Raw genomic sequence first — 256,868 nt, forward strand, 5'->3', positions numbered from 1 at the left:
TCAGAACAAAAGGGCAGGTAACTTGTACCTTCATATATTTTCAGATGTATTCAAGGAACACCAGCAAAAAGACCAGGCTGTATTTTCCCTTCAGCAGGTGAGTTAATTTAGAAAGACAATTTTAGTTTTAAAAATATTTTATTCTTATAATATTAGGTCCATATAATATATTTTGTTTGTTTAGTCAGTTTAGTCATGATTTAAATATTTTTTGGAAAATTGAGCATTTAAAAGTAAATTAAATAAATAAGAAAGTAGTTTTCCAGTGGAGATAGTACACCTCTCAGTTGAGCTGTTAAAACACAGTCTGGATGGGAGCCAGTTTCAGGATGCGAAACCAGAACATACATTTCATTTAATTTCAACTTAGTTTCATCCTTATATCCAATTAAGGTTCAAGTACGCTGTCCTGGGCACACATCTCAGCTATCTGGGTTGTCTGTCCAGGACAGAGGGTTAGTGGTTAGTGAGAGAGAAGAGGGTGTAGTGGTCTTACACCTATCCACTGAGTCGTTAAAACTCTGGGTGGGAGCCGGTACTGGGCTGTGAACCCTGTACCTACCAGCCTTAAGTCTGATGGTTTAACCACGACACCACCAAGGCCAGTAGAACATACATGTATCAGTATTAGGTCTGATAACTTGACCACTACACCACTGAGGCTGAACAGGGACATTGGTTACACTTTCTTCAACATCAATAAATAAACTCTTAAAACAGTCACTCCATCAGGAAGGATTTAATTAGATCTGCTTTCCTTTATTTTCACATTTATTTACAAATTAGAGAGAATTATAACATTTTGTCCTTTTTCTTTTGTCTTGCAGTATTTGGAAACATCTCTTTATGTTGGTTAATAGACTGTCTTGGAATAAATTTACAAATTTGGTGTTGTAAAGACCGACTTGAAAAACTTAGAAGAATGGTTCCTGTAATATAATTTGTTTTTGCTTATTTAGTATAAACGAAACATTGATGAATTGGTAATGTGCTTAATTAGATACATATAGAATATTACACGTGTTTTCTCTACATATAATTTTTATAAAATGAGTGAACTTCCTATGATGGTATCTGATCGAATAAACACGAGGTCAGATGCCATGAGAAGTTAACGAGTTTCATAAAAATTATATCTAGCGAAAATGAGTGTGGTATTTTATTTATTACCCACCCACCTTCTAATAATGTAAAATTGGACAATCACTTGGTGGTGCATTTGAAGTGTGTACCATACACCAAGACATTCATCAGTTGGATAATAAAGAGTGATATTCTTAATTACTAGAAGAAAGGAAAGCAATTATAAGCACAGTGTTTATCAGTTGTTAAGTCTTATGTTTTGAACAGTAAAATCTACTCCTGTCTTGTGGTTTATTCCTTCTAATTGCAAGAATGAAATATCTGTGGATTTTTCCAGAATTCTGGATTTTAGTGCTCATGTCCAGTGTCATTTCATCCCTGTAAAAAGCAGCAAAGGAAATTTGATATGCACTTTGCCACAGCCAAGACATAATAACTAAATAAACTCTTACACAGCCACAAATGTGAGAGAACATTAGATTATAGACACATATTTTTCTAACCTTGTTGGTTGTCAATTTAAAATTTGAATAGTTGCACAGTTTTTAGGGTTTGTTTTGTATTGTTTTTACACTTACCTACAGCAATCTACTTACACAGACTGGATTGACAGTGCTATAAAAATATTTCCCCTTCAGATTTTAATTTGCTACTTTTTTCTATGCTGCTGTTTTTTTCAGAATAAGTATAAAGTTTGCAGTATGATTGTGTGTGTGTGTGTATATATATATATATATATATATATATATATATATATATATATAATATATATGTTTATAACATTTGTATTGACCAACAAATCAAATCAAATTTATCATTATAGAAGTCACATTTTGTTACTAATGCACACAATCATTTTTAATTTGTAGAAACACTAGTAATTAACTAGCAGAAAGTAGGTATGTATATGTGCACAATGATATAATGTTATGCCTGGCTGTCTGCCAGTGTATCTATTTATGTAGTTTACTTTAGACATGATTACACATGAATGACCACTGAATTAAATTTAATAAGATTCTATGAATTCTAGAAAATATTTGTAATTTAAGTCAATATTTTTTAGTGGTCCCTACAATATTGGTACAAGACTGTTTGACTATAATAGTTAGGATGTTTGATAATGAGGTGTATTAAGGGAGGGAATTGAAAATATGAATGTTCATGGAAATAAATTTTAAAATATCTTCAGAGTACAGTATAACTATTTTCCTTTTCTGAAATGTTTAACTGAAAGTTGATAGGTTTTTCTACTTGGTTCTGGTACACCTTTTACGTAACCATTTCCAATTAAGTTTTAGACACATCTGACAATGTTATCAGTTCTGATTTTATGCCAGAAATCCTGCCTTATAATTTTATTAAAAACATCCCTCAGTGTATTGTCAACAAAATACTTTACTTGGTTGAAGAAAACTTAAACTGAAATATACCAACACCCTTTAACAACTGAATGAGCTTGCTTGATATACTATATATGGAAGACCTTGACAAACATTCTTGGTGTGAATCTATGCAACATTGCTCAAAGTGTGTATTTACTGCAATTATTGAGGATTTTAACCAAGATGCATTTTTAAATAATACTATTGTAGCTTTGTTATTGCATGTATATATACAATTCATAATTTTATCACACTTTTTATTTGTTTTTGTATAAAGTATTTAATTATTTACATTCTTTTTCTACCACATTTTATTTCAATAGTCAAGATATTATGACAAAATATGCACTATTAATGCAAATGAAAACTGTCTCGAAACAAGGGAATAATTTATGTTTATTAATATAATTCATATTTTTATATACAATAATAGCATAAAAGATTGTGTTTTTTAATTCTGTAAGCAATAATTAAAAGGTTTAGTTTTGTGGTTCTAGTAGTCATATTTTATCTTATTTTAATATATTTTTTTTAAAAAATCAGTATATATGTATATACATGAGTATTTGTGTTGTGGGACGGTTTCAGGAGTTAAACCCCATTCTAACCAGAGCAAATGTTGGGGTTTTTTAATATGTATTGTATAAAGTCCCTAAAGGACAGATACTTTGTTAGATATCATTGATGCTTATCAGGTACCACTGTCTAGAACAGTCCTTGCAAAAACATTCTAGCACATGTGCCTGATAAAGTATTTTATGTCTGCTGGTTTTGATGAGGTTACTTATAACTTGTAAAATTGTTAAAAGCTACAGATCAAAATACCTGTATTACCGAGCAGAAATACACAAAAATTAAGAAGTGTTTAAATATTTATTAACAACTTGATTTTGTTGTTAAGATACATGTATTTGTATTTTTCATATTGTTATACTGTTGTGTTGACATTACATCACAAAACAAAGATTTAGTTTTTCATTGTTGGATTTTACTTGTAATATTTCAATTCTGTCTTTCAAAAACTGGAATGATATAAAATCTAATATTTTTGTTCTATTTGTTTTAGAAAAATAATAAATTTTATAAAACATTTTTCACACAATTGTTATTGTTGTTGATGATGATTAAGTAATATATTAGGCATATGTCCAACTAAGGTTCAAATATGGTATTCCTGATGCACAGTTCAACTGCAGGATAAAAATATAATGGCTTAATTTGACAAATGTAAGCCTAAGTATTGATTAAAGTATTTTTTTCAATTCTTGGTGTTATCTAACGCATACAAAGGGCAGGATTTAGCTCAGTCGGTTGAGTGCTCGCTTTAGGTGCTCGAGTCGCAGGATTGAACCACCTCGATGGATCCATTCAACTGATTGTTTTTTTTCTTGTTCCAACCAGTGCACCACAACTTGTCAATGGCTGTGGTATGTGCTTTCCTGTCTGTGGGAAACTGCATATAAAAGATCCCTTGGTGCATTAAGAAAAATGTAGCGGATTTCCTCTGATGACTACGAGTCAGAAATACCAAATGTTTGACATCCAATAGCTGATGATTAATTAATCAATGTGCTCTAGTGGTGTCATTGAACAAAATAAAATTTTAACTTTAACATATATAAATATTAGAGAAGGAGCTAGGGGTGATTTATTTATTGGAAGGGACTAGGTGTTTGATAGGCATTGCTCTGGACTATTCAGAAAGTCATGTTTTAAGATTGGCCAATGTAGGACAAGGTCAAATAAGCGCAAAAATTACTTTCAAAGAAATGCCTTTTTAGTAGGCATGCATGATGGATAAACCGAGGTATGTATTATAAGCAAATGAAGACTTTTTTTTAAATTTCTTACCAAAATAATAATAAATATTATACATAAATTTTTATGGTATCATTAAAAGATTTTAGTATCATTATTTATGAGATTGTATTATGAAAACATCTGAAGATATTTAATTTTGTGAACAGTAATGCATCTCTTATCAATGTTGGATGTCAAACAAATGGCTCAAATACTAGGACACAAATTGAAATTTCAGTTACTAAAGTCTTCTAAAATTTATGTTTGATATTGACTGAGGTGATCGAAAAACATTTACTTAAAGGAATATTTCTGAGTTCTGATTATTGTGAATTGTTTTTCAGATCACAGCTGGATTAACAATTAAAATAACATATTAATGACATTTTCTGTATATCAATGGCTGTATTAATTATCTAATTAATTATCCTAATGTTTTTAAGAGCATATACTGGATTTAGCATCCAAAGGAAACGAGAGAAACATATACCAACATTAGTCTTATTCAACTTATTGTGTATGAAAATAATGATTTTTTTTTTTTAATTCTAGTTATATATATATATATATTAAGTAATAAAATGTAATCTATATTATAATAGCTGCAAAATCAATTGTCCTTTTAAAAAGGATAGATGTCTTATATTAAAAGTTCAATTTAAAAACAAAATTGCAATTCCATTCTTATTTCATGTGTTTATTAAATTAAATTATTAAATTATATGATGAGGCAAATATGACTTTGGAATACAACCAATTTGATTTTTTATTGATTATTATATACAAATTTTAAATATTTTGCATTTTAAAGTATATTTATTTTAACCTACAACTTTACTGTATCACTGAATACTGCTCGCGTAATATGCAATTTCAGTAATAAGTTTATCAAAATTTCCTTTCTTTATCTCATGCAGGAATATTGCTAATTTGCCTTATAGAGTGTGCATGCAGTCATACGTTACTAAGATACTTTGTGGAAGAAAACAGTTGTCAACTTTGTGTCTCAAGTCTCAAATATCCACAGCATTACGCTGCCTCTTGTAGCAGAAAATGAAAAAAAACACCTTAATAATCCATTTAGCCATTTGTGGATTGACAAACATTCATATTAAAATTGACGAATTTGTTTTTAATCTACCGGTATGCAATATGTTATATGAGATGTGGGTGTGATTTTAACATAATGTCTCATACGACTAAGATATTACACCCCATTCCCTAAGATAGCATAAACTAATAAACATTTGTTAAACGTGGATCCAAGCTTATATATTAAGTATATCGGATGATTCATAAAAAAATGTCTCACTTTTTGGGAGTAAATAGAGGGAAAAAGTGCAAACATAGAATATTCAAGTTTTGCATAAAACCAGTTTGTTATGTATATGTAAAATGTTGACTTTGATATATAGGTTACGTTTAAAATAGTGCATTATACAAAACGTAATGCCTACTAAAACTCATGTTCGATTTGCCCATCATTTGTTTTATACCACGATCAATAACGGACTCGATAGCTCTGTCCATCGTAAAAGAATGTTTTCAAAAAACTAAATCTCAAACCTTATGATGCCAAAAAAATAATAATAACCCGAAGAAGTGAAAAAGTGTACTTTGATCAAAAATAAAAGACTACGGTTTGTTTTATAGTTATTTTCGTGTTTAAATCCAATTAAGCTTCAAGCACAATGTCCTGGGCACACATACCCAGCTATCTGGTTTGTCTGTACAGGACAGTTGGTTAATTGTTAATGGTTAGTAAGAGAGAGGTCAATGTCGTGGTCCTAAGATATATGAACTGACGCATTTGACTAAAATAGGCCTAATATAAATTTTACTTTTCATTCATTCATTCGGTTATATTTCAACTAACTTGTTTACACTCTAATTTTATATTCCAAGTTCGTATCAGATTTGAGTCTATTTATTTCAATAATTTAATTCAATATTATGAATCATGCATCTATATAGAGAGCAATTGGGGAGGGGGGAAGCTATATATTCATTTTCTTTTCAACGTGTGTGTGTGTGTGTGTGTGTGTGTGTGTGTGTGTGTGTGTGTGCACCACGCCCTCCCTACTTAAGACGTCTATGTCATGCGCACACAATATTTTTTATGAACGTCGATAAGTTTTTGTACTGAGCCAATAATCATAAACCCATAGCTCTCCTGTATGCATATAACGATATGCCTAGCAATAGGCAACAGCTTGCGAGTAATATTGACAGCCTAGAAAATTAGGAAACAGGTTGTAAGATGTAAACACAGAATTTCTGCGCCTCTGAAAGAATAATTGATTTATAGAATTACAGCGTTAAAATTTCACAAGTTGTCAGGAGTGTGTACGCGTGGCAAGACATTTTTAGCTTCAACTGAATATACAAATAACGGATATTGTTATTCTTTGTTTAAAAGGAGTGCTTTTTTAATTCTTCCGTTTTTCTGCTTCACACTGAGCAGTAATCTCATTGTTACAAAAACGTCTGCATTTGTACTTCAATCATTACATTTATTTGAGGTGTTCATGCCCAACATCATGGAATCTTTATGGAAGATTTTCACAATTTTCTGTCTATTCAAATTGTCTGACGCCTTTGGTGGACATCTTATTTTTGAACTTCCAGACAAAGAGAAGATGTGTTTTTCTGAACAATTCACCGATTCAGTGGCCATCATTTTCGAATATAAAGTCATCCGTGGAGGAAACAATGATGTGGATGTTAAAGTCACTTCGCCCAATGGGAAAGTTTTATACAAGCAACTTAAGAGGTCTTCGGACAAGATAACCATGGACGCTTCCAATGGAGAATTTAAATTCTGCTTCAGCAATGAATTCTCAACGTTCTCGCACAAAGTGATCTCCTTCAGTTTGCAACCATTCGACCCGAAGTCTCTTTCTGAGGAAGCTGGTGGGCCGCAGGTACCAACGGTTAAAGTTGCCGCTGAAATCTCCATGGATGTAATCCACGCCATGATGACGCACGTGGTCGACTTTCAGAGGAGGTATCGACTCAAAGAGGCGCTCGGCAGGCACTTAGCGGAGATGCTAAATAAACGAACCACTTATTATTCACTCGTCCAGGCCTTTATCATACTGGTAACGGGATTTGGACAAGTTTTCATCTTCAAGACATTTTTCACCGAAAAGAGAAAGTCGACGAAGCTAGAAAGTGGAGAACAGCTAAAGAAATAATTGATTTTAGAGACTTAATTTAAATAATTTGTTTAAATATTGAGAGTGAATGGTTGTATTTAAAATATGTATTATGACAGGTCTTTGAAATTTAACAATATGCAATTTGTATGAGCAAGACTATAAAATCATCGAGTCCAAACTAACGTTTTATAAGTAGGAGGACGTGTGAAAAGACAAGTTTTCATTCAGTATATGACTATTTGTGTGTGGGTGTTTGACAGATACCAACATTAAAATAAAATAAACCCAATTTTAATTCCGTAGACCCATTAGACAATTATGCCTCACCCTCTCCCCTCGACGTTTTCAATGTGCTCGTTGTTTAATCCAATGAAATGGACGTTTGGCCATCTACTGTTCTGTCCAGTCAGCAATTGTTTAAATCGAAACTGTTGCTTGTGTGTAATTATTTCAATATTTATTTTCATGTATATTATTCATGCACAACACATTATAATATATTATATTCATTTGTATTTTAAAAGCAAAAATCATTTTATTTATTAAATTTTATTTTGGATGTGAGACGAGTATCTGTGCTGTTTATAGTTTAGTCCAGTACTGACTGTAATAGACGAGGGATTTCGCAACCAGACTGTTACTATGTTGGAATTTTATATGTTATATTAAAGAGACCATTCTAGGTTAATACTTTTTCTTTTTTTAATCAATTTCTTTATGTAATAAATTTCTTGGCTGATATATAATTTTTGAATAAATAAATAACACTTCTGAGAATGCCGTTATGTTTACGTTACTGGGGCGTAGCGTGATCTGGACCTGGGGGGAGGGTTCGAATATGAACCAAGTAGACCCTTTTTCTAGTTTGTTTTTGAACCACCACAAACTCCATTTGTATAAACCTGTTTGTTTTAGCTCTGAAAGCGAACCATTTGCTTCAACGGGGTAGGGGGTTCGTCTGAACACCCACCCCCACCCACCACCCCACCCCCAGCCTACGTCCCTGCGTTACTAAACGTACCGGTCTGCTGAACTAGCTAACGATTAGTACTAAGTTCTGTTGTCGATATATCATCAGCTATCAGTATTCGTAACATTAACGATGTGGTTGCCAAACCTCTCTAGTTTCTTCTGAAATGTTATATGTATGAATATGGCAAAAAAATCATTTCATTAACTATTACGACCATTATTTGACTGTTTATATTTGACTATGGCATGCCGATGTGATTTAATATTTAATATTCTAGGAACTGATCCTAACTTCGTAGACAGCAGTAGTGAGGATGTCTGGCATTCAGGGTGAGGTGAGGGAGAGACAAAAAATTGGTTTGCCGCCCTGACAAAAACTTGACCAGTCCTTCACATTCATTTTAATTTCTAACCTTCCCGACTTCCACTACTAGACATAATATAAAGTCGAACCCCTCACTACACCACTAACAGGGCCGGATTTAGACTTTGGGGGGAGGGGGGTGCGGGGTACTTCAGGTTCGGGGTCCCCTCAACATAGAAATTAAATTACATGACATAAAAAATGAACTAATTTTATAATTATAAATTTTTTTATAACGGAAGTCCTTAGTCTGGGGGGCCCCTCTGGCGGGGGGGGGGGGGGGGCGGGTGTAATTACCCCCTTTGCCTCCTTATAAATCCGGCACTGACCCACTACAGTCAAAGCCTACTTAATCACTACCATTTTTCTTCTATTTTTAATTGGGGTTTTTTGGTTTATTTTTTTTAGTTTCAATTGCAACTATTGGTCTATAACTGTAAATATAGTAAAGCCAGCCTCGGTGTTGTAGTGGTTAAGCCATCGGCCTTAAAGCTGGTAGGTTCGAATCCCGGTACCTGCACCTTCAAAGAACGAGTTTAATGACTCAGTGGGTAAGGCCACTTCTCTCTCACTAACCACTATAACAATAAACCACTAACCCAAGTTGTCCTAGCCAAGACGGCCAAGGTAGATAAGGTCTGTGCACAGGACAGTGTGCTTGATCCTTAATTGGATAAAATTACGAAAATAAGTCGGCTATAAATGAAATATATAAGAAATAGCAGAACCGTGTTTTTAAAATGCTTATTAAAGACTCCTCGATGGTTATTTTTGGATGCATAGTGTTGAAATCAGATATTTTAGGATGAAGTGTTAATGCGAACCTTCATGGAGACTTTCTGGACTAAAATAGAATGAGAGTGGGAGTGGCATATTGCATGTGAGTTCGTATGTGTGGTGACTTTTTCAACAGTTTAATAATTTACTTATTTCATGAATAATAACCAACGCAAATATAGTAGTCATGTAAATATATTAATTATCATTTTATTATATTTTTAATTATTATTACTTTATTTTATTTTATTTTATTTTATTTTATTTTGAAAAACCGAGTATAGTCCAGCAAGTCTTCTTTTTTCCCCCGTCTTGTTTTCATTTTTTGTTTTAATTCCACGGCCCCATTTCTTTCTCGCCTATGATTTGTATTAATTGTTTCCCGATATGGCAGCTCTTCCTATCTCTTAACATCTTTTGCTGTCCACCTCCTCCACATTCTTAGTTTTGTTAAAATATCTGTTGGAATTTGTTTTCTACAAATATACGATTTCAAATACAATACGGTTTTGTTCTGCTTTTACAGACTAGGCCTTCTAGTATATATACTACATTAATATTATGTCAACATATAGTATTATATAATTTGTGAAGAAACATCAAAATGTCGTCTGTATATGGACAGAATGATGCTGGCGTGTTACCCAAAGCTCGTAACCACGTGGTACATCTGCCCCAAGTTAGCCAGCAAACGTTTCGCTAATGGTCGCGAACTATTTGATTGGTTCCCGACATGGCAATTTTGGTTCCCAACGTGGCAATTTTGCTTTACCGCGAAGCGCATAAACCAGTCTAGCGGATGTTTTTCTACTAAGGGCTACGTTCAGCCACCCCACCCTCACCCCCAATCAAACCGTTTTTTCTTTCTTTTTTACTGTATTAAATTTGATAAAATCATACATACACATGTACATACATACATACATACATATATAACATACATATATAACATACATACATACATACATACATAGTGTGGGTTCCCCTCATGGTGGGTTGGTCCCCCCCAATATAAAATTCTGGCTACGCCAGTGAATAATTATTAGTATTCCTAGCACTACTTCATCGTGATCATTTCTGGAACGGATCCCGGATTTTTACTGGGAGGTGAGCAACTATTAAAATATTTATTGGAAGGGGCAGTACATTTTCGATAAATTTTCATATATATTTGGTTTTTCACCAGGAGTGCAAAATGTTCGGATGTAATGAAGCTCGGTATATATTCACTTGTGACAGAAGTTGTGTGCGACCAGTTTGGGCAACTTTCAAACAAGCTGAATTGGTGAAAGATTTGAATAGCTAAACCTTTATTCAAATGAAGTTTTTTGTTAGGTTTGATAAGGAAAGTTTCCATATAAATATATTATATCCGCCAACTCCCTCCTGGATGCGGTTTGTACGTGAACATTGTCAAAAATGCACCCAAAATAATGCAGTTTGGGAAGACATTTTGGAATTTTAAGCATATTATGATGAAAGTAACATAAAATTTTAACCAAAAATATTTTAAATGAATCCTTTTTATTTATAATTATGACCCTATTTATAATTTCCTTGAGATTAAAAATATCTGTATCTTTCTTTATTTTTAAACCATAGGTGGGCATTTAGGATGCTAGGGTTTGGCATACATAAATCTCAGCTGAACGATTCACAAATAACTGCGGTCTTCTACCTAAAGGGACCGGCCTCGGTGGCGTCGTGGCAGGCCATCGGTCTACAGGCTGGTAGGTACTGGGTTCGGATCCCAGTCGAGGCATAGAATTTTTAATCCAGATACCGACTCCAAACCCTGAGTGAGTGCTCCGCAAGGCTCAATGGGTAGGTGTAAACCACTTGCACCGACCAGTGATCCATAACTGGTTCAACAAAGGTCATGGTTTGTGCTATCCTGCCTGTGGGAAGCGCAAATAAAAGATCCCTTGCTGCCTGTCGTAAAAGAGTAGCCTATGTGGCGACAGCGGGTTTCCTCTAAAAAAATATGTGTGGTCCTTAACCATATGTCTGACGCCATATAACCGTAAATAAAATGTGTTGAGTGCGTCGTTAAATAAAACACTTCTTTCTTTCTATCTAAGGGTTATCCTGAACACGTTCAATGTATTTGGAAGGAAAGTGTTAACCTGAATCTTCGTGGCGACTCCCAAGACTGCTATCACGGGAGTGGCCTACTCTGTTATGGGAGTTCATTGGCGTTGTGAATCCGACACGTTGACATATGTTGTATTTTGATGTTGTACAGTATACTAATATAATGAGCAAAAAGGATAATAATACTAGCCAAAACATCTCTGGGTTTGGACCCGTTATTGGGCAAGCAGTACGAACTGCATAGTAGAGGCCTACTACATCAGGTGACATAGCAATCGTTTTAGAATCAATAATCCGTGAATTAAATGAATTCTCAGCAGAAACTGTTTGATCTAGAAGCCAAAAACAGCTGGCGGTTACTACCGTCAGTCTGTTGGTAGGCTATATATAGTGCTAAACTCAGACTACCAACTGTCACAACGAAGTTGGCCAACTCGACGGTTGCGTTGTAATTTCCCCCCAACTGCCAACTTACGATAGGTGCGCAGGCGCGGATCCAAACTTTATTTTGAAGGGGGGAGGGTTTATATGCAATTAATTAAATGAAAAATATTTAAGGCTGCCTATTCATTCAATAAAATAAGTGGGCAAAAATGTTGTCCTGAGCAGGGACCACCCCTTGGATCCGCGCCTGGTGCGCTCAGATTAAGAACTAATCTGTCGTAGGAGTTGTATACGATAAGAATCGCGCTGTATTGATTTTGTTTTTCCAGTCGTAGAAGTCGTGACAGCAGAAGGTTAGCCAACTATGTCGTGGCAGTTGGTAGTTTGATCTAGCATATGTTTATTAAAGAAAGCTATGTCTTGTTTATTTCGGTTTGTTGCAACTGACCAAGATCCATTGAAGGCTTATATACATACATAAGCACCGTGGATGTCTACACCCAAACGGGATATTATATGTATTAGGCCTATAAGAATTAACAATCGCTTTCACGGGTGTACAACCCGTACACTGGAAGAGGAAGCGGTTACTGGCACACGCTTATAAAGTGAAAAAAAGTCGATACATTTTGTTTATCTATAGCCCATAGTCTTTGTCCCCCCCCCCCCCCCCCCCAATGATGAAATACACTTTTTTATTTCTTTGAGTTTGTTTGCTTTTGTTTTGTTTTCCCCCCCCCACTTTTTTTTGGGGGGGGGGGGGGGTGGGTGTTGCAGTTGCGAAGCATAAAAAGAAAATCTCATGGTATTGAGCGAAAAGTTAAAATAATAGTCAGGCTTTTGGACAGGTGTGCATATTAAGTGATATATACACATGCATATACATGTATATAATATATATAAGAAGGGTCCAAGGGAATATTTGATATTTGTTAAATTTTAATGTTTACAACTCTGCAATCGTAGAATATTTATACCTAAACAAGCAGAATGTACCAATAAACTTTTAATATATATATATTATAGCTATAAATAGTACTGTATAGTCGCATGCACGTGTATACACTAGTAACTATTTGCAGTGGTGCAATAAACAAGACACAAAACTCGACAAATGTGAAGACATTATAATATATTTCAAATGAATCCTCACAGCATTGGTTTATTATGTAGACCAACCTCTAAAACAAACATAATAACTTGAACTTGTATATTTCAAAAGCTTGTAAACACAAACAATATGTATAAATTTATTTGAAATAAAGTGCCCACAAATAATTAATTGATATTTGTGAACCAAATAAAACTACAAAAGACGACTATAAAATACGACAACAAAATAAAACTACAAAATAAGACTACAAAATAAAAGACTATAAAATAAAAGACTACAAAATAAGAAAATATAAAAGCATTCAATACTGTTGTAAACATTATATTAATACTGTTACGGTATGCAGTTTTTGGTTACTCTAGACATTTCTGGTGAGGGGTTATCTTAATATCCTTTACCTACATACTATATAGTGAATACTACATGAGTGGCCGTTAGATACCATTTAAGCCTATCTCACGAGTTGTTTTAAAGCACATCTAACGAATTGTAAGAACAATGGTATCTAACGGACACGAATGTGGTATTATATGTCTTACATAACCTTAAACACAAGGTTTAAAATAAATTTAAACGTATTTTCCAACTAAAACGTATTTACATCCTCGGCGTTTGCAGCTAACTTCCGTCACAGAGCAATCAGTTAACGTATTCGTCACAGTGTAATGAATTTCGATCGTGCTTTTTGTTTTTGTTTGATGGTATGACTGTTTCGATCTGGTCATCACCAAGTCATGTCTTTAAATTGATATCACACATCATACGTGTGTTATTGGTGTGTGTTATCATAAATAACGAATGATGTGGTCATAGTAAAAAATTAAAAAAAATAGAAGAAAAAGACAATTTTCCCCATAAGTTGAATTACGCTAACATGTATTATATCTGTGATAAGCTATCCTACAAACACCAACCGACCAAGATATTACACCAATCCTCTTTTTAAAAACATAAACTGATTGCATACATCTATCAAAGAAACACTGGGGGTCCGGGGCACTTCCGAGTTCGAAGGAATGGGTGCGCACCTCCAGCAGGCCCCTAGATCTGATAATTTCTCGAACAACCCATATATAAATCATGGTACGAATCTAAGCATTGATCATGCAGTTATACATTCTTTGTGAAGTATACATAACGAAGTACAACTTCTGATCACAAAGTTCTAGGACTAATTAAAGCATTTATTTCAAAGATTGATGTATGTATGTATGTATGTATGTATGTATGTATGTACACACATCAGTATTGTAAGCTGTGCCCTTCAAGTTGATCTCTCACAGATGATATGAATTTGTCCCAGCGCCCCTGCCACTTTCGGAAGAAATGTTGGACGTCTTCCATTGTTATCCAACTGAGTTCTGCCGTCACATTATTATGTATGGTTGGAATGTCATCAAATATCTTTCTTTTCAGTTACTATTTTATTGTTTCGGAACAGAAAACACTCATACGGGGCAAGATGTGTGGTATCAATGGAATGGTTTCTTATTCTTTCTTTCTTCTTCTTCTTCATCTTCCAAAAATTTAAATATTTAATGTAATCAGCAGCGGGTAAAGGAGAATTGTCGTGGTGCAGAAATCATTAACCATTTTTCCACAGCTGGCGGCTATTTCTTTATCCTTCAATCGAAATAAGACTTCTTTTTACAAAGGGCCTGGCTGGCATTTTGAGCATAATACTGATGTACACGATTCGATGAAATAAATGCTTAGTCTTAGAACTTTTCAATTTACCCATGCACAAATTACAGCGTTATATTTGTAATTCAGTGACTCTGCCGACATGAGCTGGCAAAACATAAAATAACGAAGAAAAATATTATCAATAGATAGTTGCGTCAGTGCACATTATACGAAAACATATTTCAGAAATCGTCTCATATTAGCAGCTGACATTATTCACTACATCTCCGTGGTTATTTGGTAGATCTACGTTGTGTTTTACCTCTCATATCGTTAAAAGTAATCCATATACTTCTATAGAAACCATACATCTGTACTTTATATTTACAATTTCATATTTCCATGTAATATGGATCTTCTTTATTATGTATAGATCTTGGTATTTTGTATTGTATTTTTTATAAATACATCTAATATTTTTAGATATATTTTTAAAATGTACAGTTCTTGTTCAATTAAGTTGACTCCTCTTTGGTTCTCAAGATAGGGTTTTGTTTAGTAGAGTCTAAACAACTTGTCTGCTATATGCATGTCATCCACGTACCTAAAAAAATAATTAAAAAAATAGAATACAGGTTTTTTAAAATACAGAGCTTTATGTGTATATATGTTACAGTCAATCTGTGAAACCAGTCATTACACGTAATGCCTAAACAAATCAATCATTTCACAAAGTGCCTGTGACCGCCAGGCAATACGCGAAATGACTGAAAATTCCAGGCATTTCACGAAATGACTGAAAATCATGACCAGCCATTACGCCAAATGACTAAAGTGCTATCTATAATACCACACCACTCAAGTCCTAATGTAACGCTTTATTTAAATTCAAATTAAATCATTTCAGAAGTTGTACATGAAGATGAAGTTGAATGTTACCAAGTAGTCCGTGTCAAATCATGAAAGTAACATATTGGTATAGAAAGGTCACTTGTTTTTGCACACAAGGCTACCATGACAACGGCTGGAACATTGAATTTTGGTTTTGAAACATTTTCAACGATTGGACTCGCATCTCTTAGGACCAGCACAGTTACACCTAACATATCCCTGTCCCTGTCTCCCACTTGCAGTGGTATGTTCTAGGACGGTTGGTAAATTGAATACGGCAGATATAAGACCATCCTCACTCTGCCATCATGTACTGGTTGCAACAGAAGAACTTATGGGAATGGGAACTGTTTTTACGTGCCCATATCCAATGAAGGTTCAGGCACGCCTACCCCGGACTTAGCCTCTGACTTCGCCAGTGACCAATTCCGGCATAGGATGTGTGTGTGTGTGTGTGTGTGTGTGTGTGTGTGTGTGTGTGTGTGTGTGTGTGTGTGTGTGTGTAAGTTTGAGGTGGACGAAATTTTGAAAATTTTAGTAAGTTGGGAATAACCATGTCTGGGATCAATTAGAGGCCAAACCAAAAATTAGACTGCTCATCCAAAGTTGAAGGTGATTGGAGCAATTTAGACGGACTGCCAAAAAATAAAAGGTGCCAGACTGTTTACAAAAAAATAAACAAACTTTTTGAAATGGCGGCCAAAAAAGTTAAAGTCTGACAAAGTCCATACTCGCGGAGGTGAAGGAGGTTGGTAGGTTGGCGCTGCCTAAGGTGTACCGATGAAGTCGGTGACGTCAAGCTGTGGGAGGTACTGCCGGTACGCGGAGGCCGCTAAAATTCTGGCGATGGGACGGTAGTCTTTCCCCGACGCGGTGATATAATCCGGTCCGGCGGATGGTGACGCACATTGCGTTTCGTCCCTCCTGCAGCTTGACGCGATGAAAGGCATGTATAATACATACGCATACGCATACGCATACACATGGATACGCATACACATACACACATACATACATACATACATACATACATACATGACTTGATAGCTCAGAACGTAGCAAGTCTACAAATTGCGAGCGATTCGGTGTCATAGGTTCGAGTCCAGGCAACGGCATGAGACAATTTGTGAGGCTAGAAAGGATTTAATTACCCTCTGCATCAGTGCGTTAATGTCTATGTATGTAATAGTCAAATCCGAGATACATACACTATATATATATATATATATTCATACATCAATACATGCATCAATACATACATACATAAAAAAACATACATGCATGCATGCGTATGCATGTATAAGCACTGTTTTATGCACGTAAGCGGGATTTACCGCGTAGCTTGTAGGCCCCATGCATATGGTTGAGTTAAAGAGCATCCTTTTTATGGATGTCTCGACAGTTCATATCATATCTATGTATGTAACAGTCAAACTCAACATACGCTGTGTTCCGCCTGAATAGATCACTATCACTAGTATCAGGCTTATAAGGCTTAAATTACATACGTATTTGATAGTGCAGATGTTTTGCTTATGTAATTAATGTATATTTATGTTATTGTTACTATAGATAAATGTATATTATGTTTGCTCTGCTCATATGCGGGTGTTATGCAAATGAATTATTCTTATTCTTATTCTTACAATATATAAATATTCATACATCAATACATAAATACATACATACATACATACATACAATGGATGCATCGATAGCTCATAGCGCATCTTGCTTAGTCTCGCAATTTGCGGGCGATTCGGTGCCACAGGTTCGAGTCCCAGCAACGGTATGGGACAATTTGTGAGGCCAGAAAGGACTTAATTATCCCCTGTGCCAGTGCGTTAATATCTATGTATGTAACAGTCAACCTCGACATACATACAATATATAGATATTCATACATCAATACATACATCAATACATACATCAATACATACATACATACATACATACATATGGTTGAGTTAAAGAAAATTCCTTTTTATGGAAGCTTCGATAGCTCAGAGCGTATCGTGGTTAGTCTTGCAATTTGCGGGCGAATCGGTGCCACAGGTTCGAGTCCCAGCAACGGCATGGGACAATTTTTGAGGCCAGAAAGGATTTAATTATCCCCTACGCCAGTGCGTTAATATCTATGTATGTAATAGTCAACCTCGACATACATACAATATATAGATATTCATACATCAATACATACATACATACATACATACATACATGCACGCACGCATGCATGCATGCATGCATGCATTGCATGCATACATGTATAAGCTTTTGATAGTGTAAATAGACCACGGCCGTAGCTAGCTAGAAAAAAATGTTTGTTATCATAAAATCAATATGCGTTACTACCCCGCCGACCCCCTTCGAGATGACTGGATTCGTCACTGATTGTACATAAACTATAGTCACACGGCTGTGCATGCTCGATACCCGGGACAATACCACGGACTGGGAACACGGCGTCCTACAAGGTCGAACGCCGATCGGGTACACCGAGTCAGTAACAGCCGATATATCATTCTATAAATACTGGTCGAAAAAAACACACAGACAAAACGGCTACAACCACTTCGATAAGGACAGCGAGTCTTTGTTGATACCGATTACAAGTGAAAGGAATGTGGAGAGTATAAATGCATTACTTGGATGTGTAACCGCCTGGGAAACGCATAATATAATTAATCATTATACTGAGCGTGCTGGGGTGTCGTTAAACATTCATTCATTCATTCATTATACTGAGTGGCGTATATTATATATTTCACGACTGGTATATCAAAGGCCGTGGTATGTGCTATCCTATCTGTGGGATGGTGTGTATAAAATATTCCTTGCTACTAATAGAAAAATGTAGCGGGTTTTCTCTATAAACTTATTTGTCAAAATTACCAAATATTTATTACTTGAATGTGTAACCGTCCGAGAAACGTATAATATATTGAGTGGCGTATATTATATATTTCACGATTTTTATATCAGAGGCCGTGGTAAGTGCTATCCTATTTGTGGGATGGTGTATATAAAAGATTCCTCGCTATTAATGGAAAACTGTAGCGGGTTTCCTCTCTAAGACTATATGTCACGGTTACCAAATGTGTCATATACAATAGCCGATAATTAATAAATCAATGTTCTCTAGTAGTGTCATTATACAGAACACACTAACTTTTAATATTATATATTTAAAAGTCGTTCTAAGATTTGAAGTCAGGTGCTTGAGCAAAAAATAATGAAGTAGGGGGTCTAGACTGAGGCGAGCGAAGTTTGTAGGGTGATTCGGGTCATGCTCCCCTTGCATATATATATTTTTATAAAAATTGCTTCGAGCAAAGTGGGTTTCGACCCACAACCTTTTCCCCTTGCATACACGCCTGGAAGTCCAATGATTCATAAAGTAAAAAAAATAAAAATAATAATAATAAAAAATATAAAAACCCAAACACCAACCAAACATGTAGCAAACAGAGACACACACACGCACGCGCAAATACAGACAAAGAGACAGATAGACAGGCATTTATACATTCACACACATGCATGCATAAATACATAAATTTAAGTGATCCTGCAACAAAAGATAGACCCTATAGAATGTGATAATATACCTAACAATATTTTTCTTTTTGATCGTTGTTGCGTGAATCGTATGTCAGTGATCTAATTATACTATCGACATATTACGATCAAGATACCAAGTTTGATAATTCTGCCTTGTAGAGAGAAAAAACACACAATAACGAACGGAAAAATACACAGCCTGCGCCATAATACATAAGCACAATTAATTTTATTATTATTATTATGAATAATTGTTTTAATTAATTAATTTTAAAAGATTAATGTAAAGATTATGTCTTGAACTACAAGCCCATAAAAATGACAGCCATATAATATCATTTACTAGCAAAAAAGACATAAATTATATTTTTAGTATGCACTGCTTAGCGCTTTGGGTGTTCTGTGATTCAGACTTCCATAAACATGAAAAAAATAATTAAGTTCATTTCTTAAATAGTTAAAATATTTCAAGATAATTCTTGAGCTGACTAAACTACCATTTCAAATGCCTTAAACTTAATTCCTTATTTTCAAGAAACATAAAAAGTCATCTTCTATTTTCCAAAAGTATTAATAAAAATGTTAACATCTGGATGTTTCATATTGGACACCTGTATTGGCCCTCGGGCGTGTTGAATCCAGGTATTGCCTCGGGTCAATGCAGCCATCCTTGGGTCAATACAACTGTCCTCGGACAAGGCCAATATGCATGGAAACACATACTTAATAAAATATAGTTATTTCCGTGCAATTGGCTTGTAGTTCTGCACTCACTTAAAGGCGCACTCCTTACATTTGAATATAAAAATCAATTAATACTTTTACAAGTAAAACAAAAATATACAATTCAGTTGCTCATGAAAAGGAAAATAGCCTATCAGGGCCGTACCCTGATCAAAATCATGAGGAGCACTACTTTTTATAAACAAATGAGAAACTATACAAATTAAACCCTGAGTTGTGGATGCTATTTTCTGGAGTAAAAAAAAAAAAAGTGAGATTCTCAGGGGTGCAACTGCACACCCACACCCCCGTGCCACCCCCGGAGGGTACGGCCTTGCCTATACAATTGCTTATGAAAAGATTTTACGGTTAAATCTACTGTCAAAAATGATTACCTCTCTTGTTTCATTAGTTTAAACATGTTTTGAAAACATACTTACTTTGTCATTGGGCTGTTAACTGTTGGGTTTCTGCGTTTGGGCCTTGCGGAGTAAAAGGGAGGGTAACCCAATCCTGTCCCCCATTTGGGGGGACCGACTTTGAAGTGTGGGCCTTTGGAGGGTAGAATCTGCCTAAGAGTTGACCACTCCTCTGAGCGAGTGCACGGACTAGACGCATATATGTAAATACCGTCCCGCTGAAGGTCCCTGTCGAAGTATCTGAGCGGCGGATCCAGTCCTACTGGCACAAATTGCTTCTGGACAGGGGGCAGGTCCCTGGGGACTACCAGCTTGTGTCGGGGTGTTGGAGCTGTGAAGCGGAGATCAGTTGGGTCGTACCTTTTCGTCACCCACACTACCTCCGGTTCGGGTGGATTCAATCGGTTTTCGCGTTCTTTCCTTTCTTTTAAATATTCACTGTACGAATGTTGGTATGCCCCGAAAGCTCCCATGCTCAGATGCGCCATATTGGTACTGTCTTGTCGCTATGGACAACTTGCGACTGGCACGTCCGCCGAATGACGTTACGATCTGCGTTCTGGAAAGTGGCGACAGGGGGTGTAGCTACCTTGAAAATACCTGCGCAGATCCGATTATGTTTGGAAATCAGGACTGTGTATGTACGGCGGTAGACAAATAACCTCGGTATTATCAGTGCTAAGCTTTCAGATTACCACTCGACAAAGCCAACAATGGAAAGAAATATATGTTAATATGCTACGTGATTCCATTATTTTACGATCCCCCGACAAGCGGGTTGTATATTATTAGGCCTGGATTATGTAACATAATATAATACAGGAATCTCACACTGAGAGTGGCGTAAGCAATTAGCATGAAAATAACTCAACAATACCAAGGGACGTACCCAGGGGGCACGATGGATACAAGTCATACACGTTCCCCAAAATAAAACATGTACAAAATATAAATAAATAAATAAATAAATAAATAAACACAATTAAAAGACAAACAAACATATATATATATATATATATATATATATATATATATATATATATATATATAAAATAAATAAATAAATAAATAAATAAATTACTAACTAACTAAGTAACTAACTAACTAAATGAATAAATGAAAGTCGTAATTTACATCTCGGGACGGGGCGTAGCCCAGTTGTAAATCGCTCGCCTGATGTGCGGTCGGTCTGGAATCGATCCCCGTCGGTGGACACATTGGGCTATTTTTCGTTAAAGCCAGTGCACCACGACTGGTATATCAAAGACCGGTGCTACCCTGTCTGTGGGATGGTGCATATAAAAGATCCCTTGCTACTAATGAAAAATGTAGCGCGTTTGCATTCTAAGACTATTTGTCAAAATTATCAAATGTTTGACATCCAATAGCCGGTGATTTTTAAGCAATGTGCTCTAGTGGTGTCGTTAAACAAAACAAAACTTTTATTATCATTATTTTTTAATCCACATCTCTTTCAGAGGAAGATACCTTATTTTTCTCGACAAGGATATTTCCACAATTGGATTTTCAGGACATTTTGACGTTCGGTGTGGAGAATGTACCACCCAGCACCTCCTGTAGGTCCGCACCTGCCTTTTGCTAACGATTAACATTGTGTGCCTACGGTCGTTACTAGCAACTTAAGTTTTATTTTCTGTTACCACAACCTCCTCCACCCCCACCAATGTTGATTTGTTGTGCGTGAACCTGTACTGTAAGTGCTATTGAAGTTTGTTATTGTACTGCATTTATATCAGCATATTATTAATAAAAATGGATTGTAGTGGTTTGAGGGTACACGCTGGCTACTGTTATTAAAAGTATTAGTGTGCTAGTTGCCTATTCATCACCCAGGAATGATCTGATTAGCAATTGTGTAAATATCAGTAACACAATAACCCAATCCAAAACATAACTCATGGGTGATAATGTCATTAATGTATGAGTGTGATATCTGTGTGGGTAAGCAAATAGGTTTCAGTCAGAATACACCATATAAAGTGATATGTTCCATAGTAAATGCTCGTATTCAAAATTCTTTATCATCAGATTTGAACACGTGTACACGTTGTTAAAGTACAATCTCGAGTATATTCGCTAATGTGGGTAACATAAAAATTTACTATTCCTCATTCAAACATTCTGTTTAAGGGAGCTGGTTAACTGTTGTATGTTTCAAAATGTTAAAACATGACCCGTAGATAGCAAAATCAGCTATGTATGGTGAAGCACGAATTTAGCTTTCATCTAATACTTAATGTTTTAATTTCACTAGATATCATTGTTTGAAATAGGTAATAAGTATACTATTAAAGTCTCAAATGTTTCATATTCCTAAAGTTCTTGACAAATGATTAGTAACATTCCCACGATGGAATTAAAAGAGAATACTACACGAGAGGCCGTTAGATACCACAGAGTTGTTTTAAAACGTATTCAACGAGCGAAGATAATATGTTTTCGTAAATTGTATGATATGATTGAAAAGTAAATTTCAACATTGAACCAGACACACTCATTAATATATAGTAACAAGCACTGATATTTCAAACAGGAAAATGTATTTAATATGTAATATTAGTGATTGTATTAGTCAGAAACGTGTTATAATGGCCGCCAACGTTTGGGCTCATGTGACTCTCGCTACTATGAGAACTCTCCTATATATAACCTACACAATAACAAAAAGAACATCAGATGTGAGGAATTAATATTCCGAACAAGAAAGGTCAATTTCAGCGAGTAATAGGTTCTACTGCACAATATTGAATATTAATCAACACTATATAGGCTTATTGGCTAATACATAATTTTAGGGATTCTAGCGATTACCGGTGTCACGTGGGCACACACTTTGTGATTTTGCTGTACGTCACTTCAAGAAAGTCCCATGCAGATTCGTTTCGCATGGAGGCGTCGGGGTTTTTTCGTGTAGCGTTGGTACTTGTTAACAACATGTAAGTTTAATGTCATGACTGTTCTCGAAAATAATCAAACTAAAGCTTTGTGGTATCAGATTTAGACATAGTAGCCCTACAACATATCAATAAGGGGATGGCTACAGGTTAGGTATTTCTGAAAGGATATTAAGGTGAAAGAATGAAGGAATGAATGAAGGAAGGAATGAAGAAAGGAAAGAAATGTTTTATTTAACGTGGCACTCAACACATTTTATTTACGGTTATATGCGTCGGTAATGAATGAATGAATGAATGAATGAATGAATGAATTAATGAATGAATGAATGAATGAATTAATTAATTTTAAAAATTAATTAATTAATTAATGTTTAACCACACAAAAATACATTGGTTATTGGGTGTCAAACAATAGTACAAATATGCATGAATTGATGATCAACATCAATATATAATTAAAAATACAGTGTAAAGAACTGTGCAAATTATAGATATCACAAGTACATGTATATTGAAGTTTCGAGTATATAAATATCATAGGTACGTATATTAAAATTTTGAATAAAAGTGAACATGTAAAAATTTCAAAATGTGTGGAGGTTGGAATCGAATGATTCCATTACATTATAAATAAAGTTCTGTTCTGTTCAAGTATGTGTGACTGATGCGAACTATTTCATTCGTCCTGCGCCGCCTGTATGAGGATTGCCACTCTTCCAAGACTGACTGACAGAACGAAGCTTGCCAAGTTGAGAAGATATATTGGTTAATATCATGTTTAATATCAGTGCAAGGCACACCAACCCTGACATGAGGCAAATCCAACTTGGCAGCTCTGTCTGGGCTCTTAGTAGAATACGATATATTTATTAGCAATAGATAAAACAAAAACACAAAAAAACTTTCGTATCAACATCCCAATTAAGGGATGTTCCAGCTTTATAGTTTCTGAGACACGAAAGTGAGCTCATAAAAATAATATACATTTATTTGGATTCTATAGAATCCTTAATTTGTTCAGGTGCTTTATGCCGAATAAGGCAGTCTCATAGAAATTATTGTATCTGATGGAAGAACTGAAGTACAAACCACAAAATTCCCATTCTGTGATCCATTAGCCTGAATAATAAAATACATATCTGCAGTTTGATTATGAAAATTAATGAAAGCTATATTTTAAAACAAGATAATGTACGTAGTATATCGATTAACCAACGGAATAAATCAGGAAGTGGTCAAACGCTTGTATTTTGGGCAACGTACATTTTTGTACTCATTCTTCCGTTAACGTTTAATGTACAGTGATTTCTCGTAGACAGCATAGCATTTTGTTATACGTTTGTTTGTTTTTGTTTAATAACACCATTAGAGCAGATTGGTTTATTAATCATCGGCTATTGGATGTCAAACATTTGGTAATTTTGACATTTGGAAGGAAATGTTTTATTTAACGACGCACTCAACACATTTTATGTACGGTTATATAGCGTCGGACATATGGTTAAAGACCACACTGATATTGAGAGAGGAAACCCGCTGTCGCCACTTCGTGGGCTACATTTTTCGATTAACAGCAAGGGATCTTTTATATGCACCATCCCACAGACAGGATAACACATACCACGGCCTTTGATATACCAGTCGTGGTGCACTGGCTGAAGCGAGAAATAGCCCACCGACGAGGATCGATCCCAGACCGACCGTGCCTCAAGTGAACGCTTTACCACTGGGCTACGTCCCTCCCCCTATTTTGACATTTAGTCTCAGAGAGGAAACCCGCTACATTTTTTCATTAATAGCAAGGGATCTTTTATATGCATCATCTCACAGACAGGATAGCACACAAAAATACCCAATGGGCTCACCAACAGGGCTCGATCCTGGACCGATTGCGCATCAGGCGAGCGCTTTAGCAATGGGCTACATCCCGCCCATATATCATTTGTTTTGCAGGAATCAACTGTAAAGTTTAATTTAGCACTAGACGAATGAATATTTACACAAAAAGTACTTTACCACCCACGAATATAACTATTTTTTAGCATTTATTTCATAATATAAATGAACTGTGCACTAGCTTCGCTTTTATTATTTGTTTTAGGGCTATTCTGTGGCCGATTACCATACAGAATGCAACAATGGTTTTACTGGAATAGCATAGATTAATACCGGTTGGCCTATTATTTCACTGGTGCTTTAAATGTTCCGTAACAGTTTAGTTACCTATAGAACCAAGTATTTATAAACTTATATTTTTGAATGTGTGTGTTTTTCCTGGACAGAGGAGCCGGTCAAGGCCAACACCTGTGCCCATGACAGGCCTGCACTGCAACAGCTTGCTCTAAATGTGCACGTAAAACCCTGTGACCTGACTTAATGTGTGCTCCACCGGCCTCGGTGGTGTAGTGGTTATGCCATCGGCCATAAGGTTGGTAGTCACTGGGTTCACAGCCCGGAACCGGCTCCTACCCACAGCGAGTATTAATGACTCAATGGGTAGACGTAAGACCAAAGAAAGAAAGAAAGAAGTGTTTTATTTAACGACGCACTCAACACATTTTATTTACGGTTATATGGCGTCAGACATATGGTTAAGGACCACACAGATTTTGAGAGGAAACCCGCTGTCGCCACTACATGGGCTACTCTTCCGTTTAGCAGCAAGGGATCTTTTATTTGCACTTCCCACAGGCAGGATAGCACAAACCATGGCCTTTGTTGAACCAGTTATGGATCACTGGTCGGTGCAAGTGGTTTACACCTACCCATTTAGCCTTGCGGAGCACTCACTCAGGGTTTGGAGTCGGTATCTGGATTAAAAATCCCATGCCTCGACTGGGATCCGAACCCAGTACCTACCAGTCTGTAGACCGATGGCCTGCCACGACGCCACCGAGGCCGGTAGACGTAAGACCACTACACCAATATATATATATATATATATATATATATCTATATATATCTATATATATCTCTCTATATATATATCTCTCTCTCTCTCTCTCTCTCTCTCTCTCTCTCTCTCTCTCTCTCTCTCTCTCTCTCTCTCTCTCTCTCTCTCTCTCTCTCTCTCTCTCTCTCTCTCTCTCTCTCACCACTAACAATTAACTAACCATTAAGTTTAACCGACTGACCTGAACAGACAACCCAGATAGCTTCTAAGGTGTGTTCCCAGGACAACGTGCTTGAACCTTAATTGGTTATAGCACAGAAATAAGACCGTAGGCTAGTTCAGTGAGAGTACGTTTTAGCTACCCCTGGTTACTGGTATCATTATATTTCACATCAACTAGCCATGGTACAGTAGTTATTTAATGTGCTGAGGTTCTTAAACATTCCTTTCTCCCTTCCCGACCCCCTTCCCATCCTCTTTTCTCACAGACGAGAGAGAGAGAGAGAGAGAGAGAGAGAGAGAGAGAGAGAGAGAGAGAGAGAGAGAGAGAGAGAGAGAGAGAGAGAGAGAGAGAGAGATGACCTTTTAACCATGTGACCTGTAACCCGGAAATAACAATGCAGCCTCGTTTTCGGACAAAACCTATCCAGCTGTGGAAGTGTCATTCCTGTGTAATTATCCCGTTGCTAAAATAGTTGGCTACCGTCCCTTTCATCGGCTAATGGAAGATTCGGGTAGTAGCCAACCCCAACGTTGTCCGTGCGGTTTTTGGGGGTAAGAATTATTGCATTTGTGATCAAATTTAGTCTTTAAAGATGGACAAATGTCGATCGACTGGACGTGCCCTTTTCCCAAGATGGAGACCAGCTTTGTGTTACAAGATCATAGAACAGGCTACGCGCATAATCATTTATGATGGGAGGCATTTCCCAACGTTTGCAGCACGTAGACTTCTACATTTGTTGTTCGTAATTGTATTTGAGACCAATTGTATGATTAATAGGCATTATTAATGAACATTTGTACCTTTTTTCGGAGATAAAAGGAATAATCGGTAGACTCGAAAACGTTACAAGTACCCTCATGTCCTGCCCCGCCCACTGCCAATCACAATGTATGTTGTCTGCTCACTGTTATAACTTGACTAAAAGAAAATGAACTTTAAAGCATCCATTTAAAATCAGCAAAGTCATTTTAAAATGTCATATAATATTAATAATGTTACTGCCATTCAGGGTATGATTGTTTTCCAAAGCATCCCAGATTATAAAAGTTAATTGTGTTATGTATTGTCTAACTCTAATAAGATATCAAACTGATCTTGTTGTAATTTTTTTTACTTATAGTCAGACTCTGATCATAATAACTTGTAAAAGCTGGCTTACCCATTGTTGAATCCCAACACAGAAATTATAAGATATTTGAAATGAAAGTCGATCCACTACAAACATGTATGATCATCAATACACATGTGTATGCATGTATGTATGTATGTATGTATGCATGTATGTATGCATGTATGTATGTATGTGTATGTATATATATATATATATATATATATATATATATATATATATATATATATATATATATAGGGAATAACAGGTTAGCGTCTTAACATAATGGCGAATGCAGCGAGGCTCTGCCATTTGACCTGAGCAGGATAAAGCCGATATCTTATGATAGTAACCAGTTATTTCTTTTATCCTGCAAACCTTCGGAATATTCGGAAAATCATTATTTACTCCAGTTTTGTGTTGCAAATCGAGTATCGTCAACCTAGCAAGGGTTTTGCCGTATGACATCATTATTTGTAAGATGCTAGCTACATTCTGTCACATTAAAAAAGTGTTTCTAAACTCTTAATTCATAAATAAATATACAAGTTTTGTATTGTTATCGCAAAACTAAAAGCTATTTGTATTTACTGCACTTCAACAAATGATTTAACGAGTATGTTTATTGAAAATCTACTCTGAAATACTCGAGTCGAGTTGGGCTTATGTCACGTGACCAATATTTTTGGTCAGTTACCAGAAATATAGAGATTTATCTAGTCATCATATCTTGCCAATGCATACAGTGATTGCTGGATAAATAAATATATATATATATATATACACACACACACACATATATTAATATTTCTACCAAGAAAATATACTTAATATGTAATTTTAGTCATTAAAAAAGGCTCTGTTAAGTACCTGAAAACGCTAACAATGGCAGCATACTTCGGGCAGTCTTTTAGTTTTAACAAATTGTATTACTACGTCTACACAGGCAGTGTTTTTACCTAAGTTATTTAAAATTGCTCATTGACATATTAGCAGTACTCTATTTGCGAAATAGAGGAAAACCTTTAAAAAACAACCCAAAAACCCCCCACTATTTACATTCAGGTGTGGAACCAGTACTGTTAGATTCACCTCCTTTATCATGTGCATTATTCCTAAACTTGGTTTTTCATTTAGATTTAGGTTTTTTTAATGTGTTATTAGAAGCAGAAGTAAATAAACAACCACCAAAATCTCTATAGCAATCAAGACACTACATTTTAAACATTTAACCAGGGTTGTGCATCTACATTAGAACGTAAAAGCAGAGTTAAATTTAACCCTGGTAGATGCTTAACCTGCCCAGGTTGAAAAAAACTCAGAGGGCCTTAGGCCAAAAAAAAGAAGAAGTTTGTTTTAGGTAACATGGCCAAAAAAAGTAGGGTAGGTAGGTAGGATTTTTTATTTTTTTATTTTTTTTTAGTTTAGTTCAAAGAAAGGTTACTCTACCTTAAATGTGTTTGCCAGAGAAAAACTCAGTCTCAAGATGAAAGACATGAAGGCAAGCTGTCTGAAAAATGTTAGTTTACTCTTTGCAGCCAGAGAGAAATAAAAACAATCTCACTGTCAATGTCAGTTTTAAGTTTCACATGCCATTTTCAAAAGATAGGAAAACAAAAAAAGTTCAAACTATTCCTTTCACCAATAAAAGTCAGTAGATGACTGCACAGAAACTTCACAGCTTTGTCCAGTTTTGTCAGAGGATGACTGCACAAATTTGTCCAAGTTGGTCAATAGATGTTTGCACAAAAAGTTCACAGATTTATCCAGTCAGTAGATGACTGCACAAAAACTTCACAGATTTGTCCAACTTGTATTGGAAATAACAAAACAATACTAATTTTGTGTGCAATTTACAAATCAATCGGCTTAGAAATGAATAACTTGTAGTAAATTTCATAGTAATAAAAAAGGCGTTCCTAGCCCGAGTACATAAATAATGAGAGCGTGTTTATGTTCAAATGTCCGTCTAGCTCTCTTACAATCAGAGTACTCAGGTTAAGGCGTTCCCTGTGGGACGGACTTATAGTTTTAATGTTTATTAGCCTATTAAATGGACCCATGCTAAAATCACTCAAATTAATTTATTCCCAATTAACTGAAACACTGAAATAAATGTGAACTGTTTAATGTTTGTGGTTATTCTTGAATATTCCTTTTATTTAATTATTACCCATGCTCAGCAGTTGATAGGCCTATCTACATCAATGGCATAGGGAGTGGGGGAGGGGGTACTTTGTAGCAGTATCGATGGTTTATATATTAATTTTATACCCCACTTTTTGGTATCTTCCTACAGGCTACACCCTTGTATATTAACAAATTCTGGGTACTAGGCCTAAGCAGTAGCCAACAACGAAAATTGTACCACGTCTTCTTCAAATGACCTTCACCTTTGCATGCGGAAAAAAACGTGATGACTTGTAGTCTGTGCATGTAGTATCAAGAAATCCTTGATTGTTTTGTTGAGATTGCACGTTGTTGTTTTTGGAAAATAAACCTACATTGTATGAGATGACTGGAGTTACGATAATACAATATATTTTCCTCTATAGGCCTACAGTATTTAGCAGTTTGTAATAAAAGCCGTTTAATCGCCACACACGTTACCGTACTGTCATGCGATCTCGTGTGTCACCAATTACCGTGGTACCTAATAAGAGCACGTGTTATTAACAGTGTTCTACACTCGGTTTTATAACTTACTCTTCTTTGGCTAGTGGACAAACAAAATTTACTAGCCAAGCTTAAAATGTTACTCGCCACAGTGCGACACTACTCATTTTGCATCATTTATGAATGTGTTGTAAGTATCTGGATTATTTTCGCCAAATTACTCAAATCAACGATGAGTTCCGAATTGTACCGACAATTAATACGGAATTCACAGTGATCAATTGGACAACTTCGTAAATAGTGAAATGTTCCGACTGCACAATGATGTCAACAAATTTCATTTGTTTTCGCTGCTAGGACTCTGAACGCACATGGCAAATAATTTAATACTTAGACGTTTTTGGAGTCAGTCGCCATCTGGCGACGATAATAAATTCAATCGGTCGCCACGCTAACATTTTGGTCGCATTGGCGACCACTTTGGTCGCAACGTGGAACACTGGTTAATGATTCCAATTTCAAACAAATTAGTTATGCTCATATCCATTCAACGTCCAGGCATGTCTAGTCTTGGTCTAGTCTCTAACAACGCCAGTGATTGGGTCCAGGGCACGGTGTAAGAAGGTGCCAAAAAGTGGGGTGGGGGTGTATAAAAACCATCGCTGCTGCTGCGCCCCCCCCCCCCCCCCCCCATGCACACACACCCCTCAACCTCCATTTAACACACACACTAACGTGTAAGAGTTATCCTACTTGAGTACTTCTGTCGTCTGCTTTGTCGATCCGCGACCACAACGTTTCTGTGTGCTTTTCCCCACCCCACCCCACCCCAGCAGAAAAAAAAAAGTTCAGGGTCGGTGGCAAAATTTAGGGTCGGTCGGGTGACCGGAAACAAAGGATTTTTTGGGGGGGCCTTATGTATTTTGTTTGGATAAGCCAAACTCAATTTTGCTAAATATATTTAAACAAAATGCACCGGAATTGTTAAGTATTTTTGTTTTATCTATCTGAACTGAGACTTTTTTTTCGCGGCATCTTGATTCAGTTTGCTTGTTTCAAAGATTGTTACACATGGGACAATATTCCAAAATCTTAGGTAACCAGAAGTCAGTTCACGTGAGTTTTATGTGAATAAAGTTCTTGTAACTGATGAGTTAGGCCTACCTTGAACTATGCATAAACTGATTTTCACTTTCCTTATTGATATATGGTACTTTTGATGTTAGAATGTAATTGTTCACCACATAACTGATTGGCGGTTAGGGTCATTCCGTGTCAAATCACCCAGGAAATTTAAACCCTACCCTCCCCAATTTCAATGACATTTGGTATATAGAGTTATTGTGGCAGAAAAACCTGAAATTCCAAGTTTCAGCTCAATCGGACCAACGGTTTCTGAGTTATGGCCTTTTCCTTTTTTTTAAATTTTGTCAAAAAAGGGTGTGGCTGCCCTTTTTTAAATTGCCTTAACTCAGCAACCAATTGTCCAATTTTGACAAATGAGGTATCATTGGAAAGGGGGAATTACAAGGAATCCAAATCTGGCATTATTCCTGATATTTGGGTTACTTTTGGGCTGATGACCGTTTGACCTATATTTTGACCTTGAAATTGAACCTTGTGGGACTCGTGACGTTGAGATCACCTTTGATTAAAATTATAGCCCAACATGTTATCTACAACATATAAAAAAATTGCAGGTGGAAAATGTTTCATTAGTCAGCAATTTCAAATTGAAATATGTTTATCTGCTGCTGTTCTATGCTCTGTGTATAGACTGCACATGTATTTAAGCACTATTAAATGTACATGCATCAACACTGTAAATGTCATGAATGTTCTAACAATATAGTCCAGCATCCAACAGATTTAAGATTAATTTTTTGAAATATTGCCTAATTATCAAAAATATCTTGTGCCAACAACTCATATTGTTTAGAACAGGCTAAACTATATTACCATGGGGACTACATTGAAAGTAAGTTATGGTCCCTTGAATGGACTTTGGACCCCATGTGGAGGAAACTGCAGCCCCCCAACCCCAATTCAGAGCATGCTGCATGAGTATCTAAAATCGAAGAAATTTATGTTTATCCATTAGATCTTGGATTTCCCTCCATTTCCAAGATCTATTAAGATGTAAGTATCAGAAAATCTCCAGTAGGTAACTGACAAACAAAAGAACTAATTGATCCTTATTACTTATATATGTAATTAGTATTGATAATTATTTTTAAGATTAATTACTATCTGTGGTCTGTAGGCCTACTGGCACACTTGTGTGTGTACATTTACATCCTTATTGATGAAGTGAAGAATGTTTATACTTTAAAATTTTGAGTCTACATCATGTCATTGAGCAAGTCATTATGGTAAGAATTGTCACAATTCAGCAATAAATGGCAGAAAATAGTCATATATATGGAACTTTTTTAAAATGCCAAACAAATGCTATTTCATTGTACATAGTTAAATAGATGGCAGGGGCGGTATGTAGCCCTGTGGTAAAGCACTCGCTTGGTGTGCTGACAGTCTGGGAATGATCCCTGTCAGTGGGCTATGTTTTGCTCCATCCAGTGCACTACAACTGGTATATCAAAGGCCATGGTATGTGCTGTCCTGTCTCTGGGATGGTGCATATAAAAGATCAATTGCTACTAATTGAAAAACGTAACGGGTTTCCTCTCTAAGACTATATGTCAAAATTACAAAATGTTTGACTTCCAATAGCCAATGATTAATAAATCAATGAGCACTAGTGGTGTCGTTAAACAAAACCCTGCAGTACCATCGTTTTGTCCCATTATCAGTCTACAATGCAGGTTTTCAAACTGAGTTTACAATCCAATCCACCCGAATTGGTACAAATTCAAGATACTAGCAATTTCGATGATAGTAATGACGATTCACAAATTCTACTAGAAATAAAGGCACAGAACTTTGTCTGCAGCCTCTATGATGGTCTTCCTTGGATTGGTTTGGTGGATGAGGTTTCAGAGGAATTTGGAGACTATAACGTCAAGTTCATGCACCCTCATGGACCTTCATGGACCTTCAAGGCAGTTCCACTGGCTGTCAAAAGCAGACAGGTGTTGGATTCCAGAAAGGGATATACTTTGTGTTATAAACACCCCATCCTTGACATCATCTTCATCCAGGAATTACAGTATGCCAAAATGATCTCGTCAGAATTTCTAAAGTCTGTTCAACATGGATAGTTAAAGACTAGAAAGCTTGTGACTTCAATCAAGTAGTCAGACTCCTCAAATAAACAGAAATACAATAATATATAAAATTAACAAAAGATGAAGGAAACTACCAGTAGTGATTTATAGATTCTATTTTCCTTAATCAATTGGTTGCCACACTATATTGTATCATTAACATTCATGACATTTAGTGTTGACGCATATACATTTAATAGTGAAATGCATGCAGTCTATACAGAGAGCATAGAACAACAGCAGGTAAACATATTTCAATTTGAAATTGCTGACTAATGAAACATTTTCCACCTCCAATTTTTTTATATGTTGTAGATAACATGTTGGGCTATAATTTTAATCAAAGGTGATCTCAAGGTCATGTGTCACAAGGTCAATTTCAAGGTCAAAATATAGGTCAAACGGTCATCAGCCCAAAAGTAACCCAAATATCAGGAATACTGCCAGATTTGGATTCCTTGTAATTCCCCCTTTCCAGTGATACCTCATTTGTCAAAATTGGACCATTGGTTGCTGAGTTATGGCAATTTAAAAAAGGGCAGCCACACCCTTTTTTGACAAAATTAAAGGCCATAACTCAGAAACCGTTGGTCCGATTGAGCTGAAACTTGGAATTTCAGGGTTTTTTGCCACAATAACTCTATATACCAAATTGGAGAGGGTAGGGTTTAACCCATTGGGTGATTTGACATGGAATGACCCGTTATTGTGATTTTAAAGTTGTATAACCAACACACGAACAGAACAACGGTTCTCGTGAAATATTGTGCCCTGGTTACACAATCATAAAACATTAATAGTACTTGCTAATCAATTGTTAATTGCTTAACAAATGCCACTAATCCAAATTTAAAAAACTGAATAATCCCTGGTTAATCACTGCCAAGATAAAAAAAAAATTGTTTCCATAAAAATCAGTTGTTAAAAATAGTGTGTGTTTGTGTGTGTTAATATAGAGCTCTGTATTTTAAAATTAATATCCTGATAATCCATGTAGCTGTTATAGTTATCTCTGATTATTTTTATATACGTTTTATCTATCTGAGCTGCAACTCCTAGAGCATATTTTATCAAATCTTTACAGATCAAAGAAGTATTATTTTCAGTTCATGTTGACAACTTTCTGAGTGATGGTAAATCCCTGTCTTTAGAAAACTATGTATCATAAGTAGTTTTTACTATCCCACCCACTTCAACATTAAAAAAAAGGGATTCAAAAAACTTTTAATGAAGAATTGAAATAACATTCTCAGTATTAAATATTCACTAAAAACCCATTAGATAATATCTATGTGTACTTCACTTAACATAGGGAATAGTCAATCACAACTGGCCTAAAACAACTCGCATAACAAGAGATTTTACATCTTGCCCTGAAGACATCGATGTATGCATTAATTCAATTGCTATAGCCATAATAGCTTTTCTTGGTTTGTGTATTGCATGTACCGGTCTCTCACTCTGTGGTGTGTATGTGTTTGTGCAAACCTCAGCATGAAAAAACTGAGGGGATAGATTAATTGCTCTCCTTACTTAGATTATGGGCAGCCATTTAAAATATTACTATATTGATACCATATAAATTCACATGCTAAGGGGAGCTAAAATGACTCCTTGAACTAATCTCGGGGGAGTGAGAGTGACACTGATAGCTCCCCTCAAACAGAGAGATCTTTTTGTGTGCACAAGTTGTATGGATCATTATGTGTGGTGGGTGCAGCATGTGATGCATGAGAGGTGATGTTTAATACAAAACCAAGTTGAAATTTTATTTATGAGTCTATCTCCAGTTTACAAAGTAAATTCTGTCCACTGATGTGCAACAATGTTACTGAAAAAGTTTAGTATTTTTCGCTGAAATTTAATTTCAGTTTGGTTTTTTTTTTTTAGGGTAAATAGACTTTAAGTTGAAAAAATAAAAAAAATTTGGGAGATTACTTAATGTTTTTCTTTTGATGTAATATTAGAGCAAATTCTAAACACTTGTCTCATTCAAGTTTTCATTTGCCTAGCTGAAAATTACAACCTCTAGCTGTCATGCAGTTTATCAAAAATAATTAAATGAAGTGTCATATAGCAGATATGAAATAATGTTGAAATTTTATTTATCAGCAGTTTTTCTTACCTCATTTTTTTTTATAGTAAAATTGTTTGTCTTATTTAGAACCTTGTTTTGTTTTTCAATGAAATTAATTCATTTAAGAATTGATTGCAATTATATTTTGGTTCATGCAAGTATGAACCGAAAAAACAATGTGCACACTGTATGACCCCACGTAGCGGGTCATACAAAAGTGTGCACATAGTTTTTTTGGTTCATACTTGCATGAACCAAAAAATAATTGCGGTCAAATCTTATAATTAAATTTATATGCATACTTTAACACTACATAACTGAATTTATTTTGTTTAGCTTTAAATACGCCTGTAGTATTGTTTGTGTAAACTTCATTGATACTTATGTCGCGTAAGAATGCAAACGTTCATTCACTATTAATTGAATCAGGTGATTTTTTTGTAAATGACGTAATTTTGATAAGCAATGCCATATCCTCTAGCTGGTGTGCATTTTTACAGATCATTTAGTTAAATTGGAAGAAATTGTCCTATTCGTGTTTACTTTATAGTTTATGAAAGTGAATGAAGGGAACGTGGAACCGTTTAATGTTCGCCAACAGCTGTAGAACATTGCTTACAAGTAAGTTACAGGCGTGAAGTTTCCTACATGATTTCTTTGGCCACTGATGGAGTCTCATTTCATGATTAGCAAAGTTTTTTTTTTTAGTTTTTTTTAAATCAATGCATATAGATCTACTTCTACTCTGCTATAGCATTTTCCATTAATTTATCATATATTTTTTTTTTTTTTTGCTTTTGTAGCTTTCACGTATGTTTTCTTCAAAATATCTAAATATGGTTGGCTGAATAATCCGGCGTGTTGCACAAAAGTAGTGCGAGTCAGTGGGTGTGTGAGTTGGGGGGGTGGGGTAGTAGGTGTGGCTTAAATTTTTTCAGTTCATCGAGATATGAATGAAAAAAAGTAAGCACCTCTGGACCAATCAGATTGCCGTAAAGTGTATAGACGCAAAGAAAATTTAATTATTTCAATTTATTTTTGTGTTTATATCCAATTAAGTAACAAGCACACTGTCCTTTACACACACTATCTGTCCAGGACAGTGGGTTAGTGGTTACTTAGTTGTTAGTGGTTAGTGCGAGAGAAGTGGGTGTGGTGGTCTTAAAACTCACCCTGGGTGTGAGCCAAGCTTTATGTCCAATGGCTTAACCACAGCACCACCAAGCCCAGTAAGAACACACCCCTTTGCAGTGGCTGTACTTAACACATTTCTGCACCATGGTACATGTTTGGGGTGTTTTTGTTATTGGCAGAACTAAAATTATATTTCAGCTGGCATTTAATATTGGTCTAAATACATATGGATATTAGTTTACTTCATATAAATTTACTTCCATGAATTGTTCCTTTTCTAATTTCAAACCTTGGAATATTAGATCTCTATTCCTTGAACCATACCCTTTGATTACAGATCTTCTGTCTTGGTCTAATCTTCATCTTATGTATTACTTAACAATACAGGTATTTCCCTAGAGGCTGAATATTTACTGCTTGCTTCATCAATACATATTCAGCCAATTAAAGACTTTGTTGTATCACAGCTTATACTTAAGCTTTTTGTTTTTCGGCCGTTAGCCTTGCGATCCAATAGACTTGTTACCAGGATAAAGATGCCTGAACCATTATCGGATATGGGCATGTAGAAATGGTTTGTCATTTGTCAGCCTCCAACTTGTCATGTAGATAAGTGGGCAAACCGGGGTTGAATTTTTATAGTGTAAAATCAGTTTGTATATATAGTAAATAAAATAACAGGGAAATTGAGCTGCTTAAATTTTGTATCCAGATTTAACCAGAGTGGGGTATAGCATAGTGGCTAGAGCACTTGCTGAAGACTTGAGGGTATAGAGGGCGAGTATGTGCTTGACATACGTACAACTGGTCACAAGATAATCATGAAACATAAATCCATTGGTCTTATACCAAGCAGTACTCCCAAGCTAGTGCATCAAAGGTGTTAATTAATATATATGGGTATGCTCAATGGGAAATTCCATCAATCATAATAATCGGAATCCGAAACAAACTCTGTAGAATTTAGTTCCAAATGGATTCCAATGATGTTCGACCTAGAGGTGATTTGAGCTAAATCAAAATTAGCGGTTGTTAAATTTCCTTAGTGTTGACTTGTGTACTGAATGCCATGTTTGTAGAGGTTTGTATTTCATAACTTTTAAAGTACAACAGCACTTAGTCAACATAATACAAGGTGCGATCAAAAAGTTCTGAAACTGTTCCTGTTGTGAACGAACAGCGCGACATGGCCATGCATGTGCAGCAGGAGCGAGCAGTGACTTTCGTTATTCAGTATGCCACGTGACATTGAGCGTTCATCATTGGGATCTGTGTTGCACACATTTTTGTGACCACGTGTACGTGCTTATTTGCGATTTCACTATGAACCTGAAACTTTAACAGAGAGCAAACATCAAATTCTGTGTCAAACTCGGGGAAATTAGCAACAGAGACCCATGAAATGCTTAAGCAAGCCTATGGCAATGAAGCAATGAGCTGGGAGAGGTGTTTTGAGGGGCATTCTCGCTTTAAGAGGGGCAGAACGTCACTGAAGAATGCCGTGAGGTCAGGGCAACCCTCCAAGATCACAACCCCTGAAAATGTCGAAGAAAGTAAACAAATTGTGCGTCAGGATCGTCGGATCACCATCAAGGAAGTTGCTGAGTCGTCTGAGGGAGGACATTCAGCGCAAATGACCTCAACTGTGGCGCGATGGCAATTGGGTGCTCCATCATGACAATGCACCCTCTCACAAAGCGCTGAAAACATGCAAGTTTTTTTCCTGGACCAACATAATCATCGCATCTCACACACACACACACCCTTACTTGCCAGATTTGGCTCCCTGCAACTTTTTTCTCTTTCCCAAGATGAAGTTCAATCTTAAGGGTTGCCGTTTTGACACTGTGGAGGCGATCCAGCGCAAATCGTAGATGGTTCTTGACTCACTTAAACAACATGATTTCCAGGGGGCATTCCAAGCATGGTAGACGTGCAGAGAGCGGTGTATCGCTGCACAAGGTGGCTACTTCGAAGGAGACCGCGCCAAAATTAGATAGGTTTTTGCTGTTTTAGAGGCTTAGTATCGGAACTTTTAGATCGCACCTCGTAGTTATTAATTATCCATTGTCAGTGTTATAAAATACACTCATGCTCATTATGGTGTATTAATTTTAACCAACCAATCTTAAGACTTTATTTCCAATTTTGTTTTAATGGTGGAATTTTAAGTGAATTCTGATGGTCCATTTGAGCACATACTATATGTAGTTAATAAGTATCCTGTACAGTTTGTGGGAAAATCCATGTAAAAATATTTTAATCAGTAAGCAGTCTTCATCAGGAAAGGCGAGTGACCGGTCACATTTCCATCCACGTACACTTGGGTAGCTTTAGGAGAGCAGCAAATTGATCAAATTGCAATAAGAATGTGTTTTTTTATAAATTTTATTTGAAGCTGTAGCTTTCCATGATTTTGCTCATGGTGAAGATAGGTAAATGTACATAAAGCTTAAAGATGTGGTAGTAGTTGCTTTTTATTTTTTTATTTAATGTTTTTTTCAATCGGATACGGTCTCTAGTCAAGTTAATCTGGAGACATGAAGTTAAACAGTGTAGGCTTTTTGAAAACAAAGGCCAACTTGGGGGAAAAGTGTGTGTGTTTTGTATATACATGTACAGTGATAGAAATAAGCAAAACTGTTCACTATTCCACTGGACAAGTACACCTAGAAATCTATCAGTCTGCCAATATTTTCACTTGTCCAAACAAATGGTTTGTTTCATACAAGTGCAAGGACAGTGTTTTTTACAGCTCAAAATTAAACTGCATTGAACATTTTTACTTGAGGTAAACATTTGTTTGTCCAGGCACATTTTCACTTGTCAGGACAACCGGACAAGTGCTTATTTCAAACACTGGTGTAGCATATTGAAATATTGTTTCAGCTGCTACTAGTAACAGTTTTTGCTATTGGCTTAATTTACTTTATCTTTTCTAGGTCTCCCAAAACTTCTGGCTTATGTTCCAAGTGTTACAAAGGTGGGTAGTGGTAGACCATTTATGCTGGTTGGTTGGCCTGTAGTTGTTTTTGTTTTTTTAAATCTTGCATTGTGCATTTTAATTTTGTTCAATTATGTAGATGTGCATGTATAACCTGTATTGATTTCACTGTTTTATTAAATCTACAAACAAAAGTCTGTACATTTCCTGAAATTGGAAAATGTTCACCAAAATATATAATAATCTATTGTAGATACAGATGGCAGATGGGATGTGGAAGAATAATTAAGTTATTGGTCAAACGTGTTAGCATGTTTCAGCTATTACAATAAAAGGCATGTTTATGCATGCCACACTTAGTCTTAAATACACCGTTAACTTCCTCATTTGTTGGATTGATAAATTAAGATTCTAACTTTTCTATATTAGAATACGATAGATTGAGGTTTATGGAATATACGTGTGTGTGTATATATACACACCATTTACATTGTATTTCAGCCCTGAGACTAGATTTTGTTTGATGTTTTTATATCCTCTTTACCATGTGGTATCAATTTACAATGGAAAAATTACAATCTTTGATTTTTCCATTCATTTCAGTCTTATACATATATATGACCATGTGATGTTCCAATGACCGATTATAATCAAAAGTTGATTGGTTTGGTTCTACCTATGTGCAGTGTTTCTGCCAGAAAGAAATTTTTGGGTATGGCGTTATAGAATTGAATGCAACCACAGTCAACAGGGTGTATGGGGGGCCTCCCCCAGAAAGAAAATGGGTTACGTTTAGGGTTAGAGTCAGAAAATCATACAGTAATGAAAGGAGTAGTTGATTTTGTCAAAAAGGTTAACTTAAAAATAAAAAATTGGGGTATGGCGCCATACCCATTTTACCCTCTGGCAGAAACCCTGATGCAATGATCGATTGTATTGAGTGTAATTGTTCCTCCAGTTTTTATGATGGAATTGATGTAAATATGTTGCTGTTGGTATATGTTTTCATGTCTCCATGGAAAAAAAGAAGATATTACATGTAAAATAGTATGATCTAGATCTAGATTAACATGACAATAGGTGCATGGTCCTTATAATTCAAATCCTTCTTTTGTTTATACAATTCTATCTGATTGTGTAATTGAAAGTTGATCAATATGTGCAAACCATTTATAACCAATGATGAAATACTAAGTGATTCCCAACACTAGTATAACCACTTATTCATCAAGTTGCTCGAACACATAACAGGGACTCCCATTGTACCATGGTGACCTTTTTAGATGGGTTGCTTATGGGGTTTTGGTCAAAAGTATGGCAGATAATGTGAAGTGAAGCCTAATGATCATAAAATTTTAAAATGCTAGGTATATTATATAGAATCAAATATATCAATTTATATATAATAGAAATAATTATTAGAACTAAGGCACATCGAATAAAACCTGTAATAAACTAACCTAGTGAAAAAATTAATTATGCGCTCAAAGGACTTGATTATTCCATAACATGAAGTATAGTCAAGGCATGTGGTCTCCCGACAACAATTCAGGTTTTCGTACCATCAGAGGTTCTTTGTTATTTTCTTTTTCTATTGCTGTAGCTCATCACGTCTAGGCTGACACAAAGTCCCATTTGTTACTTGTCCACTGTCACTCAATAGGACTGATGAGTTTGAACATGAAGTAACCTAATCTGTCCTCTGTTCTGTTCTTACAGAGGATATTGACATCAGCAAAGGAAAAGAACCCAGGGAGACAGGTAATGTTGTGTTATAAAAACAGTGTGTTGAAAACTAAAATAATGGTGATCTGTAAAGGGTGGTGACTTGTATAAAGCAGCTACATGTACCTTTTCATATTGAACATTGTAGATTTTACCTAATTAATTTTTAAAAAACGTTTAACATACAGATTATGTCTTAACTACATGTATCTATGTTAGTTAGCAACCAGTGTCTGTCTATCTCTATCTCTCCCCCCCCCCTCTCTCTCTCTGTGTGTGTGTGTGTGTGTGTGTGTGTGTGTGTGTGTGTCTCTTTTCTTTTTACAAAATGGGGCTGAACAATTTTTTTTAATGAAACATTGAACCTGTTTAAATATAGACACAATCGTGAAACAAAATTCTTATTGTTTTCTGTTATAAGAACGGTTAAGAAAGTGACTAGGATATTATGTATAGGTAGCCATGTGTGCAGTTTACATTGGGTTTGGTTGTCATTCCAACTAATGTTTTAGAACTTAAAGACCTATGGTAAATGATGTCCTGGCTTTAATGGGCACATAAAAAAAAAACCTCTTGCTGTTAAATGTACAGGTAGTGATACTGGGGTTATCACTAGACCATTTGCTATGTCTCATTTTGCTGGTTATTAGTCCACTACTGGTCCAACCGGAGGGAACTATAGGTTTCATCTCCATCCATTTGTCTGTCTGTCCATCTGTCTGTCCGTCAGTCCCTCGTATAGTTTACCTATCAGCCTTATGTCCAATGGCTTAACCATGACACCACCGAGGCCGGTCTTAAGCAGTACTCTCGGAATGCTTGTTAAGTTGTTAAACTATTCTTGGATATCATTAAATATGGTTTTTCCTTTTTTATATGTTGTATTCTGTTGAGTAATTGTATTTAACCATTTTATGTACATGTTACTTTGTGGTTTATTTATGCTGAACAATTTCTTTTTCTTTTCTCTTTTTCTTGAATATAGATCCACGAAAACCCAATATTTCTCATAGTAACAGCTCATCTTACTGTACATCAATGGAGCCGTCACCACACACCTCCAGGTCTGCCAAGGATAATATTGGCAAGAAGAATTCAAAGAATGGCGGTGAAGACATTCATGTTCAGAAAGGAAACCCCGGCTCAAAGGATGTAACAGTTAGTTCCCATGCCGGTGTTTCCTGGGACACTGATGCTGTTCCCGACAGCAACCCTAGTGTGTTAAGTGATATAGCAACACCAGACAAACTGTGTACAAAAGCTGAGGACAGTTCTCAAACTGCAGATATATCAGCTTCTGTGACTAAAGACATTTCTGTTAATAATGACACTATTCAAAATCCATCGGTTTCTGAAGAAGCAAAGGGTACAAAAAGGTACTGCTGGTATAATTAATAGATTAGTTTTTTAATGCGCTTTACATAACATAACAATTAAAAGTTGAAACATCTTCTTAAAAGATATAATTCACCCAAATAATATAACATGTATTAAGCAGCCATCTGTTCTATAGACTACTTTCTAATATCTCTTCAAGGTTTATATTAGATACAAAATAAGGTTGGCAGTTTTATTTTAAAAGTATAGTCAAATTCAGTTTGCCGTAGCCAACAAAATACAAAACAGCAGATGTTCTGGAAACAGTTTTGGAATTAATGTTAAGAAAAACAATATTATGAATTATTCATATATTTTTCCAGGTCAATTTGAGTGTTATCTTAAACCCTGTTACCATGGGGTACGTCTTAACACAGGTTTGACTATATTGGATATCAGAGTTAAATGTGGTTATCAGTCTAGTGACTGAAGTAAAAGCGTTAAATCCTGTGGGGAAATTTTCTGAATAATTTAATATTTGTGACTTTCTAATATGATGAACTATAATTGAGAGTAACATTAAAACTAGCTGTCATAAGAATTTTTTGTTGTAATCTGCAGATAAAATATAGTGGCAGGACATAGCCCAGTGGTAAAGTGCTCGCCTGATGCATGGTTGGTTTAGGGTAGATACCCATCGGTGTCCCATTGGGCTATTTCTCATTCCAGCTATTGCACTGTGACTGGTATATCAAAAGCTGTGGTATGTGTTATCCTGTCTGTGGGATAGTGCATATAAAATATCCTTTTCTGCAGATAGAAAAATGTAATGGGTTTCCTCTCTAAGACTGAAAATTACCAAATGTCTGACATCCAGTAACTGATGATTAATAGATCAATGTGCAAGTTGAACAAAACAATTAAACCATTTTTTTTTACAAATAAATATAAAAATATATATATTTCTTTTAGTGATTATTATATTCAGTTCTTTTATTTCTGTGACTATAGTATTTGATAACCTAGAGAGAATAAAAATCTTTTGTTAATCAAATTTATGTTAAAAGCATTTTCAAACTGTAATATAATGATTGAGATTTTTTATTATATAGAGACAGTTCAGTCCTGGATGAAGAATCACCTCAAAAAGTTGCAGTTGTTCAAAAGAACAAGAAACGATGTTACAAGTGTAGCACCAAGATGGAACTAGCTCAAAGAGAGATAGGACGATGTAGATGTGGTTGGTATATTCTGTAACTGTTTGAGAACAGTATTTGATAGTACTTTGATAGATTTTTCCCAGAAAATGTCACTGGTTCTTCACTACCGTATTTGCTGCTTTGTGTGCTAGAATAGTTTTTGTAAAATGACCCATTGCTGTTGTTCGTCACATCTGTGTCCAGGGCTGATTAAAAATGTAGCTGTTTTGTTGTGGCAGCTTTTTCTTGCGTTCTACACCATATGTCCATGTGTCCAATTTAGTAGTAGTATTTTGTTTGAAATCAAAATTTTAATAGCAGTGTTCAGTTGATATTAAAAGAAATAAAGAAACAATATTTATTTTTAGTTTTACCGGTAAGTAGTTATGTTATTAGTCAAAATGTCATTTTTACATGGCTCAGTATATGTTTTCATTTCTACAGAGGATTATAGACTGTCACCATTATAGGCTTTGCTCCACATGGCCTCAGACCGCAATTAATTTCGCTATATGTTTCTATATAGCCTTAGTGGCTATAACATTTTTATTAATATCAGCAGGCCCGTGAAGTTTTGTATGTACCTTTGCCTGCATGGGGGACACATACCGTGAACAGGACAACCCCTGTTGTCCAGCTCTTTCTCCCAGCATATTGGTTTAAACAGACCCACCCTCTAAACCAGGCCGGAGTACACCCATTTTACACAAAAAGCACTACTTTTGCATGGGCCGGAATTACCACAAACAAGTCTTCAATGTCAGCAAGTTACACATGTTTACAAACTACATGCTATCCCCTGTCAGTTCAGTCAAACAGTTGCCACTTCATAGCTGTCTGCCATGAAATAATCACAGTCAAACAGCAGACTACTTGCGCGGTCAAATTTCCGGATTTTGGACAACCAAATGGGAAGATAACTGTAATCTGAGGCCACATACAGTATTCCACATAAAAATAATAGTATTTGCCCAATGTTGACAGAGTGAACTTAGGAGATTTATATGAAAATTTGTTGGCCCTAGTATGTATTGCTTTGACTGGCCTCGATATTGTTAAGCCATCGGACTACAGGCTGGTAGGTACAGTGTTCGTAGCCCGGTGCCGGCTCCCATCCAGAGCGAGTTTTAACAACTCAATGGGTTGGTGTAAGACCACTACACCCTCTTCTCTCTCACCAACAACTAACCCACTGTCCTGGACAGACAGTCCAGGTAGCTAGCGTGCTTGAACCTTAATTGGATATAAGCATGGAAATAAGTTGAAATGAAATGTATTGCTTTAGCAGTTCTTTTAGAATGTTTTGTTTCAGTTTGTTAACTTTGTTATGACTGGGTGGGAGGGACATATTGCAGTATGATGGGCTTCCTAATTAACGTTTTGTCTCAGCTTTATCGTTCTGTTGCAGGTTTGATATTCTGCCCACTACACAGACTACCTGAACTACATAACTGTAACTTTGATCATAAGGAAGACGGGCGAGAGAAGGCCCGTGAGAAAATGGTCAAACCAACTCGACATCTCGGAACCTCTTTCCGGCGCTTGGATACCGACTTGTGATTGTTCTCACTATACAGTAGCAACCCAAAACACACCAAAATCTCCAGTTGTCTTCAATATAATAAAACAAAAAATGAAAAGACAACTCACATACAAGGTTTTTGGGGTGTTAGAAGATGCATAATCATTGCATTGTATTTTCTGTTAGATGTTCAGGACGATTGCAGGATTATTGTTGGAGTTAGTGCTCGTTAATGCAGCATCTTTTACCAGCAAACGCCTGGTGGACAAACGGATGTATTGTCTATAGCAATATGCTTCGGAGATGCCATAGCAATGGCCTACGTTTTTACACACAATGCTACACACATTGGTACTTGTAGATAACATTTAGAGGCAGGAGGCAGAGCAAATAAACTACCTCCCAAGTTTTTGTTGGATAAGCACAGTGTTTCATAGTGAAATGTATTGTGTAGATGATTTTGCTAACTTTTACTTTTATCACATACAGACTTCGTGGACTTTTTGGTATGCTGGTACTACCATGTTATTATGTATTTATGGAACTATATAAGACTTTGTATACCGAAGCCTATCTTTATTAAAGTTTTAAAGTTGGCATTCAAAACAGGGCTAGATCATAAAATAATGATGCCCTAAGCTGTGGTAGTTTAACCAACTTTATACTATAAACATATTAGCATTATTGATTAGAATACTGTAAATAATAACATGCAATTATATAAAGTTTGTAATTGTATATATATTCAGACCTCATTACAATGGCCACATTTGTCCCAAAGTAACTTTATTAGAGTTTTTCATGGTAACAAATGCATAGTTTTCGTAAACAAAATACTACCTCATAAGAAATGCTCTATTTATGCAGACAGTTAATGCATAAAGAATTACACTTCTTCTTTTTTTTAAGGATATAGGGAAAATGCTTGTCTAAAATCACAACACAAGGTACCATTATCGATGCAGACATCAATGGACACATTGCCCTTTCAAATGCCAAGGGATGTCCCAGACCCGTAGTCGGAAAGAAATTGCTTAACAAACATATTCCGTCCATTTTTATCATAATTTGTTTTAAATGCACACAACCGTAACCCAGCAGGAACTTCTGTGTACATACCTGGTAAAACGGCGGTCTCCAAACATTTGTGTGGGTACAAGACTATCAAATGGCAGATGGCTAAGTTTAAACTGTAAACACCTGGTGTGCATCACAGTGATAACAAATGGCCAGATTTTTTTGTTGTCATTAAAATGTGTACTTTGAGAAGATAATTACACATTGGTTACAATTATGATCTGAAAGTGTGAATTGAGGTAAAGTTATATTTCCCCAACATTTTAATGAGGTCTGACTATACAAATAACAAACAAAAACATATAGGTTGCTTTTTAAAAATTGAAAAAGATTAAACTTTAAAAATAAAAGAGAAATATTTAGATGGCCTCATGTTGTGAGGTCCTTTTGTGTACCTTAGTTCATGTATATATCTGGTACTTGCTAAAACCTAAAAACCTGGATTTTGTAGTTTAGTTGGAATTTTGGCTCTAACATAACATTAGTTTCAATTCAACCAGGGCAAAATATTGAAATGAAGTAAATAATCACCTGCTGGTAAAAATTAAATGACAAAACTAAATTTATAATATATGCCAATAAGATGTTTAAAGAACTTTAGTCAGCATGAGTGATCATTTTAAAACTATTTCTAGAATTTCTAAAAGTTTATTCACATTCAGTATTTAAAAAAAAAAAAAAATATTAATCTCTAGCTTCTGGATAAAATTTCACCTTACTTGGCACTGGAATAGACTGCAATTTATTCTCTTATAGTTTGGCATATGCATCAACTATTGCTTTTATTTGTTTTGTACTTTATTTTCTATTAATATTAATTTATCACATAGCTTAATTACCGTAGTTCGTGAACTAAATGTCTAGAAATTGCTTTTACTTATTAAGGCCAAATGAAATCATTAAATAGTTTTTTTAAGCACATCGTGTAATACAAAATGTATTTGTATTTTTTAAAGAACATATTTTAATATACAAATGACCACATTCATGATTCCATAAGTTTTATGCTATAGCTCTACTTTATTAAATGATAAATTATAAGTATTAAATTGGCATACCAGGATCATTGTAATGAATCTGTGTGAAGGTTTTTTTAACACATTTATTGATACGGGTATATTGTAAATTTTTATTAAAACAATTTTTTGTCAATTCACTGTTTATTAATTAGTTTGGCCTTATTAAGAATTTTGCTTGATACACTAATGTCACAGCTTGAACTATGTGATAATGCTGGTTGACTAGTATGTACGTATGGTAGTGGATGTTTGCAGTATGTGGACAGTATGAATACATAACAATTTACTGCTGTATCTTAAATAATTAAGCAAAAACTAAAGTAATAATCGAGGAAACCTTATTTTTTCTTCTCTGGGGTTTTTTTTTCTTCTTTTTTTAACGTCTTCTTTATTTCTGTTGTTTTTCATACACTGCTAGCTAATTTTACACAACTTTACTGGGGATTTTGGGGGGGGGGGTATAACTGGTAAAAAAAAATGATGTTAATGGTACTGAAACATTGTGAACAAATTATTTACTGTAGCTCCTGTTTCATTTAATATTCACAGCATGTTGCTCGTGTCCCATGGTTCATTGAAGAAACCATTTAATAGTCAATTAAGTCTCTTGAAAGTGACCTTTCATGGAATCTTGAATAATTTTGGCATTTTTCTATGATGTGAATTTTTGTGTGTTTGTTTGTGTGCATGCATGTGTGTTTAACTATCTGCTTTGAATTGTTAGGTTGGGTTTTTTTTTAATAAATTTTGTTTACTTTAGCAATATGTAAGCTTAGTGTGTAATCTTGCAGCCCTTATTTTCAAAATGTTCTGTTTGTCCAAATTTAGTTAACATTCATTGTCACAATAAATATATAATATAGTCTAATACGGTTATTGGATAAGATTGCTACTGTTAAAAAGCAATGAAAGATCCATTTAACTGTATATGCAATTTTGTATATATTATTTTGTGTGCTTCCTTTAAGTCGATTTTTTTTTTCTTCTTTTCTACATAAAATTAAGCCTCTTGAATTTTAAAGTATGTTGATAAAGTAAAATGAGGGGATGTGATGTGACGACTGTTCTAGTGTGAAACTTAGATGTGCAAACTTGCTAGATCAGTTGACTATCTTCATGTGAGGCCATCTGTCTTCTTGATTAAATATTCCATCTAAGATCAGTCACCCATTCTGTATTGAATGTTGAAGCTACCAAATAAATGACATACCTAGTAAAAGCTGAACACATTTAACAAGTGGGTTTTGGGTGTTTTTTTAAATATATACGTGTACATTATTACAGAATGGATATGCATGACTATGATTCACTTGTGCTTTTTTATGATTTGATGACTGTTATTTAAAATAAGCTCACCATTTGCATGTCAGTGTTATAAATCATGTCAATCAGGGTTTTTTGTGAACTTTGAATAAAAATGACTGATGCATGTTAAAAATCAACCATACACTAAATGTTGGTTATTTCTTTATAATTCCTCTTACTTGGTGTCATTTATTATTGTCAAGGTATGCAGGTCTCCCTTGGAGATTAAGAGATGACCTACCATTATGGATTGTAAGTAACCTATTCATACACAGCTTTTTGAAATAATGCTATGACTATCCAAAGTTTGTTACCCAAATATAACGTGTTTTTTTTTAATTCAGCATTGCACTAAATGATGCATTAAGACATTCTTTGAGTCTTCCTTTTACTGCACTAAACAGCTTTTTAAAGTGTGTTCCTTAAATATGTTTAGGTTTGATCATAATAAAATGATTATTACACAATGCAAACTTTGGATATTCAAAAATATATATATGCATATGGGTATTAATAGTGTTTGTAGAACTTAAATATCAAAATATTTATCCCATAAATCAAGAATATTGTGGTTTATTATCTTTATTTGGATATTTTACTTCAGTATATATTAGTAAATACATTCACACAGGTTTATGTAGTCTGAATATTTGAAAGTGAAGCACATTAATAGTTTTGGTTCTTTAGTACCAGGCTCATGTTTATTAAACTCTTGACTTGAGGCTTGAATAAAATCTTGTCAAACAAATGATATGTAGTTAAAATCTGGGTAAACTAAGTTACTATGTCTCAAGTCTGGACCTCAGACTTGTATAAGCAGCAGCCCAGGGTAAACAATTTTTTTAATTGGATGATGCATAAGCTAAGTAGTTGTGTAATTTATTATTAATAAAGAGCTATATGTACATTAGTTTTTGCGATTTCTGAAATTACAGGTATATCCGATGTATGTTATCTATGTGAATGTAGATAACTGAACCCAAATAAATAGCTTGTTCTCTATAATGGGTGTATTAACATTATGTATGATTTACATAGTTATAATTTTAAAGTGCTAGATTGTCGTTAATATTTATTCGTTAACAGTTTTATAGGAAAACTTATTTAGAAATAATATTTGTATTCTATTAAATGCATAATTTTGTTTCTGTTTCACTTCTAAACAGATTTTAAAAAGGGTTTTTCAGTTGTACACAAATTTAGACCATGGAAATATGGGGTTCTTCATTGCTTAATCTTCCATAACATCGGGTATAAACGTGAATTTTGCCCAAAACCTTGCCTATTAATTGGCCATCCCTGCATGAAAATCTTTAGTTCAGTTTTAATTTCCTATTCAACATCCCAGTTATGGTATTAGAGGGTTTTTTAATTGCAAATACGGTACCATCAAATTTATGTTTGTACAGAACAAAAAGATTAGGTGTATGTGCAAATAAATGAATGCACTTCATAATAATTGTATTTAATAATGGGGACAGAAGATGTGCTGTGCATTTATCTGAAAGCCATGTACATGCCACTCAAATGTTTTTTTTAACTTTGTATATGTAGTAGTTGTCAACCAAGATCTTTTTAATGAGTTTGTAATTATATTTCAATCTTGGTAGATCATCATTTGGTTATTTTTTCCTCCTGTTTTGACAGCTTTACCGTTTATGATTGTCATGTTGTATATGAAGTGGTGGGGGTGGGTGGGTGGGTGGGTGTCTAAAATGCTGCACATGTTAATTCTTTCATTTATGACCATTAAAATGATTTCGGATATGCTAGAGCCTTTGGTGGATCAAGTGTCAAATCATAGGGACTGAAATCAATTTCTGCTCTTATTTTTTTTTAATGTCTTTTTTCCCCTCTGAATTAAGCGTAATATTAGTGATTATACTATTGATAATGTTATCATTGTATAGTTATAAGCAATTGTCAACAAAATATTAGTTACCTACATGATGTATTTATGCACCAACTGAAAAAAATAAACCCAGTGTACAGAAACTGAATGACTACGGTGGTCTGTTGAAAATGATGGATAACTAATAATTTGTTACCTTAGTAACATAACATGTTATTAAATGAAAGATGAATAAATTATATTTACAAGGTTTTATACTTGTGTTTGTTTTTAGGGATTTGTCCCGATTTTGAAAAAAATAAAAGATTTCTGTCCAGTTAAATAAGAGGATATGCGTTCATGCCAAATATCCCTTCCATTTTACGTTTTCTTGTCTGGATTAGAACAAAAGTAAAAACTGGCATTTTTAGTCATATACACCCACATCATATTTTGTCAGCGTTTAATAACGGCGACCTTCATCAAAATTAAACATGCAGGGCTAAATTTGCAAAGGCTGGTTTTGTCTCGCATGTGTGTAACTACATGTATTTACATAACTTTGGTATACAATTTCCATGGGCAGTGGTTCAGTGTTTAGATAACATTGTCCAACCTAAAAGATCTTCAAAACAAAGACAATTTTAATCATATCTTTATTGTTGCATGTACCTTCCATTCTTTTATACAGAGAAAAATATCATTTTAAAACAACAATTAACCTGACATACTAAAATGTAAACACTTCTTGATTGCATACATATTGACATGAGAAACATTCATTACTGTGAGATGTTCATTTACAACTTCAAACATCACAAATGCAGTTCATTTCCAAACCCCAACTGTGAGCATGATGTCGAAGGAATCTTATAAATGACATTGATGTCTGTAAGACTTGTGGGGGTACAAATGCCATTTCATTAGCATTTATTTGAAAAATACAAGTTGATTTCGATTTACCATATGATGCATACTAACCTCACCCAATCACAACTAGCAGACAATGAAGACGTATCCAAATTAACATTTTCTTTTAAATACATGTACATTTTTTTCCCACCATAAACAAGGCCACAATATGGGACAATTCATAGTTCTTTGGTCGGATGGTCACATTTTAGTTATTGCAACATTTGAAGTAACAAATTCCACATCCTGAAAACATTCATGCAACTGTTCAAAATGTTAAAAATAACGAAAGATGACAGCGTGTAACAAATTTAGATGTATTCACATGGAATGTGATATCTGACTAAACTAAAAACAAAAGGTGCTATAAACAGCTGTTAAGAAAAGGGCAAGCAGCCACAAAAGAAATAAACATTTGAACCTGAATATAAGTATGACAATGGTAACCATAACAAAATCAGCTTATAACTCCTCTTTTCTCTCTATCTGGATGAGTTCGACTTCAAATACTAGAGTTGCCTTTCCTGAAATATAAAATACATTTAATAACACATGTAGCATCCATACCAATACCCGATAACTAGAAAAAACCCTACTTTTGACAGTGTAAAAAGGTAAAGTAAAATGATGTAATTGTTATAGTTGGCATTGGTTCCAATGTTTCTGTCCTTATATCCTTAACGCTGTGGTACGGTGTTCTGTCAGTGAGAAAGTACATATAAATGATCCTTTACTGATAATGGCAAAATGTAGCAGGTTTCTTCTGAAGACCATAAACCAGAATTATTGAATGGCACCCAAAAGCCGATGATTAATTAATCAATATGCTCTAGTGGGAATGAATATTTATTTAACAACACCTCAGCACATTTTAAACAACGGCTGTTTGGTGTCTAAGATATGGTTATTTTAACATTGGTCGATTGAGAGAAAGAAAGGCAGGAAACCCACTGCTGCCACATGAGCTCTTGCCACTGATAAAGCATCAAGGTATCTTTTATATCTGCTTATATAGGTCAGTACATACCATGACCTTTAATGTACCAGTCATGGGGCACTGGCCGAGACGTGAAGAACAGGCTCTACTGGTGTAGTTAAACAACACAAACTTGTATTGAAATGACGAAATAATAAAGGTAAAATATTTTGTTACCCATAAAAACGTTAATGAAATCAAAACATTAAGGGCCGATTTCATATGTTTAGGTTATCGGTGGGTTTTGAAAACATATGGTTTAAACCTAGGTTAAACCCTGGGTCATGTTTACTGTGCATTTCACATGTCTGGTTTTCAGTAATCCTAGTTAAACACTGGGTTACAATTGTATTGCTTGTTTAAACCTGACCTTGAGGTGGTTTTTCGTTGGGTTTGCTCAAAGTAACTTTTCTTCATGGATAATTTTGGCAGCAAAATTGTGTTTTACGTCAGTATTGCAGAGCCATGAAATGTGAACGTATCTTAGAGATCATTTGAAGCCACTACAGAAACAGTGGGGGGGGGGGCATGCCCTCCCCCAATCCCAGCACAATTTGGGGTGATCAGTGACGTACTCAATATTGTTTACTTGGCTGCTAGGTGCTCCCCCCCCCCCCAATACAAAATCATGCCTACACCACTGTACAGAAACGAATACAGGGTGGGGGTAGGGGGGTTCGAACCCCCTCCCACTTTAGACAAGATGCCCTTTTTCCTGGGTTTTTTAGTACGACTGTATAATAATATTCACCCCTTCACCATGTTCATGGCGAATGAACAACAAAGCGCCTGAGATATATAGAGGATAATAAACGAGGTACCAGTTATTAACAAAATTATGTCCCGAATCAAATCATTTTTAGTTGTCGCGAGCTTTAGTGAGTGACAAATGAAAAGTATTTCATTCGGGACATATCAATGATAATAACTGGTACTGAGTTTGCTATTCTGTTTATTACCCCAGCTATGTTTTCTCTAAACACCTTTATTTTAGGAGCACATGCACGTACATGTAGGCTATAGAAACAATGTAAACCACTTTACACACTTCTGGATATTGCTATAACTTTGCATTTTAATCACGTTCACAGATAATTTTCAAAAAACAAAAGTTATCGTTATTCTGCTAAAAATATAAACAATGATTTGTGTTAAAATTACATTTTGTTATAAATTCAATATTAAAACGGTCGTGAACGCAAACTCATTAAAGTACATGACGTCATTTTGTGTGTTTGCCAAATCGTGATGATGTTATATTTAGTACCGACAAAGTCATTGGTTTGTAATCGTCAAATCATCCAGTGGGCTAATATTGTACATCACAACACTGCATAATATTTCTCATTGAGAAAATACGGAAAATATTTTCCCTGTTATGAGTGGTCACTGGGGGTAATAAATATAGTTATTTATTAAATTAGTAAAAATAAACATTTTCTTCATGGTGTATGAACTGCACAAAAACAGGAAGTACCAGTAATGAAAGTTGATTGGTTACCACCAGTATCAAAGCAATAAACATCTATCATAGACTGCAGTCTTATAATGACATACTTTCGTGTTTGTCTCGTCTTAATAAAGGGGGAACAAGGCAGTACAGGCCCCCAGTTTAGAAAATTTGACCATACGTTATCTCGGTGCCCTCAGACGTACACGTCCTATCTTTAGTTTTTTAATATTATGTTAGAATTAAAGGGAAATACCAATACCAACAGGTAGCTAATCCTCCATCTCGAATGCAAATGCTAATAATATACCGGTAACGAGTTTCAGCTACAAAGTGATGAAGCGTAAGCTATTCCTCGCTTATGTCCCTTTCCAAATCTGCAGGTAATCCATGTAAAAAGCGTGGTTTTGTAAACATGGGTAAAACACACACATGTGAAATACACCACGGGTGTATGTCTTGGTCAGGTTTTTCAGCGTTTTATGTAAACCAGTGTTAAACCTAGGTTTTGATATAACTCAGTGTTTCGAAACCCAGACATATGAAATCGGCCCTAAGTGTTTATTGTCAGCAAATGAGATTTCTCTTTACTGGAAAGAAGTGTAACTCAGGAGGTTACCCATATCAGCATGTATTCACAAAACTTGATATTGTGGAGAGTTAACACTCTTACTCATTAAATATGTTGCCGTAGATAAATAAAATATTTAGAAACCTCAATTTGCAAGATATCAGTATTTTCCATACCTGGAATTTTAGGGGGAGATCCCCTCTCTCCATAAGCCATGTCATATGGTATGACCAGCTTTCTTTTTTCTCCTTCACACATCCTGCAAAATAATTCAGTCAGTAGTTACAAATATATTTGTTTAAAAGCTTAATAGCCAAATTTGTATAAACAGCTGACAATGTAACATTTAATTAATTTTAAGCATCAATAAAAAGTTCCAAAAAGGGCTGCATGACTTCACCTTTGACTTCAAGGATAAAACAACTGCCATCTGTCCACAAGCTAGGTAGGAGCATGATTTTTTTTTGATTTTTTTTTTTGTTACAGGTAAAGTTACTGTTATTTCAAGGTATATACATGAGATCAGAATAAAGTTTGATTGTATACACATTTATCCCCTATTGACTGGTAATAATGTCCATAATGAATATTTAAATATGTATAAAGTTTAGGTTACCTAACAATTTGTTTTCAAACTCTTGACTAGCAATATTTCTAGTCAATTGAAAATTGATTAGAAATTATTAGTTTAATCTTTTAAAAATGTTTAGCGATCTAACAATATTTTATCCAGTGAGCTATCAGTAAATGGAAAAACTTAACTGATCTGTATCATATGCAACACATGAATTAACAGTTATTGGACCAAAGATTACATTTAGGTCAGAATGTACTCTGTAACATAAAACATAAGATCGCTAAACAATTTTAAAAGATTAAAGTAATAATTTCTAATCAATTTTCAAATGACTAGAAATACTGCTAATCAAGATTTTGAAAACAAAATCTTTCCTGTACATGTGACTAGACAAACAGCTACTTATAAAACATTGTGCAAAAAGGTTGATGACATTACCACCTCCTTAAATATATCTACATCAATTGATATTAAAAGTGGGACAGACAACAATAACATACATGAGCAGTCCTTGGTCCCATCCTTTAATGACCTGTCCAGCTCCTAGTGTAAACACAAATGGTTCCTTCCTCGAGTAACTACTGTCAAATTCTGTACCATCTTCTAGTTTTCCCTGAAAACAATGCCAAGAGTCATAAGAAGTTACTCAATACAAATGGCTAAAAACATTTTAAATTCTACATACATAAATACTGAGCAAAGTTAAATGTTTGCTAAGTGTATCAATACCACTGGAGCCGTCACTGTAATATTGCATAAAACAGTATCTGAAAATATAATTTTTTGTTACCTTATAATTCATATATAATTATTCACAAAATTGCTGTTATGGTAAAATAAAACGGAAGCCAGTCACGCACTGAATAATGCATATGTAATGTGTCCCCCTTCTTTGACTTGATCTTGCATTTGTCTGGATCCACGCGTTTCTTCACACCAATCTGCAGTTTCTTCTTGTCCTTCTCCCCTTCACTTGCTGCCACCATCGCACACAGACACACTAGGACAGCTGCATATCTCACCCATGATATATGCATCATAGCATCCAACAATCTGCAATGGACCATATATCGGTGTTTGAACTGGATATCATATATTAATAGTAATTTGGCAGTTTGATTAAAAATGCATTAATGTCAAATTCATTGAGAACGTATTTGCCAAACAAAATAAATAAGCTGATTCGGCAATTACATGTACTTGTTTGAATGTTATAAAATATATTCACCCACTTCAACTTCAATTGCCATCTGGCAAATGACAGCTTATTCATTGTGATATTTGAAAGTATAATTTTTAAGCATTTAATCTAATTTTAGCAGCTTCTACATTGACATCTGCTGATCAATCAACAACCTGTACATGTACAGAGGTTGAAATACTGCCAGTCAACATCATCACAGGTCAAGAGATTGTTTTGCCTGTCATCTTGTTGGACCAGTAATTATTTTTTATTCACATATAACATTAGTTTGAGCCAATCATGTTTAATCCAGCAGGTTTTCATTCGGACTGCCATAATTTGTAGCTTGTAGTTTTTCATGTAGTGGCCTCAAAAATGGAAAACGCATGCACCTGAACGCAGTTATAAATGTTGCACTCTTTCCTGCTTACTGGAGGGTGCTTCACTTTGGTTTACTAGAATGGATTTGTTTTACATCCTCATTGTTGATTTTTTACGTTAATTGATTGCAATCTATTTTGTTACACATATCGTAATTGAAAATACTAATAGTATTTCCATAAAAGTCGTATTTGTATTTTTGTCTTTTGATGAACGTAGCTTGGGATATCGATGGCATTTAAATTTTAAGTTTTCTAACCATTTTTCTGTAGCATTTTGGGTTAAAATTTACTATGGTTAAGCTAACACGAATTTTGTGTCCAGCTGCCCTGTATTGTAGATATAGTTAATTCTGGACGTTATAGTCATTCTGATTCGATGATCTATTACGGTTAGTTGAGAGGTTAATTGTCAGTGGCAGTCACCCGTTTACGTTTATACATCCACCACGATAACAGGTTCCGTTGAATACTTAGAGCACTAAAAGCAGTTTCATACATTGCGTGTGTATCTGAATGGGTACTTGTTTTAAAAACATGTGTATCCTTTAAATGAAATAAAACATTAAATAAATACAAATAATAACACTATGTACCAGACAGAACCAAAAAAATACGGCTGAAAAACGGCGTTACAGGTCAAAGGACAAGTACTGGTCCGGAAATAGGGAAAGGTGAAGGTCATTTACAAATGAGACGTTTGTCTATCGTTGGCGGAAAATATTAAAAGAGGACTGATTAATAATCTTTAACATCCACATAAACAATCATGTCGTAAGCATTTTTAAATTATAAAATGTGAAAGCTGTGCGATTTTACTTCAACCTGCAAGTAGTATTATGAGTGCTTTCATTATACCGGACCTTGTGTTTGTTGACAAAAGAATGTTTTTGTTTTTACTATTATCATTCTTTCGGATGAATTGTTGGGTCCGAGTCTGACCTGCAATCATGTAAATGCATGAGGGCTGTACATTCGATACACACTGTAATGTGCAATTTATTTACAGTAGAAATGTACTTAATAATTTGTCCCAAACGGCCATGTTACGCATGTATCCTCAACCTATCAAAAACCGTTCTATTAACAAGAACAAATGTTCATTGCATTGCAGTCGTCTGATGCATTTACCGGAAAAATATCTGCCCGGTCCCCCCTTCCCCTAACCCTAACCCTAACCTTAACTCCAACCCTAACCCCAACCCTAGCCATAACCCCAACCCTAATCCTAACCCTAACCCTCAACCCATAACCCTAACTAAAAATAATAATGGAGGGGACCGGGCGGATATTATACCCATTTACCGACATTGTTATTTAATGTATCCAGTGTAGGGTCTAGTACAACAAAATATTGTTATTGTAATGATTTTGCTTAGGTGTTTGTTTTCAGCTAACTGATGTCAATATCTGTCCTGATCATCATGATGTGGTGAACTTAAAAGTTATTTTGTCAGTCTGAAACACTGGCAGTTAACTGAGTTTGACGGCAGAATCATATCTTTGTATATAACTAGAAGTTGATGTGACTCGAGTGTCCTCTAGTTGTGGTCTACTTACAACATAGCTAGGGATGTATGTATGTAATAAAAACAGAAAATAGAACCTTTAGTTTGATTATTTGAATCATGTCATTAAACTTACATTAAACTAGTACGAACAGTACATGAATAAACCCAAGGCCTCAACGTGATTCATAGCCCAACTGTATTTTCTTGTGGTGACGTTAATGAAATAGTGTGAACACGTGACTCAATTAACAGTGTTAACTTTAGCAGAGTTTGACAAATCCGCAAGCCCGATGCCTGTGGTTAGTGGTTTTTAAGTTCGGACTAGTGAGAAATGCAAAACCACTAGCCCTGTGGGCTAGTGGTTTCCGACCCCCACTCCTTATCGCTCGATCATGTTTTTGTTTTTTTTTTTTTTTTTTTCTCTCAGCTGAAATTTCGTTTAATAAATTTGATTGTGACATTTGTCATAGAATAATATCAACAACACCATCAGTATATAATAATAATCCACTTGAACTAGGTCTGCAAACTGCAGTAACATGCTATCTCTACATCGTCACAGTTACAGCATGCATTGTTTACTTTTCCCGTTCAAGTTTCTGGCACAGGAAATAAGTCTAATGACATACATGTTTTGATTGGTTGGACACATCACGTGGTAGTTAATCTCACACATATGTTTTAGTCTAAGAACTTGGAAATCACCAATCACGACGACAGGATAATCTCATTCAAGTAAACCCCAGTCATGCTTTGAATTTCAGTGTTTGTTTTATTTACCTATTGTTTTCTAATTTAACACTTCGCTTACATATGGTTATCGTCAACCAGGAAAACAATTTACTTTAATGGTAACCACACATGCAATGACTCGGCTTGGCCTATTACGTTTGGATAATGTCTCACAGCTGCCGATACAAGATAATACCTTTTTTGTTCATCAATTAACAACGGATTAGATGTCGCCGTTCTATTCTTTTGATATCGGTCTGACATGGGATAATGCCCTGTATTTGAGCAATTGGCAGTACCGTTCCTAGCGACATGAATAGTAGGCCCTAAAAGTATAACCCACTGCCAAATACACTGAACCATCTATTACCGTGTGTCACACTGTCGTACCCTCATTTAAATTTAATTATTTTAATAGTGGTTTTAGATACCAACCATGAGTTTAATCAATTATTTTTCCCCGGGGGAGGGCAAAAGCGAAAACGGGACAATGACGATGGATCACACTTGCCAAAAGACCAAACGTACAACACGACAAAACTTAAAGTTACAACATAATTTAAGTGTTTGTTTCATTTTACTGTTATATTCGTAAATGTGTAATCTTACAAAAATTAGATAAAAATCTAGTTATAATTCAGCAAGAATTTGGGCTAGTGCTTTATCTTGGTGGGCTAGTGGTTTTCACAAACCCACTAGCCCTGTGGCTAGTAACATTTCAAAATATTTGTCATACTCTGACTTTAGAGATCATATCAGGTCATACAGCGAACTCGACTCTTAAATGCAATTTTTTAATTCATGACCTTTTCTATATATTCACAAATATTGCAATGCATGCAGTCTTCATGGTAGCATACATGTACTGTCTTACCTGTGTAAAAGATCCTTGAATAATTGAAAATTGATACGGAAGGAAAGAAGGAAATGTTTTATTTAACGACTGAAAATGGATAAATCAAATAGTGAAATAGGTTAAAATACTTGTTTCCGGTAGCTAGTTACATATGTACCATTCCCAAACATTTCAGGGCGTTGATGCAAAAGCCGAAAAGTGAAATGACGCCCGAAGAATTGTCAAAGAGAGAAGATGAAGAGTTCAACACAGGACCTCTATCTGTACTAACACAGTCAGTGAAAAACAACACACAAGTCCTTATCAACTGTAGAAATAACAAAAAATTACTTGCTCGGGTGAAAGCATTTGACAGGTTGGTAAAGTAATATACTTGGATTAGCAAAAAATGTCTGATGGGAACCTTGAAGTTTTAGTATTTGCTTTTTAAAATAATTTAGCAATAGAATGTTGACTATTTGAGTTCTAAGTTCTTGTATGACTTCTTCTGTTAACAGTGAAACAATACAATTTAGTGCCCTATAGGTTTTGTCTTTGTTTGATTGTCTCCCAAAAGTTCCTGCGCACCAAATAATTGCATATAGAGTATAATTTACTTGAAATCTGGTCATAAAAAATTCAATAAATAAACGTGTAACCAGTCAATTGAACGAGCTATTCATGCTTTGTGATCATAAGTTGCATTACTAGCATTCTTGGTCACGTGCTCCTCTTTGACGTCATGTTTCTTATCATTGGACTCTAAAACTATTGTATGGATTCTTATCACTCAGAAAAAAAACTTTTGTTGGCATCTGATCGTCTTCAGTGTGATGTCACGCCTTTAAGAAAATTAACTTCTTCGAAAGATGAGCATGATTGCAGTTAGAATGGCACAAATGTTGTTGCTAGTCATTTTGGTGTTCATCAGAAAACTATGCAGTGTCTGCGGATGTTCTTGACAGTTTAGGAATACTAGGGATCTTCCATGTTTAGTTAGTCGACACGTGACATCACGTTAACCAGTCGTCAATATCAAGCGGGTACACATGTGGAATCATTTGGAAATGACAAGTTTAACATCCCAATACATCCCTGAGTTAAGACCAATCAGTGGAAGAACTTTACGCAACCGATTAGGTGGTCACAAAGTACGACCATGACATGATGTCAATACGTTGTTCTGTTATATCGTCACCGACAGCACACCACGCATTATGTATACCGTATTTCAGGTTCAGAAGACAGGAGGGGATCACTTTACTTTTGACAGACAAATAGTACCCCGGTACATCTATGTAAAACACAATATTTTAAAATTTTATAAATATATGTCTCACTGAAATTTTAATGATGCACAGGAAATGTTTTCTGTGAGTATAGTTTTCCTGTCTCTGTCTTTCCAAGCTGGCTGACATTGTGTGTATTGCTTTATCATATAGAGTTACTGATCGTCAAGTTTGGCTTTCATGGGTATATACTCATTTTGACAAGGTTATATGGCCCTTGAATTGAGCTAAGATAATTTGTTTGGCCTCTGTGGCATTGTGGTTAAGCTATCTGACTACAGGCTGGTATGTATACTAGTAACTACAGGGTTCGCAGCCCGGTACTGGCTCCAACTCGGAGAGTTCTTAAGGGCTCAATGGGTAGGTGTAAGGCCACTATACCATCTTCTGTCTCACTAACCAAATAACAACTAACCCACTGTCCTGGACAGACAGCATGCTTGAACCTTAATTGGATATAGGCACAAAAATAAGTTGAAATGAACAAAATTAAATGTTGGGCCTGGTTGGGAACATATTACTTGACCAATACTTTTCAGCATGCTTCTTCTTTTTCTAACGGAAACCAATAAATTTCACTAGATTTTTTTAATGTTTGGTCCGATAATTAAGAGTTAAATGTAAAAAAGTACTTTTATTTGAAACATATTTACATACACTCATTTTACTAACAGTGTATTTTTAACATTTACAGGCATTGCAATATGGTGTTAGAAAATGTGAAAGAAATGTGGACTGAAGTCCCAAAGACAGGAAAAGGAAAGAAGAAGTCAAAACCAGTGAACAAGGACAGATACATTTCAAAGATGTTTCTCAGAGGAGATTCGGTTATTCTAGTTCTTAGAAATCCGTTAGCTACAGGAAAGTGAATTTCAAAATATTGCTTATTTGCCACGAAAGCATCTAAAAAGACAATAGTGAATCAATCATCAGTTGCGAATATTGTTAACATTTCCAATTTCATTAGTGATTTATGTTACCACTTTTGTTCTTTTCATTCCTCATTGAAAACATCACGTACATTTCAGAATTGTTCTGTGTTTGTATCTCTGGTGTTACGAATTATCATGGACCTTTAATTTGCTGAACTAGCAGCGCCATTAATAGTAAAATGTTTAAATATATATTTTTTTAATTAAGACAAAAACAATGAATTGGAATAAATGTTTTCTTTCAAATGTTTCTGGTTATTTGAAATCATATTTGCTATAATATCAGGTTGCTATACTGACCTAAATAAGCAAAGTGCTGACTGAGATTTTTGTTTTTAAATCTGTCTTGATACATGGAATTTTGTATTGAGAGTTGTAGTATTTTGTTTTGGATATGTCATTACTATTTGCAGGGTGAAAATTGGCACAACCTGATTAAAATTTTAAAAAAACCCACTTAGTTTTTTAATAAAGGTTATTGTTATCAAAAAATTGAACTCATTTCTAAATTATAGAAATTTTGAATTTAAGTTGTGCATATGACAGTCTATTTAAGGATGGTTGATTTGTATTTAATACGTAATTTCTATTTTTATGAAACAAATATGGTTCTAAAAAAAACCTTAATAAATGCATCATTATGATGTTGCAAGCAGTATTTACATTATTTACTTGAATGCTGATTTTGCAAGTCTTATTTTATGTTTATAATTTAAATAAAATCTTTTTTTTAAAACCTGTTTTGTTAACTATTATTATGTGCAAATTATTCAGGTGATGTTCAGTCTTGTTAACACTGACGGCGAGTTATGTAAAAACAGTGTTAGTTCAGCTGTCAACAGTAAGGCCCTAAACACCGAAGTTGGTTTTGATCTGTGGTATTTTAGAGGCACTGATTTTCCATTTCAGATTTTTCCCTTTTCCGTTTCATAATGTTACAAATTCTGGGTTTTTTCCGTTTCAGTATTAAACAAATTCTGGTTTTGTTTCACTCGCACACACACACACACACACCACAATTAATTGTTGGTATAAAATAAATAAATATGCAATGAGGCAAAACATGTCAGTAGTTTGTATTTATTTTTGGTTTACATTTAAACATTCAAACGATCACATTATAAACCACTTCCCTTGTATAATTTATTTTGAACAAAGCCTGGCGTACAATATGAAATTACTGCATTCCTTTGTGAGATCGGAAATATGGCAATGCCGCAAATGTTAAAAATTAATAAGCAAACATAACGTAATATTTTCTTTTCACATTACCTGTCCTCAAACAAGGGCACCTCTCCCTCTCTCTCCCCCCATCCACCCCACGCAAGTGGTCAGCTCACAATGTTCGGTTTTTCCCGTTAAATCGCCGGGAATAAGCGAAGAAAACACGACTGGTAAAACTTCTAGATACTCTACATTAAACATTTGTGTAACATACAAAGGTACTAGTGTCGTAGCGTAGCACAGGCAGATGTCGGTGTGTATAGTTTCTAGTTTGATAAAATAAATTTTAATTAATCAAATGCGCTAGTTAAAGTTATATAATGTTTTGGGAAAAAATTGGGAATTCCGTTTCAGATAGGTATTTCATAGATTCCGCGATTGCGGAAAATCAGTGCCTCTAGTATTTTGACATCTGGGTCTGTAACTGTTACATAAAAATTGGTTCATATCATATGGATCTATTTTCTATAAACAGTTGATACCTTTCCTGTTGTTTATTAAGTTGAATAAAAAAAAGTGAGGTTCAAACTTTGTGCATCTGGCAGTGTTCTATGTTGTCTCTTTGCAGATCTGTAATAAGCAACAACCAGATGCAGTGTAATATGTTACATCAAGTTAGTTTATCATCTGGTACCACATTCACCAGACTTTTTGGTGTGTTTGGGCCTGAGGGCATTTCTTTTCATCCATTTTGTATACAGTCATACCTCGTCATACCACTCTCTGGTATACTGTCATCCCCGCTTATCGCCCGATAAATATTCAAGTACAGATTGTCTGTATTTAAATTTAAATAAATTTACCACTCCCCGCCATCTGCCATCGTATTGGGTGACACACAGGTCATGTTCAGTCAGTTGCTTTCTAAACTGGGTTTTTTTTACGCTACCTGGTAACCAGTTAAAATAATTTGCAAACATCAGCGAAACATTAGCTAGGTGAACTTTGGTGTATTCAATCACTCATTCGCTGAATGTGACGTCATAAGGTACATGCCAGCTTTGTCTCCGGTGATGGTCATTCATTTTTTTTTTTTAAATCCTTTAAAATACTAGTATTATGTAACATTAAGCCCTCACTCCATTCTCCAAACTTCATTAGCTCTTACAAATAAAAATAAGAAATCGTTTTGAAAATGTTAAGTAATTCTAAACAAATACTCTTCCTCAAGTTAACCCTGAGTAAGTGCTCCGCAAGGCTCAGTGGGTAAGTGTAAACCACTTGCACCGACCAGTGATCCATAACTGGTTCAACAAAGGCCATGGTTTGTGCTATCTTGTCTGTGGGAAGTGAAATAAAAGATCCCTTGCTGCTAATCGGAAGAGTAGCCCATGTAGTGGCGACAGCAGGTTTCCTCTCAAAATCTGTGTGGTCCTTAACCATATGTCTGTCGCCATATAACGGTAAATAAAATGTGTTGAGTGCGTCATTAAATAAAACATTTCTTTCTTTCCTTCCTCAAGTTATATAGCATACCCTATTTGAGCCACTCTGGGTGTGTGTTCATCAGTACTTACAAGCATATCAGTCGGAATCAAGTGCTTTAATATAACTTTTTTTTAATTATTCTATAATACAGCTAGGGTACTTTGGGGTGGGTACTGAGCTTTGGTGCACTTACCTGAGTGGAAATAAAACTTGTAATAATGCCAAAGTCATTATAATGACAAAATTATTTGGATCCTAACGTGGGCAGTATAACGAGGTTTAACTGTATATAACTATTTAATAACCACTGTTTGGGCATGAGGCTATTGCATAACGTGTGATATACATGTTGATGCATACCAAACAAATAGTTATGAGCTGAGCAAAAGTTTTTTAGGTGTTGGCTCTTAGTGATTTCATCACACACAAATGAAGTCCTGGGCAAGTTTTCTCATAACTGTTGCAGTTCTAAACTGATATGTTTTAGTTTGTCTATAAATTGCTAATTGTTATTTCAACTTGACACATTGCTTTGTACATGTTGCGATGTACTACTTTCAGACATTTCAGTTGATGTTATGAAGAGGCCATATTATTTTTAGGGCATATCTGGTAAGATATTAATAAGTGGTCTTGGGGAACGTGTACTGTCTTTTGTTTGTCAGTATTTGACAATTGTTTTGAGAAAGTATCTAGCCCTCACAGAAGTTTTGGCAAGTGCCCTATGTATTATAGTAAATGCTGAACTGCTATTTTTATGTTTAGTTTTGTCCTGACGATGTCTACATATAGTTGACGAAACATTGAGATTTTAAACTTTTGGTTTTAAATAGAGACATTACTTTTATTAGTAATTCAGTTGATAATTTTCACTTCACTGGACCGAGGTCTAAAAGAGTTGTCAAACCTTGTTTATGGAAAATGTTGGTTGTTAATCCTGAAGAGATTTTACCATTTGCACAATATAAAGGGTATTGACAGATTTCATATTTACAGCATATGTTCATTATTGCTAAATTGTGGCGCTGCCGACATTGTGACTTTTCATTGGATTGTACTCTGCTTTAGTAATTCTCAAACAAAAACATTTTCAATAGCAATGATGCATTGGGATTTTCCAGCATTATGAAAACAGAAACATCAAGTACCCAGTTTATGGTTATTAGTCCTCTACCGATCCAACCCGAGGGGACTAGGTTTCATTTCCGTCCTGTCTGTCTGTCCATCCATCCCTCTGTCCCACACAGTTTTTCAGATGTTTTTTCACTATGTCTTGAGATATTGAGTTGATTGACAGTTTGTGTAGCTTTATCATGGAATAACAGATCCAGTTTGACAGAGTTATGGAGATGACAAAATGTATTGGGCCTGGTAGTGGACATGTATTGCTTTGATGGTCTTCTCAGAAGTTTGTTTGTTTTGTTGAATGACATCAGTAGAACACACTGATCTATTAAACATCGGCTATTGGATGTCAAACATGGTCATTTGACAGTCATAGAGAGGAAACCAGCTACATTTTTCCATTAGTAGCAAGGGATCTTTTACATGCACGATCTCACAGATAGGATAGCACATACCACAGCCTTTGATATTACATACCAGCTGTGGTGCACTGGCTGGAACGAGAAAGGGGCCAACCAACAAGGATCAATCCTAGACCAACCATGCGTCAGGCATGCTCTTTACCACTGTGCTACGTCCTGCTCCCATTCTCAGAATGTTTGTTGTAAAGAGATGTAAAGTGATCTCACTGGAATACTGACATAATTCACATTCAAAATTAGCTGTATTATTACAGTGCCTCGCCACATTAAAATAATATTTGGTCTACTTAACTAGGCTATAACAACGCTGTTTACATGGTATGTTTTTATTTTTGTATAATCGTGGATAAAATATTACGTTTTATGTTTTAAAAGATGAAAGAAAGAAAAAGTGCCGTTCGTCAAATATATATTTTTTAAAATTACGCTTGGATATTTTATATTGTGTACAAAGCAAAAACAAGGTTGCGAGGAGCGACGGTTATTAACCTCGGTGACAAAATTGAAAATTATATATTGGAGCTCGCTAGACCGGTAGGCCTCTTGTCTTGCATAAATACTTTTGACAAAAGACTGGAATATGGGCTGGATCTAGCTTGGTCAGTAAAGCAATCGCGGAGCTGCTTGGGTCATAGGATGAAAACCTTGCTGTGAACCTCCCGTATTAACCAGTGTCCCACAAGTGGTGTATCAAATGTTATGGTGTATGCTGCACTGACTGTGGGAAAGTGCATATAAAATATACTTTGAGCACTGCTACTGAAAAATTCAGCTGATTTCCTGTAAAGACTCAGAATTCAGAATCCCAATAGCTGGTGATTAATTTGTCGATGAGCTTTAGTGGTGTCATTTTTTAAATCTGCAATGCTGAAAAATGGCCTTCAGTTATGAGTTTTTAAGCATTTATTTTTTAAATGGATATCACATCCCCGATGGTACAATGCAACCTGTCTGTGCATAAATATATAGTTGGCTACTTTAACCTTTTCGTGTCTGTGCTGGAATGACATGGATTCCGCTTTTTTATGATGCCCAACTAACTGGTGCACCATCGTGTCCACAATGTAATTAAAGTGGCGTGCCATGTGCACAATTGAAACTTTTGATATAAATAACATGACAATCTTAAATTTTATGATACTTTATGTTAAATTATTTACAACAGCACATATTGAACTTTTCTTTTTAAAACAATTCATTGCATGAGTATATAATACTGAATGGTAAAATGCTTGCTTGGTTGTTCACACACAAAAAGGTACATTTTGCCACCCACAGTGACATCTCTTTTAAACATGCACAGTTCATGATGAAATTCATTAAGCAGTACATAATTGATCAACACAACATTTTTATAACTGCTTTCATACGCAGTGATGTTGACAATATGGATTTTATTCGGAGTCTAAATGTCCACTGGGATCATGGACTTAATGCTGTTAGATTCCTAGACTGAGGTGCTGGGCTTTCAGACGGTACCTTGCGGCCACTGCAAAAAAGAAAAAGAACTTGACCTTAACACTGATGTATATGAAATGCAAGTACAATAAAATTAGTATTAAATATTGTAAAGTATTGTAGTGATTTGAAAAAAAAGCCTGGGTTAATTTCTTTTTTCTTTTTTTCTTTTTTTAAAGCAAACGTTTTACACTAATTATTTTTTTGCATGAATGTTTAATTATTTTCAGAATAATGTACCGGTATGCATGCTTTTTAAAGACATATCAAAGTTGCATTGTGACAAACGTATGCACAGGTATTTTGTTTTTAAAAGTAAAAGTATAATATACCTTAAATTACATGCTCATAAAAAATAAAAACTCCGATACTTTCATTTACTAATAGAAAAAGAAATCTGATTGGAAAATTCAGTTGGTGACGGACAGGTTAAACTGGTGATGTGACGGTTTGAATTTGAATCACTTGTCTTTTTTGTTTTGAGAAGACACTGGATGCTGTTTTAATGGATATGTGGCATTAGGTTTTAGTCAAGAATATGAAAAATGCTGTTTACACAAAGTGGCAGCACATATTGCTCTTTTGACAGAGATGAAAAGTTTCTATATTTATTCGCAATTCAGAATTTTTGATTCTCTATATGGTGTTTTCAGGGTTTCTTCCCTTTGTAAAAAAAACACAAAATTCATATTCTCTATCCAGAATTTATGATATGGTTTTGGCCGATACTTTACATACATTCTGAATGAGGGTCGCTATTTCAGACCATAGTGCATCCGTAACCCTAGGTCCAAACTTTGTACTTGATCAGCAGTACTAACATTTTTGCTTTTCCTTTTTTGTAACACACTTTCATGTCCGGTTTGATATTCATGAATTGACTATGCAAGTTTATGTGTGGCATCATTTTATTTGTAGCTATTTATTAGAAAGAAATAATTCACTTACAACTATGATAATGCATGTTTTAAACTGTTTGGTCTTGTTGTTAAAAATGAATACTAAATGCCAATTTATTGAAGGAGTCAAAACTGGAATACTAAGAAAAAAACATGTTGCTAAACAGCAAGCTATATGTATCTTTCATACACACTTTGCGACAGATATGACTGGTTCATAATTGGAGAAACACCACAGGTTCCACAAAAAATCTTAAAGGATTGATTGAGCCTTTTTTTCTTTCTTTTTTACCAGTGCATTTTTACCAGTGAATTAAACTGGCACTAAAAGTGATACGTAGCTTATAACACTTTTTCAACTCTGAATTTGAAATGACATCATTCTCGGGAATAGTGTTAGGTTATAGTGGACCTTTTGGGTTTATTTGGCTCAAGCAAGTGGTCATGTTTGGACATGTATGTATGTGGGGAAACGTGGATTTAAATATCCTTTGCTGCTGATTTGAGAGTAGCCTTTTAGCAGCAGTGTAATTCAGAGCATAAACTACAATTACAGTGTTTTGATATTTAGCAGCCAATGATACATATAGCAGTGAGATGTCATCTTTAACATTTATTCCTTCTTTTTCCATATTTCACAGAAACGTATCCGATTTGACAGTTGGTTTAAGCAATATTTATTTTTGTCAAAACAAAATGGGATTAGTGAACAGACTAAGACCTCTCCCTGACATATTTGACAGCTGAGACAGTACTGTTTTGCAAACATGCATAACATAATATTGCTGGTATATGTGTACCAAGGTTTAATTTGTGTGGTAGTAAGAGAACAAAACCGTGAAATTAGTTTGCACTAGTTAGTTCCTAAAGTGCATATACTACAAGCAACAACAAAGTGTCAAGAAACTAACGGTGAAATGGTTTATAAACTTTTTAATATTAAAACAATATGCATCGAAGTTGAGTACTTAATAAAATTATTGTATCAATATATAAAGATTATAGATGCCAATAGAAAAATCCAATCTAATAGTCTCATTTACTTTTACTAACAGTTTTTGAAAAACATACTAAGTATATTGGATAATTTTTAGATAATCAAAAGGTAAAATATATAGTAAAGTCGACTTCACTAGCAAAAGAGAATAAGATAGGTGGATACTGGCAAATAATGCACTAAGGATTGAGATAGCGTGTATAGACTGACGGTGCAGAAGAGATAGAATACATTTGTGATGGGAGGATGGGATACTAGAATACATTTGTGATGGGAGGATGGGATACTAGTATGCTAAAACAGCCTATAGGTGAGTGAAACATGGATTACTGCTGTTGACTTCAATTTAAAGCAAAAATTTTATAAAATGTTTTGCTACTCTGTATAAGCTTAAATGTGACTGTGACTTATCCACTGTTGTTTGATCTTGTTTGTGTTGAAGAGTTGACATATCACCTGACAGTAAGACTGTTAATAAACGCCAGCCTTGGCATTTCTCGCAGCAAGAGCTTCCCCTGACACACCTAGCCAGCGACCCTTCGCTCCAAGGCTCGGTTTCTTATAACCTAACGGACAGCAATTAAGATTAGTCAATACATAATTTAGTAGAATGGGTGCATTGAGGGCAGACTTCCCTGCCAACAGAACACATTGTGGAGTGCTGTAAGTAAGATACACAATCATGTAGATTACTGGTACATTATAATATATTTATTAATTCCCACTGATAAAGTCACACATTAAACAACTTTGTGGGTTGTTTTCGTCCAAAACATACTGCAAATTGAATCCAAAATGATGTTTTTTAACAAAGGTATTTTTAAAATTTATTATTTAGAATGAAATTATTGTAAATAAATGTAATTTGAACTTGCTGACACAACTAAAATTAATCTGTATATATATACTTTCATGTAAATTATTGATGAAATCCTTTTATATCCAATGGAATTTGCAACAAAACAGATAATTGATGTTTCTTTTAGTTCTTTTAAGATCTGACATAAAAAAAACATTCTTGTTGACCATTTCATTGATCATTATTGTAGTATGTGGTACTTAAGAGATTAAAAGCATAGGAGCATGGATAGTTGAACTATTAAATGACCCACCAAATTTTACCTGAAATATATATATATATATATTTACCGTAACTATTTCAAAAATACTTTATTTCATGGCTACATAGTCATTACCTTTTTGTTTATGATATTATTAAATTATAACTAAACCAGAAAAAAGGTACTCTGTTGCAAATTGTCTTATGTTAGCTAGCAATAGCTGAAGAGAAGCATTCTAAATATACTGATAGTTCTCTCTGCTATAGTATGACTCAAACGTTGGGCATTACGTTAGTAATGTTTATATGAAATGTTCATATATAATCCTGCATCCAACAAAAACGAACCTTATAATCCATCATACTATGCCTTTAATAAGATAGAAATTTTGGAAGATGTGTTTATATTATTTAATTCACATCTAACAGCAATATGTGACCACATCTGCGAAAAAGGATACAGATGAGGCAAAATATTTTTTTCATTATTTTTTTATAGCCAGTAGTCATAAGAGTATGATGTCCATGTATTTCAGTTACAGATATACCAGTATATGATGACTGGAGTCTTGATCATATAATAATGGTGATAGTTGTCTCCGTTTTTTAAAAGAGGGAGTACAAACAGAGTAATGTAGTATTTCGGGCAATTAAAATATATTTAAATATTTCATAATTAAACTATAATAAATAGATGACAACTAACAGTACACAGATTTATATGCTTGTATGTTTATAGCATTTCCAACCAACAAAGTGACCAACATGTTTCACATGGACTTTTGACATACCGTATATCATTTTAAATGTTTGCTGTGGATGGCATCATGCCTCATCCCTACTTTTTCTTTCTTTCTTTCTTTTGTCATAGACGTGATCACATACAAGAATACAGAATCTGATGGTTTATTTGTTTTGGTAAAATTCATTGTCATACAATTGAATTTATGATGTATGATACTGTATAATGCATTGACATGTATAGGCCTACCGGTAGTTAAAATTTAATTTAAAACATACTAAGCTAGCAAACTATGTAACTACAGGTCCATTATGAATAGTACATGGAAAAGGAATTGAGAATATGTTATTAAAGCTCTGGAAAAGAATAGATGAGAATTATGGAATAGTAAAGTGTTAATTTGCTGAGACCGTTTCTGTTGAAGCAGGAAGTGTTTTTGTGTTAAGCCAATCGTTATAAGCTATATGTTAACCAGGTTATATGCATATAGGTTTTCTCACAATCAGTTTCGTTGAGATCGTTTGCTCGAAAGGTAGGTTCTTTCTTTTTCATATGCTGAAATGAACATCACATTTTAACCATGTGAGGAGATACTTGCTACTTTATTATGACGGTGAATTGGTTAGAAACACAAAAAGTGCATATGAATGTTATGGTAATGAAACATTCTGGAAAACCACACCGGGAGAAGCACACAGAATAGATTGTAGTGTTATGCTAATATAATGTCTGACAAATATTTTTTTAAATGCCTTTTTGAAACTGTACATTATTTTATCTTTTAATATAGTGAACTAATACATATTTTGACATCTGTTTGTTTGTGACGGTCAAATAAAAATTAATTTGCTCAAAACAAACAATTAAAGATGAATACTTGTTATAAAAAAAAAATTATAAAAAAATAATAAAACTTATGGTTGAAATTTTTAAACTAGGCTGTTTGATACATAAATTGGATTTCATTATAATTTGCAAAATATTTGTTTCTTGACCCATGATGCCAAATACCTTTTAAACTTTACATTCTTTGATCTTTTAATATTGTGAAATAATACTACATATATTGACACCTGTATACAACCATTCATTTACTTAAAGCAAACCATTAAAGATGAATAGCTGTTAACCCCCACCCCCCACACACACCCCTCCTACATGTATTCTTGAACATTTTAAAATTAATTCTTGGCTGCTGTAAATATAAATTTGATTTCATTATAATTTGCTAAATATTTCATAGTGCATTACTGGTACACCTTTTAATTCACATATATACTGCAAAAACTAGAAGAGTATTTAAAATTAACTTTATCAATGAATCTTTAGTTTTTACCATTAAAAAGTTCAGAAACAAATAACTTTAAATAACAAACTCATTAAAGAATAGCACTTGGTTAAAACAACCAGTTTTGTTTGATGAGTCTTGACAAACAGCATTATTAATTGCGGAAAATGATTGTACATAACAAGCGTGACACCTACAGTCGAGTGGTTTGGTGTCTTTGTACCAGTACTGGAAGCCTTGCCTGGCTCGCTCATTGAAACTGCTGCTTCTCTTGGGCCGGCTCGCCTGGCGTGCAATCCTCGGGGAGATGAACAGAGACAGATCCGGGGGCTCCATCATCTCCTCTGGTGGGTAGAAAAAGTTTTCTTCTGTTTTTACGGTTCCTGGAATATAAACACAAAACAAATACAGGTTTATTGTAAATAATTTTTCATAACTGAAAAATATATAGAACTGAAATATATAAGATGAAAACCATTTTGTATGTTCTGGGGTTTGTTTTTGATGGTTTTCATCTTCGTGCAGCTGTTTGCTCAGTCATGGCTGATATTGCACATGTTGTACAGGCAAATGGATATATAATAAGCCTGAATCGTGTTTAGAACGATTTGTTAACTAAATAAATTTTTAAAAATTTAAAATACTACTGTTACTATACCATCTGCTTTTCATTAAATGTAGATGGTGAACCATATGGTATTATATCCAGTCATTTAATTGTGTTGTATATGAACAACCACCAAAAGCACAATTATAGTTTTTAAGATATTAAATATTTGATAAATTTCTTACCATCAATAAAAACAAGATGGTTTCCTCCATTGTTAATACATGCTTTAATATGTCTCCATGGGCTACCCAAGCGACCAGATCGATAGCTGAAAGGAAATAAATATATTGTTTTTCAAATATAGAATTTACACATCACCCTATTATCATGATATATTATCAATAAATGTTGATATTTCAAATACCAAACAAACACAACAAAATCTACTAATACTAAAAAGAGCCCAAGTTGTGAACCTTTGAACAACATTTATGAGATTATATATGTCAATGTAATGGTTAACATAGTCTTACTACCCCACTAGTGGGGCCCATCAACAACAAGTGCGTGTAGCTATACTGTTGATGTCTGTCAAAGTACATCACCAAAATTCAAATATAAAACTGTTTCTGCTATCAGTCAATGATTATTAATTACAATGGATTTGTATTTTTATTACTGGTACATTTCAATACCAGTGAGGTAGTTTGTTAAATGTGGTACATCCATGATTTTTAACTTCTTCATGTCCGACGGTGTGACATTAACATAATATGGGATAAACCTGCTAAGATGATTTTCTAAAAAAATTTAACAGTTGTGTGATCAGTGCATAATTGAAAAACAGACATTGTTTGATGAAAATCATTTTCCTTTTTTTTGTTCTTTGTTTCATCTTCTTGGAGTTCATTGCTCATGATCATTTTAGATTATACTTTACCGGTATATAATATTTAGCATTAAATTCTGAAACAATATCAGTCTATTGTAACATATTATGTACATGGGTCGTCGAGGTGATGGGGGTTGCTGCCTCCACTGTCTGTAGTAATACTGTTGGTTAACTGGGTCCATGTGTCCTGTGTAAGGGTTATCATCTTCCCTTTCTCGCAGTCTTGGCCGTTCTGTCTGAAATGAAGTCAAAAACACTCAAACATAAATCTGACATTTCACTGTACATTACATGGTCTACATAAGCTATTTTCACAGAACTGTTACCATAATTAAGTTTTCTTCATATAACATGAGTATGTCACCAGCCATATTTGTTATACTAAACACTGGAATAGTGCCCCTCTCTGTCTGTGAGAAAATGTATATTAAAGATGTTCTGCTCCTTTTTTGAAGGAGTAGCTCATGTGGCAACCGCAAATTTCTCTCTATTTCTTTCTGTTGACCAGGGCACCCCGTTCCATGACGCGATCTTAGCCCTACGGTCACCTTAAGTGTATAACTACCTTTAGGTGATCTTAGCATTACGATTGCTTCGTCAAAAGGGTCCCAGGTGTTAAATAGCTAAGCCATTTGCTAGATTCCAAATAGCCGTAGTTTAAAATGCGCTGAGGAGTTGTTAAAAAATATTCATTGCATGTGCATTAATAAGTATATTGTTAACAGATACTGAAGGCAAGAAAATTAATGAAGATCTATTCTGAATGGTTAAATAATAAAAAATATAGTTGGTTTCACCTTTAACAGTGCATGATCTTTTATAGTACACACATTATAAACCTATCAATAAAGCACTACATGTAGTATACATAAAAGATTTTAGTACCCAATAACTGTCCATTTCAATACTATTAATTTCAGTCAGTGCTCTTGAAACTAAACAGAGCAATACAAATATCAGTGTACCAAAACATTCCTTCACAACACCATTAATTTACATGCATAACAGGCCATCCATGTCTGTTTAAGAATAACCACTTTATGTTTCATGCCTGAAACATTAATATATGTCTCAAGAATAAAGGTTATGTGGTGAAAGAAAACACCATTAGGTTTGTGCTGCAATTTACTCACACCTGATCAGGCATTACTTTAGTATCTAGTGAGTACATTCCTTTGAATACCGAGATTCATTCAACACAATAACTTTTACATAGATGTATTAAAGGGCCTATCCTGAGTTTAATGTATTGTAAGATGTTTACGACTAATAAAATCGTTTAAGGACAAAAATATATTTTCTTATTTAGATTTGGGTTTTTTTATTATTTAAAATATTAGTGTCGTATATTCAGTGTGTTTCTGGTCATCTTAATATTTGTAAGTAGCCTAAACTAGTCCAAATAATGTTGTACATTTGAAAAATGAAATTTAACCTAGTACAAAACTAGGATGATCAGAAACATTTAATATACAACCACTAATATTTTATGCACCAAAAATAATAATAATAAAAAAAACCAAACAACAAACAACAAACAAACAAACAAACAAACAAACAAACAAACAAACACACACACACACAGATTATATATATATATATATATATATATATATATATGTGTGTGTGTACAGTATTTATAATGTGGAATCAGGCACATATATATATTTACAGTCATTAAAGGGACATAACTGAGTTTGCTGCACTTTTTAATAAGATGTTATCGACTAATAGAGACTTTTAACGATTGTAATTACATAACGAATATATTTTTTGGCATACAATATTAGTGGCTGTATATTAAACATGATTCTGATCGTTCTAATATTTGTACTACTAGGTTAAATTTAATTTTATTTCCAAGAAATATTTTTTTCATACGTACAAATTATTTGAAGACAAAATCCAGTTTGGGCTTCTTACAAATATTAAGGTGACCAGAAACACATTGAATATACAGACACTGATATTCTAAACCAGAAAATATATATAATATGTAAGGAATGTCCCTTTAAAAAGTCTCTGTTAGTGGGAATGGTTCCTTTAACTTTGAAGTAGATTTCTCTTACCTGTATACCAATATCAAGCCCTCCAGCACGAGTTGTTGGTCGAGACCGTCTCCTCATTCCTGGTTGCATTATGTGATCTTCAAGTGGTAGGTACGATGTTCTGCCATCATAGGGCATACTAAACAACAAATAGAAAGTAATAATCTGGTGGCATTCACAGTCAGGCTGTCATAAGACATACTAAGCAGTAAGCAACACACATATATAGTCTAGTGACATTTTAAATTGCTGCCAAGTCATCAGAAGGAAATATAAACAAATATAAATAGATTAATTTGGGTGCCTTTTGATGCCAGTCCTTGTAGATAGAGATTCATGGAATCAGCCAATATTTTGCCAAATGCTCATTAGATTCTGCATTGTGCAGAGATACAGTCTTGATCGCAGATAATGGTTTTGTTGTTCTGATTTGTATGGCATATTAAATATAAAAAACAAACACACACAAAAAAAATATTTTAGTATTTGCATGCAAAAGGCATCTAAAAATCAAATATAAATAACAAAACTCAAAATGATCACCCAGTGGCAATAATGATGGCCTTCTACATAAAGCAATTCTATAGGCATGGGGGGGGGGGCCTGTGGGGCTCTACCCTACCCCCCCCCACATAATTGTGGGGGCTCTAACTCCCCAATAATTGTGAATAAAAAATATTATTGGTAGTAAGATGAACTGTACTTGTAGAATGCAGGAAATTGCATTTCAAGACATCTGGTTTTCAAAAAGACAGGGGAGCATACCACCGAACCCCTAGAAGTTTTGTAACCTCGATCTTAGTCAGCTCCCCCCCACCCCCTACCAATGTCTACTTGCATCCGTCATGCCTGTTCTATCAAACATTGCAATAATCAGATGACATTTTATTGATAAGCCAATGAAAGACTTTTTAAGAAATAAACAAATAATATTTAATTAGAAAAATTGAAAAACATTAAACCACAACTTTATGACTCGCACTGTCAATCTGATAAACATGACATACATATTTTATTCCAATTTTAATGTACATGAAGTAACCAAACTGGTAGGTGTTAGACTAGCATTCATCAGTAATATTGTATGCACGCACACATAACATATTACATCTATACTTTCACCTTGTCAAGTTAAGCCAAGTCATTTAATCACAGGCATGAACATTTACATCTGTATTACATGACAACTACATGTACTGAGACCAACATAGTGATTTAGTCTTTACCCACATGTTGTTATGGTCACTGTACATGTGAGCAAAAGTTTCTGAGAAAATAAATAAAGTTATTTGCAACTGCACTTAAAGTTTAAACAATTTCAAAATTAAAATTAATATTTTAACATTTTAAAAGTGTATTATTAATACATGTATAACATCAGAGCATGATTGTTTGCACATATCACAAAAATAAATTGGTATTAACACTTATAACAACTATATTTCTGAGTGAAAAAAGTCATTAGCATATTCTGTATCATATTTCTGTATAAAACAAATGAATGCAAATATGTCCATCTCTCTATTTAGCAAGGCATCAAAATATTCAAAACATGCTATTACATGTTTCTGGATGAAATGTCTATTTTGTGTATAGATGAACAAACTTATTTAACTTACTTCAATTCTGAATCCTTTTTTTCATTCATTGTTAAAAATTTAAAGTGTTTCTCAATAATGCTGCCTGTCTATTCAGTATTTAATAATATTGTGTTTGAGGAATCACAAGACAGGACTATATTCTAAACAACAAATAACAAGTGTTACTTCTAAAATCAACAGTTACAGGATATGAGACTGCTTGAGACGGTTGTCAAGTGTTTTCATCTTTTACTGTCCACTATAGTCCAATAAAATAGGTATGACAATAAGATTATAATGTATGGGAAAAATATATTAAAATTGTTAAACACAATTCACATGCTCTTAACACAGGGGAATGATGTGTTAGTAAACATTAACTTTACTTTAAAAAACATGGATGGGTAATTTAAAGTATAGGTGCATATATCGTAAATATTTAAATTCTATTGTAAGTCGGGTAACACTACTAACATACATAGTGTGTACATCGGCACTTATTACTATTTTATTCCTATAACTATTTGCAAACTTATTTCATAATATATTTTTTCATATCACATTTCATATATCATAATTTGCAACACACGACAATGCATGTATATGCATGTTTTTTATAGTAATGATAGTTTCAAGATATTTCAGTTGTCAGATTTTATTTAAGGTAACCTTTAAGGTTTTGTTATTTAAGATTTACACAAAATGGATAACAAAACGAAAGAGAGGAAATGTTTGTCCTTGACAAAATAATTCTTGTTAGGTTCACAGAAAGCAAAACCAAACTTAAAACTGAAGAATTAAACAAACACTTAAACAAAACCTGGATGGATGTAATTTATTAATAAATTATCATAACAAACAAGACATTTATTTTGTTTATGAATTAAGACAATGGGATAAAATGGTATGATTTGAAAAACAAGTCTGTTATATAGAATATGGGTTGGGTAAAACAAGTGAGGGATGGTGCAAACATTTCATTTGAGGACATTTACATGGTCACATACATTGTAGGTGTGGGCCACAAACACATGCAATAAACTGTGACAGTACAGACACTTTGGTGTGTTTTGTGAGAGAGTTGTGGTGATCAATAAATTGTTATACTCAGGTCTTATGGCTGATGGGATCTCAGGAAGAATGGTGGCGCCTTCTGCCTTACTGAAGAAATCATAAATAATCATAAACATACAATATGATGAACTGAGTATTGCATCTCAAACAGACACTAAAGAATAAAATACATACCTGTCATACTTGTGTTTTATCTGAATTATTTGTCACCTCAGTGTGACTCAATACCACCACTGATAATACTATAAAAACTGTTTTAATAAATAAGTCCTTGAGAATATTTGCACACACAAATGATTCTATAAATATTCAGCATGAGATTACAACGAATTTGGAAATGTATGTGTACCATAGCCAATTAGGCTTTGACATTCTTAACATTTTCCATAGTTATCTATACCACAACTGATTCTTAATCACTGGATTTTCAATATTTAGTCTCAAAGTAAATTTTAGCAAATGTTCCAAAGTAATGTAATATAATATAATTATGACAGGAAAAAAAGAAAGTTTCATTTCATGACACACTCAACACATTTTAATTATGATTATATGGCATCAAAAACCTGCTGTTGCCACTCATGGGCTATTCTGTTTTATTATGGCAGCAAGGGATTTATTATACCAGTAATACAGTGCTGCAATCGGCCAACTGATGGGGATTGATCCTGGACCGACCATGCATTAGGCGAGTGCTTTACCACTGGGCTATGTCCTGCCCCTTATAATTGTGACATGATCTGTTAGGAATTTCTAAATCTAGTCCTTTCAAGTGTGCAGAATTTCAAATTAATATAATATATGACATAAAGTTTGTTTTATTTAACGACGCCACTAGAGCACATTGATTTTTAATCTTATCATCGGCTATTGGACGTCAAACATATGGTCATTCTGACACTGTTTTTAGAGGAAACCCGCTGTCGCCACATAGGCTACTCTTCTTTACGACAGGCAGCAAGGGATCTTTTATTTGCGCTTCCCACAGGCAGGATAGCACAAACCATGGCCTTTGTTGAACCAGTTATGGATCACTGGTCGGTGCAAGTGGTTTACACCTACCCATTGAGCCTTGCGGAGCACTCACTCAGGGTTTGGAGTCGGTATTTGGATTAAAAATCCCATGCCTCGACTGGGATCCGAACCCAGTACCTACCAGCCTGTAGACCGATGGCCTGCCACGACGCCACCGAGGCCGGTCGGTAATAATATATGACATAGTCTGTCAGAGAATTTAATTTTGCATACAATTTAATAAATGTTTTAACTATACAAGACAGGGAGCATATAATTAGTGAGAAAAAAAAAGCATACTCATAATTACATTTATAATCTGCACTGAACAGCTCCCTCATATAAAAAGGAACAGGTCTGTTATCAGAAGTTCTTAAAAATGTCATTAAAATATCATTACTAAAACGTACCTGACAAACAACTAAAGTGTCTGACAGTTGAGAATCAATTGCATTGCAATAAATCTTTTGAAAGTAAACTTATAAATTAAACAGTCTTTCAGCTGTAAATATAATAAATTGCCAGGGGTTTACTTACATCTATATGTAAATATCTTAGATAATAAAAGAACACATTTCATCCATTATGAAGTGAATTTTAGCCAACAAAAATGGGTTAATAAAAGTAAATAGGTTTTGCTGATGTACAGTAATTTTAGCAAAATGTTAACTATGTTCAAGAAATATGATATATATGTATAACTGGCCTCAGTGGTGCCATGGTTAAGCCATCGGACATAATTAGGCTGGTAGGTACAAGTTTTGCAGCCACCCGGAGTGAGTTTGAATGACTCAATGGGTAGGTGTAAGACCATTATACCCTCTTCTCTCTCACTAACCATTAACAACTAACAACTAACCCACTGTCCTTGACAGACAGCCCGGATAGCTGAGGTGTGTGTCCAGGACAGCATGCCTGAACCTTAATTGGATATAAGCATGAAAATAAGTTGAAATAATAATAATAAATAATAATATATGTATAATATTACTAAGATTAATATAAAGTAATATTAAAAAATGTACAGATGAAATATTTTAAAAATAGCATGACATATATGGAATTAACTGTCTCACTTACCATCAAACGTAACAGTGTTACATGCAAGTAATATTTTTTTTTTTTTTTACTTTGTCAGGACGAGACAATAGAACTGATTTAAAAAAAAAGTCTTTTACCAGTCCAACCACTTATGTATAGCATTAAGTACAGATTAAGTTTGACTTTCCTAGGGACTAGCCCTTTTTGACAGAGTTATGACCCTTGAACTTAGGTTATACGAACATTTATTGGGTCCAGAAGGGGACATGTATTGCTTCAGCAGTATTCTCAGAATACTTGTTTCGTTTGATGTACAATGAAGGAGGATCAAACAAGGGATCACAAAACTACATCATGTAGTAATTTGTAACATATCTCATTTTATTTGACTTTTAGGTACCATGTGCAAGCTCAAATCTAGCATTAACACCATAATGCTGAGTGGTTATATATATCAATATATATACATCAGAGTCAAAGAAAATGAGATTTTTATGTTACTAAAACCTAGTAAGAAATAATATAGATATGAATACCCATAAACAGATATTAAGTGTTTCTTTCTTATTCATGTTACATGAATCTTCTATTCTATTAAGTGTAGCCCAGTGGTAAAGCGTCTGCTTGATGTGTAGATGATCTGGGATCGATCCTCGTCAGTGGGCCTATTGGGTTATTTTGCGCTTCAGCCAGTGTACCACGACTGGTATATCAAAGGCTGTGGTATGGGTTATCCTGTCTGTGGGATGGTGCATATAAAAGATCCCTTGCTGCTAATCGAAAAGAGTAGCCCATGAAGTGGCGACAGCAGGTTTCCTCTGATATCTGTGTGGTCCTTAACCATATGTCTGACCCACATAACCATAAATAAAATGTGTTGAGTGCATTGTTAAATAAAACAGTTCCTTCCTATTCTATTAAGTGTTTGGGTAGTGGACTGAAAAGGTAAACATATGGCTTGTGACCCAAACACTATGGAGGCTGTGATACACACACACTCCCCCGATTAGCTAGAGGTTGTGCTCCACCACTCATTCCTATGAGCCTGACAGTGGCTCATGGATGTCTAAAGTTTGTTTTGTTTAACGTTTTTGTTGTTTAACGACACCACTAGTGCACATTGATTTATTAATCATCGGCTGTTGGATGTCAAACATATGGTAAGCTTGACATATAGTCTTAGAGAGGAAACCCGCTACATTTTTCCATTAGTAGCATGGGATCTTTTATATGCACCATCCCACAGACAGGATAGCACATACCACGACCTTTGATATACCAGTCGTGGAGCACTGGCTGGAATGAGAAATAGCCCAATGGGCCCACCGATGGGGATTGATCCCAAACTGATCACGCAAGCACTTTACCACTAGGCTACGTCCCACTCCTATATATGGAAGTCTAATTACTGGTAAGTAAGTGTAACACATCAGAAATGAGAGATGCCACCACATAGGCTTGTCTTTCCAATACGGTTTACGGTTCTGTTTGTTGCCAATCACAGATCCACCAAACATTCACATGCCCACCCCAGCCCAGCTTCTGACATTGCCAGAGACAAAGTCTGGGGCAGAGGGTTTTTCATTCAGCAGCAACAGATCTTTTATATGCACTTTTTCAGCTGACAGGATACTATAGCACATACCAATGCATTTAATATATAGAGGACATTTCATGTTTTTTGTGAAATATGATTTATGTCTCATTGAGTGAAGTTTGCAATCATATCTCATGAGTCGCACTTGCGCGACGAGTGTGATATTATTGCAAACTTCATGCAATAAGATATAAATCATATTTGACAAAAAACATGAAATTTTCCATTTATTATATAACTTTTGGCAATTTACCTTTATTTTTAAAATGCCAGCAGCAAAATAGTTCTGGCTTTCTTACAGTGAAGATAACACTTTCTACAGTGACGATGACACATTTTAGAGTGAAATAGTTAAATTTTCACTCTAAAATGTGTCATCATCACTGAGTGACTGATAACACTTTTATTTTACCGATATTTTAAGATATTTCACTAAATGTTATATAATAAAAAAGTGATGAAGCACAGATGGAACAGTCTTGCAATCCATCTAATGGAAGTTCTACCACTGAGCTACATCTCTTTCATGTTTTGCAGAGAAGATCAATAACTATTGGAATCCAACAGGACAATCAATACTCTCAACAAATACACTTTTGTAGCTCTTAAAACAGACACTAAAACACAATTTGTAATCAGTGACCATATATATAAATGGTTTATAAGCTGTTAAATATATTGTAGGGTTTACAAATGTTAACTTACTCTTCTGGATAGTCGTATGACGTTCTTGCTCGTCGGAATCCGTCCATCGCCACTTTGTATGAATGATAAAATCAATATAAAACGTCTGTGTATTGGATTTTTTGTAATTCACATCAGGTTTTCTCAAACTGTCTGAAGGTAAGCATACACCTGGAAAAAATAATATGAATAGCAGTTAAATTCACAGGTACATGTTACAAACAAAAAGATAAATCCATAAGGAGAGGGTACATAATAAAAAACAGGTAATTTCATATTACACCAATAATGATTGACATTAGGTTTTTAACAGACATATGAACATCTACAACTACAAATATGTACTCACAACTGGAAAATGAACAAACGGTAACTTCATAGATGTGCAAAACAACAATGATATGCAGGTGTGTATGTGTATTGGGAGTGGAGGACAGGAGGGTTGGTAAATCATTTACACCACTAGAGTACATTAATTAATTAATTAATCATCAGTTACTGGTAATTCTGTCATATAGTATTAAAAGAAACCCACTACATTTTTCTCCAAAAGACAGGATTGCACATAAATATGTACGATAAATATATACACTAATTATGGGGCATTGGCTGGGATGGTAATAGAAATCTGAGAATGAATGAAAGTGAATGAATGTTTAATGATACCCCAGCATCAAAAAATACACCTGCTATTGGGTGTTATGCACTAAAGGAGTTCAGTCATTGTTAAACTAATAATGATTGTTACCTTTTCTGACACCCAATAGCAGATGTGTATTTTTGTGCTGGGGTGTCGTTAAACATTCATTCATTCATTCTATATTCTAAATTACCACTAATAAATTGGAAAAGTAAAAAAATATATTTTTTAATTTCACATTACATCAAATTATTACCAGTAAAAGAAAAATGACTTATATCGATTTATATTATAAAAAAAATAATCCAACATTACACCAATTTAATTTATATAAATTCCTGGGATATGGTAAATAAAATGACAAATACATGCAGACATAAGCACTAATAAATAATAACTCCATAGTACTTGCGGTAAAGTTATAGGTATTCAAAAGGTTGACCCAAAATGATATATACACTACCAGGGTAAATATAAAAAGAATTGCTATTCAACATTACACCAACTTCACACCACATAGATTCACAAGTACTCAACAGAAATATGAGAAACCTATGAGGGTGCACATAAAAGAAAAAAACAACAAAAGTAACTCCATAGTACAGCAACAATCTTTACCTCTAAGTCACGGATCTTTGACAGCTAGCTAACAGACAAGTGCACTCCTGGGTGAAACTGACCCTGTAGGTTAGTTGTGGTTCTAGACGATGCCTTGTTGCTAGGCTGCGACAGGTAGGTGAAAGTTGATGGTTCACACCATGATTTCATCAAATGTTTATATGGTATTATCTAAGCTGTGTATCACAGGTGACTTGTTCAATAGACGCAGGTAAATTGATCTTATCCGATTCAATGTGCAGGCTTCACTTAACACAACTGGTGCTGGGATTATCGCCACAAGGAAAGTGTGCTGGTCATGACTTTGTGATATACCTGAAGCTTAATGGGTGCATAAAAAGTATTATCTAAGTAATAAGACTTATTATTATTATTATTATTATTTTAATAATAATAATAATAATAGTAAATATTATTATCATTATTATTATCAAAATTGTTACTACTGTTATTACACACACACACACACACACACACACACACACACAGTGTTTTGTTTCACGACACCAGTAGAGCACATTGATTTATTAATCATCGGCTATTGAATGTCAAACATTTGGTAATTTTGGCATACAGTCTTAGAGAGGAAACCCACTACATTGGTTCATTAATAGCAATGGATCTTTTATATACACTATCCCATTGCCTTTGATATTCCAGTTGTGGTGCAGTGGCAGGAACGTGAAATAGCCCAATGGGCTCTCACTGACAGGGACCTAGACCAACCGCACATCAAGTGAGCGCTTTACCACTGGCTACGTCCTGCTCCTATTATTAGTAGTAACAGTATTATTACTATTGTTATTGCAAATACACACACACATGCACAAACACACACACATATGCAGTGTCACACACACATAATGTGAGTATGTCTACACATGTGCACATAATTCAGGCACGAAATTGTGCAGAGGGTCTAGACTGATGAACAAAGTTTCTAGGTGAGAGGGTCTGGTGATGTTTCCCCCTCCCCCCCCCCCCCCCCCCCCCCCCCGGAAAAGATATTTAAAACAATAAAATCACTTGGAGCAGGGAATTCAACCCCCAACCCACCCTTTGCACATCACTATTGTCCTTAGTTGGCCTGTCACAGATTTTCCCCCATTCCAAACCATTACATTTAGAGATCATGGTATGTGCTGTCTTGTCTACAAAAATCTCTGAAATTCAAGGGAGTGGCTTATACACCAGTATATACAATACAATACAATACAATAACTTTATTTCCATGTTCATATATGTATAATAAAAACATAGTCTGGTTGACCAGCAAAAATAAAGTACATAAAATATTAAACGCTAACATCAAAAAACTAAACTACAACTCTTGTTTAATAAAGTACATGTAGTGTAACAGGTTCTATTGTCTTTTGTCTGTTCTTCGATATTTGGTTAATTAAAATAAATAAATATTATTAAGTGGCAGGGGGTCTAGTTAGAAGACTAGTTCATGCTGTGTCCAAATCTGAGCAGAGTTGTGCGACTGTAATGAGTTGTGGTTTAGGGCAGTTGATGATATAATAACGTTTTTCATATTTATTTAGTGTTTGGAATATTGGGAATTCTTGTGCGAGTGTAATAAAATATTTTCTTCAGTTCGTTTCTAGCTGTTTGCAGTCCACGAGAAAATGTGCCTCATCTTCCACTGCCTCTTTGCAAAGCTTGCAGAGTCGGTCTTTTCTGAGAATATTGTGATACCTGCCTCTTTCAATTTCGAGGCGGTGTGCACATATTCTAAGTTTAGTTACATGTCTTCTTAGGTTACAATTATTTAATGTTTCGAGGTATAGGGCAAGTTGATATGGTCGTACTACGTGTTTATAATATAACAGTTTTTCGGAGTCTTTTAATTTTTGTTTAAAGTATTGCCTGTAGTTGTGTTGTAGTTTTTCAGTTACTAGTTTGTTGAGAGTTTTCACGGTTGTGTGTTGGGTAGGTTCAGCATTTGTATCTCTAAAATGTGCGTGTATTTTCTTTGCCATATTTTCTGGCAGGTTGATACTTTTGCTGGTTCTTTCTGTTAGGTTATTTATTATTTTCCAATATATAGGCCTGTGGGTTACCGTTGTGTAGGTTTTGGAGTTTGTCATACAACATGTTTTTTCCCGATTGTTTGTGTGCTTTCTTTGCTTTTTTAAGTTGTTTTTTATATTGGATGTATTTTCCCCTAATTCTAGTGTTATTAGGTTCCTTAGATAGTGATTTAACAATTTCGGTAAATTTACTCTTGAGGTTTTGGATGTCTATTGGCATTTTTTTTTTTTTTAGCTTTTTTCTTTTGTTATTGCAGATGCGAGTTTTGGGACATGATCTAGATGCTGCTCCAACGAGTATGTTGTTGAACTTGTTTACTGCTGTTTCTATATTTGTGTAGGAGTTATTGATGGGACATTTATAAAAGTTTGTACTTTGTATTGTGCTTCATCACCTAGGAGACTGTTTATATATGCCATCTTGTTTTTTTCAGACAGTTGATATTTTGTATGTATTGGATGAAGTGGAATAGTGTCACTACTGGTATGGGTTATGTTATATTTCAGTATGACAGATAAGGAGCAGTGGATAGATTCTTCTGTTAAGTAAGAGATGTAAAGACCGACTACATGTTTCATAGTTCTGTCATCGGTTAGAACATAGTCAACTGCGCTGTTTCCCTGGTAGTTGAAGCATGCGAGTTTTCCTAGATAGTCCCCAGGTGTTCGTCCGTTGAGTATTCTGACACCACTTGTTTTACATAGTTCAATTAACATTTTGCCGTGTTTATTGTAAGTTATGTCCTGCGAGTGTCGTTGTCGGTATATGCTATCGGAAATGTAATCAGATGGAAAAGGTATGTGATTTGTGGGATCATGTTCTATGTAGTCTACTATAGGTAGGCGAGTATCCCCAGTCCTAGCGTTAAAATCACCCATTATCAAGACCGAGCCCTTTTTGCTGAATGTTGACAGTTCATTTTCGAGTGTTTGGAATTGGTCCTGAAAATATGGGGAGTCTGTTGGTGGTATATATAGACAACATATATACAGATCACGTGACCACCCAAAGTATGTTTTTGAAAGTCTGAGCCAAAGGCTGTATGCGCTGCTTGTTTGGACTGTGTGTACCTGTTTATGGTATTTTGTTTTGTAGTAGATGGCTATGCCACCCGATCCCCTGCCACTTTGAGTTCTTGAGTCCTTTATGGCAAGCTTTGTTGTGTTCGAGTAACCTTCAATATTGCTTTCTGCATATTCCTTATCTCGTATATGGGTTTCTTGAACTGCAATAAAATCATGTTTTGTAAATAATTCTCTAATTTCAGGTATATCTAGGGTTTTTTTTAAGTCCATCTATATTCCATGACATAAATGATAGCATGCTGTTTTGGTTCATACTTAAAATAAGAAATATTGATTTAGTTGTCCCGGGAATCATACACTTACTCATACATGAAGATTACAGTAATAGTGTGTGAGAAATATATATACATGTATATATATATATATATTTTTTTTTAAAGATAATTGTTCATTTAGATGTGTTAAGTTGAGTTTGGTTTATAGAAGACTAAGGTTTTGTTCTATTTTGTTCCTCCATGATGTAGATGTCTGTTAATACATAGTAATGGAACTATGAAATATAGGTTATACATTGTTAAGTAACTATACTATGCTAGTATTCGCTAGTATACTAAGAGAAAATGTACTCCAATAAATATTTCCATAAACATGTCTATTACTAGTGTTAGCTAGTCCATAATAATGTACAGGGCCAGCTCTGGGTTAACACAAGGTTTCGCCAAACTATCAATTAAACTTCAAAAATGACAGAAAGCCAGTTATTTTTGATAAAATTATTTCGCCAACTTAAAATAAGATTTGCCAGTTGTTTTTAAATTTCGCAATTGGCGAATTTGGCAACTGCCAGAGCTAGTCGTGTGTGTATCTATATATACTAAAAGGTGTACTCAGATAAACATGTTTTTAGACATACATAAAAATGGCTCTATATATATGCTCTATATACTAGGTTTGTATCTATTATGTGCTGTCATAAATCTGTATGATCAAACACAACTACTTCTAAACTTCTCTCTTTTCATACACACTATGGTACATAATATTCAAGTACCAGCGGTACTATGAAATGCATATATGTTGTCATATAGATATATACTGAGAAAATCTGTATTCAGATACACTATTTATCTCCCGTACACATCTCATACACACGTTACTACCATACGTATATATTGCATACCTGATATACATGTAACAATGGCTGGTGCGACTCTTTCTTATCACATATATTCATGCTATTACCACAACATACATGTTGGCACAGAGTATTTGGCACAAATTATATATATATACACATATATCTACGTACACATACCCCCCCCCCCCACACACACACATCCTTTCGAACATACATCCACCTACCCATACATACATACCCATTTACATACATACACCCATACATATATATTTACATACACATACATACATATACATACACATTCATACATATATATATATATATACATACACATACATATACACACATACATATACCTATATAATATACTTATATACACACACATACATACACCCACATCTACATACCCATACATACACACACATACATACATATATACCCCTACCTGTACTCATGCATATGTACACCCACATGTGTACGTTCATGCATACACACGTTCATGCAAACACACAAAATATCTTCATCCACAATTACACACATATTTTCTGGAATGAGTTGTTTTAGCACAAGTTGTAGATACTGTTAGTTATTGTTTGAACATGTTGTTTTGATATAAGTCACATTTAAGTAGGTAATACATTTTAAAAAGTCACTTTGTATACTGCAAATATGTTTGGAGTATTTCGTGAGGTTTTACACCATTGTTTCTTTTATGTACGTGAGAGGCATGTATCTGTTTCTTGTTGGTATATCCGGTCTTCTGCACATTGTGTTGATGCTGGGGTTGGTTTTTTGTGTGTATTCGGCTGTTCTTGCGTATGGCCCTATATCCTGGCTATACATGTAAGTCATTCCCAGTTGTGGGTACAAAATGTTCTTGTAGCTCTTCACTACTTTGCTCAGTCCATTTGCATTTAGATGTTTGATGCCATTTTCATTAAAGGCATTGTCTGACTGGCATATGTACAGCAGACTATTGTATGTGATGTTGCAGTTGATGCAGAGGTATTTTAGCTGGTCATCAATCCATTTGTTCTCGAGTGCGATTGTTTTTGTGGAATACTATGCTAAGAATAACATTTGTCTGGTTGAATTTTTGTGTTAAAAGTTGTATCAATGCTGTCATTTCTTCAATAATGGTAATTCTACTCTACTATATACCAATCCACAGTCCTCAATCACAGTGCACTTGGTGTTTTCAAGCAGTCGCACATCCAAGTACTAACTGCATGGGCCCAATATTGCTTAACCTCAATAACAGTGGGTACTGATGTTTCATGTATGGTAAAGCCAAAGTTAATGTTAATAAAATATCTTTAACATGCATTAAATATGTTTTGCAATGCATATTTAACATTAATATATTCACATACATGTATATAATAAACATGTCCATCTGGTAGTAAAAGTATTACTGGTACTGTATCATGTGTATTTACAGGTAAAAATAAATGTCTATACTGTAAATGACCAACCCAGACCCTATTGTAGGTGACAAATGACCCATAAGACAAATAATATAAGTCTATAATGCAGTGACTGTCATTTGAATTGCAGACAGATCTAGGCAGTGGGCCAGATCTACAGTAATTTGTTTTGATCCACTCCACAGTTTGCACATGCAGAGACACCAAGTAGTTCTACAGTGATATATCAACAAAGACGCCAAGTAGACACTACAGTGATATACCATCGTGTGGGTATGCACCAGTCTCAAGTTCAATAAGAACAGACACATCTATAGCCACCGACAAGATTAATGTATGATTAATTCATGACTAAAGAGACCACACAATAAAATACATTTTATTATCATTACAAGTAACGGCTTCTGAAAAAGAAAAAAAAGTTTCTTTTGCCGAACATACAGATACCATTGGATGATATCAGAGATAGGGAGGATCAGTTATTAATTCACCTTTGAATTGGAGTGGGGGGATAACTCATTCTGACCACTTCAGCTTCAGAGTTGTAGTGTTCCCCCAGCACTTCTGTTGCCTATGAAATTTGGATTAATTTTTTTTAGATAATTTTATTTCTATTATTATTTTTTAATGACAACAACAATAACAGAAAACCTAAAAAATTAAATGCAGTGCTCAGCATTAAAATAGGTTTCATAGGTTTTAAATGACATTTCAGGATGGCCATCAAAAGAAAGACATGTTTGTTTAATAACATTCTTTAATCAGCAGCTTAATTGTGACCAGATTTGATTCATTGTTAAAATATTATTACTAATTGTTACAGTAATTTTCCTTCTGAAAGGAAAGTAATATTTGTTTAAACACTGAGTGCAGCCATGCAATTCTACAATGTATTGTACACATGTGATCTCGCTACCACCCTGAAGAGTACTAGAACTTGGTAAGTGATGAGTGTAACACCTAGCTTCACACCACACACCTTTGATCTGTTATTTACAGAATTCAATCAATATCTAAACATGGTTTATTCACATCATTTCATTTCAACTTATTTTCATGCTTATATCCAGTTAAGGTTCAAGCACACTGTACTGGGCATACACCTCACCTACTGGGCTGTCTGTCCAGGACAGTGGGTTGGTTGTTAGTTGGTTAGTGGTTAGAACAGGGTGTAGTGGCCTTACACCTACCCATTTAGTTGTTAAGAACTCGCTCTGGGTGGGAGCTGGTACCGGGCTGTGAACCCTGTACCTACCAGCCTTATGTCGATGGCTTAACCACAATGCCATCAAGGCCGGTTTATTCACATCACTTGTTATGAGTTTAGCCATTATGCCATAATCCGTAAGCATGGAGAGAAATATTTTAAAGTAAAATAGTTTATCTGTTATATACTAGTCACAACAAGTTAAGGGCCAGTATCAAATTATAACTTACTTTTTCAAAAATTAAAAAAACAACAATTAGGGGCGGTGATAGGTAATGAAAAGTAGGTTACTTGAATAAAGCATTTTAGATTCCATATACATGAGCCTTTTACCCACAGCTTGTTTGGTTGATGGTAAAAAGTGTATGGCAAACCCATAAAAAAATCCAAGATTGTTGGACTTTTTAAAACCTTTTTCTATGTGCATGGTGCACATAAAACTCCTTTTTGACACTTTTCATGTTTGATTAGGGTTGAGAAGGTATACATTTCTTTGCAATCTGGCTTCAGATAACTACACCACCAAAACATAAAGTGAGCATTCTGGACTGTGGTCGAGCCCTTCCATGTCTAAATGATAGCATATTCATGAGACAAGTAGCAAGATGCCTGCAATGTAACCCATCAATAAACTGCAAGAGCATTTCTATACCACTGCACAGTGAATGAACTACCCCTCTCAGACACAGTGGTCCTTAACGTCTTTGACTAGTATATTTAGACTACTTTGTAATTACATGTATTTGTAACATACAAAAACATATGTGGATCCAGGGGTAGGGTGCTAAGAGTGTGTGTCCTCTTTCCATAATTTCAATGTGCCCCAAAAATGTAGTACATGTATTTACATATGAATATTACAGATTTCTTTCTTTTTAGTGTGGAAGATGTAATATCTTGGTCAGCTGGGTGTTTCTGGATTGTCATTATATAATGTGTGTTAATTAGACAATCTCATTTTTTTTAAACATGGACTAAAATGCCTTGCCTACTGAGCAGCTCATTCTTGTACTATAGATAATTATTCGGAACAGCTGCACAGCAAGTATTTTTCTATTGGCCTTAGTCATGTAGTGGTCAAGCCAATGGCCAAAAACCTGGAAGATGCATCACAGTACTAGGTAAATATTTAATGCTTGTTTGGTTTAACGACACCACGGAAGCACATTGCTTAATTAATATTGGCTCTTGGATATCAAATCCAAATATCTTTAACATACTCATTAATATTCAAGGTTCAGGGATGTCCACCATGGGTCCTGACTCTAGCATGGCCAGTAACTGATCCCATGAGGCAGGATTTAGCTCAGTTGGTTGAGCGCTCTCCTGAGGTACTTGTGTCGCAAGACTGAACCACATCAGTGGATCCATTCAACTGACTGGGTTTTTTGTCATTCCAACCAGTGCATCACAACTGGTCAAAGGCCATGGTATGTGCTTCCCTGTCTGTGGGAAAGTGCATATAAAAGATCCCTTGCTGCTAATTGAAAAATGTATCAGGTTTCCTCTGATGGCTATATGTCAGTATTACCAAATGTTTGATATCCAATAACCGATGATTAATTAATCAATGTGCCAATGTGTTCTAGTGGTGTTGTTAAACAAAACAAACTTTTGATCCATGGTGGCTGTAGGACTAAATGAAAATTAAATCAATAATAGTATTCTAGTTCACTAAGCTACATGCACATGTTCTATAGATATAGTCAAGTTATCAAAATGTGTTCTGTGAGTGTAGGTGTGGGTAATTTTTGGCATGTTGAAGCATGCTGTCAATGGCACAACCAGAGACTTCTGTTCATGACAGGTAGGGGGGCATTTATTTATATATATATATATATACACACACACACATATAACAAAATAAACAGAGAAAAAAAATCATGTATTCTGTACATCATGACACTCCCTCCACCGAATCTGTCAACTTGGGTGACGCAGTTGTTGGCAAAATGTTCATTGCGTCGCTGTAGAAGAAAACATGACTCGTTGCTGAACCATACTCGGCGCCAGTTTCCCCTAGTTCCACCCTGTACATTTGTGCACCAGAGAACACATAAATGTCAATGTTGACGTCGCAGGACGGGACCAACATACGGTCTCCTAGCCTGTAAACCAGCTTCTCAAAGTCAGTTATGAATGGTTTGTGCAGACACCCTTCTCAAACCAGGTATGCGTCCAGCAGTGTTCGGCGACGCAAGTTCAGAACCCGAATGTAGCAATCTTGTGCTGCAGTTGTTATGCGAGGTCTTCCACTTCTGGGCCGGTCTTCAGCTGATTGAAATTGCTGATACCTGTCCCAGAGATGTGAAATGGTGCTCTGATGGATGTTCATGTGGGGTGCAATTGCTGACTGTGATTCACCTAACTGGAGGTGGCCTATTGCAATGTTTCGATTCGGCAGGCTTAGTCTTTGCATCTTGTAACTCGTCTACGTTGAAATGGAAACGAGGCATCATTGCAAGCATTGCAGCTTTAAATACCCATCACTACCCCAATTTCCCCCTCCCCCCCTCCCCCCCCCCCCCCCCCCCGAGTTTCTCATGCATTCACCAAAATCTGACCATTTCATGCTGATTTACTGCAATTGTCGCACAACGTGCGTTAAATTTCTTTTAGGGTACATTTGGGCATGCTGTCCCATTCCAGGAACATTAACAGACATGGTCATTCAGCAACATTGTACAAAAAAACTATATTTTGTAAAATCAAACACTTTTCTTTTTTCCCTATCACCTGTGCGTTTCTTTTTTGACAGAGTATATACACACACACATATATAACAAAATAAACAGAGAAAAAAAATGTATTCTGTAAATACTCTCATAAATTTATAGCAATATAACTCACTAACACAGCAATACCATTTATCAGAAATATTAGTTTAGCAGGTTTATATTTAGCCACAGTGACCTTTGATCTCGTGTTTAATCCAGTTATTTGTATAGATAATAGTATAAACTAGGAGCTTAAAATCCACAGGCCATGTATTCATTGACACGGTTATGCTATAATCTGTTATCCCCTACAAACAAGATTATCTCCAGATCTACAGGGTAATATATCCAACCACTAGAGGTTAAGTTAAGCTATATTTATCAGTCATCATCATAGATTTTTAAACAGAACCTGTGCTGACAACAATGATAATTCAATTGCCTATTCAATCTTCTGGCAATACTGCATGAATAACAGATAAATTATCTAAGTCAATTAATAATACAGAGTAATTTAATCCCCTTTTGTATGTGTCAATGCAGCAATATTTAAATCATTATTGATAAAAGGTTGCAAAACATATCAGTGGTGGATCCAGAAAATCCATTTAGGGTTGACTTGAGGCGCAATGCCAAAGGAACTTTGGGGGAGGTTTGGAAAAAATTTGTAAGGGGAGCCCGGGCCCCTGCCTCCCCCTTAGATCCACCTCTGCATATGACACATGCATATATGTAGGCTAACTACATGTTAAAAGATTATAGAACAAATATTTAAATGTTTTCTACCTTTAGTTACCCTTACTGTTCATACAATGCAATCTTCACCTACGCAATAAGACCTTTAATGCTTGGAACAGAATATAAAATAACATTAAAAATTAATGTTTGACTACATTGCTATTTAAATATTTCCAGCAAACATCTTAAGCTATTTATTTTTAATTTTGTTCAGCTTTTACTACAAAATATTGTTACATAATTTTATTTTATTTTAATACTGTGTAACAGCCTGAGCATAATAACATTATTTTGAGTTCTTGCAAACTAATATCTAGGTCATATTAAAGTTTGCTTTGTTTAATGACACCACTAGAGCACATTTATTAATTAATCTTTGGCTACTGAATGTCAAACATTTGGTAGATCGGACATTGAAGTGGTCTTTAGAGAAAACCTACTACATTTTTTTCATGGATCTTTTTTATGCACTTTCACACAGACAGGTTAGCACATGTATACTGGTCACAGCCATATACCATATACCAGTCATGGGGCACTGATTGGGATGGGAGTGGGGCGGGGGGGGGGGGGGGAGGAAGAACCAATCAAGGGTTTGATCTTTCAACCCAAGCATCTGCTGTATTGATGGAGCTAGACACACACACCCATCACATTAATACTGTTCACAATATAAACAAAAAAAGAAATGTTTGTTTACAAACACCTCAGCACACAATTTAATGGAAAATGTAATACCATATGTAGAAAATGTGAGAAGAAACCCAATGCTAGCATGAGGATATACTTTTAGCCGTTAGCAGTAAAACATCTTTTATATATATTTTTGTACAGACCATATTATAACAACATATTAGTTTTCTATTTTAAGGTAGTACAATACCAAATAACTTCCTGCTGGGTCAAAGTTCGAGGTGCACCGAACTTTTGATAGAGAAGTGAACACCACAAGTCCTGTGATTGGTTATAAATGTGAGTGTGTTGGTTGTACAAAATAATAGTTTCATCTGGGTAAAATAAATGTGCAATTTTATTTCATCTAGTACCAATGTGTCAAGTAGCCGTGTGCTTGAAACATGTATGGGGTACCTGTAAAAAAAAGTACTAAAATTTTGTGCGAAACTAGGGTAGTCATAGACGCTACCCGTTATCTCAGAAACGAGCAGCTTGACCCCCATTTTTTTCTGATTCACTTTAAGTGTAAGGGGTGGTAGTATTTATATCCGTGGCGTTTATGTCGGTTGATACGTTGCAGGTATGAGTTTTAGCCGTATATGTTACTATTGTCGTCTATGGGATTTGATTTGGTAGTGTACACCCTATAGCACATATTCAGTGCATATTAAAAAATATTTAGATTTTGTCATTTTATTTAATTAAACTATACTGGTTGATTAATTAGCCATCACTCGATCATGCAAGTTCACAATGACCTTGACCTTGACAATAATCTCTGTACATGGCTCTGAATGGAGTTTGAATCAAAGTTAGCACTGAAGAAAAGTTGGTTTTGGCCTATAATTCATACTGTAAAGATTTCAATAATTTCTTTTTACATGGTATTTGACTTGCCATATACAACTGCTCTTAAATATGGTATTATATATAGGCAACCTGAACTAAGATTTTAATAGCAATTTATTTTTATATTAAAAATAGCATGTGCCAATATTGGGTTAATGTCTTTAGTTTCCATTAACATTGTTAATTTTTTATGTATGAAATTCTGAAAACTCAAATTTGTAAAGAAGTTGATTTTTATTGTCATTTTGACATATTTATAGGGTGCTAAGTTATATTTTAGACAAATTTGTAGTTTTATGCAAAATTTAAAGTAAATTTGAAGAAAAACTTTACCAAAAACATAATTAAATTTGTTGTCACTATTGTGCCTTCTGTTCTTATTTGTACATAACAATAAGGTTGTTAAACATATACTTAGATCTCCAGATCATTTTTGTTTCTTAATAATCACTTAGTTAGCTCTCATGAAAAGCATTTTGAGTTTATACTAGATTCAGAACCAATTTTTTCAGATTTGATTATTTGCCTTGGATTAAGTTGATAATTTATTTTATTGTTAAAGCTGTATTACCTAATGTTACTAGCTAAATAAAATGCTGGATTACAGATTGTAGGAATACATCTAATGTACATATTGTATTCATCCGGATTAGAAAATAATGCAAGAAAATAGATGTTCGGGTAATTTTGTCATTTAAAAATAGTTTTTTTTTTTTCGGTAATTAATCAAAAATAAATGTGTTAAAGCTGCATGATTATTCCAGATATCACAACTATTAAAACCTCCAACTACAGTAGGCTATAAATAAAATATAGTCAGGAATATTGGTGGCTGCCATTGGTTTTGATGGTTCATTATGAAAATCAGCATGGCCGATGGATTTGAAATTCCCACACCTGGTAACTTGAAGACACCCACACCCAGCATACAGGATTTCCTCCCAACACTAATGTTCAGCACATTAAGTCATTACTTCATACAGGTACAGTCATGTTTGTGTTTCCTTCCTCAGACAGTGTATTTTTTTAATACTGATATTTCTTTGATGTGCCTGTTAAGGTCTTCTTAATCTAGGGGTCAATCAAGTGCATGTGTTTTAATGGAATTCTTTAAAGGGGTAGAGGTACTCTGACTATCTTTGTTGTCTCTACATATATACCCGAGTACACACACCCAACTGAAAGTAAATATCTTCAGGAGTTTTATTTTAAAACATTTTGTTGTTTAATATGACATATTGCATTTGTACAAAACTATATGCAATATATAAGCTTTTTGAGGGGTACATTATATTAGGTTGCACTGTAGAAACAACAGTTTCAGTGAGGTTGTCAGTTTATGTCAGAATACACCAGATCCTGGTTGTCATAAAGACACATAGCTGGACACTTTTTGAAAAATGTATGTTATCAGTATAGGTAGTACAATACCAAATAACTTCCTGCTGGGTCAAAGTTCGAGGTGCACCAAACTTTTGATAGAGAAGTGAACACCACAAGTCCTGTGATTGGTTATAAATGTGAGTGTGTTGGTTGTACAAAATAATAGTTTCATCTGGGTAAAATAAATGTGCAATTTTATTTCATCTAGTACCAATGTGTCAAGTAGCCTTGTGCTTGAAACATGTATGGGGTACCTGTAAAAAACAGTACTCAAATTTTGTGCGAAACTAGGGTAGTCATAGACGCTACCCGTTATCTCAGAAACGAGCAGCTGGACCCCCATTTTTTTCTGATTCACTTTAAGTGTAAGGGGTGGTAGTATTTATATCCGTGGCGTTTATGTCGGTTGATACGTTGCAGGTAGGAGTTTTAGCCGTATATGTTACTATTGTCGTCTATGGGATTTGATTTGGTAGTGTACACCCTTAAAGCAGTTAGAATGTTCTAGTAAATCAAAATCTTGGTGCTCAAATTGGACTGCAAATTGGTCACAATAAATACATACTTGTTGTTAATTGCTTCAGTAAAATGATTTTAGTACCAAATTACATCAACATACAGTTTCACTATTGATTCTTCAGTTCTTGGAGATAATATTAACAAAACTATCAATACATGTATTTTGAATCTGGAATCCACTTCAATAGTTCAAAGGGTAAATATATACAACTAATTAAAGTTCCTGACCATTTATGCATTATAAAGCCATTTCATATATTAGCTGTAAATAATGTTTAAAAAAAAAACCACAAAAAAAATTGTGTCATTTTTCATTTTTAAACTATTTTATGATGCCAACCTGCAAATCATTATCACAGAGTGATCAAACGATTTTCTTTTTCACGAGCAGCTTTCAACTATTATTTAAATCAATCTGAAACCCAGGGTGTCTGCAGAGGCTGCTGTAATTAAACAAATGGCTGTCAAACAGATTGAATAATACTAATTGGCAATTGTTCGCCACATACCAATATGTGACAGATTATGACGTGTGAACTGCCAAGGGTGTAACAACATTATTTCATACATTGTCCATGCTAACTGTTGGTTGATAATAGCAATTAACTGTATGTAACAATTACTTGTGTCGATCAATATATATTTGTTAACTATGAGCTCCAACACAGAACTCCAGTTGCAGCAAACATATACAATCAATCAATCAACTGTTTGACATATTCTCCCTCGGGTCAAACTGCTGGCCATGCCACGGTTAGGACCCAAGGGAGACATGACTGAACCCTAATGGATATAAAGGCATGTAAAACAAGTTTCAAGTGCAAGTTTGATATATGTGCTTCCCTATCTCATTATCCATTCCTTGACATGGTGAGGTAGCTTGCATGTCTCAATGACTCGGCGAGCTATGCCAGCTGGAGCATCAGCTCCTGGTAGGGTTACCCAAGCTGGACTGGTCAAAGGGTAGAGGCTAGACTAATATGGACTGGACAGACGTGAGTCTAGAAAGACAACTGTGTAGGAGAAGCAAACTCCAAAATGAAAACTGGGCTGGAGAGGCTCAGAATCCTAGTAAAGAAACTCTCCTAGGAGAACGAAAACTCCAAACTCAAACCAAGTCCACTGAAGTCAGAGTACAGAAGCTATGCATCAGCATTAGCGTGGAAACTGAAGGGAAATGTCTGTACATACACCAAGCTTTATCATGATGATCATCATATGTGCTTCCATTCACTGAAGGTTCAAGCACATCTGTCTTGGGAGATAACCCTTAGAGTTCCTCAGGAAATATGCCCAAGACTGGGAGATAACCCTTAGAGTTCCTCAGGAAATATTCCCAAGACTGGAAGATAACCCTTAGAGTTCCTCAGGAAATATGCCCAAGACTGGAAGATAACCCTTAGAGTTCCTCAGGAAATATGCCCAAGACTGGGAGATAACAGGAATAAAAAGGCTTTGGAATCTGCAATCTTAATTTGTTTTAATAATAGTAAAAACAATAATTATGAGTCTTGCTAAAGCAATGCATGTTCCCTATAAGTCCAAGGGCAATAACTCTTGTCAAAAATTAGAAAATCCCCTGTAAGACAAACTTGATCTGTAACTTTACATGATAAAACTAAACAAATTTCAGTTCAGTAGCTTGATGCACTGTCAAAAAAATGTCTGGAAAAGTATATGTGAGACAGATGTACAGATAAACAGATTGTTGGACAGACACACAGATATATGGATAAATGGATGGACAGACTATAGTCCTCTCTAGTGGGACTAGTAAACGGGAAAAAAACACCCATAATATCAAAGGAAATAATATTATAAGTAAATTTAAAATTAAATCTAAACAGATATTGTGACACCTACAGGTAGCAGGTGTATGCTCAACAAGTCACGAATCTACCATAAACGTGTCATTTTTGTATTTAAATCATCAAAAATGTTAAATATACTGACATGTTTACCATTTTTAATGTATTCCTGCACTTATATCTCATGGAGGTCTGTCCAGGACAGGTGTTAATGGTTGGTTGTTAGTTGTTAATGAAAGAAGTTAGAATTCCCGTTGTTAAAATCCATTCTGGGATGGAGTGAGTATTGGGATGTGAACCCAGCACCTACCAGCCTTGAAGGTGAAGCTGATGACATGCCACAGAGGCTGATCTCAGTCATATATTCCTCTCTCTCTCTCGACATCACCTGTAAGCCTCATATCAAAACAATCATCCAATCACATATTTACATGTAAAGCCATAAGACCACCACTGATGCCATTTTAACCAGAACATGTACATGTACCAACAGGGTAGTTTCTTCAACTGGACTTGAGGCAGTACAAAGTATAGCACAGCTAGCATTTAAGAAATAAACAGTTTGTGGAGTGTTCAAGACTAACATCATACAACCAGACAGAATCATCTTTGTGGGATGAATGGATGAATCCCAGAAACCCTTACCCATACCCCAATAGAATGTCTTCAAGGGAAAGAGTTATCAAGTTTCACAAGCATACCCTACTCCCCACTCCTAAAAGCTTACAATACATCAAAAATGTTCATTCTGTAGTGAATATTATTATCGTCCACATTTTTCTCTTTTTTATTGTTTTAAAAGCATTGCTGGCATTAACCCTTTTCAACCCCAGCACACATAGTATTCACTTACAAAAATGTTGATAACTGTCACCAGGCACTAAGGGAAGACCGTCTACCAGTCATTAATTATAATGTTCATGATAGCATTTTATAAAACCTTTATGTATTCAGCAATTCCAGCAAAAGACAGTTTAAAACACACCAAAAATAATTAAAACCCCCGACTAATAATTATTACTAAAAACAAAAGCTTAATGTAATAAAAAATGTTTTATTTTCAAGAGCTATAAAAATACTATAGAATATTTTATTTAAAGACAAGCATAACTGTCGGGCAAGTCGTGTGACAGTGTTAGGAATTTCATTCCAATTTTCACTGAATATTGTTAATTAAAATTATAATAGTAGAATAAAAGTGAAGAATAAAGGTAACAAGGTATGTAATATTAATATATAAAATATTTCAAAAATTCTTATTAGAAATGACCCAGTTCAAAAACATTAAACTAAGTACCTGTGGTATGGGATAATGGAATGTTTCTCTTTTCTTAAAAAAATTAAAACGTTAAATATTTATTTGTTTAAAACTTTATTCAATCTGAAATTAAAAATTAAAAAATCTTTACTACATGTATTATGCATTTAATTTTTATATTTTCTCTTAACCACTGGATAAGTTTATTTCACTTCTGAACAACTGGACTAAGCTAATTATAAAATTAACATTGCCAAATGTCAACTAACAGTAAAAACACTACCAATCTACTCATAATAAAGCAAAATGTTTTAAAATACCCTATTATTAGGTTACACGTGTAACAATATTGTGATAAATCATCAAAATAAAGGTAAATTTGGACACTAAAAAACCATGAAGCATATTACTAATATTTACTATGTAAATTATCAAGCCCTTTAGGCTTTATATTATTGACTGCACTATATAATACCGATACTCTGAGGCTAAAAACATGCAAAACTACAAGTAATGCAATTACCATAGTTAAAGAAAGCAAATACAGTGCAACCTCTCAAAAACTGACCCTCTGTAAACCGGAATTCCCTCAAAAGTGGATGTTTTATAGAGTTCCTTTTTAAACATCAGTACAGACCATAACCTCTCTAAAACAGAAGCCTCTCAAAACCTGACCCTCTGGAAACCAGAATTCCCTCAAAAGTGGATGATTTACAGAGTTCCTTTTTAAACATCAGTACAGACCATAACCTCTCTAAAACAGAAGCCTCTCAAAACCTGACCCTCTAGAAACCGGAATTCCCTCAAAAGTGGATGATTTACAGTTCCTTTTTAAACATCAGTACAGACCATAACCTCTCTAAAACAGAAGCCTTTTAAAACCAGACATTCTTCTTGGTCCAAGGGTGCCCAGTTTAGAGGGGTTTCACTGTATATTGATTTACTATGAATATAAAGATGAAACCTACTGAATGTAAAAATGTGGTTAAACAAAAACAGTACTGCTTTAATGTAACTCTTCATAATTTGTTTATTAAAGAATGAGCATTCTCTGCAATGTACATGTATTTCTGATGTAAAACTATTGTCACAGATAAAGCTGCTAATAGTAAACAGTTTAATTAAGGTAACTAATTTAATCCAGGCTTCTGTGTCAAACAGTCCCTGTTGTAATACAATTAAAACAATTAAGCTTACTTGATGTGGGCTTATATTTTGGTGAACCGGTCAAAGTACAAATAATTTTACAAAGACTGAAAATAATTTTTAAAATGATTTCAACATTACTGTACAAGAATAAAACCACTTCTGAAAGTGACCCCCTAATGTTGAATAATAATGTGCTGTTTTTATTTTTTATTTATTTATTTATTTGTTTTGGTTTTCTTTAAATGAAACAGATAAATTCCACCAGGCTTTATTTATATATATATATATATATATATATATATATATATATATATATATATATATATATATATATATATATATATATATATATATATATATATATATATGAAGTGTTTCATTGCAAAACGCGATAAATGCTATACAAACCCAATCCTAAAAACATTTTATTCCAAGCCACCATAAACACTACACCAGTTTCTCTGCAATCTGTGACATATCCTCAGACAATCGTATCGCGTTTGAACTGAATTTGAGCGTGTGTTTGTCTACGTGTGAACAGTGTCTGAGTGGTGTTCGCACAATGGTTTTAATATGGTGTTTATCATGTTTTGCAATGAAACTCTTCATATATATATATATATATAATTATATATACACTGAACAACAAAAGAAATGCAAATATTTTAATATATTTGGGGGGGGGGGGGTCATGGTAAAATTAATTTGGTAAACACACAAGACATTGATAATTTTAACAGGTCTACACAATAATTAATGGGATTCAAGCAGAATAATTTTAAATAAGTGAATATAAACTAAATTAATATTCATGTTTCTTTTTTTGTTCAATTTAATATCCATAACAACATTGTAATAAATGGTATTACCACGAATGATCAAGTGACAAGAATCAAATATCTTTGTATTAGTAGAAAATTATCATTCCATGCTGCTAGTTAATACAAAATACACCACTATATTATATACCTGAATGAAAAATCTGAAAATATAATCTCAGACATATTTGTAAATATTTGTTAGTTTTTACAAAAACCTGAGTTTTCAAACATATGAAACTGCATAACCACTTTGCATATATTATACAATTATGATAAACAACAGTAGATTTAATTACTGTACACTGAATTTGTTTTAATAAAATAAAAATTGTAATAAGACATGAGTGTGTATTCATTGGATTTCCTAATAATTTATGAATATACATAACTATATGTCACAAATAGCAGGAAACTAAAATCAGAGACATGCTCACACTCACAACCAATGCATATTTAAAATTTGTGATTCTGAATAAACTGTCCTTTTTAGCTACACTTACTGTCCACACCTTTCAGCTGGTCACACAATTAGAATGTTTGTACAAAACGTTCTGTTCGACTAGTAAATGACTTTCCATAAATATATTATGTGCATATGTAAGATACATGTATTGTGTGTGCTTAATTAAAGGTGCAAACTTTATACATGAACAAAAAAAAAAAAAAATACAAGTAATTGTGGAGGGAAACTTAGGCGAATCTACATTTAAATGTGAAATGTAAAGGCACAGAGTAATACATATCTTTATTTAAAATTGTTCTATTGATTTATCCAAGTACTCAGTATTAATACAAATAAGGCACTCAATAAGTGGGAATAAATATCAGTGTTGTGAGGAAAAACATCACACTCCAGAAAAATATATATATAAGTTTTTTTATATCATTAATTAGTGAAGTTGTCATGTTAGAATTTTTCAAAAATACAGTCCACTGCATACTTCTCTAGGTTATTATTTGTAAATAAATGTGTCCAAAATAACTCACATAATGTCTTGTCTTGACTCTATTTTTATATTATTGAATCACATACAAAATATATGAGTACATTATATTTTGAGTATAATTACACATTGTTTCATTATTTATTCCTTTTTTTTCACCACAGCAACCATGTTGTCGTCTGCACGTTGCACCCACTCTTTCCATGATCCCTGTGGAAAAAAAAAAGAAGAGCAATTTATTGAAAATATAGTTAGATCACTTAATTTAGAAATAACACACAATGTATGTGAAAGTACAGATATTGTTGTATGTCTTTCTTTCCAATAGACATAATATTATACAGCAAAAGAAATGACTAAACATACACAGTTAAACTATAGTCCATCCCACAGGTAACGCCTTTTTTTATACTATGGAATTCACTACAAGTTAAACTATAGTCCATCCCAAAGGTAACGCCTTTTTTATACTATGGAATTTACTACAAGTTATTTATTTCTGAGCCAAATGTTTTCTAAATTACACACAAAAATAGTTGGGGTTTTTTATTTTCAAAACACTTACTTTTTGTCTGAGCCGATTGTTTTCTAAATTTCACACAAAAATAGTATTATTTTGTTATTTTCAAAACACTTTTACTTTTCTTCTTATATCAAACCAAACTGAGATTATTTACAAAAACCATTTTTGTAGGAGGATGGGATTGACTATAGATGTTTAGTTAACACAATGGTTATACAAATTATGTACCGGTAGTGGTACATACAGGCAGAGCAGCATAGAACCAGTTAGAGATGTAGCTTTTCTTTTAGTCAAAGAAATATAAAATATACTGTGTAAAGGAATATTTGTTTAATGGCACCTCAATACATTTTAAACTATGGTAATGTGAGGTCTAACAAATGGTTACTTCGACAATTGGTCCAGACAGAAAGACAAGAAACCCACTGCTACCAAAAGATACTCATATATCAAATTCAAGCAATTAAAGGATCTTTTGTATGAATTTAACCACAGACAGGAAAGAACATACCATAGCCGTTAATATACATGTACCAACTGTAGGTCACTGGTTAAGACAGGATAAAACCCCATGGGTCCGGTGAGAGCAATCAGTCCTAAGATTTTTTTATATCAAACTGTTATTTAATAACTTTATAAGTGAATGACATATAACGACATAAAAAAAGGGGAAAAACTTTACTTTCTGCCCATAAAATATAAAATCCTGCAGAATTGTTTGTTGATGATAAAGTATGTTACAAAATGTATTCTTAATTAATCTATGATACATGGCAGACGATACTGCCAAAACATCTATTCTCCTCCCTGGCTCAGTAGTTGGTTGGCATTGTGCAATGTCTTTATTCAGCTGGAGTTCAATTTAATTTTCAACAGTCTGGTTATCTGATTAATAAGCTAATGTTTTGGTGCCAAAAACAAATCTACCCAGATTCCAGAACAGACAGATTCTAGTTTGTTTGTTTGGGTGTTTGGTTATTGAATACCAGAGAAAAAAACACATTAAACGTTTGTTTTGTACCAGAGAAAAAAACACATTAAACGTTTGTTTTGTTTAATACCACCACTCAAGCACATTGATTAATCAATCATCAACTACTGGATGTCAAACATTTGGTAATTCTGACATGTAGTCATCAGAGGAAACCTGCTACATTTTCCCACAGACAGGAAAGCACATACCACAGCCTATCACCAGTTGTGGTGCACTGGTTGGACTGATAAAAAAACTCAATCAGTGAGGCAAAAACCTCAAGCGAGCACTCAACCAACTGAGCTAAATTTTGCCTGAAAACATATTAAATCTTCTTCTTTTTTTAAAGACTCTAATCTAAGCTTATTTCAGTTGATACAGCATATGTGACTCAGTTTTTCTGTGATGTTCAGGACTGAACAGTGTTCATGCATTCAAGGATCTTAACATTTTCTGGAGTTCTTTTTACAGTGACTGTGATACTCACAAAGTAGACTGGTACATCTTTCCCGAGACAGTGTGCGGCTGCTGCCAGTCCACAGGCTGTTAACCCAGTCAAACAGGAGGCCACCAGTGGCTTGTTCAAGTCAATCTCAGCCTTGTCAAACACTAGACAACAGATTAACAGTCAACTTCAAAACCTTAGCTTTATTTTTAACATAAAAATATTTATAACCTGACCATAACTTATGAAAATTAGCATTCATGGAGGTAATTTTAACCACATCAAAGTTCAGGTTTGCATATTTCAAAATATTGATGGATTGTAAAATGGATATATTTAGTAATATAATCATACTATAAACAAATAATTTGGCAAAGATAAATATACAAGAAATGTACAATATAATTTGTAATCTATGTAAATAACAAAGAAGATTAAATAAATTAATTAAAATTTAAATTGAAAGTTGTTCAACTGTTTTTAAAACCAAAAGAACAGAACAAAAACATTATTTCTTAAATCAAATTATTTTGTGAAACAAAGGCTGATAACTCTTTTTAGAATTATAGCATAGGGTGTTGAAAATTATCAATGGTTTATTTGTGAGAGACACACACCAGTATACAAACAGCTTATATTTCAGATATATGCAGACTTACATATTTTCAAGTCTTTATCTGACTTGAATGTGCCATCTTCATTAAAAAGGTCTTCAAATGGAATATTTCTTGCACCAGGTATGTGTCCAGTCTTCAGATCTATAAATAAAATAATAATAACAGATACAATTTTATTAGCAGTATTTTAAACCTTTTGAAATGTATGAAAGTCATTATTGGAAAAACTCTAAGTAAGTTCTTGGCTTTAGAGGTCAGATTGTGAGCAACTGAAAGAATATAACTTGATAAATACACATACACAATATCAAAATCATCCTTAAAAGAATTATTAATTGAAAACAATTATAGAAATTTTAAGTTAAAAATTACTAATGTTAATCCAGTTCTAAATAACAATGACTTCAGGTCATGGGGCTCATTTACTTAAAACCAAAGAAAGTCATCATCCAGTTACGGCAATTAGAGAAACTTCAACCAAACTTTAAGTTAAAATGATAATGATATTGCACACCATGGGGTTCAGGATACAGTAATATTTTGGTGGAACTTTCATATCAAATATGAAAGTCATCTGTTAAAACATTCAAGAGTTAAAAACAATTAGTGAAACTTTAAACATGTCTTACAGATTCTTAAAAACTGTTACATTCATCACAAAATAGTTTTATACATATACATGCATGTGTATCTTCTGAAGGCTCTTCCTGGGTTTATCTTGAGTTCCAGGGGCCTAATTCACAAAGGTCTCTTAGGCTCTATGCAAGTCTTTTAGCATTGCACTGCGAGATCGCAAAGTTGCGAGGGTTTAGTGAATTAGGCCCCTGGTCTTGTTGACCACATGCCCCATGTTTTCAACCTGGACAGGGATTAGGCCTTTGTACAGGGTTCGAACTTAACTGCGGCACCGACGTATGTGGTAGAATATTGTGGTTAAATGTAGGGACCAACAATCAAGTGCAAATGTGCACCATATATGACCTTTAATTTTTATCTGGCTTTAACGAAATGCATGTACATGATCAGATAGCTAGACAGAAATTGTCTTTTTACTGACTCACATTATGCACTCTGTGTATGCCAAACATCGGCAAATTCATCAGAAAATATAAACAACATGAACATGTAACAGAAGAGACTTTCCAAATGAATGCATGGTTGCAGAACAGAAACAAGATGAAGATTCAAAATGGCAGCATACATACCATCAGGTTTCTCCAGCTCTTTTTGTCCGGAGAATTCCTCCCAGCTTCTCGCATCCACCATCTGTTCAACCTTACTTTTCACATTCTTAACCATTGCATCGTAATCACGCATTAACTGAAAGTTTGGCTGAAGAAGATAGTCTGTCTTCTACAAGTAAAATTAATCGAGATTATTATACTAGAGTGTGTGTCGTGCTGATTTCATGAAACAAGTTTCAGGATTCTTGTATTGCCCAAGCGAAAACAAGGGTAATACATGAATCCTGACATGAGTGTAATAATTTTCTGACATTTCGATAATCGACATCATCTAAGATTAGTCACATGATTACTTGTGTGCTTCATATGGCTTTTATTAAGTCAGTTATGTTGAACCATGTGGATAATAATACATGTTGTAAATCCTACAACAATGTTTATATTTCAAACTGTTCTTGGGCAACCAATTAAACAAATGAGAGAAACAAAGCATTACATGTAGAACATTACTGTGTTGTCTAAAAGTAACACCAAAGAATTTTGAGTTCATTAATGATTTAATGACATCACAGCACACTGCTTGGTGTCAAATATGTAACCTATGACAAAAATAACTGAAGAAAATGGTTAATACGAAGTTATACTGTAACATAACTTTATCTCACCTACTATAATCTTTCCCATCATTCTATAAAAATATGTTTTGTAAATAACTTCAGTTTGGTTTGTCATAAGAAAGTTTGTTTTGTTTAACAACACCACTAGAGCACATTGATTAATTAATCATCGGCTATTGGATGTCAAACCTTTGGTAATTATGACTCGTAGTCGTCAGAGGAAACCTGCTACATTTTTTCTAATGCAGAAAGGGATCTTTTATATGCACTTCCCCACAGACAGGAAAGCATAAACCACGGCCTTTGGCCAGTTGAGGCGCACTGGTTGGAACAGAATAAACCTAATCAGCTAAATGGATCCACCGAAGTGGTTTGATCCTGCAATGCAAGCACCTCAAGCGAGCACTGAACCAACTGAGCTAAATCCCGGCCTGGTTTGTCGTAAGAAGACAATTAAAAGTGTTTTGGATTTTTGTTTTTTTATTACTATTTTGGTGTGCAATTTACAAATTCCATAGTATAAAAAAAGGCGTTTGCTGTGGGATGGACTATAGATAAATTCCACAGTGTTATAATATAACATATCTATAAGTAACTTACTAGATACTTAACAAGGAAGGAAATGTTTTATTTAACGATGCACTCAACACATTTTATTTATGGTTATATGGCGTCGGACATATGGTTAAAGACCACACAGATATTGAGGGAGGAAGCCCGCCGTTATTACTTCATGGGCTACTCTTTTCGATTAGCAGCAAGGGATCTTTTATATGCACCATCCCATTGACAGGATAGCACCTACTTAATAAGGAAGGAAATGTTTTATTTAACAACACACTCAACACATTTTATTTACGGTTATATGGAATGGAATGGATGAAGGTCTAGGGCATATATTGTCATATTTTCTAATGGAAGGAAGGAAAATTATTTATTTAACGATGCACTCAACACATTTTATTTATGGTTATATGGTGTCGGACATATGGTTAAGGACCACACAGATATTGAGGGAGAAAGCCCGCTGTCGCCACTTCATGGGCTACTCTTTTTGATTAGCAGCAGATCTTTTATATGCACCATCCCATAGACAGGATAGCACATACCACGGCCTTTGATGTACCAGTCGTGGTGCACTGGCTGGAGCGAGAAATAGCGAGATACTTAACAATGCAACAAAGTTATGACTGAATGTCTAACCTACTACTAGTAGATAAATAAGGGACCGTAGCAAAAGTATATGAAGCCAAAAGAGACTAAATCATTTAGTCTCTCTGCAGACCCCTCCCCCCCTCCCACCCCAAGAGACTAAAATAAGAGCAACTTTGGCTTCACATTGGTGGACAGACAACATGAGGTCCACCACTAAGCAATCTGGCGCAACAGGTAGCAAGCCGAACCTTCAAAACGACTCCAACTGAGGTAAAAAAGCCAGTCCCTTGTTCAGAGTAGTTGCTAACAAGAAAATTTGCAATAGAAAAGTTAGGAGCCCAGTAAAGCACACCAAACCACTGACAGCTGCGTCCTTCGTCAAAACTAAAATAAATAAACCATCTCAACCAGAAAAAAGAGTCAAGATAACCAGTCAAACCACCAAAGTGCCCAATAAGGTAGTGAACCCACCCACTAACAACACCTCAGTGTCCCCTGGGCCATTTTATAAAGAGGTGACCATCAAGGCCACTGGTAGCTTGAAGTACCAGCCACAACAGCACAGTCAACCATCATGCCAACCCACCCCTACCCCACCAACTAACACCCGTTCCAACCTAACCGCTCCACTGAACCTTACCAACAAGTGGCTAGCCAAACTTCACCCACTTCCACCTCAGTCCACAGCTCTAGCCACTCTCAAAACTGATAACCCCCACCTTGAGATTGACGATGCCACTACATGGTCAAATGGATATGTCCTTATATCAACCACCACCACCGGCGACATGCACATCATCATCAATGGTCGCCAACATCAGCTTCTTCCATTTGAAAGGAAGCCAAGCAAATGCCAACACTGCCAACAGTGGGGGGCACGGGGCTGCAAAATGCCGACATTATAGGGAACCTCCTACTTGTAGCCGATGTGGTCAAAAACATCCCTGGAGTTCTAGAAACTCCCCTTGTACCCAACCGATACAATGCGCAAACTGTCTTAGTAGGCACATGGCACAAGACCCCAGGTGCCATCACTACCAGAGGGCTCTTCGACAACTTAACAACAAACTAAACCAAGTTAGTCAAACCAAGCAAAGCAGACCTACTTTTTCTAAACCAGAAACAGTAACTCAATCAATTACATATGCTGACAAACTTAAAACTACTGACCAAACTCAGGTTAGAGAACTCAAAACTATCATCGAACAACTAGTTCAGGAAATGTCTAATATTAAATCCAGCCTGGTAACCTCTAAAAACTAAAGCTAAAACTAAACAGTATATATCATCAACCATAATTTCGGGCCTGCGTAATGGGAGATACGTCTCCACACGCCCCCACTAATAATATCAACACATTAAAAAAGGGCCTTAGCGTTCTCCAATGGAACGCTAAAGGCCTCCATTCAATGGGACATGGTGCCGAACTTATTCAACTAATTAGCACCAGCAATATCAAGCCAGATATAATTTGCCTACAAGAAACATGGCTAGGAATCGGCACTAAAAATAAAAATAAAACAACTAAAGTATTTAAAATTCCAGGATATACTAGTTACTATAAAAATAGAGATAACAGCACCAGAGGTGGAATAGCCACATTAATTAAAAATACCATACCTCATACTGAAATTAAATACGATTCTATTAATACAAACTTAGAAGTCCTAGGACTTACTATACAAAACGATAAAATGCTCATTGACGTCATCAATGTTTATAGCCCACCGGGAACAGCCCATAATCAACTAACGTTAAGAGACTACAATAAACTCATAAACTCAAACAATGACTTGATTCTTGTAGGAGATTTTAATTGTCATACCACACTGTGGGGAGGTCTGCACTCCGACGCACATGTATGTCTCAACGATGGCAGTACTACTTTTATCCACAATTATCAGGGCACATCCGCCATCGACCTAACCATCACCTCTAACAATATAGGTGCAAACGCCCAATGGGAGGTGTTAGAAGCTCTCAACAGCGACCACCTCCCATTCTAACCAGCTATAAATGTAATACTACTTATACAGAAGCAGAAAAATTTATACCTAAATTTAAATTTAGTAAAGCTAACTGGGCTGGCTTTACAAGTGACTGTAGCAAAATTAAGTTAGAAAATAGCCTAAACATTGACGACGCCACTAATAAACTTACTAATAAAATAACAGAAATAGCTGAAAAGAATATTCCTAAAACTAAACCCTTCAATAAAAATAGACCAGTTAACTGGTGGACGGACGAAATTAAATCTAAATGTGGCTTTAGGAACAGGATGCGTAAACTTTATAAAAAAACAGGGAAACAAGACTACCACACTAAATATAAAATAGCCAAAAACAAAGTAGGTAAGCTTATCATCAATGCTAAACAAGCCAGCTGGCATAAATTTTGCGGTGAAATTAACAATAGAACATCTATGAGAGAAATGTAGAAAAAAATTAAGGCTATTCAAGGACAACGCACTAATTCCACAGTCCTTCAAAAACATAAAACAGCAACTACTAATAAACAAAAGGCCGACCTTCTCAGTAAAACTTTCAGTAAAAACAGTAGCAACGAAAATTTTCCTAAACAATGTTTTTGAGAAACTTAAGAAAGATAACTCTCTACCAACTAATGATACTAAAACAGCAAATCACCCAACTACTGATAATTTAGAATTTAATAAACCGATAACAATGTTAGAATTAAAAACAGCTCTTAAAGCTAAAAAAAAGTACTGCCACCGGGCCCGATCAAATAAGTTACACATTACTCCAGCATATGCTGGATGTAGCCCTAAAGGTAGTGTTATCGCTCTTTAACCGAATCTGGAGGGAGGGTCAAATGCCCACTGCGTGGAAACATGCAGAATGCTTTAGTCTCCCTAAAGTGGGAAAAGACCATTCCCTCCCAGGGAGTTATAGATCGATAACACTCACGTCCCACATATGCAAAACCTTAGAAACTATTATCAATAAACGACTCAACAATTACCTACTCGAAAATAACCTAATAACTAATGTACAGAGCGGATTTAGAACTAAACATTCAACAATAGATCAAATAGTTAGATTACAAAATAGTATTAATGATGCATTTAGAAAATCTCATAAGGTCTTAACAATATTCATAGATATTGAAAAAGCTTTTGATATGGTATGGTGTCACGGTCTACTAAATAAACTACAGAGTAACGGTATTATAGGTAATATGTTTAATTTTATCAACAATTTCATCCATAATATACTACTCAAAAGAATTTAAGGGTCAGACGATATTTTCGACATTATTTTCTGAATGTCAATTATATTAGCTAGACCATAATGTCACGCATGGTATTGTTCCATTTTGACAAAAGTGGGTCTAAGCAACCCATAAATGAATTAAAATCCACTGTCATTGACACTGTCGACTAGTTCTAATGGTGAAAACATGCTTACATTTGCACGTAAATTAGGGCGAAAGCGAAAGGTCTGCTAAGTGCCCATAACTTGCTTTTTCACAAAGCGCTTCATTTGCATGCTTTGCACGTGTATTCCATGTTCCCAATGCTGAATTTCCGTATAATTGGAGCGTGCGTTCGTGTACGGTGCACACTCCAAATTCGACAATGGTACGACTTCAACTGACTATCGAAGATCGAGGAAGGGCTATTGCTTGGCTTCAGGATGGCAATACGCAAAGAAATGTTGCTCTGACACTTGGTGTCAGTCAGAGTGTCGTTGGCCGACTGTGGCAACGGTACCAAGCAACGAATTCTGTTCGAAATCGTCCACGTTCGGGAAGACCCCGAAGCACTACAAATAGAGAGGACCGCTACATCACCAATATGATTCTACGTCAACACACAACCACTGCACGCCGATTACGTGACAATCTGCGGACTGCGACTGGAACTCGAGTGTCTGATCAAACCATACGCAATCGTCTGAGAGCCAATAATCTACGCTGCCGTCGCCAGGCTGTTCGACCACCACTCCTACCACGTCACAGAACGGCCAGACGTCACTGGTGCACGCTTCATCTGCGGTGGCAACGTGTTCAGTGGGGTCGAGTGATGTTCACTGATGAGTCCAGGTTTAGTCTCCAGTTCAACGACGGTCGGGTTCGTGTCTACAGATGTCCTGGGGAGCGCTTCGCTGATGTTAACGTTAGACAACGTCACCGGTTCGGTGGTGGCAGCGTCATGGTGTGGGGCGGCATCTCTATCCACCACAGGACCCCTCTCTATGTGGTGGATGGAAATCTGAATGGAATCCGCTATCTGAATGAGATTATCCGGCCGTTGGTTCTCCCAGGCCTTCAGCAGATTGGCGGTGGGGCAGTTCTGCAGGATGACAATGCCAGACCCCACCGCGCCAGGGTGGTAACGGACTTTCTCAGACAACAAGGTATCGCCAGGATGGATTGGCCAGCATATTCGCCTGACTTGGCCCCAATAGAGCACGCCTGGGACGAATTAGGCAGGAGAGTTCGGGATAACCATGCCCCTCCGGCCAACCTTCATGATCTGGGTCAACTTCTTATGGCAGAGTGGCAGGCCATTCCCCAAGAGTTCTTCAGACGTCTGATCAACAGCATGAGGCAACGATGTGTCGAGTGTATTCGCGCCAGGGGTGGATTCACACACTATTAAACGAATGTTCTAATGTGTAAAATCCATGTTTGACAACCTTCAACTTTGACAGCATGTCATGTGACTTTCTTGTATACAGTGACGTTTATTTGTGGTTTTTTGTAAATATGGAACAATAAATAAAAAATATGGTGTAGTTTACATCATCAATCTAATACACTCTGAAACTTATTTGGTTATAAATTTTTGACCCTTAAATTCTTTTGAGTAGTATATAGATCAATCTCAGTTAGAGTGAACGGTCATTATTCAGATAGAACCGAAATAATTAATGGCATACCACAAGATTCGGTCCTCTCACCAACCTTATTCATTAATGACATAACTAAAGCACTTAATGCTAAAGGAAAAACAAAAACGACCATGCCATTAAACACAGCACTATTTGCCGATGATTGCGCCATCTGGCGCACAGGCAACACAACCACTAATTTATTTCACCTAATGCAAGCTAATATGAATAGACTTAACAAATGGGCCCTGGACTGGGGCATTAAACTATCAGAAACTAAAACTGTCTATATGCTTTTTAATAAAGTCAATAAATCAGATAATCACCAACTTAAATCAGGTGATAAAATAATTCCTAGAGTCAAAAATTTTTAATTTCTAGGTGTAACTTTTGACTCAAAACTAACCTTTAGTGACCATATCAATGACATAGTGAGGAACTCAAAAAATACTCTAAACTTGTTAAGAGCCATCTCAGGTACCAGTTGGGGAGTGCAAACAGAGGCAATGCTTACGGTTTACAAAGCATGCATACTCTCCAGAATAGATTATGGAGCCCAAGCCTACAGTTGAGCCGCCCCCAAACTGTTACATAAATTAGATGTTATTCAAAACCAAGCTCTTAGAATCATAGCTAAAGTTCCATCAAATACCAGCGGACAGAGCTTAGAAGTTGAGTTTAACATTATGCCACTGAAATATCGTCGCAATCTTCAACATCTTAATTATCATCTAAAAATCCACTCTCTTAAACTAGATCACCCAGTTCAGGAACTCACTCCTATCATAGCTAAACCAGGACTAGTATTCAAAACCAATCAAAATCTTAACGATTCTTTCGCCACTAAAGCTAGTAAAATAGAAATAGAAGTAGGTGTAGATAACACGCCAGTGGCACTATACCATATCAATCAGCCAGTCGAGTGCCACACACCATATCTAATTAAACATGCTACTGATTCAACTCCATTTCCACCATTTAAGAAAATCCTGTTCGAAGCCGCAGCCAACGAAAATTACCCTGAGCACATCCATATCTACACGGATGGCTAAAAAAATCCAGATAATGGTAGGGTTGGCTTCGCAATAGTTGAAGAAAAAATATCTAAACACTCGAAATTAGTTAAACACTCCAGGCTGTCAGATAATCTATCAGTCTATACAGCAGAACTGACAGCCATCCATGAAGCTCTAATCTGGATCAAAACCCAAAAATACTCAAAAACCGTTATTTTTTCAGACAGTCTTAGCTCTATCCAATCACTTCAAACTAATAAATCTACCAGACCAGACATTCTCGCAGCTATCCACAATAAACTTCATGAACTAAACCATCTCAATTTAACAGTAGTATTCGAATGGATCCCAGCTCACGTAGGGATAATTGGCAATGAAATAGCTGACTATGGAGCCAAAACTGCACTTTCAATCAGTAGTAAAATTACAACACTACCTTTAGGAATTTCAGAACTCATGTCAAAAGTAAGAAAACATTACATTAATCAATGGCAGGCCAACTGGGACCTAACAACCAATACATGGCACTATAACATCAAACCACTAGTCAACTCTATCCGACCTAAACACCTAAACACTTATGTGGATAAAATAATTACTAAATTGCGCATAGGTAAATCATCGCAGCTCAACAGCTGCTCTTTCACCAATAAAAACCCTGACTGTGAGTGTGGCACCTGGGAAGACATGAAACATTATCTACTGGATTGCACGTTACACGACAGTCAGAGAAAACTAATGATAGAATCAATAACCGAAGCCAACCATAACAAACCAATTACTCCTAATTTTTTACTTAACCCTGATAAATTCCTCAAACTCAAAACCTTCAAAGCAGTATACCAATTCGTCCAGTCCACCAAACCAAAATTATAAAAGCCACGTGCAACCCGCCGTGCCAGCATTCGATCGGCGCAAACCACCAACTCGACCGATCGCAGGCAGGATGGGAAGCCGTAGCATACCCACTGGGCACCTGGCAAGTCATTTAGTCAAAAGCTAAAAAATTTGAAAAAGATCGCAACCACCCGCCTGTACGTCTCCTGGAGGGAAGAGCGACCTTCTGCACTCGACCGACACGCACTCCAATCTGGGAGACCAACGGAGGGAAGGTGGCGATCTATAACTAAGATAAATAATTAGTATACTACTTAACTCGTGACACCTGTGACTCCCTGGAAGGAACATCCACCCTACGCACTCGAACAGACTAGGTATTCCAACCCGGGGAGAGAATGGTGAAACGACAAAAGTACAACCATATGCCTAAACAAGTTAGCTGATATAAATGCAGCTATAAATTAACAACTGCTCAAAACCTCCCACCTGTACATCTCTTGGATGGAAGAGCGACCTTAAGCACTCGACCAACAAGCACTCCAACCAGAGAGATCAACGGTGGGACGGTAGCGAGTGATTAATAATTACTAGATATGACAATACTTAAATCGTGACACCTGTGACCCCTTGGCGGAAAATCCACCCTTCGCACTCGACCAGACTATGTATTCCAATCCGAGGGGAGAACGGTGAAACGACACAAGTAAAAGCATATACTTAAACTAGATAGCTGGCATAAAATAAAAATATTAATCAACAATTATTCAAAACTACCCGCCTGTACAACTCCGGGAGGGAAGAGCGACCTTAAGCACACGACTGACAAGCACTAGAACCCCAGGGTTCAACGGCGGGACGGTAGCGAATAATTAATAACCATTGTTAACCTTACTGTAAATATTTATTCAGGTTCTGAAACTCGTGTGTTGCAATTGGTGTATACTACTCCCAAATGTTTTGGTGGCCCTTAAAACAAACAAGATAGGATACCACTAATTACCACTTTTTCTTGCAGCATTCTCATTGGTCCAATCCAGCCAATCACGAACAATGAACCTCACATGTAAATAAACTGCACAATTGTGTCTTTTGCACTCGCACCATGTTCTTTATTATTGATGCATGAAATCCTGGCTGACTAAGGTAAGTCAACTAGGGCAACAGAGGAAATAGCAAGCAGGAAAACAAGATAGACCTAAAGACAAACCAAGTAAGCCTAGTAAATTATTCTATACTACAAACGATTACCAACATATAGATATTGTTCATTTCGCCTCAGTTATTTCATTTATTCATAAAATAATCTATTCAGGGGGTGGGAATCAAAAATCTTAAACTATACTTAGCTGTCAACTATACTCCTGTACAATTGCTACTAGATACTATTAAGCTCATTTTTATTCATTGGTAATAAAGTTAAGTATGGCAAGCATTAGGCTTTTTAAACCAATACCTACACTATAAGGGTTTCACCCTTCAAATTAGATAGCTAGATTAGTCTAACTCCCCCTCCGTCATTGTATTCAATGCTATACAAAGACGGAGGGGGATGGGTGGTCATGAATGACCGTTGAACACACTAGAATAGGGACTTAAGACAATAAGTACAACCTTAACACAAAATTAGAAACCACACACAGACTACACGCTCACTGCATCAGTACACAGGGTGCATTGACTAATGATAACAATCCACCCGCACCCATTTAATGGCCCAGCACGTGCTCTAATAAGGAACCGGACAAAAGAATACTGGTTCCGAGTACACAATTGCAAATGCACCCGGGGGAAGCTGAACAAAAGAATATCGGCCTTCCCTACCCAAACCCCAAATACTTGCTGCTGGTGTAACTTGTACTTGGTGACACTAAAAGGAGGACACGAAGGACCCCGTCAACAAACATCAAGCCGACCAACCCGGAACAGCTGCCTTGCCTACCAGTGCCAAATACACAATTGCACGAGTCTCCCCTGGGTTGTCATGCCACGACCAGATGCGGTCAGGTCCTTATAAGGGCCCTATGGGCAACCTAGGGAGACAACCAGCGACATAAAGGTCTATAATTAACGAGCTACTCTCGATTCACTAATATCAAAACCTATGCTAGCTCAGCCATTTACCTTTCGACTGACCGTTCAAAATTGCACCAAATTTTCTCAATCAAAATTGCGCACCACTTTCTCTTTGGCATTAACGGCTCCATTCAAAATTCCATAGCACCACCACCACCCCCACCCGCCTGCTACCGATTCGGTCGGGCTGCTGGTGCTCCCTTGCACCTGCCAGTGCAGGCGGTCCTTCCTCTCCTCTAACCTTTCCTGTCATGTACGGAGGAGCCGGCCTTGGCCGGCTCTTGTGCACACGACAGGCGTGCGCTACAACAGCTTGTTCTGAATGTGCACGTAAAACCCTATGACATGACATGACATTGGTGGACATGCCCATGGTGCTATGTGAACCAGTTTGTTTTTGTTGAAAGAGACAGGGAGAGTTTTTTCCCCGTTTACCTTCAACAAAAACAAAATAAAGAATATCTAGATATAAATAAAAAGAATGTTCTGTTTTTTAAATTCTCTTTAAAGGGACATTCCCAAGTTTGCTGTATTGTAAGATGTTTCCGATTAAGATTTTTTCTACGATTAAACTTACATATTAAATATATTTTCTTGTTTAGAATATCAGTTTCTGTATATTCAATGTATTTCTGGTCATCTTAATATTTGTAAGAAGCCCAAACTGGATTTTGTCTTCAAATAAATTTGCACGTACGAGAAAATATTTTTTTAGGAAATAAAATGAAATTTAACCTAGGACAAATATTATAACGATCAGAAAACATGTTTAATATACAGCCACTAATATTTTATGCAGAAAATATATTTGATATGTAATTACAGTCGTCAAAAAGTCTGTTAGTCGATAACATGTTACAAACTGCAGCAATCTCAGGAACGTCCCTAAAATGAAAGTTTTGATAAAACCAACTATTAGTTTAGATTAAATCATGATCTTAAAATTAAAGTTTTGATATTAAACAGGGCTCAGTGCAGAAGGTTTTTTTCACTTGCTCCTGGCTAGTAAATGAAATATACTTAGTAGCCAAATTTCTTCATCCACTCACCAGTATTTAACCGGAATAAGCCTGGAGGGGGAATAAAGCAGGTTCATTAATAGCCAGGGGGGGAGGAGGGGGTACTCATGGCCAGGGTCCTCCATTCAAAGGACCCAGGAAGGAAAGGAAGAACGTGACCATGTTTCATGGCTGGTTGTTATGGTACTTTGCCCATGCACGGGGGTGGGATGTAGCCCAGTGGTACAGCGCTCACTCAATGCGTGGTCGATTCCTGTCTGTGGGCCCATTGGGCTATTTCTCGTTCCAGCCAGCGCACCACAACTGGTATATCAAAGGCCGTGGTATGTACTACCCTGTCTGTGGGATGGTGCATATAAAAGATGCCTTGCTGCTAATCGAAACGAGTAGCCCATGAAGTGGCGATAGCGGGTTTCCTCTCTATATATATCTGTGTGGTCCTTAACCATATGTCTGACGCCATATAACCGTAAATAAAATGTGTTGAGTGAGTCGTTAAATAAAACATTTCCTTCCTTTGCCCTTGCTCAGTCTATATAATAACCAGAGGAATCTAAAAATAAATGGTTTATAACGATTCCATATGATCCAAGCCGGAGTTTACCAAAGTAAATACAGGAAATAAACACATGTATATCGTTTTTCAACTCCTTTTTGACTTTTAGAGGGTGAAGCCTTTTTAAAAAAAACACCAAAACCCCCGAAATGACCCTAGTGGATTCTTTGACCCCCCCCCCCCCCAATGACGAAAAATTTCATCTCTTTTGGCTTCAAAATACTTTTGCTACGGTCCCTAAGTACATGTATAAAAAGGTTGAAAAGTTTGATTTGATTTCCTACCTCAACTTGGGGCTCCTCTGTAGACACCTCGTACCCATCATCCAGCCACTTTTTAAAACCTCCATCGAGTATAGAGATCTTTGAATGACCAAACACCTGATTAAAAAAAACAAAAACAATAAGCACAATCAAGGTTTTACTATCTGTACTAGTCTGATGTAACTACTAACAAAAATATTCAGTCAATTTTAAATAACACCTAAATAGAAAATATCCATACTTGTCAGCATTAATTTTTAATTAAGGTTTTAATTAACATTGGTAAGCATTGGGTTCACATCACAGCACTTGCTCTAATTCATATTTGTGACACAGTCCTCTCTCACTAACCATAACCCATACATTAACCAGGGGCATCAGAGCTGGGATGGTAGGAGCCTTAGATGACCAAGGTATGTCTCCAACTTGAACCTTAATTGAATATAAGTACGAAAATCGGTTAAAATAAAATAATTCTGTTTCTGTTACATTCCTCATAATTTAATGTCATCCCATTGGTCAAGGGGTAGAAACTGGAGTTTGTTCATTTCTCAACGAATGTAAATATAATGTTGACAGAGTATGTCATATCTGATGACATCACTTTATATTGTTAATTTGTTTTATCGAGCGATGTTGTTTAGAACTAAAAATGTAACTGAAAATAAAACATGAACTTTTAGTGTTATTATTTATTTATTTATTTATTTACTTTTCAAATGTAATTATAAGGATTGTCTGTTATTTCTTTTACATTCATCTGGTTATAAACCAAAAACATCATCCACAAACTTATATAACAGACAATCCTTAAATGAATTAAATGAATTAAAGACACTGACCCTATTACAGCTATGAGGCTATCACAACTAGCCTTTTTATTGTTAATTTATACATTACTTGCAATGTCTTGCTTAAATTATCAATTTTGGAAATTCTATTGTTTTTTTATTATTCTGATATTTGAGTACAGTATTTCAAGTTTAATTTTAAGCCAAACAAAACAGATATGTACACAAAACAATTTTGGTGAGTAGCTAATAATAATAATTACCCTGAAGAGCCACCATGTTCTGAGAGCTGACCGCGAGGTAAACTGGTCGTAGGCTATGATGTGCGTGTCACTAGCGATTCCTAACCTCTGGATGTAGTGATTGAAACAGTTCAGTTCCGGCAGATTTCGCTGAATCAGTTTTATAGATTGGACACATTCATCAGGATTGAAGTACACAGATGTTGGGATATGTGATCTGAAATGAAAATAACAATTTGTAAAATTAATTTATCAATTTAATCACTGATTAAACTGGGCTGAAATTACAAAAGAGATATCAGAGGGAGCAGACGACCATTTTTGTTTCTCCAGAGGAATTATAAACTTTATGGACCGAATTTACAAAGCCTGTTTATGTCTTACACATGTGTAAAGTACATACATTTACAATGTTTAAACACTTATATTTAAGAAAAACAGGCTTCATAATATCAGCCCTATATACTGTAGATTCTGAAATTAATGCGTCCCTAAATTAATGTGAGTGATGGTGGGCAGACTAAAATGCGACATGAAATTAATGCAAAGGCCTCCCTTTGAAATATTACTTTCCTCACAAAGTCTGTGTACTTTTTGGTTAAGTCCAAGTTACAGGCATCTTCAATGAGATTAATTCACTAACATGTCAGTGTACATATCAATTTACAACCTGTTTAGTGCCTAGCATTTTTGGTGAGATGAAAACAAAGAAATGGTTGACCTCAGGAAAAACCCATTCACACGCGATGAATCTTGTCAGCTTTTTATAGGGTGGCCAAAGACCCTGAAGTCATTATATTTGGCTGGCATTTGGCTGGACTATTGTGGACAGTTGTGTTTTATAAATATATTAGAATTTTAATCTTTGTTTGTTTTAATAACATGGGACACATAGACAAAACATAGAAATAAATGCATCATATTATTAATGCGAATAACAAAAACTCGCATTTTTCATATTAATATTATGATCGCATTAATTTCAAGATCTACTATATTTAGAACACGAATAAAAATCAAAATTAATAGCTTACTTCTTGTAGTATTCTTCATAGTAATTGGTGTCATTCTTGGGTTTCCATGTTGTGTCGAGCACCCGGAGTGGTCCGCCCTTGCTAGTTTTACTGAAGAGTTGTTCCTTCAGCCAATTAGTGCCCACAAGAGTGCGTACTCGTGACAAACCCATTCGTCTAAAATATATATATATTTTTTTATTGTTTTAATTACATGATGGTTAGGAAGCCTTACTCTAAGAATAATCTATAGCTGTAGCATTTATAGTACAACATGAGCTTCAGACAGCATTCACAAATAAACTACTAGCTGGGATTTAGCTCAGTGATAAAGTACTTACTTGAAGTGCAATGGGTCATAGGATCAATCCCCCCTTAATGACCTTAGTGTTTTTCACTGCATTCAAACTACTGATTTATGGCCAATTACTGTAATTAAGAAATTATATCCTCAGCAAGGATTCTTTTATATATGCACTTTCCCAGACATTAGCTGACTGGGTTTTTTCTTGCTCCAACCAGTGCACCACAACATGGTATGTGCTTTCCTGTCTATACAAACGTGCATATAAAAGATCCCTTGCTGCATTAGGAAAAATGTAGGGTGTTTTCTCCGATGACTATGAGTCAGAATTACCAAATGTTTGACATCCAATAGCCGATGATTAATTAATCAATGTACTCCAGTGGTGTCATTAAATAAAACAAACAATTTTTTCCCCACAGATAGGATACTTTGATATACCAATTATAGCAATGACTGAGACAGAAAAAACTAAACAAATATCCGCCAAGTAATTTTATCCTATCAAGGTCCAATACATTCTCTATCTGTGGTTGTTTCCCCTTGAAATATCAATCTATCTTACAACTTAGATTTTATTACGTTTGCACAGGCACTGAATTTCACACCTGATACTGAGTAAATTAAACTCTTTTGACTGATGGACCACCTTATAACTCCAAAACTGGGATTTCTGCCAGAAGGTACGGAGGGTAAAATTATGTACCCCAAAGTAATGGAAATTAATGGATTATAGTATGAGAACAGCAATTTAAAATTTGTCAAAGTACATGTAATGTAGTGTCCAATTTCAAAATATTTCAAGTCCTAGTAGAGGCAGTTATGAACCGTTTTGTTTTTTATTACACTCCCTCAATATTAATTTCTTACAGAAAGCTTGAAGACATCCATTCATAGAGGTATAGTATAACAAGTCTTACTAGGGATCATGGGTTGGGGGTTTGCCCTGAAACTTTGACGGTGCCCTACTGTTGGCATAAATGTTACATGTAGGGGCCATTCAACATTTATGTGATGCTCTAGGGCAGGATGGTCATGAGATGCACTTCAAAATATTATGGGAGGGTATTTTGAGTTACCAGTATATTTTTATGACGATGTGTCATTTTACTTCATAACTCAGATATAGGCCAGGCTAGGGATTTTTGAAGCTATCTTAACTCTAAATAATCGTAAAACCATCATAGGCAATGACGTCACTACAACACATGATCTTCTAGAATACAGTATCTGGGCACCTATTGCTAGTATTTTCACCATTGGGCAAGTAAATACTTTCATTGGCCAAGCCCGACGGCAGTAATTTTTTTCTAATATTATGTAGAGATAATGTTTTTTGTTTATTTGGTTTTGTTTGGGGGTGGTGGTGTTTTTTTCTTGTTTTTTAAAATCAAATAGCTGTTAATATCCAACAAACAAAAATACACAAAACCCAATGACAGTGAAAGGAAATAGGGGATGGGGGAAATAAGATCAACTTGCCACCTTTACAAAAATTTACATGTCAACACAACTGCTACAAGGGCAAACTGGACACCCCTATTTGAAATCGGAGCTGTGTGTTAACGACAGGAATGTCGGGTTTCTTCATGCAGCCGTTTGTAGACCCTGGAGGTCAACATACACATCTACTGTCCTGATCGAATGAACTGTTGAACATGATTAACTAATGGCTTGTTGCCTCATACCAGTTGGGGGAATTTTGTGTATATTAAACACACCTAGTTTTTTGCTACCTTTTGGATGTCAAATGGTTCATCAAGAAAATTGTCTATGGTCTGGTGTGTGTGTCCGTGCGTGTGCGTGCGCGTGTTTTACAACAACTTTTGAGAAAGCCAGCAATAAACGTTCTAATAACAAATAACAGACCGAAACGTGTATCTTGATTTACTTAGATGTCAACAGGACATTCTCATAAACTGGCACGAACTAGCAATAGTTACCAACACTGAACTTCAAGTACTGGACTGTGCCGTGGACAAGTTCAACTTGTCCAGTCCTCGCATGATAAACTGGACACGCTAGTCAAATATATCTAAAGACAGCGGTGGTATCAGTGTCATTTAACTCTACAAACATAAAAAGAAAGCATATATATATATTTGTTAAAAATAAAATAATCATACCCGTTCAGACGTGACAACAACTGCGATAACCGTAGTCAGTTCGTCTACACTAACTACTTTGGTTTGGGGATGACCCTACTGTGTCTATTTTTAGCAAACACTTGCAGTTCCCATGTGGCTGTTCCGCTATTTCGTTAATAACCACTAATAGCGTGTTCCATTTGCATGACGTTCGCGAATGACTTGACTGGTACTATCATATACTATCATATTACATTCATTTAAAATTTAGTGCAAAAACCTGTCTAGTAAACGATAGCGAGCACTCACTCTCCTGAACATGCTTCAAGTTTAACAACAGTTACTTCCCTTATACTATAAAAATCTTTTATTTTGTTTTCATATTTAATATGGGCCACCTTATAACTTCACCTTATAATGTTTTAGTTATCGATCTAAAGAGGGATTTTTTGATGGGGTATATATAGAAAAGTGGGGCATGGGGCCCTAACCCTAACTCTATCCCTAACCCTAACCCTAACCCTAACCCTAACTCTATCCCTAACCCTAACTCTATCCCTAACCCTAACCCTAACCCTAACCCTAAACTATTATAAATGATGGGGGAAACGGGTGGAGCTCTTGCCTTAATATGCACCGTCTACCACCCAAAATGAGTTTTAACGACTCTGTCACTAACCACAAACAACTAACTGTACTGGACAGACAGCCCACGACAGCGTACTTGAATCTTAATTTGATATAGGCCTAAGCATGAAAATAAGTTAAATTCATATTTAAAACTGGACAAGACCTTCAAGGAAGGAAGGAAGGAAGGAAGGAAATGTTTTATTTAACGATGCACTCAACACATTTTATTTATGGTTATATGGCCTCGGACATATGTTTAAGGACAACACATATTTAGAGAGAAAACCCACTGTCGTCACTTCATGGACTACTCTTTTTCAATTAGCAGCAAGGGATCTTTTATATGCACCATCCCACAGACAGGATAGTACACACCATGGCCTTTGTTACACCAGTTGTGGAGCACTGGCTGGAACGAGAAATAGCCCAGTGGGTCCACTGATGGGAATCAATCCTAGACCATCAAGCAAACGCTTTACCACTGGGCTACACCCTGCCCCTCTGACAAGACCTTCAATACATGCTTTTGTTTTAAATGACATTAAAGTTTTAGGGATACCAATAGCTTTGTTATAAATCAAACATTGAACATACTTGGGGCCACAGAATGGGAGAGGGCCAGGAGATTATGCAGGTAGGGGGACTGCGAAATCAAACACTTTGCTGAAGCAAATTAAACTAAAAAAATTCAATAGGGCCTATATATTTTCTGGGTGATCCACTATAAATGTCATTCGTATGTCTAGACACCCCCCCCCCCCCTGCTAAAATCCCTACATATACCTGGAGGGGAAAGGTAGCCATCCTCTGCCCACTTTTCCATGTTATTGTTTAGGAAGGCAGGAAAAAGCTGACCCTTTAGGTCCCCAGTGTATCATCTGATGGGTCGTCATACGGACTGTGTCCCCAGCCCTTTCAAATAAACTCTACCAGTTCTATAATCTCCATTACAAAAAATGACATTCTATTCCATGTTAATTAAACAGACGGGGTTGGGGGGGGGGGGGGATACATGACAGGTTTTCCAATAATTATTGACTTTTAAAACTTTTTCTTATTAATTATTGAACACCAGTTAGATTGGGAAATAATCCATGACACTTAAGTGGGAACTCTACACTTACTGAGCTAATGCTCTAGGCTTACACACACACACACACACGCACGCACGCACACACGCATGCACGCACACACACACACACACACACACACACCTGACAATCATCACTTGGTGTTTTTTGTCAATAATTTTAATTTGGCATGACATAATTAAACACAAAGGATAACCAGTGTTTTGGAAATAGCAAAACTTTTCTCTGCAATTTGTACAAATATTGGTCAAGATACATGCATAAATAAATCAATAAGCCTACTCATCCAGAATGAAGAATGCTGTCTGCTCACAAAAATTGGAAATTATATATTCTCCATTTTGTTTTTCCTACATACATTCAAAACTATGACAAAATAATCAAATATGAATTTAGGATAAACTAAATATGTTAAACTCTGTAAGCAGACACTCCCAACTGTTTTCGCGGTGCGAGTAGACGTGTCTACGTGCGCTCTCGAGTTTCCCCCCCCCCCCCCCCCCCCCCCCCCCCCCCCCCCCCCCCCCCCCCACACCTGGGAGGATTGATAGCCAGTTTTGGGGCTCTGCTGGAGTTCCTGGTTACCTATACCGGGACACGGGCGACCATGTCTTTGGTATATGGTGACCCGCCTCCAAAGAAGAGGAATGGAGGGAGTGGAAGAGGAAGGAGGAAGAAGAAAGGCATGCCAGGGACGGCTCGGGGGGGATCAAAGCTGGCGGCTCAATGGCCAGTGGCGGTCCTGTCTGCGTCGCCGCCCCCACCTACTTCTCCGAAGAGGACAGGACCGCCATTGACGCCCACGTCCCCGGATGCTATATACTTGCAGCTGGACATCGCGATGTGCTAGGCTCCATGGGCGGTACCACCGACCTCCACTCCATGGGTGCTGACTCCAGTGAAGCGGTCAACTATACCGACCGCTCCCGTTGAGTCGGCGCTGGACCAGTTGTTGTTGCGGCGGTGGCGAAATGGAAGGCAACATCACCAACCACCCAGCCAGCCAAGATGAAGCAGCCACCACCGCCCATCACTCCCCCTGAGGAAGACAACTGGGTCTTAGCCGTCAATGGATCTGATGATACTTTGGGGCAGTTACTTCAACACAGACTGGAGACCAATAGACGACGGCAGCCACTACGAACTGCACAACAAAGTCTTCATAAAGGCATACATAGAGTAGTCGTCACGCACAGGAGGGACCAGACCTTCAGGCAGTGCATCTTCAATAGGTCTATCCACAAGATGATCAGTGCAGTCTGCGGCCCCGGCTACTCCACTGTGGTTCGGACTTTGCGACGACAATATCTGCTGTCGTCACTCCGGGACTCTCCAGTCTCCCCGATGTAGAGTGCAACCTTACCTAGGACAGGTAACCTCCTTTTTGGGCTTAGTTGGACTTTAAAATGTTTGGCCGCAGCTCCAAATTCTTATGTTTATTTTTTTATAAACAGTCCAACGCACTTTACTTTGGCACAATTGCTCAAATCACCGTAAAACCTTTTAGGCCGAGCACTCAAAAAACTTACTTACCCTACCCCCCCCCCCCCCACCTCCGGTCCCCGACTTAGTCACTGGTGAAAATTAGAGATTAAGCCCATGATAGGCATGTGTGAAACCTTCGTGGTATATATGCATGTTAAAAACTGTACCTGACCTGACCTGTAAGCAGATGACACTCTTCACTGTTGTTTTATTTATATCATGAGCAATACTTTCATAAATTGCATATAAAAATAAAACTTTTGTTATTTATGTAACACTTTTCTTTTTCTTTTACATCAATCAAAACTGATATAGTTGATGAAAAAAAGGGCTGGTACAGGGTATAGAACGTGAATACTGGGATAAGAGTTTCACATGAAACTTCCCCCCCCCCCCCCCCCCCCACCCACTCACCCTACTCCACCCATCTCAAAACAAAAGAATCTTATTTTCACCTCAACACATGGTTTTGTTTTAAATGTTTCAGGGCTAATGCTTGAGAAAAAATTGTGTTTAATGACACCACTAGAACACACTGATTTATTAATCATTGGTTAATGGGATGTCAACCATTTGGTAAGTTTGACATATAGTGTTAGAGAGGAAAGCCACTACATTTTTTCATTAGTAGCAAGTCGTGGTGCACTGGCTGGAACAACGAGGATCGATCCTAGACGGACTGTGTATCAAGCAAATGCAAAGAAAGAAAGAAATGTTTTATTTAACGATGCACTCAACACATTTTATTTACGGTTATATGGCATCAGACATATGGTTACGGACCACACAGATTTTGAGAGGAAACCTGCTGTTGCCACTTCATGGGCTACTCTTTCCGATTAGCAGCAAGGGATCTTTTATTTGCACTTCCCACAGGCAGGATAGCACAAACCATGGCCTTTGTTGAACCAGTTATGGATCACTGGTCAGTGCAAGTGGTTTACACCTACCCAATGAGCCTTGCAGAGCACTCGCTCAGGGTTTGGAGTCGGTATCTGGATTAAAAATCCCATGCCACGACTGGGATCCGAACCCAGTACCTACCAGCCTGTAGACCGATGGCCTAACCACGACGCCAGTTCAAGCAAATGCTTTACCACTAGGCTATGTCCCGCTCTTATTACTTAAGAAAACATTTGAGGGGAATATATAGAAGTCTTTACATACTCTAATGAAAAACTTTCAGATTTGGTCTTTCAGCAGAACATCTGGGCTACGTTCAGCCACACCAAGCAGAAAAACATCAGCTAGACTGATGTATAACAATAATAAAGAAAACAAAAACTAAATGTAATAAAAATTGTTTATTTTCAAAAGCTATTTAAAATACTATAGAAAAACTATTTAAAAAAACAGAGACTCATATGACAGTGTTATAGGAATTTTATACCAAATTTTACTGAAAGTAATTAATTTATAATATTAGAAGTGAAGAATAAAGGTAACAAGGTAAGTAATACATGTATATATAATATAATATTTTTTTAATGCTTAGTAAAAATGGCACAGTTGTTAAAAAATATTAAACAATCATAAGGATATTAGCAACATCATTTAATATGATGTACTTTTTCAAACATACACAGAAATTAATTTTTATCATTGAATTGCCTGAAAGTTAAATAACATCATTCACATAGAGGGGTCAACCCTCTAACACACTCTGCCTCCCCAATGTCAAATTCTTTCTGATGCCCTTGTAAAGCTGTAATGTGCAATCCAAAATTAGGAAATCTTTGCTGATTGTATTAAAGTTTTTGTTTAGAGAATTTTTTTTAATCACTGAATAAGTTATACTTTTGAACAACTGGACTAAGCTAATTATCACTGCCAAAAGAGGACAGAGTCGACTAACAATAAAAAATATTCATAACAAGCAAAATACTTTAAAATATACTATTATTAAGTTAGACATGCAATAATATTATGTCAATTCATCAAAATAAAGATCAATATTGACATTCATTGATTGCACAATACAACACCATAATCTCATGTTAATTTTTTTTTTTTTACATGTAATGTAATTACCATCATAGTTAAACAAATCAAATATATCCATTTTCCACTAAGTTAAAGACAAAACCTAGTAAATATTTTATTTAAAAAAATGCATTTGTAATGTGCAGTGATGATAAAAACGGCCAACTAATGTGATCTTATGTTATATGAAATTGATTCCACCTAGGTGACTAAAGCAATATCAGATAAATATGTCTTAAGTATATACTAAATAATATATTCCTTTGAACCATGACATGCTTGACTCCAAACGACAGCGATAGATCAGTTGGAATGCTTCAAGCAGGTATTAGTATATCAGCAATGTTGCCAGACATTTTGATGTGACATGATTGAGAACACCTAGATTTGGTGTGACATGATTGAGAACACCTAGATTTGGTGCGACATGATTGAGAACACCTAGATTTGGTGCGACATGATTGAGAACACCTAGATTTGGTGCGACATGATTGAGAACACCTAGATTTGGTGCGACATGATTGAGAACACCTAGATTTGGTGCGACATGATTGAGAACACCTAGATTTGGTGCGACATGATTGAGAACACCTAGATTTGGTGTGACATGATTGAGAACACCTAGATTTGGTGCGACATGATTGAGAACACCTAGATTTGGTGTGACATGATTGAGAACACCTACATTTATCTATTGACTAAATATCACTGGCTCCACCAGAGTCCTGAATTGCAACCCTCCAAAACCAGTTTCAACCAGCCACCATTATTGCCCATCAGTTACATATCACTAACCACAATTTAAGAAATCACACAATATGGTTAGTGGTGTTTATGGTCATTGTGAGGTCAGCACATATGCAGACCCATAATATCACATTTAATGACACAAACTTCCTTCGTAATGATGCATTTATCTTGTTCCATATTGTCTGTCAGGTTAATAAAACAAGCGTCCTGAGAGTGCTGCTAAAGCAATACATGTCATCTACTGGGCCCCAACAAATATTAGCATTTCCTAAATACAAGAAACATAACTGTGAAAAAATGTGTAAATCGCCATGAAAGTTTAAATTTGATTTGTAACAATACATGATAAAGCTATATAAAAAAAAATCATCTCAATATCTTCAGGCACAGCAAAACAAATCTTAAAAACAAAAGAAAAAAAAAGAAGAAAAAGTCAAGGGCCATAACTGTGAAAAATGTGTAAATTGCCATGATGTCAAACCTATTCTATAACAGAACATGATAAAGCTATACATAAAATTTCAACTCAATAGTTTGATGCACTGCCAAAAAATAATACAACTGCCATTTCATGTTTATGAAAAAAATAAAATTAAACATTTTCAAGAAAATCTCTGTATATTATATATTATGTAAGTGTAACCTATCTCACAATGGAAACATTAAATAAATGAAACTCAAGTTTCTACTAGAGTGAAATGCTTGAAAATTACATGCATGTTTTTTGAAAGTTAAACATGCATGTAATTTTCAAGCATTTCTAAGACAAATAAAATTAAATATAATATAAATGTAGTTACAAGTTTTAATTTTACCATTTTATAATAGTTTGTAATTGGTGGAATTTGCAATATGTACACTAAAATATAGTGTCAAATATTGCAATACTAGTACAAAACGTATCACAATACTTAACCCATGATACAATGTGTATTGTGATACCTCATTCACAATGTTTTCCCAGTAAAATAAGAAGTTGAAGCTTAGGTGAATTGATATAAATATAAGGCATAAACCTGATTAAAAGTAAAACACTGATTAGACACAGTTTTCATGTAGAAATATCACATCACAGACATACTGACATAAGCAGGCAAGGGGAAATAACTTGTCAATAAGTACATAACCAGTACAAATTGATACCGGTAAATGAATACAAAATTTATATAGGAATCGATACATGGTCAAAATAGGAATGAATACACCAGCAGTAGTATCGTGATGTATTGATGCATCGGTATATCATGTCACCTCTACTAATACATAGCGTTAGATGGTTTCAAAAAATGCCAACAGTTCTAACGACTATTTCTGGTCAAATCAGAATCAAATAGGTTTGTTTTAGTAGACAATAATTATTCCTTTCTATCAGTTAACACAAATACTAAATACACCATTGTGTTTTGGGAGATGGGGTGAGGGTGAATCAAATACCAAAAAAAGTATATTAGTATGTGTATATATCATTAATGGGTGAAGTTATCATGTTAATAATATTCTTAAAAAATATAGTCCCAATGAAAACCTCTTGAGAGCTCTATATCAATGTGGCTGGAATAACTGAAATAGGAACACTATTTGAATTGGTGGGTGAGGACACAATCGCTAGTGGAGGGGGAACACAAGCGAGATGTTTTTCTTTTTAAAGATTAACACAAAACACATACATTTTTGTCCTGACATCCAAACCCCCAGTTCCTATGAACCTTAGTCTTTGTCTTTTTATACTACTGAAGCAAATACAAAACATGTGAATATATTATATCTTGAGTATAATTAAACATCGGATATTTCATTATTTATCTTTCTTTTTTCACCACAGCAACCATGTTGTCGTCTGCTCGCTGTACCCACTCTTTCCATGATCCCTGTGAAAAAAAGTAATTTACTGAAAATTTAATTACATCAGTTCATTTATTAAATGCAGACACTTCAAGTGAAAATACAGTCATTGCATTTTATTTTTATTTTTCATAGGCACAACTGTTTACAGCAAAAAGAATACATGTAATACCCCCCCAAAATAACTAATTAATAGACTTTTTGGTAATTCTTTGTTATTGTAATATTATTTTAGCAAGATTTATCACAGATGACTTCTAAAGATTATTACACTAATATTTGACCTATTTCACCGGGTAAATGCAAAAATTAGGCATATGGTGTGTTCTTTGTGTTTTATAAAAACTACATGTATTGTAGCAAGATTTGTTACACATTGGTTTGTAATGATACTTGTCATTCTGTTCCTTCTAAACTGTTGTTTAAATATTTAAGTTTAACAACATACCTGCCCAAGTTCAAATCATAATTTTTTGTTATTCAGTACTTGTGGTAATTATATTTAAGCAAAACAGTTGAATTTGGTCATTAAAAATGTGTTGGTATACTCATAGGTGTACAGGCTCCTGTTTTTTCACAGGGGCAGACTGGCTTTTGCCCGAATGAACTGAAAATGCCAGAATCTGGATAACAACATTTATTCATATTAGCATGACTGTCAAACAGCTATATAGGGTTGCAAATGAATCACTATGCATTTGAGGGTAAAATGATGGAAATACATGGTAAAAAGGTCTCAGGTTTGCACATTATGCCTGAATAACTGTACAATATTTGCCCAAATTTGAGGTTTTGCTCCAGCATAATGGGGGCAGGTGCTCCCTCTGCACCCCTGTTTCGTACACTTATGAGTATACTCCTCACAAAAAGTTATGTTACAAGCAATGAAGTATGAAAATGAAGTATAAACTGACAATATTCTAAAATGATTTGATGTGGTATTAAACCTTTGCCATCCAGTAAACACTTTATAAAGCAAATTAATTTAATTGTGTTGTGTGCAGAAACATGTATGGCATTCACAAACATTGTTTTGAATGTGGCATTTCAATAGGTGTTGTATTCAAGAGCAGATAACTCTCACAGAACTCGTAACATGGCCAGTATCATATTAGTGTGTGTGTTTACTGAATGGTGAGTCTTTAATAACATCAAATTATTTGTTAAATATTGTCAAATAATATTTCAGTTTTTTCATCGATTGTTTCTGCACAAAAATCTTTACTTTCTGCCTATATAAATACTCAGTAATTTTAAAAGCCTTCCAAACTGTCTGCAGATTACATATAACATAAAAACTTCTTGAGGCAAATAACTCATTAGACACAAACATAATATAAGAATGGAGGCTGGGGAATTTTATTTTCATTTTTTGAAGTGTCTTAAGTGTTTGATACTAGTATATCAAATAATAAAATTAATTTTAAAAAATGCCTCTCAGTTTTTCTGTAATGTTCTGGACTGGACAGTATTTATGCATTCAAGGATCCTCCTCTAGAGTTCTTATTACAGTAAGTATCATACTCACATAGTAGACTGGTACATTCTCCTTCCCCAGACAGTGTGCGGCTGCTGCCAGTCCACAAGCTGTTAACCCAGTCATACAGGAGGCCACCAGTGGCTTGTTCAAATCAATCTCAGCCTTGTCAAACACTAGCAAATAGATTTAATAATAAAAACCTCAGCTTTATATTTATCATAAAAATTTATATTCCAAAATTTATACTCTGTAAATAAGTAATTTAAAATTGAATGTAACAAATTAGAAGAATTATTTTTGAAAACAAAACATGAAATTTTGGCAAATTATTTTGTAAATAAAGGGCTGACAACTTTTTAAAAAGTTATGGCATAGTACATATGTGTTAAATATGATTAGTGGTTTATTTGTAAGATACATTGAACATACACCAGTTTACATACAGACTGCTTACCATTCACATACACGTACTTACATAATTTCAAATCTTTGTCTGATTTGAATGTGCCATCTTCATTAAAAAGGTCTTCAAATGGAATATTTCTCGCACCAGGTATGTGCCCAGTCTTCAGATCTATAAATAATAATAATAATAATAACAACAACAACAACAAGCATTTTAAGAGTACTGCTAAAGCAATACATGTCCCCTACCGGGCCCAACACTTTTTCGTATCTCCTAAATTCAAGGGTCATAACTCTGAAAAGTGGGTAAATCACCATGAAACTTTAACTTGATCTGTAAAGCTATATACAAATGATAAAGCTATATACAAAATTTCATCTTGATATCTCCAGGCATTGCAAAAATCTGGAAAACAAATTTTCACATCTCCCAAGTTCAAGGGCCATAACCATTAAAAATGGGTAAATCACCATGAAAGTCAAAATTGATTTTTAACAGTATGTGATAAACCTATACAAAAAATTTCAACTCAATATCTAAAGGTCTGATGAAAAACAAGTCTTGAAAACAAAATTTAACATCTCCTACATTCATGGGCCATAACTGCGTCAAAAATGGGTAAATCGCCATGAAAGTCAAACTTGATCTGTAACAGTACATAATGAAACTATACACAAAATGTCAGCTCAATATCTCAAAGCCTTCTGCAGAAAACATCTGGAAAACATATGTGGGACGGACAGACAGACGGACGGATGGACAGAGATGAAACCTATAGTCCCATCCGGTTGGACCGGTAGTGGACTAATAATGATAATAGACCACTGGTATACAATTTCATTAGAAGTCTTTGTTTAAACTGAAATCCATTCTTGAATAGAAAGATAAGTCAAAAGCAATTAGAAAACTGGCAAGTTCATCAAGTAATATAATTAACATGTAGTGGAAGAGACTTGCCAAATGAGTGCATGGTTGCAGGATGGAAGCTGACCTCCAAAAAGGCAGATGTTCCATTTGGTAGACAAAACAATTAATTGGGTTATATAAGCCTTATCGAGTAATACTGCTGGAGTGGTGAGTCGGTCCAGTAATGCGGGAGCAGGAACTACCAGTATTGTTATGTGCCCACATCCAATGAAGGTTCAGGTACGCTCATCTCGGGTTTAACCTCGGACTTCGTCAGTGACTAAATAGTGATTCAGTATTGTATACAAATTTCTTATGTCTACCAATTTCATACCAACAACTAATCAATGATTATTATGTCTTTAACTTCCAATATCTTGTATTTCATTGGGCATACCTTTATATAATGTGTTCTTGGATGTTTTCATTGCACAGTACCTGTCTAAGATCTTTGCTTATCTATCAATTTAACACAAACAACAGTTATATCAGTGTTTTAACTACCAATATCTTGAATTTCATTGACAGGTGATTAGTAATGCGATCAACCATGTCTCGATTTATTTTGAGGCATCTGCTTTAAAGAATGTAGACCTGTCTTTTGGGAGAATACCAGATGGAAAAAAACATGAAGATTTAAAATGGCAACATGTATACCTTCTGGTTTTTCTGGCTGTTTATGTCCAGAGAATTCCTCCCAGCTTCTCGAATCCATAATCTGTTCGACCTTACTTTTCACATTTTGCACCATAGCATCATAGTCACGCATTAACTCAAACTTTGGTTTAAGAAGATAATCTGTCTTCTACAAGTAAAATTACAGATGGTATAAACCCCTGCTCATGTATATTTTCTGTACAACCAAGCCAAGCTTAGTACTTAGATTACCAATTTGTTTATTAGCACTAAAAGTCACAATGATTTCCCCCAAAGAGTAAAAAAGAAAATGGATATTGGTGCATTCAAAGTTATAACATAACATAACTATATCTCATCTAGGCCTACTAGATAACTTTCACAGTGTATGTATGTTTAACCAAATAGATACTTAATATGTGTTACAACAGTGTGTCTAACCTACTAAATAATGAAGTACAAAGAGGCTGAAAAATTGGGTTAAAGTCTCAAATTTCCAACCTCAACTTGGGGCTCTTCTGTCGACACTTCGTACCCATCATCCAGCCACTTGTTAAAACCTCCATCAAGCATAGAGATCTTCGAATGACCATACAACTGATTCAAGAAACCAAAATACAATAAGTACAATCATGGTTTTGCTACTTATGCTAGATCTTAATTCATCATTCAAATAAAAAAAATACTTCTCCATGTTAGCTAAATAACAGCAAACATACCATCCTTTAATCAATGGTAATTTTTCTTTGAAGCCACACAAAAAACAGCTTCCATCATACATGGTCACAATACTAATAAAAATCCACCAATAAATATGTATTTCTCTGTAATTTTCTTGATATTAGATTACTAATACATGATACTAGCTACAAATGAAACAGACCAAGTGCAAACTCAAGCTGATAGGACTTTTGCATATATTTAGATTTGTGATAAAATGTTATACTGGGAAGCATAAATAGGGCTGTGGGTAGTAGGGCCTCCACGAGTTCAAAATATTGGACTCAAGTACTCAAGGGTCAAACTCCAGTCAGACCAGAGTACCCGCCATTTACACTAGGTGATAATGAGACTAGGGAATAAATTAAAATAGTATTATGCATCTCAATTCCAGTGCTGAACATGGATGCCAAATCATGCCATTGTATTGCATTTCACATATTCAGGGTTTTTCTTCTTCCAGGTCTCACATTCTTATAATGTAACCGGCGGCAAGCATATCACAAAATGACATAAACAAATATAATTAAATAAGGGTGCTCTTCCTTGCATGGATACTGGAGTCCTGTGAACGGACTCGAGTCTTACTGGACTTGGCCCATGCCCAACTACTCATGGAGACCCTAGTGGGTAGGCTATTAGGTTTAAATTACACACTGATAGGTACTGAGTTTGCATCCAACTTAGAGTGAATATGCATGTCAGTTTGGTGAAAAAAGACCATTAACAAATTTCACTGGCATATCCAGGTTTTTATATTGAGGGGTAGGCAAATAAAAAAGGTGTGATTCGGGGTGGGGGCTTTGCCAGTGACTGACTTCTCTCTCATTAATCACAAACCATCAAATGTATATAAGCATAAAAACTTATTACAATGAATTAACCAGCTTTGGTGACGTAGTGGTTAAGCCGTTGGACTTTAGGTTAGTACATACTGGGTTCACATCCCAGTACCGGCTACCACCCAGAGTGAGTTTTAATGACCTAGTGTTCAGGTGTGACTTCTTTCTCACCAATCACTAACAAATAACCCATTAACCGCTGTCCTGAACATGCAGCTCTTATAGGACAGTGTACTTCAAACGTATTTGGACATAACTAGTCTCAGGATTTAAAATTTTATGGGAAACACTTTTGCTGGTTCCATGCCCTGTGATCATGGGAATCTATTGGAAAATTTGTTTTTCAATGATCATGGTAATGGTGGATTATTTTACATGATAATGGGTTTTAATGGAATTTTGGTTCCATGATTTTGCTATTGGAAACGATTCTTTCCGTTGAATCTGGAGGCCTGAAATAAACACAAAAATTTATTTAAAATAAAAGGAATCAAAATTAATTAAAAGCCACTGACCTAGTTGTTAGGCTGTGTAAAATATGTTTGGCTATGACAGCTTTTTGTTGTTAATTTATAGAAAATGTCTTCATTTAATTATTAATTTTTAGAGATCCAATGTGTTTCTGGTCATGCTGGTGTTTTTAATAAATACAAATTTTATTTTAAAATTAAAAAGGTACCTACCTCAGAAACTAGAGTCAATGGCAATAAAAACCATTACAACCAACCAATAAATTAAGGCCAAATAAAAAAATATGTGTGGTTCTGGTCACATGTGGGGAAAAAAATTGGATAGGTAGGTAGGCTATAATGTTTTTGTTTTTTTAAATTTAATTCCTAAAATCTGCTACATTTGTCTTGCAAAGAGCAGTAAAGTAACATTTTAAACAAATGGTGTGTCCTGTCGCTGTTATGTAGATCAGTAGGTGGGAAAAAAAAAAATTATGGTCAAAAAAAATTAGGGTTGGTTAGGTAACCAGAACTACACATATATTTTTTATTTGGCCTAATAATTACCCTGAACAGCCACCATGTTCTGAGAGATGATCGTGCAGTGATTTGGTCATAGGCTATCACGTGCGTGTCACTAGAGATTCCTAACCTCTGGATGTAGTGATTGAAACAGTTCAGATCAGGCAGATTTCGCTGAATCAGTTTCGTGGGATGGACACATTCATCAAGACTGAAGTACAGAGCGGTTGGGATATGAGATCTGAAATAAAATATCAACTTGTAATGTTATTTAATTAATTGAAGGGGTCATCAAGGGTGGATCTAACATTTTCAAGGGGGGGGGGGGGGAGAAGAGCATTTAAAAAAAAAGACCTCTTGAACCTCTGAGATCCACTAGGACAGTGGAAAGCTACTGGTTTTCACACTAATAATCTGAAGCATCCCAGTGTTTGTGAGAGATATGAAAACTCTATATATCTAAATGCATAGTAAGAAATGTCGGTTCTTTGTTGAAAATAAAGTAGGAAAAAAAGGTCCTTTCCTTTTTAACACAGACAGGATTGTACAAACTTCAGACTTTGATACATCCATATGGAACACTGGATGGAATGAGAAACCCTAATGGGATAAAAAGTGGGTTTATTCTCCAACATACTGACTTGACCTCAGATTAGAACCGTATATGCTAAATCCTAAGCTGGTGATATTAGAACGTTTCAATATTTGTTGCTAGGCGTAATAAACCTTATTTATTTTTTAAATAATTGTAAAATCTTAAGCTTATAACATACTTCTTGTAGTACTCTTCATAAAAGTTAACATCATCCTTGGATTGCCATGTTGTGTCAAGCACTCGGAGTGGTCCGCCCTTGCTAGTTTTACTGAAGAGTTGTTCCTTTAGCCAGTTCGTGCTCACTAATGTGCGTACTCGTGACAAACCCATTCCAGCCTTAAATATATATATATATATATTTATTGTTTTGATCATTAAATTTATGCTTCTAACTTTGTCATCCATAATGAAGAATTCTATGAAGGTGAAGAACTGGCTGCTGGTGACATAAAATATTCTGGTTTCTTTCTATTTTTACCCGAAATTCTTTAATATAAGAAAGCCATATTGTTTCCACTGAATGTCAGATTAGTTTCAATATTCTAGCATTAATTATGATAATGAAATGTTTAAATTAACATGTCAGCATGAAAAGTTAGATTTGTTTAATGAGACCACTAGAGCACATTGATTTACTGAAAGTCAAACATTTGATCATTCTTGCATGTAGTCTTCAGAGATACATCTGCTACATTTTTCATTAGCAGCCCATGCACTTTCCAATAAACAGGACAGGACATACCATAGCCTTTGCTATACTAGTTGTGGGGTCAGGGAAATGTTTAATGGGTCTGTGTACATGGTTCAATCATACAACCCAAGCATATTAGGCAAGCACTCCACTGATCGAGTTAAATCTTGTCCCATGTCTGCACATTAAACGCTATGTAGACAACCCTAGATTCAAAATAAGTGCTCTGTATGTTAATGACAGTGGTGTCAGGTTTCTTCTTGCAGGGTTTGTACAGGTCACCAATGTATAAGGCTAATGCTAGTCATGAGAGAATCCTGTCCTGGACGGAGGAACCGACAAGAGCCGACACCTGCGCCCATACTAGGCGTGCACTACAACAGCTTGCTCTGAATGTGCATGTCCATGGGAGAACTGTCAAAAACGATTAAACTAAATGTTTATGGCATCACAAATCATCAAATGGGAAACAGTGTATATTTTGGATACAGTATTTCCTTGACCTTTCAAATGACAAAATTACATTTTCATAAACTGGCAATTTTCAAAAGACCAATGAATTTAGATTATCAGTTTTTCACAACTCTGCATATCATGATTTTGGTTCTACATAAAAAAAAAAAAATCATAGTCTCAAAGTAAATGTTCATTATTTTGCAAACAAACAGGAAAAATCCAACAAACAATATTCTCAATTAAAAAAAAAACACCTTCCTTTTAACTCCATCCACAAAGGGTCAAATTTTACTTTTTAATAATACAAAATAGGGCACCATTGCAAACTTTTCCTTCAAAAGTTTTCTCAGACAAAAATAATTTCACCCCAATATACAATTTATTACCAACAGTAATTTTACCATCTTATATATACAACGTAGGGCACTACAGCATTTTTCTTGCTGTTGATTTAGAGCAAAACAGTAAGGGCAACCACAGCTATTTGCTGTCTTTGCCATGGCAAAATTTTATTCGTTCATCAATCATGCTTAACTTCATACATCTCTGACATTTTTTGTGACATCACGTTTGCTCTGTGCACTATATGTTTTTTTTTCATTATCAACCTTTGTCACTGCCATTTTGGAATAATTTTAACACCAAATACATTCGGACGACTATATCTGGAGCTACATTCAATTTAAATGTGGTGTTTTGTGTTGGTTGAGAGGGTGGACCTAGGAACTGTTAGATCAGGTCAAAAAGCACATGGACCAACTCCCTGAAATGGGTACATTTAAAAAAAAAATTGTAAATAAATTGTTGAAATAAAAAAGCACTTTATTTTATTGGGTGGTGTGTGGGTTTGGTCAGTATTCGAGATACCTGGGCCCCGTTCCACGAAACGATCTTAGCCCTAAGATTACCGTAAGCCATAGCTAGGCTACCCTATGCACTTAACTAAGTTGATATTAGGGCTAAGATCGCTTTGTGGAACGGGGCCCTGGTCCTTTCCCTTGGAAGTTGGATCCAGCCCTGTGTTGCATTTTCAATGTTAAAAATAATGAATAATGGGATAAAGCAAAATACCCTCCCTAAATTTCAGAAAATGACTGGCGAGAAACAAGGTATCTAATTTCATTGGCCTAAACCTACAACGGCTACCAGTCTTATGGTCACACTCATAGGCACTTGATGACAGGATAATTTAAATATTGTCCATATACCACAATATACCCCTCAAAAAACCCTCTTAGCACGCACTAGCCTACATACAAACCCTTGAAAATATTGCTGTTGTCAAAGAGGAATAGAAAAAAAAAAGAAGAAGGAAAATAATAATAATGATAACCACTAGCACGTAGCCTATATTGTTACACGGCTTAACCTATTAACAAGCGTTTTCCCTACACTGAACGCAAAAATATAAATTTGAAAACTGACTTGAAATAATTGATGTTTAATTAATTAAACATTTCAAATCTTTGAACTGGTTTATGAAGTTGCAATAAAATGTCAAATGTAGATATTATACTAAGTAATTAAAGAACTTACATTTTCAAAGTCGAATATAAAATATGGTCCTGATGAAGTGTTTTTAATACCTGATTATATCAAAGTCATAAGGTATTTTTCAAGAAGCATATGATACAAATTAAGCTCTAAAAGTATTTTTTTACTTTTTTTTTACTTTTTTCTGATGTAGTTTCGTGTTTTAAAATTTGCATTATGGGCGGGGTAAAATCCTCATTTCGTCATGGCCGGGAATAAAACGCGAATCAAAATGCTTAGGATAGGGTGCTGTTAAAAAAAAGAAGAAAAAAAAAGTACTGAATGTTTATCGGACATTGGGCTTTTAATCACAGTGACTAACTCAATGCAGCAACCACCGTATCATGTACTAGTGTCATTTGGAAATGGTTTATTATCCTGTCATCAAGTACCTATGGTCACACTATAATTTATGGGGCAGCTAGGGTCTCAAGTAGGCTAGAGAACACTCGAAATAATCAAATATCTGAAGACAGGCATACCTGTTGAAACGTGACAAAATATCAGTGTAATGTAACCTTCAGCGAGTTCGTCTACACCACATTCCTGAGGATAACCGCACTGTCTATTTTTAGTAAACATTTGCGGTTCTCCAGGTCGCTCACAGTCACAGTTCATGAATCAAAACGACCAACATTAATCAGAGTTACTTCCCTTATACCATAAACGCAGGTAAATAATAAATTAAATATTTGATGTGGTAATTTTAGTTTTGTTATGATTTTTAAATTGGATATAATTTATTTAAAACTGGGCAACACTTTCGTATACCCCCCACTTAATTCATGTTTTTGTTCTAAATATGTTTTCGGATTATAAATAAATTTATTATTTTTCTATGATATTAAATAATGATATTTTAAAAAAGAGAAAAAAAAGAAGTCATTTCAGTTTGGCATGACAAAAACAAAAGGTAAACTTTTGGAAATAACAAATATATTCTGTTTTTATGTGCAGTTAAATGTTTGTCAAGATAAAAATAAAACAGCAGTATTTACCCAGAGTGAAGAATATCATCTTCATGCCCCTGCGCGTGCTGTAACCTCACCGTGGTGCAGGGGTGTAACATTTTCTTTGAGAATGGCCAATACAGCACAAAATTGAAGTTTTGAGTAAAATTCAGTATCCAATTCTGTGATATTTGTGTCTTTGCACAGCTCTTGACACTGTTCTTTACACTCTTTTTGTTTAAACCTTGAATTTTTATATTGATGTTGATCATCACTTTATTTATTTGCATTACCATAGTTTGACACCCAATAGCCGATGTATTTTTCGTGCTGGGGTGTCGTTAAACATTCATTCATTCATTCATTCATCATCTTCATGTACAGGTTTAAAAAAGTTAAAGTTTAGTTTATAAATGACACCACATTCCTACAGACAGGACAGCACATACCACAGCCTTTTATATCAGTCGTGGAGTACTGGTTGGGATAGGGGGAAAACTCATTCAAAGAATTGGCTCCACTGAGGTGGTTCGATCTTCGACACAAGCCCATCAGGGCAGCTAGATCCTATATGCCCACAGAGTTTAAAGTTCAAACGCCTTGAGAAGACAACATTCTTCATTATGGCTTAGTATCAATGTTTTATTTATATCTTCACTAATGTTCTCACAAATTGCAGATAAAAATATAACATTTTTTAAATTTATAAAACACTTGCTTTTCGTTTAATTTTCCAGCCAGTGCTCCACAACTGGTGTAACAAAGGCTGTGGTATGTACTATCCTGTCTGTGGGATGGTGCATATAAAAAGATCCCTTCCTGCTAATCGAAAAGAGTAACCCATGAAGTGGCAACAGCAGGTTTCCACTCTCAGTATCTGTGTGGTCCTTAACCATATGTCCAATGCCAAATAACCATAAATAAAATGTGTTGAGTGCGTCGCTAAATAATACATTTCCTTCCTTCGTTTTACTTAAGTCCAAACAAATAATAAATACTTTCAACTGATGATTCTTTTCAGGGATGACTTTCAAACTTGGTGCGAGTTCATTGAAAGAGTCCTCACACCTATGAATTTGATGTTAAAGTAAGGTAAAGATCAATTTAAAGTTTTTATTTAATTGCTAATAACTATTGAATCCTTTAACTGATAGCTTTCATATTTGTTATATATTTTCGCCAAGCATTTTTACCAAAATCATGACACCAAAGCAAGGTAGAAATTTGGTAATAAACTGAAAGGAAGTTTGTTTTTTAGCCTAAAAAAGTTTTAAGTTAGGGACAAGATTGTAATTACATAAGATGCTCAAAGTGAGAAACATAGTGGAATGTATTACACAATGTTATTGGAATGTGATTTTAATTTAGACTAATGTTTTTACCAGTAGTTTAAAAAAAAGCCTATCATTTATGTGAATTAATATATGTTGGCACCATTCAGAATAGAACTGCAAGACATATTTAGACTTTGCCAACTTTTAGATTTTATATCTATGTTGATCATCAATTCATTTATATTCATGTATTTACCTTTGTTTTACACCCAATAGCCGATATATGTTTTGTGCTGGAGTATTGTTAAACCATTCATTCATTCATTCATTCATTCACTCACTCACTCACTCACTCACTCACTCACTCACTCACTCACTCACTCACTCACTCACTCACTCACTCACTCACTCACTCACTCATTGAATGCTTTCTCTTGACTAAAAGTTGATTCTTTCATTCATTTATTCTTTGCTTGGCTTGCTATTCTGATCTTTAAAAAAAATATTATAATGCTATTACAGTACATAGCCTTGCAACTATAAACTAATTCTTTTATATTTAATATTATCCTGTATGTTCAAGTACACATATATTGACACTCCTATACATCACTGCTTTTCTGGTTATCGATAAACAGATCATGTTATTAGCCACAGTAAATCTCTGTTGCATGTGAAGACCGATGTCTCCATTCATGATGGAGTTTTAAAAAATATACAGGAAATTGTTTCCACGATGGATTTGTTGTGCTGTAGACAGTGTCACTGGGTGCACATTGTCATCCTTCAGAGGGTCCAGCAGATGTTTGGATTTTTCTTCATTCCAGGAGATAATATTCCTTGAAACACGTCATTGTCATGAAGAAGAACATGCAGGCTAGACTTCTCCTTGAGTTAGTGTGACAGATAGCAGGACCGGCTTTTACAGTGATTACCCAAGTGTAAAATAAAGAATTTATTCTATTAGAAATGAAAGGGATGTTTGTTTACCAATACCCAAGCACATCATTTAACCATCATTTATGTATATCACATGGTCAGTGCATGAGATAAGAAACTCCCTATTGGAACATAATTTCTTTTTCATTAGCAACAAAGGGACTGGTTTATAAATACACTTCCACGCCACAGACCTTGATGTTCCAGTCAAGTCCTTAATTATTTCTCAAGAATTTCTGACAATTACAAATGGATACTGTAGATATACAGTAAAACCTGTCTAAACTGGACCCTGACTTAACCAGATTCCAATCAAAACCGGCCAAGTTTCATAATCACAAATTGTTAAAATTCTAAAATGCAACTCTTTTAAAAACCGGATCCTGTCTAAATCAGATTTATATTAGGTCCCCAGCATCATCCGGTTTAGATAGGTTTCAATGTATCAGTTCAGTTCTGTTCAGTTCAATCAGTTCTTTTTTCCCCAGTTCAGTCCAGTTGAGTTGAGTTTATTTCAGTTTAGTCCAGTTCAGTTCAGTTCAATTCAGTTCAAGGAATTCGTTTTCCCCCCAGTTCAATCCATTTGAGTTGAGTGCATTTCATTTCAGTTTAGTCCAGTTCAATTTCTTATTGATACAATATGTGAGTTACACAACTGCTGGCATCATGTTTTTTTAGGTCCAGGTTTGTTTTAACATTTAACATTTAATATGTGTGCATATATACATATATGTGTGTGTATGTATATATATATATATATATATATATATATATATATATATATATATATGTGTGTGTGTGTGTATATATATATATATATATATATATATATATATATATATATATATATATATATATGAGCCGTCACACGTGAAAACCTACAATTTAGCATGGCGTCAGAAACCGAGTAAACGCGGCTCAAAGTTTGACGTCGCATGTAAACGCAGAAGTAAAAGTTGACATGCTGTTTGCGTTGTTTGTTTTGAAGAATTTAGAAGATGACATCTTCTTTACATGAAGATCAGTTTGAAGTAAATATATATCTGTATGTACAATAGTGTTTGGTTACTATTTTGTATTTTGTACCTGAGAACATCGGTCCAGATCATTAGTGATACCAACAGTACTTTGATACACATTTACAAGCATAGGGAGAAGTCCTATATATCGATATGGTATGCAAGTATCACATGTTTTTATAACGTACATGATTATACATAACATAAAGTTCAACAACTTTTCCAGAAGTTAAATACAATATTCATAAGTTAGACCAAACATCAAATTAGGATCGTATCGGGTTGCATGGGTCTACCACTCGGTTAGGCCTATCTTTTCTGTGGACTACAATCAACACCACTATTTCTACTCCTATTTATATTTATAATCTAAATATTGAAAATTAAATCATTTCCTACCAGTTTTTTTTTTTTTATACCTTTATACATTTTTAGTTATTTATTTCAAATTTACTGTCGTCTGCACACACATTGCAGTACGGTAACAGAAACGTTTCATTTATATACCTTTATTATATGCCATGATGTCATTGCATAAGTGGTCTAGAGATTAAAATGCGGAGATATAGTAGATCAATTCTCGAAAGGTTGTTTCTCCCTCAACCAATTTTATTATTATTATTATTATTATTATTATTGCTGTGTGTATGTGCATGCGTGCGTGTGTGATAATTATTAAATTATTATAATATCTGTTCACTTTACTCACTTCACATCATTTGTATAGAAGGAGTTGGTTTTCTTTCCTTACAGATGTATATTTTAATTTTACAAGAGCCTGAAGTAGGCCTACTGTTTGAGGCACATTTTGGAATTCAGAATAGAAGACCAAGACTAAGAACAGTGGAAATGGAAGAAACAGTATCTGTATTAGATGACGAGTGGGACGTAGTCCAGTGGTAAAGCGCCCGCCCATTTGAAGTGCTCTTTTTAACTTCACGGGACAAGATGTAGCCCAGTGGTAAAGTGCGCGCTTGATGTGCGGTCGGTTTAGGAACGATCCCCGTCAGTGACCTCATTGGAATATTTCTCGTTCCAGCCAATGCTCCACAACTGGTGTAACAAAGGCTGTGGTATGTACTATCCTGTCTGTGGGATGGTGCATATATAAAAGATCCCTTGCTGCTAATCAACAAGAGTAGCCCATGAAGTGGTGACAGCGGGTTTCCTGTCTCTATATCTGTGTGGTCCGTAACCATATGTCTGACACCATATAACCGTAAATAAAATATGTTGAGTGCATCTTTAAATAAACCATTTCCTTCCTTTTAACTTAACAAATTTTTGTCAGTCAGAATGTTCCAAAAACAACATTAGTAAGACACCACTAAATTGACATGAAAATACATCTTTGAGGATAATTATTTCAAAAACATTTGAGAGAGCATGTCCCCACCATTGTACAGGTCTTACTGCCTTTGTGAACTTGGCTTATTTTTGCTGTTTAGAATTTTGAGATACCCCCTCCATACAAAATCCTGGATCCATCCCTGACATGTCTGTGGAAAGTGCACACAGAAGACAGACCTGTCAACTGATATGTATGTCTGGGACAAAATGCTTTAACTTTAGTTGGTAAAGTCATAAATAAACTATCATTGTCATTGGCATCACCACCATCATCATCATCATTATCATCATCATCATCATCCTCACCATCATCATGGTTCATTGGTCAGGTGACTTTTCTATTGGTTATTACTGAGCATTATAACACTAAGAGCAGACATCCAACATACTGAATAAAAATGTCTCACCATTGGTTATGATTTAAAATTCTTTTGTAAATTTTTCTTTTTGATGTTCATATTTATGTTGTGTGACACTTTTAGTTTATTCGTTCCAGCCAGTGCACCACAACTGGTATATCAAAGGCTGTGGTATGTGCTATCCTATCTGGGATGGTGCATATAAAAGATCCCTTGCTGCTAATCGCAAAGAGTAGCCCATGAAGTGGCGACAGCGGGTTTCCTATCTCAATATCTATGTGGTCCATAACCATAAGTCCCACGCCATATAACCGTAGATAAAATGTGTTGAGTGTGTTGTTAAGTAAAACATTTCCTTCCATCTTTTAGTTTATCTTCTGGTGCCGGTACTTTCACATAATTTTTTTCTTTGCCATGTCATATAGCATCACATTTTAATATCACTATAGCTAGCTGTCTATAAATGGTGCCGGTGCCCCACAGAAAGAAAGAAATTACTATTGGAAATCTGCCTGATTTGGTTGATTTCATTCACACTGTGAACACTGAGATTGTCTTTGATGGCCGCTACATGCATTGTAGATCTCTAGGCTCTACATTGATTTATGAGATCTCAATTCACAGTGAGACTCTTTAGCTTGAAGCAAAGTTTTACTTGGATACTTAAACTTAGCTAAAGCTTGTAGTAATGGTAAATGGTTTTTGAAGTATTACACATACGTAGTAACATGTATACTGATGGTACATACAGAAATGCAGATTGTTTTTTTGTAATATAAACATTGCACTTTGATGGGTGTTTTGCATGTGTGGTTTTATTGAATTGTTGTTTGTTTCCTGTTTCTATAATGCTAGACAGTTTGGGATATTTGTTTAACAACACTTCACCCCCATTTTAAACTATGGAACAGAGATAACTGAAACCTACCACATAGGCTTCTACTAAAGCAATAAGGAATCTTTTACATGCAGTTTCAAAAATGCAGAACAGTACATACCATGGCCCTCGTACCAGTCACGGGACACTATAGTACTTTCCATCATCGAATATTGCTTGTTTTGGAGTTGTTGTTTTTTTAACTATATCACAAGTTATTTATTTGTCACTTTTTGTGAGCTGATTGTTTTTTTTAAAATTGCAAACAAAAATAGTGGGTTGTTGGGTTGTTTTTTGGGGGGGGTTTTAATTTCCAAAACAGTTTTCCTTTTGTTTTTACATCAAATCATATTGAAATTATTTACAAAAAATAATGTTCATGGAGGCTGAGAAGGACTTTTGTAGAAATTAAGGAGGGGAACTCGTGCATAATGGGTGATGATCACTCTACCAGAGGTAAACCCCATCCTTCAGAGGCAGACAGAAGACGCCTTACAGTTCTTGGAAGTTGGAATGGTATGTAGCCTGGGCTATGAGAAGTCAGATTGTTGGTAACCCTCTCTAGACTCACTGATTAGTTTTGTTCATTGTAATTAATTCTCTGTGATTGGAAAATAAAAGGCTATGATATGTTGTCTTGTCTTTGAAAAAGTGCACATATTAGACGTCTTAATGCTGATTATTAAGAATACTGGTAACCCATGTAAGATGCATTGATGACTTCTTTCTCCTTTGTGCACTCCAGAACAAGAGTCACAATAACTACCTAATAGCTGCTGGAGTTCATGATCTAATTAGATTCATAAGATATTCAACTTATATTGCTGGAGGAAAACATGTTTTACTGTCTATCGTTCACTTTCATGGAACTCCATGTACAATTTCATTTGTTTAAAATTGCATTTGTATTTGAACATTGACAGTATTTTGTTTGAGTGTTATCTTTAGAGAATCAAGATATGATCTCAAAGGGTTATTAAACTGAAAAGTGGCTTATTGATGGTTTTATGCTTTGTATGGTGGTAAGTCTGCTGGATTTGATTTTTTTTTTTTTCATGCAAATAATGCTAAATAGAGGATTCATTATGAGTATTTTTTAATATGGAAAATATCAAGCGTGTCTATGTTAATCGATATTTGTCGAGGTCGATATTTTACATATTAAAAAACACGAGTAGCGAATTCTATTTATCCTATAACACTTCTAAAATAGCATTTTAATAAACTTTTTAGTCAACCACAGTACTAAAGACAAAGTCGCCGCAATCATAATTAGCACAAACTAGTTTGACGTCATGCATTTTAACTAAATATTTGAAAACGTTACGCTCAGGTACACAGGTCTTGTTGGCTTGTAAGCAAATGACCCATCCACAGCAACACATTACCTAGAGACCTTGAAGATTTGCATACCATTATTAACTGGGTTAATACACTAAGTTATCACATGGGTTTATGGCATAGATATCATGGGTAAGTTATAATGCTAAATTGTTTTATCTTATGGGTGTAGATTATCATAGTTGAAGAAAACATCATCTTCTCTACTACATGTTCATGTGTCGATCAGTCCACACACAATCTGAAATAGGCTTCCTGTTTTAGATAAACATCAAGTTAATATATGTTCCCAATTATTTCCACAAAATTCCTTTATAATTTTATCATTTTGTGATTAATTAAGTCTGCTACATAAAGCAGATGTTACTGCTCGCATGTTTTATGAGTTGGCTGTGAATCACAGTGATGTCAAAATGTGATTACTTGATTATGAAAAGTTTACTGGAACTTCTACTGGTGTTTGTTCCAAACAGTTATAAGTAATCGGTGTAATATTGTATATTAACAGTGAAGAATGCTTATTATAAGCATCAAATTGCCTTACATTCACATGACAATTAATATTTCACAAATTTTAATGTTAAAAATTGCTAAAAGTGTTAATACAAAAATTTGCTACATACAAGTACAGTCAAATTTCGATAACTCGATCTTGAAGGGGACAAGGAAATAGTTTGATTTTCAGGGAGTTTGAGTTTTCAAAATTAATATATAAGAGTTCAGATTTGAAACTGCATTGCAGCTGGTTGCAGCATTGCAGCTGGTTGATTTCGCTTAATATTGTAAGAAGTGTGTGCTTCGCTGCCTACCTATGAACTCTGAAAACTATGCATCCCCAGTTGAAAGGCAAATTAATATATCAGTTACCTCACCCCATGCCACCCCATCTCATTCCATCTCACCTCACCTCAGCTGTTGGCATCTTTGACGCCTGTGGTACATTCATTTTACGTATATTGTAAAAATAAGTAAATAAAACAAAAAAGATAACCCAGATGAATTTGAAATATATGCTTGGGCATATAGGCTACATGTATTTATTGACAGAAAGAAAAAAAGGAAAAAAAGAAGGCATTTACATACATATATAAATAATAGAAAGTAACTATATTTTACAGATGTCAAAACATGAAGAAACTAACAAATAAAACACTGAATGCCAAATAACACTAAGTACATTTGTTTTACACAAAATTATTTACACTTCACACCTCTACTTTCTTTCTCCAGTCAGGCCACCCACCCCCATTTCTGGACCCTACACAAGATTGCTTGGATGACAAGAAAGCAGAACTTTTTAAAACTGATCTGGCAAACCCCACATTGACGGGTCCTTCCCCAGATTGCTCATCTGTGATGTATCAATTTTTTAACATAACTAAATGACTGGTAATTGATAAACATTAACTGATATATAAATAGAAAAGCTAAAGTTTGACATGATTCATGCCTTTGAGAGATAAAGCAAACAGTGTTAACAGACCACCCGAGACCGGTGGCTTCACCTGCTGGACATGATTGACAATACATTTGTCTTTAAAATACTACCGGCAACGACAGTTTTATCAATCCACACGTGTTGAATTTTAGAGGTGCATACTCTATTAAATCTTTATGGCAGGACCAAAGAATTAGGTTCAGAGATCAAGTTTATCGAGTTTTCGAAGGTCGTTTAATACTAATTTGTATAGCAACTCGGCCGGGACCGTCACTTCAGATCGAGAGATCGAAGTTTTCGAGAGATCGAAGTTTTCGAGAGATCGAAGGTGGAGTGATCGAAGTTTGACTGTATGTCATTATTACTTAACTTTCATTTTATTTTTTAACTATGTTTTGATATGGGGTATGTTAACAATCACTTAAATAAAAAAATTCATGTTGTCTAGCGAATGTGGAACCAACATTTTGTCCAAAAAAATGAGAAACCAACATTATCATATTTTTTAAATTGAGGAATGTATAGAATGTCATAAACTTGGCAGAAAAGTAATATGTTTTTAATATTTGATATCTAAGACAATTATCTGCGTGTTAAAGCCGACAGGTTTGATGTTGTACAGGTCCTACTAATCATGTTGATCAGGAACCATGCACTTGGCCGGGGTCTCACACTCCTCTGTCTTGACGGAACCTCATCTACCACCCAGTAACACTGCCCAGATGGCTGCTGGCCTTCACGATATTATACACAGATACTTATAAAATATGGCTAGCATATTTTGAATTCTTTAACTGAGCTTTTTCTTCAAAAACCCCCAAAAGAGCTTTATTTGCTTACAGATGGTTCAACATTTTCATCAGCATATTGAGTGCATGCTAGATTGGAAAGGATTTTTTATTTTCTTTGATGTATGTAAAAACATGTAGTACTAAATTTGCAAAAGCAACTATGTTAGATAAGATACAAGATATTATGTATTGCATTTAAACATTCCACATGGGAACAGAGTGCACAAAATAACATCAAAAAGTTGCAATATCAACAAACAATTAATGACTATAGTTTTATATACATATATACATGTATGTCACTACTATAATCTATTCATTATATTGGAAAACCAACTTGCAAATAACACCTATGTTGGCTGGGTCCTGATTTTTCATAATAAAAATAAACTCTTCTTTGGGTGTCCTATTTAAAAATGAAGGGTTGTAGTTAGAGATAAAATGAAATAACTTTGACCATTGATACTTATATTTCTTACATTGTACAATGTGATGAAATTCATCTTCAATGGCATTGCATTCATCACAAAGATGCTAATCAAGAGGAGTATATGGTTTTGTATGCCTGCCAGTTTCAATTTTCAAGTTATGGTCACTTAAACAGAGATTAGAGAAATATTTTTTATGATCTGGGTTTAAGCAGAGAATTAGATATGGTTCTAAGTATATTTCCTGTTTGAGAGTTTCATATGTTCTCATTTTATTGCCAGTGCCATTTGTCTTTTTTTTATAAAATTTAGACTTTCTTGGAAATGTTTTTAACAAAAATTCTTTAGTAACTTTATTAGATAGTTAATAATACTTCTCTTTAGACCAAAGTGGAACAATAATTGAGTGAGCCCATATAATTTAATTATATGATCAGTTATTATTGGAAAAAGACATTTGATAAATTCATTACTTATATTATCATCTCCTTGGGCTTTTCCCGATTTTATTTCCTTTATTGCAGAAAAGATTTTGTTAGCACAGATTGCAATATTAATTGATTGATTATATTTAAGATTATCATTAGAGTGATATCCATCATTGGTTGGATTAGTTATAATTGTTGGCTTGTATAAAGTGTCTTGGAAATGCTTCACTAAATTTTCTGAGTCTGGTAGTATTTCATTTTTGTCATTCCCTTTAATATTATTTATTGTTTGCCATACCAATTTTGAATCGGTTGCTGATACATCCCTAAGTTTTGAAACTAACTTATCTTTATGAGCTTTCTTTTTTCTTCTAATTACTTTCTTATACATCTTTTTAGATAGAAATGCATTTTGTTTTGTTTCAGGATTATTATTATTATTCAGGCTAACAAATTTAAATTTCATGTCTACCTCTGCCTTTTTACATTCATAATCATACCATGGGTTTTTCTTTTGAACTTTAGTTGAACTACTAGCTTTGGTAGCTAACACATTTATTGAATTAAGGACTGATGTAAATTTGTCTACCATAACTTCTGCATCTTGAAGTGAATCTGGGGAGGGCCCCATGATGAATGCATCAAGTGCCTGCTTAGTTGCATCAGACATCACTGCTGAGTAAACAAATTGCTGGCTATCAGCATGCCACTTTCTTCGATTTCTTTTCCTAAATATATATTTACACTTTCTGGTTTTTTTTTCTTGTATAGTTTTAACAGACACATCAAATTTTAAAGACAACTGACAATGATCCGATAACCATGTAAACTGTCCCAAGTGATCTGCAGCCATACGACCATTCAGTGCCGTTAATTTACAAAACACTGCTAGTGATAAGAGTGATTGGCCAAATTTATTTATTAATTCATCTCTGCTGTTTCATTGTGTTTGAATATTAGAGAAAATAGTACTGATAGCTGGTATGTCTGGAAAACAATTCTGGTCATCACTTGTCACACATTCAAAAACATTCCCCATTCTGGCATTGAAATCACCTCCAATAATTATATGCCCATTGCATGCTGTGAATATTGTAGAATCTCCTTATAAATAAGATTAAATGGGTCATTCTGGTACATTTCCAGTATGACCAAACTGTTTTATCTAATCTAATCCACAAAGTAAAGTCACTATTGGACACAACAGTGATTAAAGGTTTTAAGTAAAGTTTGCATAAAAAAGCTAAGCCACTGTGCACATCCGACTTGCACAAATTGTTTTCGTGGACTCGAAACACAGTAAAATCCATCAAAACATAAATCACATACATTTTCTGTCCATGTCTCTGACAGACCAATAAAATCATAATAAGAGAAACATTTTAAAAGATCAGATTGTTTTAACTCAGATATTCCCTAAATGTTCCATAAGGAAATATTAAGCAGATTAGCATTTGTTATCATAATAAAATTGCTGGCTGTTACGGTGCTAGTCCTGAAAACATACTGTTATTATGCGCCCAAGTATTGAACCACTTACGTAAAATTATGCACAGGAGTATCTGAATAAGTTATTCAGATATTGAAGTGCATAATGAGCACTTTGGTAGTCATTAAATAGCCGATTGCTATTAACACTAGTTGGAACATTCCAAGAAATATTTCCATCTCTAACTGGCACATGGCTAGTTTGTGAATGAGATGTAATCGGGTAATTGTTTATGTCTTGTTGTCCATGCATTCTATCATTTGCATGGGGGTTGGTGATGAAATTTGATGATTAATTGTTTGTTGTCTGTTGTCTGTTCATCCTGTCATTAAGATCTGGGTATATGTTAGGACTGGTTGATGGAGTAGTACTTCGAGTTTCTTGTTGATAGAACTGGTTCCTTGTGCTGTGCTCACACTGCACTTGAGATACAGTATTTCCCTTGTTGGTGGTGACTTGGTCCATTGCATGTGATGGTAATGGCAGAAAATCGTGCCTATAGAGTGCCTGGTCTCCCTGGGGGTTGTCTGTATATTGTTGACTGTACCTTGACCTTGTCTACTGCTGCCATAAGTGCAAGTAAGACCCACCGATTCCAAGAATGAATTAGCAAACACATACGATTTGTACTTGCTGGGGTGAACTTTATCATGGTACATACACTTTTTTGGAGTACAAAACAGAGAAGAATGGTCAATGATGCTGACTTTCAGAGAATGAGCCAGCTGTTTTATTTTCTCATTGGCACTGTTGATGGCTTGGTACAGTTGACCTCTAGTTGAAGAGGGGATGATCATTGAGAAGAAGATGGCAGCATTAGGAAATTTACTTTTGCATACATTGAAAAGTATTTTATAATCGCTTACTTCAAATGAGTAATCTGGTGGGGTATGGCAGTCATTTACTCCAGTGTGTACAATGACATTTTGTACATTTAGTTTTTGTGATAAGTGTTTCACCTGTTCTGTTAGTTTGTTTACCCCATGGCCTGGGTAAAACAGCACCTTTGATGTACGCTTCAGAACATGCTGACTGAGGAACTGGAGAACAGAATCACCTAGTAAGAGTGATGTCACTTTGTCACTGATATAAGCTGGATGTACTTGAGCTACTGATGGCATGAGATTTGTTTGTTTGGACATGATTTTATTTATTTTTGGTTCTTTTTTACCTGAATGAATCCATCATTAGATGTGTTAGACTGGTTCTCTGAGCTGACTTTGTCATGTTGTGATTCACTAGTACACACTAACGGCAAGTTTATTGTATCAGGCGAGGACCGTTGTGTAACTGCTGTATCTATGGTTTCTTGTATTTTTTCAGTAGATGGTTTCTATATATCCTGAAGGGCTTCGAGCCTGACAACATTTGTTTGCAGATTGGAGGATAACATTTTATACTTCTTCTCTAGCTGCTCCAATCTGTGATTGAGTGTGTCATTTTCCTTTCTCATTTGAAGGTTATCAAGTTGTAATGTTTCAACAAATCCCCTGTAGGATTCATACACTGCTTTGAGTTGGTTAGCAAACTGCACACGAATATCAGTAATCAGCTCTTCTGTACATTTCATGTGACCATCCAGTCTTGATTCTTGGGTGCAAAAGGCTTCCCGTAAATCTGTCACCTTGTGACAAAGTCTAATGCTGAACCTGTGCCCTGAATACTTTTCCATATGGAACATTTTGAGTGGTTGGATTTGGCTGGTGATTTTTTGGTTTTAAAAAGTTTCTCGACTTGAGTACAGTTGTGATTGTTGTTAATTTGGTATTCCGTATCAGAATCACAATCAGACCTAGCAAGTTGAACAATTGGAACGGTCTCAATATCAGTGGATTCGATTTTGTTGACATTTTCCTTTGTCAGTTCTGTGTTTATGATGAAAGGGTCTGAAGTATTATCATCTTCAGTAATAGCATTCAGAACATTGCTGTCTTCCAGTTTCATCAGTTGTTGGAAATTTATGTGATACTTCATTATTGTACCACAGTTGGGCCTGCTGCTGGAACATTAAATGACAAGTAGTTCTGTAGACATGGAGTGTTCCCAATTTTAAGGGTTTTACATCTTTGTCTACCATACATATTTTATCTTCTGTGATTATCTTCTTTGTGTCATCAGTGACCTCTGTCCATTTAACTTTTAGGCATTGGACTGGCCTCGGTGGCGTCGTGGTAGGCCATCAGTCTACAGGCTGGTAGGTACTGGGTTCGGATCCCAGTCGAGGCATGGGATTTTTAATCCAGATACCGACTCCAAACCCTGAGTGAGTGCTCCGCAAGGCTCAGTGGGTAAGTGTAAACCACTTGCACCGACCAGTGATTCATAACTGGTTGAACAAAGGCCATGGTTTGTGCTATCCTGCCTGTGGGAAGCACAAATAAAAGATCCCTTGCTGCTAATCGGAAGAGTAGCCCATGTAGTGGCGACAGCGAGTTTCCTGTCAAAATCTGTGTGGTCCTTAACCATATGTCTGACGCCATATAACCGTAAATAAAATGTGTTGAGTGCGTCGTTAAATAAAACATTTCTTTCTTTCTCTTAGGCATTGGTCATTTTCGCTTTCTTTCCAGTACCTATTATAAATGGCCTGTCTGTACAACTGGAATCTGTCCGGTGTTAATATCACACTTGCACATTTATTGTTGTTTTTCCAAGTAAATGCTGATAGCTCATTTTTTCACATCGACAATGTTTTGTGTATTTTAAAATTTATTTATAGCCTTGTCTTTGTTAAGTGTATAATTCCTGGTTTGTTTTTGTATTTTTAATGCTGGGCCATTGGAATAACATATGTTTGTCTTTGCACTGGTAATAGGATAAGAAAGTTATATCTTGGATGTACCAACATAAAGATAAAAGTAAATTTTTTATTGCATATAGACATTCCACATACGGAACTGGATGCAAAACATATGCACAAACAAGACACATACAAACATCATACTATTCTAATGACTAAATAAGGACTAATTATGGGCATTACATGTATAATCATGAACAAATTTGCATACTGCACCAGCACAGGCTGGATTTTGGTTTTGCATAATAAATATAAATTTTTCTTGCATACTCATACTTGTAAATAGGTAATTATGGAAAGTTAGATATGCATATAATTTCACATGTTGAATATTATATGATAAACAGACCTCCTCCAAGGGTTCGGGCACAGCTGTGGCCATTAGTGCCATGCAGCATATAGATTTCAATCACATGGTATAAAAGTGTTAGGGGTCATTTAAGGAGTTGTTTAACTGTCTTACCTCAGTTCTTACATCAGCAAAGATCCCTTGGGAGGCCTCACTATTTTAGTTGGAACAATTATTCCTGTAAACTTTAGGATATTCCATGGACAGTTTTTCTCCAAAATCTCCTTTAGTTAGAATCCTTTCCGAAAACAATTTTCACCACAAATTCCAATAGGTGTTATGAATACTTGGTTACCCAAACATGATGGAAACTTACCAAAATTAAATATTTCAGCAGAGCAAAATGATCTTGTTTTACTGTCTCAATGACCTAGAAAAAACCAAAAACAAACAAACAAACAATAATTCAACAATATCTGTATTTTAGTACATGCATAATGCTACACTGATGGGTATAGATAGCCTACTTATTAACATGCCTCTATCAAATTGAAGTTACATGTTTAGGCAGATGAAAGGCATGATCATATTTTTTCTCGACTATCCCATTTCTATTCTATCTACTCTCTACCTTTTATTACTATATGTTAATAAATATTAATTATGTTAAATACTTTATACCATTGGACATTATGTTATTATGTTTTATATATGATTATGAATATTGATTTTTGCCTGATGTCCATCTTGTTTAGCAGAGCACTTATATACTAAGGCTCTGCCTGTTGTGCAATCCTTTTGACTTTTTTCTGATCAATAAAATATTTCAAAATAAAACGAAAGGCAGGTGGTTTGCAGTGGACAGAATATGGAAGAAACCAAAACCAGTAGAAGATCATGATAAGAAAACATTTAGAGGTCAAATAAAAAATTGTTTATTGTTGAGTCAAAATTTTAAGACCGTTTGAGTATGGTAGTTATTAACGGGTTACCAAAATAAAGTGCATTGAACTGTTTACTAAAATAATAGACATGAATTTTAGAAGAATGGCCAAAAGATTTAAAGTCTAATACAGGTCTATAATCTGAAGTGTCAAAAGATTTGTAAGGTTGATATTACTTGTTTACACAGATGTAAGCACTGGTAAAAGATGGTAATTGTTTATCAGCACCATCTTCAACAAATTACAATCTATGGATGGGAAAATTATCTATCTCTGGAACCAAAACACACAGTTAAAAAAGGGGAAAAAAGTTTGTCTTAAAAGTTTGTTTTGTTTAACGACACCACTAGAGCACATTGATTTATTAATCATCGGCTATTGAATGTCAAACATATGGTCATTTTGACACAGTCATAGAGAGGAAACCCGCTACATTTTTCCATTAGTAGTAAGGGATTTTTTATATGCACCATCCCACAGACAGGATAGCACAAGTTTACAGCCTTTGATATACCAGTCGTGGTGCACTGCCTGTGACAAGAAATAGCCTAGTGGGCCCAACGATGGGGACCGATTCCAGACCGACTGCGCAACAAGCGAGCACTTTACCACTGGGCTATGTCCCGCCCTGAAAAAAGGAACCATGTGAAAGTGACATATCGTCGGCGAAATGACAAAAGGTCATAACTACGCTTTTGGCGAGAAATCACTTTTTGGAATTTCCAGAGTTAGAATGTTCATATTCTGCTTTTGTCAAAAGATCGTAACTATCGGCCTATTAGAAAGTGGTTGACTGTCACATGACAAATAGTTGTATTATAACTGGTCCAAGAAACAAAATAACAAAACGTCGTATCTACAAAGCGGGAAGCTAGAATGTGGACATGACGCTCAGCATTGCATTATGTTCACACATTACATGGATTACATGTAAATAAAACCAGTTCATTACACATGTATGTGTATTTAATCCATGTACAGATCTTGCCTCATTCCTTCAACCTGTGTTAAATTCTAGATCAAAATGTTGTAACTGACATTTTCAATGAAATTTCAGGTGTAAAATGTCGTAAGTACATTTGTAGACCTGACACATAGGGTAAATGTCCTAATTTCGGACGTAGCTGTAACTATGGTACACCCACTATTAAGTAGTTATCACTATTAACTGTTAATATGTTCGCATAACAACAACTATAACAAAATAACATATTTTTCGAAAAATATTCTGTTTTTTTTTGCTCTCCTGTAAAATTTTGAAAAGTGTAGTTACGAGGTTTTGTCATTTCACTGACGATATAGCACCAAACAGAGTGGGCCGTTTATCTGTTTGCAGTGATGAAGGTGTATAAGCCATGTTGGACTGGATGAGATTTTCATGCCTTTTAGATTGGAGTAAAAGTATAAGTAAGTGGGTGTGATGTCCACGTTTGACATCTCAGCCATTGACCTCCAAAGATATTAACATCACAGATAATGCAGGTTATTCTTTTTCTTGACCATCAGCTGAACTTCAGCCAGCAGAGATCAATGGCTGGCTTGAGCTTGAGATTATATACATAGTTGTAGTTTGTACAACTAGAGACAGTGCCAAAAGAGCTTTTATTGGCAGTGAGACACTGGACACACCCCTAACTTTCAACCATATTGGCATTAGTTGCTTCTTCCTTCCAAAGGTAATAAAGACTGTCACCATGTTTACTGAGTAAACTTCTTAATCATCCCCCATTGTGTGACTAATGGTAATTTTTGAAGGTCAGCTTGAAATGTGCTAAATTGAAGGGGATCTTTGTAAAATCATATTTTACTAACATTCATTTTCATTGGTTTAAAACAGAACAAATTAAAGAGTAATAAATATCTTAATTCTTAGTAGCTTTTTGATCAATTCATGTTGAAATATCTTTGTCAAATTCAACTTCATTTCATATTTGATAAACAACTTAAATACTGCCTTATATTGATTTGGTCTATATTTACATTTGTACATGTACTAATTCTTTGAAAGTGGCCTTATTATCAGTGTCACTCTTGTTGTGTATTCATAATATCTGAACATCAATCATTTCTTGAATAAAGTCAGCTGCATGTGTTTAATACTAGCATGGTTTACGTTTCAATTTCTTCATGTGTTAAGTTGATTGCCATCCTCATCACTTTGATTTCCCATGATACTTTTCAAGTTCTAAGTTACAGCGAAGCTCTCTTAAAGTTCCATATTACTCTGAATCCTCTCTTTGAAAACATGAATCAATTTTACATTGAAAGTTACAGTACTTTTAAAATGGTGGTGTCTTTGAATAAGTTATCATATGGGCAAATAGTACTTAAACTAACTCCCTTCTTGTTGCTTTCCTTTTTCTATGATTAATTTAGATAGATCCCTTAATTTTTCAGTCAGGGCAATATTATATATACGGTATGCTATAAGCAGTGGTAGAATTCTTGCCTATGGTATGGTGGGTCATATATCCCTATCAAATCTAACAGGCTTTCCCCCAGCTCATGCAGAGTCATATGAAGGGTCATGGTATGTGCTGTCCTGTCTGTTGATAAGTGCATATAAAAGATAGGCCTATCTTGCTGTTGTTTGGTAGGAGTAACTTATGTGGTAGCAGTTACATACCGTGACATGAAAACAATTAAGGGGAATGATTAGATGGATTAGGGGAGCCATTTTTTGATATTACAATATTGATGCCATATAAATTCATATTTTAAGGGGAGCTAAAATTGACTCTTCTTGACTGAATCTCAGGTGAGTGATGGGGAGCGAGAGTGATAGCGAGGTCAGCAGTTGGAATACATATATGTTAGATACCACAGAGTTGTAGTTTAATGTCCTGGGCAGAGGTGTCATTAAAGAACAATCCGTCCTATCTTGTATCTTTTATTTGTCGGGGGCAAAATGCATCCCAGTGGCAAAGTGCTTACCTGGCCTGGTGCTTATAAAACTAGACTTGAGACTCTAATAGAGTCAGAAACACTAATGTCATGACAGCACAATACAAATTGTATGCATGTGATGTCATTAGAGATTGAGTCTGGACTCTGAAAGTTTTATAAGCATGGACCCATATGTACAAATGATCTAGGATCAATCCTTGTCAGTGAGCCCATTGAGCTATTTCTCATTCTAGCTAGTGCTCTTTAACTGGTGTAACAAAGTTAAAGTTTGTTCTGTTTAACGAAAATATTTGGTAATTTTGACGTATATCTTAGAGAGGTAACCCATTATATTTTCCCATTAGTAGCAAGAGATCTATTATATGTAACAAAGGCATCGGTACATGTATGCACTTTTCTGGCTGTGGGGTAATGCATATAAAAGATTTCCTTGCTGCTAATCGAGAAGAATGGTGGACATGGGTTTATTCCCTCATCTGTGTGGTCCAATGGTAAAATGATTGTTTAATGCATGGACTGGTATGTACTATCCTGTCTATGGGATGGTGCATATAAAACATCCCTTGCTACTAATGGAAATATGTAGCATGTTTCCTCTAAAATTACCAAATGTTTGACATCCAATAGCCGATGATTAATTAAAATAGTGTGCTCTAGTGATGTTGTTAAACAAAACAAACTAACTTTTTAAGTGTGGACCTTAACCCTATGTCCAATGCCATATAACTGAAAATAAAAAATGTATTGAGTGTGTGCATCAGTCACATGCAGATAGTCAAAGTAACTAAACTATTTAAACTTAAAAATATAACATGCAATGGACTTTACATATTAATAACATATATAAACAAAATATATGTACATATCAATGTATATTTGAAAAACTTGTTAAAAAAAAAAGAAAAAAAAAAAGACTTGTTTTATTATTAAAGGAAAGACAATGAAAATAAACCATAGACTCCCTGGAAGCTTTTTCATTCCATTCTCGAACATAAACCTGTTTGTGTTAAAATCAATGAATACGCTTCACACTTCTGTCTCTCGATTGCGAGTGAATTATACACAGCACATTGGAGCTGACTTGTCTTGTGTTTGTAGGAGCTGGCGGCGGCCACCAGTGCATGACTGGACATTAGTTAGGATTAGGTGCAGGCTGATCCCAGTCTATAAGGGTGATAATTAATTGCTCATCATGAGGTTGGCTTATATAATGGATTCTCAGGAAATTAAATTGTCCACACTCCACTAAAGAAATATCCGGATGTGGCAGACATATCTTTGTAATCTGAAGCAAATATATATTTCATTATTCATTCTTTTCTTCTCTTCTTCCTCTTGTTATTAACTGTTTATTTATTTATTTATTTATTTATTTATTTTATTTTTTTGCATTTGAAATCAAAAGTTAATTGACTTCAAGTAATATAACATCCATGCATCTGTTAAAATCATCAAATGCCATCTGGCATGTTACCACTGTCCTATGATTGAGGAAAGTGCATATGAAAAATGCTAGGCCAACCTTAAAACTAAATTGTTTTGTGTAAGTGTACACCAATATGTAACAAATGTCAGTGCCTCTTGGCATAATTTCTTTGGGTGTTTTTAATTATAAAAATTATCTAGACCCATTACTAAATGGTAGTTAGGCCATAGGTGTATGAGGCAACTGTTCTGGAGTAGTGCTAACTATCCCCACAGCTAGGGACTTGGGGGTTTTTCGGGGCAAAGACTGAACATTTTTAAAGGCAGTTCTATTTGACTGTTGGATGTTGTTGGGTTGCAGTTTGGGGGGGGGGTTTGGGGGGTTGCTTTTGTTTCATTTTGGTATGGCTGGGTTCACAAGTTTGCTAAAGTATGAGTCAATGTAATCAGTGGTGACTGGTTTCTCTAACTTGTGTTCTTAATGATTTTCTATTTTATGTGACCTTTCATGGCATCCTCAGAATTTTCAAAGGAAATCCTCTTCCCAAATTTTTTTCATGTGCCTGCAAACATATTTTTAATAATCATTCATGCATTAATTCAAGCATCCAGTTCTGTATGTGGAATGTGTATAACATACAATAAAGTTTTTATCTTCTTAATCTTCATTTTTATTATGTTGCAGTTACGTTGTACTGTACATGAGTTTTGTTAAACAAATATTTCTTTCTAAACAAAATTCTTTTATTCCCTCTTCTTTAATGGCTCCAGCTATTGCACTTGTAGAAATGAATGTCTTTTCCAGTAAACTGGCCTGCCAGTCACATGATGGAATATGCAGCCGTTAATGGCCTTCTGCAAGTGCATGATGTATGTCCAGGGAATTCTAAATGTCTCTGCATGATGACTTCCAAACCTCCTGGCTACAAACCAACTTTAGTTTGACATTTTCAAATACTGACAATAGCAGCTATGAAAACATCATGTAGGTAAACTGAAGGATTGAAACCAAATGTCGGCTAGAATCTTTGAGGGCCAAACCTGGTCAAATATGTGAATCAGACTTAGTTATATAGTTGTAAATCTGTTGATGAAAACATTTGTGATGATTGTGCATTATCTTGTCCAGTGGTCTTTTCAGTATGCACCAAAAAAATTAATTAAATCTTAAATTTAAAATTTGTAAATAATAAACTGCATATTTATCTTCAAAAAAAGAAGAAAGAACTGGACTGGTGCTTACAAAACCTTTAGAGTCTAGACTCGAGACTCTAATAGAGCCTGAGACACTAATTTTATGACAATGCCATACAAATTGTGTATACTCATTAGAGATTGAGTCTGGACTTGAAAAGGTTTATAAGCATGGGCCCTGGTGCAACTAAATTTGTAGGCTATAACAATAACCAAAGTTACTCCTGGTACCCCGAATGACAATCTGCATGTCGAACTCAATATCCTCCCACTCAATGTTAGGGGCACCCAACTATGTCTTAAACATTGGTTTAAAGCCAAAAACCTAGTACCCCACAATCCAGTTGCGGTTATGAAGCCCAATAATGATTTATATTTACATAGAGATATTAATTCCGCTATTAATTTTAACAATTGAATGGCTTCTAACCTAGAACTCTTGGATTTAAATTCCGACAAATCTATCTCCCCCTTAGAGCCACCCTGGTTAATTAAACCCCCCAATGTCTCGTTACTCTTAAGAAATGAGACCCTTAAAACCGATTTCAACCCCTTTAAGAATATTATTTTTAAAGCCGCTTTAACTGATTGTTATGCTGATTATATGCATATCTATACAGATGGCTCCAAGGATCCTGATACCGGTAAAGCCAGTATGGCCTTTTACGCCATGCCGGGCCTACCCACCATATCCATTTCTTGCCAAGCCAGAATAACTGACCATGTATCTGTATTTACTACAGAACTGGTCGCTATTTACTCTGCACTTAAATGGGTTCTCTCTGTTTCCAATAAATATCCTGCACCCCAAACAATTCTTATTCTATCTGACTCTTTGAGCTCCCTTCAAGCTCTTCGGAATCTTAAATTCAAGAGTTCATATTTAATTAAGCAAATTATTAACATTATTAACTATATTAACAATAAAGGCTATCTTATTATCTTGGAGTGGGTTCCTGCCCATGTCGGCATCCCTGGCAATGAGCACGCGGACTACTTTGCTAAAAAAGCACTTTTACATAATAAAATTGAAATCAACATTAAGGTTAATTTTAATGAAATTATGGCCATAACACATAAAAATCTACTTAAGTTTTGGCAAACAGAGTGGGACAAAAAAAAAGACTATGGCATTATCTAATTAAACCCAAAGTTAATTTAAAAAAACCCACCTTTTCTAACACTAAATCTGAAAAGATCATTACTAAACTCCGTTTGGGGGTAGTATATGGACTGAACGACAGCAAATTTAAAACTGAAAAAAGTACTACTGCTATGTGTACGGTATGTAACAAACTTGATAAAGTTAGACACTACCTGTTTTATTGCACTAAATTCAATAACGAAAGAGCTACTTTTAAAAATTTAATTACAGATCTTAATATTAAATTTAATCCAGTCAAATTATTCAATCCACCCCTAATCCATAAGCAACTGGTGGAACAGGCTATTATATCTTATGTAGCTAATACTAAGATTGTTATATAATATAAACTATCCTTTAATGTTCTGGTTATAACTTAATCTGGCATATAAAGTAGCGATAGCCATTAATATCGGGACGGCCTTATTTTACTACAATGGCGGATCGATGGCTGGTGGCGGTTTGAGTCCCCGGTGGTGACCACTTTGGCGCCACCCTCCCGTGGGACATAACGAACTACCTTTTAAATTATAATCTTATATTTTAGATGTTTTTAATTTTTATTTATTATTCTAGATATTTTAGTCGGCCTTTACACGATTGTCTACACCCACTCACCAAATGGTATTGACTGGAGAATTTAATTTTAACCACCTTCCTTTTTTCCAATCTATTTCAGATAAGGAATCCAATTCCAGCCAACCACATCGCTGCTATAATAGGTGCCTACCAGTTGGTCCGCGTACCTCTGGTAGCGCTACCTTATAGACAGGTCTAACCAGGAGTTCAAACCCAGCCAATAATATCACTGCCTTTAGGCAGTGTCTGCTAATCGGTCTGCGCACCACCGATCCCACTAAACGCGACTACTAACCTTTTTTGTTAGGTTTTCACTTTTCCTTCTTCCTTCCTTTTTGTAAGCGCTGACTCGCAGCTGGCTACGGATAGTCCCGAGGTGACATTCGGTAAGTTCCAGTCCGCCGGGACTCCCCCTGTATAACGCACATCAGAAATTAATTAATTAATAAATATACTATTTTCTCCCCACCCCCTCTATCCTTTCCCAAGGGCCCTACCGGGTCTTGTTCTTTCGACAAGACCAACTGAGGAATCCAATATCAACCAATGATATTGCCATAAATTTTGGTGTCTGCTAGTCGGTACGCGCACCGCTGGTAGACACAATTCTCAGGTAAGCCTAGTGTTAGACTGTCTGTGTGAGTGTGAGATACGTCACCATGGCTTGGCGGCGTATATACCTGGCAGTATCTGCGCCGCCCGCCATTGGTGATCGGTGTGGCTGTTTATGAATGTCTTTTTTTTTTTATAGGATTTTAGGTTGCCTGTATACTGTTGCAACCTTCTCTTCCTATACTTATATATTTGTTATACATATAATTAATTTTTTAACTATAGAATGTAATAAAATGTTAGTTTATTTCCTCTTGGCAATTTTAGATTGTATTATTTTAACATATATGTATTACTTTTCTTTTTTAATGCTCAATAGGTTTTAACAGGCTATTAACTTGATCGGTCATCTACTAAGATAATAAAAAAAAGAAACATGGCCGATACTCGGGGGGCACCCACTTAACGATCAGTGGTTACCTGGGTGAATCCGAGGCTTATATAGCAATGACTTTGTCATCCGTATAGGTGACGCACCTTTTGGGATGTAATGCTCACGAATGCTTGAGTAACTTTACGAGGACACCTCTCAACGGCTCAACACCTGACTAGCTGCTATCTCCTCAGCTCTACGTTTCACCATCACTCCAGACGGCGCCTGGCGGGCTCTCACTACCATTCATCATTCCAATCCTATCATTCCTTCCCTTCCTTCCCCATTACCATCATCATCCTAAATACTGCCCTACTGTGCTACATGGATAACTTGGGGGTGGGCGGGATGGGGGGGGGGATGCTGTGGTAGGGTGCTGTTTGGGTGCGCTAGGGTGTAGGCGGTTTGGGCCAATAGAATGCCTGGTAGGAGGCCTCCCTCCCCCGGAACCTCCACCCCATGGAAATCCGGATCAGCCGAACTGGGCTACCCGCCTGTTTGAGCACTGACTGGATTGGGCGCAATGCTCCCCCCTTTGCGAATCCTTACTCCTCCAGGGCTTAAGATTATAATTAATTAATTGTATAATTATAAATAAATACTATATTATTTATTTTATTATATTTAGTTCTTTAGACCAGCCCGACTGAAAAATATACTGCACCGTCTAAATATTAATTGTAACTCTATAACCCGAGCTAGATAAATTGAATTGGTGCCTAAATTTTTTTAATTAAATTAAAATTAGTTAAAAGTTTCAAGTCCCCTATTTATTTTTATTTTGGCTTTAAGTGGTCATACCACGTTTCTAAATTACTCCCCTACATATTTTATCCCTCCCTTCCCTTCCCCCCTCCTGCCCCGGAATTGGTCACTGGAGAAGTCAGAGGCTAAATCCGAGGTGGGCGTGCCTGAACCTCTGTGGATATGAGCACGTAAATAGAGTTCCCATCCCATTGTAGGCTAAGCAGGCCGGCCAGCCCTCACAATTCACTTCAACATTCAGCAATGCTGGTGTAAAAGCTGAAGTAAAGTGGAATAATTTTTTGTGAATCAACTTCTGTGAAAAAAGACCAAGCACGGTGGAACAGGGGGGCTGGGGAGGGTGTGGGGGCTCTAACCCCTCCAATAATTCTGAATCAAAAATATTATTGGTATTAAATCTTAAAACAGAGATTAATTTTACTTGTAATTTGCAGGAAATTGCATTTCAGAACATTTAATTTTAAAAATTGTACTGGGAAGCACACCTCCAAACCCCTAGAAACTGCTTTATGCCTTCGATCTCAGTCAGTATCTCCCCCCCCCCCCCCCCCCCCCCCCCCCCCCCCCCCCCCCCCCCCCCCCCCCAATGTCTACTTGCTTCTGCAGTGCCTGGATTGGAACCAAATTACAAATGCTGTGGCAATGTTTATTTCAATAAAGTAAACTATTTTCTCATTGGCATTTATTTTTACTGAGATAATTTTCTGATTTTCAAGGACTGAGGCTACAGAAATTGAATGCCTACCTATAGTCCGTCTCATCATTCTATGAAAATTTCACTTTGGTTTGGCGTTTTGGAAATAACCAAAAAATAAATTAAAATTGTGTGTAATTTAGAAAACAATCAGCTTTAAAATAAATAACTTTTAGTTTAGTATGAAACAAGACATTTCCTGTGGGATGCACTATAAGATAATATTTTGTAAATATATGTTTAAAAACTAATAAAATGTTTAATTTTGGCATTTTTGACAAGAATAGTGACTTTATCAAACAATCATAGCTGCATTAATTTCATAGTTTTTTTTTTTGGATTTAAGTTTGATAGATGAAGTGACAAATCTAGACTGTTTTAATACTCAGATTAAATTACAAGCTGTTCTGTAATTTTCAGTATAAAATTAGTGATTGCATAAAGATATGTTTGAGCCATCCAAATAGCTAATAGTGCTGGTATTTACATGTAAATTTAATTAGCTTTTTTGTGTGAAGACTATTCCAGAAATAATGCATGGAGATGTGAGAGGTAACTGAGATATAGACAGACATATCTCCGTTGTTACTTGGATGTAATGTTGCTATATTTATGTACAGAGTTTGAATGACACATTTCTGGAATGATATTATATTTTGCACTAAAAAATTTGTTGCAGATCACAGATTTCACAGAGGCAATGATAAGAGCTGTTATTGTGCAACCGCTGTGCATCAAACTACAAAGTAAAAAAAAAAATCCTTATCAAAGCCTGCAAATTCAGCAAGTGTAACACAGATTGTGTTTTCTTTCAGTTATGATAAGTTGGAGTAGTCAAAGAGTACATATACATATATGGAATAGATGGACGGAGGGAGGGAGGGAGGGAGGCATGATGGATGGGTGGACAGATGAATGGATGGGTTTGGGTGAATGGATGGATGGATGGAGAGATGGATGAGAGAAAGACAAACTCTATAAAATTCACATTAATAGAGAGGGGGACTGAGATACAAACGCACAGGGGAGAGAGAGGGAGAAAGAGAGAGAGAGAATGAAAGAAAGAATAAGAGAGATAGAGAGAGTGCGAGCAAGGGAGAGAGATGTGACAGCAATAGAGGGAGGAAGAGAGAGAAAGACAGTATAAGAAAAGACTGTCTACAGATAGTTCAGGCCGACCTACTTTCCGGAATTTTCAGAAAAATCCGGAATTTTCATCACGTTCTCGGAATTCTGGAATTGATGCCAAATATCCGGAAAAAGAATTCAAATTCACTCAATTTTTTTTTTAAGCAACTAATTTTTATTATATTCTACATTCTTAGAATTAAATATCTTTATCACTCATTTCAACCTGAGCTCCGTTTTGTCTAGTTTTGTTACATAGTTTTATAAACTGAATACGTAAATTGTAAACAAAAATAACTTGTTAAAAATAATGTTCAATGTTGCCGACTTTTCAAGATTCATCGCTGTCAAACAAAGGGACAATAAACAGAAAACTCCTTCTTACACCATTCAGTCAACAGAGTACTACAGAGACAGCTGCCTATCACTAGCTGGTCACGTGAAAAGAGATCATGTGACCAACTGTATGAATAGCTGCAAAAAAAGCCTTGTTTTTACCTTTGTGATTAGAAATTCATAACAAACACAGTTCTTGTAAACTTATACACAAATTAAATTAATTCATATGAACATGATAGATGACTGTACACAATTACATGTGCATTAAAGATGACAAACCTATGTAAATAGAGAAGCCATATATGAACATTGTATTTCTTCTTTTTTTTTATACTCTAATAGGTTATGTATTAATTTTAAAGATATTTTAAATATAGACTTGTGTTCCTGCGGGGATGACATCGGTTCTATGGCGATGCATGCAATTTTGCCACCGTGGGTGAAAATATGAATATATAAGAGGACACTGTACGATGGTACAAAAACAAAAGAAACCAAACCCACAGTTGTCTTCTTTCCGTTGGCTTTCACATGCAAAATTTGATTAAATAATGGTTGGCCACCACTAATCTATGACGCATCCATGACATTAATATACCTACCGATGTTATTTTATTCAAGTAATGCGATCTTTTCGTTACACTGACACCCCAAAAGTGTTACTCTAATAGTAATGTTGCCGACTTTTCAAGATTCATCGCTGTCAAACATAAAGGACAATAAACAGAAAACTCCTTCTTACACCATTCAGTCAACAGAGTACTACAGAGACAGCTGCCTATCACTAGCTGGTCACGTGAAAAGAGATCATGTGACCAACTGTATGAATAGCTGCAAAAAAAGCCTTGTTTTTACCTTTGTGATTAGAAATTCATAACAAACACAGTTCTTGTAAACTTATACACAAATTAAATTAATTCATATGAACATGATAGATGACTGTACACAATTACATGTGCATTAAAGATGACAAACCTATGTAAATAGGGAAGCCATATATGAACATTGTATTTCTTATTTTTTTTTATACTCTAATAGGTTATGTATTAATTTTAAAGATATTTTAAATATAGACTTGTGTTCCTGCGGGGATGACATCGGTTCTATGGCGATGCATGCAATTTTGCCACCGTGGGTGAAAATATGAATATATAAGAGGACACTGTACGATGGTACAAAAACAAAAGAAACCAAACCCACAGTTGTCTTCTTTCCGTTGGCTTTCACATGCAAAATTTGATTAAATAATGGTTGGCCACCACTAATCTATGACGCATCCATGACATTAATATACCTACCGATGTTATTTTATTCAAGTAATGCGATCTTTTCGTTACACTGACACCCCAAAAGTGTTACTCTAATAGTAATGTAAGCGTAATGCAGAACGGCAGCCAGTCTTAATGTATATGATGTAATAGTGCAAATTTGGCAATGTAGGCCTACCTACATAAAAATAACATTAGTCCCAAGTTTGTTTGTCACTTTATTACCAATCTGTAGGTAGGAGTCTTAAACTGTAATACAATATTTGCTAATAAAGTGGGTTTTTAAGGGGATTTTGTGTGAAATTGTTGATGATTTTTGGTGGGTGGGTGGGTGGGGGAGGGTCTTTTTATGGGGAAGTTCCAATTCACATATAATAATTATATACTCATTTGTATTGCCATTTTGCAAATATATGTCAAACACGACATTTTTCGCACTGTTTAAAATTACTTTCATGAAAATGGCGTTTTCGCGTGCTTTAAATTATTGTTTTGTAAAGGGCTTTCACATGCATAAAAATTAAAATATCAAACATTCCGGAAAAATATTTCCATTAGTTTGGTCGCCCTGATAGTTTCACATTGTTTCATTCTATTTTGTCAGTATAATAATGTTAGAAAATTACCCATGTGAATATTTGTTTAATTTTTTTTTTTAATGGTCACTATGAAAGTGATGCAGATTTAAATTCAGTCACTTGATATAATTATAAATGTCTAATAAAGCCCTCTTTATATATGATGCTTTTGCTCCCATGAAAGATTTGTTTAAGCACCAGTATATTAATATAAATGGCTGCTCTATAATTTTTCACTTATTTATGTGATCATTCTGCTGTTTTCATTGCTTATCTCCGATGTACAGACATCCTAGCGTTAGATAAAGATAAACGTGTCCAACTACATAAAACAGCTTTGTTAATTAATAGATATATACAAGATACAAGAAATAAACTATACAGATCTACTGTAAATAATAGATAAGATAATAATCCAAGTTATTCCTTGTACCGGTATATGAATCTATCTTGTCTTAATGAAATACATCTGATGTTATTTTGTAGCTGTTGTAAAATTCTCTCTCTCTCTCTCTCTCTCTCTCTCTCTCTCTCTCTCTCTCTCTCTCTCTCTCTCTCTCTCTCTCTCTCTCTCTCTCTCTCTCTCTCTCTCTCTCCCTCTCTCCCTCCCTCTCCCTCTCTCTCTCTCTCTCTCTCCCTCTCCCTCTCTCTCTCCCCCTCCCTCTCCCTCTCCCTCTTTCTCTTTCTCTTTCTCTCTCCCTCTCGGTCTCAGTCTCCGTCTGTCACCATTACCATTCTGGATGGATAGTAGTATAGGCCCTGGTGGGTAGTTCGCATACATGTAAAATGTATGCAAACTACCCTCCAGAACCAAGACTATTATCTGTCTTATTTTCCGTTTAAGCATATGTATACCTTATCATTGTCATCGTAATACATACAATAATTAATATTCCAAAGATATAACTGGGTCATGTACTCATTATACCAAGATGTATGTGTTTCCATGGTTCTAGTCATGCATATTTTGATAGGTACTTGACTGTTCTTAATATCCAGATTATACAAGATTTGTACACGTTTTTGTAGTTCTCATTAAGATGCAGTCTCAAAGATCTCTTTTATGTTGAAGTATGTCTGTACTGCATATAGCTATCTACACTTAACACACTGGGTGAATGCAATTAGTGTACATATCTATAAGGACGTGTAGCTATCATTCACTCAAGGATTTACTTGATTTTGGCTTGATATTAAAAAGCAGAAGTGTTTTATCAAAACATGGGGAAAAAATCTGTATTTTGTTCCTTCAGTCCCTTTTTTTCTGATTAAGTTAAATTGCTATTACTTTTATAGATATGAGCTAGAAAACTAATAAAAATGTATTTTACTTCAATGAAATATATTATTTCTGTTCATTTATGTATTGATTTTTCCATTTTAACGGTATACTTGTGTCATAAAGGCAACCAACTGTGGTCTATAGCTAGTCGACATGTTGTTCCATGAGGATAACTTTAATCTTTGATGTAATAGTATCTCTGATACCATTGGCATTTTAAGAAAAGGGTTCAGTGAGCTTGGATTTTGTCATTTAACAAAAACAGGAGTGGGGGGGGGGGGGGGGGGGGGACTAATTTTTCATACATATTAGTGTACAGAATGTCATATGCATTTTATGGCACCAGTCTTTATTTCATTTAGTTCTGAATTTATTTTCATTTTGATGAGAAATGCTTTAAAAATTCTGAAAATAGGATTTTAGAAAATGCAAATTGTTGTAATACCGAAATTTAGCCATCCATCATAGATGAAGATCTTGGATATTCTACCAAATTCCTCATTTTCATTTTGATGAGAAATGCTGTAAGAATTCTGACCATATGATTTCAGAAAATGCAGTTTCTTGTAGTATCCAAGTTTGGCTATCCATATTGGATGAAATCCTGGATGTTCTACCGAATTCCACAGAATGTGGTGTATTAAACAAGAAGACCATTTAGCTGCCACAGACACCAGGTCTGGTGGATGATTCTATCTCTTCTTTTCTTGTACGGTTGAAGACAGACTTTCTAAAATTATTCAACAATTGCCAATAGGTTAATGAACAAAACTTGTGAAACAACATTCAGACCTGTGTTAGTTTAATTCTGTATTTTTAAATGTGTGTGTTTTGCACTTGTTTGTTGGGAAATGGAAATCTCAGCTGTACGGAGGTTTATACATTATGGCTTTTTTCTGGTTTTCTCCTCTTTATTGTGTGTACATTTTCATCACCTCCATCTTGTTGCCCTGACTGATTGATGGATTGCACTCTCGTTGAAATGTTTCATCATTGAATTAATTATCTTCACAAGTAATACCTCTGTAAATATGGAGCACAAGGCATTAGTGTATTCAGTATACTGGTGTAAGAGCTCAGCGTTAACATTTAAAATTTATTATTTTTGTTGTGCTTTATTCATATAATTTAGTGATGCTGCTACAGGTAAATAGCTCACCATCTGCAGTTTCTTTTCCTCATAATTCACGTGACTTTTTCAACTGATAATGTAAAAAGTCTTACTAATGTTCTTTGTGAAACTGGTAAGAGCTTGGAGCATCATACTATGGTGCTAAGTGTGAAACTGGTGTAATTAAAATACACTATTATACTCGTATGTACCCTATCACAAGTAATACTGATATTCTCAGTTTGAAACCTATAGGGCTCCTTAAGAGCTTGGTGCATCATACTATGATGCTAGACAACTGACACACATGTCAGAAACTAGATGCTGCATGATTATGTCTGGGATTTGGTACCAAACAACTGATATTTATCTCCGCCTTTGTTTACATGCATGTGGCATAACAACTGATATTATCTACACCTTGGGGTAATACATGTATTAGAATTCCTTGGGTAGTTTTTATATACTGCTGAGAAAGTTTCTAACTTTGATTGACAGGTTTTGTGTAGTTTGCTGAATAACAATTCTTGGGTGAAAATTAAAAAATTTTCCCACTAGTTCATTTATATGCAATTTAATTATTTTCTGTAACCTAAAAAAATCATGCACTAATCTGTTTTTCTCCAAAATATGTAGGGTTTTTTCCTTTTTAGATATGATATTTAAAAATACATACTTATATTATGGTTGCACACAACAATTTACTTTTGCATGCATCTCAATATAATTTCTGTGTCAGAATATCTTCTTGACTAATATTTTTAGGAAGTATACTTCCTACCTTGCAGAGAAAATTAACATACATGTAGGTTAACAACAAAACTGTTCAGATATTGGGACGGGACATAGCTCAGTGGTACTGCGCTCACCTGATGTGCAGTCGATTGGGCTATTTTTGGTTCCAGCCAGTGCTCCACAACTGGTGTAACAAAGGCCATGGTATGTACTATCCTGTCTGTGGGATGGTGCTTATAAAAGATCCCTCGCTTCTGATCAAAAGGAGTAGCCCATGAAGTGGCAACAGTGGGTTTCCTCTCTCAATATCTGTGTGGTCCTTAACCATATGTCCGACGCCATATAACCATAAATAAAATGTGTTGAGTGCATCGTTAAATAAAACTTTTTATTCCTTCCTTTTGTTCAGTTATTTACCTTTATGCCAGATCACTGCCTCATTTTTTTGTTATATAACCGTCAGCATAAAACTTGCAGTCATACCAAGTTTGACTGGGTTTTACTGATGATACACACTATGAAGTGAAGGTGACCTAGTTTGGTAAAAGTTACAGTTTGTTTTGTTTTATGACATCACTAGATTACATTGCTTAATGAATCATCAAACATTTGATAATCCTGTCATATTTAGTCTTGGAGAAAACCTGCTAAAAACAATTTCAGAAATTGTATTCAAAAGTAAACAAATAATTGGTTTTTAATTGCACCAAGGCAGACATTACAGTTCACTACTAATATGTCAACCATCAACTATTTCTCTTAGGTCTCAGACAAACATTAGCTTATCACTGGAAGACATTGCTGATGATTAGGCAATGACTGGAATACCAGGCAGCTGGGTGACCACCGCCTTGTGTCTATGTTTCTTATCCATTCTTCTGTCCATCTGTCCATCTATCTGTTTGTAGATTTTCTAGACTTTTTTTTGGTATTGCCTCCAGATACTAAGCGAAAATTTTGTATATATAGCTTTATTGTGTACAGTTACAAATCAAGTTTGACTTTTATGACAGTTTACCTATTTTTAACAGAGTTATGGCCCTTGAAATTTGTTTTCCTAGCTAACTTTGTTTGCAATGTCTCAAGATATTGAGCTGGAAGTTTGTGTACAGCTTTGTCATGTACTGTTACAGATCAAGTTTGACTTTCATGGCAATTTACCTATTTTTGACAAGAGTTATGGCCCTTGAACTTAGGAATTAAAAAATTGTTTTTAATTCCAGAATTTTGTTTTGTAATGGCTCAAGATATTGAGCTAAAATTTTGTGTATAGCTTTATTATGTACTGTTAGAGATTAATTTTGACTGTTATAGTGATTTACCCCCTTGGCCCTTGAACTTAGGAAGGAAATGTTTTATTTAACAACATTCAACACATTTTATTTACAGTTATATGGCGTCGGACATATAGTTAAGGACCACACAGATATTGAGAGAGGAAACCTGCTGTTGCCACTTCATGGGCTACTCTTTTCGATTAGCAGCAAGGGATCTTTTATATGCACCATCCCACAGACAAGATATACATACCACAGCCGTTGTTAAACCAGTTGTAGAGCACTGGCTGGAACGAGAAATAGCCCAATGGGTCCACTGATGGGAATCAATCTTAGTCCGACCATGCATCAAACGAACACTTTACTACTGGGCTACGTCACGCCCACTTGAACTTAGGAGATATGAAAATACTAAGAGGCATAAATAATGCAGTGGGTATTTCACTGAATAGTTTCTTATAGAATTGTCATATAATATATATTGAGTAGAGGATTTTGTTTTCAATAAAAAGCATAACTTGGGTGTTTATTGCACAAATTAACACAGCATGGCATATGAAAATCTTTTTGCATGTGCATTGCTTGCTTTCGTCTCCCTATAAAAGCAAATTTTTTTTTGTGTTTTCTGTCGTTTTTTAATATGCCACTGTAAATAATGTTAAAAAATTGCTGTTTTATTTGCCAAAAAACCAAGCTGTGTTTTTTTGTTTAAAACCACATTTTATTTTTCAAAATTCCCAATTTGAACAATATCTTCTTTCAGTTACAGTTGTTACCAATATGTCATTTGTTTGCAACCTTAATATAGATGAAATAAAATTTCTATAAGAAAATATCAGCGAAATACCTATTGCGTTATTTATGCCTCTCAGTATATATTGGGCCCAGCAGCAGTACTCTGAGAATGCTTGGTGCCTGTGTGTGTTTTATCTGTGAGACTTACATAAGTTGTTAGTGCATACATAATATCAGTGGCACACAGGTGCTGCTTTAGACAACAAACCTCTTCATTATATGACTTTTTCTCAGACGTTTGTATTGCAGTATTTAAAATAGCAAACTCCGAAGGTCGCCTAACAATAACCTATGTATATAAACACCATCCTCCATAACAATAGGCCTGTTAGAACTGCAGTTAATTTCCCTCTTATATTTATTTGTTCTCAAAACATATTACACATTGCAACCCAGTCACTCCTTATTCATTTCCATCTTAGATCCATTACTTATGCAGTCACTGGCCAGACTATGTGAATGTTATGATGAGTTTCCTCTATGTTTATTTTTTCTCAAAGCCTCTTTACTATTGCTTACCATGGACAAATGACATGATATATGGTTTTCTCTTGGCACTGCAGATAATTTCTGCCATGTGTATGTGTGTATTACTGAAAACAGACCAACTTTTCTGTCTGATTGAAGTGTGAAGTGGATCTAACTTAGCAGATTGTTTTGTCAGCCCAACTGAGTTATGTTCCATGAGGTGTGGAACGTTACTGTATTGTTCCCTTGTTTCCAGGTTGGAATCATGACAATTGTTTATAAAGCACCAAATGCATGCACAAAATGTACTCCCATGTGTAAATTTGCTCATGAGTAACTATGAGTAACTAGTATTCTGTACAAAAACATGTACTTTTTGTATTTCAAGAACTGGGTTTTTTTAGGTGGGGGGGGGGGGGGGGGGGGGATTATTATTAAAAACATTTTATTGTATACTGAATCTGGAACTATTTCATCTCATACAGGTTGTTAAAGCTTATGACAAATAAAAATGACTCAACTCAAATTATTAACTTGATACTAGTAATCAAATGGAAGCTTATTTAGTATGTTGTATCATTTGATGTGTGGAGTGGGACGTAGCTCAGTGGTACAATGCTCGCTTGATGCATGGTCAGTCTGGGATCGATCCCCATCAGTGGGCCCATTGGGCTATTTCTCGTTCCAGCCAGTACACCACGACTGGTATACCAAAGGTCGTGGTATGTGCTATCCTGTCTGTGGGATGGTGCATATAAAAGATCCCTTGCTGCTAATCAAAAAGAGTAGCCATGAAGTGGCGACAGTGAGTTTCCTCTCAATATCTCTGTGGACCTTAACCATATGTCTGACGCCATATAACCGTAAATAAAATGTGTTGAGTGCATCGTTAAATAAAACATTTCCTTCCTTCCTTCATTTGGAGTGTATATGTAATATATGAAATATAGTTATAAACTGGCCAGCTGTAATCTATTGGCACATGAAATTTACCCATCCCCACCAACCCACTGGATATTAAGCTCCATTCCCAGTTGAAAACATTAATATAACTCATTCTTATAGTTGCTGGCATGTTCTGTCACATATGTATGTCATTGGTATACTGATTATAGTCTTCAATAAATTTTAAGGTCATTAATGACAATAATGTGTAATGATTTTCAGCAATTTGACAAATAAATCAGTCTGACCAGTTGGAAGAAAGAAATGTTTTATTTAACGACACACTCAACACATTTTATTTACAGTTATATGTGGTTAAAGACCATACAGTTATTGAGAGAGAAAACCTGCTGTCACCACTTGTAGCTCGAGCTCTTTTCAATTAGCAGCAAGGGATCTTTTATATGCACCATCCCACAGATAGGATAACACATACCACGGCTTAACACATACCACAGCCTTTGATATACCAGTCGTGGTGCACTGGTTAGAGCGAGAAATAGCCCAATGGGCCCACTGAGAGGGATCGATCCCAGACTGACCGCACATCAAGTGAAAGCATTACTACTGAGCTACGTCCTGACCAGTTGGGTTACAGGATGATTTTCACAGATTTGCAGATTATTCTGTCATTTATGCAGAGCAGGGGACAGGATTTAACTCATTTGGTAGAATGCTTGCCTGAGGTGCTTGCATCATTAGGATCAAACCACCTCGGTGGATCCATTCTTGGATTAGACTTTTTCCAGTTCCAACCAGTGCTGTAGGAAAGTGCATATAAAATTTCCCCTGCTGGTAATAGAAAAATGTAGTGGTTTCCTCTAAGACTGAGTCAAATTACCAAATGTTTGACATCTAATAGCTGATGATTAATATATTAGACCGTGGGCCCACTATACCCCCCCCCCCCCCCCCCCTGCGCCCCTCGCCCCCTCCCGGGATTTTTCAAGATGAGTATATCTTTGAAGCCTATCTATAGACATATTCAAATCAGCTTGTCTGCAGGCAATCTGTTGGTGGGTGTGCCTGTAGGGCATGTTTGAGTGTAGGCACCCTATTTATTTTTAACAGGGCAAATTTCTGATCAAGGTGAATGTTCCACATAATTTTCAAAAATATTTGAAAATAATTCTGGACTATATCACTGCTTTTACTTTAAAGCTGGGTTACTGGTGAATGTATTCCACCAAAAAATAATACATTTTTGGCATCTGACTAAGCATAGTGAGTCATTGAATTTGAAATGTCCTGAGTATTACAAACATAGTATATGAAAAAACTGCATGGCAATATTGAAGTTAACATTCAGACATATTCTGAACAGGTTTAAGACCAAATTATGAATGCTATTCATGCTAAATTACATGTTCATAACAACAAACCACAAAGCAATGCAATATATGTGGTATGGATATAGTACCGGGGGTATACTCACCAGCAAAAGTTACACAGTTCTTGATATACGTAATTCTCTATGTACATGTGTATATATACATACTGTACCTAAAACATTCTGATCCTTTTATTATTGTATTATATTTAATATCTGAAGGCAGCATTACTTAAATATGGTGCAGTATATGCTGTCTAAACCATTTACATGGATATTTTGAATATTTTTATATTACACACAAGTCTTACAAACATAAAAAGTGAATTTACATACCATTCTAGGCAAGTCTGCATAACATATACAATTTATCTATCTCACAACAGTTCATCTTACAATAGCTAGGGTTTTTTTGTTGCTTTTTGTAATATTTTAGAATTGCAGTTCTATTTATATTATGCTTAACTTATGTTTTGGTGTATATAATTGATATCTACATAGAATATTGTCATCAGGCAAATATCTAGCACTATAAAAATCTAACTTTCATTCCCAATTCTCAATCATTTTATGTGACCCAAATATAATATATGCTAAGTTTACAATTTTCTATTTCTACATCCTTCCTTTTATTCTATTAAGTAGATGTTAATAACAATTACAAAACAATATAATATGAGGTATGAATAATTATATACTTCTCAAAATAAGTTACTAGTAAGCAATGCCAGAAATGTATTAATTTCTATGTATACACATACTTAGGATTGCCTGAAGCTTTTATTATTAAAAAAACAAATTGACCTGGCTTTTTTCTATAACATATTGAGGCTTCATTATTCAAATATGGTTAAGTATATGGAGTTTATATACTATGTTCACAAATTTATGAAGATGTCCCTCTGTTCTTAGTACCAGCCAATTATAAGTACCTTTCCTCGGCATGTGTGTTAAAACATTTACAATTCATCTATCTCACAGAAGCTTGTACTATTTTTAAAAACATATTTGTATTTAAATTGTGCTTAATTTATGCTTAGGTTTATATAATTGACATCAGATATAGTCATCAGGCATATCTAGCACTTGACTTTCTTTCCTATTTCAGTCTTATCATCTGACTCAAATATAATGTCTATTATGTTCACAATATCAGTAATTTCTTGTTTTTGCTCTGGGCCTTTGCTCCTGTTCCTCCCTCAATATGTCAACAGCTCTTGCATTACCAGATCACAAACCGTCCATTTCAGCTTCAGTATTTCTTTGGACATTTCTCAGTCATTTCTATGTGGTTGAGGAATACCCTGGACTTTGTGATATGACTAATACCATATGAGACCGTGGCAATTTGCTCTCTTCCAATTTGCTCTATTGGTACAGCATATTTTCAGGGAATATCTACTGGATGGAAGGTTTGCAACTAATCCACAGTAGCATAATAACAGCATTCGTGGTTTGGCACTAAATTTCTCATGTGAAAGGGGTTCTTCCAAGCCACACTTGATCTAAGGAATCCCTACAAAGGTCTTAAGAGACTGGAAGACCTTTTAAATGAAAAAAAGAGAAAACTCTGCCCTCAGCTTCTTGGGAAGAGGGTTCTATTTGTGAGACAAAGTACATGTTTCAAACGCAAACCATGTCTGGGGGTGTTGTAAAGTGCACAAGAAGATGCAGAGACAAAGAGTATACTTCAATGTCTGTACATTGCTGCCAGTTCACCATCCCAGATACAGACATTTGTATACACTCAATTTGGCAACAAGAGGCATCTTATATATGTGCACAGCATTATTAAGAATGCAGGGAAGACACCAACTAGCAATTCCAGCTGTGCTTGCCATTATTGGCTATGATACCAACAGTGCTTTTATGCAGAATGGAAAACTGGAGGTTTTGAATATTCTCAAGCAACACCAAGACTTCCTTGAAATGTTGTTAGCTCATGGAAGTTCAGCAAAAATTTATATGTTCATATATTTAAGAAGTAGATCATTTCATATACCTTCTCTATGGGAATGCAGATGCGAATAACATACAAAAACATCATGACTTGAGAAATATCTAGAAATGTTTGTTGCCAAACTAAGGATGATAATATTGAACTACAGTAGAGTATAAATCAGCCTTCTCCACTCTACATGTATGTATTCACTGAGAATGCTCTGAGAATGCACAAAAAGAGAACAAATTGCCAAGTTGTCATTTGGTATCAGTCATACCAGCCAGTCCAGGCTATTCCCTAACCAAATTGTCATATGGCTGAGAAATTTTAGAAGGCACACTAGAGATGAAATAGTGATATGATACCATGAGAGCTGATGGACATACTGATGGGGGAACCAGAGCAGAGCTTGGAGAAGGAGAATACCAGAAATTGTGAACATGACAGACATACTTTAATTGCATGAAAATGCAATGGAATATGAAAGGAAGTCAAAACTTTCCTAGATAATATTTGATGTAGAAACTAATTATATACACTTGAGCATAAGTTAAGCACAATGTAAATATAAAGGCAAATCTAAAAATATTACAAACACAGAGTATAAGATAAACTTCTGTGAGATAGATGACTTGTACATGTACCGGTAATGCAAAAGAAATTATGGTAGGTACACAAAACTGATGCTTTAAATTTTTAACACTGGTGTTTAGTAAAGAGGGACATATTCATAATATTGATGCACATATATGTATACTCAACAAAATTAATTAAGGGCTAGTAAACTTTCTTATATTATAATATAATTCCCTGTTACTGTCATATTATTTTAACATGTTTTGGTCATATATATGGCTTCTATACATTGTTTCAGTAACTTTTACTGGTTATACACATAAAAAACACTGGGATTTCACATACTTATGAAAAATATTGAAATGAGCTTTAGGCAAGTATTTGTTACACATTTGTTCAGAATGTTTTTTGTCATTGTGTTCCCTCAAAATTGTTATTTAAGTCATTAAGTTTAAGAACATGCCACAATGCTGACAACTTTCAACGGAAGAAGTTGTGTTTTCCCCTATATTTAAAGGAAAATGCTCAAATATCTATTGGACCTTAATTAATTTTGTTGAGTATAGTATAGGCAGATATACTGAACCATATTTGAATAATGCTGCCTCAATATATTAAATACAGTGCAATTTTTAATAGTAAAAGGTTCAAGCAGCCCAAAATATGTGTAAATATTAAAAATAATGCATTTCAGGCATTGCTTAACTTTTGCCGATGAGTATATCATTCATACCACATAATGCATTGTTATTTGGTTTCTTACTATTAAAATCTAGTATAGGATGAATATCGTTCATTTTGGCCTTATATCTGTTAAAAATTTATATGGATGACAACTTTATCACTATATTTAATTTTTCAATATAGTGTTTTTGGGACCAAAAATGTGCAACGGTACTCCCATTCAAATGGCGATATTTTTTTAATCCACCAACATTTTTGCTGCAGACAAGCAGATATTAAATTCATATATAATGAGGTATCTAAAAATACCTGTCTCCAAAAATCCCTGGGGGGGGGTGGGTGGGGGGGGGTCGGTATCTGGCCCATGGACTATATCAATGTGCTCTGGTCATTCCTGAGTTTGCTGCAATTTTTAAGGTGTTATCAGCTAATAGAGACTTTTTGACGATTGTAGTTACATATCAAATATATTTTTCTGCATAAAATATTAGTGGCTGTATAGTAAACGTGTTTTTGATCATTCTAATATTTGTACTAGGTTAAATTTTATTTTATTTTTTTCGTACATACGAAATTATCTGAAGAGAACATCCAGTTTGGCCTTCTTACAAATATTAAGATGACTAGAAACACACTGATATTCTAAACAAGAAAATATATTTAATATGTACGTTTAATCGTAGAAATATTTTATTAGTCAGAAACAGTACAATGCAGCAAGCTCAGGAAGGTCCCTTTAACAGTACACTAATCACAATTTTACCTGTAGAATTTGAGTATATATAACTAAACATTGTTTGACAAAATGTTAGATGATATTTGTCAGTTAAATGTCGCAGATGCTTTATAATGGATTGTTTGTGTTTAGAATCACCATCTTAGTCTTGATCTGACATGTTGGTTATTATGACTAGCATGTCGTGGCGATGAAGCCTTGGAGATTGTACTATATACCTACATACTGTGTTGTATCCACAAGACACGGACCATCTGTTTGTGTTTGGCAACTTTCCTCCACCATAATATACACTGCAGTTGTGCTAAACTATAAACATACAGGGTAAAAAAATCTATCTCTTTTACAGTGTGCCAAGAATACACAGTTACTGCATGTGAACAGCCTGTTTTATTACCTGTGTAATGGTTTGTTTCTTGTCTCAACATCTACGCATAAAAACCTCAAAGGGCTATTAGCTGCACTTTGTAGTGAATGTTATGGCATGTTGATTTTTAATAGGATTGTTTGTCAGATACATAACAACAACAAAAATGGTTACAAAATTACTTTCATAATTCATAAATAATTTTGTTGAAAAAATCTAAAAAGTGAAAAGCTGAAAGAATGAATACACATATTACACATGTGTTTTTGACATTTTTAAGAAACTATATTTATTTAACAACCCCCCCCCCCCAAAAAAAAACAAAAAAAACCCAAAAAATATATATGTATAAAACATTAATTTCATTTGTTACTGAATAAAATTATAAAAACATTTTTAGAAAACTGCAATCACATACCTATCATAGAATTAAAGACTTGTAATAAATAAGGTCCTAACAGTACATGCATATTTATTTTGCTACTTTAAATTTAATTAAGGCAATATAACAGTACAGTAATTTACTACTGACATTAACTTGGGATTAATCATCACCTTATTAACACCTGGAACTTCAAAGGCATATTATATTATCTTTTGACTATATAGAAATACATAAAGGGAAAATCATGTAAACCTTGAACATGCATATTAATGAATTACATATTTCGCATATTGGTTATTATTATTGGTTACATGTACTATAGATGCCAAAGCTGGTAATGCTGTATTGTCACGATGCATGGGACTTGAAATAATGGATATGTAGCATGCAACAAAATATTATGATGTGTTTTTTAATTAACTCACTCAAGTTTGAGTCTTCCATTTCAACCAGGGTGCATCTAAGGATCGATCACCATCAGTTGATTCGTGTTTTTTCCATTTCAATTAATGACCTGACCCATGACTGGTACATCAAACACCATGGTATGTACCAGTAGTTTATGGAAAATGTATTTAAAATATCTCTTGCTGCTGTAGGCGCAGGATTTACCTCAGTCGGTTGAGTGCTCGCTTGAGGTGCTTGCGTCTCAGGATCGAACCACCTTGGAGGGTCCATTTAACTGATTGGGTTTTTTCTCGTTCCAACCAGTGCACCACAACTGGTCAAAGGACATGGTATGTGCTTTCCTGTCTGTGGAAAAGTGCATATAAAAGATCCCTTGCTGCATTAGGAAAAATGTCAGAATTACCAAAATGTTTGACAACCAATACACGATGATTAATTAATCAATGTGCTCTAGTTGTGTCGTTAAACAAACTCCAATAGCCGATGATTAATTAATCAATGTGCTCTAGTGATGTCGTTAAACAAACTCCAATAGCCGATGATTAATTAATCAATGTGCTCTAGTGATGTCGTTAAACAAACTCCCAATAGCCAGCAATTAATTAATCAATGTGCTCCAGTGATGTTGTTAAACAAACACTAATAGATGATGATTAATTAATCAATGTGCTCTAGTGGTGTCATTAAACAAACTCCAATAGGCAATGATTAAATAATCAATGTGCTCTAGTGATGTTGTTAAATAAAACCTTTTTTTTTTCTTGCTGATTTATTGGTAGAAATATGGTAGCCTCTGTTTGTATAATGTCAAAGAAACTGATGCTAGATAACAAAGAGCCATCTTTAAAATGTGATGAGGTATCGTTAAACAAATATAATTTTCCTTTTCCATGCTATATACTGTCTGTACTGGATGTATTTTAATTATTCCCTGTTTATGAGTATTTCAGTCCCCATTTCAGCCAGAACTTTGGCTCCCTCTCAATTGGGTATTTTCTGTATGAACCAGACTTGCTCCCTTTCTGTTAGAGACTTTCTAGTTCAACCTGAACTATTCTCTATCACTGGGGGGCGGGACATAGCCCAGTGCTAAAGCGCTCGCACGATGCACAGTCAGTCTAAGATTGATCCCCGTCAGTGGGCCCATTGGGTAATTTCTCGTTCCAGCCAGTGCACCACGACTGGTATATTCAAGGCCATGACAAAACTACCCTGTTTGTGGGATGGTGCATATAAAAGATCCCTTGCTGCTAATCGAAAAGAGTAGCCCATGAAGTGGTGACAGCGGGTTTCCTCTCTCTGTATATGTGTGGTCCTTAACCACACTTATGGTCTGATGCCATATAACCTTAAATAAAATGTGTTGAGTGCGTCGTTAAATAAAACATTTCGTTCCTTCCTCTATCAACTGGATATGACCTATTTCGACCTGTTCTTCATGACAGGTTACAGTTTATGCTATCCTATCTGTAGGAAGTCACATATATAAAATATCCTTTGCTTCTAACTGGGGTGGGATTTAGCTCAGTCATTGAGTGCTTGCTTGAGGTGCTTGTGCTGCAGGATCAAACCACCTTGCCGGATCCATTCAGTTGATTTTTTTTTCTCATTCCAACCAGTGCAGCACAACAGGACAAAGGCCGTGGTATGTATTTTCCTGTCTGTGGGAAAGTGTATATATAAGATCTCTTGCTGCATTAAAAAAAATGTAGTGGGTTTCCTCTGATGACTACAAGTCAAAATGACCAAATGTTTGACATCAATAGCTGATGATTAATTAATCAATGTGATCTAGTGTTAACAAAACAAACACACTTTTTGCTTCCAACTATAATGCATAATGACATAATGCAATTAGGCCCCCTGTTCATAAAGACCAAATTCATATTTCATTCATTCATTCATTCATTCATTCATCAAGGCTCAAGCTAGAACTAAATTTTAGGGAAAAGTGACTTCTCCCTCCAGACATTGAGAGGGTGAAGTTTTTAACCAGAGGGAGACTTGAATTTTTTTTTTTTATTTTTTTTTACAGGAATAAACAACAAGAAAGCAATGTACTTTGTTAAACATAATTTATTCATTCATTTATCCATTCATTCATTCATTCATTCATTCATCAATGCTTATTTTTGTGCTTATATCCAACTATGATTCGATTAAGCATGCTACCGTGGACGCATGCCTCAGCTATCTGGGTTAGTGGTTAGTGTGAGAGAAGTCTTTGTAGTGGCCTTACAGATTCAGTGAGTCATTAAACTTGCTATGCATATGAATCCAGTACCTATCAGCCTTCGTGTGATTTCAACTTATTTTCATGCTTATATCCAATTAAGGTTCAAGCATGCTGTCATGGGCACACACCTCAGCTATCTGAGTCTGTTGATAGTTGTTAGTGAGAAAGAAAAGTGTGTAGTGGTCTTACACCTACCCACTGAGTCATTAAAACTTGCTCTAGATGGGAGCCGGTACCGGGCTGCGAACCCTGTATCTACCAGCCTTATGTCCAATGGCTTAACCACAACACCACCAAGGCCAGTTCCAGCCTTAATTTTAAATCTAATGGCTTATAGCCACTACACCACCATATTTGCTTTCGCAGCCTTTTGATATATCGGAGAAAAAAATTACTGCAAGTACTAAAAAGGAGCAATATTCAAATCTGGAAAGCCAGAATACAATTTGGCAATCAATGAACCATTTGGCACATGCTTATGTACATCTACTAAATGTTGAAGCATGTCTGGTACTACATGTAATAGGAAAGGTACCCTGGAAAAGGTGTTCAAGACACTGGGCTGTTTTCACATTTTATGAACTCGTATAAACTGAGCTGTATCAATATGATCATGCACAGTCCAAAATGAGAATGGATAATTGTCAGGTAGTGAAATGTCAGAGCCCACTGTTTGCACTGGTTGGATGGGATCACACGTAATTACATGAGCAAACTGCGGTGAGTCTCGGAGGTATGAGAAAGAATACCACAACGGCATTAAGTCGTGACAATAATAATAATTGTTTCTCATTTATCTTTTGAAAGTAATCAATTCAATCAAGAATAGTGCAAGGCAAATGAAACTTGAAGAACTGAGACAGATTCTGTTGGCTGATAATAATGAATATGAAGCAGAAGTTTGTTTTGTTTAATGACACCACTAGAGCACATCGGCTATTGGATGTCAAACATTTTGTAATTTTTACATATAGTCTTAGAGGAAAGCCGCTACATTTTTCTATTAGTAGCAAGGGATCTTTTATATGCATCATCCCACAGGCAGGATAGCACATACCGCCACCTTTAATATACCACTCATGGTGCACTGGCTGGAACAAGAAATAGCCCAATGGGACCGCCGACTGAGATCGATCCCAAACCGACCGTGCATCAAGCAAGCGCTTCACCACTGGACTACGTCCCGCCCCTATAGTGAATAAAGTTTTTAAAAATTATTTGCATAGAACTAAAGAAAATTTGTTATTGCGTATCTTCAAAAAAATAAAATATTCCCAAGTATATTTATGTTTATTGTTTCGTTTTTATAGTTTTGTATACAAAACGTACAGGTAACAGGATCTAGCTCAGTCAGTAGGTAGAGTGCTCACCTAAGGTGCATGCATCGTGGGATCAAATCACCTCAGTGGGCCCATTACCTAATTCAGTTTTTCCCCCATATATGTATATCAAAGGCCATGGCATGTGCTGTCCTGTCTGGAAAAGTGGATATAAAAGATCCCTTGCTACTAATGGAAAAGTATAGCAGGTTTTCTCTCTAAAACACAGTATGTCAGAATTACCAAATGTTTGACATCCAATTCCCAATAATTAATAAATCATTGTGCTCTAGTGGTGTTGTTAAACAAAACCTTTAACATTAACATTACCAAAATAACTATATACAAAATCTGAAGCTATAAAAATATAAATATTCAAGTTTTTTATATAGCAATATATATTTTTATTGTCTATTTTTAGCCAAATTCAACTTTGTTTATTTGATCTTATATACAAGAAAAGAAACAAACATAAAATTGCTCTAAAGTGGAAATATTTTATCTATTTGGTTAAATGAAAAAAGGGAAAGTTTAAACACCAAGAAAAAAAAAGAAAAAAGGTAGATATCACATTCACCCATTATCACAGTCAACTGGAAAATGAACCGTTTCCCAGCATGTAATAGATAAGTGTGCGTTGTGTGTGGTTGTGGCAGTGTCGTACCAGTGTATACAGGTGCATGATTCATTCCATTCATGTCTGGAATTATACACCCGGTATCCCACAGAATTATGTTATTTAATACTGAACTAATGTTTTCACAAATTTGTACATGCAAAAGGTGTGTTTACATTACTGTGAATTATCTCCAGTGCATGAAACAGGTGTTTTTACATCACTTTAGACATGTTTTTAAACTTTGTATATGCAAAAGCTGTGTTAGCATTACAGTAGATGGTGTTTTCAATAGGGTCTCCATGAGTACTCAAGTATTCGGGCATGGGTCAAGTGTAGCAAGACTTGAGTCCATCCACAGGACTCGAGTACCTGTACAAGGTGGAAAATAATGATCAACTATAATACAATGGACAATGTAGGACAATAATTTCAGCAGTAAATAATCAACGATATAAGTTACACAATAATTATGTGATCATGTGCTAGTTTATTTATTTAATCTGGCCGGCTGTCTGTCACAATATTGAACGTATCAACCCAGTTTGTAAATGCAATACAATGGCATGATTTGGCATTCATGTTCAGCGCTGGAATTAAGATGCAAAATGCTATTTTACTTTATTCCCTAATCTTATCATCATCTAGTGTAAGTGTTGAGTACTCGGGTCCGGGTCGAGTTTGACCCTCGAGTACTCAAGTTCAATATTTGAGACTCGGGTCCAGGTCGAGTTTGACCCTCGAGTACTCAAGTTCAATATTTGAGACTCGGGTCCAGGTCGAGTTTGACCCTCAAGTAGTCAAGTTCAATATTTGGGACTGGTGGAGGCCTTAGTTTTCAGTGTTATCAAACCTGTGATAAATGCAAAACTTGCTTTTATGGTACAGCTACTGTACATTACATTTACAATAAACCTAGAGTGGCAAAGTATTTCAGTGAACTTGTGTACAGAAAGAAAGAAAGAAATGTTTTATTTAACGACGCACTCAACACATTTTATTTACGGTTATATGGCGTCAGACTTATGGTTAAGGACCACACAGAGTTTGAGAGGAAACCTGCTGTCTCCACTACATGGGCTACTCTTTCCGATTAGCAGCAAGGGATCTTTTATTTGCACTTCCCACAGGCAGGATAGCACAAACCATGGCCTTTGTTGAACCAGTTATGGATCACTGGTCAGTGCAAGTGGTTTACACCTACCCACTGAGCCTTGCAGAGCACTTACTCAGGGTTTGTAGTCGGTATCTGGATTAAAAATCCCATGCCTCGACTGGGATCCGAACCCAGTACCTACCAGCCTTAGACCGATGGCCTAACCATGATGCCACCAAGGCCGGTTTGTGTACAGTGAAACCTGTCTAAACCGGATCATGCTGGGAACCTAATATTTATCAGATTTAGACAGGATCCGGTATTTAGAGGGTTGCGTTGTAGAATTTAGAAAATACGGGACCATGAAACTTGCTGGTTTTAACAGGATTCCTGTTTGATCAGGGTCCGGTTTATACACATGTTTTACTGTAAAATAAGGAAAACTATGTTATATTATACAGTTAATTAACAAATATATATACAATCAAACCTGCCCTAGCGGCCACCTGTACTCAGTGGTCACCTGCCTTAAGCGGTCACTTTTTTCCATCCCAAACGATTTATAATGTACCTATAATAAACAGTCACTTGTCTAACTTGTCTAAATCCTGATCCCAAATCGCTAAAATACCTTTATATATTATATATTTATTATTATTATTATTATTGTTGCTATTATTATTATTGTTATTATTATATTAATTATTTATGACTAAATAGGTTGAAAACCCTCAAACCTTTCCAAGACGAATTAACAATTACATCTGACCTGAAGTCTAAACTCTTTAATGGTGCAATAGCTCATTTAGAAATGTCATATATATTGCCAAAAGTAGCGTACCCAGTGTCATCAAAGTATGTTATATATGTTTTAGATTGTATACTTGACATATGCATTAATAGTCTCCAAACAATAACATTTCAATAGCAAACAGTAACTTTACATTGAAAGCTGTTTACGTCTGCAAATAGCAGTTATACCGGGGCATACATTTACCAGTATTTGGCATCTATTTGACGAAGAAAATGACATCATTAAGCGACCACGGTAAAGTTTTACTATTATATAAAAGGGATATTTTAAGAACAGCGATAAGGTGCAGCAATAGTCTTATTCAACTTACCGTACTAGCACAACAACAATGCTATACGACCCCGAGTTATAACCTCCACTGCAGAATTATCTCCCCTTGCCGGATGTATAACCTACACCCGTGCATGGGTAGACCGTATATCCTCGTGTTTTTTTATTCTGCAGTCCTCCATTGCAGTCGTGTTCGAGTTCTGTAGTAAAAAATTTTGTCAATTTGTCAAATTGTTTATTAATTTGTAATTTTGTTTTACTCTGTCATACGAGGTCTTTTGGGTGATTTACACAGGGGGTTAATGTCTGACACGGCTACCTCGGGCTCCAACCGGTTGGTTGTGTGTGCCGAGGGGGGTTGTCTTAAACGACTGCCCCAGTTTGATCAGCATTTGTTATGTCGGGCATGTCGTTCTTGTTGTTTTGAACGCCAGTGTCATATCTGTGTAAATTGGTCCCCCTCCACGTGGGGGAAGGCTAAGAAGCTGTCAAAAGACACCGAGTGGAAGAGGATGATTAGAAGTGAACGGGATGGGCGGAGCACAGTGGCAACCTCCGGGGTCGTGCTCCATACCGATTTGCCGGCAGTCGGCAAGTCGGTGTCCAGTTCAAGGGCGCCTCCTCGTCTGTTCGCCATCTTCATGGTGATACCAGTAAACCCGAAGCACCGCTTGGCACGGAGGGGGCGCTGTTGCTCCCTGTTTCGGCTGAAGCAGGGAAGGTTTCTTCCAGGTCGGGCTCCGTTCGACCTGGGGATTTGCTTTTGCCTCCGTCGGTGGAGGCAGCGCCGGTTACGGTTGTAACGGGGGCGTCAGTTGGAGGGAGTGCAGTCGTGGATGGAACGACTGTGTCTCTCAGTTCCAACTCCCATCTTGCTGATGGGGGCAGGGTTATTGGTCCTTCTGTGGAGGGGTCGATTAGCTCTAGAATGAAGTCCGCTTTGCGGCGCCGTTTGGCTCACCAGATTTCTGGTGCAGGGTTGGTCGTGGCGTCCGAGGGCGCCGTTTTGGCCAACGCGTCTTTCGGCATTACTTCGGTGATCGAGCCACTTGGCGAAATCACGAAGTCTTACAACGTTGTCTCGGTCATGGAGCCGGGTGGCGTTGTTTCGGGTGTGACGCCAGTGGGCGTCCCTTCTGTTGTTGGGGCGCCTGTACAGCGTCATCAACTTTTAGATCGTTCGCATGTGGCTACGTCAACTGGGTTGGCTAATCCACATGTGGTACGTTGGGTTCAGAATTCGGCGCAGGATTCGTACGTGTACGAATTTCCTGACGGTCCGGTTCAACCGACACCACCAGTCCCTTTGTCTATTTCGGCAGGGATCAGGGAAACTGCAGCTTTCTTGGGTGCGCCTGTGTCTACACTGATGGTCAATCCGGACCTGTCAGATTTGGGTAGAGGTTCCAGGCGTTATCCCTCGACTGCGTGGGCGGAACATTTCGTTCAGGGTCCGATGGTTTCGGGTCGCCCTCAGGGGCGGACTCGGGGGGACTATGTTTCTCTTTTTGAGAATTTCATGGCCTGGGTAGGGGAATTGCCTCCACCAGTCCCTCCACCAGTCCCTCTACTGCCGGAGTTTCCAGCGAGACCAGGGTTGGACCAGTTTGCAGATTCGGCTGGTCCGCATCATCCTGCCCATGCAGTTTCGTTTCTGTTATGGTCAGCGCATGGCGCGTCGTTTGAAAAAAAAATTCTTCAGAAGACGATTTTTCCTCCGAATCAGTGTGTGGTTCGGGGGAAGGATCGGTGCTTGATGAGATTCCCAATTTGGCCGATGGTATGCCAGACGGCGATTATGATTACCAGGCGGTTCTTGATTTTGTACGGGAACAGGTCCGACTGGTGTGCGCGGATGCAATTCCGTCGGAGGAGGCTGTTCAGTCTTACAAGGGTGTTTCGTTTGGAAACCGGCCTTTAGCGATGGACGCTCCGTGGCAGGATTTCGGCTTGCCGTTAGCGCACGAGGCGCATGAATCTCTTGCGGAGATTGATGCTTTGATTGCGGGTAGCGATCGTATTTTGGGGGCGGTGGTGGAAGAGTTTCCGGCAGCGTTAGCTACCGGGAAACTGTTGTCTGCGGCGAAGGTTTTGTCCACGTCTTCTTATAAGACATTGGGAGCTTCCTTCCTTTCACATCCAGCGGTCGTTTCCGCTAGGGTGAAGGCAGACTGCCACCCATCTCCTAATGTCAGTGTGCCACACACGGATTTAGAGACTTTGGAGAGGTTATCTAAACTTCTTTTTCAAGTCAATAACCATTTAGGTACGTTCCTATTTGGGTTAGATAAAGCAGTCACGGGTCTTCCGCCGATGGCTAAGGGTTGTTTGTTGGCGGATTCTAAAGCCTCTCATCACGTCGCTCAGCTTGCTGGGCGTGTTTTTGCCAACAGTCTACTTCTGCGTCGGGATCACTACCTGGCGGGACTGAGAGCGACAGGTGTGGTTAAAACCTACTTTCGTAGTCGCTCAGTAAGGGAAACCTTACTTTTTGGGACCAATTTTAACTTGGTCATGGACCAAGAAGCGGCGAAATTCGTCCCTGCTGCTCGATCCCGAACTGCTCGTAAGTGCCAGGCGGCATCTACTTTTAAGCCTCCACCTGTTAAGAAATCGACTTTTCTTGACAGTTATCAGATCCCTGTGGTGTCTGATTCGAGCGTGCAGTCTGGTAATGCCTGTAGTTCATCGAAACAGGGACGTTTTCGGGGGAAGCCGGCACGTTTTCGTGGTTCCGCTCGGGGCAAGGCGCCCAGGGGTGGGAAGCGGCCGGGATGAGGGTGCGTGGACAATCGACATCTGCTTACGGAGGTTCCGTTAGCAGATCTTCCTGTGGGGGACAGATTGTGCCATTTTGTTCAAAGTTGGTGCAAACTGCCAGATCTGGACCCATGGGTTTTGTCAGTTGTCCGCAACGGATACAGAATTCCGTTTTCTTCACCCCCTCCACTGACATCCTCCCCCCCCAGTTACCTGCAGTACCGCCTGTCGACAAACGAGTACTGGTGGAGAAGATGGTTGTCGAGTTTCTCGATAAGAAAGCCATCCAGGAGGTGGATTTGGGCTGTTCTTCGCCCAGAAGAAGAATGGCGAGTGGCGACCAATTCTAAACCTGAAGTCGCTGAATTATTTCGTCGTTATTCCATCTATGAAGATGGAGACGGTTCAGTCTGTTCGCGCTTTGCTTCAGGTGGGGGAATGGGCGGCATCCATCAATTTGAAGGACGCTTACCTGCATGTTCCAATCCATCGGGATTTTTAGAAGTACTTGCGGTTCCTCTACGACGGCAGAGCTTACGAGTTTCAAGTTCTGCCGTTCGGATTGGCCACAAGCCCTCACGTCTTTACTCGGGTAGTAAAGGCAGTGGTGGGGCGTGTACATCTGTTGGGTATACGGATGCACAATTACCTGGACGATTGGTTAATTCCGGCAGCGTCACAGACGGCATGTCTCGTGGGCGTGGAGTTTGTGATCGACAGGATTCTCCGATTGGGGTTTATTCCCAATTGGGTCAAGTCGGAATTAGTGCCAACGCAGGTTTTCACTTATCTCGGGGTGGTTTTCAACCTTGTGGAGGCGTCCGTTCTTCCGACGGATTCGCGACTTCACAATTTCAGGACGTTGGCGCAACGTCTTCTGGTGGAGCAAAGTGCGTCAGTGCGCACGCTCCATGTGTTGATAGGCCATCTCGAATCGCTGGCAGCGCTGAATGTGCGGTTCAGACGGTTCAAGAGACCGCTTCAATGGCATTTGTCCCGAGTGTGGGATGGTCTCAGCTGGGATTTGGTGATACCATTGGGGCCTTGGTTCATTCTTCCGATCCAAAAGTGTCTAGTGGACAAGTGTATGTCCCAGGCCGTTCCTTTACACCCACTTTCTCCAGAGTTGGTCCTGTTTACTGATGCTTCCCTCGAGGGGTTCGGTGCACACCTTTTGGATCAACATCTGTCACGGGTGTGGACTCCTTCAGAGAGGAGTTGTCACATCAACCTGTTGGAGATGGAAGCAGTGCGTCGCGCTTGTCTCCATTTCAGGACTGTTATTCGACATCGTCGAATTTTGTTGAGGTCGGACAACACGTCGGTTGTTGCGTACCTCAATCGGTGGGGAGGCACCAAATCCCTGTCATTGAGTCTTGCGGCTTTGGAGATTCTGGAATGGTGCGACTATTGGGGAGTGGTGTTATCGGCGAAACACATTCCTTCATCCGTGAACGTCTTGGCGGACGCTTTGAGTCGTCGTTGCCCTGTTCAAACAGAGTGGATGTTGCACCAGACGGTGGCTTATCGAGTTCTTCAGTTGTGGGGGAGTCCTCAACTCGATATGTTTGCCACTCGCCTGAACAGTCAGTTGCCAGTGTTTGTATCACCGGTACCAGACCCACTGGCACTGGAGTATGATGCGTTGAGCATGGACTGGACGGGACTGGATTTTTACGCCTTTCCCCCTCCGGTTCTGTGGATTTTTACGCCTTTCCCCCTCCGGTTCTGATTGGCAAGGTTCTGGCAAAGATAAGACAGCAACCTTGTCATGTCACGCTCGTAGCCCTGAGTTGGGCAGCTCAAGCCTGGTTTCCTCCGCTCCTGTCACTTTTAGTGCAGGAGTCGGTGCGGTTGCCGTTGATACCCGATCTGCTCAGTCAGAGACTGCGTCGGACAGAGTGGCATCCGAAGCCGGAGGTTTTCCGACTTCACGCATGGCGGTTGTCGGGGTTTCCCTCCGAAACCGAGGCTTTTCTAAACGGGTTGCTGAGCTCGTCTCCTCGTCGAAGCGCCAGTCTATGGAGAGGGTCTACCAGTGTCACTAGCGCGCTTGGGTTCGTTGGGCGACTGAGAGTACTTTCTGGCTCTTGTCCAAGAAAGACAGCTGAAGGTTCAAACAGTGAGAAGTCACCGGTCGTCCATTTTCACTACTCTGAGGCAGTGTTATATCACGTCTGTTATAGCATTGTTGTTGTGCTAGTACGGTAAGTTGAATAAGACTTAAAAAATTTGTTTCTAATTTTCATTATTATTCATACTTACCTAGTACTAGCACAACAACAACCGTTACCTCCCACCCGCCCCGAGGGAGGTCTTTTTTGATTCAGTCATTCCGGACTTTGAATCGATAACGAGGATATACGGTCTACCCATGCGCGGGTGTAGGTTATACATCCGGCAAGGGGAGATAATTCTGCAGTGGAGGTTATAACTCAGGGTCGTATAGCATTGTTGTTGTGCTAGTACTAGGTAAGTATGAATAATAATGAAAATTGGAAACAAATTTTCTAAATAACCGATCTTCACACCTTCAGGAATACTAGTACCCATTCAGTCCCGACATTTCTTCTGTGTATCAATTAAGAAAGTCTGACTTTGCAATGCATCTAATTGCCTGTTGGCAGGATACGCTTTACATTTGTAGATTCACTTACTATGACAGTACACTGCATGGAGTAGGAATTAAATAATTAAATGAAAAAAGAAAACAAATTTGTTGAGAATGGTTAATTTAATACATTCCATTTGCATTATTTTGAAGGAGAAGACATGTCAAATGTTGATTAATAGTCAACTGTGAAGCACACATTCATTGATTAGCAATACAGCCGATAAAACAAGAAACAACAAATGTTTTAAAGACTATATGTGGCAACCTGTACTCAGTGGCCACCTGTCGTAAGCAGCCACTTTTATCTACTCTCTTGTGTGACCGCTTAAGACAGATTTGACTACAATGTGTGTGTGTGTGTGTGTGTGTGTGTGTGTGTGCGTGCGTGCGTGTGTGTGTGTAGAATTAGAAAAAAAGAAACCTCAGCACATTTTAAACTATGGCTCTTTGCTGTCTAACATGGTTATTATTTCTTATTGTAATCAACATTTAGTTAAGAGTAAGAGAAGAAATCCACTATTACCACATAGGCTACGTATTCCTACTGAAAAACAAGGGCTATTTTATATACACTTCCCAAGAACAGGGTAACACATCCTACAGCCTTTGATGTACTGATATAATGGGCACTAGCTGAGACAAGGGTGAAACATGACTCTATTTGGGGCACCGGCCTCGGTGGCATCGTGGTTAGGCCATCGGTCTACATGGTGGTAGGTACTGGGTTCGGATCCCAGTCAAGGCATGGGATTTTTAATTCACATACTAGCTGACTCCAAACCCTGAGTGAGTGCTCCGCAAGGCTCAATGGGTAGGTGTAAACCACTTGCACCGACCAGTGATCCATAACTGGTTCAATAAAGGCCATGGTTTGTGCTATCCTGCCTGTGGGAAGCGCAAATAAAAGATCCCTTGCTGCTAATCGGAAAGAGTAGCCCATGTAGTGGCGACAGCTGGTTTCCTCTCAAAATCTGTGTGGTCCTTAACCATATGTTTGACGCCATATAACCGTAAATAAAATGTGTTGAGTGCGTCGTTAAATAAAACATTTCTTTCTTTCTTTCTATTTGGGGCAATTGATACTTCAATCAGTTCACTTCAGGGGAGCATTATATACCATTATAAGCCACATTCTCATGCATAGAACTTGAAGGATTTTTGTTAACTTTTTTTTCTCTTACATTACTGTAAAACTTGGCTTGTGAGTGAAATCTGCTGACAAGCTGAGCCATTTTTATGAATTATTTCTTTCACAACACCAACTTTTATGTATGTGTCTGTCAGTAGATTGTTTGACTGAACCCAAACTGTAAACAAACCCATTGATAGCAGCTTCTCCATGGGCAATTCAGTGTTCCCAGGAGAGCATTCTAACTTGCTCCTTCAGATCTGGCTCATTTGAGTCTGACAAATGCTCTCACTATGTAATGGCTCACAGGCCATTTAATGTGGCTTCACTACCAGTTTTTCCACCATTGCAAGAAACCATTCCTTCAGCTTTATCTTTGACCTTCAATCTAAGCTGTTTAAATTTCTCAGTGGAGAAATAAAAACAGTTTTACCATTTTATTTCATTGCAGTCATAACAACTGTCAATAGTAATTGTTTCTTTATGTTTTTGCCTCTTTTGAAGAAACGGGACAATTTGATGAAATAGGCCATTTGAATGAAAGTGAGTATTTTGGATTGAATGCTTTGTGGTGAGATCACAAAGCTAATGGCTTCATCAAACACTAATAATAAAAAGAACACAATGAACACATCAGATTGTTCCCACATTAATTATTTGAAGTTCTCATTACCATTATCACATAATGACTTCATTCAGTCAGTACCAGTGTCAATATGTGTATGTTGATTCAGTGAGTCGATCACTTTTAAAAACAACATCTGTACTTTAAAAGTTGATATTTAAAGCACATAATGACTTCATTCAGTCAGTACCAGTGTCAATATGTGTATGTTGATTCAGTGAGTCGATCAGTTTTAAAACCAACATTGTACTTTAAAAGTTGATATTTAAAGCAGACTTCTCATGCTCCATGTGCACAACATTATACAGTGAAACCGGTCTAAACCAGACCCTGAACAAATTTGAATCTTGTCAAAATTGGCCAAGTTCCATATTCCTGAATTTTCTAAATTCTAAAACACGACTCCCTAAACACCTGTCTAAATTGGATAAATATTAGGTCCCTGACGTGATTCAGTTTAGACAGGTTTCACTGTAACTTAATTTGCTTTCTTAGGATAATTTATATAAGACTATACATTGTTAGTCATAAAATAAAATTGTATTCTTTTTTTTTCTTTAATTTTTTGTTTAATCAAATAGAACCATGAGTAACATTGTATCAAATTCTACAACAACAATACATTCTAGCATGGACATGTAAACATCTTAATCTGGTTACATGCAGGGTAAATGCCCTACTATAAAACAAAATATATTTCTGTTAGGCCCTGCTGTGCTATCAAGATTCTCGATTTAATTGTCACAGATTGATATCTATGTTCTGTTGAGTCTTAATTCCATTGTGCTGTATGGGGAATCACGCAAACCTGATCAACAAAGATTTCTCCGTATCTGGGAAATTGCTGTGGGACTGAACCTTTATCTGGGAGAGATGCTACTAATTAATTGTTCACTGAGTGGCTACACATAATTGGTATTACAAGACAGGAAATTACATTGTGGTTCAATCGGACTAGAATCAAGTTATTTCAGTTGTGGGCTCCTGGCTTAAAGGTTCATAACGTGCAATGAATCTCATGCCATCTCAAATATACAAATTAATGTAAGGCCCATCAAAAATAAAAATCATGATTGGATCGCAAGGAAATAGTGTGTGTATTAACACAGCATCAATAACACTGTGTTTGTCCAGTTTATAGAGGTTTTTCTTTGAAATAAGGTCATAATATTGTAAGATAAGATAAATAATTTTACATAATAATGTTTTATTAAAGAAGCTGTCTCAAAGTTGCATAATGACCAAACATATGTATTAATGTTTTCTTGTAAAATGTAATGCTGGGTTCAGACTGTCAATTGTCAGTATGAAGTTGACCAATTCGACAGTTATGTTGTAATTCCCAACTCCCGACTTACGGTGGGTGCTCTCAAATTAACAACTAATTGGTCGTAGAAGTCGCACACAATGAAAATTGAGTTGTAAGAGCACTCAGACTAGCAACTGAACAGTTGTAGAAGTCGTGAGAGTAAAAAGTTGACCAACTTTGTCATGGCAGTTCGTAGTCTGACCTTAGTATAAAGATTATATCTTGAATTACATGCTCCCAAATAATACATCCAAATAATTTACTACTATTTTATAGTTTTATATTGTTGCAAAATTCAGTAAGCATGACCGACGGATTAACACTTGGTAAAAACAAAATTTGCTTAAGTTCATTTTATAAAATTTATATGTGTGACTTACTAATTTGTAGATATTTATCAGAAATACATGTTAAAAAAGTGAAATATAGTTCTTATTGCAACTTTGAAAATGCACCTTTAAGATAAAAACACAAACAACAGTATTCTTTACTTTCTTGCACAATAGCATGTTCGAAACCCCAGTGGTATATAAGCAAGTAAAACTAGTTACCTACCTATCTGGAACAACAAATATTGACATATAACAGATCCCTTGCTGCTTTTTGGAAGCAGTAGACTAAGTCGGTATAGTGGAAGTGTATTTTCTCTTTCTCTCTTTGAACCAAGAGTTAAAATAATCATGTGATAGACACCAAATAGCTAGTTTAAAATGTGCTAAGGTGTGGTTAAAGAATTCTTTCCTTTCCATTGCATTGTTACATAGTTATTTTTAGGAAGTTTGTATATAATGATTTATGAAAGAGTTATAGCTGACTGGGTGAATGCAGTGGGTTTCATTTCCTGTGTATGTTCATGTGCACATACTATTTCCACAGGTATGTCATGTTCCATTGAAAGGATTGCATGCTGGAGTACCCATATATTTGATAATGGCTACGAGACACATCGCTGTCATGTATAGACTACAGGTACGTATGCTATCTTTTACAGTCTGTGACTTTTGGCACTTTGCTTCAAACCAGGCATGACAAAAACTTCACACCATCTGGAATTCCCCCAGCATCTGTTTGCTTGATGAATTTAGACAGGACACCTGCTTGAGGGTGGAATGCACAGCACAGAACATGGGCATACAGCAAGGTAAACACCAGCATCTATAAATAATACCCAGACAAATGATTACATAAAGATGCATATACCTTTTTTATTATTATGCAGAAGAAAATATTTTTCATTTTTAGAAGCTTTGAAAGGATGTTATATGATGTAAAGCAATGCTAATGGACATAGCTTACATGGTTTGTTTGTATTCTGATGCTTTAAGTAAGTGATCTTATACGTGTAATGGTACCTTCACATTGTTGGGATAGTTTTTGCCCAATGTATCCCCCTTAAATGTAATTAATTGTGTAAAAAACTCTTATGGTATGTGGGAAATGAACATCTGAGCTGGGACCTATGATTTATGTTACAGAACATGTATATTACGTTCGTCAAGGATGTCACTGATAACACAATTTTGACAATTAATCATTGTTGGTTGGTACATTAAGAAACAATTGTTTCTTCAAAAATCCATTAAACAAACATTTTGTATTTATGAAGGAAATTGGTTTCCTGCTTTGAATGCAGTATTGTGTATTTATTAAAATTAAAATGACACCTAAAATAATTTTAAAACATCCTTTGAAAGTAAGTTTTATCGCCTATATATTATTAACATTAGAAACACTTTTCTCTCTCAAGTTTTCATACCAATCATTATTTATATATCGAAAATATGTTTTAATATTTACATAATTATACTCATATAGGTAATACAAAATATTTTTGCTGTCTCATTCTGTCCAAATGTTTAATGACTGGCCAGTCTGATGACAGTCAAGCAGCTTTGGTAGTCTGTTTTGTCTGTACCCTATCACTAATAGTTTTAGAAATAACTCATTGAAGGTTAACTGCCTGGAAATCTATCTGTCTGAAATCACCCAGTGGGACATTTTCTTGATGACCCTCTGATAACGGACATAGTGATGCATTAGAACGTTCTTGGGTTTGTAGTATAGATAGAATCAGTTTGATTAATTATGTAATTGAAACAGATAAAAGACAAAAAAAAGAAATGGTGATACGAATGAAGCGTGATTCATTTCAGTGCACAATGAATAATTAAAAGGTGTTGAAGACACGGTACAATGATTATTGTAAACAAGTTACAATAATTATTGTAAACAATTTATTATAATTAATTTAATCTAATTTCTTTCCAGTTTTGTAGCTCCTCTTATCTTTCCACTTCTTTTACTCCACATCCTAGTCCTTGTCTCTTCAATGTTGACACATGCTTGTCTTATGGCCATTAGTGCCACACACCTTTCAGTTCTCATTAGCATTTCCTTTCAACTTATTTTCATGTTTATATCCAATTAAGGTTCAAGCACACTGTCCTGGGCACACACCTCAGCTATCTGGGCTGTCTGTCCAGCACAGTATGTTAGTTGTTAGTAAGAGAGAAGAGTGTGTAGTTGTATTAATTAAACCTACCCAATGAGTCGTTAAAACTCGCTCTGGGTGGGAGCCGGTACCGGGCTGCAAACCCTGTACCTACCAGCCTTATGTCCGATGGCCTAACCACAACACCACCGAGGCCAGTTCTCATTAGCTCTTGCTTTGGGCTTTAAAAGTGACCACAAAAATGTGGAGAGTTTTCAGTGGTCACTTCTGGTATTGTTGAGAGATGTCTGCTATTCTCCTGTTATAGGTGATCATTAGTACCATTGGTCAGACCAGCTTGATTAACGGTGGATGTCAGGAAGTACATATACATAGAACCAGCACTCTTGGAGGAAGTTAAGACTGTAAGGTGATGGTGTGGGCAGTGGGAAATTATGACCTCTTACTTACTTACTTACTTACTTACTTACTTACTTACTTACTTACTTACTTACTTACTTACATACTTCTAGGCAACATTAGCAATAACATGTATGATGTATGTATGTATAAACTCTACCTATATCCAGTGAAGGTTCAGGCATGTCCATCCCATACTCAGTCTTTGGCAGGACCAGTGTCTGGGCAAGGGACAGAGAGTAATAAAATTAACATGGAGAAAGGGTTGGGGTCTTCTAATTAAGCAAAGCATCACTATTTTCATCTTAAAGAAATGTGCAGGTGTTGTTACACAAATATTACTTTATTACAGCCTTACATAAATGTCTGATGCTGTCAGTTAATTGACATGTAATAATGGGATCTGGGTGGAGACTTTCTGCTGCTCATGGTATGTAATGACACTTGGACGTATTTATCAGCCTGCTCGATAAGCTTGTGTAATAAGACTGATGCAAGTTCTTAGGGAATGTGGAAGAATTAGTGTGAAATCTGACTGTAAACTGAATATTAAATTACAATTAAATGGCAGTAAGATTTCTCACTAAAAATAAATTTAGAACTAACTGTTTATTTTCTAGTTGAGCTCCGACTGCAAGGTCTCACTTACATGGACATAATAGGCCGAATTTACAAAGCCTGTTTATATCTTACATGCATATAACTACATACATTTACAATGTTTAAACATCTGCATGTAACTACAATGTTTGAACACCTGCATGTAACTACATATATTTACAATGTTTGAACACCTGCATGTAACTACATACATTTACAATGTTTGAACACCTGCATGTAACTACAAACATTTACAATGTTTGAACACCTGCATGTAACTACATACATTTTACAATGTTTGAACGTCTGCACTTAACTACATACATTTACAATGTTTGAACGTCCGCATGTAACTACATACATTTACAATGTTTGAACGTCCACATGTAACTACATACATTTACAATGTTTAAATGTCCGCATGTAACTACATACATTTACAATGTTTAAATGTCTGTGTTCAAGAAAAACTTCATAAATTTTGCCATTTTAATTTAGCACTGTAAATATTATGATAATTGACACATAGTTTTGTGAAATGGTCTGGATGAATTGTATATGATTATGTATTATGTTATATTATAAGACAAAAAAAGCAATGGTATGTACTATCCTGTCTGTGGGATGGTGCATATAAAAGATCCCTTGCAGATAATCAAAACAGTAGCCCATGGCAGCAGTTAGTTTCCTCTTTGATTATCTTTGTAGTTCTTAATAACATCTCCATTGTCATGCATTTAGCCATCATTAAATAAAACATTTCTTTCTTTCTTTTCCTGTCTAATTATGGCCAACAGACACAAAGTTGAATCCTATTAAGCATCTACAATAATGTCTTACTGATCTACAAAGCAAATCAATAGATCAAGCCAACATATTATACAACAGTGATATGTTGCCAGAAATTAGCAATGTTTACATTTCCTTTGTAATGTTATAGGATTGCGTCTAACTGCTTCAAAGTAAGATAATCATGTTTATTGCTCATATATACGGTAATCCATTTACATTACTGTAGAGGAAAAGAAAGATTGTTTTGTTTAATGACATCACTAGAGCACATTGATTTATTAATCATCAGCTATTGAATGTCAAAAATTTGGAAATTTTGACATATATTCTTAGAGAGGAAACCCCGCTACATTTTTCCATTAGTAGCAAGGGATATTTTATATGCACCATCCCACAGACAGGATAGTACATACCACAGCCTTTGATATACCAGTCATAGTGCACTGGTTAGAGTGAGAAATAGCCCAATAGGCCCACCAACATGGATCGATCCTAGACTGACTACGCATCAAGAGAGCATTTTCCCACTGGGCTACATCCCGCCCATTATTGTAGAGGAATGCAACATGCTGAAAATATAACACAAATACATAAGATATGTCCACTGATATTACACAGTATTCTGGAGTATTGATCATTATGCATGTATCAAGGGTTTAATTTTACAACAAACAATGAAAATATAACACAAATACATAAGATATGTCCACTGATATTACACAGTATTCTGCAGTATTGATCATTATGCATGTATCAAGGGTTTAATTTTACAACAAACAATGAAAATATAACACAAATACATAAGATATGTCCACTGATATTACACAGTATTCTGCAGTATTGATCATTATGCATGTATCAAGGGTTTAATTTTACAACAAACAATGAAAATATAACACAAATACATAAGATATGTCCACTGATATTACACAGTATTCTGCAGTATTGATCATTATGCATGTATCAAGGGTTTAATTTTACAACAAACAATGAAAATATAACACAAATACATAAGATATGTCCACTGATATTACACAGTATTCTGGAGTATTGATCATTATGCATGTATCAAGGGTTTAATTTTACAACAAACAATGAAAATATAACACAAATACATAAGATATGTCCACTGATATTACACAGTATTCTGCAGTATTGATCATTATGCATGTATCAAGGGTTTAATTTTACAACAAACAATGAAAATATAACACAAATACATAAGATATGTCCACTGATATTACACAGTATTCTGCAGTATTGATCATTATGCATGTATCAAGGGTTTAATTTTACAACAAACAATGGCAAATGCTGTGATTGCCTTCCGTGCCTGCCATTGTACCCCAAAACTCAGATGTTGTTGATGGTAAAACACATTGTGTGGTGCCCTACCTGGTTTTCCACCATGCCCTTCCCAAACATTCCATGTGGTATATCTAAGAAATTGTCAAATGTTCACTATAATATCATAAACGGTATCTGAATCTAACAAATTGTATAGGCTGGAGCCCAAAGTACCAGGGTAAAATAATTTTTGTGAGAGAAAACTTGATAGAAAGTAAGATGCCTTCATGCCTTCTAATTTGAAGGAAACATTTGTCTTGGTGCCATAATTTCTGTTACTAAATAGAAATCATAGAAATTATAATTTTTATTTTCCCCGTTATGAGTACCTGCTGGTGTAATAAAGACTTATTACTTTCATTATAGGACTTAATTGGCCTTCAACATTGCTTTAAACTAATACAACCACTCTAGGTTTAATAGCTAGGCCAAATACAAATATAGTTTATAATAATTCGGTATGTCATTTTGTTTAGCCAATCTATAATAAAAGAAGTTAGAAATACTCTCTTCTTTTCCAGTTTGGAATATAAGGTGATGTATTGGCTGCATGCACTGATTATAAGATTAGTCTGTTAAAAGCCATTTAAAGGAGAATCAAGTGAGGTAACAGCTGCTACATAGAGTCAGCTGTCATAGACATGTTCATACCAGAACACTAATACAAACATACATATTGTCTTTGAAAACAAAATCATGTTTTTCTCCAATATTTCCTGTTTCTAAATATATTATACTTTACCCACGGTTCTAACAAGAAACATCACTGGTTACAGTCTTGTACTCAAGACCTCTTAATTAGTTTTCCACATTCAAAATATATTTAACACTTGTAGGTACAGAAGCTGTGGAAGAAAAGAAAGTTGGGGAATTAATATTTTCCTGTCTTCAATCAGGATGATAGAATGGAGGTTTCAATTTGAATTAATAATTTTTATGTGTTTAAGTGCTGTTAAAAAATGTGTTGTAAAATGAAATTACTTACAGAATTTGAGGAATACATGTAATAATTATGTAATCTCAACATTTTTACAATTTAAACTTTAAACTCCTATACTAAACACCATCCAGAGGTAACCTTGCTATTCCTATTCAGTACAAACTGACCTGTATAAAATACTCACCATTTTCAAGAGGCCATCATGGGTTATACTACATATACCTAATCCTGAAAACTTCATTTTACCTGTCATATGGTACATGTAGGTTTAGTGTTACCATACTTTTAATCTTTGACCAGTAGTTTGTTCTGCAGATTTTTAGCTGAGCTTTTATCTTACGTTACTTTATTTGTAGATCCTTTTCTTATATAGACTTAAGTATATTATTTATTATTTTAGTTACAGTTTTAACTCTTGTTTTTGCTAGTGGTTTTATGTGCGTATTTTTTTTGTTGTTGACAGATTTCCCTGATAAAGCCTGAACAGGCTAAATTTGAATTAAAGAGGGATATATGACTTTTAAAGGAGGCTTCTGACTTTTTCTTTATAATATATATAATTATGTTCTAAAACTGAACTTAAAAACAAAAAACTGCTTTCATTTTCATGACTAGCTTTAGTGCTGTAGTGGTCAAGTCATTAGCCTTTAAAGGTGGCTAGGTGCCTGGTTCATATCTCAGCACTGGCTCCCACCCAGAGTAGGTTTTCAGTAGGGGGGATGATGGCATCATTGGTTACAACATCAGGGTCAGTTCAAACATATCAATACTGGTCAAAATACAGTCTTACTAACATTGGTGTTAGTCCTTCAATTTTCTTCCATTTTGGGGGTAGCAAATTTACAAATCAAAATGTGCTAATAATATACATGTACAGTCAGACCTTGTTACAACGACCACATTCGTCCCTGGGTAACTTTGTCGTTCTATCGAAATTGTTGTTCCATTGAAATTACCGTTATAAAAATTTGTTTTGTTTAATGACACCACTAGAGCACATTGATATATTAATCATCAGCTGTTGGGTGTGAAACATTTTGTAATTTTGACAATCTTAACATTTTTCCATTAGTAGCAAGGAATCTTTTATATGCACCATGCCACAGACAGGATAGCACGTACTACAGCATTAGATATACCACTCATGGTGCACTGGCTGGAACGAGATATAGCCCAATGGGTCCACCGATGGGTATCAACCACAGATTATTATTAAATATATTATTATTAATAATCAAGGCGCATTCACTCATATTAATCTTTTCATGGTTAAAGACATCTACGATTGGTACCTTCTTCATTTATAAAATATTATAAAACATGTAGACTTAATTGTTCGAAGTTAATCCTTTAAGTGAATGACTAAAGTCTTATTTTCAAAAGCAATACAGGTCTACATATTTAGCCAACATCAGTAACTCGGACATCATGTGACACTGTCTGCTCACAACGAAATCAAGGATGCCAAATGGCTGTGTATACTGCCAACGTGTTATGGCATCTCTGATTATATAATGTCGTTGTAAAGAAGTGTTTTCAGATGTCAGATGCACATTTGTTCCTAATTTGCTCTGTTGGTGGAAGGTGTGAATTCCAGTGTAATAAACAGAATAACATTGATGTACATTTGTTCCCCACAATTTGTGGTCAAATGGTGTAAATGTGGTAGTAACGATGGTCGTTGTAACGAGGTCTGACTGTATATAAATATATTTTTTTTACTGATTAAGCGTTAAACCATTTTCTTTAATTGCCTTCCGTTTTGAGGGTGCCAATCCTACATATGATCATTAGTGGTTAAAATACACTCATGACATTTGTGTCTTTCCACTGATTGAGCACTGAACCTAATTCTTTATAACTGTTTATATGATAGCGGAAAAATATTTAAGCCTCAGAAATGCACTGCATTAATTGTTAGATCCTTTATTGATTAGGATCTTCTTTGCTCCAAATCAGCTTATACAGTCACCAACAGTTTCTGCAATGGCACAATATCTTATTGTGCAAACATATGTATTTAAAATTATTAAATCTTTAACTCAAGATTTGTTTAAAAGTTTATGTTGACCAGCAAGTAATATGTTTATATAACCTCATAAGTGGTTTTCTTATTTAATTATTATAAAAAAAACCCATTTAATTGTCTTTTAGCATTTGTGTGTAAAGTGATGGCTGGAACAACAGTTTGGAAGATGCTGACACACGTTTCTGAGGTACATACCCTTTCTGAAGTTTTACATAAAAATACTCAACTATTCAGATGGTCAGATAACTATATTCATAAATAGATTTTAATGGTTTTAATAAAAACCTGTTAGTATTATATATGCTTAAATTAATGATAAGTAAATTGTAATACCAATAGCCCAGACTATTTTGCACCGTCTAATAACTAGGGTCAATGCCTTTAAGAGTAGTATGCAGTGTGGAAGTGAGAACAAGTGGGGAGAGTGCTTTGACATGCCACTGATTACAGGTGAGAACAGACGGGCAGGTGAGAGACGCGCCACCAGTTGGTGTTTAATGCTCACCAATAACTGACCATTAGAAACATTACTGACCATTATAGAAACATCTTCGTACTTATATACATACACCAGACTGTTTTTTATGACAGCTAGCTAAAAGATAATGGGTGGCAGTGAAACTGTTGATATGTATGTACATCCTGGTTTTTAGTTATAAGGCCTGACAATACATAAATCATCATGTGGCAGGACTGAAATACGTTCCATCTTTCTTAAGAGAAATGTGATGCAGTCATAGAAATAAACCATAAATTTCACTTGTCCACCAGACAATACATTGATAAATAAATCTGTTTGTTCTATTGTAAAAATAAATTGTTTGTTTTATTCAAATACAAAGATGATGTTTTTGATTACTCAAAATGAAACAGCATTGAACATTATTACTTGTCCCCTGGCCAACCATTGAGGTACATTTTACTTGTCTAAGCAGATTCTCACTTGTCAGGACAAACAGACTCTGTGATGAACTTACCTACAAAGAATAATATATATCGTTCCTAAAAAATATCCACATCAGTTTCAAACTTGTATATCATTTCATAATTCAGTATGGTGTGTCATGTTATTATTGATTTAATTAATTTTAAATTGAAAGCTTTGGCTCGTTCCAGCCAGTGCTGGCTGGTATAGCAAAGGCTGTGGTATGTGCTATCCTGTCTGTGGGATGGTGCATATAAAAGATCCCTTGCTGCTAATCGAAAAGAGTAGCCCATGAAGTGGCGATAGCGGGTTTCCTCGATCAATATCTGTGTGGTCCTTAACCATATGTCTAAAGCCATATAACCGTAAGTAAAATGTGTTGAGTGTGTCGTTAAATAAAACATTTCTTTCTTTTGAAAGCTTTGAATGCATGCAGTCAGGCCCCCCAAAAGTTTTAAATGATTATAAATCCTTTGGAATACTTTTTCTCTGATTCAACATGCTAACTTTGTACCAGACTTGGGGCGGGACGTGGTCCAGTGGTAAAATGCTCAATTGATGAGCAGTCGGTCTAGGATCGATCCCATTGGGCCATTTCTCGTTCCAGCCAGTGCTCCACAACTGGTGTAACAAAGACCATGGTATGTACTATCCTGTCTGTGGGATGTTGTATATAAAAGATCTCTTGCTGCTAATTGAAAAGAGAAGCCTATGAAGTGGCGACAGCAGGTTTCCTTGATCAATATCTGTGTGGTCCTTAACCATATGTCTGACACCATATAACCATAAATAAAATGTGTTGAGTACATCGTTAAATAAAACATTTCCTTCCTTGTACCAGACTTTGTTTTTACTAGTTGAGAGTTTCCTCAAGCCATGTGGTGTGTGTGATGTACTGGTAGTTTGTGATTATTTTCTCAAAGTGTATCTCATATTTGCAGGCTGTAGAGTTTTGTTTACTGTGGTATGTGTTACACCATGTTGTTTTTATAGTTAGATGTTGTTCTTTTGTCCATACAAGTGCTGGTCATCACTGTATTGCAATCATGCAGCGCTCACACTTGAAAGAATTTAGTTTTAGCCCAAAAGGTTTTTAATATAGATTATTTCCTAAATCATAATTGAAATGGTTAATTTATACATAATTTTATTAGTCAGCTACAAAATGTTGTAGCTACTTTGTATGAAAATTAGCAGTTGGCTACTTTGGCAATGGGCACTGGCAGGGTGGGCCCTGATCATGTATTTATTAGAAGCCTTTGAACAGGCCGTTAAATACATTTCTGAAACAAAGACAAACATCATTGAAATCCATGACAATAGCTATCATAGCATATAATGAATCGAAAGTAGATTTGGATTTTCACCAGCTAATTTACTCATTCAAAATAAAAATATTTAAAGTGATGAATGTATGCAGTTAGACAAATTATTATTTTGCCAAAGAAAAATATCGGGGGTGAAAAAAGTGAAACTTTTCAAATAAATTCAGCAAAGTTATACTAAGGAAGTTAAGTTTATTGAAAATCAGTATCATAAAGTAACTTGCTGAATTTAATATTATTAGTCTCCTACAGGTCCATCTTTTATGGCGATTTGCCCATTTTTCACAGAGTTATGGCCCTTGAACTTGGAAGATACGAAACATTGTTGGGCCCAGTACAGGCCATGTATAGCTTTAGCAGTACTCTCAGAATGCTTGTTGTTAAACTGAAATGTACATACCATTAGTAGTTGAAAGCTCTATGATAGTCATTTAATTTATTTCATTTCAACTTATTTTCGTGCTTATATCCAATTAAGGTTCAAGCACGCTGTCCTGGGCACACACTTCAGCTATCTGGGCTGTCTGTCCAGGACAGTGGGTTAGTTGTTAGTGGTTAGCGAGAGAAAAGAAGTTATAGTGGTCATATACCTACCCAATGAGTCGTTAAAATTTGCTCTTGGTGGGAGCTGGTACCAGGAACCCTGTACCAACCAGCCTTATGTCTGATAGCTTATCCACGACACCACTGAGGACCAACAATCATGATAATCTCTGAACATTTCTCCTTACTAATTGAAAAAAATATTATCATACAAAACAATTTGAAAGCTAAAGAAGAAGAAGTGAAGAGAATGAAGCTGGTAAAAGTGACGGAGAATCATGACAGTCCTAGCGCAGTGATCTGTGAGCTGCACCGTGGGGTTGATTGTCACCTCCCTGAGGAGTCCCGTCTTTAATAGAAATGAAACTGCAGTCAGACTTAGTGTCACACTCTCATCTGATTGTGGCTGTGATGAATGTTTTATGTCTTATCTGTCGAAAATGCAATCAACCAGGCATAGACCTTGGTTAAATTGTGTCAAAGTAAAAAAAATACAACCCAAGATATTTATGGCTATTTGGTTGTGGGCATATTGCGCTTTAAAGAATTATTGTTTTTAGTATTTTATCGTAATTATGTGGAAAGAAAATGAATATTTGTTTAATGGTATCTCAGTACATTTTAAACTATGTTTAGTGATGATCTCAGTACATTTTAAACTATGTTAGTGACATCTCAGTTCATTTTAAACTATGCTTAATGACATTTCAGTCCATTTTAAACTATGGTTAATGATATCTCGGTCCATTTTAAACTATGGTTAATAACATCTCAGTCCATTTTAAACTATGGTTAATGGCATCTCGGTACATTTTAAACTATGGTTATTGACATCTCAGTACATTTTAAACTATGGTTAATAACATCTCTGTCCATTTTAAACTATGGTTAATGACATATCAGTATATTTTAAACTATGGTTAATGACATCTTGGTACATTTTAAACTATGGTTAATGACACCTCGGTACATTTTAAACTATGGTTAATGACATATCAGTACATTTTAAACTATGGTTAATGGCATCTCAGTACATTTTAAACTAATGTTAATGGTATCTTGGTACATTTTAAACTAAGGTTAATGACATCTCGGCCCATTTTAAACTATTGTTAATGGCATCTCAGTACATTTTAAACTATGGTTAATGACATCTCGGTATTTTTTAAACTGCTTATTTGGTGTCTAACATATGATGTGGTTATTTTGAAATTTGGTCTAGAGAATGATAGAGGAAACCTGCAGCCACCACATAGGCTACTCCTAAAATAGCAGCAAGGGATCTTTTATATACACATTCTCAAAGACAGTAGAGCTCATACCACATACTTACTGAATTGTTAAAACCTGGGTCCACTGAGGGTGATTGATCCTGTCACCAATTGTGCCTCACTCAGATAAGCAGTCTACCACAGAGCAAGATACCATCTCCCTATTAGGTGGCTAATGAATTGTTAATATAGGGATAACAGAATGGGATGGGAGGATATATTTAGTTAACCTCACTCCCCTAGCAATTAAGTTAGTCATTTGCAAAACAAACAAACAAACAAACAAACAAAAAAACCCACCAAAAAAACCCCCATCTTTACAATTAATTCATTAAGTGTTTGGGCAGGATCTAACTCACTTGGTAAAGTACTTGCTAATGAAAAAATATAGCTGGTTTTCATATCAAAAATTATCAAATGTTTATTAGCCAATAGCCAATTATCAATAAATCAGTGTGCTCTAGTGGTGTTATTAAATGAAACAAACATTAACTTTCATTAAGTCTTTGGTATATCTTTATTTCAGCGCTTAAATAACTGTGTTTCTTACATATAGAGAATGCTAAAACAAAGCATCATTTCACTATCACAAATGGAGGGAGGATACATTTCTCTTTATGTTGCCAGGGACGGGATGTAGCCCAGTGGTAAAGCACTTGATGCGTGGTCGGTTTAGGATCAATCCCCATCGGTGGCCCCATTGGGCTATTTCTCATTCCAGCCAGTGCTCCACAACTGGTGTAACAAAGGCCGTAGTATGTATTATCCTGTCTGTGGGATGGTGCATATAAAAGACCCCTTGCTGCTAATTGAAAAGAGTAGCCCATGATATATTAAGTGGCGACAACGAGTTTCCTCTCTCTATATTTGTGTGGTCCTTAACCACATGTCCGATGCCATATAACCGTAAATAAAATGTGTTGAGCGTGTCATTAAATAAAACATTTCTTTCCTTTCTTTCCAGGTAGTCAGTGCTCTCTCCCCTCCCCCTTGATCCCACCTTCACTTCAGTTGCCACCATTGATTTGTATTATTGTATCTCTAGTGAATTGACGTAAGTCAGAATGTTAATTAAAATAATCAGTAGCAATCTTGTATTGTATTAATAATGAATGTTAATAATTCACCTCCTATGGGGAAACAATACTGGAGTTAACAATCAATGTTATTTATGATTCCCAGAGTATGTATACACAAAACAAAGAGATACAAAACAAAGTTTAATTAATTGATAAGACAGTTTGCATCAGGGGTCATTCAGTCATGCACATTTTTTTATTAGTACAACAAAGAGTACTGATTCTTCAGGTCCCCACCCCACCCCCAATTTCAGATTGACAAAGATGCTGCTGCCCCCCCCCCCCCCCCCCCATTCCCTCTACATATGCTTAGTATAAGTACAAATAGATAATTGTTGGTCTGTGAATTACAGCTTCGATCTTAATTAGTTACTGGTTTGTGTCTATTTAGGGGCACATTAGTGCTTCTATTAATCAGTAGAGAGTCTGTATACATGTTTATTCCACCCTTTAACCCATTCCCTGTTTTACTTTTCATTGATTACAATTTTCTATGGTAGCTAATTTATGCCATATTAGAGTTTAGTGTTGTTGCTAACGAAATAGAGTAATAATGTAAAATAGTAGAACAAATGATATAATAGGAATATTTGTTAAACAATACATCAGTGCATTTTAAACTATGGTTATTTAGTCATATAGCAACAAAGCACAAATTAGGGGTGGGATGTAACCCAGTAGTAAAGCACTCACTTGGTGTGCAGTCGGTCTAGTATTGATTCCTGTCAGTGGGCCCATTGGGCAACTTCTCATTCCAGCCAGTGTACCACAACCAGTAATTCAAAGGCTATCCTGTCTGTGGGATGGTGCATATAAAATATTCCTTGCTACTAATTAAAAAATATAGCAGGTTCCCTCTCTAAGATTGTTAGAGTTAACAAATGTTTGACATCCAAAAGTCAATGATTAAAAAATCATTGATAAAGTTTAATAAAGTTTGTTTTATTTAATGACACCACTGAAGCACATTGATTAATTAATCATCAGCTATTGGATATCAAATAAATCATTGAGCTCTAGTGGTGTTGTTAAACAAAACAAACTTTTAACAAAGCATAATTGTATATGACATAAATTAGATACCATTCTGTAGTGTCATGTACAAAATCTTTAATAATGCTACTAATAAAAATCATGGAACATAAACTGGATCAGGAAATAGCTTTATGAAGTACTGTATGAGGGTTTGATCTTATGGCCTATCACACGCCAGGTAAGCTCTCTAACTTCCACTGAGCTATGTACCACTCCCTGGTTACTATAGCTGAGTGGGTTTCATTATGAAGATGGATGGAGTTTGATCTCTGGGGAATCATTGGTTAGGCAGGCCACTCTGGAGTCTCTACCAAATGAGCTGAAAAGTTGCACATTTTTTAATCACCAACCACATGGCCCAGTCCTTCTTTCTTCTGCGGGAATATTATTTTCATCACAAAAGCTCCAGCCAATTGAAAACTAATTTTTGTTTTTTATTGTATTATTGGTATGTGTTGGAGCTAACCTTACTTGTATAATCGAGTCAAAGAAAGAATGTTTAATGACACCTCAGCACGAACAAAAGTATTGATTGTTGCGTATCAGATAAAGGTATAACATTGTGCAACAGACGTTTGAGCTATTGCTAGGATTTCATTGTGAATATTTCTCTCTTTATGATAATTAAATTTCTAAATCTAATACTACATGTATATTTTATTTCATGATTTGTTTAATATTTTCTTATTTGAATCACAGATGGATGTATTTGTTACAGTTGTATAACTTGTGCCTAATTCATTTGTTCTTTTTAAAAAGCAGTAAAATATGTTTCGATCAATACAAGTAAATAATGAAATGTAATAACAGATTGGCAAGTTTTCACTATTAATATGCCTGTTATGACATATTTTCCTGATATAGATATTCCCTCTTGTAATTAAAACATGAAATTGAAAGTTGGGGGTGGGGGGGGAGCTATTCAAACTGTTTTTCTGTATATCTTTTTTCCAACATATTTTATGTTACCAGTTTTAAAAGTTATCGTAATTGGAAATAAAAAAAACTTCACTTGAGTTTATTTTTCAATTCATGATTATTAGACATACAAATGTAATGATATAATATGTTTTTTCTCATCTCACATAAACTTAGCTTTTGCAAAAGTTTTGACTGCCTTTTTTTTCATTATGTATATTCATGAGTTTGCTGCTGGTTTCTTTTGTGATATCTCTGTCTACAATATTATCACATAGACAGAATCCTACATGGTGTTCTGGAATGCCATTCCAAATTCATTCATTTGATTTGATTTTATTTCTCAAACTGCTATCAATTTGTCTACAATATGACCAGAAAGTCTGGTCAGTAACAGTGTGATATTGTCAGTGAAACAACCCTTGGCATGTTGATGGTCAAGCATGATAAGACTGCATCTTCAAACACTCTCTTGATGTGTATATTTTCTAAACAAATTTCACAGTTATAAACTTTCTCCATTTGAAAATTTGTTTATTATATCTTGTTTGCCCTGCTTCTGTTGTTTGTGAGTAATGATCCCACAGGAATGGCGGTGTGCAGTGCGGTGCAGCTATGTCTTTGAAATGCTGATTAGCCAAGACATGGGGAAGACCCAAAGTGGTTGGTGAGACCAAATGTGAAACTGATTGCCCCCTACCAGTGCCATATGTAAGTTATCTCGGCAAAAATCACTTCGCCATGGAGATTAGACAAATTGCAGCAGTTATAGCATGTTTGTTGGCAATAAAAGCTTCCATTCACAATGAGTTTGATACTTCCAAGTGTGAGTCCATAATTGTTTGTTTTCAGTGAGATTTACAAGAGCTTTAGAATGGTCTAAAAAGTGTAGCATGCATTTTTTTTTCTTTTATAATAAAATTCTTAATAAAACCAAACTTAATAATAACTTCTGCTGCTTTATTGTCTTAGGGGGTTGTACATTTTATAATCATATCATGAGTTTTTATTTTATTTTAAAAATAAATACCCTCAAGTTCTTGTACAAAGATGTCATAGTCTAATGCTTGGTCAGAATACAGCTATTTTATACATGCAGCACCAATGTTTGCTATTCAACTGGAATCCAAGAATTTGATTCCCATAATGTTCCAGTAAATGAAAATCAGAAAAGATTCCAGTAACATCAATTTTTTTTTTTTTTAAAGGCATCTAGTCTGACATGCAGTGTTCATGCAGAAAAATTTAATTTTAATGTATATAATAATTATATTATTTATTAACATCAGTTTCTGAATTAATTAGTCACTTACATGTTGTTCATTGTTAAAAATCATGAAGAAAAACAGACCCTTGTAGATTAAATTGCCATGAGGTAAGTTTGATGAAATCTAATTGAATTCTGGTAAATGTTTTTGAAAACTGAGATTAAATGTTTGTTTTGTGTAATAACACCACTTGAGTGTGTTGATTAATTAATCATCAGCTATTGGAACAAACATTTGTTAATTCGGCATCAGAGTCTTACAGGAAGTTCTTTTCCAGTAGCAGTAATGGATATTTATATACACTTTCCCATAGAATTGACTGCATATAATATACATATCATGGAGAATTGATTGGGATGGGGTAAAAACAGACCTGCAGCTAGCACATAATTCACATTGTTCCAGCCAGTGCTTCACAACTGGTGTAACAAAGGCTGTGGTGTGTACTGTCCTGTCTGTGGGATGGTGCATATAAAAGATCTCTTGCTGCTAATCGAAAAGAATAGCCCATGAAGTGGCGACAGCGGGTTTCCTCTCTCAATATCTGTGTGGTCCTTACCATATGTCCGATGCCATATAACTGTAAATAAAACATTTCCTTCCTTCTTTAATTCACATTGTGATTGTTTTAAAAATAAAATTTGAAACAATAATTGATTTAAGAACTAAACGTTAATAATAGAATAGTTACTACGAGCCTCAAGGCTTACATGCAATCATTGTTAATGCCTCTTTACCTCTAAACCTCATTAATACACTATGGTTGGCTGGACTTCAAAGGGAACACACAGACATGTTGTTTAACATAAGTCGTAAGATAGCCATCAGCTAGTGACTACCATCAGTTGCCACACACAAACTGTTCTGCCATCTGCAACACTGAAGAATACAATAAAATTATGCTTTATGGAGCAGTGTTGTTGTGAAGACAGTGTTTGGTTACAGTTTTATGTCAAAGAAAACCTGGCCAAAAGTAACATAAAGGTTATCTTCAGAATCTACTTTTTAATGTCAAAGTTATCCCCTAATCTGTTATGGTCACTTGCTGTTTGATGTTCCCCGTTCCTCATGCACATGCATGTAGAAAGAGAAGATATGGAACTAGATTGTTCCTCATCACTGGACCGTTTAGTCTGTTCAAAGGTTTATATATTCACATATATATATGTGTGCTGGTGTGGTACTGATTGCAAGGGAAAGTGTGATTATGATGATGATGATGAATCGTTTTGCTGACTGTTCAGTAAATTTGATGTGATAAGGAACCTTGTTCATTAAAAAATATCATTGTGGCCTTAATTTTGAGTTTAGGCTCAAAGTTATAATGAAATCATTCATGACAGCATAGTCTAATTTGAACCTTAAGTCTAAACTGTAATAGGCATGTATAGGCCTATGAAGATACTGGGGTTTCCCGTACTTAAGCCCACTGAAAATGAAGCCCATGGGCGTAAAAATGGAAAATGTTATCGTATTAAGCCCATGGGCTTAAATTTAGATAATATTTTTCAACAAGAATCTACCCTATGTTACAAAAAATTATATCATATTTTCTATAAAAAATTGAAAAAACTTTCTATGCCTAATGACAAATTTTAAATGTCCTAAAATTAAAGATTCATTATCATAGTTGCAAGTCTGCTTTGGATTTGCCTCATGCCAGGGTTGGTGTGCCTTATACTGATTTTAAACCTAACATCAACAAGTTTATCTTTTCGATTTGGCAACGTGATTGGGACGGTGAGGTTACGAACAAGCTTCATGCTATCGAGCCAGTCTTGGGAGAGTGGCAGTCCTCCTATAGACAGTGCAGGAAGGATGAAATAGTCTTGTGTCGTGCCCGCATTGGTCATACTCACTTGACCCATTCATTTATCTTAAAGAAAGATCCTCCACCTCAGTGTGAACACTGTCAGTGTACTCTGACTGTGCGTCACATTTTGGTGGAGTGTCAGTTTTTGAAAGAAATTCGAAAAGATATATTTGGTCAGAGAAATGTGATGGAATCCTTTCGATTCCATCCAGAACTTTTATTACAATTTCTTCGAGATACTGACTTTTATTGTAAATTTTAATTTGATTCATCTGTGATATTTGTATTTTTGCACAGTTCTTTACACTGTGTTTTAATTTAACTGTTGAATTTTTATATTGATGTTGATTATCGAATTTGTTTCGCTTTTACCATAGTTTGACACCCAATAGCTGATGTATTTTTCGTGCTGGGGTGTCGTTAAACATTCATTCATTCATTTTATCATAGTTGCAAATGTCATATTTCTTTATCTTTACATGTAATTATGATAAAAAAAAGAAAAAGAAAGAAGTATAATAATCATTTTAAAAAATAAAACACATTCAAATTAATTGATATCAAATACAATGTTTACCTAATTAAATAACTCAATAATATAAAAATAGCAATTTGCTGGTACTCGCTTCGTCAAGAATCCTCAGCTAATTTAAGCGTCATTAATCTACAAAGGGATTATCCTGAACTTGCTGTCACTGTTTCTGACTTATAACATTTTGTACTGACTAAAATTACATACTGAATATAATTCTTGTTCAAAATATCAGTGTCTGTACATTCATTTTGTTTCTGATCGTCCTACTTTTTGTAAGTAGTCCAAACTGGATTTGCACTCGGACCAATAATTTTGTACATATGAATCGTGTATATTAGGAAATAAAAGTTTGAGCTAGTACAAACAGAAACATACAGCCACTGATATATGTTATACCGAAACATTTACTTAATATGTAATTATAGTAATTAAAAAGTCTCTGTTAGTTGACAACATCTTATGATTCAACAATGGCAACAAACCCAGGACAGTATCTTTAAAATAATCCTACACAAACATTTATATTGATAGGCATCGGAAGAATTCACCTGTTCTCTTTCCTTAACTATGAAACCAAGGTTACTAGAATGCATGTAGGGCCTATACATTGTCCCTCCTCAACTGAAATTCAAATTAATGTCTGCCACCTCCTCTGATATTGAAATATATTGTGTTTGTGACTAAAACCCTGTTCTCACTTGAACGATTTTCTACGTGATTTCTGTGCGACCACCAAATCGTACAGGGCGTGCGAGAGTCGCACGGCAGTATGTTGACGATTCGCACACGCTGTAGGGGTGTCATGTGTATTTTGGACATGTCGCATGCCGGTGCGACATTTTTCAAATGTTTAAAATTATCGTACAGCTGTCTCTAGGTTCGCACAGTTCGCATTGGTCGCATAGAGGTTGCACAGCAGTCGCACGGCAGTATGATAGGTCGCACAGGAGTCGTAAGTGAGTCTTAAGGGAGCCGAGATGTGCGACTCCCAGCGGACCCCCTGCGACTCCCGTGCGACATCCATCAGACTTCTGTGCAACTGTCGTGCAACCTGTGCAAATCTCATGCGAGCGTATGCGATCCCGGTGCAGAAAGGCAGTTGCACAAGTGAAACTGCGCGGGGGGGAACCCTAGGTAATTCGTACGGGAATCGCATGGCTGTACAATCTTTTAGTCGCACCGCAGTTGTACGAAAAATCGTTCAAGTGAGAACTGGGCTTAAGGTTGTCATTGAACAATACTCTCTGATACTATCCTTAGTTGCACCTTTTGTCTTTATTAATGCCCTATTGCTGTGGCAGTGAAAAGGTATTTACAGCAATAAGGTGTTAGGGATTTTTCACTTTAAATTACCATTTATGTCTTCCTTAAATTACAACATCTACATGTATTTGTTAAATTTCTGTCCAGTTAGATCAGTTTTATTTCCCATTTTATCTATTTAAATTAAGGTCTGCGTTAAAATTAAGATCAGTTATTACCTTTCAGATTACTTTGGACTTACAGAACATTTTTATGTGATAGCATTAATTTACTCAACTCTTGAATAGGTATTGGCTGCAGCCCATTGTGTTAAAAATAACAGATAGACATTAATAAGATTTATTTAATCTATATTGGTTGGCCCTAAGATGGATGTAAGCCCCACGTCAGGTGTGACAGGAATATAACTTATGAGCAGCCATTTTTGTATGATGTATCTGTGTAGTTCTACTTAGAAGCATTTATGTCAGACAAATGTAGCTTCACTGTAGTTAAGGTTCTTTCCAGATGTTGTGGTCCATACCTGTCTTGCCGAGTGATCAGCAGGAGATTTTCTTTGGCACCCTGTGTGAAAGATTGTTCTTGTAATACAGGCTTATTTCTCAAACACATTCTTTCCATATCGGTAATCGGTAGTAAAAACCTCATTGACCTTAATTTGCTTTACGTCAAATGGACATGACAACATTATCAGACAGGGATGGCCAGACGGATTTGAAGCTTAGGGATGAGTGTAAATTAACATATCATGTAAAAACCAGTTATCCATTCAGTAACAATGGTATTTGGCACATATGGAAGTTTTTTGTATTCTTTAATTTGCTTTATGTCAAACGGACATGACAACACTAGCAGACAGGAACGGCCACATGGATTTGAAGCTTAGGGATGAGTGTAAATTAACATATTGGGTAAAAACCAGTTATCCATTCATTAAGTAGGGGCGGAACATAGCACAGAGATGAAGTGCTTGCCTGATGCAATGTCGGTCTAGGATCGACCCCCATTGGTGGACCCAGTGGGTTATTTCAATCATCAAGAACGATACATGGCACATGAAAGTTTTTATATTTTGTTTACATCAAACACTAGTAGACAGGGATGGCCAGACATATTTGTAGTTTAGGGATGAGTGTAAATTAAAATGCCAGGTAAAAGGTAGTTCTTTGTTCATCGAGAATGGTACATATGGCACATGAACGTTTTTGTATTCTTTATCAGCATATTTATTTATGCAACTTTCTTTGCATCAAATGGACATAACCATACATGTATGTACAATATATACAACCATAAAAGATAAAATAGTAGACAGGTATGGTCAGATGGACACAATACTAGTAGACAGGTGTGATCAGATGCATTTGTAATTAGGAACAAGAATAAAATTAACATACAAGGTGGAAAACAAGCCTCCATACTTGGTGAAGAAAGTTTTTGTTGGTGTTTTTTTTAAATCATATCATGCAGTTCCTTTACATCAAATGGACATAACAATATACTAGTAGACAGGGATGGCTCCATATATTTGTAGTTAGGGATTAGTATAAATTAACATACCAGGAAGAAAACAAGCCTCCATTCATTAAGAGTGGTGCCACATGAAGAAATGTTTTGTTGGTATATATTTTTTAAATAATATCATGCAACTTCTTTTATATCAAATGGACAGGGATGGCCACATATATTTGTAGTTCAGGATTAGTATAAATTAACATACCAGGCAAAAAACAGGGCCTGTGCTTATAAAACTTTTAGAGTTCAAACTCGGTCTCTATTGATGTCACAATTTGTATGGCATTGTCATGACATTAGTGTCTTAGACTCTAGTCTCAAGTCTAGACTCTGAAAGTTTTATAAACACCAGGCCAGGCCTCCATTCATCGAGCTTGGTAGCACATGAAGAAAGTTTTAATTATTTTTAAACTCGTATATTGCAACTTCCTTTACGTTAAATACACTGTAGACATGACAATACTAGCAGACATGGATGGCCAGATGCATTTGTAGCTTAGGAATGCTTGTAAGTTAGCATACCAGGTACAGGGAGAGAGAGGCCTCCATTCACTGGGAATGGTGGCACACGAAGAAAGTTTTGCATTGGTATTTTTTAATCATCATATTTGTTCATGCATCTTTACTTACTTTAAACATGGGTGACGTGAGGGTGTAATTTAAGCCAAATGAAGATGGAGCGATATGGTGTCATGAACAACATGTATACAGGACTGGGAGAGAAGCACATAGTACAGCACTCTCAAAACCGTATAGGCAAATATAGGAGTTATCAAGTTAAAAGAAAGGAATGTTTATCGAGTGACACAAAGCATTTTTTAATCAGCAGCTGCTAGGTATGAAACGAGAATTATGAGAATTGATGGTCGTTAAGGTGAGAAGTCATAAGAAATGTTAACAACATGCACACTCAACACATTGTTTCACTAAAGGCTAGAGCTATATTTCTTGCTCTGTTTTCTGTTCTTTAAAACAAATATTTAACCTGTCTTTGCAGATAACAATGAGAATCAACAATGGGGACTTGTACGCCTGGCAGCCCTACACCTCACAGTACGTATGTTCAGGTGAGTATTTCAATACAGGGAAACTTCTCAAAACCAGACCCTCAGTAAATGGGAATTCCTTCAAAACCGGACATTTTTCATGGCTCCTTTTTAAATATCAGTACAAAACAGAACCTCTCTAAACTAGATACCTCTTAAAGGAGACCGGACACCAAACCATATATACGGAGTAATGAATTGTTTGCCGTCATAAACCACCACACGCAACTACCACGCTCCCCTTATTCACTAAGTTAAGCGTGCCAGTCTTGAAGGGTTGTTTTTTCCGCCGATGTTTGCCGGAAACTGTCAACAATTGATGAGCTAGACCCGTGACGTCATTGATGAGAGGAAAACTTAAGAAATTACCAAGCAGCATGGACGAACTTAGCGATTCGAGTGACAAAGAATTGTGTCCAGCTTGTGCTAATGGCATCAAACCATATCAGTTTGAACCACTTATCAGAGACTTTGTCCCTAATCCTGGAAATGTTGTCTTAGACAAAAATTCGGATGAATCAACTGCCGACGAAGACGAGGAAGCCACACAGTCATAGACTAGCATACAAGCATTTTTTTAAACATAATTTTTTATGACATTTTTAATGTAAACTGAAGCAAATGGACCTAATTAGAAGAAAAGCACACAAAATGTAATAATATTTCATCATAAATCTTGTTCAGCATAGATGTAAATATGACACATCAGTGGATATTCCAGAGGCCGATTTCGTAAATTTGCAAAAAGCGTCCCCTCCTCACCAAAACAAGATATAATAATTGAACAAAAAACTTTGTTCTCTTATCTAGTTACCCTCCAAGTTTTAATGTGTTTGGTTAAACCGTGTATTTTTAATTATTAAGAAAATGTGTTACCAGTCTGCCAAAACTGTCCACAGCCAGGTACAGAAACACAGAAATGTTGGAAATATTATACTGTTGCCACATACTGACAATCACTTTACAACTAATATGTCTTATTGACAATATTATTATGTAGTCTTTGCATTTATTAATATAAAATACAACATGCCCGTAGGAACTGGGGAGGGGTGGGCCTAGGGGCTTGTTCTCCATCACACACTCTAGAATGAAAATGTATGTTTTAAATTTTCACTACTTTGCATAAATAAAGATGATATAAAGATAAAAATCTAGTTTGTATCCCTCACTAGAGACTGTATTCCCCCTCCCCCCTTTCCCCCCTCTTCAAATATCGTTCCTACATGCCTATACAAACGTAGATAATATGTAGAGGGTGAAGTTAGGAACCAGTTCCTTTTATCTTTAGGATTTTGTAATCATGATTTCAAACCAACTGTTTCAGGTAGTTTGCTCCACATACTGACATAAAACACATTTGTTATATATTGGAATAAAATAAAAATAATTACAATATATCCAATGTTATTTTCTTTAATCATTCATGGAGGAAGAAGGAAGACCTGATGAAAATATATTACAGGTAAAACAAAATAATATATGATGCTTATTCCATGTGGTAACTATTGTAAATTTTGCTTTAAATTGCTAGATGCCAAAAGTGATTAATTATATTATTTTATGGTACCAGTCAAAAATTAGACGACCAATTGTTTCAACCTCTGCCAAAGGTACCAGGTTTTCTGCCAGAAAATAATTTGAGGGTATGTAATAAAACAGGTCCATAGGAACTGGGGGTGGGGGGGGGGGGTTGTGGATGCAGGGGTGCCCCCCACTTGTGAGCTTTTCTTTATCACATTAATTTTTGCCATTGTAACCAAAATCTGATGTAGAGTTTATACCCGGTCCGTCAGTGCCGCCCCCCCCCCCCCCCCCCCCCCCCCCCCCCCCCCCAAGTCGTTCCCATGGGCCTGTAAAAACTAAATATATTCAAAGGAGTATATTGGGTGATTATAGGTTTGAAATGTTTTTTTTACTGAACATTTTATTTCATGCACTTTTACAAATTTTAAACAGCAATTATGTTACTATAATCTATCGAAAAAATTAAAAATAATATATATATACATTAATTTCTGAGATTTTGTAGTACATACATGTACGTTTACCCTCCGCACCCTCTGGCAGAAACCCAGTATTTTGCATAAGAGTATTTTTAATATGACATACAGAAAGCATTGAAAAGTACAATTTTATTATGCTTTAATAATCAACATTAGCTTTAAAATTATTTAACCATCATTCCTTCTGGCCAGAGTACATATGTTGTTCCTGCCAAAGTGTTAGCATTTTAATTTTAATGACAATATACTGAACTGATGATAAACATTGTTAACTAACGTAATAATTCACGTTTTGAAGGTGTTTTGTTATGATGTTAACAAACCAACTAGATCAAGAGACGTTAGTATGGAGTCGTTATGGGCTGTCGGTGAAAATTAATTTGGTAATTATAGGTAAATAAATGTGAAGTTTAAATATTCGTATGTGAACAAATTGCAATACCTTTATTTAATATATATCTTAAGTACATACTTGTTTTAATTTTCACATTGTAAATGTACCATAACCTCCTGTATTTTGTTGGTGTAAAGCCCATTCGACGACAATAATGCATCCATGTTTTAAAACAACTTTCGGGGTTTTTTTTAAAATCGAAACCATGATGTTGGCCGTTTCTTGGGATGCATTGCTGTTACTGTTGCAGTTAAACACTGCGCAGTTAACCATCATATAATTACGTCGACAGTATACACTAATTATCTTGTAAATTAAATTTCCGATAAACCTGGAGACAAAAAAAAAAAAGACGACTAAAAGGCACAACCAAAGAATCAACACGTGTACCGGTATTGCTTGGTAACTCTCACCGATGACGTATTGCTTCGCTTTCGTTCAGAGCTATGCATAATCCCGCCCACTTCTGTTTTTACCCCAAACCTAAGACGCGCAGCTGACCGGTGCCTCATAGTGAGCCGGGTATTAGAGTAATGCGGTCTTTGACGCTAACTTAATCCATTACACACTACATGTCTTTTGGTGTCCGGTCTCCTTTAAAACACGACTTTTTGCTTGGTTTCACTGTATATTTGTAATTAATGAATTTAATAAACTTTCAAATGGTAAGTACAGTGTAATTAATGTCTGTATTTATGTGAAGAAACACACTGTTGTTGTATATTTTGGTATCAACAATATGTCTGTACATTTATTATGGCTATAGCTTTGATATAGGGAGTCAAGAAGTACTGCCTGTAATTGGGAGAGGGGTATGGATAGTCTACCGGGGGGGGGGGGGGAGGGGAAGGGGGTTAATGACCTGCTGAATCTCAGGCAAAGACGTATCTAAAATGTTTAAGAGATGTAACCATAAACAAACATGAATTGAAATTAAAAGCTGAATGAAATTTAAAAAAATTAACTTTTAGAGGTTAAGGAGAAAAAAGTGTTATACCTTTGAATGTGTTTGATTCTTTAAATATTTAGTATTCATAATTTAAAATGAATTCTTATTTTATACATATGCATAAAATAATAAACCATAAACAAAAACAACAACACTAACTGGTGATATTAAGACCTAGAATGATAAATTATATTAAGCGAGAACAAAATGATAAATAATGATTTTTGTGCAAATTGGTAGAGAAATATTATACATCTGGGGTTTCCCCACTGCTATTTGTAACAGCCTTGACATTTGTGGGAAAATGTCAAATATATTTTATTTCTATAGTGGCAGTTTTAAATAGCATATGAACTTTTTAGTATTTTATTTATTACTTTGCAATTTATGATTAAAAAAAAAAACCCACCTATCTAATACATATTGTATAGCTAGTAGCAAATCTAGGATTGTTGTGAAAGATTACCAACATTAATCATTCCAAGCATATAGCAGTGAACTGTTCAAAGGAAAAACATCAAAGAATGGAGAGATGAATGATACCACAGCATGAACCCTTCCCCATGCTTTGTCTCACCTGGTGGAAATTATGATTAAACAGATTCTTCAATTTTGAAGAGTTAAAAAATGGATGGGGAAGTAATTGGAAAAAGAAGATATTTCAACTTATTTTATCATCAAAGGGTGTGTTGTTTTAACTCACGGTTTTTATGCAAGAGAATGACTGATTGTTAAGAATGATTGTACAGTAAAATAAAGTTTGAGCAAATTGACTGGTTTAATGAGGACCAGCTAATGGAGTGGGTTTGGCAAATTAACTACTCAACACAGTTACATTACAGTGTTCCACCAATGGAATAAACACATCTGTTGACTTAACTTAGGTGATGTATTTTGAGGAATGAATGAATGAATGGATAAATGAATGGATGGATGGATGAATGATGAATAAAGTAATATTTGAATGAATGAATGAATGAATGAATGAATGAATGAATGAATGAATGAATGAATGAACAAATGAACAAACAAATGAACAAACGAATGAATGATACTTCAGCCAGAACAAACACTGAATGGCAGTGATGGAAAAGCTGCATAAAAGCACATTTTAGTTGCAAATTTGAAGGATATATGCTTTCAATGGATAATTTGTAAATTTTGGAGTGGAATTCCTGGATTGGCTGATCAGCACCAAGATTCACAGGATCTGCCACTGATAGCTACTTCTTTATTTAGCAGAGTGCAGAAAACAATAACAAAATTGGAATCCAATTTCAGGACAAAACTGTAAAAATTATAATTTGCCAATGTTGGAATGAGAATTGTCTGCTTCAGATCAGTGTTATATGCAATGTAAAATGTCTCAAGAATTCCAATCTCTGGTAGCATGCTTGATAATTAGTTCCCAGTCAAAGGTACAAATATGTTTCATGTCTGACAAAATCATGATGAACATCTGCTACAACGCAGTGGTTTATCTTCGGAGATTATTTTTGCAACCTGCACGTGCACAAGTTATTATTTTCCTGTGGCCCTGTTCTGACCCGCACAGCCTGCACAGGTATTACATACACTGGCTGCTGTCTGTGTCCCAGGTTCACAAAATGTTAGACTGATCGTGTAAATATACCCTACCAACCGGAGCGCTCCCCCAGGTAAATTACAAGTGATGGACTGGTAATTAGCCGACATGAACCGACTTTAAAAGTCCGAAATATGCTTTGTGTTTAAGACTGGGAGGCCAGTTATTATGGGAGATAATATTCCAGTGCTAATTCGGTGCTATCTGTTTACTGTAATGTAATAGATTGCTGAGGGTGGCAAAAGGTCACAACAAGATATGCTGCACATTTTGACATGGATGAAGATGGATATCATGTTTAAAATATTTAGCAGTTTTTTCAAAATTTGTTAAAAGATAAAATTGACATGACAGTTTGTATAAATCAGCGACTACAGACTTCTGTCATGTTTATAATTCCTGGATTAAGTAGCAAGAGTTTTTACTGACTTAGATAGACCATCTGGTATAGTATGAAGCTGATAGCTAGGTACTGGGTTCTACAAAATGTTAATGTTTGTTTTATTTAATGACACCACTAGAGAAAATTGATTAACTAATAGTCAGCTATTGGATGCCAAACATTTGGTAATTCTGACATAGTCTTAAAGAGGAAACCTGCTACCTTTTCCCATTAGCAGTAAGGGATCTTTTATATGCACTTCTCTATAGACAGCACATACCATGACATTTAATACACTTATTGTTGGGGCACATACAGATTGGGATTGGAAAAACCCAATTGGACCTCCAAGGAGGTTCGATCCTGTGACACAAGAACCTCAGGGGAACGCTCTACCAACTGAGCTATATTCAATCCTTTACTGATTCTGTCATGATAACCACTAATCATTAACCTTCATCCTTAACAGACAGCCTACTCTTACCAAAAAAAAACAAGCAAGGAATCTTCTGTATGTATTTTCCTAATGGTTCAAATCCTCTTCAAGTTTATGTAATTCTAACCAATGGTATAACCAAAAGTTGATCAGTTGGTACAAACTGAAAATAACCAATGATCGATGATGAAATTCCAACCAATTCCTGACACTAACTTGAGTCCATCAATGACAATTGATCCTGCAACCCAACACACTGCAGGCACGTGCTATACCACTGAGCTATGTCTATCCCATCCCTGACTTTTTAAAGTCATGATGACCCTTCACTTACAGCCATAACTTTTATGTATTATTTTTGATAGTGTTAAACATACTCTTCTTGTTTTAAAAGAATGAATGGTAAATTGATTTTTATTTTGTCTTCTGGCTATGACATTGCAAGTATTTCCCTTGACTGTTGGTTTGTTGATTTAAACAGAAGCTATCTGTGAACTCTTTAGTCCAGGAGGCAGATCAGATAAGATGAGTTCAAAAGATGTTTGGGATAGGAATCTCTTTTTGTTCTCTGATCTATTGTTTCCTTTGTAATCTGTGAGTTAGGAATCCTTTTTGTGTTTTCAATATGTAAACAAAAAAGAAATGCTTGGTTAAAACACCCCAGCACATTATTCTCTGACTATAGCCTTTAGCCATGTTCCAAAATGTTTGAAAAAGGCAAGAACGTGTTTGTGAGCATTTTCCTGTTCTCAGATCTCACACTACCTCGCATAGTGGTGTGACAAGAACAGGTTCTCATCCATTAGCATAGTACATGGTAGGTGACTAATGTACTTATATTGTAACATTTGGTGTAAAGAATGTGAGAAAAAATGCTGATGCACAACTGACATCATGATTAATCATTATCAGCAAGAGATCTTCAATCATCTGTACATATAGTTTCCACATAGACAAGATCATCCTAAAGATAACAAATATATCCATGGTTATAGAATGTCGTATATTATAAATGTATAAGGAAATGTTAATTAATAATGCTGTGAACAGTTTTTAACATCATTTATTATAAACAGATCCGCCTATGTTTGAACAACATGCTTCTTCCTTATTCTTCAGAACGTGTCATCATTATTGCTGTTTAACATGCAGCTGTTGCTGGCATAAAAAGCACATATTTCCTGTTTTATGTCTGTGTAAAACAAATGAATTTATAAGATAAAAACTATTATTTTAATGATGGTCATAGAGTACAATCAGTAATTATGTGGAGGAAAAAGCAAATTAAAATTGTGAAAATCTTATTAAAAAAAATAGTTGCTATTTATCACAAATGTACTAGTTACCAGGATTTTCTGTATTTAAGCCCCGGGCTTAAATATGGGTAATATCACCTTAAAGAAGATAAACTTTTATCTGAACTTAAGCCCAGGGCTTAGATTAAGAAGTTGACAAAAATTATACTATAATAAAGTGTCACTTAGGATAGTATCAGAGTACATAATAATTATTGTTCTATGACAACCTTAGTCACAAGCAAAATATGTTTCAGTATCAGAGGAGGTGGCAGTTAGTAATTCAACTTTAGTTCATGAGGGGCAATGCACACATGCAGTCTAGTCCCATCAGTTGCATAGTTAAGGAAAGAGAAGAAGGGAATGCTTCCGATGCCTGTTAATATAAATGTTTGTGTAGGGTTATTTTAAAGATACTGTCCTGGGTTTGTTGCCATTGTTAAGATGTTGTCGACTAATTAACAGAGACTTTATAATTATTCTAATTACAGATTAAGTAAATGTTTCTGTATAACATATATCAGTGGCTATATATTAAGTGTTTCTGGCCGTTCTAGTGTTTGTGCTAGCTCCAACTTCAGTTTATTTTCTAATATACATGTTTTTGTTATTGGGAGTGGAAATCCAGTTTGAGCTGTTTACAAACAGCAGAATGATCAGAAACAAAATGAATATACAGACACTGATATTCTGAACAAGAATTATATTCAGTATGTAATGTTAGTCTGTACAAAATGTTATAAGTCAGAAACAATGGCAGCAAGTTCACGGCAGTCCCTTTATGAATTTTTAATGCTTAAATTCGCTAATTAATTAGGTAAACATAATATTTGATATCAATTAATTTAATTTTTTTTAAATCATAGTTAAATGTAAGAATAAGGAAATGTGACATTTGCAACTATGATAATGAATCTTTAATTCTAGGGCATTTAAAATTGTCATTAGGCATAGAAAGGTTTTTCTATTTTTAATAGTAAATATAATATCATTTTTTGTAACCTAGGGTAGATTCCTGTTGAAAAATATTATCTGAATTTAAGCTATACATTGGTAAAATTTTCTGTTTTTAAGTGCATGGGCTTCATTTCGAGTGGGCTTAAATACAGGAACGCCCAGTAGCAGTTAACATCATATAGTTTTAATTTGAAGATGCCCTACACCAAAAAAGAATGAATCCATTCATGCAGCCTGACTGAATGACCACAAGTATGTCTTCCCTGTGTTTGATGTTATTTCTGTGTATTGTTTTACTCTGATCCCAATAAATGGGCCAGAAATATTTATTTGTTCCTGTGTTGGCATGTCTGTTGTGGACCAGGTGTACTGCTTGCACTAATAATGTGAGGTGGGTCACACTTGCAGACCTGCAGGTCAGTAAATGGCTTGAATTAGTCCTTTGACTCCCCAGCATTCATTCTTGTTGATGTTCACTGAAAGATATTCCAAGAATGATAATGCATTGCAGCAATATGCATTTACCTTTGAGCTACTGTTGGCCATCTTTGGCATAACCCTTCATTAATTTATCTTGATGGATGAGGGTCATTTTGAGGATGGTTTGGCACCGATTAGAAGTGAGGAATTTCAAGTGTTTGGTCTCATCTGCATCATTATCTTCGTTTATCAGAATGGCTGAAGAGTTAATAACTAATGACCATGAGAAAATTATGTCACTGATGCAATCCTCATTGCAAGGCTTTTCCCATGCTTGACGTTGACTAATGAGTCGAAATGCAGATTTCTGACGGCTGAATAGAACAACGGTGTAATTGATTGTGACAGTTCTTATGATGTTTGTATGAGATGACAGATAGATAACAAATTCATTAATATTTTCTTGAGGTAAAAGCAAAATGTATTTAGTTTCAGAAATACTACATTGTGACTATATGGGCATTTGGTAATAATAGTAAAGGTACCGGTATCTGTTCACTGAAGGGATTAATACCAGCCCAATCTTGGATATGATGGTGGCTGTAGTATGTACTGTACTGTCTATCGGACACCTCAGCACATTTTATGCTATGTTATTTGTTGTTTAACATATGGTTAATTATTTTTGACATTTGGTTGAAAGAGAGTCATGGTACATTCCATTGCTAATAATTAAAAGTGTGATTTATATTGCAACCATGGACGGGTTATTAATTTGTCAAAATTACATACTCATTCTTGATACAATTAGCTGTTTTGACTTTTGTATCATGTATTTGCCAACCATTTGATTCTATAAGTCAGCATTATGATATTACAATCTATTATTGGGTTATTGGTTTACTGTTAATTTACCTATGACATCAAATGTATTGATATTCCTTTGACATATTTCTCCTTTTTAACAGTAAATATTCTACTAATTTGTATTTTTAAAGATTCATTATACTTCTAACAAAAGATATTAAATTCAGATATTAAATTATTGTTAACATGTCATTATGGTGTTATTTAGAGAAAATGTTACATTCTATTTTATCAAGATGAAACAAGTATTACTTATCAAACCTAATATCCACAAATTGTGCTAAGATATATGGTATTCTTGTGTAAAAATCCAAAACAGTGGTACTATGATGTCCTATCGGGGAAATTACTGTTGCAATTACCATTACTGGGGTGTCCGAAAACAAACGTTCTTGTTTAATTTTTGATAGTGTGAAGACTATCAAACCCTACTATGAGATGAACTTTAAAAATACCCATTTGTATCTGGTGTCCGATAAACTAAATGTCACATTCATGTTTTGTAGATTAGAAGGTAATGCTAAGCTACAGTTTGCTGATTGTGCGAGTATATATCCTCTGGAGAGAGATTTCATATCAGGATGTCTCAATATTTCAGATAATTATAGGCTTTGTTCCAAGATGAAAAAATGATTATTTCCATTCCTTTTATCATTCAAAAATAGACAAGTTCAGATAAATGCTTTTGATGTGATATAGTCAATATAATGCCTGTATATTCATAGATTGTTCGACATTAAAAATAAATAAATAAATAATAAAGATTTATTCTTATGCTAAATAGTACAGTGAGAGATTAACAAATACTGAGCCGATTAAACATGAAGAGAATCCATTAAAAAGATAGGTGAGAATGCAATGGAAATAACATGTATAGTTCAGTGATAGAATATTCACCAGAGATGCAGTGGGTCAAAGGATCAATCCCTCTTGGTGGATTCACTGGATTATTTCCCTTCTCAGGCCTGTGACGGAACATAACCCAGTAGTAAAGTGTTCATTTGACTGGTTTATCAAAGGTTGTGGTATGTGCTATCCTGTCTGTGGGATGATACATATAAAAGATACCTTGCTACTAATGAAAAAAGGTATTGGGTGTCCTTGCTAAGACTATAGGTCCAAAGTACCAAATGTTTGACATCTAATAGCTGATGATTAATAAATCAATGTGCTCTAGTGGTGTTGTTAAACAAAAACAAACTTCTTTTTTTCTGAAGCTGGTTTTTATAAATATGTAACAACAGATCTGCAAACCTTTAACAGGTGTCAACTTCCTTGATCAATCACTAATCTGAAGCAGACCATTTGTGTCTGTTTCAATACAAAATCAAATTTGGTCAGAATTTAATTGATCTGCATTGGTCTGCATCACCCCTGCGTGTGCTGTAACCTCGCTGTGGTGCAGGCATGTAACATTCTCTTTGAGAATGGCCAATACAGCACAAAATTGACATTTTGAGTAAAAGTCAGTATCTGTCTGTGATATTTGTATTTTTGTACAGTTCTTTACACTGTGTTTTTATTTGAATCTTGAATTTTTATCTTGATGTTGCTCATCACCAGATATAAATGGTGTTAAAAAATAACTGGTTTTTGTCAAATGTCTGGCATTTGCGGTTTCTTTTATTACATAAAGTTAAAGTTTGTTTCGTTTAATGGCACCACTAGTGCACATTGATTTGTTGATCTTCGGCTATTGGATGTCAAACATTTGGTAATTTTTACATATTTTAGAAAGGAAACCTGCTACATTGTTTCCATTAGTACCAAGGGATCTTTTATATGCACCATCCCACAGACAGGATAGCACATACCATGGCCTTTGGTATACCAGTTGTGGTGCACTGGCTGGAATGAGAAATATCCCAATGACAGGCTTTACCACTGGGCTGCGTCCCACCCCTCTTTTCTTACATATGTTGCCTTGTATTATATTGTAATATTAGTGTTCCATGATAATATTTTGAGCAAATGCAACACATATATTTAACCTAATATAAAATATATTGGGTTATTTTGGACCATGTACATGCATCAGGATAACACCTTTACCATTAAACCACAACATGTTGGATATATCCTCCATCATTACGTGAACCTAAAGGTATGCTTATTACTCCATGCACTCAATACAAATCTGATAATATACTAGAAGAGTCATTCTTTTAAAGATTATTCTCAACTTCCACTGTTAGAAGTTCTGAAATGTTATTTATCAGGAATTGCTTAAGTGGTATTCATTTGTTCATTTGTTTTTTTATTTATCCATCCATCCATCCATTCATCCATCCATCCATCCATCTATCCATCTCCATCCATCCCCATCCATTCCCATCCATCTATCTATCCATTCATTTACCTATCCATCCATCCATTATACTTTTATTTGAAATTAAATGATAAAACAATGTAAGAAGTAGCCTGTTAATGCAGATAAGTTTGCATGGTACCATATTTAATTTTTTTAAATAATGTCACCTCTTAAGTCAGTTGGCTTAATACAGATCACTGTGCATGGTACCCGGTACTATACCAAAGTATTATATATGATAAAAAGACTATGGTCACAAGATATTTAATGCTTAATACAGGTCAATTTGTATGGAATCTGTTTAATAGAGGTTTAATTCTGCTTAAGCAAGTTTGAAAGTATAATTGAGCATTTGAATTGATATACCTTAAAAATATTTAAGCATTTAGCAGAAGGTTTTTGTAAAAGTTGACTGAACATCTGTTTCCGTCTGTCAAAATATTACTAAACCAATACAAACAACTTCATATGCTCTTGGACATTTTCCTGCAAAACAAAATCATTTTTCTATTGCATTGGATCCAGATCACTTTATGTAATGTTAACAGTGCTTTACTATTACAAATCAATAACTGTCGTGAAAATGCATTCCAAGTGTAAATACTGTCAGGTCATTAATGTTTCGAAAGCAGAGTAATTCCTGTGGATGGAGCCCCATTGAAAAATGGCTGATAGGGAATGATCTTTGCCAATGTGTGGCACTTTCTCTGTCCTGGGAGCTGATTAGTTCAATCTGATCACTTCATCAGCCTCATTCATCAAGGCAGCAGTTTATCATGCAGCTTCATTGGGTTATAAAGCTACAAAGCCATAATGCCGCTTGCAAACGCCTTTCATTCATTCCGTTTGCCAGGAACCAGATTTATATAGCTCAGTGGTAGAGCATCTACCTGAGGGGTATCAGGAAACAGATTGGTGATTAAAACATCCACCTGAGGTGCTGTACAAGTCACAAGGTTGATCCCACATCAGTAGATCGGTGATTAAAACATCCACCAGAGGTGCTGTACAGGTCACAAGGTTGATCCCACATCAGTAGATCAGCGATTAAAACATCCACCTGAGGTGCTGTACAGGTCACAAGGTTGATCCCACATCAGTAGATCGGTGATTAAAACATCCACCTGAAGTGCTGTACAGGTCACAAGGTTGATCCCACATCAGTAGATCAGTCTGATTCTTTCTTTTAAGGGCAGGATTTAGCTCAATCGGTTGAGTGCTCGCTTGAGGTGCTTGCATCGCAGGATCGAACCACCTCGGTGGATCCATTCAACTGATTGGGTTTTTTCTTGTTCCAACCAGTGCACCACAACTGGTCAAAGGTGGTGGTATGTGCTTTCATGTCTGTGGGAAAGAGCATATCCATTGCTGCATTGCAAAATGTTTTTGTGGGTTTCCTCTGATGACTATATGTTGCAAGTCAGAATGACCAAATGTTTGACATCCAATAGCTGATGATTAATTAATCAATGTGCTTTAGTGGTGTTGTTAAAACAAAACAAACTTTAAACTTTCTTTCTTTTAATTTCATACAAGGTGGAAAGTAGCTATAAGTGCTAGAGAGCTTGCCTCAGGTGTGGAAGGTTATAGAGTCGATCACCTTTGGTAGACACTTTGGGGGTTTTCCTATCCCAATCAGTGTCCTGTAATTTTGTATACCAAATGTTGTGGTATATGCTGATCTGTTTATGGGAAATGTGCATAAAAGATGCCTTGGTGCTGTTCAATCAAAGTAATTATGGGGTGGCATTGGGGTTTCTCTAACACTATCAAAACCAAGTGTTTTTTATGTTAGATGTTAGATAGTTGTAGTTTAAAAATATGCTGTGGTGTCAAACCAATTTTCTTTTGATGTTTTGGGGTTTTGGGTTTTTTGATAATATATTAATAGCTGTGATATATTTGCTGTTAGATATGTGGGAACACAAATTTAATTGAGATTATCCATTAAACTGATTGGGTTTTTCCTCATTCAAACCAGTGCACAACAACTGGTCAAAAGCCATGGTATGTGCTTTCCTGTCTGTGGGAAAGTGCATATAAAAGATCCCTTTCTGCATTAGGAAAAAATGTAGCGGGTTTCCTCTGATGACTACTTGTCAGAATTACCACGTGTTTTACATCCAATAGACGATGATTAATTAATCAATGTGCTCTAGTGGTGTTGTTAAACAAAGCAAACTTCTTTTTCTTAATTGATATTCTGCAAGTTTTTAATCTGAAAACCCAGACTATTTGTTGCCATGTTAACTGCCACTTGATTGTTAAAAATTATATGTACAAATGAGAGTTACAAAATAGTGATTCATTGAACACATGCAATAAGTATTAAATAGCACATTTAAATAGTACATTATTATATACATATAATTATGCAAATATTAAAACGTAATATTTTGTTATATATAGTCATATAAATTCCTTCAAGGACAGCTGCTGTACATATTGTCATTATATTTCAGTTCAGTTTCAAAATAACAAATAATTTTATAAACATATTGTTTAAAGAATACATATGTTTGAAATGGGGAAAAATTGAAGGAACATTTTGCTTATTTTCACAACTGGCCAGCCATTTATTTCTTTGTGACCGGCCTCGGTGGAGTCATGGTTAGGCCATCGGTCTACAGGCTGGTAGGTACTGGGTTCAGATCCCAGTCGAGGCATGGGATTTTTAATCCAGATACCAACTCCAAACCCTGAGTGAGTGCTCTGCAAGGCTCATTGGGTAGGTGTAAACCACTTGCACTGACCAGTGATCCATAACTGGTTCAGCAAAGGCCATGGTTTGTGCTATCCTGTCTGTGGGAAGCGCAAATAAAAGATCCCTTGCTGCTAATCGGAAAGAGTAGCCCATGTAGTGGCGACAGTGGGTTTCCTCTCAAAATCTGTGTGGTCCTTAACCATAAGTCTGATGCCATATAACCGTAAATAAAATGTGTTGAGTGCGTCATTAATAAAACATTTCTTTCTTTCTTTATTTCTTTGTGCCACAATATGGATTAAAGGTTAGACATGCAGTAAGAAAGAAGCAGCACAGGAGAAGGAAAGAAGGAAATGTGTTATTTAATGATGCACTCAACACATTTTATTTACAGTTATATGGCGTTGGACATATGGTTATGGACCACACAGATATTGAGAGTGGAAACCCGCTGTCACCACTTCATGGGCAACTCTTTTCCATTAGCAGCAGGGGATCTTTTATATTCACCATCCCATAGACAGGGTAGCACATACCACAGCCTTTGATGTACCAGTCGTGGTGCAAAAAATAGCCCAATGGGGATCGATCCCAAACCATCCGCGTATGAAGCGAGCGCTTTACCACTGGGCTACATCTCGCCCCTCAGCCTAGGAGAAAGTGTTGAGCAAAATGTCAGCTTTCTGAATGAGGCACTTGATGTGTGGTATGGGTGACTGGATAGTGTAATCACCTCTGTGGGGAGCGATGTTCTGTTTGTTTACCTGCAACAGCTGATGTTGTTTTCTGCTGTGTAATTTATTCTAGGTGTATCCGAGATAGGTAATTCATCACAGGTGGGAAATCGGTGGGAATGGGAGTAGAAAATGAGACTGTATCCTTTCATCAGCCGAGGCATCCAACTTGATGGAAATCTCAACAATGAATATAGTATCCATGTTCACTGGAAGCAAACCAACTTCTCTTTTTGCAGTTTGGTTGGCTATTTCCGGTGTTCATATATAACAGATATAGCAGTTTTGTAAGGGAGACGTTAAAGAGTTGAAAAGCATAAAGAAAGTCAGAAATTTTAGAGGAAGATTAAGAATATGATTTTCACTCTTTATTTTTTGAAGAGTTGAAAGGGGATGCATTTGGTATTTTCACCAAGTCAGTTTTCTACTACATCTGCATATAATGTTGATTGATCATATTATGACAGAACTTCATCAGTGAACTAAACTAATAGACGGAATTAAGATTTTAGAGGTGAATTGAAATCTTTGTTTTAAAAATGTCTTTAGGTCATGAATGGAATATAAAGTAATTACGTTGAAACAGATTTAAAAATTCAAGAGAGGAGTTGGAAAAAAAAAAAAAGTAAATTTTTAAATCTGTAACTTTTTGTTTAATTACTGAAGGTGTATATACTGACCAGACCCATTTTATACCCTACTATATATTTCCTCATGTCTTTGATGCGAGGAGGTTTATTGATTTTTAGGAATGATTGCAAAAACAAAGTTACATCTCAGTAAATTAATTGGCTTACAGAAGACCAGTGGGATTGGCAAGTGAATTACTCCACAGAATTATGTCACAGTCCTTTCACTGAATGAATAAACACATTACATAAACACCTGCATTCACGTAACTTATTCACCTGTTTTCATGATTAAATCAATTAATGTTTAATGACACCCCAGCATGAACAAAAACATTGGCTGTAATTCAGTTAGAAAGTTAGAATTTGTTTTGTTTAACATCACCAACACAGTATATTGATTAATCATTGGCTATTGGATGTCAAACATTTGGTAATTTTGTGATTCAAAATCTTCAGAGGAAACACACTTTATTTTTCCATTAGTAGCAAGGGATCTTTTATATGCAGTTTCCAAGACAGGACAGTACATATCATGGCCTTTGGTATACCAGTAATGGGGCACTGGTTGAAATACCAAATCAAAATATTTTTTTCTCCAAAGGATGGAGCTGACATTTTGTGTATAGCTGTATCGCACAGACTTACAGATCAAGTTCTGTCTGTCTGTCTGTCTGTCTGTCTGTGTCCCACATACAGTTTTCCTTTTTTCACAATGCCTCAAGATATTGGACTAAAATTGATTATATATCTTTATCATGTACTGTTACAGACCAAGTTTGATTTTCATGGCAATTTACCCATTTTTGACAGAGTTAATTATGCCCTTAAACGTAGGAGAATGGAAAATACGTTTTCTGGACTTTTTTGGTCCAGAATGCCTCAATATATTGTTTATAGCTTTATTACATTATGTTACAGATCAAGTTTGACTTTCATCATGATTTACCCATTTTTCTTTGAGTTATAGCCCGTGAACTTAGGAGATACAAAAAAAATTTGAGCCATGTAGGGGACATGTATTGCTTTAGCAGTACTCTCAGAATACTTACTTAATTATAATTTAGTGGTAGAATACATGCATCTTAGTGGACACAGTGGGTTGTATCAAAGGATATACCAACTTCAGCCAGCAAATGTTTTGCTAACGTTTGCGAACTATTTGATTGGTTCCCAATGTGGCTCTTTGGTTTACCGTGAAGCGCATAATCCAGTCTAGTGCACATTTTTTCGCACGGTCTGCCTGAATGCAGCCCCAGTGTATGTCTTGTCATTTCTGAAACAAAACAAAAATTAGATACTATTAATTAAAAGCAGTAGCTTATATCACTATAGTAGGGTTTTTCTTTTCTCTAAAATAATATTTACCAATGATTACAACAGTCATATTTTCTAATAAGATCTTTTATATGCACTTTGCAACAGATAGAACAACACAAACCACATGGGCAAATGGCTGAGATGGGAGGGCTAACCAGCAACTCTACTGATGGTGATCGATCCTTCAACTTTTCACCCCTCATAGATATAGCCCCTGATTAAAGAATATGCGGAGTTGTTGTTCTACAAACATCATCATCTTCTGGGTTTTTTTTTTAGCTTCATGGGTGTTGTGTTATTCAGGAAATTAGTGTAGATGGGGAAGTGGCAAAGATATCCGCTGTATATCACAAGCTTCATTTCTTAATGTGTAAATACTTCAACATTTAATAAGATCAGATAATTCCTATCACATGTAAGCTTGCAGCCTGTGCTGAGGGCTTCAAGATGTGATGAAACAAACTTCTAAAATTAGAGTCCGCTTGTCAGGGAACTACTTAGACCATCAAGCTGACTCATGTTGGCTTTTTCAAAGTTTTTTTATTTTCTTTAATAATCTCTTATATAAAAACCAAACTACTTTTGCCATGTTTTCATCAGATAATTGATTTAGAATGCTGGCAATATACTTACAGCACTGATATATGGATAGATGGTACCACTGAAAGGCATTTATTTAATGTCAATAGTTGTTTAGTGTCATGTTTCTGTACCTGAGAGAGTCCCAAGAGATATTTTTAATAAAGAAATAATATCATAGACTTTGAAGCATTATCAGTTGTGTGATAGTAATTGTATTTAATTGTTTTGTAGTAATGCCACCTGATATTTTGAATAAAGAATAAATATCATGGACTTTGAGGCATTATCACTACTGTGATAGTAATCTGATTTAATTGTTCTGTAATAATGCCACCTGCATTATTTCATTGTTGTCAAATGGTACAGATTTCATGGCAATTTATTGCTCATACTCATTCAAGAAGGTTTGTCCTAGACATGCACTTGTTAAAACCCCTGTCTTGGAGAGAAGTCTGGTGAAATTGGAAGTTGTGCCCATGATAGGTGTGCATGTCTGCTTGGACAGTTCTGTGATGGAACCATGCCAAAACGTACCCACACCACACCCACACTTGTTAAAAAATGTGATATTCAGCAGAACAAGTCATCGATTTGCAATGTGCAGCATTCCAATGTACTCTTGTTAAATGTGTCTGGCAGTACCCTTTGTGTTATATATTTTGAGGTAGACAAGAAAATGTTACATCAACATGTAATAGTTCAGCAACATTTTTTATTAAAAAAAATTTCATTTAATTACAATTTTTGATAACTTTCACATACCCAAAGCATTTGTAAGTGATTTGAGTGGATGGTTTCTCTCCATTCAGCATTAGGCGTGTTTGTTCAGATGTTGAAAGTTTTCTTCTGGTAGTGGATACATCAAGTGCAAATCAAACTGATGGCGCCCAGGGCAGTACTTGTAGGTGAGAAAATCCACTTACGAATATTGTTACTGGTGTGGGGCAATGACAAATTCCAGTAGTGGCCACCAGATCTGTAAGTGATACTTTGGGAATTAATATTTCTCACTTTCGTGGCCTGGTGGTTTAATTATGGTGTACAAGTGGCAAATGTTGCACCTCCATTAACACAGTTCAATACATACAAGTACAAAATGAAGATGTCTGCCTGTTGTGGCTATCACAGACTTGACATTATATCTTTTGCTTTTGTGTTATGACTGCAAGGACATACATGTATTTTTGAAAAATCAGTTTAGGTGTAATGTGACCCACAGACGTATGTAGGTCACAAACATGTAATTATTTTGTTTACAAATATTACATTTGAAAAAGACATTATAGGTTTAAAAACATTACTATTGAAGTTTTATTACTAATTTTGGTGATATCAGATAAGATACAGTGAAACCCTCTAAACCGGGCATGAATGAAACCAAGTATAAAGTCCAGTTTAGAGAGGTTTTGTTCTGCTATTTAAAAAGGGACTGTGAAAAAGTCCAGTTTGGAGGGAATTTCAGGTTACAGGGGGTCCAGTATTGGAAGGTTTAACTGTATTTATTTTTGGAGGGGGGGGATTATATAACATAATCTTTGTAAAATTTAATTTTAAAATTTGTGTAGAACAAGTGTGGCACTAAAAGTTAGTTTGTTTTGTTTAACAACACCACTAGAGCATTTTGATTTATTTAATCATTGGCGAGTGGATGTCAGCCATTTGGTAATTTTGACATACATGCAGTTTTTGAGAGAAAACCAACTACATCTTTCCATTAATAACATGGGATCTTTTATATGTACCATCCCACAGACAGGATAGCACACACCATGGCCTCCAGTATACCAGTTGTGGTGCACTGGCTGGAACAACTTGACCTACCGATGGGAGTTGATCACAGGGCTACTTTTGGCACTAAACGTGAACATGCGAACTCTAGCACCAAGTTTTATCCCACAGCCATCTGCCAGAAAGAAATGTGTTTGTGAACGTCAGTTTCAAACAATGAAGATGCTTTTTTGTTTTGCTGGGAGGGAACACTAGATTTATTGTAAACATGCTAAATTGAAGCCTTTTGTTGATACCAAAACCCATGTAGCTTTGACATTACTCCACAATCCGGCAGTGTCAGTTGGTGAAATATGTGAGGAAGATGGGAGGAAACTGTGACATGTGGAAGAGCTTTTTGCAGACGTCAGTGATAAATGTTAAACATTTTGTCTTCACAGCTTGCATCACTGACTGGTGCTTTTATCAGTGTGATAATCGGTTACAAATGAAGGTCAAATTACAACCCAGAAATATTTCTCCAGATAATCTTTATTAAAGTATATTTCCGATTTATCACATAGCCCCTGCTAGTTCTTGTCAGATATGCTGTGGATCTCATCATAGGATCAATCCCCTCAATAGAATTGTTGGGTTTTCATTGTTTCAGACAGTTTACTACGACTAATATACGAAAGACCATCGGGTGGATCCAGGATTCTGTAAAGGAAGGGTCACAAAATTCTATAAAAGGGCAATTTGAGTTTTTCAAAAGCAAATGAGCCAAGCTCCTACGGGGAGCTAAATCTGTAGGGGGTTTTGGAGAATGCTTCCCAAATATTTTTGAAATGAAGATGCCTAGAGATGCATTTTCAGTGCAGTTTGTGTTGTATTAAAAAGGGTACTACAAACATAGGAGGGGATGTCACTGGACTCCTGTAAACTTCTCTGGATCCACCAATGATTATGGTATCTGCTGTCCTGCCCATGGTAGAATGCATACCATATAGAAAATACCTTGCTGCTTTTAGGTAAAAGTAGAATGTATGGTGGCAAAGAAATGTTCTCTCTTGCTAAAGATGAAGCATTGAAATAACTATTTGTTTAAATGCCATAGTTTATAATGTGCTGAGGTATTTATAAACAAACATTCCTTTATTTGTTTATAAAACTTTGTTTTAATGAACATGGTATTATTTTGTTTATTTTATAGGTTTTTAAACATCTATTATGAACTTTAACACACACACACCCACCCACTATATTCTATTTCAACATTTCTTAAAGTAGTTTAGGGTGGGAGGCATGACTAAGAGTGGCATATGAAGATTTTTTAGATGTGTGCGTGGGATATGCACAGTCAGTGAAAATACTAGCATCAAGGCATTAGGTCAAATCTGACTGGGTCAGAATATTTTTATTTATTAATGACACCACTAGAGTACACTGATTTATTAATCATCAGCTATTGAATGTCAAACATTTAGTGATTCTGACTTAATCTTAGAGAGGAAACCCGTTACATTTTTCCATTAGTAGCAAGGGATATTTTATATGCACAGTCCCACAGACAGGATAGTGCATACTACAGCCTTTGGTATATCAGTGATGGTGCACTGGCTGGGACAAAAAATAACCCACTAATAGGGATTGATCCTAGACCGATCGTGCATCAAGCAAGTTCTTTTATGCCAAGGTCAGAGGTTTTTGGCTTGATACTGAATTATTGAACATAAACATTTAAGACCACTGATTGTAACATACATGTATGTTTCATACTGTAAAGTATGGGAACAAGATGTGTATCCCCTCCACACTGAGTTACACTGTATGCCTGAGCTGCAGTGGGTCATGGAATCACTTCCCATCAGTATTCCCTAAAGCCATATGTATGTGTTATTCCTCCCACTCTACCATCACAGGATCATTTCTTGAACAGCCCAGGTTAATTTCCTTTTTAAAATCTGGGACGGGATCGAGTTCAGTGGGTGGAGTGCTCACCTGACATGCTTGTGTTGTAATTAAGAAAGATATAGTTTGTTTTGTTCAACGACACCACTAGAGTATATTGATTTATTAATCATCATATAGTCTTAAAGTTATAAAAAGTTTGTTTTGTTTAACAACACCAATAGAGCACATTGATTTATTAATCATTGGCTATTGGATGTCAAACATTCAGTTAGAATTGCGACATATTGTCTTAGAGAGAAAACCTGGTACATTTTTCCATTAGTAGCAAGGGATCTTTTATTTGCACTATCCCACGGACAGGATAACACATACCACGGCCTTTGATATACCAGTTGTGGTGCACTGGCTGGACTTGTGTCGTAAGATTGAATCATTTTAATGCACCACTTCTCTGAATAAGTTTTTCCCCGTCCTAACCAGTGCACCATGCCTGGTGTAACAAAGGCTGTGGTATGTACTATCCTGTCTGTAAGATGGTGCATATAAAAGATCCCTTGCTGCTAATTGAAAAGAGTAGCCCATGAAGTGGTGACTGTGGATTTCCTCTCTTAATATCTGTGTGGTCCTTAACCATATGTCTGACGCCATATAACCGTAAATAAAATGTGTTGGGTGCGTCGTTAAATAAACCATTTCCTTCCTTTTATATGAACCATCCCACATACAGGATAGCACATACCACAGCCTTTGATATACCACTTGTGGTGCACTGGCTGGACTTGTGTCATAAGATTGAATCATCTTAGTGGACCACTTCTCTGAATAAGGGGTTTTTTCCCCGTCCTAACCAGTGACCCACAACAGGTATATCAAAGGCTGTGGTATGTACTATACTGTCTGGAAAAGTGCATATAAAAGATCCTTTGTTACTAATAGAAAAATGTAGTGGGTTTCCTCTAAGATTACGAATAAAAAAATTACCAAATATTTAACATCCAATAGCTGATGATTAATACTTTTTAAAATCTAGCATATGTTTCTGACTGTATCTGTTTCCTTTCATTCATTATCTGCAGTGATACATTCTTATTAAAATTCATGTCACTGGCACCAGATTAGATGAGAAGTGATATGATGCTCTTATTACATTATGTGGAAACATTTACCTTTCATATCAGAGAATATCACTATGGCTGCAATCACTGGAACTGGCACTAATGGTCCATGAGTGTTCTGTATTCCACTTACAAACTTATCGGAGTCTACCAACATTGAAGCTCAGCTGATCTTCACAAAAAAAAATTTAACATAAATTATAAAGACAGGTGATGGTTTATGAACATATGCTAAAATGTTGAGATACCTGTGTTTCTGCAATCTCATTTCTTTACACCAGAAGTTTGATATAGCATTCATCATAAATGTTTACTTGGCCAAAAAAAAAAATTGTGTGATTGAAAAGCATGTTTTTCTAACTGCAAAAGAAAATGTGAATATGACAGGTAAACATAACCAAGTGTTAAAAGGAAAGGAAAGGAATATTTAATAACACAAGAACATTTTTAAATTAAGGCTGTTTGGTGTCTAGATAACATGTAGTTGTTTAGAAACATGGTTGAGAAAAAGAGAAAGAGGAAACCTGCTACTACCATACAGGCTACTCTTAATGTTAAAGACCAAGACCAGAGTATTTAACATGCACATTCAGAGCAAGCTGTTGTAGCGCACGCCTGTCCTGGGCACAGGTGCCAGCCTCGGCCGGCTCCTCTGTCCAGGACAGGAAAGGTGGGGTGGATAGGAGGGGGACCGCCTGCACTGGCAGGTGCAGTCCAACCGTAGTTGGTAACAGGCGGAGGGTGGTATGGTGTTATAGAATTTGGAAAGTCCCGTAGGATTAAGCCAAAAGGAATGGGTACGCTTTTTGGTGAAGGAATTTAGGTGCAATTTTGAATGGTCGACCGAAAAGGAAAGGTAGGCTGCTACACATAGGTTTGGAATTTAGTAGGCCAAGAGTAGCTCGTTAATTCGACCTATATGGTGCTGACATTTCTCCCTAAGTTGCCCATAGTGGCCCTAAAAAGGGCCTGAACTGTTCAGCTCGTGGCATGACAACCCAGGGGAGACTTGAAGCAATTGTGCATGTCCGGGAGGTAAGGCTGGCTTTAAGGTTAAAGCAGCATGGGATCTTTTATATGCACTACAGTACATTTCTTGACCTTTGAAATACCAGTCACTGGACATTGGTTGGAATGGGAGAAAATCTAACTCCGAGATCTATCATACCTTGGACAAGAGCTATAGCCCCAAGTTTTAAATAATCAGCAGGCAATCATTTAAAATATGCCACTGTCGTTGAACAAAGATTTTTCCCCCTTTATTTTCTGCTGTGTGGCCTATCTCATGCTGTGTCAACATATGTAGAACTTGCAAATACAGTGAAACATGTTCTAGATGCTACCTGTATTAAGCAGCCACTTGTCTTTGGAGGCCACTTTTTAATTATCCCAAATCATCATATATAGGCCTAGTATATTTACTGATCTGTATTAAGCAGCCATCTGTGTTAAAAGGCCACTTTTTAATTATCCCAAATCATCATATACAGGCCTAGTATATTTACTGACCTGTATTAAGCAGCCACCTGTTTTAAAATGCCTTGTGTATATACTGAATTCCATTAAAAACACACCTGTCAGATTAGTAGTTGTAAAAATAACATGAAAAGAAATAATAATACATTTAACTGATTTCATATAACTGGATGTATTCTTTGAGGCAATAAATAACCACACAAGGGTTGGGATTATTGTGTGTTGTATAGCAACATCACACACATGATAGCAATAACAACTGAAAATTGGGTGGTGTGTTTTTATCCCAGTTCAGTGTATTTCTAAACCATGTCAGAAGTGACAACATGACCCACCATGGTTCACAGCTACTGCGATATGACAGGTGCCCGGCACAGATTATGCAACAGGTAGGCACCTATGGTTGTTGGTGAGATGAGAGCTGGTATGTATTATAAAGCTGGCAAGCAAAGGATTATTTATTTAACAATACATCAGCACATTTTAAATTACATTTGGAGTCTAACATACATATTTCAACATGCTGGAAAGAGAAGAAGTTTGTTTGTTTAATGACACCACCAGAGCACATCGATTTATTAATCATCAGCTATTGGATGTCGAACATTTGGTAATTCAGACAAATACAGTCTTGGAGAGGAAACCCACTACATTTTTCCATTAGTAGCAAGGGATCTTTTTATATGCACTATCCCACATACCACGGTCTTTGGTATACCAGTCGTAGTGCACTGGCTGGAACAAAAAATAGCCCAACTGGCGGGGATCGATCCTCGACTAACCATGCAAAAAGTGAGGGTTTTACCACTGGGCTACGTCCCGCCCCAAAAGAGAAGAAATATACTGCCACATAACCAGCAAGGGATTTGTTTTCTCTCATCTTTAAGTATACTGACCTCCAAAAGAAATTTTACAAGGCTTGAAATTGTATTTTAAAAAACAACAACGGTACATCGATTTATAAAACTTATCATTGTAATTTGTAGTGTTAAGGCCATCGGTCTACAGGCTGGTAGGTACTGGGTTCGGATCCCAGTCAAGGCATGGGATTTGTAATCCAGATACCGACTCCAAACCCTGAGTGAGTGCTCTGCAAGGCTCAATGGGTAGGTGTAAACCTCTTGCACCGACCAGTGATCCATAACTGGTTCAACAAAGGCCATTGTTTGTGCTATCCTACCTGTGGGAAGCGCAAATAAAAGATCCCTTTCTGCTAATCGGAAGAGTAGCCTATGTAGTGGTGGTGACAGCGGGTTTCCTCTCAAAATCTGTGTGGTCCTTAACCATATGTCTGACGCCATATAACCGTAAATAAAATGTGTTGAGTGCGTCGTTAAATAAAACATTTTTTGTTTTGTTTTCTTGTAGTGTTAAATTTTATTTAATTATGAAACAAATACAGTAAATATGATAGTGTATTTTATTTATCATAAAAATAGTGCCCCCACACAAAAAAGTACTTTTTCAGCCATCTTTGTCTGTATAAAATAGTAGTTTATTTACTGAATTAATGAATAATAGAAAAATAATTTATCATATGCAGTCATGTAGTATGAAAGTAGCCCAGTGGTAAAGTGCTCGCTTGATGCGCGGTCGGTTTAAGATCGATTCCCATCGGTGGCCCCATTTGGCTATTTCTCGTTCCAGCCAGTGCTACATAACTGGTGTAACAAAGGCCATAGTATGTACTATCCTGTCTGTCGGATGGTGCATATAAAAGATTCCTTGCTGCTAATCGAAAAGAGTAGCCCATGAAGTGGTGACAGTGGGTTGCCTCTCTCTATATCTGTGTGGTCCTCAACCATATGTCTGATGCCATATAACTGTAAATAAAATGTGTTGAGTACATCATTAAATAAAACATTACCTTCTTTTTTCTTGGCTGCATGTTATTGATTCTTATAATTGACAGGACAGTACATACCACAGCACTGGTTGAGATGGAAATATTCAAGTCCATCGAGGGCAATCGATCCCATGACCCATCGTACCTTAAACAAGGGCTCTACCACTAAGCTATACCCCACCCACTATGAACTTGAAGTAGGAAATGTTTTATTTAACGACGCACTCGACACATTTTATTTACCGTTATATGGTGTCAGACATATGGTTATGGATCACATAGATATTGAGGGAGGAAACCTGCTGTCGCCACTGTATAGACTAATCTTTTCGATTAGCAGCAAGAGATCTTTTATATGCACCATCTCATAGACAGGATAGCACATACCACGGCCTTTGATGTACCAGTTGTGGTGCACTGGCTGGAGCAAGAAATATCCCAATGGGCCCACCGACAGTATGAAGTTGAATGCAAGAAGTCAGTCACATGTGCAGGACATTGTGCAGGGGTCTAGACAGTGGTGAGCAAAGTTTTTAGAGGGCTGGGGGTGGGTCATACTCATCAGGCAAATACAATGAAAAAAATCAGTGGTGTTTCAACTGCCCCCCCCCCCCCCCCCCCCCTGCACACATACCTGGATGTTGACACACCGGGAACATTATAAAAGATCAAAAAGAAATTGTAGACCTACACTGATAAACTGGATCTTAAAAGAATGCAACTAATTCAATGTGCTTTATTTTACTATAACTTGTCCTAAATAATTTGCTCCAAACAGCTGTTGTAATAAATAATCGCCCATTTCCTGACACTTGTTAAAGAAATATATCTTAATTAGTCAAATTGTATTCCCTGTGATCTAAGGATGTAGGTAAAGTTTATGACTGGGGCAAGAAAGAGGTTAGCAGCTAATGTTTGTAAATACAACAGTAATGCTTTGAAATACTTTAACACCACTGCCACTAATGAAGTATGTGTGTTGGTACATGGGTTTGCATTCTTCACACTTTGTAACTACTCTTTCACTTGATCAAGTCTGAAAGAATTAATGCTGCAGACCCTAGTTTCAACCCATGAAAATGGACACTTAAGTCTGGTTAATCTACAAACCTGTAACATATTTGGATAAAGTTACAACAGAGTAAAACAAGAGTCTGTTACTTGAAACCAGAAAATATTCTTTAAATACAGACCAGAGCTCTGTCTCCTTAACTGTTACTTCTCAGAGGTAAGTGCATTTTAAGAATTATGATAAATGCAATTATGACAAACACCAGGATGACCAGAAACATTTCAAATGTATGGAAATTATTAATCTAAACAAAATCTAAGTAATATCTTATTTAATTATAAAACAATGGCTCTAAATAGTAAAAATATACCACAGTATTTAAAAACTACAGTCTGTCACTTTAAAAATATTTACCAGCCTGGTTAAGCAATCATACATAAGGCTGGTAGGTACTGGGTTCGCAGCTTGGTGCTGGCTCCCACCCAGAGCGAGTTTTAACGACTTGATGCGTAGGTGTAAGACCACTACACCCTCTTCTTTTCTTACTAACCTCTAACAACTAACCCACTGTCATTGACAGACAGCCCAGATAGCTGAGGTGTGTGCCCAGGACAGCATACTTGAACTTTAATTGGATATAAGCACAAAAATAAGTTGAAATGAAATGAAAGTACAGGCTTCCATCCAGAGTGAAGTTTAACATCTCTGTGAGTTCTACACTGACTTCTCTCTGACTAACCACTAACAACTGACTATTAACCCTGTCTTTTCCAGATAGATGATGTATATTCCCAGGACAGTGTGCTTGAACCATAAATGGAAACAAAATAAGGATCTGAAGTTAAATCTGGCCAAATGGGTCATCTATGTGAATTATAATTGGTGACTTATTTGTAAGTGGTCTATATATATTATACAAGTATGAATGCCAAATGTAAATGCAGAAGGAATAATTTGACAGTGTCTTCATTGTTAAAGATTCAACTATATATGTGAGTAAAGTTGTGATCTATTCATTTATTCTCTAACATAAGTGGTATCATAAGTATGCTTATTAAAGAATGTATAAAATTGTTTGACAATGCATGCATTGTCTGCACTATACTAAAATATATTTAATTTTTTTTAAATCCTCACCCTATGTGATTATTTCTGAGACATTATCAAAACAAAATGTTATCAAATCTGGCATTTTATGTAAACTAAAAGATTCTGCCAGCTTTATGTTTGACTCAGGTTATCTTTCCATGACTCCTATAACTTATTTTGAATATCAAGATAGTTAATAATAAAAAAAATCTTGAATATTTGATGGTTTGTTTTTGACCCATATATATGAAGAGCTCAGGTTCTAGTTTGCTTTCTTTGAGTCTTACAAGAATTTGGTTTATTTTTCTGTGTCCCAGGACTGCTTATCAACAGACAAATAAACAGACTGCATGATGATGTCTGGCCACAGCATTGGATGGATACCAACCCTTTGCAGGGGCAGGAGGTAGCCCAGTGGTAAAGCATTCGCTTGATGCGCGGTCGGTCTGGGATCGATCCCCTTCGGTGAGCCCATTGAGCTATTTCTCACTCCAGCCAGTGCACCACAACTGGTATATCAAAGGCCATGGTATGTGCTATGCTATCTGTGGGATGGTGCATATAAAAGATCCCTTGCTGCTAATCGGAAAGAGTAGCTCATGAAGTGGTGACGGCGGGTTTCCTCTCTCAATATCTGTATGTGGTCCTTAACCACATGTCTGACGCCATGCATATAATGGTAAATAAAATGTGTTGAGTGCATCGTTAAATAAAACATTTCCTTCCTTCCTTCCAACCCTTTGCACTGCTATACAGCAATCCTTCCACTGCTGTACAGAGCCGGTCTATACACAGAGTTCCTGCTTGTGTTGGGTCACGGATATTACAGAAGCCTTGACTTGGCTCTTGTGTGTTTTCATGAAACCTCTTTATTTTGGCAGTGTTTTTGTTTGGCTCTGTTTTAGGCAGTGTCTTGCTAGGTTTTCACCCAAATTACCAGTATTGTGTAACCCGACAGTCCCCACTCTGAACAGATGGGAGGCCCCCTCAACAGGACAGCCAGCAAGAGGATCTTTTGTTTATAATATGTCTGCTATTTCCAACTTGATGTTTTGCCTGGCAAAGAATGTCCTTAACTTCAGCTGCAGCTGACAGGTTTGATAGGGATGTAAGGACTTGAACATGTAACAACTCACGGTGATCCATTATGTTTGTTTGCAGTTTGTATTCAAGTTGCATTATGACAGATATGTACCATTTCGATATAAGATATTTTCATGGTGAATGCAATAGTGTTTGTTAATAATCGGAGGTTGAACAATAATAAATTGTTAACACAAACTTGCTATGATCCTATTATCTTATCTTCATTTGTTCCCAATTCAGCTGCACAGTTATCTCTCTTGTGATTGCATGTAGGTGATAAACGTGCTATGTGTATACAAATGTATCTTATACAAATAATAATATATAATAATATACCTGCATACAGGAAATGAAGTACTTTTTTGCTGGTCATATCGAGGTAAACATTTGTGAAAAATTTATATATGTTACTCATACATTAACCTTTAATAGAATAACACTTCAGTGACTTTATCATATCTCATTCAGTGTTGTTCAGTGGTAAACTGATCGTCTGAGATTCAGTGGGTTGTAGGATCATGGACCATTCTAGTTTTTCCCATCCTAGCCACCACAAGTGGTACATCAGTACCATGGTGTAGATACTGACATGTCTGAAGACATTAATAGAAGAGATTGCTCACTCTGCCCATTCGAGGGAAGGGAGTTTCTCATCATTTTCTAGACATTGTTAAAATAACCATTATTGTAAATTGAACGTGATAATTGTTTACATTTATGCAAGTAGAACCACTTTGTACACTGTATATATGCACAGTTTTTATAATTATTGTGAAGAATACTTTCATTAATATAAAATACTATGAAATAACAACAGAACTCTTTTTTAACGATTTCTAGATTAATAATTGGCACCTTTCCCCACCATTCCAGAAAATCTATCTGGGTTTTTTATTTCCAATTTTGGAATACTGTAAATAATTCCCATTTTTTATTATTACCAGCATATTAAGACATATTTTGACAACATTCAGGTAACACTTGACAAACACCACCTCCCTCCCCCATAACGTTTCATAATGAATTTGAATAAATACAAGTACATTATTATTATATAGTATTATGCTTTCAAATTCTAACTTACTTAATAAAATGTTTTTAAAATGAAACTGAAAATTCTCATTGTTTTGTAAAAATAAGGCTAAAATTAGTAAAGTCAAAGTTATAGGCATCGAGTCAAATTTTTGAAATATAAACCCTTATGGAATAAGGGGAAACCCCTTTCTGTGTTTCAACTTTTTCTGTCAGTAGCCGAATGAGGGAATTCTCAGATTCTTTCATACATTAATACAAACAATTTTAAATAATATATAACATTTACTAATTCAACATTAACAACTAACCAAAACAGACATGTTTTTAATCTGAAATAAAGAAAATAGCTGAAACGATCTCGTTTGTTTCCTAAGCATTGCTGAAAGTAGTGCAAAATTAGAAGATTAAACGAGACTTACCTGTAAGTTGAAGTTTGATGATAATTCTGATCTACTGCTGAGGGAACGGAGGAATCAAGTGCTACTCAGCAGTAAACAGAATTGAGATTCATGCAGTTATGAACGTAATTTTTTGAAGTCACATGTTATTATTTGGACCAACTAATTAAACTTAATATTGAGTCTAGATTTAGCCTATACCTGATGGGTGAAGAAAGGTTAAAGTTTAACGACACCACTAAAGCACATTGATTTATTAATTATCGGCTATTGGATGTTGGTATTTTGGTAATGTTTTATTCAAAGGCTTAGAGAAAACCAGCTGGATTTTTCTATTAGCAACAAGGGATCTTTATATATGCATTTTGTCACAGACAGGACAGCATATACCACAACCTTTGATATACCAGACATGGTGTACTGGTTGGGACTAGGAAAAAAACAATCGGAGAATGAGTCCACTGAGGTGGTTTGATCCTGTGATGCAAGCACCTCAGGCGAGCTCTTTACCAACTGAGATCTCTCCAAAATGGATTTTCTACCAAAGATATATTTAAGATCAGCTGTAAATAAAATACTGTGATCATAACTGTTTGATGAGCATTCAAGCAGTAATAGATTTTTCTTGTTTATGTGAGTGACTTCTGACATTTCTAACAACATACCATACATACACAGTCAGGGCACTGTTTGTATAGCATGTTGGGACGTTTTCAGCAATATGTGTGTATATATACTGTAAACGTTTCAAACAGTTACAGTGTGTGTATGTATATATATATATTACATTACATGTGGGAACGATAATTGTCATTTTATGGGTCTAATCTCAGGAAATCGAGCTGGATTTATATATATACAAACAGATAATAATGTTCTTCACATGCTTTATAGTAGACCTAATACAGCTGTAACGATTCGGAATATAGATTTTTGTATATAATATAACTAATCATCATAAAGTTGCTTCTTGAGTGCCCCATAATGCTTCTTTCTATTTAATTGCTTATAATTAGGCAGTATTTTTATTGTGACAAATAACAACCTACATCGAGAAACATCAAAGTAGGGTCCTTATAGATTAAAGTCCAGCATTCTACCAACTGAGCTAATAAGGAAATGTCACACTGCATACACACACTACTGCCATCCACCCCCACATCTACACAGTCCAGACAATTTACATCCCAGAGTTGAGACTGTATATATAGAGGCAGTTAACCTGCAGCTGGCCCTAACCTGTAGTTTTAATTAGTATATACTCCTTATAGCAAATAAAGCAACTTATAGCAAATAAAGCAAATAAAGCAACTTATAGCAACTTATAGCAAATAAAGCAAATAAAGCAACTTATAGCAAATAAAGCAACTTATAGCAAATAAAGCAAATAAAGCAACTTATAGCAACTTATAGCAAATAAAGCAAATAAAGCAACTTATAGCAAATAAAGCAACTTATAGCAAATAAAGCAACTTATAGCAAATAAAGCAACTTAAGGTGTGTTTTTTCACAAATCGTCTTTCCAACTGTATGTCAACAATATCAATAATACTAATAATACACATGCTTGTGCCAAAACATCCCAAAAATATCACTACTATAAACTGAACAAGACAGTCTACTGTCTCATTGTAATTACAATTTTAAAAATGTATAGCGTTAATCATAAATTGCTTAATTTTTGGTGGACACAGTATTTGTGCATTATGTTCAACATTTATGTTATCAGTCAAGAACTTTAAGCAATATGTCATAGAATATCCTCAATTTATTATGTTAGTCATAAATTGCTTAATTTTTGGTAGAGAAAATTTGTGTATTATGTTCAACATTTATGTCATGAGTCAAGACTTTAAGCAATATGTCATAGAATATCCTCAATTCATCATGTTAGTCATAAATTGCTTTATTTCTTATGGGGAGTAATAGTTGTGTGTTAAATGGTCACTTGTTACATCACTAGACAAGAACATTAAGCAATATGTCATAGGATATCCTCCATTTATCATATTATCCATTCATTGTGTCATCCACTGGTGTCTTTCATACGTGGAGTCATTCATTCATCATATTCCACTGAAGTTGTGGACTAACAAAGCTGAAATGTGACACAGTTAAATGGTCCCACTGCAGACAAGTGTATTGGACATGTCTGGGACATATCAAAGGCTGTGGTTAGGTGTGGTCCTATGTAGGAAAATGTAAATAAAATATACTCTTCTACTAATTGAAAAATAACTTATGTAAGGGCTGTGGGTTTCTTCTGTAATACTCTATATACTGTCACAGTTGGCATATCTTGGTTTAAGCTGTGGAAAACGTTTAAAGCTTATCTGTGATAACCCTACATAATTTCAGCTGTGTACTGGCATTAATTGTGTTTTATTTAGTTTTCAGAATAAAAAAGGAGAAAATGTTTATAAGTCACCAATATGAAAGTCTACCTTTATGTCCAGACTGTGTTAGATAAGAGAGGGTCAAGCTCCAAAATACTTTTTCCATTGGACAAGATTGTTCTACTTCCACCCCACCTCACCCCACCTCACCCCACCAACCCTTGGCAAATTCAGTACCAACTATTAAGGCACATCTGCTAGTCTCACTATCGGTCAATGACAGGTTCATTGTGATTTCTCATAGGTAATCCCTTAAAAAGGTGTGAAGTATTCTAAAATTCTTGAAGTCTGTTCATGGTCAAAGAGGGTGATTCCCTTCATTAATTAGGTGAGGATGCATTTTAAAGTCAACCTTTGAAAAGTAAAACAAGCCAGCACTCTCAACTTTTAGTGTCATGGCAAGTCCAAGAACTTGTGTGACCTCAAACAATCAAGGCAGAAGTTCCTATCATATCTATTATTAAGAAAATGAAGAGATATCCTCCACAGGCCCCACCATCAACATTCATTATTATACACAATGGAGCAACTGAGTTGATTGCCAGTCCCTAATGTCATTGTTGTTTGATATGACTACTTGTCAGAAGCTCATTTCACCTACCACTTCACAGAATAGCTTGCCCACCAACTCAGTTGTAGAGACCTGCACGTGATAACTTGAATTAATTTTTAAATTTGTTTTTAAAACTGGATAGATTTAGCCAATATTTTCTTTGATTTTAATCATTTCAAACTTTATGCTAAAGTTACACTGTACATTGAAACTAGATATGAATATGACAAAATTACCTATAAATATGATGGCCGTAAGCAGTAAATCGATGACTTAGACTACTACGGTCGATGACAGTCATTTTTTGTACCCTTGTTTTGGGTTTCATACACAATAAATAAAACATAATCTCTCTCTCTCTGTCTCTCTCTGTCTCTCTCTCTCTGTCTCTCTCTCTGTCTCTCTCTCTCTCTCTCTCTCTCTCTCTCTCTCTCTCTCTCTCTCTCTCCATATTATTATTATATCCAACAATAATTTTTTATATGATATATTTGACAAAAAGTACTTTTTATTTCTTTCATCTTTTAAAACAAACTTAATATTTTGTCCAGAATTATGAAAAATAAAAGCATATCTGGTACCGACTGCATTGTCTGCTTGTTATAGAATTTTGACAGAAGTCAAGGTTAGTAGACTGATTTTTATTTTAATGTGGTAAAGCATTGTATTAATATAGCTAATTTTGAATTTGAATGACATCAGCATTCCAATGACTTCACTTTGCATCTCCTTACAATAACCATAAACTGAATACATGACATTTCTGTTTTAAGAACGCTGGGAAAATTCCAATACTTTAAAAAAAAAAAAAAAATTGAACATTACTAATGCACCTAAATGTGTTTGAAGAAAATCTTGTGATTAAAAAATTGTACCTTTTACAAAATATGGATTTCAAGTGAAATTATGGTAAGATATGTTATATTTATTGTGTACATGCCCCAAGCCAAAACAAAGGTGCAAAGAGTGACTGTTGTCGACCTTAGCATTAAATTAGTGATGGAATTGAAAAATAAATTGTAGTTGAATCAGTGACTTTTTAACTTGTCAGAAAAAGTATTGGCTCCAAATTAGAGCTAGATGGAATGAATGAATGAACTGCTTTTACATGCTCATATACCACGAAGATTTCAAGCATACCGGTCACAGGCTTAGCCTCTGACATCGCCAGTGACTATGTCCAGGACAGGAGGGCAGGATCTAGATGGAAATTTTGTTATGTTTGAGGGCACGATTTAGCTGAGTCGGTAGAGCACTTGCTTGCTTTGGTCTTAGGATCAAACCCTGTCAGTGGACTCATCCTCGGATTGTTGTTTTGTCTGATAGCAGAATTCACAAATGCACTAAAGTCCATTTTTGATTAATTATGAATTTTCTTCCCATGCTAATTTAAAAACAAATCTCCAGTTTGAACAGCACTAAAGATTGAGCCAAGATTTTTTCTTACTTGATATCAGATTATAAATAAGGCTGCTATTACATATCTGAAGAGCGTGGAAAGAAACAACATTTTT

The 256,868-nt window shown here is 35.6% G+C and overlaps 9 protein-coding genes across 14 annotated transcripts in view; 4 read left to right on the plus strand and 5 right to left on the minus strand.

Annotated features, from left to right (window-relative positions):
• Positions 1–3,560, plus strand: part of LOC121371256 (calpain-9-like) — a 22,412-nt gene extending 18,852 nt beyond the window's left edge. The window contains exons 17-18 of the mRNA XM_041497006.1: positions 45–97; positions 828–3,560. Of these exons, the coding sequence (XP_041352940.1) occupies positions 45–97; positions 828–857 (83 nt within the window). The 3' untranslated portion in view covers positions 858–3,560. The remainder of the gene's footprint in view (positions 1–44; positions 98–827) is intronic.
• A 3,347-nt stretch (positions 3,561–6,907) lies between these two features.
• Positions 6,908–7,465, plus strand: LOC121370035 (transmembrane emp24 domain-containing protein 7-like). Its single transcript, XM_041495132.1, has one exon. It carries the CDS (start codon positions 6,908–6,910, stop codon positions 7,463–7,465), a length of 558 nt encoding a protein of 185 aa, XP_041351066.1.
• Positions 7,466–13,139: 5,674 nt separating this feature from the next.
• On the minus strand, positions 13,140–21,035 carry LOC121371257. The gene is made up of 2 exons (XM_041497007.1): positions 20,379–21,035; positions 13,140–15,364 (listed from the first exon to the last, which is right to left on the minus strand). The coding sequence occupies exons 1-2, from the start codon at positions 20,843–20,845 to the stop codon at positions 15,316–15,318; spliced, it is 516 nt and encodes a 171-aa protein (XP_041352941.1). The 5' UTR covers positions 20,846–21,035; the 3' UTR covers positions 13,140–15,315.
• A 5,786-nt stretch (positions 21,036–26,821) lies between these two features.
• On the plus strand, positions 26,822–50,766 carry LOC121371258 (AN1-type zinc finger protein 3-like). The gene is made up of 6 exons (XM_041497008.1): positions 26,822–26,942; positions 39,499–39,539; positions 41,220–41,261; positions 42,211–42,601; positions 43,655–43,782; positions 45,150–50,766. Exons 1-6 carry the CDS (start codon positions 26,890–26,892, stop codon positions 45,299–45,301), a joined length of 807 nt encoding a protein of 268 aa, XP_041352942.1. The 5' UTR covers positions 26,822–26,889; the 3' UTR covers positions 45,302–50,766.
• A 368-nt stretch (positions 50,767–51,134) lies between these two features.
• LOC121371259 (peptidyl-prolyl cis-trans isomerase FKBP2-like) lies at positions 51,135–57,221 on the minus strand. Its single transcript, XM_041497009.1, has 5 exons — positions 57,141–57,221; positions 55,842–56,034; positions 55,482–55,594; positions 54,581–54,663; positions 51,135–51,931 (listed from the first exon to the last, which is right to left on the minus strand). The coding sequence occupies exons 2-5, from the start codon at positions 56,019–56,021 to the stop codon at positions 51,870–51,872; spliced, it is 438 nt and encodes a 145-aa protein (XP_041352943.1). The 5' UTR covers positions 56,022–56,034; positions 57,141–57,221; the 3' UTR covers positions 51,135–51,869.
• Positions 57,203–62,579, plus strand: LOC121371260 (small nuclear ribonucleoprotein Sm D2). Its single transcript, XM_041497010.1, has 3 exons — positions 57,203–57,318; positions 59,819–59,998; positions 61,606–62,579. Exons 1-3 carry the CDS (start codon positions 57,314–57,316, stop codon positions 61,778–61,780), a joined length of 360 nt encoding a protein of 119 aa, XP_041352944.1. The 5' UTR covers positions 57,203–57,313; the 3' UTR covers positions 61,781–62,579.
• A 4,591-nt stretch (positions 62,580–67,170) lies between these two features.
• Positions 67,171–84,507, minus strand: LOC121371262. 5 transcript variants are annotated; one of them, XM_041497011.1, is made up of 9 exons: positions 84,225–84,507; positions 82,988–83,137; positions 78,664–78,717; positions 75,998–76,115; positions 74,040–74,164; positions 73,279–73,364; positions 72,684–72,869; positions 69,853–69,962; positions 67,171–67,531 (listed from the first exon to the last, which is right to left on the minus strand). In XM_041497011.1, exons 2-8 carry the CDS (start codon positions 83,032–83,034, stop codon positions 69,868–69,870), a joined length of 711 nt encoding a protein of 236 aa, XP_041352945.1. In that variant the 5' UTR covers positions 83,035–83,137; positions 84,225–84,507; the 3' UTR covers positions 67,171–67,531; positions 69,853–69,867. The 5 variants fall into 5 exon arrangements, with proteins under 5 accessions (XP_041352945.1, XP_041352947.1, XP_041352946.1 ...); XM_041497013.1 differs by lacking the exon at positions 69,853–69,962 and adding an exon at positions 71,699–71,753 and having other exon boundaries at positions 84,225–84,498; XM_041497012.1 differs by lacking the exon at positions 84,225–84,507 and adding an exon at positions 84,015–84,114.
• Positions 84,508–100,787: 16,280 nt separating this feature from the next.
• LOC121371263 (thiosulfate sulfurtransferase-like) lies at positions 100,788–124,660 on the minus strand. Its single transcript, XM_041497017.1, has 8 exons — positions 124,533–124,660; positions 122,124–122,279; positions 121,111–121,306; positions 120,078–120,173; positions 107,683–107,830; positions 106,520–106,618; positions 105,903–106,024; positions 100,788–104,129 (listed from the first exon to the last, which is right to left on the minus strand). The coding sequence occupies exons 2-8, from the start codon at positions 122,273–122,275 to the stop codon at positions 104,061–104,063; spliced, it is 882 nt and encodes a 293-aa protein (XP_041352951.1). The 5' UTR covers positions 122,276–122,279; positions 124,533–124,660; the 3' UTR covers positions 100,788–104,060.
• A 4,324-nt stretch (positions 124,661–128,984) lies between these two features.
• On the minus strand, positions 128,985–142,128 carry LOC121371264 (thiosulfate sulfurtransferase-like). 2 transcript variants are annotated; one of them, XR_005957781.1, is made up of 9 exons: positions 141,993–142,128; positions 139,009–139,166; positions 138,281–138,476; positions 136,204–136,299; positions 135,724–135,871; positions 134,230–134,328; positions 133,803–133,927; positions 130,364–132,300; positions 128,985–130,303 (listed from the first exon to the last, which is right to left on the minus strand). XR_005957781.1 is itself a non-coding variant. In XM_041497018.1 (8 exons), exons 2-8 carry the CDS (start codon positions 139,158–139,160, stop codon positions 132,232–132,234), a joined length of 885 nt encoding a protein of 294 aa, XP_041352952.1. In that variant the 5' UTR covers positions 139,161–139,166; positions 141,993–142,128; the 3' UTR covers positions 128,985–132,231. The 2 variants fall into 2 exon arrangements, 1 of the variants encoding a protein (XP_041352952.1); XM_041497018.1 differs by having other exon boundaries at positions 128,985–132,300.
• Between the last annotated feature and the right edge of the window lie 114,740 nt (positions 142,129–256,868).

Source organism: Gigantopelta aegis, chromosome 4 (genome assembly GCF_016097555.1).
Source record: "Gigantopelta aegis isolate Gae_Host chromosome 4, Gae_host_genome, whole genome shotgun sequence".
In the NCBI taxonomy this organism is placed as follows: Eukaryota; Metazoa; Mollusca; class Gastropoda; order Neomphalida; family Peltospiridae; genus Gigantopelta; species Gigantopelta aegis.

Bases quoted from the DNA above. Each gene is read 5' to 3' on its own strand.
- LOC121370035 (XM_041495132.1), top strand. From the start codon at position 6,908: ATGTGTTTTTCTGAACAATTCACCGATTCAGTGGCCATCATTTTCGAA.
- LOC121371264 (XM_041497018.1), bottom strand. From the start codon at position 139,160: ATGGGTTTGTCACGAGTACGCACATTAGTGAGCACGAACTGGCTAAAG. The intron at 138,477-139,008 runs GTATGTTATAAG...ATTTTATTTCAG, and splicing joins TATGAAGAGTACTACAAGAA to ATCTCATATCCCAACCGCTC. The intron at 133,928-134,229 runs GTAAGTACGTGT...TCTATTTGCTAG, and splicing joins AGACAAAGATTTGAAATTAT to TGTTTGACAAGGCTGAGATT.
- LOC121371263 (XM_041497017.1), bottom strand. From the start codon at position 122,275: ATGGGTTTGTCACGAGTACGCACTCTTGTGGGCACTAATTGGCTGAAG. The intron at 120,174-121,110 runs GTAATTATTATT...TTTTTTAATCAG, and splicing joins GAACATGGTGGCTCTTCAGG to GTGTTTGGTCATTCAAAGAT. The intron at 104,130-105,902 runs GTGAGTATCACA...TTTTTTCCACAG, and splicing joins AAGATGTACCAGTCTACTTT to GGATCATGGAAAGAGTGGGT.
- LOC121371259 (XM_041497009.1), bottom strand. From the start codon at position 56,021: ATGATGCATATATCATGGGTGAGATATGCAGCTGTCCTAGTGTGTCTG. The intron at 55,595-55,841 runs GTGCGTGACTGG...CATTGTTTTCAG, and splicing joins CATTACATATGCATTATTCA to GGAAAACTAGAAGATGGTAC. The intron at 54,664-55,481 runs GTATGTTATTGT...ATTATTTTGCAG, and splicing joins TGGGACCAAGGACTGCTCAT to GATGTGTGAAGGAGAAAAAA.
- LOC121371260 (XM_041497010.1), top strand. The intron at 59,999-61,605 runs GTTGGTAAAGTA...TAACATTTACAG, and splicing joins CGGGTGAAAGCATTTGACAG to GCATTGCAATATGGTGTTAG.
- LOC121371257 (XM_041497007.1), bottom strand. From the start codon at position 20,845: ATGGCGCATCTGAGCATGGGAGCTTTCGGGGCATACCAACATTCGTAC. The intron at 15,365-20,378 runs GTAAGTATGTTT...TTATTTTTTTAG, and splicing joins GTTAACAGCCCAATGACAAA to GTACGTGGATGACATGCATA.
- LOC121371258 (XM_041497008.1), top strand. From the start codon at position 26,890: ATGGAAGATTCGGGTAGTAGCCAACCCCAACGTTGTCCGTGCGGTTTT. The intron at 26,943-39,498 runs GTAAGAATTATT...TATCTTTTCTAG, and splicing joins TGTCCGTGCGGTTTTTGGGG to GTCTCCCAAAACTTCTGGCT. The intron at 41,262-42,210 runs GTAATGTTGTGT...TCTTGAATATAG, and splicing joins AAAAGAACCCAGGGAGACAG to ATCCACGAAAACCCAATATT.
- LOC121371262 (XM_041497011.1), bottom strand. From the start codon at position 83,034: ATGGACGGATTCCGACGAGCAAGAACGTCATACGACTATCCAGAAGA. The intron at 73,365-74,039 runs GTACATAATATG...ATTTCCTTTCAG, and splicing joins CCATCACCTCGACGACCCAT to CTATCGATCTGGTCGCTTGG. The intron at 72,870-73,278 runs GTAAGAAATTTA...TTTATATTCCAG, and splicing joins CCATCTTGTTTTTATTGATG to GAACCGTAAAAACAGAAGAA.